Source organism: Pristiophorus japonicus, chromosome 16 (assembly GCF_044704955.1).
Source record: "Pristiophorus japonicus isolate sPriJap1 chromosome 16, sPriJap1.hap1, whole genome shotgun sequence".
Lineage (NCBI taxonomy): Eukaryota > Metazoa > Chordata > Chondrichthyes > Pristiophoridae > Pristiophorus > Pristiophorus japonicus.
In genome coordinates this window covers 43602662-43891019 of record NC_091992.1, presented here as the reverse complement: position 1 = coordinate 43891019, position 288358 = coordinate 43602662, and the positions used below count along the sequence as shown (strand labels likewise).

Sequence of the window (288358 nt, the reverse complement as noted above, 5' to 3'; positions counted from 1 at the left end):
GACCGGGTTTTCGCTGCGATTTGACCCTCTGCGGCAAAAATCCGGTCAGCGGGATCTTCGGTGACCTTTTTGCGGTGGCCCTTCCACGTATTGTCGGGGATGTGCAACACTTGAAATAGTGTTTGTGATTGAATTTTGGCTCTCTCGGGACCCGTATTCTGCGCCCAGAATACCAAGAGGGTAAAACCTGTGATGCAGCCCTACCAGCAGCAGTAAATATGAAGATCTGCAAAAAAGGTAAGTTAAAGTTTTTATTTTTTAATTCTTTTTCAGCGATTTAATAGGTAAGGATCTTGTCACTGTTTTGTGAATGGTTTTTTTTGTTGTTTGCAATTTTTTTTTGTTGTTTTTCCCCCTCCCAAGGCCTCTCCCGCAGCGCTAAAGTTGCCGAAATTCGCAGTTTGTGTCGCGAATCCTTGTGCAATGTCGATTTTTATCGCAGTGCAAATTAAAGGCCGAAAAGCGGGCCTAAAAACGATAGCGAAGCGAAAACAGTAATTTTGGTGCAAAACTACCATTTTTGCTGAAAACCTAAATTCTAGCCCAAATTGTGTAAGATGTATTCTTGATCAAATTAGTGTGCTTCCATGTTTGGGACTGGTTAGGTGATAAATTGTACACTCTAATTTATTGAGAATAGACTAGCTCTACCTGGAGTACCATTTTAATATTCTACAATCTATGTAAGGGGAAGGTTTCTGGACCCTACACAACAAATGCCAGAGTCCAAAACAAGGGGTCATAAAAGTAAAATTTTAAGCTAGGGCATTCAGGGGTGATGTCAGAAGCACTTCTTTACACATAATGGTAGTACGAATCTGGAATTCTATCCCCCAAAAAGCTGTTGGGGCTAGGTCAATTTCAAAACTGAGAGTGATAGATTTTTGTTAGGCCAAGATGTTAAGGGGGTGGGGTGGAGGTGGGGGTGGGAGTTGGGGAGGGGAATTGATGGAGTTAAGATACAGATCAGCCATGTTCTAATTGAATGATGGAATACACTCAAGGGGTAGAATGGCTTGTCGCTGTTCCGATGTTCCTCATAATTGACAACAATAACATGGTACAAGAAAGAATGGAATGAGAGGTCATTTGGCTCTGATACTTCCAGCGTTTACAGCCAGTATTATTATGGACTTTACCCAACTTGCCTAGATCATCAAGTACAAACTTAATGATATCAATCTATTATTATGCATTCCTGCCTGATTCCATTCTACTGATTAAACTTAATGTTACCAACAAGATTGGAGAACATGGGGGAAAATGTCAGGTGTCACCGGCAACTTGAGGTAATGGCTGTTGAAAAATGGCTGCGGCGCTAACGTTGAAAAATTGGCTCTGGAGGTTGGAGATGTGAAGCGCAGTGTTAACTTACCATACAATGCCCTCCTGGTGGTGTTAATGGAGGCCTCCGACCCAGAGTTCCCATCCACAGTTGTGTTGCTGCTTCTTACAGCCTCTGGGAGCGAGGCTGTGAAGTTCACAAGGCATTGTGGGCAATCAAAGGGGCTATGAATTAAAGGGGCAATGCATTCAAAAGAAATAACAATTAAAATCAAGTGAAAATTGCATTTTCAGCCCTTACTGCCTTTCAAATAAACGTAAACGTTAAAAATAATTCCCAATGGCAGCCTTCACTGCTTAAAGCTCAATTGTCTTCCACACCTAAATGAATGGTAAAAGTGCTTCAGCACTAACATAAATGGCTCACCAAGCCAGGGAGGAGGCACCCAGGGTCATGCACGCAGCACTCCAGCTTCGTGCAGGGGTTCAATACTGCAGGAGAGCTCCTCTACCCGCAGGAGCCAGGAGGCTCTCCAGAAAGCCCAGGCAATGGATGATAAAAGAAATGAAGTCAATGAGAATCAAGGGGAAAACTCTCAAAGGAAGATGGTTGTGGTTGTTGGAGGTCAATCATCTCAGCCCCACGACATCACTGCAGGAGTTCCTCAGGGCAGTGTCCTAGGCCCAACCATCTTCAGCTGTTTCATCAATGACCTTCCCTCCATCATAAGGTCAGAACTAGGGATGTTTGCTTATTATTGCACAGTGTTCAGTTCCATTCACAACTCCTCAGATAATGAAGCAGTCTATGCCCACATGCAGAAAGACTGGGACAACATTCAGGTTGGGCTGATCAGTGGCAAGGAACATAAGAACATAAGAAATAAGAGCAGAAATAGGCCATTTGACCCCTCCAGCTTGCTCCGCCATTCAATAAGATCATGGCTGATCTGATCCTGGCCTCAACTCCACTTCCCCGCCCGCACCCCATAACCCTTGGCTCCCTTTCGTTCAAAAATCTGTCTATCTTCCCTTTAAATATATTCAATGACCCAGCCTCCACAGCTGTCTGGGATAAAGAATTCCAAAGATTCATGACCCTCTGAAAGAAGAAATTCCTCCTCATTTCCATTTTAACTGGGCGACCCCTTATTCTAAAACTATGCCCCCTAGTTCTAGATTCTCCCACGAGGGGAAACATTCTCTCGGCATCTATCCTATCAAGCCCCCTCAGAATCTTATACATTTCAATAAGATCACCTCTCAGTCTTCTAAACTCCAGTGAGTATAGCCCCAACCTGCTCAACCTTTCTTCATATGACAACCCCTTCATCTTAGGAATCAATCTCGTGAACCTTCTCTGAACTGCCTCCGATGCAATTATATCTCGCCTTAAATAAGGAGATCAAAGCTGTACGCAGTACTCCAGGTGTGGTCTTACCAATGCCCTGTACAGTTGTAGCAGGACTGCCCTACTTTTATATTCTATCCCCTTGAAATAAAGGCCAACATTCCATTTGCCTTCCTAATTACTTGCTGTATCCGCATGCTAACTTTTTGTGTTTCATGTACAAGGACCCCCAGATCCCTCTGTACCACAGCATTTTTTAATCTCTCCCCATTTAAATAATAATTAGCTTTTTTATTTTTCCTACCAAAGTGGATAACCTCATATTTTCCCACATTATGCTCCCAAATTTTTGCTTATCACTCACTTAGCCTATCTATAATCCCTTTGTAGATTCCTTCTGTCCTCATAACTTGCTTTCCCACCGATCTTTGTATCTTCAGCAAATTTGGCTACATTACACTCAGTCCCTTCATCCAACTCATTAATATAAATTGTAAATAGTTGATGCCCCAGCACTGATCCCTGTGGCACCCCACTAGTTACAGTTTACCTACCTGAAAATGACCCATTTATCATGACCTTTTGTTTTCTGTTAGTTCGCCAATCCTCTATCCACACTAATATATTACTCCAACCTCCATAACCTTTTATGTGGCACCTTATCGAATGCTTTCTGGAAATCTAAATACATGGCATTTACTGGTTCCCCTTTATCCACTCTGCTCATTACATCCTCAAAGAACTCCAGCAAATTTGTCAAACAGGATTTCCCTTTCATAAAACTTTGCTGACTCTGCTTGACTGCATTATGATTTTTTAATTGTCCTGCTACTACATCCTTAATGATGGACTCCAGCATTTTCCCAACGACAGATATTAGGTGAACTGGTCTATAGTTTCCTGCTTTCTGTCTCCCTCCTTTCTTAAATAGGGGCATTACATTTGCAGTTTCCCAGTCCACTGGGACCTATCCAGAATCCAGGGAATTTTGCTGGGTTACAACCAATGCATCCACTATCTCTGCAGCCACCTCTTTTAAGACCCTAGGATGCAGGCCATCAGGTCCAGAGGACTTGTCCACCTTTAGTCCCATTAGTTTGCCTAGTACTTTTCCTCTAATAATAGTGATTGTTTTAAGGCCCCCCCCCCCTCCACTGCCCAATAGCCCCTTGATTATCAATTATTGGGATGCTTTTAGTGTCCTCTATTGTGAAGACCGATGCAAAATATTTGTTCAAAGTCTCCACTATTTCCCTGTTTCCCATTGTTAATTCCCCAGTCTCATCCTCTAAGGGACCAACGTTTAGTTTAGCTACTCTTTCTTTTCATATACCTGTAGAAGCTCTTAATGTCTGTTTTTTATATTTCTTGCTAGTTTACTCTCACAAGTTATCTTCTCTCTTTTTTACATTTTTTTATCATCCTTTGCTGGTTTCTAAAGATTTCCCAATCCTCTGGCCTTCCAGTATTCTTCACATGCCTTTGTTTTCAATTTGATACCATCCTTTACTTCCTTAGTTAGCCATGGATGGTTCATCCTTCTCTTAGAGTCTTTGGGGTTGAAATTTGGTTGTCGACGCTGCCTGTTACCGCACGCAGGAGGTGGCAAAGGGGTGGCACAGGCCTGGTAAGCGGCGTCAACACCTCATCATAAATTCAGTCAGATCTTTGGCAGAGGCAGTAAGAGGCATCGCTGCGCCGGCTAACGCCACTCACGTGGTGACATCATCCAGCGTACAATGCCTCTTTGGCACCTCTGTCGCGACATTTCCTTTGTACGCCAAACAGCCAGGAAAAAGTGGTCGTTAAAGAGTGGATCTTGGGCAGAATCGCCCAAAAAGGGAGGTAAGTTTTTCTCTTTATTTATTTCTGCATGTTTTCATTAATTTTAAGAGTCGGGCTGTGTGTGTGTGGATTGGAAAAGTTTTCGTTCTTTTTTTCTTCCCGTTTTTTTTCTAGCAAGGCAGCAGCCTCCCATCAGGAAATTCAGTAGGCCTCCTGAGCTGCTGCCCATGGATGAGTCTGCAATGCCATTTTTTAGTGCTGCTCGCTCATCTTTGGGTGTACAAACTGAATTTTCTCCTTGAAATATTTCTTTGCTGAGAGCTTTTCTACAGACTTACTCTTTAATATATTTCCCCAGTCCACTTTAACCAACTCTGCCTTCATACCTTTGTAATTACCTTTATTTAAGTTCAGGACACTAGTTTGAGACCTGGCTTTCTTACCCTCAAACTGAATTTGAAATTCACTATGAGATCATTAATTAATCCAGGTTCGTTACACATTACCAGATCTAAAATAGTCTGCTCTCTGGTAGGTTCCAATCACACCACACAAGTGCCAGGCAATGACTATCTCCGACAAATGAGATTCTAACCACCACCCCTTGACAGTCAACGGCATTACCATTGCTGGATCCCTCACCATCAACATCCTCGGGGTGAATATTGACCAGAGCCTTAACCAGCCACGTAAATACTGTGACAACAAGCGTGGGTATTCTGCAACGAGTGTCTCACCTCCTGACTCCGCAAAGCCTTTCCACCATCGACAAGACATAAGTCAGGAGTGTGATGGAATACTCTCCACTTGCCTGGATGAGTGCAGCTCCAACAACACTCAAGAAGCTTGACACTATCCAGGACAAAGCAGCCCGCTTGATTGGCACCCCATCCACCACCTTAAACATTCACTCCCTTCACCACCATTACCCTGTGGCTGCAGTGTGTACCATCTACAAGATGCACTGCAGCAACTCGCCAAAGCTTCTTCGGTAGCATCTCCCAATCCAGTGATCTCTGCCACCTAGAAGGACAAGGGTAGTAGGCGCATGGGAACACCATCACCTCCACGTTCCTTTCCAAATTACACACCATCCTAGTTTGGAAATATATCGTTGATCTTTTATCATCGCTGGGTCAAAATCCTGGATCTCCCTCCCTAAAAATATTGGGAGAGTATCTTCCAATATATGTGGACTTGTATTTGCTCTGTACAGCCACCAGAGGGCTCATTCCCCGGAGTCCCAAGGGATCCCATAATCTCTTGAGAGCACAGGTATTGAAGAAGGTTTCACCGGTTGGAGAGGCACTCTGGAGACCTGCAATAAAAGACTAAGGTCACACTTTACTTTGAGCTCACAGTGTTCAGTCTGACTCTTTCTCCATGCACTACAACTGGTGACGAGATACAGATAGCAAACCCAAAGATGCAGAGAACAGTGGGCATCCTGGAGAGATTTTCGGAGGGAGATGATTGGGAAACTTTTGTGGAGCGACTCGACCAATACTTCATGGCTAACGAGCTAGATGGGGAAGAGAGCGCTGCCAAACGAAGGGCGATCCTCCTCACCGTCTGTGGGGCACCAACGTATGGCCTCATGAAGAATTTGCTCACTCCAGTGAAACCCACGGAGAAATTGTACAATGATTTATGCACACTGGTCCATGAGCATTTGAACCCAAAGGAAAGCATTCTGATGGCGAGATACCGGTTCTACACCTACAAAAGATCTGAAGGCCAGGAAGTGGCGAGTTATGTCACCGAGCTAAGATGCCTTGCAGAACATTACGAATTTGAAGGACATTTGGAGCACATGCTCAGAGACTTTTTCGTACTTGGCATTGGCCACCAAACCATACTTTGCAAACTTTTGACTGTAGAGACACCAACCTTGAGTAAGGCCATAGCGACAGCCCAGGCATTCATTGCCACCAGTGACAATACGAAGCAAATCTCTCAGCACACAAGTGCTGCTACAAGTACTGGGAACAAAGTGATTTTGTTTTCGAATTGTAACGTACAGGGCAGGTCACACATACCTGCAGCTACACGTCTGCAGATGTCTCAGGGTCCATCATCAATGGTGATGAATGCAAGGCCATTAACACCTTGTTGGCGCTGCGGGGGTAATCATCATTTCCATTCATGCCGATACGTTTTCAAGCGCTGTGGAACAATGGGACACCTCCAACGTACAGGTGAGCTGCTAAGCCTGTTAAACCTGCAAACCACCATGTTGCAGAGGAGGATCACAACGAAACAGAGCCTCAGACAGAGGAGGCATAGGTGCATGGGGTATACACATTCAATACGAATTTCCCCCGATAATGCTGAATGTTCAACTAAATGGACTCCCGGTGTCAATGGAGCTGGACACGGGCACAAGCCAGTCCATCATGGGCAAAAAGACTTTCGAAAGGTTGTGGTGCAACAAGGCCTCAAGGTCAGTCTTAACTCCAATTCGCACGAAACTAAGAACTGATTCCTATAATCGGCAGTGCTACTGTAAAGGTCTGCTACGATGGAGCGGTGCACAAGCTGGGTGGTACCGGGCGATGGTCCCACGCTGCTCAGCAGGAGTTGGCTGGGAAAGATATGCTGGAACTGGGACGACATCCGAGCGCTATCGCCCGCTGACGATACTTCGTGTGCCCAGGTCTTAAACAAATTTCCTTTGCTGTTTGAACCAGGCATCGGGAAGTTCCAAGGAGCAAAAGTGCAGATCCACCGAATTCCGGGGGCATGACCCATCCATCACAAGGCGAGAGCAGTACCGTACATGATGAGAGAAAGGGTAGAGATCGAGCTAGACCGGCTACAAAGAGAGGGCATCATCACACCGATCGAATTTAGCAAGTGGGTCAGTCCTATTGTCCCAGTCCTCAAGGGAGACGGCACCGTCAGAATCTGTGGTGATTACAAAGTAACTATCAATCATTTCTCCCTGCAGGACCAATACCCACTACCAAAAGCCGACAACCTCTTTGCAACCCTGGCGGGAGGAAAGGCATTCACGAAGCTGGATCTGACTTCAGCCTAAATGATGCAGGAACTGGAGGAATCATCGAAGGGCCTCACCTGCATCAACATGCACGAAGGTCTTTTTGTTTATAACAGATGCCCGTTTGGAATCCGATCAGCGGAGGCGATATTCCAGAGAAACATGGAAACATAGAAACACAGAAAATAGGTGCAGGAGTAGGCCATTCAGCCCTTCGAGCCTGCACCGCCATTCAATGAGTTCATGGCTGAACATGCAACTTCAGTACCCCCTTCCTGCTTTCTCGCCATACCCCTTGATCCCCCTAGTAGTAAGGACTGCATCTAACTCCTTTTTGAATATATTTAGTGAATTGGCCTCAACAACTTTCTGTGGTAGAGAATTCCACAGGTTCACCACTCTCTGAGTGAAGAAGTTTAGAAACATAGAAACATAGAAAATAGGTGCAGGAGTAGGCCATTTGGCCCTTCTAGCCTGCACCGCCATTCAATGAGTTCATGGCTGAACATGCAACTTCAGTACCCCATTCCTGCTTTCTCGCCATACCCCTTGATCCCCCTAGTAGTAAGGACGACATCTAACTCCCTTTTGAATATATTTAGTGAATTGGCCTCAACAACTTTCTGTGATAGAGAATTCCACAGGTTCACCATTCTCTGGGTAAAGAAGTTTCTCCTCATCTCGGTCCTAAATGGCTTACCCCTTATCCTTAGACTGTGACCCCTGGTTCGGGACTTCCCCAACATTGGGAACATTCTTCCTGCATCTAACCTGTCTGAACCCATCAGAATTTAAACGTTTCTATGAGGTCCCCTCTCATTCTTCTGAACTCCAGTGAATACAAGCCCAGTTGATCCAGTCTTTCTTGATAGGTCAGTCCCGCCATCCCGGGAATCAGTCTGGTGAACCTTCGCTGCACTCCCTCAATAGCAAGAATGTCCTTCCTCAAGTTAGGAGACCAAAACTGTACACAATACTCCAGGTGTGGCCTCACCAAGGCCCTGTACAACTGTAGTAACACCTCCCTGCCCCTGTACTCAAATCCCCTCGCTATGAAGACCAACATGCCATTTGCTTTCTTAACTGCCTGCTGTACCTGCATGCCAACCTTCAACAACTGATGTACCATGACACCCAGGTCTCATTGCACCTCCCCTTTTCCTAATCTGTCACCATTCAGATAATAGTCTGTCTCTCTGTTTTTACCACCAAAGTGGATAACCTCACATTTATCCACATTATACTTCATCTGCCATGCATTTGCCCACTCACCTAACCTATCCAAGTCACTCTGCAGCCTCATAGCATCCTCCTCGCAGCTCACACTGCCACCCAACTTAGTGTCATCCGCAAATTTGGAGATACTACATTTAATCCCCTCGTCTAAATCATTAATGTACAATGTAAACAGCTGGGGCCCCAGCACAGAACCTTGCGGTACCCCACTAGTCACTGCCTGCCATTCCGAAAAGTACCCATTTACTCGCACTCTTTGCTTCCTGTCTGCCAACCAGTTCTCAATCCACGTCAGCACATTACCCCCAATTCCATGTGCTTTAACTTTGCACATTAATCTCTAGTGTGGGACCTTGTCGAAAGCCTTCTGAAAGTCCAAATACACCACATCAACTGGTTCTCCCTTGTCCACTCTTCTGGAAGCATCCTCAAAATATTCCGGAAGATTTGTCAAGCATGATTTACCTTTCACAAATCCATGCTGACTTGGACCTATCATGTCACCTCTTTCCAAATGCGCTGCTATGACATCCTTAACAATTGATTCCAGTTTACTGAAGTTGGTCCCGCACACCGTGGTCTTCCAGGACGATAACTTGGTCACAGGTCAGAACACAGTCGAGCACCTGCAGAACCTGGAGGAGGTTCTTAGTCGACTCAACTACATGGGGCTCAGGTTCAAACATCTCGAAGTGCGTTTTCCTGGCACCTGAAGTGGAGTTCCTGGGAAGGAGGATTGCAGCAGACGGCATCAGGCCCACCAACGTGAAGACGGAGGCAATCGAGAACGCACCGAGACCACAGAACGTGACGGAGCTGCGGTCGTTTCTGGGACTCTTGAACTACTTTGGTAACTTGTCTTACTACGAAAAGCGGGCAAATGGGTTTGGGGAAAAGCCAAGAAAATGCCTTTGTAAAAGTGAGAAAACTGTTATGCTCAAAAAAATTGCTTGTGTTGTATGATCCATGTAAGCATTTGGTACTAGCATGTGATGCGTCGTCATATGGCGTCACGTGTGTATTGCAACAAGCTAATGATTTTGGGAACCTGCAACCGGTTGCTTATGCATCCAGGAGTCTGACTAAGGCTGAGCCAGCCTACAGCATGATTGAAAAAGAAGCGTTAGTGTGTGTCTATGGGGTAAAGAAAATACATCAATACCTGTTTGGGCTAAAATTCGAATTGGAGACTGACCATAAGCTACTTATATCCCGGTTCTCCGAGAGTAAAGGGATAAATACCAACGCATTTGCCCGCATCCAGAGATGGGTGCTCATGTTGTCCGCATACAACTATGCCATCCGCCACAGGCCAGGCACAGAAAACTGCGTGGATACTCTCAGTAGGCTGCCATTGCCCACCACGGGGGTGGAAATGGCGCAGCCTGCAGATCTAGCCATGGTTATGGAAGCATTTGAGAGTGAGCACTGCAGGTCACAACCTGGACAAGCCAGGACCCCTTATAATTTCCAGTCAAAAACTGTGTGCTTCACGGGAGCTGGTCCAGTGTCTCAGTGGAAATGGAGGAAGAGATAAAGCCGTTCCAGCGGTGCAAAGATGAAATGTCTATACAGGCAGACTGCCTTCTGTGGGGCAATCGAGTAGTGGACCCCAAGAAGGGCAGAGACACCTTCATCAATGACGTCCACAGTACCCACCCAGGCACTGTAATGATGAAAACGATAGCCAGATCCCACGTGTGGTGGCCCGGTATCGATGCAGACTTAGAGTCTTGTGTTCACAGATGTAATACATGCTCGCAGTTAAGCAGTGTACCCACTGAGGCACTGCTAAGTTTATGGCCTTGGCCCTCCAAACCGTGGTCTAGGGTACACATCGACTATGCAGGCCTGTTCTTGGGTAAAATGTTCCTTGTGGTTGTCCAAGTGGATTGAATGTAAGATAATGTCGCCTAGCACGTCCACTGTCACTACTGAAAGCCTGCGGGCCATGTTTGCCACTCACGGCTTACCCGATGTCCTGGTGAGCGACAACGGGCCATGTTTTACCAGTGCTGTGTTCAAAGAATTCATGACCCCTAACGGGATCAAACATGTCACATCTGCCCTGTTTAAACCAGCATCCAATGGTCAGGCAGAGAGAGCAGTGCAAACCATCAAGCAAGGCTTGAAGAGCGTAACTGAAGGCTCACTGCAGACTCGCCTATACCGAGTCCTGCTTAGCTACCGCACGAGACCACACTCACTCACTGGGATCCCACCTGCTGAACTGCTCATGAAAAGAGCACTTAAGACAAGGCTCCCATTAGTTCACCCTGATCTACCTGAACAGGTAGAGAGCAGGCGGCTTCAACAAAGTGCATACCATGATAGCGCAAATGTGTCACGCGAAATTGAAATCAATGATCCTGTATTTGTTTTAAATTATGGACAAGGTCCCAAGTGGCTTCCCAGCACTGTTATGGCCAAAGAGGGGAGCAGGGTGTTTTGGGTCAAACTTTCAAATGGAATTCACCGGAAACACTTGGACCAAATCAAACTCAGATTCACGGACTATCCTGAGCAACCCACCTTGGACCCTACCTTTTTTGATCCCCCAACACATACACCAGTGGCAACCGACACCAGGGTTGACCACGAAGTGAACCCATCATCCACAGCAGCCCTGCAGGGCCCAACACACCAGTCAGCCCAGCAAGGCCAGCTGCATAGCAGCCCAGCGAGGGCCCAACAAATGATTCAACAACACCAGCTTTCACACCGAGACGATCAACCAGGGCAAGAAGGGCCCCAGATCGACTCACATTGTAAATAGTTACACTATTAACTTTGTGGGGGAATGTTGTTATATATGTGGACTTGTATTTACTCTGTACAGCCACCAGAGGGCTCATTCCCCGGAGTTCCAAGGGATCCCATAATCCTTTAGAAGCACAGGTATTTCTGAAGGCTTCACAGGTTGGAGAGGCACTCTGGAGACCTACAATAAAAGACTTAGGTCACACTTTACTTTGAGCTCACAGTGATCAGTCTGACTCTTTCTCCATATACTACACTCACACAAGGACTGCAGTGGTTCAAGAAGGCAGTTCACCACCAACTTTTCAAGGGCAATTAGGGATGGGCAATAAATGCTGGCCTTGCCAGCGACGCCCACATCTCAGGAATAAATAAAATAAAATTCACTGAGGCTGTCGCTGCCAGCAGTGTTGCCATCCATCACCTGGCTCTAGTGCCCAAAGAAGATTCATGACCTCACACCAATGGTCAAAGAAAATGAATGCAGCTTCAAATGCGATCCCGTACCAACTGCATCTCTAGCCTCATGCATTGCTCAATGCTCAATCCCGCAAACCCCCCCATTCACTCACCTACCAACAATCTGCACCAATCACGAAGCACACTTCCCATTCCTAGCCTCACCTCACCCCATTGGAGGAGACGACATTCTTATTAGGGGCATGGCCAGCGGCGGGGCTGTTAGCATAGAAGATGCTGGTATCCTCATAAGTTATCCTCCTTCTTGCATGCACCTTTTGCTTTTCCACCCTCCCCTCACCACAACTGCACTCTTGTGCTTTCCTCATTTCACACACCCAAGACATGAAAGCTGCCCAACCAGTGAGTGACCAAGAAGAGGGAGAACAGAGTGAAGAATAACAAGAAGAAGAAGATTGATTTGACACTCCCAGCCACCAGCTCCTCAAGATCAACCAGCAAGACCATTTGCAGTGTTCCTCACTTACAGTCAGCAGCCTTCCACCAGCCATGCTGCAACCACTGGGGAAACAGTGCATGACATCAGTAGGATCGGCAAAGACACACACAAGGCAGTCACTAAGAGAATGCATAAGGGTGATGAGTTGAATTCTAGGATGTCATATTGGATGGATAGATATATAAAATTGTATAGGAACCTTGCTTTATTTCAACATTGTGGCCAAGGAGACACTGTGATGATCAGTAACAGAGGGAAGGAAAGAACATAAGAAAAAGGAGCAGAGTAGGCCATTTGGCGCCTCGAGCCTGTTCCGCCATTCAATAAGATCATGGCTGATCTTCCATCTCAACTCCACTTGCCTGCACTATCCCCCTATCCCTTCATTCTCTTAATATCCAAAAATCTATTGATCTCTGCCTTGAATATACTCAACGACTGAGCCTCCACAGCCCTCTGGGGTAAAGAATTCCAAAGATTCATCACTCTCAGAATGAAGACATTTCTCCTCATCTCAGTACTAAATGGTCAACCCCTTATTCTGAGACTGTGATCCCTGGTTCTCGACTCCCCAGCCAGGGGAAACATGCTCACTGCATCTACCCTGTCAAGCTCTGTCAGAATTTTATGTTTCAATGAGATGACTTCTCATTCTTCTAAACTCTAGGCCTGCTCAATCTCTTCTCATAGGACAATCCTCCCAGGAATCAGTCTGGTGAATCTTCGTTGTACTCCCTCTATGGCAAGTATATCCTTCCTTAGGTAAGGAGACCAAAACTGTACACAACACTCCAGGTGTGGTCTCACCACTGGGCCTTACACTAAACATCCATAAGACAAAGGTCCTCTACCAACCTGCCCCCACCACACAGTACTGCCCCCTGATAACCAAGGTCCATGACGAGAGCTTGGACAGCGTGGACCACTTTCCATTCCTAGGGAACTTTCTGTCAGCGAGGGCAGACATCGAATATGCAATCCAACACCGCCTTCGGCTGCCTGAGGAAAAGAGTGTTTGAAGACCAAGGTCTCACACCCAGCACCAAGCTCATGGTCTACAGAGCAGTAGTGATACCCGCACACTTATATGATTCAGAGACATGGACAACGTACAGTAGGCACTTCAAAGCACTGGAGAAGTACCACCAACACTGCCTTTGTAAAGTCCTGCAAATCCATTGGCAGGATAGACGTAGCAACATCAATGCTTTCTCTCAGGCCAACATCACCAGCATCGAGGCATTGATTACACTCAATCAGCTCCGATGAACGGGCCACATTGTCCGCATGCCTGATACAAGACGCCCGAAAAAAACACTACTCCAAGTTCCATCACGGCAAGTGAGTCCCAGGAGGGCAGAGAAAACACTTCAAGGATGCCCTCAAAGCCTCCTTGAAAAAATGTAACATCCTCACCGACTCTTGGGAATCCCTGGACCAAGTCCTCTCAAAGTGGAGGAGAAGCTTTCGAGAAGGCTCCGTACACTTTGAATTTCTCCGTCAGGAGCACGTGGAAGCCAAGTCCAAACAGTAGAAGGAGCGTACAACAAACCGAGCACTCCACCCACCCGTCCCTTCAACCACCACCTGCTCCACCTGTGACAGAGTGTAGATCCCGCAAAGGACTCATTAGTCACCTTAGAACTCATATTAATGTGGGAGCAAGTCATCCTTGGCTCCGGGGGACTGCCTAAGAAGAAGATATAATTGCTGTGGTGTGGGGCTAATGTTGAAAGGGACATTGGGGTTGTGGTCACTCGGACCGCAGGCAGATGATTCCATCTTGGATATCCTGGCCACAAAGGGGCTGTCTGGGATGCATCCCTCCGTCTGTTTCCTCCTCTTCTGCTTCCTCCTCTTTGGCTTCCTCCTCTTCTGTGTCTCACTCTTCCCTCTGCAAGTCAATGCTGTAAATCTGAAATGCCAGAATAAAATGTTGGAAATACTCAGCAGCTGAGGCAGCATTTCGACCTGAGACGTGAACTCTGTTTCTCTCTCCACAGATGTTGCCTGACCTATTGAGTATTGAGGGCTCTTTACCACTCGAGACCTTGCAAGCATCCAACAGTTCTCCCTACACACTTACATTTTTTAAACATGTGTTGCAGCAAGCCACTAACATTTTTTAAAAGTCTAAAAGCTTAAATCTAATCTTACCTGAATGATGTGTGTGTCCCTTTAAGAGGTGCTGAAATCGCCTCGATCAGCCTGCTTGCACGCCAGATTTACCATTTATTTCTCCAGGGAGGGTGGGACGAAAACAGTGGCTGCCGCGGGACCCACCACCAGCTAGCGAAAGAGTGGCAGCTGGCTTTTAGCTTCATTTCATGGCCCTATCGTGTGGTGCTGAGGAGACGAATTTCTAGCTGAGTGTCCGAAAAAGATTTTCATCCTTATCTTATCTTTTAAACTTTCAGTCTTACTCTTAATCCAATATTATTTCAGCTTTGAATAATAGTTAATCAAACAACCATCAACTGGTTTTAATTGGAGTATATTTCACAAACCTGCCACTCTGTTGAAATTTGAGTAAAGAAAATCCTCCTGATCACATCTCAGCTATCATTTGATAATTCTTTTTTTTGTCATGCAGTGTTGCAAACACATCTTAATTAAATAACCTGCTATTTCCAAATAATTCTGAAGTATAGCATGGGGGCCACATACTACTTGGATAATAATTCTAAATAGGGTAGAGGAGCATAGGGATCTAGGGGTACAGATACACAAAAGTAGCGATGCAGGTTAATCAGACAATAAACAAGCAAACCAAGTACTCGGGTTCACTTCAAGTGCGATAGAATTGCAAAGCAGAGAAGTTATGTTAAACTTGTACAGAACGTTGATTAGACCAACTTTGCGGGGCGAAATTGCATCCCGCTCCAGTTGGGGTGGTAACAGCCGCGAGGCGGGAGTCCCTGCGCCAGGCGCAGAAATCCCGTCCCGCAAGCTAAATTGGGCTTACCGTCCCCGAGAAGAAGTATAGCGCAAAATCTCGTGCTCCACTTCCTCTCAGGGGCGCTAAGCAACGCTATTTTTCCAGCACTACGTGGAGGGATGTGGGAAGACTGCGCCCTCCCCTTGCATTGCACCCCTAGATCCCTATGCTCATCTACCCTATTTAGACTAATTATCCAAGTGGCCTCCTTGTTCTTCTTCCCAAATGCACCACCTCAAAGTGATCTCTATTGAAATTAATTTGCTAATTACATACCCAATCTGTAAGTTTATTAATGTCTTCTTGTATATTGTTGCAGCCTTCCTCCATGTTAATTATAACTCCCAACTTGGTGTTATCTGCAAATGTTGAAATTATTCTTCCAATTCCTGAGTCCAAATTGTTTATGTAAATTTTGAATAACAGTGGTCCCAGCACTGATCCTTGCAGAACATCACTTCCATCTTTTGCCACTTTGAATAGTTACTTCTACTCTCTGTTTTCTGTTTTATAGCCAACATGCTATCCATTCTGCAACTTGTTCCCTCACTCCACAGGTTCAGACCTTACTCATGGGTCTACTATGCAGTACTTTATCGAAGGCCTTTTGAAAATCCAAATATATTACTGCGTTACTCTTATCTACTCTTTCTGTTACATCTTTAAAAGAATTTAATAAGGCTGGTCAAACATAACCATCCCTTTTGAAATCTGTGCTGACTACCCTTTATTTTATTTTTGGTTTCTAGATGTTTTTCTATTACATCTTAAGAACATAAGAGCATAAGAAATAGGAGCAGGAGTAGGCCATACGGCCCCTCGAGCCTACTCCGCCATTCAGTATGATCATGGCTGATCCAATCATGGATTTAGGTCCACTTCCCCGCCCGCTCCCCATAACCCCTTATTCCCTTATTGTTTAAGAAACTGTCTATTTCTGTCTTAAATTTATTCAATGTCCCAGCTTCCACAGCTCTCTAAGGCAGCAAATTCCACAGATTTACAATCCTCTGAGAGAAGAAATTTCTCCTCATCTCAGTTTTAAATGCGCGGCCCCTTATTCTAAGATCATGCCCTCTAGTTCTAGTCTCCACCATCAGTGGAAACATCCTCTCTGCATCCACCTTGTCAAGCTACCTCATAATATTATATGTTTCGATAAGATCACCTCTCATTCTTCTAAATTCCAATGAGTAGAGGCCCAACCTACTCAACTTTTCCTCATAAGACAACCCCCCTCCTCTCCAGAATCAACCTTGTGAACCTTCTCTGAACTGACTCCAAAGCAAGTATATCCTTTCATCAATATGGAAACCAAAACTGCACACAGTATTCCTGGTGTGGCCTCACCAGTACCCTCTATAACTGCAGCAAAACTTCCCTGCTTTTATACTCCATCCCCTTTGCGATAAAGGCCAAGATTCCATTGGCCTTCCTGATCACTTGATGTACCTGCATACTAACCTTTTGTGTTTCTTGCACAAGTACCCCCAGGTCCCGCTGTACTGCAGCACTTTGCAGTCTCTCTCCATTTAAATAATAACCTACTCCTTGATTTTTTTCTGCCAATGTGCATGACCTCACACTTTCCAACATTATACTCCATCTGCCAAATTTTTGCCCACTCACTTAGCCTGTCTATGTCCTTTTGCAGATTTTTTGTGTCCTCCTCACACATTGCTTTTCCTCCCATCTTTGTATCGTCAGCAAACTTGGCTACGTTACACTCGGTCCCTTCTTCCAAGTCGTTAATATAGATTGTAAATAGTTGTGGTCCCAGCACTGATCCCTGCGGCACACTACTAGTTACTGATTGCCAATCTGAGAATGAACCATTTATCCCGACTCTCTGTTTTCTGCTTGTTAGCCAATCCCCTATCCATGCTAATATATTACCCCCAACCCCGTGAACTTTTATCTTGTGCAGTAACCTTTTATGTGGCATCTTGTCAAATGCCTTCTGGAAGTCCAAATACACCACATCCACTGGTTCCCCTTTATCCACCCTACTCGTTACATCCTCAAAGAATTCCAGCAAATTTGTCAAAAATAACTTCCCCTTCATAAATTCATGCTGACTCTGCCTGACCGAATTTTGCTTTTCCAAATGTCCTGCTACTGCTTCTTTAATAATGGACTCCATTTTCCCAACCACAGATGTTAGGCTACTGTTCCCTATAGTTGACTTGACTTGTTCTATCTGTCTTTTTCAATATAGGAATGACATTAGCTTCCACTAGTCCTCTGGCATTATTTCCTTTTCTAATGAATCATTATGTATATGTAGTAGTACCTCTGCTTTCTCTTCCCTAACTTCTTTTAATATGCACAGATGCAATCCACTTGGACCAGGGGTTTTAATCTTTCTTGAGTTTGATTATTTGATCAGTTAGCTCCCCCTTTTTATTTGGAATGCTTTTATATCTTTTTTGATCACTTCTTCTAATGTCTTGCCACCTTCATTTTGTTGTCATCACCTGTGAGTTTATCGTGTTTATCCCTTAGTGGCCCTGTCCCTATCGTGATTTTTCTTTTGTTATTGATGTGTCTGTAGAATACTTTACTATTTCTTTTTATATTCCTTGATAATTTAATTTCTAATGTTCTTCTTTGTTTTCCTAATTGTTTTTTGTCATCATTCCGAATCTCTTCATATTTCCGATTGTCATCCTTGCCTTTATTGTCTATTTAGTTTCAGTTTTATCCTTATCTCTTTATTCATCCATGGTGTTCATTATTATTTAGTTTGCTCTTGTATTTTATATTTGTCCTAAACTGTATTGATCACATTTATAAATATTTTGCACTGCTGTTCTAGCCCTTTTCAGTTTTTTCCAGTTTACTGTCCCTAGTTCCATTCCCATCGCCTCAAATTTAGCTTTTTTCCCCCAATATATTACTTTGGTCTTTGACTTACTTATGTATTTCTCAATCATTATTTTTAAACCTTATTATGATCACTATTACCTAGATGTTCCACTATGCTTACTTCTCTTACCTGCTCTGGTTAATTTCTCATTATTAGATTCAGCAATGATTCCTTTCTGATTGAGCTTCTTACTCCAGCAGATAGATGGATTAGCAATGGAATGGGAGTTCCTGAGAAGGTGCTGGTGGTGAGTATTGTGTTCCGAACACAGATGAGGCTGCACATAGGGAGGTTAAAGTAACAGTGACCTCAGTCTTTAATAAGACACTCCAGAGTGAGTAACAGGCCTTAGGGGCCAGCTTATACACAGTGTTCCCAAGGGATGCTGGGATCCCTTGGGACTTCAGGGGATGAGCTCCCTGGTGGCAGAACATGGGAGTGCATGCTTTACAGATACACAACATCACTCCCCTCGCAAAATCAAAGTGAAAACTATTTACAAGGTGAGACGGTCGGGAGCCTTTCTTTCCCTGGTGGACCGCCTCGGTACAAATGTCTGTTCTGGTGTGTTGACTGTGCCCTCGCTGGGCTGGCATGTTGTTGGCCCTGCAGGGCTGCTAGGTGAGCCTGGCCTTGCTGGGCTGTTGGCGGGATGGATTCGATTTCCTGGTCCGGCGTGGTGTCATTGATCCTTTGGGTGTGTGTTGTGGGCTCGAAGAAGGTGGTGTCTGCTGTGGGTTGTTCAGGGCAGTCTGTGAACCGCAGCATCGTTTGGTCCAGGTGCTTTCTGCAAATTTGTCCATTGTCTAGTTTGACTACAAACACCCTATTCCCTTTAGCTATCACTGTGCCCGCGATCCACTTGGGACCATGTCCATAGTTTAGCACATACACAGGGTCATTCAGATCAATTTCCCGTGACACAGTGGCGCGACTATTGTTTACATTTTGTTGTTGCCGCCTGCTCTCTACCTGAACGTGCAGGTTGGGTGAACCAGCGAGAGTCTGGTTCTAAGTGACCTTTTCATGAGTAGCTCAGCCGGGGGCACCCCTGTGAGCGAGTGGGGTCTCGTGTGGTAGCTGAGCAGTACTCGGGACAGGTGGATTTGGAGTGAGCCTTCTGTGACTCATTTAAGGCTCTGCTTGATGGTTTGTACTGCCCACTCTGCCTGCCCATTGGAGGCTGGTTTAAACGGGGCTGAGGTGACATGTTTGATCCCATTGTGGCTCATGAATTCTTTAAATTCGGCACTGGTGAAACATGACCCGTTGTCACTGACCAGTATGTCAGGCAGGCCGTGGGTGGCAAACATGGCCCTCAGGCTATCAATGGTGGTGGTGGCGGTGCTTCCCGACATTATTTCACATTCAATCCATTTTGAAAAAGCATCCACCACCACCAGGAACATTTTACCGAGAAACGGGCCTGCATAGTCGACATGGAACCTCGACCATGGTCTGGAGGGCCACAATCACAAACTTAGTGGTGCCTCTCTGGGCGCATTGCTCAACTGAGCACATACGCTGCATTGCTGTACACAGGACTCTAAGTCAGAGTCGATACCGGGCCACTACACATGAGATCTGGCTATCGCTTTCAGCATTACTATACCCGGGTGTGTGCTGTGGAGATCCGAGATGAACATCTCCCTGCCCTTTTTTGGTAGCACTACGCGGTTACCCCACAACAGGCAGTCTGCCTGAATGGACAGCTCGTCCTTTCGCCGCTAGAATGACTTGATTGGCTCTTGTATTTCAACGGGGGTGCTGGCCCAGCTCCCATGCAGTACATAGTTTTTTACAAGGGACAGCAGAAGATCTTGGCTGGTCCAAGTCCTAATCTGGCGGGCTGTGACAGGTAATTTATCATTTTCAAACGCTTACATGACCATAACAAGTCTGCGGGTTGCGCCACCATCAACAAGTTTGCAGGCTGCGCCATTTCCACCCCCGTGGTGGGCAATGGTAGCCAACTGAGAGCATCCGCACAGTTCTCAGTGCCGGGCCTGTGGCGGATGGTATAGTTATACGCTGATAGCGCGAGTGCCCACCTTTGTATGCGGGCTGAGGCATTAGTATTTATCCCCTTGTTTTCAGCGAACAGGGATGTGAGGGGCTTGTGATTGGTTTCCAGCTCAAATTTGAGGCCAAACAGGTACTGATGCATTTTCTTTACCCCAAACACACACGCTAATGCCTCTTTCTCAATCATGCTGTAGGCCCTCTCGGCCTTCGACAAGTTCCTAGAAGCATAGGCGACAGGTTGCAACTTCCCCGCAACGTTAGCTTGTTGTAATACACACCCGACTCCGTACGACGACGCGTCACATGCTAGCGCAAGTCTTTTACACGGGTTATACAATACAAGCAGCTTGTTGGGGCATAAAATGTTTCTGGCTTTCTCAAAAGCAATTACTTGTTTTTTTTCCCCATACCCAGTTCTCACCTTTGCGCAATAACAGGGTGCTTAACCCCAGTAGGAAGTTACCAAAATAGTTCAGGAGTCCCAGTAACGACCGCAACTCCGTGATGTTCTGTGGCCTGGGCGCATTCCTGATGGCCTCTGTCTTGGCGTCTGTGGGCCGAATGCCATCCGCCGCGATCTGTCTCCCCAAAAACTCCACTTCTGTTGCCATGAAGACGCATTTCAACCTCTTCAGCCGCAGCCCTACGCAATCCAGTCTCTGGAGGACCTCCTCCAGGTTTTGTAGGTGCTCGGCGGTGTCCCGACCCGTGACCAATATTTCATCCTGAAAGACCACCATTTGTGGTACCGACTTGAGCAGGCGCTCCATGTTTCTCTGGAAGATCGCTGCAGCCGACAGAATTCCAAATGGGCATTTGTTGTCGATGAACAGTCCCTTGTGCGTGTTTATGCAGGTGAGGCCCTTCAAAGTCTCCTCCAGCTCCTGCATCATGTAGGCCGAAGTCAGGGTGATCTTGGTGAACATCTTGCCTCCTGCCAGCGTCGCAAATAGGTCATCTGCCTTAGGTAGCGGGTATTGGTCCTGTAGCGAGAAACGATTAATAGTTACTTTATAATCGCCGCAAATCCTGACCGTGCCATCACTTTTAAGTACTGGAACAATCGGCTGGCCCACTCGTTGAATTCCACTGGGGAGATGATGCCCTCGCGTTGCAGCCTGTCCAGCTCTATTGCCACTCTCTCCCTCATCATGTGAGGTACCGCTCGCGCCTTGTGGTGAATGGGTCGTGCCTCTGGGATCAAGTGGATCCACACCTTCACCCCGGAAAAGTTTCCAATGGCTGGCTCAAAAAGGGAAGGAAATTTGCTAAGAACCTGGGTACATGAGGCCTCATCGACATGTGATAGCGCTCGGATGTCATCCCAGTTCCAGCGGATTTTGCCCAGCCAGCTCCTTCCAAGCAGTGTGGGGCCATCGCTTGGGACAATCCAAAGTGGCAGTTCATGCACCGTGCCCTCGTAGGTGACCTTGACCGTGACGCTGCCCAGGACAGTGATAAGCTCTTTGGTGTATGTTCTCAGTTTCATGTGGATGGGGCTCAGGGCTGGTCTGAATGCCTTGTTGCACCACAGTCTCTGAAACATCTTTTTACTCATGATGGATTGGCTAGCGCCAGTGTCCAGTTCCATGGCTACAGGTAAGCCATTCAATTTTACATTTATCATTATAGGTGGACATTTCATCAAAAATGTGTGCACCCCGTGTACTTCAGCAGCTGCCTCCTCTCTCTGAGGCTCGAAATTGCTTTGATCCACCATGGACCGATCTTTCTCTGCCACAAGGTGGTTAACAGTTTTTGCAGAGCTTGCAGCTCATTTGCAAGCTCGTTGAAGATGCCCCATTGTTCCACAGTTCTTGCAAACATAGCCTTTGAAGCAGCATGAATAGGCTGAATGGAAGCCTCCACAACGCCAACAAGATGTGAATTGCCTTGCATTCATCCTTTGTTGGGGACTCTGAGTCATCTGGGTCACCTGAGGCCTGCTGGTAGTTACAGACTCATGGGTTCTGCCCTGTACCAACACAGTTCCAGTTCATTTATGAACATTGGTAGCACTTGTGTGCTGAGAGATTTGTTTGGTTTTATCACTGGTGGACATAAACGCCTGTGCTATCGCAATGGCCTAATTGAGGGTCAGTGTCTATACAGTCAAAAGTTTTCGTAGGATGGTCTCGTGGCCAATGCCCAGTACAAAAGAATCTCTGAGCATTTGCTCCAGGAAGCCATCAAACTCACATTGTCCTGCAAGTCGCCTTAGCTTGGCGACGTAGCTCGCCACTTCCTGACCTTCAGATCGCTGGCACGTGTAGAACCAATACCTCGCCATCAGCACGCTCTCCCTCAGGTTAAGATGCTCCCGAACCAGTGTACACAGCTCCTCATATGACTTATCTGTGGGTTTCACCAGAGCCAGAAGATTCTTCATGAGGCTGTAGGTCGGTGTCCCGCAGACCGTGAGGAGGACCGCTCTCCTTTTTGCAGCGCTTCCTTCTCCGTCCAGCTCGTTGGCTACAAAGTACTGGTCTAGCCATTCAACATAGGCTTCCCAGTCCTCACCCTCCTAGAACTTCTCCAGGATGCCCACAGTTTGCTGCATCTTTGCCTTGGATTCGTTTTCTCGTCGCCAGTTATTGTGTTCCAAACACAGATGAGGCTGCACACAGGGAGGTTAAAGTAACAGTGACCTCAGTCTTTAATAAGACACTCCAGAGTGAGTAACAGGCCTTAGGGGCCAGCTTATATACAGTGCTCCCAAGGGATGCTGGGATCCCTTGCGACTTCAGGGGATGAGCTCCCTGGTGGCGGAACATGGAATACACAACAGATACACAACAGTGAGCTTTGTCCTTGAACCATGCAGCATGCAGTCCTTGTGCTAATGCTACTCCACAATGGTGTTATGTAGTAGATCACAGAACAGAAGTCAATGGTAATGAAGAAGGCCACACAACAGGTTATTACACAAAATTAGGACTCATGGGATTGGTGGTCATATAGTGGCATGGATTGAGAATTGGTTAATGGACAGAAAACAGAGTAGGAATAAACGGGACTCGTTTGGGTTGGCAGGTTATAACTAGTGGGCTACCGCAACGATCAGTGCCTGGGCCTCAGCAACTTACAATTTATATTAATGATTTCGATGAAGGGACTGATTGTAACATATCCAAGTTTGCTGATGATACAAAGTTAAGTGAGAAAGTAAGCAGTGAGGAAGATGCAAAGAGGCTGCAGAGCGATATAGATAGGTTGACTGAGTGGACAAGTGCATTGCAAATGGAATACAATATGGGGAAGTGTGAAGTTATCCACTTTGGTAGGAAAAACAAAAAAGCAGAATATTTTTTGAATGGCGAGAGACTGAGAATTGTTTGCATTCAGAGGGACTTGGGTGTCCTTGTACATGAATCACAGAAAGTTAATATGCAGGTACAGCAAGCAATCAGGAAAGCAAATAGTGTGTTAGCTTTTGTTACAAAGTGATTAGAGTAAAAGAGTAAAGAAGTCGTACTGCAATTATACAGGATATTGGTGAGGCCACAGCTAGAGAACTGTGTACCTTTCTGGTCTCCTTACCTAAAGAAAGACATACTAGCCTTAGAGGGAGTAATATAAAGGTTCACAAGACTTGTTCTTGCGATGAGGGGATTGCCCTATGAGGAGAGAGTAGATTCGGTCTATATTCCCTCGAGTTTAGAAGAATGAGAGGTCATCTAATTGAAACATATAAAATTCTTCAGGGGCTTGACAGGGTTAGTGCTGAGAAGATGTTTCCCCTACCTAAGGAATCTAGAACACGGGGTCACAGTCTCAAAATAAGGGGTCAGCCATTTAGGACTGAGCTGAGGAGAAATTTCTTCACTCAAAGGGTTGTGATTCTTTGAAATTCTCTACCTCAGAGAGTTGTAGATGCTCAGTTGTTGAGTATATTCAAGACAGAGGTTGATAATTTTTTTGGAACTAAGGGGATTAAGGGAAATGGGGATAGTTTGGGAAGATGGAGTTGAGTTAAAAAATTAGCCATGCTCTTGTTGAATGGCGGAACAGGCGCGAAGGGCCAAATGGCCTGCTCCAGCTCCTATTTCTTGTGTTCTTACATGTCCAAGTCAGCATGGTATGTGACTTGGAGGGGACTTAGGGGTGATGGTGTTCACTTGATATTGCTACTCTGTGGTAGAGGCTACAGGGGAGGAACAATCAAAGTAACCTTGGTGCGCTACTGAAGTTTATCGTAGCCACTGTGCACTGGCGATGGAAAGGGTGGTTATCAAGGATCATCTATGTTCTAAACCACTCTGTCAACTCGCATTGTCTTCCATAATGGCTGCTGCTAATATACAAGAACACTTCATTTAATGGGGCAATGTACCATGACTTCTCATCATCATGGGATACATGTACTTATATGGGACAAAGGGGAAAAAATTTGTGAGGTGCAAGTTAGTGCCAGGAGATGGCGCTGAAATGGCGTTGACAGCTGATACCGGTTCAGGCGCCGTATGCCATATCAGTCTTTCTGGTAGCCCTGCCGGTAACCTCGATCACTGGGGACCTCACCATTGTGGAGAGCATGACGTCAGTGGATGCCCAATCTCTCAACTTCCTTGTAGCCAATAGACTTATTGCCTTGAATTAACAACGGCAGCTTCAGGTGGTGTGCAGCAGCAGGAAGCCAGCTCCAGTGATGCTATTTAAAGGGACCAATCATCAATCACTGATAGGTTTGTGGAGTTTAAGTGGCTGTGTGTTAGTTCTTGCTACTGCAACATATTTCTTTTGTAATTTCAAGGTTCTTTGGTATAAGGAGTGTTGTGCCAAGTACAAAACTGTGTAATTATTTCTGGAAAGATTCAAACTACACTGCTTGCTAAGATTAATAGGGGCTGAACTGGCAGTCAACCTCGCCCTCCAGGATCTACGGTGGAGGAAGCAAGAAAGACAGGAACATGTGCGCAGAGGGAGGAGGAGGGCCATCAGGGCTCTCAAAAGGAGGCTTTACACTCCGAGGGTATTCCAAGAGCAATTCTACCTTCAGTTAAGTGAGGAGCAGTGTATTAGAAGACTTCTCTTCACCATGGAGATGGTCACAAAACTCTGCCACCTCCTGCAACCAGACCTCCAGCTTCAGACCAGGGTGGCCATTGGCAGTCAAGGTCAATGTGACACTCAATTTCTTCACCAGCAGATTCTTCGAGTCTGCAACAGGAGATATAGTTTACATCTCACAGCTCACCATCCATTGCTGCGTCCGGGAGGTCACTGAGGCTCTGTGAAGCAGGAGAAGGGATTATATTGGTTTCCCGATCACCAGAGAGAAGCAGGATGACTAGAATGTGACTTTGCCATGATATGGGCTTCCCCATGGTGCAGGGCCCATCGACTGCACCCACTTGGCTTTAAGGGCACCGCGTAACAATCCTGAGATCTTCCATAACCGCAAAGGCTTTCACTCACTTAATGTGCAGTTGGTGTGCGACCATAAACAGTGAATCCTCAATGTCAATGCCCGCTATAATGGCAGCAGCCACGATGCCTTTATCCTGCACCAGACCGATGTGCCAGCGCTCTTCCAGCTCCATGCCAAGCTTAAGGATGGCTGTTCGGAGTCAAGATCTATCTGCTCTCCACATGACTCCCTCCACAACCCCAACACTCATGCCCAGCACTCATATAATGAGAGCCATGCTGCCACCAGGAACAGCATCGAGCAGATCATCGGTTTATTGAAGCAACGATTGCTCTGCCTTGACCACTCGGAAGGAGTCCTCAAGTACTTGCCAGAGCGGGTGTCCTATTTCTTCGTGGTCTGCTGCATGCTCCACAACTTGGCTATCATGAGTGCGCAGCCCTTGCCAGTAGAGATTGCGGGACTACCTTAGGAGGAGGAGGAGGCAGAAGAGGATGAGGATGAAGAGGAGAATGAGTAGGAAGAGGATGAGGAGGAACAGGAGGGAGGGAGGAGGCAGCGAAATAATCTGTCTTCTAGACACGCTGTCCGTGACTGACTCATCAGACTCTGATTCACATGAATGAAACCCCAGAACCTCGTAGCGTACAACATCCCCATCATACAATATCTGTCACATGGCATATCACAGCATCCTGCTGGACACAAAGGTAAAATGAGAGAGACCACAAATTATTCCAAAACTCATTAACAAATTTATTTTTAAATGTATCACACATATCACATGAATTCTAATAACTAATGACCCGTCTGTCTGCCATAGTTGAATAGCTGTCATTGTGTGCAAGGTTCTGATGTGGGTGTGAGTGTTCCTAGGCACAGATTGTCTGTGGGTGAGTGCTGGGGATCTGGTAGACTGAGCAGTGTGTGAAGCTTATGGTATAGATGATGGTATGTAGCATTTGTTGAAGCTCTCACTCACCCTGACCACCCGTGTGGGCTCATTAAACTTCGTCCTGCACTGGGCAGGGGACCTGGAGACCACAGTGCTGCCCGTGACGTGGCGTGACAAATCCCTCCACATAGTCTGGCAGACATCTGGCGAGGGCCTCCTGCCAGTTGGTACAGGACCGCCTTCCTTCTCTCCACCGCTAAAACCAAAGCTTCCAAAGCTTCCTCAGAAAACCCTCAGGCTCTCTCCCTGGGATGGTGATCTGCCATCAGCATTTGTAAATAAGTGCTCCTTCTTGTGGTTGTTGAGGCAGCTGCACACTCAACAATGTTGAGAATGAGGTGCTATAGCATCAGTGGAGCTCTGCTATAAGCAGTGAAAAAAAGCCTGTGGGAATCATTTTTTGTTTATAGACTGCCCCCGATATTGGTTCATCTTTTCAGTGTAACGCCAATGAGCTTGGGTTTTTAGACCAGGGGACTGAAATTGCCCTGCGCTCGGTTTGGGGGCGGTAACCTTCCGAGGCCATGAGTTTCACCGCCAGGCCCGGAAGTACTGCCCCCGTGGGTGAATTAGGCTTTGCGCCTCTGAAACAAGGCGGGGTCGCAAAAGAGTCAGTGCGGGACTGTGAGGGGTCAGCACGCTCGGCAATGACATCATCGCCTGTTGCACGCCAGCCTGGGCAGAAATCAGGGGCATGGCGCTACCGGGACATCGCCCCAAAAATCAGTGTGGCAATTGCGGTAGAAGCATTACCGCTGCCCGCCCATGGCCGAAAAGGGCTTTGTGCCCCATTAGCTCCAGCCAGAGGTGCTAATGGGATGAAAGAAAAGGCCAATTTTGCCCCCTAAATTTATGGCTACAATTATTTTAATGAGGAGTGAGGAGTGCAGTCTAGACGATTTTCACCCAGTGCTAATTCATCATTTTTAGTCTAAACACTGCCCATTCCTTGGTTATAATGAATTTCTAGCCGAAAGTGTCCATGCCACTCATATGTCTTCAACATTGCCTTCTTCTCCAAAGGAAAAGCTGGCCCATCATCAGTGCCAGAAAAACCGGGAAGCACACCGAAAACCTTCAGTCTACATAGACAGGAGCTGCACAAAATTATAGGTAGTCAAATATGCAAGCTATAGGTGAAGGCAATGTGACAACAGAAAGTTTGTAGAAGCTGAGAAATGTCCATCACAGTTAATGGCAAGTCCTGAAATTCCTTAATATCCAGTCCCTATTTCTTCAAGGGGCAATATCAATGTGGGCGCAGCAAAACAAATTGCTATATTTCAATCGTATAGTAACTTCAGTAGAGCTGGGGGTTGTCAACATACATGTGGATCCTTACTGTCTTCGGATGAAGTCGTCAGGTGGGGTGAAAAATAGGACGGAGTCAAGGGGTAATGGTGCGGGGTGGGAAGAGAAACCATTGTAGGAGATTCTCTGATCAACAGATCAGATCAGGAGGTATGTTAGCCACACGAGATATGTGCTTGAGGCTGTGGTGTATTTGCATTCGATAAGGTGCCACATAAAAGGTTACTGCACAAGATAAAAGTTCACGGGGTTGGAGGTAATATATTAGCATGGATAGAGGATTAGCTAACTAACAGAAAACAGAGAGTCGGGATAAATAAATCATTTTTCGGTTGTTAAACAATGACTAATGGGGCGCCGCAGGGGTAGGTGCTGGGTCCTCAACTATTTACAATCTATATTAATGACTTGGATGAAGGGACTGAGTGTAATGTAGCCAAGTTTGCTGATGATACAAAGATGGATGGGAAAGCAAATTATGAGGAGGACACAAAAAATCTGCAAAGGGATATAGACAGGCTAAGTGAGTGGGCAACATTTTTGGCAGATGGAGTATAATGTGGGAAAATGTGAGGTTATCCACTTTGGCAGAAAAAAAAAATAAAATTATAATTTAAGTGGAGAAAAATTGCAAAGTGCTGCAGTACAGAGAGACCTGGGGGTCCTTGTGCATGAAACTCAAAAAGTGAGTATGCAGGTACAGCAAGTAATCAGGAAGGCAAATGGAATGTTGGTCTTTATTGCAAGGGGGATAGAGTATAAAAGCAGAGAAGTCCTGCTACAACTGTACAGGTTATTGGTGAGGCCATACCTAGAGTACCGCGTACAGTTTTGGTGTCCGTATTTAAAGAAGGATATACTTGCAATGGAGGCTGTTCAGAGAAGGTTCACTAGGTTGATTCTGGAGCTGAGGGGGTTGACTTATGATGATAGGTTGAGTAGGTTGGGCCTCTACTCATTGGAGTTCAGAAGAATCAGAGGTGAGCTTATCGAAACATATAAGATAATAAGGAGATTTGACAAGGTGGATGCAGAGAGGATATTTCCACTCATGGGGGAAACTAAAACTAGGGGGCCTAAATGCCCCTCCCGAAAAGACCTCTGGCAGCCTGAAAGCAGCGGCCACGGGGCAGCGCGGAAGGCTGCCAACACTCTACAGAGGGGCCACCATTTTGCAAATCGCCCTTCATCAGGGGCGGAGTGGTGCAGGGGACTGCTCCACCCATTTTCCCGCCACGGCCTGCATGCTCCAACCCCTTTTGCGTAATTGGCCCGCAGGAGTCGTGCCACCGCTGGCTGGTGTCCCTCACAGCTTTTTGTGTTGGTGCACTCCTTGTTGGTCATTGTTGGTTGGCGGTGCAGCCACCCTTAAAGGGAAGCTAGTGCTGCCGTTGACGGCATTTTATTTTTTATTGTCGACCGACTGCGAGGTCGGCCTGACAATTATGCCCCCGGGTTCGGCTGGGCAGCCAACAGGTAGCTTGGCACCTTCTCTTGGGTGCCCGGCTGCTGGCCCGGCTGAAACCCTCGCTGGTGGTCCAGTGGACCTAACTGAAAAATATGCAGAGCTCGCAGCGGCCCTCCCCTTTAACTGAAGGAGAGAGACGACGTGACGCGTTGGCGCGTCATTAGCGCACACTGATGAGTGATCGGGGCGGCTGAGCTGCTACAAGGGCACTTCCACCCCTCAGCCGCGACTATATCTGCCCCGAGCAAAAAAAAAACATCAATGTGCCGAATATCGACGGCACCTCCACCGCAACCCATGCAGCGGAGAAAAACTACAAAAACTGGAAGGTGCGTCCCGTTTCGGGCGAAGGTAAATTTCTACCTCTAGATCTCTGATAATGAGCTTCTTCAAAACTCTTAAAAACTTCTTAAAAAATCTTAAGGATTTGAAACATTTTAGGTAAAATATCATCATCATCATCATCATAGGAAGTCCCTCGGAATCGAGGAAGACTTGCTTCCATTCCTAAAGTGAGTCCTTTGGTGGCTGAACAGTTCAATGCGAGAGCTACAGACCCTGTCACAGGTGGGACAGACATTCGTCGGGGGAAGGGAGGGGTGGGACTGATTTGCCGCACACTCCTTCCGCTGCCTGCGCCTGACCTTTTCACGCTCGTGGCGTTGAGATTCGAAGAGCGCCCTCCCGGATGCACTTTCTCCACCTAGGGCGGTCTTCGGCCAGGGACTTCCAGGTGTAAGTGGTGATGTCGCACTTTACCAGGGAGGCTTTGAGGGTCTCCTTGTAACGTTTCTGCTGCCCACCTTTGGCTCGTTTGCCGTGAAGAAACTCCGCACAGAGCAATTGCTTAGGGAGCCTCGTTTCAGGCATGCGAACTATGTGGCCTGCCCAGTGAAGCTGATCGCGTGTGGTCAGTGCTTCAATGCTGGGGATGTTAACTTGGGCGAGGACACTGATGTTGGTGCGCCTGTCCTCCCAGGAGATTTGTAGGATCTTGCGAAGACATTGTTGATGATATATCTCCAGCGACTTGATGTGTCTTCTGTATATCGTCCATGCCTCTGATCCATACAGGAGGGCAGGTATTACTACAGCCCTGTAGACCATGAGCTTGGTGGTAGATGTGAGGGCCTGGTCTTCGAACACTCTTTTCCTCAGGCGGCCAAAGGCTGCATTGGCGCACTGGAGGCGATGTTGAATCTCCGCATCAACGTCTGCCTTTGTTGATAAAAGGCTCCCGAGGTATGGGAAATGGTCCACGTTGTCAGGGTCGTGCCATGAATCTTGATGACTGGGGGGCAGTGCTGTGCGGCGAGGACAGGCTGCTGGAGGACCTTTGTCTTATGGATGTTAAGCATAAGACCCATGCTTTCATATGCCTCGGTGAATACATTGACTATATCCTGGAGTTCAGCCTCAGAATGTGTGCCGACGGAGAGGCGCTGTTGGCGTGGATATATGACCTCATCTCTCTCATTTGGAGGGAAGAGAGCATGCCGGGAGATCTCAGAGATGCAGTGATCGTGCCCATCTTTAAAAAGAGGACAAGTCCGACTGCGGCAACTACAGGGAATCGCCCTGCTATCAGCCAGTGGGAAGGTTGTCGCGAGAGTTCTCCTCAACTGTCTTCTCCCTGTGGCAGAGGAGCTCCTCCCGGAATCACAGTGCGGATTTTGTCCCCTACGGGGCACAACGGATATGATCTTTGTCGCGCGACAGCTGCAGGAAAAATGCAGGGAGCAGCACCAGCCCTTATACATGGCCTTTTTATTTTTCGATCTTACAAAGGCCTTTGGCACTGTCAACCGTGAGGGCTTATGGAGCGTCCTCCTCCGTTTTGGATGCCCCCAAAAGTTTGTCAACATCCTTCGCCTGCTCCACGACAACATACAGGCCGTGATTCTTACCAGCAGTTCTATCCACGTCCTGACCGGTTGTCAAACAGGGCTGCGTCATCGCTCCTGCCCTCTTCTCAATCTTCCTCACTGCCATGCTCCACCTCACAGTCAACAAGCTCCACAAGGGAGTAAAAAATAAACTACAGAACCAGTGGGAAGCTGTTTAACCTACGCCGCCTCCAGGCCAGGTCCAAGATCACCCCAACCTCTGTTGTTGAGCTGCAGTACGTGGATGACGCCTGCGTAGGTAAAATAAGAATCTTGCTAACTGGCAACACATCTTAGAGTTGAAGTTAAGATCCACTCAGCTCTCGTATGAGCATTTAATGTAGTTATACTAACTTCTGCTCTGCGCTATTATTGACAACTGTAGAATTGTAAAAGTCCTTCCAAATACTGTCACCCAACAAATGAAGTATTTCTAGGGGGTTGGTGACTCCCATAAAAAATATAAATTTTTAAAATTTTACAAGTGGTGCATTCCAGTTAATTTTTTTTACACTTTTTTACACTTTTGTATTTCACAATTGCTTATTAATTCACAAAGATACTTGGGTTTTTAACCAAACCCAATTTTTCCAAAGCACTGCTCTTAGCTTCTCCTTTGATGGTTCTGCTCCCACCCTCTCTCCCCACTTAAAGCACTATTCTGTGCCTCGTGCCATTACAAATCGCTGTTTCCAGTGTCTCCCTCTCAAAACATGTTTAACTTCATGTCGTTTTGAAGCTGGCTTCCTCACCACAAGCACAAATTAAAGAATGTGTATTGACCTACTAACTAGAATAGCAACAATTTACCTCAATACACTAGCATGTGTCAGAGGAAACATAATAGATATATAAAAGGACAGGACATAGGCCATACATGGTGGCCCAGAAAGCCCGGTCGGCTGCTTCCCGCGGGCGATTGGGTAAAAAACTTTAAAAAGATGCGCAGTTACCAGAAGCTGCCATGCCCACGCGAGTTCCCGGTCCAGAGACCGCCACTGACTGCGCATTGCAGCGTGTGCATGTCAGGACATGCGTAGGGCTGGAGCTGCAGTCACATGGCTTTGGACAGCCAATCAGGTAAAGTATGTTCTCATTTGTTATAATGGGAACTCCGTTAGTTGGAGTTCCCATTATTATGAATGAAAAACAGCCCCCAAACACACAAAGCATTCAATAAAAAATAGAAAAAAGACACTATATATTTAACATTAATTTAAATTAAAGTTATTTATGTATTATTAAAAAATATATTTTTCTGATTTTTAAAAAAGTTTTTTTAATTATGCTTGTTGGGAATAACTTTCCACATGAGTCCAAGTACAGTGAAGAAAATGCACAGTTTATTATACAGAGCGCTCTGGGAGAAGAGACAGAGGTTCCGCAACCCCGTGAGCATCTTCTCCCCCAGCATAGCTTTTAGGTTACAATTATACTCTCGGGGGCGTCCCCGCCTCCATATATTAATATCCAATTATCTCAGGTTATGGCACATCTTTGCCTTATATGGCCGCGATCTTCAAGCTTCATTCTTACACGGGAATACAGCATGAACTTACATTACAAGTATACATGTACGCGGAGTCAGTTCCCCTTTATCAGCAGAAAAACAATGGCCAGTTTCTTGTTATCAGTAAAAGCAGCATATTCCTGTTTGCCGGCTCAATCGTCCATTGTCTTATTTCCCTTATCTTGTTACTCAAAGTCAGCAGACCTTGGAGTCTGAACATGCTTATGCAGCTAATTTCAGTTTGACCATTCTTTCTTTCCCATAATGTATTGAATCCCGTTTCTGACACAAATTCTCTCTGCAACGTGCAATACTACAGGCTAAAAGTTTTTCCCCCAACAATGCTTTAAAATAAATTTAATGTAGTGGACAGGGTTTAAAAAAATTAAATGTGTTTTTTAATTTTATTTTTTATGTTTTAAGTGTGTTTTAAAACTCTTACGCCTGTAAAAGTAGGTTATGCACCTGCTTTTATCAGGTACAAGAGTTTTGAGGACATTTGCTGGGCAAGATATGGGTAAATACCGCAATCTTGCTCTGTCAAATGTCCTGGCTGCCAAGATATGGAAGATCTAGCAAGCTCCAACTTGACAGATCGGAAAAGCCAGTTTTCAGCGCATGCGCATTGTGCGCTGAAAATCGTCTTTTGCAATGCCTTCCCAGGTCCGTAAACACTCAGTATGGACCCGGGAGGCTGGAATTTCTGCCCCAATGTGTTCCTTCACTCAAAACCACTAGTGATTGAACAGAAGTGTCAAAAAGCAGAACTTTGTGCAAAAGAAATGTAATTCTCACTGTCTGGGAATCTACCATTAATATGTGATCTGAAGCTGAAGCCTAGGATGATTGTTTAAATGGATTCAAATAAACTTATTACAGGTGTTGTAAATATTGCCAAATTTTGACAGATGTAGCTTAAACTTGTTTCCTCTGTGGTTCCAATGTTTCTGCTGGGACCAGGTTGCAAGTAAAGTGCTGTTTTCCATTGAGATCACCTGTTCTTGAGTGCAAACTGGCAAACATTTGGTTTGGCACCTGTTTGTTCCAGCCCTCTCTTCCCAATGCCTTATTGCTTTTGGCATCAAATTGCAGCTGTCTGGTCCTGTCCAACCTCAATGGCTCAGAATCACAGTGGCAGAAATGTGTGAAATGTGTTTGCACGTTAGATCCCTCATTCCTGGGCAATGAGGACATGTCTGTTCTATACAGCTTGTGAGCATTGCTACTCGAGCAAGAATTCTGCTGGAGATTTGAAATGACAATGCATAGATGTGACACGCAGTCTCACTGAACTCTTGGGATTCTCACTGGGAAAAGTTGATTTTAGGAACAGAATGGGACCAATAATGCAATGGTCAATGCTCACTGCACTGAAGTATGTCAGGTATTGGTTCCTCATGTTATGGGCAATGGAGGTTTGAGACCTACTATATGCCCTTGTGCTCTGTACCCCTCCATTCAGATTTTTAAGCGCTGCTGGCAGTCAGAGACTGCTCTCAAACTGCGCAAAGGAAAGTCTCGGTCATGAGTTTGTTCAATAGGATTTTGTTAACTGTCATGTATGTAACCACAATGCAACACCACTGTATTACTGTATACACTCAACCTTGATGCACATCTTGACCACAAGGGGTGAACTTGTGGGAGACACTCCTTACCTGGTCCCACAGGTATAAAAAGGGAGGTCCCACGCATGGTCATTGTCTTTGGAGTCCTGTAAATAAAGAGAGCAGGTCACAGAGTGATCTTGTCCCCAGAATGTGCCTCATGTGGTTTCATGTTGTAGAGTAAGGACAAGAAACGGGAATTCACGGCCCACGAGAATGGCCACCGGTAGCACAGAGGAATGGTACTGTGTTGGGGAAGACTGGGACGAATTTGTCGAAAGGCTTCAGCAAAGCTTTGTTACAAAAGAATGGCTAGGGGACGCAGCGGCCGACAAGTGAAGGGCTTATCTTTTGACCAGCTGCGGACCAAAGACTTAAGCGCTCATGAAGGACTTACTAGCACCCGAAAAGCCGGCGGAAAAAACCTTTGAAGAACTTACCAAATTGATCGGGGAGCACCTCAAACCGGCGAGTAGCATACATATGACATCGTGAAGGACAGAGCATACCGGACTTCGTAGTGGACCTCCGGCGTTTGGCCAACCTCTGTAAGTTCACAGACGCCTGCAGGGGGGAGATGCTAAGGGACTTCTTTATCGAGGACACGATCATGCGGGAATTTTCCACAAATTAATTAAGACCAAGGATTTGACCTTGGAAGCGGCGGCGTTGATGGCTCAAACTTTCATGGCGGGAAGGAAGAGACGAAAATAATATATGCGCGCAATTCTGCCTCTAACGCGGCGTTGGATCAGGGAGTCAACATCATTAATGCAACTCAAAGCCCCACAGGCAGGCAGGGGCAGTCCGACATTCCCCAGCCAGCAATAGACCCCAGAGTAGGACTTCAACAGAGACAATGGCAGGCTGAACGGACATTCACGCCATCACAGTGGACAATGCGGCCCGGGATGGGGCCATTGACACCCACTAATAGGGTACTTAAGAGCAATCAAAGGGACAGTCAGTGTGGAATGCCTGGCCATAGTCCCTTTGTTCCCAACAATGGAAACTTTAACTCATGCTGGAGATGTGGGGGAAAACACCCAGCTAGATCTTTCGGATTTCAACAGTTTATCTGCAGGACCTGCAATCTCAGTGGCCATTTAGCTCGAATGTGCAGGAAGCCTGTACGCAAACTAGTATCTGAGGCGGATGGACCAGAAGAGGGTTCTTCAAGGCAGATGAGTTTTGGGGCAAATTGATGGACGCCGAGGTTCAGCGGGTCCATGTGGCTAATATATTCACAGTTCATACACCAGAACGACCACCAATGATGATGAGGGTGTTATTAAATGGTATCCCTGTACGCATGGAGCTGGACACTGGGGCCAGCCAGTCACTCATGGGAGTTCAGCAATTTGAGAAGCTATGGCCACTTAAAGCCAGTAGACCCAAATTAGCACATATCGAGACACAATTACGGATGTACACGAAAGAAATCATTCCGCTGCTATGCAGTACAATATTGGCTGTCACACACAATGGATTAGTGAATCGGCTGCCACTCTGGATTGTCCTGGGCAATGGTCCCGCACTGTTGGGGAGGAGCTGGTTAGCCGAGATGAACTGAAAATGGGGGGATGTTCACGCAATGTCATCTGTGGAACAAAGTTCGTGCTCATAAGTCCTACAACAATTCGATTCACTATTCCAACCTGGCATCAGGACTTTCAAAGGCACTAAGGTAGTGATACACATCACCCCGGACGCCAGGCCAGTGCACCACAAAGCCAGAGCGGTGCCTATTGTGATGCGGGAAAAGATCGAGAGCGAATTGGACTGGCTGTTGAGAGAGGGTACCATCTCGCCTGTTGAATTCAGCGACTGGGCGAGCCCCATCGTTCCCATCCTAAAAGAGGATGGCTCTGTCAGGATCTGTGGCACTACAAAGCCACCATCAATCGGGTGTCCCTACAAGATCAATACCCGCTCCCGAGAGCGGAGGACCTCTTTGCCACGCTGGCAGGCGGCAAGCTGTTCACCAAGTTGTACCTCACTTCAGCCTATATGACCCAGGAACTGGCCGACGAATCTAAACTACTGATCACCATCACCACGCACGAGGGACAGTTCGTTTATAACAGGTGCCCGTTTGGCATTCGATCAGCGGCCGCAATTTTTCAACAGAACATGGAAAGCCTACTTAAATCCATTCCTGAAATGATCATCACGGGTCGAGACACCGAGGAACACCTCCACAACCTGGAGGAGGGGCTACGCCGACTGGACCGGATAGGCCTGCGACTCAAGAAGTCTAAATGTATATTCTTAGCTCCTGAGGTTGAGTTTCTGGGCAGGAGGGTCGCTGCAGATGGGATTCGGCCCACCAAATCCAAAACAAAGGCGATTCGACGAGTGCCCAGGCCCTGCAACACATCGGAGTTGCGTTCATTCCTGGGACTGTTGAACTATTTCAGGATCTTTCTGCTGAACTTGAGCACGTTGTTGGAGCTGTTACACGTGCTCCTGCGTAAGGGTTGTGATTGGCTTTGGGGGGACTGTCAGGAACGGGCTTTTCATCGGGCGCGAAACGTACTTTGTTCAAACAAGTTTTTGACCCTGTTCGACCCCTGTAAAAAGTTGGTTCTGACATGTGATGCATCGTCCTATGGGGTTGGGTGCGTGTTGCAGCAGGGTAATGCTGAGGGTCAACTACAACCTGTTGCTTATGCCTCCAGGTTGCTCTCTCAAGCAGAACAGGGATATGGGATGGTCGAGAAAGAAGTGCTTGCATGTGTCGATGGTGTAAAAAAAATGCATCAGTACCTCTTTGGTAGGACGTTTGAATTAGAAACGGACCACAAGCCACTGACATCCCTGTTGTCAGACAGCAAGGCTATCAATGCCAACGTATCAGCTCGTATACAGCGATGGGCTCTCACGCTGGCTGCTTATGACTACTCCATCCGGTACCGGCCTGGCACTGAAAATTGCGCTGACGCGCTCAGCAGGCTTCCACTGGCCACCACTGAGGGGGCAGCTGAACAAAGCGCCGAGATAGTCATGGCTGTCGATGCCTTTGACAGCGCAGGCTCCCCCATCACAGCCCGCCAGATCAAAATCTGGAGAAACAGAGATCCCCTCCTATCCCTGATTAAGAAATGTGTCCTGACTGGGGATTGGGTGCCCACACACGGAGCATGCCCTGAGGAGGTCAGACCGTTCCACAGACGGATGGATGAGCTCTCCATCCAAGCCGATTGCCTACTATGGGGCAGCCGGGTAGTTATGCCCCAGAAGGACAGGGAGGCATTCATCAGGGAACTCCACAGCGAGCACCCAGGCATTGTGCTGATGAAGGCCATTGCCCGGTTACACGTTTGGTGGTCTGGAATTGATTCAAACCTGGAACACTGTGTTCACAGGTGCACGATGTGTGCCCAGCTGGGTAATGCCCCCAGGGAGGCCCCGCTCAGTCCGTGGCCCTGGCCCACCAGGCCATGGCCACGCATTCATGTTGACTACGCGGGCCCATTCATGGGTAAGATGTTCCTTATTGTGGTAGATGCGTACTTGAAATAGATCGAGTGCATCATTCTGAATTCATGCACGTCATCCACCACCGTGGAAAGCCTATGTGCGATCTTTGCAACCCATGGCTTGCCGGACATCCTGGTTAGTGATAATGGCCCATGTTTCACAAGCTACGAATTCCAAGAGTTTATGTCGGGCAATGGCATCAACCATGTCAGGCCTGCGCTGTTCAAGCCGGCCTCCAATGGCCAGGTGGAACATGCGGTACAAATCATTAAGCAACGGTTGCTCAGGATCCAAGGACCCTCCCTACAATGCCGCCTGTCGCGCCTCCTGCTGGCCTATAGATCCTGACCGCACTCGCTCACAGGGGTCCCGCCCGCAGAACTACTAATGAAACGGACACTCAAAACTCGGTTGTCCCTCATTCACCCAGTCCTGACCGACATAGTTGAGGGCAAGTGCAAGTCACAAAACGAGTACCATGACCGTAAATCGAGAGGGAGATGTATAGAAATAAATGATCCTGTATTCGTCCTCAATCACGCCATGGGGCCCAAATGGCTTGAGGGCACTGTAATTGACAAAGAGGGGAATAGGATCATCATGGTAAAACTCAACAATGGTCAGATATGCCGTAAGCATCTGGACCAGGTAAAAAAAAGATGCAGCACCGACATGGAGGAACCTGAAGAAGACCATGAGATGGAGCTCACAACACCGCCAGTGAACGAGCAACAAGAGCAATCAGAAGATTGCACAGTGCCTCTGTATAAACACCTTCCTCAACTTGCCTTCCATAGCAGTTTCCACCATAACTTTAAGGGGCAGAGCTTCTGTCCACTCCAAGTTTAAACTAAGCAGCCAGTGCTACGTTTTTATGCTCCAGGAATACTTTTTTTAAATTCTGCTTTCCCATTGCCAATGGTTACTTGGATTCCTTGTTTAATATACTCAGGTCAACATTTATGTTGGCCTGGGTAGGAAAGGGGGAAATTTGTTTTGTATAGGTTATTCAAAGTTTCATTATCTCTAGGTACTTCAGTTTAGTCCCTGACCATGCAAAGAGGTATGACTCATAGGTATATGTGGCAATGTCCTGCACAAAGGGCACACCCTCAGTCCTTTGTATCCCAAAAGGAAGATGGAGGGGTCAGATATGGAAAATAGATGTTGATATATTTTTTCTTCATCGCCTCGTCTACTCCATGGATATCTGAGCTTACTCTGATGCTAGTTGTCAGAGGCTCAATGGTCAGAGTAAATAGGAATGGGGTTAACAGGATAAAGAGGATGGGAGGTAAGAAGAATATGGGGTATAAGATATTAATGTGATTCTTGAAACTGTTGCTAAAAGTCATGTGACTGAATACCATGAGGAGAAGTACCCAGTTTACCTGAGTCGAATGCCTTCCCTGAATTCAAGGCTATATTAGAACAGCAGCGTATGTGATGTTACAGTCTTGCTTTTATACACATTAGGCATCTGCAATTGTTTGCCATGTATTTTATTTATTCGTTCCTGGGATGTACGTGTCACTGGCAAGGCCAGCATTTATTGCCCATCCCTAATTGCCCTTGAGAAGGTGGTGGTGAGCCGCCTTCTTGAACAGGTGCCGTCGGTGTGGTGAATGTACTCCCACAGTGCTGTTAGGGAGATAGTTCTAGAATTTTAACCCAGCGACGATGAAGGAACGGTGATATATTTCCAAGTTAGAATGGTGTGTAACTTGGAGGGGAACTTGCAGGTGATCGTATTCCTATGCGCTTGCTGCCCTTATCCTTCTGGACGGTAGAGCTCGCAGGTTTGGGATGTGCTGTCGAAGAAGCCTTGGCAAGCTTCTGCAGTGCATCTTGTAGATGATACACACTGCAGCCACAGTGTGCCATTGGTGGAGGGAATGAATGTTTAAGGTGGTGGATGGGGGGGCCAATCAAGCAGGCTGCTTTATTCTGGATGGTAATGAGCTTCTTGAGTGTTGTTGGAGCTGCACTCATCCAGGCAAGTGGAGAGTATTGCATCACACTCCTGATTTTTGCCTCGTAGATGATGGAAAGGCTTTGGGGAGTCAGGAGGTGAGTCGCAGAATACCCAGGGCTAGACTTTTGGCACATCATCGCCCATTTATCGCCCATTTCGCATCCATATAAGAGTTGAGATGCAGGCTATCGCCCATATTTGCTAAAAAGTAGAAACTCGCGCTCGATTATCGCCGGCCCAACTTTCGGCACACATTAATGTGCCGCATCGCCCGGCCTAAGTTTAAAAAAAAAATTGACATCACCCGCATGAAGGCCGAGAATGGTGCTGAAAATGGAAACTTGCGCCAATTATCGCCCAGATTATCGCCGACCGCAACTTTCGTCATTTTGCCCACACTTCGCCAAAATGATTGCTGGCTGAAAAAGTCGCTGAAGAAAACCTGCACTCACCTGACCTAAAATCGGCACCACTCGGCAGTACTCAGCATTACGGATGCCATTTTGAAACTTGGAGGATCTGTACTGAAAGGCTGCTTCAAGTGTTTGTGAGGAGAATCAATTTGTGAGTGATTGTAAGGGCCTTTTTGACTCTTGCCAATCATCTAATCACATTTGTATCTGTTGAGGACAAATTAAGGGCATTTATAGCGATTTATAAAGATGGGGCCTGTAATTTCTCAACCAGTATTGGTCACTAATCACATGCTGCAGAATAGAGATGGGAGAAGGTATATCGAAGAGCATTATGTGCCCAATCAAAAAGATGGTAGACTGCTGCAGAGGAGGAGAAATTACACCCAACGCATTTACCGGGATAAGCGATCATACCTGAATTTGTCCGATAACACGTGCGTTAGGAAGCTGCTCTACCGCCTCAGCTGGCGACATTTGCGGTATCTCTCAGCACACCACACATTGCTCCATGCGACATGTAACTGAAGCTCTTTACGCATGCAGGATGGACTTTATAAGCTTTCCTATGACCAGGGAGGCACAGACTGAGAGGGCTTTGGATTTCTCACGAATAGCATACTTTCCCAAGGTGCAGGGAGCAATAGACTGTACGCACATCGCCCTGCGAGCACCTTTACAGGATGCAGAAGTGTTTCGGAACGGAAAGGGATTCCACTCCCTGAATATGCAGCTCGTTGTCGACCACAAGCAAATAATCATGGCAGTAAATACAAATTTTCCAGGCAGCATCCATGATGCGCACATCTTGTGTGAGAGCACTGTCTCTGACCTGTTTAAGAGTCAGCCACGAGGTCACGGTTGGATGCTGAGGATAAAAGATATAGCCTTGCCAGCTGGCTCATGACTCCCCTGCATAAGCCCCAGATGGAAGTTGAGAAGCACTACGATGAAAGCCATATAGCTACACACAATGTCATTGAAAAGATAATTGGAATGCTTAAGCAGCGCTTCAGATGCCTGGACCACTCAGGAGGCAACCTACAATGCCACCTTGAGCAGGTCGCTGAGTTCATTGTGGTGTGCTGCATATTGCATAACCTAGCTATCGGGAGAGGACAACAATTGCCAGATGGGACCTCCGGTCCACCTCAGGAGAGAGGGGAGGCGGAAGAGGAAGATGAGAAGGAGGATGACGAGGACCTCAGGGAGGACAATCAGCCTGGCGATGAACCCTTGCCCCCATGCCCCCCCACAACACTGGAAAAGCCCCGTGGTAATTACGCAGCTTCAAAACTCTAATGTTAGGAGCTCGTAAATGAATGCTTGGCATGAACTTACATTGGTGACAATTACAGTTGCGTTATGTTTCATCCTTGCCTGGCCTGGCCTGGCCATGGCCCTTGTTTCCAACCATTGCATTGATGTTTTACCTTACATTATTAGAAGACACTTGAGGACAATTGTAAAGTTAAATAAAAATGTTTAATAATGAAACACAAATTTGAAAATTTTGCCGACGTCACCCCCACCCCCCCCACCCAACACTGAACATTCAACAATATTTTTAACACAACAATAACATAACAACACCCTCCCACCATCCCCAACAGTGAACATTTAACAAAATATTATTTTTAACAAGAACTATATACAGCAAGCCACTGTGGGGGGGGGGTGGGGGTGACGTCGGCAGAATCTCCTCAGTTGCTGGAGGAGAAGAGGTTTCCGAAGAAACGTCTTCCGAGTCAGAAGGAAGTTCTTCCTCCTGACTCGCATCTGTCCTGGTGCTTGGTGGGACGGCACCTTGAGGTGCAGTGCGGTCTTCCGATGCTATCGCAAGCCGCAAGGCATGGACAGCATCGGTCGTTTGGCCCATTGCCACAACTATCTGCTCCTTGCCCTCTGTTATTCGTGCGGACATTGTGACAATGTTTCCAGTTAACCCATCAATTGCCTGGAGGAGCTCCCGACCTATGTCGACACTCGCCCTTGACAGTGAGACCATGTCCTCGTTTGGATCTGCCCATCGCAGCACGTGCCTACCTCGCCGACTCAACCTCCGTGGGGTTGGCATGGGCACTGTACGCCTTGGAGTCGCCTGCTGCAAGTCGCTTGGCCCCACTATTTCATCCGTGGTTAAGACGTGGCCACAGGTACAACAGATGACAAGTGGTCATCTTCCTCCTCCTCAGTAGTCTTCTCTGGACCCATGGTGATGACCACTTGCAGCGGCAAAGGCGTTCTTGCAGGGGCCTCCCTTTGCATCTCGAGAGCCTCGGTAGCTGCAAAACATAATTGAGGTTATTAGAAGAGAAGGGTAGTCATGAGAATGCTTGCGCTGCGGTGGCATATGTACGAGGAGCAACACTACTGCAATAAATGTGAACGAGAGATGTTACATATGATATGGTTGTACATCTATAGAATTCTTTGCCCCAGAGACCTGTGGAGGCTGGGTCGTTGAATATATTTAAGGCGGAGATAGACAGATTTTGAGCGTTAAGGGAGTAAAGGGTTATAGGGAGTGGGCAGGGAAGTGCAGCTGAGTCCATGATCAGATCAGCCATGATCTTATTGAATGGCAGAGCAGGCTCAAGGGGCCAAATGGCCTACTTCTGCTCCTATTTCTTATATTCTTATGTTGTTAACCTGAGAGTAGTACAGAAGCTGCATGCATAACATGATATCATTCATATATCATAATGAAATGCCATTAAATTACTTTAAATTACCACTGGTTTGCCACTGCTTTACACATTACTCATGTGGCACAACGGGATCTGCACCACCACGGCTGGCAGAACGACTGTGACTGCCCACTAGTGCTGCAGCGCAGTCCTCGAAATCAGTCAGCAGCTGTATTTCAGCAGGGCCTCCTCCAGTGCGCCTCTGCTCCGCCCGATTCTTAGATATCTTCCTCTGCAAACGTGACAGGAGCATGGCATAAGCTAATTGATTAGGTACTGTTACGGAAAAACAACAGATTCTAATGTTATATGCTAATACGGTTTGAATGCAAAATGGATGCATGGTTATAACATCTACGTTCAGAGAAAATATTTAATAACATCATGTTTAGGAACTAATGCTTGACACCAAACATCTCGCGTACAATCTCCAGGAAGGGTCCCATCCACGGCCCGTTGCATTTGGCACCTGAGGGGTGGTAGGCGGTTTATTTGACTCAATGGAGGTTCCCTGGGGGGGGGAGTCAGGATCACTGGTGAGCTCGGCAATGACAGGACCGTAATGGGAGGGTGCACCGTGTCCATGGGCTGTGCTTGAAGACCTCCGTGTGGCCGGAGCTAATGTCCCAAAGTGTCCCAAAGCAGACAGTGAACCAGGGCAGCTCTCCCCCAGTCCAGGCTGGGTCATGGTGTAAGTGACAGCAACCGGAGTGACTCACACAGTCTGGGTAAAGGTGACTGCACCCCTCATTGCTCATTCGTGCCCCATCCAACAACATAACCCAAAAGGAGAGGGTGCCCAAATGAGACTTAAAGGGCGCAGGTTCTGACCCAAATCCAAATCTTAGCAGGGGACCTATGCAAAATTACCCAGCTTCATTACAATCCAGCAGATTTACATATTCAGTGGATCATTACAATTTAAAATCTATTTAATACTTACTCTTGCGGAAGCAAGCAGGTTGTTGCACCTCTTGCGGCACTGGTCGGACTCACGCCTCTCATGGGACACCGAGGAAACAATATCGGCGATCTTACCCCATATTCTTTGATAAATCCGCGGTGGAGGTTTCCCATGCCCACCCCAGGTTAATTGGCCCCACCGAGTCTCGATCTCATTGACTAACGCCTCATTCGCGTCGTCCGAGAAGGCATTTGCCCTCGTTCTCCCTGCAACTTCTTGGAGACTCTCTCCTGATTCCTCAAGGTTCTTTTGCACGCAGGGGATTTATGCAGGTGGCCAGTGCATGGTACCATTGGGAGGCTGTGATATAACACATAGAAAATTGGTGGATTGTTCTAAGTCTAAACGGGCTGGTGTTGCTTAAAGAGTTGTGTCAGTTTTAAACTTTACTGTTTATTGTTTTGGAGTCATTGACACATTCAGGATAGTACTGGGGAGTCTTGTAGTACAGGAAGTATTCAGAGGCAGCATTAACACATTTATTCTGTCTCTTGCTGGAAGCAACCTAGATTTCTCTAGTCATTTTTGTGAAAAATGATAATATCTGCCAAGAGTAGTACAAGAAACAGGGTCCCCTGCATTGATGATGACAGCATAGAATACTTGCTGCAGGAAGTGGAACACTGGAGGTGGGTCCTCTTTCCTTATCCTGGCAAGAAGGTCAGCAAGAAAAGCTTGGCAGGAGATGGCCAAAGCCATAAAGGCAGAAAACACTTGGCAGAGGACCTGGCTGTAGTCCCAGAAGCAATTTATACCTCACCATGACTGGGAAACATAAGCCATGCATACCTCACCTCTGGTCTATGCTCTGACACTATAATTATCTGGTATCTGCAGAAAATGCATTTCTTCACTTCCCAACACAACCCCACAAAGCACCAAGGGGGAAAAATTGATTATCGACCATTTTGAGGTGATAATTAGCGCCGGCGACTGCGAACTTCAGTATTAGTACCCCAGGAGGGTTCCACAGTTCTCTGAAGGGCAATACAGTCGAGAAGCGGGGTGCTACCCTCAGAGCACTACCCTCAGAGCGCTAATCAATTTCCGGCACACTAATCTGGAGACCCATCGGACATACTGGCTCCAATCTGGTTCTTAAAGGGGAGGGGTAATGAAGTTGCACAGCCGCAAACTCATCATTACAGCCTTTTCACTAGGCGTGGAAGGAGCACAATGGCAATGTTGAAGCTCGAGAGAGCTGTTCGTTTCAGCGACAACGCCGTGGAGGCTCTGGTGGAGTAAGGGGAGAGGCAACGGGCCTCCATGTTTCTGGACACTGGCAGGAGGCCACTGCTTAAGTTTTCCAAAGACTTTGGAAGGAGTATGTCTCCGCCAGAAGCGTCGTGAACAGGACTGCCACCCGATACAGGAAAAAGTGCAATGACCTCACTCGAGTGGTCAGGGTGAGTACATTCTTCAAAAACCTCTACAGGTCACAATGTCAACCCCATAATTTGCAGACACTGTCGAAACCGCCACATCACAGTACTCACCCACAAAATGTGCCCACCTCACGAAAGTGACATCCACATCTTACAACTTGCATACATTGACAGCTATTCAACTGCGATAGGCCCATGTGGCAAACACATCGCTCCACACTCACTCAGGCATTCTTTACTCTTGCAGGCCAAACTGGTTCACAAATGTTGTGAGCAGGAAAGGACGGGAGGAGGTGAGGAGGAACTGAGGCCCCTCACTGACATCGAGGAGATCATCGGCCCACAACTCGTGGGAGCTGCAGCAGGTGGCGAGGCCGACACGCCTGGGGACAAAAATGGTATGGGTAGAGCTGGTAAAGGGCAGAAAACGCTAGCGGGAGTTGTGTACAGACCATCAAACAGAGGTAGGTGAGGTTGGGGATGGCATCAAACAAGAAATTAGGGATGCGTGCAATAAAGGTACAGCAGTTATCATGGACAACTTTAATCTACATATAGATTGGGCTAACCAAACTGGTAGCAATACGGTGGAGGAAGATTTCCTGAAGTGTATTAGGGATGGTTTCCCAGACCAATATGTTGAGGAACCAACTAGAGAGCCGGCCATCCGAGACTGGGTGTTGTGTAATGAGAGAGGACTAATTAGCAATCTTGTTTTGCGAGGTCCCTTGGGGATGAGTGACCATAATATGGTAGAATTCTTTATTAAGATGGAGAGTGACACAGTTAATTCAGAGGCTAGGGTCCTGAACTTAAGGAAAGGGAATTTCGATGGTATGAGATGTGAATTGGCTAGGATCGACTGGCAAATGATACTTAAAGGGTTGACAGTGGCTAGGCAATGGCAGACATTTATAGATCACATGGATGAACTTCAACAATTGTACATGCCTGTCTGGAGTAAAAATAAAACGGGGAAGGTGGCTCAACCGTGGCTAACAAGGGAAATTAGGGATAGTGTTAAATCCAAGGAAGAGGCATATAAATTGGCCAGAAAAAGCAGCAAACCTGAGGACTGGGAGAAATTTAGAATTCAGCAGAGGAGGATTAAGGGTTTAATTAGGAGGGGGAAAATTGAGTATGAGAGTAAGCTTGCAGGGAACATACAAACTAACTGCAAAAGCTTCTACAGACATGTGAAGAGAAAAAGATTAGTCAAGACAAACATAGGTCCCTTGCAGTCAGAATCAGGTGAATTTATAATGGGGAACAAAAAAATGGCAGAGCAATTGAACAAATACTTTGGTTCTGTCTTCATTAAGGAAGACACAAATAACGTTCCGGAAATACTAGGGGTCCGAGGGTCTAGCGGGAATGAGGAACTGAAGGGAATCCTTATTAGTCAGGAAATTGTATTAGGGAAATTGATGGGATTGAAGGCCGATAAATCCCCAGGGCCTGATAGTCTGCATCCCAGAGTATTTAAGGAAGTGGCCCTAGAACTAGTGGATGCATTAGTGATCATTTTCCAACATTCTATTGACTCTGGATCAGTTCCTGTGGACTGGAGGGTAGCTAATGTAACACAATTTTTTTTAAAAGGAGGGAGAGAGAAAACAGGGAATTATAGACCGGTTAGCCCGACATTGGTGGTGGGGAAAACGTTGGAATCAATTATTAAAGATGAAATAGCAGAGCTTTTGGAAAGCAGTGACATGATCGGTCCAAGTCAGCATGGATTTATGAAAGGGAAATCATGTTTGACAAATCTTCTAGAATGTTTTGAGGACGTAACTAGTAGAGTGGACAAGGAAGAACCAATGGATGTGGTATATTTGGACTTTCAAAAGGCTTCCCACACAAGAGATTAGTGTGCAAAATTAAAGCACATGGTATTGGGGTAATATATTGACAATGATGGAGAACTGGTTGGCAGACAGGAAGCAGAGAGTCAGAATAAATGGGTCCTTTTCAGAATGGCAGGCAGTGAATAGTGGGGTGCCACAGGGTTCAGTGCTGGGACCCCAGCTATTTACAATATACCTTAATGATTTAGATGAAGGAATTGAAGGTAATATCGCCAAGTTTGCAAATTACACCAAGTTGGGTGTGGCAGTGTGAGCTGTGAGGAGGATGCTAAGAGGCTGCAGGGTGACTTGGACAGGTTAGGTGAGTGGGCAAATGCATGGCAGATGCAGTATAATCTGGATAAATGTGAGGTTATCCACTTTGGTGGCAAAAACAGGAAGGCAGAATATTATCTGAATGGTGACAGATTAGGAAAAGGGGAGGAGCAACGAGACCTGGGTGTCATGATACATCAGTCATTGAAAGTTGGCATACAGGTACAGCAGGCGGTGAAGAAGTCAAATGGCATGTTGGCCTTCGTAGCTCGAGGATTTGAGTATAGGAGCAGGGAGGTCTTACTGCAGTTGTACAGGGCCTTGGTGAGGCCACACCTGGAATATTGTGTTCAGTTTTGGTCTCCTAATCTGAGGAAGGACGTTCTTGCTATTGAGGGAGAGCAGTGAAGGTTCACCAGACTGATTCCCGGGATGGCTGGACTGACATATGAGGAGAGACTGGATTGACTGGGCTTGTATTCACTGGAGTTTAGAAGAATGCGAGGGGATCTCATCGAAACATATAAAATTCTGACGGGATTGGACAGGTTAGAGGCAGGAAGAATGTTCCCGATAGTGGGGAAGTCCAGAACCAGGTGTCACAGTCTAAGGATAAGGGGTAAGCCATTTAGGACCGAGATGAGGAGAAACTTCTTCACTGTTAACCTGTGGAATTCTCTACCGCAGAAAGTTGTTGAGGACAGTTCGTTAGATATATTCAAAAGGGAGTTAGATATGGCCCTTACGGCTAAAGGGATCAAGGGGTATGGAGAGAAAGCAGGAAAGGGGTACTGAGGTTGAATGATCAGCCATGATCTTATTGAATGGTGGTCCAGGCACGAAGAACCGAATGACCTACTCCTGCACCTAATTTCTACTTTCCTATGTTTTTATATATGTTCCTCACCTCTTCCTCTTCTCTCATGCCTCTTCCTCCTCAAACCACAAGCCTTTCTCATTTTCCATTTACGTATACTGTCTCCATTCCTTGATCCCTTCCTGCCCCCCTTCCCTGGACTTAACCACACTCTTTTACCTTTATGCTTTCAGATAATCAGCCAGCGACGCGGGAGAGGAGGAGGAAGGAGAGGAGATACTATCACTGCCTCTGTCATCTCAACAAGCTGCCTCTGTGAGTGGGGAGATGACATCGGTGGAGGAGGCAATATTCCTGGGGTTCGATGCGGGTGGTGCTCCGGGACCCAGTGGCATGCAGCAAAGCCACGGGCAAGGGAAGCTCGAGTGCCAGCTCCCCAGAGGGTGAGTTCACGCAAACTCAGTCTGCTCTCGTGCAGACTCAAATTGATGCCACACAAGCACTGACTGCTGCCATCGTTTCTGGTTTCTCCGCAGTCCAATGGGGAAATCACAGTGGCGAAGCAGGCCAGCAATCTGTGCTCGAGCAGATTGCTCTAGATGCTGAGGCGCTGCTCCGGTAGACTGGCAGTGTGTCGCTGGAAATGGAAGATGTTATCCTCTCTCAGGATAACAGCATTCTGACTCCCATCACTGCCACTTCGCAATTGCACTTCGCCATTCCATTTGCTGCTGTCTGCACCCCAGCCATCCGAGACTGCTGCCGCCCATGCTGAGGTGGTGCAGTCTGCAGCCGGGCCTTCCAGGCCCAGAGCTGTTCGAGGGCATCCTGCTAGGTCATCTACAGTCTCTGTGTCACAGAGTGAGCGACCGGCTACCAGCCTTGCTGTAGCCACAGGGGCCACGTTAATGAAGGAGCAGTAGGGCTGGGAGGGGGGAGAAGCGAACGGAAGGGAAATCCTTAAAAAAAGGCCAAAGGTTGTTTGTAAATATATTGATGTTGTCAGTTGTGGGTAGTAAGGTTGGTGTCGTGGGTGAATTAAATGGGTAATTTGACATTTCACTTTTTGTGGTGTTTTTCATTAGGCCTTTGCAGGGTGACAGGGGCTGCGCTCTGCACATAGTGATGTGTTGATGCTGCGCAATCGCCATGTGATCTCCGCTTTAGTGGAACCACTATACAATGAGGTGCTTGCAGAAGTAACATTGACACACTTCCTCCTCTGTTGCTGCTGATCCTCCTCCTCCTCTTCACCCTCCTCCTCGTCATCATCCTCGTCCTCCTCCGCTCTCTCTTTGTCTTCCTGAGGTGGACATGCAATCCCTGGTGGCAATGGCTGGGCCTTCTGAATGGCCAGGTTGTGCAGCATGCAGCACACAATGACAAAAAGGGAGATTCGATCAGGGGAGCACTGCAGAGCTCCTCCAGAGCGGTCAAGGCAGCGGCACCATTGTTTGAGCATCCCAATAGTCTGCTCGATGATGTTCCTGGTAGTGGCATGACTTCCATTATATTGAAACATAGAAACATAGAAAACAGGAGCAGTAGTAGGCCATTCGGCCCTTCGAATCTGCACTGCCATTCCATATGATCATGGCTGATCCTCTATCTCAACACCATATTCCCGCTTTTTCCCCATACCCTTTGCCTTTTGTTTCTTGAAATCTATCTATCTCCCTCTTAAATATATTCAATGACTTGGCCTCCACAGCCTTCTGTGGTCAAGAATTCCACAGGTTCACCATCCTCTGAGTGAAGACATTTCTCCTCATCTCGGTCCTACATTTCCTACCCCGTATCCTGAGACTGTGACCCCTTGTTCTAGACTTTCCAGCCAGGGGAAACATCCTCCCCACATCCAATCTATCCAACCCAGTCAGAATTTTATACGTTTCAATGAGATCCCTTCTCATTCTTCTAAACTCTAGTGAATACAGGCCCAGTCGACCCAATCTCTCCTCATACGACAGTTCTGCCATCCCAGGAATCAGTCTGGTGAACCTTTGCTGCACTCCCTCTTTGTCAAGTATATCCTTTCTTAGGTAAGGAGATCTAAACTGCACACAATACTCCAGCTGTGGTCTCACCAAAGCCCTGTATAACTGTAGTAAGACATCCTTGCTCCTGTACTCAAATCCTCTTGCAATGAAGGCCAACATACCATTTGCCTTCCTAACTGCTTGCTGCACCTGCATGTTTGCTTTCAATGACAGGTGTTCAAGGATACCCAGGTCCCTCTGTATATCGACACTTCCCAAGCCATCACCATATAAATAATACTTTGTCCTTATGTTTTTCCTACCAAAGTGGATAACTTCACATTTATCGACGTTATACTGCACCTGCCATGTGTTTGCCCACTCACTCAACCTATCTAAATCACCTTGCTGAGTCTTTGTATCCTCCTCACAACTCACAATCCCACCTAGTTTTGTGTCATCAGCAAACTTGGAAATATTACATTTGGTTCCCTCATCCAAATCATTTATATATATTGTGAATAGCTGGGGCCCAAGCACTGATCCCTGTGGTACCCCACTAGTCACTGACCGCCACCTTGAAAAAGACCCGTTTATTCCTACTCTCTGTTTCCTGTCAGTTAACCAATTTTCAATCCATGCCAATACGTTACCCCCAATCCTATGTGCTTTAATTTTGCACACTAACCTTGAATGTAGGACTTTATCAAAGGCCTTCTGAAAATCCAAATACACTACATCCACTGGTTCTCTCTTATCTATTTTATCAGTTACATCTTCAAAAAACTCCAGTAGATTTGTCAAACATGATTTTCCTTTCATAAATCCATGTTGACTTTGTTTAATCCCATTGATATTATCTAACTGTGCTGTTATCACATCCTTTATAATAGACTCCAGTATTTTCGCTACTATTGATGTCAGGCTAACCGGTCTGTAGTTCCCCGTTTTCTCTCTCCCTCCTTTGTTAAATAATGGGGTTACATTTGCCACTCTCCAATCTGCAGGAACTGATCCATAATCTATAGAATTTTGGAAGATGACAACCAATGCATCCATGGCTACCTCTTTTAGTACTCTGGGATGCAGATCATCAGGCCCTGGGGATTTATCTGCCTTCAGTCCCATTAGTTTCTCCAACACTATTTTCTTACTAATTATCATTTCCTTTAATTCCTCTTGCTCACTGGACCCTTGGTTCCCTAGCATTTCTAGGACGTTATTTATGTCCTCTTCCATGAAGACAGAACCGAAGTATTTATTTAATTGTTCTGCCATTTCCTTGTTCCCCATTACAAATTCTCCTGTTTCTGTCTGTAAAGGACCTACATTTGCCTTCACTAATCTTTTTCTTTTTATGTACTTATAGAAACTTTTGCAGTCGGTTTTTATGTTCCTTGCAAGTTTGCTCTCATACTCTATTTTTCCCCTCTTAATCAATCTCTTGGTCCTTTTTTGCTGAATTCTAAACTGCTCCTAATCCTCATGCTTGCTACTTTTCCTGGCAACTTTGTATAACTCCTCTTTAGATCTAATACTATCCTTAATTTCTTTTGTTAGCCATGTTTGGGCCACTTTTCCTTTTGTGTTTTTACGCCAGAAAGAAATGTATAACTGTTGCAATTCATGCATTCGTTCCTTAAATTTAGCCATTGCCTAGCCACCATCATGCTTTTTAATAAACCTTCCCAATCGATCATAGCCAATTCATTCCTCATACCTTTGTAGTTTCCTTTGTTTAGACTTAGCACCCTAGTTTCCGATTGGACTACTTCACTTTCCATCTTAATAAGAAATTCAATCATGTTATGGTCACTCTTCCCTAAAGGACCCCGCACAACAAGGCTGTTAATTAACCCCTTCTCATTGCACAATACCCAATCCCAAGTAGGCTCCTCAACAAACTGGTCTAAAAAACCATCTCGTACACACTCCAGGAATTCATCTGCCACAGTATTATTACTAATTTGGTTCGGCCAGTCTATATGTAGATTGACGTCACCTACGATTACTGTAGTACCCTTGCTACATGCATCTCTAATTTCCTGTTTGATGCCGTCTCCTACACGACCACTACTGTTTGGAGGCCTATAGACAACTCCCACCAATGTTTTCTGCCCCTTGGTGCTCCTTAGCTCCACCCAGACTGATTCTACATCTTGATTTTCTGAGCCAATATCCTTTCTCACTATTACTCTGATTTCATCCTTTACAAACAACACCACACCATCCCCTCTTCCTTTTTGCCTGTCCTTCCTAAATATCGAATATCCTTGGATATTCAGTTCCCAACCTTGGTCACCCTGCAACCATGTCTCCGTAATTGCAACTATATTGTATCCGTTTACATCTATTTGCACTGTTAATTCGTCTACCTTATTACAGATGCTTCATGCATTCAGATACAATGCTTTTAAATTTGTCTTTTTAACATTATTAGACATCTTAACATTATTTTGTACTACAGCCCTATTTGTCTTACCTGGACCCTATTTGTTAGTGCACTTTTTTGTTTGTGTGCTCTGTCCCTTCCTAACATAATCTGGTTATCCTTACCACAATCACTTTCCTGCATTGCTTCTTATTATTTTCTCTTTAGCATTCTAGATTGCTCTCTACTGCAACCGTCCTCTGCCCCCACCCCCCGCTTATTTAGTTTAAAGCCCTAGTTACCTCCCTAGTTAATCGGTTCGCTAGAACTCTGGTCCCAGCACACTTCAGGTGTAGTCCATCCCCATGGAACAGCTCTCTCTTTCCCGAGTATTGGTGCCAGTGCCCCACGAATCGAAACCCACTTCTCTCACACCAACCTCTGAACCACGCATTCATCTCCCTGATTCTATTGACCCTATGCCAATTTGCTCGTGGCTCAGGTAATAATGCAGAGATTATTACCTTTGTGGTTCTGCTTTTCAATTTAATCCTTAACTGTTCAAACTCTCTCAGCAGAACCTCTTTCTTTGTCCTACCTATGTCATTGGTACCTATGTGTACCACAACAACTGAATGCTCCCCCTCCCACTCCAAGTTCTTCTCCAGGCCGGAGGAGATGTCCTTTACCCTGGCACCGGGTAGGCAACACAGCCTTCAGGACGCACGCTCTTGGCTGCAGAGAACACTATCTATCCCCCTAACTACCCTGTCCCCTATTACAAATATCTGCCTCTTTACTCCCCCCACTTGAATGGCTTTCTGCACTACGGTGTCTTGGTCATTCTGCTCATCCACCCCGCAGTCTGCACACTTGTCACCAAGCGTTGCAAGAACCTCAAATCTATTGGACAAGTGCAGGGACTGAAACTTCTGCAATACTATCTCCTGAATTCCTGTACCTGCCTCACTCGCAGTCATACCCTCCTGTCCCTGACCACGTGTCAATTCTAAAGTATTTAATCTAGGGGGTGTGGCTGCCTCCTGGAGCAAAAGGTCTAGATAACTTTCTCCCCCTTGATGTCTCGCAATGTCTGCAGCTCAGAGTCCAGCTCCTCAACTCGGAGCCGAAGTGCATCGAGCCACAGACACTTACCACAGATGTAGTTGCCCTGGACCAAAACGTCCAGAAGCTCCCACATATTGCAACAGCAACACATCTCCTATTTTCCCATTATATTATTTAATTAATTAGTTTAGCGTTAATCAAGTATTTACCCAATATTGTTTAGTAAATTAGTTAAACAAATAAAGGTTAGTTTTTAGCATTTAGTTATATGCTATGTCTTAATTTAAAGAAAAACTTAGCCCATAATCACTACCAATCACTTACCTCATAATCACTACCAATCACTTACCTGCCTTACCTGCGATGTCATACAGCAGAGTTCTCCTCACCCAGAGCCATGCAATCTGCTGGGAGAGGCAAATAAACAGATAAAAACCCAGGCCAATTGGAGAAAAAATCTGGGAAAATTCCTCTCCGATCCAACCAGGCAATTGAAACCAGTCCAGGAGATTACACTGGCCGTATGCTGTGGTCTGCTGTGGCTTTTATCCCCACTGTCAGGCCTCGGTCTGCTCCCGCTTAGGTACGCCGCCGCTCAAACTCTTGTTTTCTCACTCTGAGCTCAAGCAGGCTGAGCATGAGTGTTGGGGTTGTGGAGGGGAGTCATCAACCGGTTGGTGAGTGCACAAGATAGTAATCTCAGGATTGCTACCAGTGCCACGTGCTCGTCAGAGTAGGAATAGCAGGATAGCTCAGATGAATACGTGGCTTGAGGAATGGTGCAAGGGGGAGGGATTCAAATTCCTGGGACATTGGAACCGGTTCTGGGGAGGTGGGACCAGTACAAACCGGATGGTCTGCACCTGGGCAGGACCGGAACTGATGTCCTAGGCGGAGTGTTTGCTTGTGCTGTTGGGGAGGGTTTAAACTAAAAAAGCAGGGGGATGGGAACCTATGCAGGGAGGCAAAGGGAAGTAAAAAGGGGGTAGAAGCAAAAGGTAGGAAGGAGAAAAGCAAGAGTGGAGGGCAGAAAAATCAAGGGCAAAAATCAAAAAGGGCCACATTGCAACATAATTCTAAAAGGACAAAGAGTGTTAAAAAAACAAGCTTGAAGGCTCTGAGTTTCAATGCGAGGAGCATTCGTAATAAGGTGGATGAATTAACTGCTCAGATAGCTGTTAACGGATATGATGTAATTGGGATTACGGAGACATGGCTCCAAGGTAACCAAGGCTGGGAACTCAACATCCAGGGCTATTCAATATTCAGGAAGGACAGACAGGAAGGAAAAGGAGGTGGGGTAACGTTACTGGTTAAAGAGGAGATTAACGCAATAGTAAGGAAGGACATTAGCATGGATGATGTGGAATCTATATGGGTAGAGCTGCGAAACACCAAAGAGCAGAAAACGTTAGTGGGATTTATGTACAGACCACCAAACAGTAGTAGGGAGGTTGGGGATGGCATCAAACAGGAAATTAGGGATGCGTGCAATAAGGGTACAGCAGTTATCATGGGTGACTTTAATCTGCATGTTGATTGGGCTAACCAAACTGGTAGCAATACTGAGGAGGAGAATTTCCTGGAGTGTATAAGGGATGGTTTTCTTGACCAATATGTCGAGGAACCAACTAGAGAGCAGGCCATCCTAGACTGGGTCTTGTGCAACGAGAGAGGATTAATTTGCAATCTGGTCGTGCGTGGCTCCTTGGGGAAGAGTGACCATAATGTGGATTAAGATGGAGAGTGACACAGTTAATTCAGAGACTAGGGTTCTGAACTTAAAGAAAGGAAACTTCGACGGTATGAGACATGAATTGGCTAGGATAGACTGGGGAATGATACTTAAAGAGTTGATGGTGGATAGGCAATGGCAGACATTTAAATATCACATGGATGAACTTCAACAATTGTACATCCCTATGTGGCATAAGAATAAAAAAGGGAAGGTAGCTCAACCGTGATTAACAAGGGAAATTAGGGAAAGTGTTAAATCCAAGGAAGAGGCATATAAATTGTCCAGAAAAAGCAGCAAACCTGAGGATTGGGAGAAATTTAGAATTCAGCAGAGGAGGACTAAGGATTTAATTAGGAAGGGGAAAATAGAGTATGATGCAGGGAACATAAAAATTGACTGCAAAAGCTTCTATAGATATGTGATGAGAAAAAGATTAGTGAAGACGAATGTAGGTCCCTTGCAGTCGGAATCAGGGGAATTCATAATGGGGAACAAGGAAATGGCAGACCAATTGAACAAATACTTTGGTTCTGTCTTCACTAAGGAAGACACGAATAACCTCCTGAAAATACTAGGGGATCGAGGGTCAAGTGAGAAGGGGGAACTGAGAGAAATCCTTATTAGTCAGGAAATTGAAGGGACTGAAGGCCGATAAATCCCCAGGGCCTGATAGTCTGCATCCCAGAGTATGTAAGGAAGTGGCCCTAGAAATATTAGATGCATTGGTGGTCATTTTCCAACATTCCATGGACTCTGGTTCAGTTCATATGGACTGGAGGGTAGCTAATGTAACCCCACTTTTAAAAAAAGGAGGGAGAGAGAAAACACGGAATTATAGACTGGTTAGCCTGACATCGGTGGTGGGGAAAATGCTGGAATCAATGATTAAAGATGTAATAGCAGCGCATTTGGAAAGCAGTGACAGGATCAGTCCAAGTCAGCATGGATTTATGAAAGGGAAATCATGCTTGACAAATCTTCTAGAGTTTTTTGAGGATGTAACTAGTAGAGTGGATAAGGGAGAACCAGTGGATGTGGTGTATTTGGACTTTCAAAAGGCTTTTGACAAGGTCCCACACAAGGGATTAGTGTGCAAAATTAAGGCACATGGTATTGGGGGTAATGTATTGACGTGGATAGAGAAGTGGTTGGCAGACTGGAAGCAAAGAATGGGAATAAATGGGTCCTTTTCAGAATGGCAGGCAGTGACTGGTGTGGTGCTGCAGGGTTCAGTGCTGGGACCCCAGCTATTTACAATATACATTAATGATTTAGACGAAGGAATTAAATGTAATATCTCCAAGTTTGCAGATGACACTAAGCTGGGTGGCAGTGCGAGCTGCGAGGAGGAGGCTAGGAGGCTGCAGGGAGACTTGGACAGGTTAGGTGAATGGGCAAATACATGGCAGATGCAGTATAATGTGGATAAGTGTGAGGTTATCCACTTTGGTGACAAAAACAGGAAGGCAGATTATTATCTGAATGGTGACAGATTAGTAAAAGGGGAGGTGCAACGAAACCTAGGTGGTACATCAGTCATTGAAGGTAGGTATGCAGGTACAGCAGGCAGTAAAGAAAGCAAACAGCATGTTGGCCTTCATAGTGAGGGGTTTTGAGTATAGGAGCAGGGAGGTCTTACTGCAGTTGTACAGACCTTGGTGAGACCACACCTTAAGTATTGTGTGCAGTTTTGGTCTCCTAATCTGAGGAAGGACATTCTTGCTATTGAGGGAGTGTAGCGAAGGTTCACCAGACTGATTCCTGGGATGGCAGGACTAACATATGAAGAAAGACTGGATCGACTAGGCTTATATTCACTGGAATTTAGAAGAATGAGAGGGGATTTCATAGAAACATATCAAATTCTGATGGGACTGGGCAGGTTAGATGCAGGAAGAATGTTCCCGATGTTGAGGAAGGCCAGAACCAGGAGTCACAGTCTAAGGATAAGGGGTAAGCCATTTAGGACCATGATGAGGAGAAACTTCTTCACTCAGAGAATTGTGAACCTGTGGAATTCTCTACCACAGAAAGTTGTTGAGGACAGTTCATTAGATATATTCAAAAGGGAATTAGATGTGGTCCTTACGGCTAAAGGGATCAAGGGGTATGGAGAGAAAGCAGGAATGGGGAACTGAAGTTGCATGATCAGCCACGATCATATTGAATGGTGGTGCAGGCTCGAAGGGCCAAATAGCCTACTCCTGCACCTACTTTCTAGGTTTCTATGTTTCTATAAACCCTGTCCCTGAACAGCCAGCCACAAGCTCCATGTGGGGGTTGGAAGAGAGCCGGACAGTCTCAATGCGCTGGAGAAGTACCTGCCTCCGCAAAATCCTGCTAATCCACAGGGAGAATAGATGCACCAACATCAGTGTTCTCGCTCAGGCCATCATCCCCAGCATCAAAGCACTGACCATGCTTGACCAGCTCCGTTGGGCGGGCCACATCATCCATGTGCCCGACATGAGACTCACCAAGCAAGCGCTCTACTCGGAGCTCCGACATGGCAAGCGAGCCCCAGGTGGGCAAAGGAAACATTTCAAGGACCGCTCAAAGTGGAGGAAGAGCAGCTGGGAGGGTGTTGAGCACCTCGAGTCTCGTCACCGAGACCATGCAGAAACCAAGCGCAGGCAGTGGAAGGACTGTGCGGCAAACCAGACTCCTACCCATCCTTTCCTTCAACCACTGTCTGCCCCACCTGTGACAGAGACTGTAATGCCTGCATTGGACTGTACAGCCACCTAAGAACTCACTTTTAGAGTGGAAGCAAGTCTTCCTTGATTTTGAGAGACTGCTTATGATGATGATAATGCTGGGACAGTAGTCTGTCGCAGCATGAATGAATCGTGGGTGCTGCCATGATAGCGAGCATTGACGACGAGGATGAGCTGCCTGTGTCGCACACCAACTGAACGTTTAGAGAGTGGTAGCCTTTGCGATTACGGAACATCATAGGCAGTCCCTCAAAATCGAGGAAGACTTGCTTCCACTCCTAAAGTGAGTTCTTTGGTGGCTGAACAGTCCAACACGAGAGCCATAGACCCTGTCACAAGTGAGACAGATATTCGTCGGGGGTAGGTGGGGCTGGCACTGATTTACCACATGCTCCTTCCGCTGCCTGCGCCTGATCTTTTCACGCTCGCAGCGTTGAGATTCGAAGAGCTCGTCGCCCTCCTGGATGCACTTTCTCCACCTAGGGTGGTCTTTGGCCAGGGTCTCCCAAGCGTCAGTGGTGATGTCGCACTTTACCAGGAAGGCTTTGAATGTGTCCTTGTACCGTTTCCGATGCCCACCTTTGGCTCGTTTGCCATGAAGGAGCTCCGCATTTAGCAGTTGTTTAGGAAGTCTCGTGTCTGGCATGAAAACTAAGTGGCCTGTCCAACGAAGCTGATCTAGCGTGGTCGGTGCTTCAATGTTTGGGATGTTAGCCTGGTCGAGGAGACTGATGTTGGTGCGTCTGTCCTCCCAGGGGATTTCCAGGATCTTGCGGAGACATCGTTGGTGATATAGCTCCAGCGACTTGATGTGTCTTCTGTAAGTCGTCCACGTCTCTGACCCATATAGGAGGGCAGGAATTACTACAGCCCTGTAGACCATGAGCTTGGTGATAGGTTTGAGGACTTGGTCTTCGAACACTCTTTTCCTCAGGCGGCCGAAGGCTGCACTGGCGGCGATGTTGAATCTCCGCATCAATGTCTGCCTTTGTTGACAAGAGGCTCCCGAGGTATGGGAAGTGGTCCACGTTGTCGAGAGCCATGCCATGAATCTTGAGACTGGGGGGCAGTGCTGTGCGGCAAGGACAGGTTGGTGTAGGACCTTTGTCTTACGGATGTTAAGTGTAAGGCCCATGCTTTCATATGCCTCGGTGAATACATTAACTATATCTTGGAGTTCAGTCTCCGAATGTGCACAAACGCAGGCGTCGTCCATTTACTGCAGTTCAATGACAGAGGATTGGGTGGTCTTGGACCTGGCCTGGAGGTGGCGTAGGTTAAACAGCTTCCCACTGGTTCTGTAGTTTAGTTCCACTCTGGCGGGGAGCTTGTTGACAGTGAGGTGGAGCATGGCAGTGAGGAAGATTGAAAAAAGGGTTGGAGCGATGACGCAGCTTTGTTTGACCCCGGTTCGGACGGACGTGGAATGAGTCCGTAACATATCCGCTGTTAAGGATCAAAGCCTGCATGTCATCGTGGAGCAGGCGAAGGATGTTGACAAATTTTGGGGGCACCCAAAACGAAGGGGGACACGCCATAAGCCCTCACAGGCGACAGTTCCAAAAGCCCTTGTAAGGTCGAAAAAGGCCACGTATAAGGGCTGGCGCTGCTCCCTGCATTTTTCCTGCAGCTGTCGTGCTGCAAAGATCATGTCTGTTGTTCCCCGTAGGGGACGAAGTCTGCACTGTGACTCTGGGAGGAGCTCCTCGGCCACAGGGAGAAGATAGTTGAGGAGGACTCTAGCGACAATCTTCCCAGTGGTTGAAAGCAGGGCGATTCCCCTGTAGTTGCCACAGTCGGATTTGTTCCCATTTTTAAAAATGGACATGATCACTGCATCTCTGAGATCCCTGGCATGCTCTCCTCCCTCCAAATGAGAGAGATGAGGTCATGGATCCGCGCCAACAGCGCCTCTCCACCATATTTTAGCGCCTCAGCAGGAATTCCATCTGCACCCGTAGCCTTGTTGTTCTTGAGCTGTTTTATGGCTTTGCCTACTTCTTGCAGCGTTGGAGTTTCACTGAGGTGGTGGCGGGTTGCATGCTGCGGGATGGAGTTGAGAACACTCGAGTCAAAGGCAGAGTCTCAATTGAGGAGATCTTCAAAGTGCTCCTTCCATTGGGCCCTGACAACCTTGGTGTCCTTGATGAGTGTTTTCCCATTCTTTGCCAGGAGTGGGATGGGGCCTTGGGAGTTTGGACCATAGGTGGCCTTGACCGCAGTGAAAAATCCTCATATGTAATGGCTGTCGGCTAGTTATTGTATTACCTGCGCTTTCTCCATCCACCACCTGTTCTTTAGGTCCTGGGTTTTTTGTTGGACCTCAACCTTGAGCCGTGTGTAACGTTGCTTTGTAGCACCCGAGTTTGGCTGTTGCTTGAGGCTCAAAAATGCCCTGCGCTTACGGTCTATTAGTTCTTGGATCTCCTGATCGTTTTCATCAAACCAGTCCTGGTGTTTTCTGGTTGAGTAACAAAGTCTCATTTCACAGGCAATGGTTATGGAGGCCTGGAGGGCAGACCAAGCACTGTGGGCATTGAGCATCTCAGGGCCATCAAGGCATGCCAGATTGGCTGTGAGGCGCTGGCTGTATAGGGTTCCCTTAGCTGGATCTTTAAGTGCCCCGGTATTCATTTTTTTGTGGCACTGCTTCTGCTGTCTCCTCTGCTTTGGGGCTATTTATGGTGGATCGGATTAAGTGATGGTCCGTCCAGCAGTCATCAGCTCCCATCATGGCGCGGGTGATGCGCACTTCCTTGCAATCCTTGGCTCGGACGATGACATAGTCCAGCAGGTGCCAGTGTTTGGAGCGAGGGTGTTGCCATGATGTCTTGTATTTGTCCCTCTGGCGGAACAGGGTGTTGGTGATGAGGAGTTCGTGTTCTAGACATTTTGTCAGGAGTAGGGTGCCGTTGGAGTTGGATTTCCCTACCCCCTCAGGTTACGGAACACCTGTGTGCCAATGCCCTGTGAGTGCAGTCAATGGCGCCCTGAACCATGGGGAAGCCCGCTATCTTTGCAAATCAACATGAGCATTCCTGCTGCTTCTCTCTGGTCATGCTGAATGAGATGTGCTCCCTTCTCCTGCTGTTACTTCACGGATGCAGCAATGGATGGTGAACTTGGAAATGTTTGCTATATCGCCTGCTGTAGCCTGGAAGGTGCTGCCTGCATAGAAATTGAGAGCTACTGTGACCTTAACTGCCACTGAGAGTGAAATCCTCCCCCTGATATGAGACTGCAGGTCTGGCTGCAGTGAGTGGCACAGCTCTGTGATCACCTCCTTGCTGAAGCATGGCCTTCTGAGGCAATGCTCCTCTGACAGATTAATGTAGGAGAAGTGCTTCCAGAAAACCCTGGGAGGGTAAGGCCTCCTGTTGCGAGGTCTGCGAGCCCTCCCCCTGCCTCTGGCCACATTTGGCATTATCTGTCTCTGCAGCCGCTGCCTCCGAAGTAGTTGCCGGATGGCAAGGTGCATTGCCAGCACAGCACCCATAAATGAGCCAAAGCAGTAGGTGTAAATCTTCAGAGAAATGCTACTGAAAAAAATGTAAGAGCAGCAATAAAGCGATGATGTGCACAATGTGAAAGCAGTCAAAACGCTATCTGAAAAGGTTGCAATTAGTTTGACTTCCCAATGATCCTTTATATGTCTCCCCGGGAGCAGCAATCCCAGGTATGCTTTTTTCGGTGTCATTAATGCCAAGCGGTAAGTGAAGTGAAGCAAATCAATATTGCGAATGGGGCTCTCATGGGGCATTGCACACTCATTGACATCACGGTCTCATTGGGGCTGCAGAGCCTGGCGGTAAAACCATAATGATCGATGGATGATATGGATGTAGTGAATTGAGCAGTGGATGAGGATAGTGGTGCAGCTGATGGGATATGCCATTTGTAGATGAAATCAGTGACCTTGTGATCGTTAAACTTCTTCCTGCACTGCATCAATGTTCTTGGAGCAACACTCCTGGCATTGACCTCTGCCACTACATCTTCCCACTGCCTATTGAACATCTGTCTGGAGGGCCCCCAGCCCTCCTGTGGATACAGGACATCTCTCGTTCTTTTCACCTCTTCCACCACCACCCAGGCGCTAACAGGTGGCGCTAATGCATTAAATTTCTAGCCCCAAGTTCCTTCACAAGCCCATTTGACACGAGCCTGGCCGGGACAACCCACTGGTAAAACTTTATAGATCCATCGCTTAAATACTTCCCCTTTCAGTCTTACAATGCTTAAGGACATCATTTTACACACAGGACATTTTGCATTGCATTTTGACAGCTCATCAGTGTCTTTTTCTATTTTGGCAGAGTGAAGGTGTTGCACAATAACGGGCAGTATTCTGCCACTGAGAGGGTACAGCGACAGTTTATGAGGTTACCCCATTTGAGAAACGTGCCCTCTAAATACTGGGTAGATATTTGAAGGAGAAAGTTGGAGATCGGGAAGCAGGAGGCAAGTCCCCAGCATTGCAATCTAGATATTATTCAGTCACACAAGTAGTAATCTGCCAGTAGACATACAGCTGATGTTTAATATCAGCTGCTTATTAAACATTTTACATGTCAGCCTTGGCTCAGTGGTAGCATTGTTGCCTCTGAGTCAAAAGTATTAAATGAAAATCTGATATACATAAGCTCTGTTTGTCCTCTCAGGTAAATATAAAAGATCCCATGGTATTAGTTAAAGAAGTGCAGGGGAATTCTCTTGGTGTTCTAACCAACCGTTATCCCTCGACTAACCATTAAAAAGAGATCTGTGTGGCACACAACTGGTTGTATCTGCTAAACAGAGGGAAAGGGAGAAGGAAGTACCAAATGCTTAAAACCAAGGGGCAACAGTAAATATATAAATAATCAGTAAAGTAATTAGATCTAAAGGGAAAAAAAATGAAATAAACTAATTAGAGGATACTAACATTAAAGGGAACCAAATACTCTGTAGTGTTAAATAAAAATCTGATATATATATAAATAATTAAATAATAGATAGGAGTAAGGTGATATTAAACTAAAATCATATATGTAACATAAGTAGATAGACTTTTAAGCAAAAGATTGGATAGTTGAGTTCCCGTGCCTGCAATTCCTGTGTCATGTGGGAATTCCATGGAAGTGCCTCCAGTTGTTCAGGGTTTCTGAGCTTGAGGAGTGGCTGGATTCACTGCAAGGTATATGGAAAGCTGAGAATTTCCAGGAATGCACATTCCAGCAACTACAGAGAATTCAGGAGAATAGTAAGTGGGTGGCCATCCAGCAGGATAGGAAGAGGCAGTGTAAGTGGTTTTGCCCCTGGTGGTTTCGAATCATCCCTCTTATAATAGTTCTAGACACCAGAATTATAGTCGTGAACAGTCATAGACAGATCTTGTCGGTCTCCACCATCACAATGCTTTTATTCAAGTTAAAACACACCTGCACCCAGTAAAAACACACCCTGGTAGTGTAATACAAACAAACACAATACAACACACAGTCTGGCCTATCTAAACAGGCCTCTAACGTGAAGTATCCACGTCTAAAACACTCCTGCTTGGATTCAAAATTACACTACGGATCTGTCCAACAGAATGTGCGATCACTTATGATTCTTGCAAAAGCCTTCCCACTAAAACCCCTAAGGCTTGGTTGGGACACACAACACCCTTTCACACTATGCGGTGGTCTTAAAGATGCGTGGGCTGGGATAAATGCTCACCAATTATCCCTCTGGCTTACTCGCTGCTTCTCCCAATGAGGCGTATCTTCTAGGTCCATACCAAACTGTGGTATTCAAGTCCAGTCTCAAGATCAGCTTCCCAGTTGAAATAGCAAGGCTCCCTGGTAATTCTTCTCTCTGTCCGAGATGGAGTGCTTGGTCCTTGTGCGTTACAAACAGGTGTAGAAGAGGGGAGCGAGAGAGAGTGCTGGCTGCAATTGCCATTCTCTTATACCTGCAAGACTGTTTCTTTTCACACCAAAAGTCCAACTGTCCCTTCGCCTGAGGCTGTGCAACTGAAAAGCAAACTCAAGTCTGTGCCTGTTCCTTTGTCAACTGGGCTGTACCTCGATGTGTGGCTCCAATGAGTTTGTGGTCAAATAGCTTTCCTTTGTCTTTCGATGGCCTGAAATCCTGGCCACTTGATTTAATGTCTCACTGATGGGTTCCCATTCCATGACAAAAGGCACCCATCAACCATGATGTTCCTGCTTTCAGCCATTCTCATTCCCGCCCAGCTGATGTGTATTCAAGTTAAACATGTTTGGACCTGCCTCACTCTTCTGCTGTACAGTGAATATAGTAGCAATGTCCAAAAAGTCCAAAAAGTGTTTTCGCCGAATTCTTACAGCAGGCAGTGCAGGACTCTTCCCGGAGTGTGGCACGCTTCAATGCTGAATACCGGTGAGGGTGACGACACCTCAGGTGATTGCAGTCTAAAGCACATCCACATCATTATGGGGCAAATGACTGCACGAGGGGCACAGCAAAGTGTAGAAATACAGTATTTAGAAGGAATTTGATAGGGAGATAGCCAGGTGTTTTTGCAACTGCCGACATGAGTTCTGCATGGTATGTTGTCTACCTGGGTGCCAGAGTAAAGGACATCACTGAGAGGGCGTAGAATATTCTAAGGGAGAAAGTGGAATAGCCAGAAGTCATGGTCTATGTGGGAACCAATGACATAGGTCCTGCAGTCAGTTTCAGGAGGAAATTAAAGTGCAGGACCTCAAAGAATATCACGTGCTAGTGAGTATAGGAATAGTAGGATAAGACAGGTTAATGCGTGGCTGGAGAAATGGTGCAAGAGGGAGGACATCAGGGGCATTGGGACCAGTCTGGGGCAGGAGGGTCTGATTCAAGGTAGACGCATTGCCTCACAACAGAGTTGAGACCAATGTCTTCCCAGGAAGGTTAACTAGTGCTGTGGGGGCCGGTGTAACCTAATTTGGCAGGGTGTAGGCACCAGGATGAAACATTAGAGAGGAGAAACAGAGGACTAGGAGAGACAAATTGCACTAGAGTAAAAAATAGTTCAGAAATAGGAGGGATTAATAGGAGGGGGGAAATGAAAGGCAATCTAAGATGAGTTTGGTGTGTATGTACATAACTGCATGGAGCATAATAAATAAGGTTGGTGAGCTGCAGGCAATTATTGCCACATGGGACTATGATATAGTGGCTCAAAGAGGGGTAGGAGTGAGAACTTAATATTCCTGGCTACAAGATATTCAAGAAAGCGCAAGAAGGAAACAAAGGATTGGGAATGGCAACAGTATTGATCAAATAAACTATTATAACACTAGAGCGGGATCAATGAAGAGTCTATTTGGTTAGAATTAAGCAACAATAGAGGAGCTAATATGCTACTGGACATCCACTATAGGCCACCAAAGAGTTGAAAGGAGATAGAGGAGTAAATGTGCAGGCAACTTACAGAAAGATACGAGAATTACAGAGTAGTGATAATGAGGCACTTCAATCAACCTATTATAGATCCTGGGGATAGTAACAGTGTAAAGGGCAAAGAGAGGGAGGAATTCCTGAAATGTGTAAGAAAGAACTTTCTTGATGAGTCCAATGAGGAAGGAAACAGTGTTGGATCTAGTTCTGGCGAATGAATTGGGGCAAGTGGAGCATGTTTCTGTGAGAGAGCATTTGGAGGACAGTGATCATATTATCAACAGGTTTAGAATAGTTATGGAAAAGGACAAGGAACAATCAAGTGTAAAAATACTTAACTGGAGGAGGCCTAACTTCAGTGAGTTGAAAAGGATCTGGCCCAGGTGGATTGTAATCAATGATTGGTAGGCAAAACAGTAATTGAACAATGGGAGGCCTTCAAAGTGGAGATGGTTTGGGTACTGAGTGGACACAATCCCATGAGGGGGAAAGGAAGGATATCCAAAGCTAGAGCTCCCTGGATTACTAAAGAGAGGTTAGAAAAAGCAGGCTTATGAAAAATATAAGATTCATAATACAGTAGGGAATCAAGCTGAAAGTATATAAGAGATCTAAAAAATGGAACAAGAGAGGCAAAGCGTGTATAGATTTGCAGTTGACATAAAAGGAATCCAAAAGTCTTTTATTAACACATAAATAGTAAAAGGATGGTCAAAGGAAAGGTGGGCCGATTAGGAACCACAAATGAGATATTCTTGTAGAGGCAGAAGATATGGCTAAGGTACTAAATGAGTACTTTGCATCTGTCTTCACTAGAGAATAGGATGCTGCCAATGTAGCAGTAAAGGAAGAGGCAGTAGTGATATAGTATAAGGATAAAAATAGATAAAGAGGATATACTTAAAAGGCTTGCAGTCCTCAAAGTAGAAAGGTCGTCGGTCCGGATGGGATGCATCCTAGATAACTGAGGGAAGTAAAAGTGGAAATTGTGGAGGCTTTGGCCACAATCTTACAATCCTCCTTGGATATGGGGGTGGTGCCAGAGGCTGGAGGATTCCAAATGTTACACCGCTATTTAAAAAAAGGGGAGAGGTATAAACCTGGGAACTACAGGCCAGTCAGCCTATCATCAGTGGTGGGGAAACTTTTAGCGACAATAATCTGGGACAAAATTAATTGGCATTTGGAAAATTATGGGCTAATAAATGAAAATCAATATGGATTTGCTAAAGGTAAATCGTGTTTGACTAACTTGATCGAGTTCTTTGATGAAATAACAGAGATGGTTTATGAGGTTAGTGTTGCATATATGGACTTTGAAAAGGTGTTTGACAAAGTACCACATATTGGGCTTTATTTTGCCATTTTTCGGCGACCGCTGTTTTTTTTTGAGCAATCTTGATTTTTCAACTTTCCTCAAAGTTTGTACGTCGGCGGCGACTGTCAGCGCCAGATGTTTTGCTGCACGTCTGGTTGAAAACTGATTTCCATGCCGTTTTTGGCTATTAAACCGATTTTCACCAATACCAATTTTTTTCAGTGCAGTGTCCTTAAGTACCGATCAGAAAAACCCTCCGTTAACTTAAGGAAAATGGCGCTGAGTATATTTCTGAATTTTTGGAGTGAGGAAAGAAGACAATTTAAAACACAAATTGATGCTGATTTTTGCAGAGGGAGCTCGGAAAATAACTCGGAAAGTTAATTTTTCCCACAGAATGTTTTTGGAAACAGGCAAATTGCGACTCCATCCCACCACAGAATCTCTGCTCTAGGAGCTCCAGGCACGGGTCAGAGGAGTGCCGGCTGGCCCATGGCAGAATCGCTCCCTCAGCCGGACACAAGCACAGGAGCTTAGTGCTTGGATTCCACCCACCCCCCCGGGCTCAGCTTGGAAAGAAGCCCGGAGGGCGGGTGGAATCCAAGCGCCAAGCTCCTGTGTTTCTGTCTGGCCAAGGGAGCGATCCTGCCGCATGCACTCCGAATTGTGCATCGGATACAGCACAGCTGCAAACATATGCATTTCGGCAAAAGCTATAATTAAAGTGCCATAAATCACTGTGCGTCGTGTCTCCATAGAGACAGAGCTTAGTGTAGCGCATGCGCAGACCAGGGTGTGGTCCATTCTACTAGGGTGTCACCCAGAAAAGGTGTGAGTGCTTCAGTAAGTACTGTCTCACAATAACAAGAATAACAAAATTAAGAATAATAATCATGGGTGCAACTATTACTATGTCTCATGTAATAAGGTTGATTTGTATGCATGCCATGCGGCGACGACGGCATAATACGACGCCACCATCGCAGAAACCAGATCACTCAGCATTAATGGGGAGGAGGCCATACCCTGATTGAATCTACAGGGACAGGCGCTCATACCTACACTCGAGTGAGGCAGACTACATTCGCAGGCTGCGATTTAGAAAGGAGGTCATCACTGAGATCTGCCAGTTAATCAGAGCAGACATACAGCCAAGAAGTAGCAGGAGGACTGCACTACCTGTGGAAATGATGGCCACTGCAGCACTTGCCTTCTATGCTTCTGGCTAATTTCAAGCAGCAACTGGGGACATCTTGCAGCACGCCACACATTGCTGCATTCGACAGGTGACTGCTGCACTGTATGCCAAAAGGGACCAGTTCATCAATTTCCCTATGACCACGCAGGCAATGCAAGAGAGGGTTGTGGGCTTCTCCAGAATTGTTGGCTTCCCAAAGGTACAGGGTGCGATCAACTGTACCCACATTTCCTTGAGAGCACCTTTGGATGATTCCGTGGTTTATTGCAATAGTAAAGGGTTCCATTCTCTAAATGTCCAGCTTGTCTGCGATGATATGCTTCGGATCATGACAGTGGATGCCAAATACCCAGGCAGCATCCATGATGCTTTCATCCTATGTGAGAGTGTTATATCTGCGATGTTTCAGGAGCTGCCAGAAGGGCACAACTGGTTGAGTGGGGACAAAGGGTACGGGCTCGCCACCTGGCTTATGAGCCCCCCTACGCAATCCCAGCACTGAGCTAGAGCGTCGGTACAACATGTCGCACATAACGATATGGAGCATCATAGAGCGGACAGTTGGCATACTGAAACAGCGTTTCCAATGCCTGGACCACTCTGGAGGCTACCTGCAATTTGCCCCGCAACACATCGGTCAGTTCACTGGTCGTGTGTGTTGTATATGCAGACTATGGATGTACTCTCTGTGTAGTCACTGTGTGGTTGCATAAGATGGAGACTTGTTGACCTGATGTACTGTCAATAAGGTTTACACTGTGTATATAAATGCTGGCACCACTAGAGGGTGCAACTGGTGGAGACAGGGTGTTTCCTGCCCCGGTGGCAGGGCCCAGTATAAAAGGCTGCACACCATGTTTGTGCCTCACTCTGGAGTTTGGAATAAAGGACCAAGGTCACTACAGTTTGAGTACAACACATTGCCTCGTGGAGTCATTCATAATTACATCACTGACATAATAACTGGGGATGAGAATAAGGACTTTCACGTGATCATAGCTACCTTTGGCACACTAAAAGACTTTGCAGAGGGTGATGATTGGGATGCCTTCACAGAAAGGTTCGAGCAATATTTCTTGGCAAACGAGTGGGCAGGGGAGACGGACACATTGGCGGAGAAGCGCAAGGCTATACTGCTGACCTGTTGTGGGCCCGAGGTTTACTGCTTCATCAGGGACTTGCTGGCACCCACGAAGGCCAAGGATAAGACATACGATGAGCTGACTGAACTAATTCGTGACCAACTAAAACCAAAAGAGAGCATCCTCACGGCCAGGTACAGATTCTACACTCACCGCAGACCTGAGGGCCAGAAGATTGCAAAATATGCTGCTGACCTCAGGAGACTTGTGGCACCATGTGATTTTGGCTCACACCTCAATGAAGCATTGCGAGACATCTTTGTTATGGGAATCGGCCACGAGGGCCTTCTTCACAAGCTATTATCTGCCGACACCACAGTCAACCTGCAGAAGGCCATCAGCATCAGTCAGATGTTCGTGACCTCGACCTGCAGCGCCGAGCAAATCATTCATTCTGTGGACTCAAACCCGGCAAGTACTCAAACCTGGCAAGTACACAGAATGGTGCCTTTCACAAGCAAGACTGTAGAACGTGGCTCTGTCCAGGGCAGAGAGCATAGAACTCAGGGTTCCAGAACTCAGAGTCCGCCGAGGGGTGCTAATCGAATAGCACCATGCTAGCGACCATAGAGCTCACTAGTGTCGGTTTGCTGAGTATGTATGCAAAGCCTGTAACACGAAGGGCCACCTCCAGCGTATGTGTAAAAGAAATACGACTCACCATCTAGCAGAGGAGTCGGTAGATGACTTTGAATCCAGCGGGGAGTATGACGATTTGGCCAGAGAGGCAGCTCAACCGCAAGAAGAAATGTATGGAGTGTATACCTGCATCACCGATTGTCCTCCAGTGAAGATGGAAGTCGAGATAAACGGCGTTCCAGTCTTCATGGAAATGGACATGGGAGCGAGCCAGTCAGTGATGAGCCAGGATGCCTTCGAGAGGCTATGGAACGAAAAACGACCTGAGCTGGTTCCAGTACAGGAAAAGTTGCGCACCTACACCAAGGAGTTGATCCCAGTCCTTGGTAGTGCAGATTTAAACGTAATCCGTAATGGCGTGGTGCACAAGTTACCTCTGTGGATTGTTGCAGGTGATGATCCAATGCTACTCAGAAGAAGGTGGATAGGGCAGATTCAGTGGAAATGGGAAGACCTCTTCACTCCAGCAATCGATGTCCCCCCATGCTCAGAGGCAGAGCAAAACCTCACCTTCGCTTGGGCCAGGTGACAGAGAACAGACCAGTGCAGCACCTGAGCGACAGAGCATCCATCATGACTGAGTGGCAATGATCCGACCGGAACGACCTAAAAGTACCTTCCCGGCTCCAGTGGCAGGACTCCTGGGGAGGAAGATCGAATTCACAGGCACTCTTCCAGCTTTTGTGGCAGAATCATGGGAGAGAAAGATTAAGGCAGCCGACCTCGAGGACAGAGGCAAGATGGCGTCCCTCAAGCTGCGAGGGGCAGCGTGGCTGAAAAAAAAGATGGCCGCGGCAATATCACGAGATGCAACGCTGAGGGACCAACAAGCGATGTCTAACAAAGGATTTGACTGGGGTAAAGCAAGTAGGGTTATCTTAAAGGAGAACCAACTGAACTTAAAGAGACATTGTATGCACGGCAAACATTTTTAATATAAAGAACAAAATGTTGTTGCGAGATGTCAGGAATAGAATGTCCCCAAAAGTAGCAAGCGAGCGACCTCAGAAGGGTGAAGGCACTGATCCTGATACCCTGCCCCAGGTCTATCCCACGCTGCAGGCACCTGATGGCACTATTCGCCATGGACCCAGAAACGAAAACAGCACCAATACGTGTAGTTGGCCACCGTTGCCCAACACCCGGGTGGAGACGGCGCAGCCCCCAGACCCAGTCACTACCTCGGCCATGTCCGGGAGCGAAAGGTCAGAACCAACGAGTTCCCCAAACGAGACCTGGAACAGCCAGGTTCCAAACACCGTTAGAGAAAACTCTGCAGCCCTCAAAGGAGGACAGGGAGGCCACACACATCTGTGGCTCTGCCCACCACTAGGCCATGGCAAAGGCCCTGAGTCCTGGCTAGGTGAGCGAACCAAGCCCACCCCGCTAGCAGGGGGCGCAGTGCCGCCATCAGACGAATAGGACCCCGTCCGATTGTTCTGGAACAAGCATCCTCGCATACCTGTACTGCTATCTCAGTACTGACCATGACTATATAAGAACATAAGAATTCGGAACAGGAGTAGGCAATCTAGCCCCTCGAGCCTGCTCCGCCATTCAACAAGATCATGGCTGATCTGGCCGTGGACTCAGCTCCACTTATCCGCCCGCTCCCCATAACCCTTAATTCCCTTATTGGTTAAAAATCTATCTATCTGTGATTTGAATACATTCAATGAGCTAGCCTCAACTGCTTCCTTGGGCAGAGAATTCCACAGATTCACAACCCTCTGGGAGAAGAAATTCCTTCTCAACTCGGTTTTAAATTGGCTCCCCCGTATTTTGAGGCTGTGCCCCCTAGTTCTATCCACTATGCTCGTTATATCCTCAACTGAACCATGAATGCAATTTACCCAATCCTGACACATGACCATAAAATGTAATGAATGTAAGTCACTGAACCAAGGTATCATGATACAAACTGTAAAAAAAAATGTTTCTTCATTTCTTTGTAATTGCACTGTGTCTGATCCTGTATGTTAATCTCGCATGATCACACTGTGGGGGAGGGGGGGGGGAATGGATGTGAGTAGCCATGGACACATACATGGATCACACCCAGAACCAACTAGAACCTCCACTGCATCATCGAACCATCCAATCTGGTAACCACCACCCAACGTTGTGGCAAAAGGACTTAGGGGTTAACAGGGAGAGAACCAAGCCAAAGCACAGCCAAGGTGCAAGGGCTATTGGCATTTAAGTCTGGGGAGAGCTAAGCCAGAGCACATAATGCAAAGGTAACTGGCACAAAGGACTTGGGGGAGAGTGAGGGACTCTCCCACAATCGTGTTTATGGGTGGCAAATGCTGCAAGATTTGCTTGCACATAGGTCCGGTACTCGGCCGGGGTGTTACCAACCAAACCTCCAGGTCGTAACCCCCTTTTGGCTTCATTGTACACAGAGTCCCTTTTCCCTGTTTCTTATCAATAACCATGACTTCTCCCTCTGCCCACGTGCCCACTGTGCCCCATAGACAGTGATTCCTCAAGTCTACTAGGATCTGGCGAGCGATGATGAAATCAGCCCCCAAGATCCCTTTTCCCACCTGCTCCCAGTTCATCAGGACGCACTTCCATTGTGTTTGGAGTGCTCCTAAACGAACTGCGAGCGGGACTGAGAAAAACCCAGCCTTCTCATTTCCTGTGAACCCAACTAGTTGATACAGCACCCCGTTTGATAGAGGTGAGGTTGCGGGTCCTCCGAATGGACTATCGTGCTGGAAGCACCAGTGTCCAAAAGGTAAGTACCCAATACACCCTCAACCTCCATCTTGACCCAGGGTCGTCCCCAGGGGTCGTATTCTAGTGGGCACAGGTATGCAGGCTGGGTCTGGGCTAGTGACGGCCTCTGTACTGGCAGGGTTGCTGGTGCTTCCCTGCCTGTTGCCGTGGCTACCTTCCCAGTCCCCTCCAGCGCTGTCCTCACTGCAGCTACTATCTCGTCAAGGGATGGTGAGGAGCTCCCTCCACTTCCCCCACTCTGGATGGCTCCTGAAGGACTTCTCCCCCCATATCTCTTTACTGGGCTCCTGCAATCCCATTTAAAATGCCCAGCTTTCCCGCACCCGTAGCACACTCCCTCCTTATCAGACGAGCGGCCACCCTCCTGGTGCAATTCCCTTTTGGGAATCGAGTTGGGTTTTACTACATTTACCCGACCTTTGGAGGTTTTCTCCTCCTCCCCTCCTCCATTCCGTTGGACCAGTGCCAGTTGCCTGACCACTGCTTCCTCAGTGAGGTTGGGGTCCCGGGAATCGAACCACAGTTCTGCCCTCTATCTATCTGTGATTTGAATACATTCAATGAGCTAGCCTCAACTGCTTCCTTGGGCAGAGAATTCCACAGATTCACAACCCTCTGGGAGAAGAAATTCCATTGTCGAGTTTGACTACAAACAACCTAATCCCTTCTTTAGCTATCACCGTGCCCGGAACCATGTCCATAGTTTAACACATACACAGGATCATTCAGATCAATTTCCCGTGACACAGTGGTGCGACCATCGTTTACATTTTGTTGCTGCCGCCTGCTCTCTACCTGATCATGCAGGTTAGGGTGAACCAGCGAGGGTCTGGTTTTAAGTGTCCTTTTCATGAGTAGTTCAGCCAGGGGCACCCCTGTGAGCGAGTGGGGTCTCGTGCAGTAGCTGCGCAGTACTCGGGACAGGCGGGTTTGGAGTGAGCCTTCTGTGACTCATTTGAGGCTCTCTTTGATTGTTTGTATTGCCTGCTCTGCCTACCCATTGGAAGCTGGTTTAAATGGGGCCGAGGTGACATGTTTGATCCCATCGCAGGTCATGAATTCTTTAAATTCGGCACTGGTGAAACATGGCCTGTTGTCACTGACCAGTATGTCAGGCAGGCCGTGGGTGGCAAACATGGCCCTCAAGCTTTCAATGGTGGTGGTGGCGGTGCTTCCCGACATTATTTCATATTCAATCCATTTTGAAAAAGCATCCACCACCACCAGGAACATTTTACTGAGAAGCGGGCCCGCATAGTCGACATGGATCCTCGATCATGGTCTGGAGGGCCAGGACCACAAACTTAGCGGTGCCTCTCTGGGCGCGTTGCTCAACTGAGCACACGCTTCATTGCCGTACACAGGACTCTAAGTCAGAGTCGATACCGGGCCACCACACGTGGGATCTGGCTATCGCTTTCATCATTACTATACCCGGGTGTGTGCTGTGGAGATCTGAGATGAACTTCTCCCTGTCCTTTTTGGGTAGCACTATGCAGTCTGCCTGAATGGACAGCTCATCCTTTCGCTGCTGGAACGGCTTGATTAGCTCTTGCATTTCAATGGGGATGCTGGCCCAGCTCCCATGCAGTACACAGTTTTTTACCAGGGACAGCAGAGAATCTTGGCTGGTCCAAGTCCTAATCTGGCGGGCCGTGACAGGTGATTTATCATTTTCAAATGCTTCCATGACCATCAACAAGTCTGCGGGCTGCGCCACCATCAACAAGTTTGCAGGCTGCGCCATTTCCACCCCTGTGGTGGGCAATGGTAGCTGACTGAGAGCTTCAGCACAGTTCTCGGTGCCTGGCCTGTGGCAGATGGTATAGTTATACGCTGATAGCCCGAGTGCCCACCTTTGTATGCAGGCTGAGGCATTAGTATTTATCTCCTGGTTTTCAGCGAACAGGGATATGAGGGGCTTGTGATCGGTTTCCAGCTCAAATTTGAGGCCAGATAGGTACTGATACATTTTCATTACCCCGAACACACACGCTAATGCCTCTTTCTCAATCATGCTGTAGGTCCTCTCGGCCTTGGACAAGCTCCTGGAGGCATAGGCGGCAGGTTGCATCTTCCCTGCAATGTTAGCTTGTTGTAATACACACCCGACTCCATACGACGACGCATCACATGCTAGCACAAGTCTTTTACACGAGTTATACAATACAAGCAGCTTGTTGGAGTATAGAATGTTTCTGGCTTTCTCAAAAGCAATTACTTAGTTTTTTTTCCCCATACCCAGTTCTCACCTTTACACAATAACACATGTAGTGGCTCTAAGAGGGTACTTAACCCCGGTAGGACGTTACCAAAGTAGTTGAGGAGTCCCAGGAACGACCGCAGCTCCATGACGTTTTATGGCCTGGGCGCGTTCCTGATAGCCTCTGTCTTGGCGTCTGTGGGCCGAATGCTATCTGCCGCGATCTTTCTCCCCAAAAACTCCACTTCTGTTGCCATGAAGATTTATTTCGACCTCTTCAGCCACAGCCCTATGCAATCCAGTCACTGGAGGACCTCCTCCAGGTTTTCTAGGTGCTCGACGGTGTCCCGACCCGTGACCAATATGTCGTCCTGAAAAACCACCGTGCGTGGTACCGACTTGAGTAGGCTCTCTGGAAGATCGCTGCAGCCAACCGAATTCCAAACGGGCATCTGTTGTGTCATGTATGTAACCATAATGTAACACCACTGTATGACTGTAAACACTACCTAGATGCACACCTTGACCACAAGGGGTGAGCTTGTGGGAGACACTCCTAACCTGATCACACAGGTATAAAAAGGGAAGTCCACCGCAGGGTCATCATCTTTGGAGTCCTGTAAATAAAGAGAGAAGGGCGCAGAGTGACCTTGTCCCCAGAATGTGCCTCGTGTGGTTTCATGCTGGAGAGTAAGGACTTTACATTGGCGATGAGAAAGGGGAATTCACGGATCACGAGAATGGTCACCGGTAGCACAGAGGAACTGTACTGTGTTGGGGAAGACTGGGACGATTTTGTCGAGAGGCTTCAGCAAAGCTTTGTTACGAAAGAATGGCTGGGGGATGCTGCGGCTGACAAGCGAAGGGCTCATCTTTTGACCAGCTGCGGACCAAAGACTTACGCGCTCATGAAGGGCTTACTAGCACCCGAAAAACTGGCGGACAAAACCTTTGAAGAACTTACCAAATTGATCGGGGACACCTCAAACCGGTGAGTAGCATACATATGGCCCGACACAGATTCCACACACACCGACGTCGTGAAGGACAGAGCATACCGGACTTTGTAGCAGACATCCGGCATTTGTAAGTTCACAGACGCCTGCAGGGGGGAGATGCTGAGGGACTTCTTTATCGAGAGCATCGGTCATGCGGGAATTTTCCGCAAATTAATTGAGACCAGGGATTTGAGTTTGGATGCGGCAGCGTTGATGGCTCAAACTTTCATGGTGGGGGAGGAAGACACGAAAATAATATACGCGCAAAATTCTGCCTCTAACGCGCCGATGGATCAGGGAGTCAACATCATCAATGCGACTCAGAGCCCCGCAGGCAGGCAGGGGCAGTCCGACATTCCCCAGGCAGCAATAGACCCCAGAGTAGAACTTCAACAGAGACAATGGCAGGCTGAACAGACATTCATGCCATCACAGTGGACAATACAGCCTGGGATGGGGTCATTGACACCCACTAATAGGGTACTTAAGAGCAGTCAAAGGGACAATCAGCGCGGAATGCCTGGCCATAGTCCCTTTGTTCCCAACAATGGAAACTTTAGCTCATGCTGGAGGTGTGGGGGAAAACACTCAGCTAAATCTTACAGATTTCAACAGTTTGTCTTCAGGACCTGCAATCTCAGTAGCCACTTAGCTCGAATGTGCAGGAAGTCTGCAACCAGACTAATGTATGAGGCAGATGGACCAGAAGAGGGTTCTTTGAGGCAGGATGACTTTTGGGGTAAATCGATGGATGCCGAGGTTCAGCGTTTCCATGTGGCGAATATTCAGTTCATACACCAGAACGCCACCAATTATGATGAGGGTCTTATTAAACGGTATCCCTGCATGCATGGAGCTGGACACTGGGGCCAGCCAGTCACTGATGGGTGTTCAGCAATTTGAGAAGCTATGGCCATTTAAAGCCAGTAGGCCCAAATTAGCACGTATTGAGACACAATTACAGACTTACACTAAAGAAATCATTCCGGTGCTAGGCAGTGCAATGTTGGCTGTCACACACAATGGGTTAGTGAATCGGCTGCCGCTCTGGATTGTCCCGGGCAATGGTCCCGCACTGTTGGGGAGGAGCTGGTTAGCCGAGATGAACTGGAAATGGGGGGATGTTCACGCAATGTCATCTGTGGAGCGAAGTTCGTGCTCACAAGTCCTACAACAATTCGATTCACTATTCCATTCCAACCTGGCGTCAGAACTTTCAAAGGCACTAAGGTAGTGATACACATCACCCCGGACCCCAGGCCAGTGCACCACAAAGCCAGAGCGGTGCCGTATGTGATGCGGGGAAAGATCGAGAGCGAATTAGACCGGCTGTTGAGAGAGGGCATCATCTCGCCTGTTGAATTCAGCGACTGGGCGAGCCCCATCGTTCCCGTCCTAAAAGCGGATGGCTCTGTCAGGATCTGTGGTGACTACAAGGCCACATTCAACCGGGTGTCCCTACAAGATCAATACCCGCTCCTGAGAGTGAAGGACCTCTTAGCCACGCTGGCAGGCGGCAAGCTGTTCACCAAGTAGGACCTCACTTCAGCCTATATGACCCAGGAACTGGCCGACGAATCTAAACTACTGACCACCATCACCATGCACAAGGGACTGTTCGTCTATAACAGGTGCCCGTTTGGCATTCGATCAACGGCAGCGATTTTTTAACGAAACATGGAAAGCCTGCTTAAATCCATTCCTGGAATGATCGTGTTCCAGGACGACATCTTCATCACGGGTCGAGACACCGAGGAACACATCCACAACCTGGAGGAGGTGCTACGCCGACTGGACTGGGTAGGCCTGCGACTCAAATGTGTGTTCTTAGCTCCTGAGGTTGAGTTTCTGGGCAGGAGGGTTGCTGCAGATCGGATTCAGCCCACCGAATCAAAAACAGAGGCCATTCGACGAGCACCCAGGCTCTGCAACATATCGGAGTTGCGTTCATTCGTGGGACTGTTGAACTATTTTGGGAACATTCTGCCGAACTTGAGCACATTGTTGGAGCTGCTACACGTGCTCCTGCGTAAGGGTTGTGATTGGTTTTGGGGGGACTGTCAGGAACGGGCTTTTGATTGGGCGCGAAACCTACTTTGTTCAAACAAGTTGTTGACCCTGTATGACCCCTGTAAAAAATTGGTTCTGACATGTGATGCATCGTCCTATGGGGCTGGGTGCATGTTGCAGCAGGGCAATGCTGAGGGTCAACTACAACCTGTGGGTTATGCTTCCAGGTCGCTCTCTCAAGCAGAATGGGGATATGGGATGGTCGAGAAAGAAGCGCTTGCATGTGTCTATGGTGTAAAAAAAATGCATCAGTACCTCTTTGGTAGGAAGTTTGAATTAGAGATGGACCACAAGCCATTAACATCCCTGTTGTCGGAGAGCAAGGCTATCAATGCCAACGCATCAGCTCGCATACAGCGATGGGCTCTCACGCTGGCTGCTTATGACTACTCCATCCGGCACCGGCCCGACACTGAAAATTGCACTGACGCGCTCAGCAGGCTTCCACTGGCCAACACTGAGAGGGCAGCGAAGCAAAGCGCCGAGATGGTCATGGCTGTCGGTGCCTTTGACAGTGCAGGCTCCCCAATCACAGCCCGCCAGATCAAAATCTGGACAAACAGAGATCCCCTCCTATCCCTGATTAAGAAATGTGTCCTGACTGGGGATTGGGCGCCCGCACACGGAGCATGCCCTGAGGAGGTCAGACCGTTCCACAGACGGATGGATGAGCTCTCCATCCAAGCTGACTGCCTACAATGGGGCAGCAGGGTAGTTATGCCCCAGAAGGGCAGGGAGGCATTCATCAGGGAACTCCACAGCGAGCACCCAGGCATTGTGCTGATGAAGGCCATTGCCCGGTCACACATTTGGTGGCCTGGAATTGATTCAGACCTGGAACACTGTGTTCGCAGATGCACGACGTGTGCCCAGCTGGGTAATGCCCACAGGGAGGCCCCGCTCAACCCATGGCCCTGGCCCACCAGGCCATGGTCACGCATTCATTTTGACTACATGGGCAAGATGTTCCTTATTGTGGTAGATGCGTGCTCGAAATGGATCACGTGCATCATTCTGAATTCATGCACGTCATCCACCACCGTGGAAAGCCTACGTGTGACCTTTCCAACCCGTGGCTTGCCGGACATCCTGGTTAGTGATAACGGCCCATGTTTCACAAGCTATGAATTCCGAGAGTTTATGTCAGGCAATGGCATCAACCACGCCAGGACTGCGCCGTTTAAGCCGGCCTCCAATGGCCAGGCGGAACGTTCAGTCCAAATCATTAAGCAAGGGATGCTCAGGATTCAAGGACCCTCTCTACAATGCCGCCTGTCGCGTCTCCTGCTGGCCTATAGATCCCGACCGCACTCGCTCACAGGGGTCCAGCCCGCAAAGCTACTAGTTAAACGGACACTCAAAACTCGGTTGTCCCTCATTCACCCAGTCCTGACCGACAAGTCACAAAACGAGTAACCATGACCGTAATTCGAAGGGGAGATGTATAGAAATAAATGATCCTGTATTCGTCCTCAATCATGCCATGGGGCCCAAATGGCTTGAGGGCACTGTAATTGACAAAGAGGGGAATAGGGTCGTCGTGGTAAAACTCAACAATGGTCAGATATGCCGTAAGCATCTGGACCAAGTAAAAAAAAGGTTCAGCACCGACACGGAGGAACCTGAAGAAGACCATGAGATGGAACTCACAACACCGCCAGTGAACGAGCAAAAAGAGCAATCAGAAGAATGCACAGTACCTGCGGTCAGCCCGGACAGGCCGGAATCACCACAAGTGACAGACACTCACGTCAGTGTCCAACAACCAGAGCCCCAGCTGCGGCGCTCCACGAGGGAGCGTAGACCACCTGAAAGACTAAACCTATGGTCCCAATAAGACTTTGGCGGGGGGGAGGTGATGTCATGCATGTAACCACAATGTAACACCACTGTATTACTGTATACACTCTACCTAGATGCACACCTTGACCACAAGAGGTGAACTTGTGGGAGGCACTCCTTACCTGATCACACAGGTAAAAAAAGGAGGTCCCACGCAGGGTCATCATCTTTGGAGTCCTGTAAATAAAGAGAGAAGGTCACAGAGTGACCTTGTCCCCAGAATGTGCCTCGTGTGGTTTCATGCTGTAGAGTAAGGACACCTCCAGCTCCTCATCATGTAGGCTGAAGTCAGGTCGAGCTTGATGAACATCTTGCCTCCTGTCAGCGTCGCAAATAGGTCATCTGCCTTAGGTAGCGGGTATTGGTCCTGAAGCGAGAAATGATTAATAGTTACTTTATAATTGCTGCAAATCCTGACCATGCCATCACTTTTGAGTACTGGAACAATCGGGCTGGCCCACTCGCTGACTTCCACTGGGGAGATGATGCCCTCGCATTGCAGCTTGTCCAGTTCGATTTCCACTCTCTCCCTCATCATGTGAGATACCGCTCGCGCCTTGTGGTGAATGGGTCGTGCCTCTGGGACCAAGTGAATCCGCACTTTCGCACCGGAAATGTTTCCAATGCCTGCCTCAAAAAGGGAAGGAAATATGTTAAGAACCTGGGTACATGAGGCCTCATCGACATGTGATAGCGCTCGGATGTCATCCCAGTTCCAGCTGATTTTGCCCAGCCAGCTGCTTCCAAGCAGTGTGGGGCCATCACCCGGGACAATCCAGAATGGCAGTTCGTGCACCGTGCTCTCGGAGGTGACCTTGACCGTGGCGCTGCCCAGGACAGTGATGAGCTCTTTGGTGTACATTCTCAGTTTCATGTGGATGGGGCTCAGGGCTGGTCTGAGTGCCTTGTTGCACCACAGTCTCTCAAACATCTTTTTACTCATGATGGATTGGCTAGCGCCAGTGTCCAGTTCCACGGCTACGGGTAAGCCATTCAATTTTACATTTTGCATTATAGGTGGACATTGCGTCGAAAATGTGTGCACCCCATGTACTTCAGCAACTGCCTCCTCTCTCTGAGGCTCAAAATTGCTTTGATCCACCATGGACCGATCTTTCTCTGCCACGTGGTGGTGAGCAGGTTTTGCAGAGCGTGCAGCTCGTCTGCTAGCTCGTTGGAGGTGCCCCTTGTTCCGCAGCTCTTGCAAACATATCCTTTGAAGCGGCATGAATAGGCTGAATGGAAGCCTCCACAATGTCAACAAGGTGTGAATTGCCTTGCATTCATCCTTTGTTGCGGACTCTGAGTCATCTGGGTCACCTGAGGCCTGCTGGCAGTTGCAGACTCATGGTTTCTGCCCTGTACCTTTCTGCTCGCAAACACAGTCCAGTTAATTTATGAACATTGCTAGCACTTCTGTGCTGAGAGATTTGTTTGGTGTTATCACTGGTGGACATAAATGCCTGTGCTATTGCAATGGCCTTACTGAGGGTCGGTGTCTCTGCAGTCAAAAGTTTTCATAGGATGGTCTCGTGGCTAATGCCCAGTACAAAAAAGTCTCTGAGCATCTGCTCCAGGTAGCCATCAAACTTACATTGTCCTGCAAGTCGCCTTCGGTCGGCGACGTAGCTCGCCACTTCCTGACCTTCAGATCGCTGGCACGTGTCGAACCGATACCTCACCATCAGCACGCTCTCCCTCAGGTTAAGATGCTCCCGAACCAGTGTACAAAGCTCCTCATATGACTTTTCTGTGGGTTTCGCTGGAGTCAGAAGATTCTTCATGAGGCTGTAGGTCGGTGCCCCACAGACCAAGAGGAGGACCGCTCTCCTTTTTGCAGCGCTTCCTTCTCCGTTCAGCTCATTGGCTACAAAGTACTGGTCTAGCCGTTCGACATAGGCTTCCCAGTCCTCACCCGCCGAGAACTTCTCCAGGATGCCCACAGTTTGCTGCAGCTTTGCGTTGGATTCGTATACTCATCGCCAGTTATTGTGTTCCTAACACAGATGAGACTGCACACAGGGAGGTTAAAGTAACAGTGACCTCAGTCTTTAATAAGACACTCCAGAGTTAGGAACAGGCCTTAGGGGCCAGCTTATATACAATGCTCCCAAGGGATGCTGGGATCCCTTGGGATTTCAGGGGATGTGCTCCCTGGTGGTGGAACATGGGAGTGCATGCTTTATAGATACACAACATGTTCCATCATCAATATCAATATAGCCCCAAAGCGGCAACAGCAGCAGAAACAGTGCCGCAAAAAAATCAATGCCAGGGCACTCAAAGAACCAGCTAAGAGAGCCCTATACAGCCAGCGCCTCACTGTTAACCTGACGACCCTTGATGACCCCGAGATGCAGAATGCCCACAGTGCTTGGTCTGCCCTCCAGGCCTCCATAACCAGTGCCTGGAAAGAGATGCTCGGTCACTCAATCAGGAAACACCAGGACTGGTTTGATGAGAATGACCAGGAGATCCAAGAGCTAATAAATTGCAAACGTAAGGCATTTCAGAACCTAAAACAACAACCCAACTTGGGAGCAGCAAAGCAGCATTATAGATGGCTTAAGGTCGAGGTCCAACAAAAAACCCACGACCTAAAGAATAGATGATGGGTGGAGAAAGCACAGGAGATTCAGCAGCTGGCCGACAGCCATGATATGCGAGGATTCTTCACCGCAGTCAAGGCCACCTACGGCCCAAGCACCCAAGGCTCCACCCCACTGCTGGCCAAGAACGGGAAGACACTCATCAAAGACACCGAGGCAGTCAGGACCCGCTGGAAGGAACACTTCGAAGATCTCCTTAACCGAGACTCTGCCTTTGACTCGAGTGTCTTCGACTCCATCCTGCAGCCTGCTACCCGCCACCATCTCAACAAAACCCTCGCTCTGCACAAGGTAGAAAAGGCCATCCGCCAGCTCAAGAACAACAAGGCAACAGGAGTGGATGGAATCCCCACTGAGGCACTAAAGTATGGCGGAAAGGCACTATTGGCACAAATGCATCACTTCATCTCCCTCATCTGGAAGGAGGAGAGCATGCCAGGAAATCTCAGAGATGTAGTAACCGTGACCATCTTTAAAAAGGGGACAAGTCCAACTGCGGCAATGACAGAGGAATCTCCCTGTTATCAGCCACTGGGAAAGTCGTCGCTAGATTCTTCCTCAACCGTCTTCTCCCAGTGGCTGAGGAGCTTCTCCCGGAGTCACAGTGCGGATTTTGTCCACTATGGGGTACAACTTACATGATCTTCATGGCGCGACAGCTGCAAGAAAAATGCAGGGAACAGCACCAACCCTTGTACATCGCCTTCTTTGACCTTACAAAGGACTTTGACACTGTCAACCACGAGGGACTATGGAGCGCCCTCATCTGCTTCGGCTGTTCGCTAAAGTTTGTCACCATTCTCCGCCTGCTCCACGATGACATGCAAGCCGTGATCCTGAACAACGGATCCCATCACAGACCCAATCCACGTCCGGACCGGGGTCAACCAGGGCTGCATCATCGCGCCAACCCTCTTCTCGATCTTCCTCGCTGCAATGCTCCACCTCACACTCAACAAGCTCCCCGCTGTAGTGGACCTAAACTACAGAACCAGTAGGAACCTGTTCAACCTTCGTCATCTCCAGGCCAGATCCAAGACCATCCCAACTTTTGTCGTCCAACTACAGTACGCGGACGCGCTTGCGTCTGCGCACATACAGAGGCTGAACTCCAAGTCATAGTCAACATTTTCGCTAAGGCGTACGAAAGCATGGGCCTTACACTACACATCCATAAGACACAGGTCCTCTGCCAACCTGACCCCGCCACACAGCACTACCCCCTAGTCATCAAGATCCATGCGCAGCCCTGGACAACGTGGACCACTTTCCAAATCTCGGGAGCCTATTATCAGCAAGGGCAGACATCGATGACGAGGTTCAACACCGCTTTCAGTGCGCCAGCGCAGCCTTCGGCCACTTAAGGAAGAGAGTGTTTGAAGATCAGGCCCTCAAATCTGCCGCCAAGCTCATGGTCTACAAGGCTGTTTGTAATACCCGCCCTCCTGTATGGCTCAGAGACGTGGACCATATACAGTAGACACCTCAACTCTCTGGAGAAATACCACCAAGATCCTGCAAATCCCCTGGGAGGACAGAAGCACTACCGTCGATCAGGCCAACAGCATCGAAGCTTTGACCAGCTCCGTTGGGCAGGCCACATTGTTCATATGCCTGACACAAGACTCCCAAAGCAAGCGCTCTACTCAGAACTCCTACACGGCAAGCGAGCCCCAGGTGGGCAGAGGAAACAGTTCAAGGACACCCTCAAAGCCTCCTTGTTAAAATACAACATCCCCACCGACACCTGGGAGTCCCTGGCCAAAAACCGTGCTGATGGAGGAAGAGCATCCGGGAGGGCGCTGAGCACCTGGAGTCTCTTCACGAGAGCATGCAGAAAACAGGCGCAGGCAGCGGAAGGAGCAAGCGGCAAACCAGTCCCACCCAACCCCCCCCCCCGACCCCTTTCCTTCAATGACTGTCTGTCCCACCTGTGACAGAGACTGTAATTCCCGTATTGGACTGTTCAGTCGCCTAAGAACTCACTTTTAGAGTGGAAGCAAGTCTTCCTCGATTTTGAGGGATTGCCTATGATGATGACCAGAGGTTGGTCTGGGGATTGGAAAGTGAGTGTCAGCAGTTGATGCTGCCAATTGCTGTTGGGCAATGACAGCCTGGGCATCTCCACTTATTGCCGCAGGTATCTCCAACTTTCCTTCTCTAATCCCCGACATCCCCTCCCTCATCTGTCCCAACAGTGCTCCTATTCCTCCAGACAGTGTTGCTACTTCTACTGACAGTCCCGCTAATTCTACCCTCACCACACCCATGGTGTCCAGGAGCGATCTCGTTAGCTCAATGCTCTCCCCACTCATTCCCATGAGTCGTACTATGTACCCTGCATCCTGAATTTCAGGTTGAGCTCTCCTTCCCACCCTCCTCGACCTTCTCCCAGGTGTGGCTTGCTGCAACCCACTGGGACCTGCAGCCTCAGACTGTATACCGTGAAATGTCACGTCGGTTGTATCGCTCAGCAAAGGGCTTGGCACCCTCTGAGGGTTCACCGGCTCCAATCCCAGTGTAACCATCTCTGTATTGGGGTCTCCCTGCTGCCCCTCATTCTCCAGCTGATCCTCGTCCTGATGTTGATGAAGAATATCTTGACTGACGTCTTCCTGATCATGTTCTGCTTCTACTTCTGCTTCAGCTTCTGTCTCTTCCTGATGCGCAACATCTGCAAAACACAACAAAGCAGATGTTTGGTTAGCAGCAGGGGAGGGGGCAGGGTGACTTGAGTATGCGCGTCACACAGCGCAGGCTAATTTCAAAGATCACAATGTCAATGCAGACTGTGCAATTTGCAGGCCTCACCCTTGCTCGGTAACCTGGGCACAGCGTCCACATTGGTGGTTGATCTTCTCTTGCGAGATGTAATCATATCAGCGATCCTCTGTTCCACAGCTGTTAGTTGGCGCACCTCCTCCAATTTTTGACCTTTCTCGATTGATCTGTGACACCTTCCTCTGCAAAGATGAAAATAGAACATTTTAAGAGAGGGTCCTTCTGCTGTAGTGGCCACACACACACATATTAGTCAAATTTACAAATGTAATTGCAGTGCATAAATAAAAATATTACTTACAGTAACTGCTTGACCAAAGTCCTGCCACTTCTTTTTGACCTGCATGCCGCTTCTTGGGGTTGAGCAGTGGTGCAGCAGGGAGGGATTCAAATTCCTGGGGCATTGGGACCGGTTCTGGGGGAGGTGGGACCAGTACAAACCGGATGGTCTGCACCTGGGCAGGACCGGAACCAATGTACTAGGGGGAGTGTTTGCTAGTGCTGTTGGGGAGGATTTAAACTAATATGGTAGGGGGATGGGAACCAATGCAGGGAGACAGAGGGAAACAAAAAGGAGGCAAAAGCAAAAGACAGAAAGGAGATGAGGAAAAGTGGAGGGCAGAGAAACCCAAGGCAAAGAACAAAAAGGGCCACTGTACAGCAAAATTCTAAAAGGACAAAGGATGTTAAAAAAACAAGCCTGAAGGCTTTGTGACTTAATGCAAGGAGTATCCGCAATAAGGTGGATGAACTAATTGTGCAAATAGATGTTAACAAATATGATGTGATTGGGATTACGGAGACGTGGCTCCAGGATGATCAGGGCTGGGAACTCAACATCCAGGGGTATTCAACATTCAGGAAGGATAGAATAAAAGGAAAAGGAGGTGGGGTAGCATTGCTGGTTAAAGAGGAGATTAATGCAATAGTTAGGAAAGACATTAGCTTGGATGATGTGGAATCTATATGGGTAGAGCTGCAGAACACCAAAGGGCAAAAAACGTTAGTAGGAGTTGTGTACAGACCTCCAAACAGTAATAGGGATGTTGGGGAGGGCATCAAACAGGAAATTAGGGGTGCATGCAATAAAGGTGTAGCAGTTATAATGGGTGACTTTAATATGCACATAGATTGGGCTAGCCAAACTGGAAGCAATACGGTGGAGGAGGATTTCCTGGAGTGCATAAGGGATGGTTTTCTAGACCAATATGTTGAGGAACCAACTAGGGGGGAGGCCATCTTAGACTGGGTGTTGTGTAATGAGAGAGGATTAATTAGCAATCTCATTGTGCAAGGCCCCTTGGGGAAGAGTGACCATAATATGGTGGAATTCTGCATTAGGATGGAGAATGAAACAGTAAATTCAGAGACCATGGTCCAGAACTTAAAGAAGGATAACTTTGAAGGTATGAGGCGTGAATTGGCTAGGATAGATTGGCGAATGATACTTAGGGGGTTGACTGTGGGTGGGCAATGGCAGACATTTAGAGACCGCATGGATGAATTACAACAATTGTACATTCCTGTCTGGCGTAAAAATAAAAAAGGGAAGGTGGCTCAACCGTGGCTATCTAGGGAAATCAGGGATAGTATTAAAGCCAAGGAAGTGGCATACAAATTGGCCAGAAATAGCAGCGAACCTGGGGACTGGGAGAAATTTAGAACTCAGCAGAGGAGGACAAAGGGTTTGATTAGGGCAGGGAAAATGGAGTACGAGAAGAAGCTTGCAGGGAACATTAAGGTGGATTGCAAAAGTTTCTATAGGTATGTAAAGAGAAAAAGGTTAGTAAAGACAAACGTAGGTCCCCTGCAGTCAGAATCAGGGGACGTCATAACGGGGAACAAAGAAATGGCAGACCAATTGAACAAGTACTTTGGTTCGGTATTCACTAAGGAGGATACAAACAACATTCCGGATATAAAAGGGGTCAGAGGGTCTAGTAAGGAGGGAGAACTGAGGGAAATCTTTATTAGTCGGGAAATTGTGTTGGGGAAATTGATGGGATTGAAGGCCGATAAGTCCCCAGGGCCTGATGGACTGCATCCCAGAGTACTTAAGGAGGTGGCCTTGGAAATATCGGATGCATTGACAGTCATTTTCCAACATTCCATTGACTCTGGATCAGTTCCTATGGAGTGGAGGGTAGCCAATGTAACCCCACTTTTTAAAAAAGGAGGGAGAGAGAAAACAGGGAATTATAGACCGGTCAGCCTGACCTCAGTAGTGGGTAAAATGATGGAATCAATTATTAAGGATGTCATAGCAGTGCATCTGGAAAATGGTGACATGATAGGTCCAAGTCAGCATGGATTTGTGAAAGGGAAATCATGCTTGACAAATCTTCTGGAATTTTTTGAGGATGTTTCCAGTAAAGTGGACAAAGGAGAACCAGTTGATGTGGTATATTTGGACTTTCAGAAGGCTTTCGACAAGGTCCCACACAAGAGATTAATGTGCAAAGTTAAAACACATGGGATTGGGGGTAGTGTGCTGACGTGGATTGAGAACTGGTTGTCAGACAGGAAGCAAAGAGTAGGAGTAAACGGGTACTTTTCAGAATGGCAGGCAGTGACTAGTGGGGTGCCGCAAGGTTCTGTGCTGGGGCCCCAGCTGTTTACATTGTACATTAATGATTTAGACGAGGGGATTAAATGCAGTATCTCCAAATTTGCGGATGACACTAAGTTGGGTGGCTGTGTGAGCTGCGAGGAGGATACTATTAGGCTGCAGAGTGACTTGGATAGGTTAGGTGAGTGGGCAAATGCATGGCAGATGAAGTATAATGTGGATAAATGTGAGGTTATCCACTTTGGTGGTAAAAACAGAGAGACAGACTATTATCTGAATGGTGACAGATTAGGAAAAGGGAAGGTGCAACGAGACCTGGGTGTCATGGTACATCAGTCATTGAAGGTTAGCATGCAGGTACAGCAGGTGGTTAAGAAAGTAAATGGCATGTTGGCCTTCATAGCGAGGGGATTTGAATACAGGGGCAGGGAGGTGTTGCTACAGTTGTACAGGGCCTTGGTGAGGCCACACCTGGAGTATTGTATACAGTTTTGGTCTCTTAACTTGAGGAAGGACATTCTTGCTATTGAGGGAGTGCAGCGAAGATTCACCAGACTGATTCCCGGGATGGCGGGACTGACCTATCAAGAAAGACTGGATCAACTGGGCTTGTATTCACTGGAGTTCAGAAGAATGAGAGGGGACCTCATAGAAACGTTTAAAATTCTGACGGGTTTAGACAGGTTAGATGCAGGAAGAATGTTCCCAATGTTGGGGAAGTCCAGAACCAGGGGTCACAGTCTGAGGATAAGGGGTAAGCCATTTAGGACCGAGATGAGGAGAAACTTCTTCACCCAGAGAGTGGTGAACCTGTGGAATTCTCTACCACAGAAAGTAGTTGAGGCCAATTCACTAAATATATTCAAAAGGGAGTTAGATGAAGTCCTTACTACTCGGGGGATCAAGGGTTATGGCGAGAAAGCAGGAATGGGGTACTGAAGTTTCATGTTCAGCCATGACCTCATTGAATGGCGGTGCAGGCTAGAAGGGCTGAATGGCCTGCTCATGCACCTATTTTCTATGTTTCTATGTTATGGCCACGGCATTAAAATCTTCTGCAACTTGGTCCCAAAGTTTTTCTCGTAGAGAGGTTTGAGTTTCTTTTGTCCCATTCTCTCTTTGTTCTCAAGCACATCCCATCTCCCCTCAATTATGTCTACCAGGGCCTCAATTTCTTCTGCTAGAAATCTCTTGGCCCTTCCCCCTTCCCCTTCCTCTTCTCCTTGTCCTTCCCTTTCTCCTTCCCTTGGATCCATCTTTTGCAGCGAGAATTATAATGTCCAGCTCCAGCTCCAATCCCAATGTGTTCTTCACCATACCAGGAAGCTCACTGTGGATGTGCGGGCACACCCGTCACGTGGCAAAAGTGATTTTTTTCTTTTGGTGCAGACTTGAAGCTCCACCCCCAGACTTAACTTCGGGTACCGCAGCGGCAAAATGAAATTTTAGTTTGGCGAAAGTTGTATTTTGTTTTCGCCGCAACTGGGCACAAAAAAATCAACCATTCATCCTCCTGGGCGCCAAAAATCGGCAAAGAGGAAAATTGAGCCCATTACACTTGTTAGTAAATTTAAAGCTCATGTGATTAAAAGGACAGTGGCAGTGTGGATACAAAATTGGCTGCGGAAAGAAAGCAGAAAATAGTGGTGAACTCTCAGACTGGAGGGAGGTGTACAGTGGTTTTCCCCAGGGTTCGGTATTAGTCCCACTGCTCCTTTTAATATATATTAATGGCCTGAACTTGGGTATACAGGGCATCATTTCAAAGTTTTCAGATGATACAAAACACAGAAATATAGTAAGCAATGAGAACATAAGCACATAAGAACATAAGAAATAGGAGCAGGAGTAGGCCATTTGGCTCCTTGAGCTTGCTCCACCATGCAATAAGATCATAGCTGATCTGATCGTGGGCTCAGCTCCACTTTCCTGCCAGCTCCTCATAACACTTTACTTCCTTATTGCTCAAAAATCTGTCTATCTCCGCCTTAAATATATTCAATGACCCAGCCTCCACAGCTCTCTGAGGCAGAGAATTCCACAGATTTACAACCCTCTGAGAGAAGAAATTTCTCCTCATCTCAGTTTTAAATGGGTGACCCCTTATTCTAAAACTATGCCCACTACTTCTAGATTCCTTTATGAGTGGAAACATCCTCTCTGCATCTACCTTGTCAAGCCCCCTCATTACCTTATATGTCTCAATAAGATCACCTCTCATTCTTCTGAACTCCAATGAGTACAGGCCAAACCTGCTCAACCTTTCTTCATAATTCAACCCCTTCATCTCAGGAATCAACCGAGTGAACCTTCTCTGAACTGTCTCCAATGCAAGTACATCCCTTCTTAAACTGAGGCTCTGCCTGTCCTCTCAGGTGACCGTGAACGACACCTTGACACTATTTCAAAGAAGAGCAGGGGGAGTTTTTCCCTGGTGTCCTGGCCAATATTTATCCCTCAATCAACATAACAAAAACAGATTATCTGGTCATTATCACATTACTATTTATTGGAGCCTGCTGTACACAATTGGCTGCCACGTTTCCTACATTACAACAGTAAATACACAACAAAAAGAACTTCATTGGCTGTAAGGTGCTTCGGGACATCCTGTGGTCGTGAAAGGTGCTGTATAAATACAAGTCTTTCTTTTCTTTTTATTTAAAGGCGACAGAATAAGTTGAGAAGGGTGTTAAAAAAGCATATGGGATCCTTGGCTTTATGAATAGAGGAATAGAATACAAAAAAAAGAAAGTTATGCCAAATCTATATAAAATACTGGTTAGGCCCCAGCTGGAATATTGTGTTCAATTCTGGGCATCACACTTTAGGAAGAATGTCAAAGCCTCAGAGAGGGTGGAGAAGAGATTTACTAAAATGGTATCAGAGTTGAGGAACTTCAGTGTAGAGAGACTGTTGAGGCTGGGATTGTTCTCCTTACAGCAGAAAATATCAAGGCGATTTGAACAATTTTGATTGAGCAAATAAGGAGAAAATGTTTCTAGTGGTAAAGGATCAGTAACTAGAGGACACAGATTTAAGATGATTGGCAAAAGAACCAAAGGCAACATGAGGAAACATTTTTTTACACAGCAAGTTATTGTAATCTGGAATGCACTGCCTGAAATGGTGCTGGAAGCAGATTAAATAAAAGGTTATTGCACAAGATAAAAGTTCACAGAGTTGGGGGTAATATATTAGCATGGATAGAGGATTGGCTAACTAACAGAAAACAAAGAGTTGGGATAAATGGTTCATTCTCGGGTTGGCAATCAGTAACTAGTGGGGTGCTGCAGGGATCAGTGCTGGGACCCCAACTATTTACAATCTATATTAACGACTTGGAAGAAGGGACGGAGTGTAACGTAGCCAAGTTTGCTGACGATACAAAGATGGGAGGAAAAGCGCTGTGTGAGCAGGACAGAAAAAATCTGCAAAAGGACATAGACAGGCTAAGTGAGTGGGCAAAAGTTTGACAGATGGAGTATAATGTTGAAAAGTGTGAGGTTATGCACTTTGGCAGAAAAAAATCGAAGAGCAAGTTATTATTTAATTGCATAGTGCTGCAGTACAGCGGGACCTGGGGGTCCTGGTGCATAAAACACAAAAGGTTAGTGTGCAGGTACAGCAAATGATCAGGAAGGCCAATAGAATGTTGGCCTTTATTGCAAAGGGGATGGAATATAAAAGCAGGGAAGTCTTGCTACAGCTATACAAGGTATTGGTGAGGCCACACTTGGTATACTGCGTGCAGTTTTGGTTTCCATAGTTAAGAAAGGATATACTTGCTTTGGAAGCAGTTCAGAGAAGGTTCACTCGGTTGATTCCGGAGATGAGGGGGTTGACTTATGAGGAAAGGTTGAGTAGGTTGGGCCTCTACTCATTGGAATTCAGAAGAATGAGAGGTGATCTTATCGAAATGTATAAGATTATGAGGGGGCTTGACAAGGTGGATGCAGAGAGGATGTTTCCACTAATAGGGGAGACTAGAACTAGGGGGCATAACCTTAGAATAATGAGCCACCCATTTAAAACTGTGATGAGAAGGAATTTCTTCTCTCAGAGGGTTGTAAATCTATGGAGTTCGCTGCCTCAGAGAGTTGTGGAAACTGGGACATTGAATAAATTTAAGACAGAGATAGACAGTTTCTTAACTGATAAGGGAATAAGGGGTTATGGGGAGCGGGTAGGGAAGTGGACCTAAGTCCATGATCGGATCAGCCATGATCATATTGAATGGTAGAGCAGGCTCGAGGGGCCGTATGGTCTACTCTTGCTCCTATTTCTTATGTTCTTAAATAGTAACATTCAAAAGAGAATTGGATAAATACTTGAAGGAAACTTTTTTTACAGGGCTTATGGGGAGAGAGCAAATGAGTCGGACTAATTGGATAGCTCTACCAAAGTGCCTGCTCAGACACGATGGTCCTAATGGCCTTCTTCTGTTCTGTATCATTCTATGAGTCAATGAAAAAAAGATTATGTAGTCATTTATCCCACTGATATTTGTGTGACCTTGCTGTGTAAAAATTAGCTGCTTTGTTACCCTACATTGCAAAAGTGACTGTGGTGCAAATTGGGAAGCTCTGACATTGTGTAAGTTGTTTCTTTCTAAATATTGTTCTCTGCTATGATTCTCACTGGAAAGGTGCTTCACTGATTTCCTTTTTATGTTTGTGCCAGTAAAGCAGAAGGTGTTGCAGGATCCTCCTAAGTTTATACACCCAGCATGCACTTTATCACACCATCTTGATTTGGTAAACACTAGTACAGGTCCATCTACCTCGGGGATTTAGCTAATCAATTCAAGGATGGCACAGAGCATAGGTGAGCATGAGCAGGGGGAAGAAGAGAAAAATAAGCATCTTGCTAGAGGATGAAGTCACTTCCATCCACAACGTTGATGACAGGGAACCAATTCTCCAGGACCCAGCTTTTAAAAGAGGAATGCTTTCAGAGTACAAATGATAGCTGCAGTCATCGGAGAACGCGCCCAATAACCTCTGACACATGGCAGCAAGTGTGGAGGAGTCCACAATCTGCATATTTGGAATGCCACTGCAACACATTGACAGCATGCAGTCAGCCTGTGAACGAATGACTGCTCCAAGGCAATCAGCAATGCAGCCCCTAGTGACTGAGCAATGTTGTCAGCCCTGGGCTCCAATATCACTTTCTCAATGGACAGATTTGCAAATCAGCTGGAGCAAATGACGCATGACATGGTTGCCAGCTCAGGAGATCTCAATGTTGTGATGTGGTCTACTCATCTACAGATCAGTGGGTCTAGGAATTTGAAGGCAGGGAGCTGGAGTTGGCTGAATCTGCTCACGGCTGATGTTGCTGTGTCTTCCAATGATAATACAATCACAACAATCTATCAACATTGACTGCCTAGGAACCTGAAATCAAGCAAGGCCAGGCTTCTCCTACTCCGGCAAAAAAGCTCGCATCAGGCTCATCTGAGAACCTTGATCCCAGCAGCCTGTCTCTGACAGTCAACTGCAAGCAACATTCCCAGCTCCCACCACAAAGCAAACACCGAGAAGAAGTACCAGAATAGATAGGAAAGGACAAATTCACCGATTGAAAGGAGAAGTCAGCACCATGGGAGAAGACACTAATGTGGTGTATACTTCTGGACCTAGAAATTCGGAGGTTTAGCGCCACCCGTTACCTGATTCGGAGAATAAAATGGCGGCTGCTGCTCTTCTGCCCACTGCCAGCGGGTTCCGCGGCAGCCGCCATTTTCGGATGGCCGGCAGCGCTGCCAATGTCGGTGCTTGTCAAAATTATGTAGCTGATGCGGATCGTGACGTGAGTGCAAAAGCAAAATTCTGCGGATGCTGGAATCTGGAATAAAAATAGAAAATACTGGAAATCTCAGCAGATCAGGCAGCATCTGTGGAGAGAAAGCAGAGTTAATGTTTTGGATCGATGACCCTTCGTCAGAACTCACTTGATGATCCTGGTAGTATTGCTCGCTTGATGCCTGATCTCCGAGTTTCAACTCCGATTGCTCCACTTACCGGTATGCCTTAAGTGTGACCAGCACAAGTGTTGACAAGCAGGAAGGAGATTCTAGCAGCGGTATTAAAATGAATCATCAACAACAACTTGCACTTGACATGTTTCTGCAGCTTTCTGCAAGTCCAGCAGCTTTGTTAACTTCTTTCAAGGTTCTAAGGTAATAGAGAGTACTGTATCAAGTGGAGAATGCCTTCATTATTATTCAAAGACTTCTGCTCACAACACTTGCTCACTGTCATGAGGTCTGTACTGGCAGTCCCCTTCGCGCTGGAATATCTTAGGGAGAGGGAGCCGATGCAGCAAAGAAGACAAGAAGATATGTGCAGAGGGAGGAGGAGGAGGAGGGCCAGGAAGGTTCTCAACAGGAGGCCTTACCCATCTAGGATCTTCCGAAAGCACTTCTCTTATACCAATTAAGTGAGGAGCAGTGTATTAGGAGGCATCGCTTCACCAAGGAGGCGGTCACAGAACTCTGGCACACCCTGCAACCATACCTGTAGACACGGCTCTCCCAGTCACGGTCACCGTGACCCTTAATTTCTTTACCAGCAGATCCTTCCAATCTACAGCAGGAGACATAACTAACATCTCACAGTTCGCCATTCATCGTTGCATCCGAGAGGTCACTGAGGATCTCTACACCAGAAGAAGGGATTACGTTTTCTCTCTGAGTAGAGAGAAGCAGAATGAAGCCCATGTGACTTTCCCAGGATAGCGGGCTTCCCCGTGGTGCAGTGCGCCATTGACTACACCCATGAGGCTTTGTGGGTGCCGTATAACAATCCTGCGATGTCCTGTAACCGAAAACACTACCACTCACTTAATGTGCAGTTGGTGTACGACCACACCCAACTCTTCCTGATGGTCAATGCCCGCTATCCTGGTAGCAGCCATGATGCCTTCATCCTGCATCAGTCCGTTGTGCCAGCAATCTTCCAGCCACCACATGAAATGCGAGGGTGGCTGCTCAGAGATAAGGGCTATTCGCTGTGCACCTGGTTGAGGTGTTACGCTCCGTAACCCCACCACTCGTAGCCAGCATTATATAATGAGAGCCATGCTGCTACCATGAACACTATCAAGCAGACCATCGGACCATCAGTCAATGGTTCTGCTGCCTTGAGCGCTTGGGAGGAGCCCTCCAATATTCAGCAGAGTGGGTATCCCCTTTTGAGATGGTCTGTTGCTTGCTTGACAACTTGGCCATCATAAGGGCACAGCCTTTGCCACTAGGCTTTGCGGGACCACCTCAGGAGGAGGACGAGGGAGAGGAGGAGGAGAAGGAAGAGAAAGAAGGGCAAGAGGATGGGATCCTCTTGGATGGGAAGGGCCTTGTTCACAAGTGAACAGACGTTCTGGAGGGAGATGTGGAGAGAATCGGCGATGGCTGCCCCACTGCCTGCGTCCACAGGGTCAGCGCTGGGGGGGGGGGAGTTGGACAGGGAGGAGATTGGCAAGATTAGCCCCCAGTGGGCGCACTGGGCGGGAAGGTTGGCGAGAGAGTAGGATGGGACAGTTGGGGTTCCTGCTCATAAGGAGGCAGCGATGATTGCCTCGATGGGCCCTTTGTAGGATGCCAAGAGAGGAACAGAGGGAAGCTGTAGACTTATCTCGGAGAGCGTCAAGCCTGGGATGGCGGCAGGAGAGTAGGAAGGTCGAAGAGTAACGAAGAATTGGGGTAGGGCTTTGGGAGGGCAGGGTATCCGAGAAATGAGAGATGAAAGGAGGCATCACGACAGGAGAGAACGGTTAGGGAGGGATAGAGAGAAAAAGAAAGAGGGGGAAAAGTGGAAAATTATTGAATAGCTTGAGTCCAGAGCAGCAGCCAAAGTGCACACACGAATGGACGGGAAAAGCTCAGGTTACATCGGCCTGTCTAAACTTCTATACAATATTGCTGGGTAAGAAAAGATCAGCCGCTCCATCAAGCCCGCCCCACACCTTATGCTGAGTGGACCATTTCAACTAGACACTTCCTACAATACTGTACAATGCATAATGCATGGCAAGCAATAAGATACAATACACCATGTAACAATGCTATGCAACATGCAATACTGTACAACACACTATGTAGCAATGAACATGTGCCAAGCAATACTTCATATTGCACAATGCAGCATGTATTATGCAACAGTGTAAAATGCACTATGCAATATGGTACAACACCCCATATAACAATACACAAAACACAATGCACTATTTGAACAATGTATCTTTGTTTAAGTGCCTGAGTTACTGAAGTCACCTTGCGGCATCTTATCGTACTCTTGAGTTGCCTGTGAGATGCTGACACATGGGAAACAGATGTTGGGTTTGTACAGTATCACTGCCATTAGATTAATGTAAATACATTAGATTCCATCCTTCAGGCATTCCTGCAGCACAGACTGACTGTGGGAACATTTGCTTGAGGCCCTGTTTAGACTTTTGATTGGGGCTGATTAATGTTGGGAAAGGGCAGCTCAATGTCTCAGCTCATAAATCCAGTTTTAGGTTACTTAACAAGTTTCCAACTCTCCATTTGTTTTTGTGGCAAAGTTTATGTGATCATTATTTTGTTGTTAATCAGGGCTGTATGCTTTTATATTGCAAAGAACAATAAGGTTATCACTGTAGATTTATAGCTGTGTTGAAAGCTAAAAGAACAATGTTTGTGTCTGGGGCTTCTCATTTTGACTTCAAAATTATTTATTTAGTTTCAAAAATGTTGCCTTTAATTCTGAAGTCCTTCTTTCTGTCTTCAGACAGAGGGGATATTTTTCTGAGTTCACGCTATTGGCGGTATGCCTTTGATTTCCCGATATACATTATCCGCAGATGAGGCTTCCTACCGGTACAATAAATTTGGACAATTAACCTTAACATTTCTGATGGACAACACTGAGCGGGTACCTACTTTCAGCTTTACTGTCAAGTATAGAGCTTGCCGTTCTGGTTCACTGATCAGTGGCAACAAGGGATTCCAAGACATTCTAAGTATTCCAACATTTGCTTGAGTAAGTTTTGCAACAGGGTCGGAGCAGACATCTGGCAGCAAGTAGAAATTTTCAGTCTTCACAGTATACCTCTAAAAGTTGGCAAACAGAATAGAGGGCTTAATTACAAAAGGCGCTCTTTCGAGACACTTTTAAGTTCATTTACTTGATGAGCTTTCGTCAATGAATTATAGCTGCTGGGACTGTTAAAGACGAAATGTCTTCATGAAAAAGTATTTAGCAAAGTATTTAGCAAATCTGTTTTTTTATTGAGGAGTCAATGTGAAAGGTCAAGGCCACAGTGCAGACGGCTACCAAGGGTTGAAAAAGCGATAAGGAGTGTCACAGAAAGCAGAATCTAGAGGTGAATGGTTGATTTTCAGACTGGAGTGAAGTATACAGTCCCCCAGAAGTCGGTATTAGGACCAGTGCTCTTTTTGATTTTTTTTAATGACCTGGACTTGTATATACAGGACTTCATTTCAAAGTTTACAGATGACACAAAACTTGGAAATGTAGTAAACAGTGAGGTGGATAGACAGACTTCAGGAGGACATAGACAGATTGGTGAAAAGGTTATCAACGTGACAGGTACAATTTAACACAGAGAAGTGTGAAGTGATACATTTTGATAGGAAGAATGAGGAAAGGCAATATTATCTAAATGGTGCAATTTTAAACGAGATGCAGGTACAGAAAGACCAGGGAATATACACACACAAATCTTTGAAGGTGGCAGGACAAGTAGAGAAGGCTGTTAGAAAAGCAGACTGTGGCCCCTATTTTCACCACGATTCTGCGGCGTGTTTTGACGTCCAAACGTTTTTTGGCGTGAATTACTCACTTTCCAACTTTCGCCAACGTTTGGACACCGGCCGACTATGTGTGCCAGTTTAAAAGTTTTTGGTGCAGACAGAGTCAAAAGGCGATCAGGCGCCGTTTTTGTGGGCTTAATCGATTTTGGCCATCCACGATTTTTTTTCAGCACAGTGCACACTGCCCAAAAGCCCCGCAAAAAAAAACGTACGTTAACTTCATGAATCGGAGCGACGTACAAGAGGACAGGAGCGAGGCAATATGAATATACAATAAAATATCTTTTTTGTCACAGGAAACTCTTTTTGGAGCAAAGGAAGAAGATTTCCAGGCCGAAAGGACTGCCTCCCCCAGCTGGACCTGCTGCAATCCCTGGCCGAATGGCACCCCACTCAGTCCCGCTCCCTTTGTGAGTTGAACTTCGGGAGCGGGAGGGCCATTCGGCCAGGGATTGCAGCGGGTCCAGTGGGGGGTAGCGGTGGCTGCGGGTCCAGCGGGGGGGAGAGGTCCTTCAGGGGCCTGGGATTGCAGTGGGTTCAGTGGGGGGCGAGGTCCTTTGGGGGCCCAGGATTGCAACTGGTCCAGCGGGGGTTGAGGTCCTTCGGGAACCCGGGATTGCACCGGGTCCAGCGGATTTCACGTTTTAAATGCTGGATTGTATGGTATAGAAATGGGCAGGTTATCATTTTGGGGTACAGAATACAGCAGTGATCAACTGCTAATGATGTCTAGATTTTGGTAAAGTTGTCTTATGATCGCTAATCCCTCAATGTGAATGTCATTATGAATCAAAGACAGGAGCGGGCTTCAGCTTGCTTCAGCGTCTCTGGTTGCCCTGGCAACTGCAGCATTTCGCACAGGCCCAGAAAGTTTTTAGCGCAGATTTGAAGTTCCGCACCACCCCAGACTAACTTTGGAGATCGCTGCGCCAAATTCAAATAATGTTTTGGCAAAAGTCCCGATCATTTTTGCCGCAAATGTACACAAAAAAAATCGTATGTTAACATGCGCGGGCGGCAAAAAATCCAGCAAGTGGAAAATAGGGACCGGTATCCTTGGCTTTTAAACAGAAGCTTAGGCTACGATTTTGACGGCGCTCAGCGGACCCAATTGGTGGCTGGTCAGCTGTGACATTTTAAATGATTGACAGCATTGGAAACTGAGGCGGGAGGTCAGTGGCCAATGAATCAGCTGATGAGTTGACAGTTTCAAATGTCAACTCAAAGCTCCCAGCTGATTCAGATATCTTCCCTTAGCCACTAGCTTCTCTAAATTGCATTTCCACTACAGATTCAGGATGCTGCAAGTCTTTACACAAGTCTCCATGCAGTCTGATCTCATTACCTCTCCCACCATTGACAGATCGCTTCTGTCATTTCTACTTCACCTGCCATCTATTCGATCAAAATGGGTGCACTTTATACTCTCTCACCTTGGTCCTCAGAATCTGACCATGATCATCCCCAACACTAGCATCACCAGGCACATCAGCAGCACCAACTACCAACCAACCTTCTCCGCAATCAACTGGTGCTGATCAGCACCCGACCACATTGCTGCCTGGAATGCCAGGAATGGCCTCACCGTGGCTACATTTACTTCACTTGACGCTGCACACCCTGGCTGCAACATGATGTGCCAGGTTGGCACCATCCCATGCCAATGACATAAAGTATTCCTGCAATGCCCAAGCCATTCCTTTCACACTCAATGGTATTGTGGGGGATACCGTTATGTCTCACTATTCACTGAAACTCACTAAGCCACTTTCAAAGGTACAAACAAATCTGTCCAAGAAAGCAAAGTATTGAAAATAAAGGTTTTATTGTTTGACAACACATTAACAGAAACATCACATAAACATTGGCTAAATCACACAAGTCCCTACCCTCACGTGTTGTTAGTTGGTATGATTGGACTAGGATGAGTGCGAGAGGTGGCTAGTGAGATGGGGAAGTGATAATGTAGATAGAGAGGGAAGGGTGGAGGTGCAAGCTAAGTTGGTGTTTGTAAGGATGAGGAGGAGTAGGGTAAGGAAGGCAGACTGACAGAGATGTGATGAGGGCACAACAGGATGAGGTTGAGTGTGGCTTTGCAGTAATGTTTTGTGATCTACTGAGATCAGTGAAAGGTTTGTGTCACTGCAGCCTGGTCCTCCTGACGACATTCCTGCTTGTGCCCTCCTGTGCAATGTGCAACCAGGCAGCTTTGGTTTGCTGGGGAGGTCTTTTCTGGCCATTGGAAGGAAAGAGAACCTCCCTGTATGCTGTGACTCCCTCCATAAGCATATGGAGATTGGAGAACCTGGAGTAGTTTTCCTTGGATTAGAGAAGGTTAAGGGAAGAATTAATGCAGATGTTCAAAAACATGAAGGATTTTGATAGAGTAAAGAAGGATAACTGTGTCCAGTGGCAGAAGGGTCAGTAACTAAAGGATACAGGATTAAGGTAATTGGCAAGAACCAGAGGCAAGCTGAGGGAAAAAAAATGATGCAGCGAGTTATTATGATCTGGAATGCAATACCTGAAAAGGGGTGGAAGCAGATTCAATAATAAGTTTCAACAACAACAACAATTTGTATTCATATGGCGCCTTTAACATAGTAAAACATCCCAAGGCACTTCACAGGCACATTATAAAACAAAATTTGACACCAAGCCATAAGGAGATGTTAGGGCAGAGCTTGGTGAAAGAGGTAGGTGTTAAGGAATGTCTTAAAGGAAGAAAGAGGTGGAGAGGATTAGCTGGGAATTCCAGAGATTAGGATCTTGGCAGCTGAAGGCACAGCCACAAGTGGTTGAGTGATTAATATCAGGGATGGTCAAGAGGCCAGAATTAGAGGAGCGCAGATATCTCGGAGGGTTGTGGGGCTGGAGGAGATTACAGAAATGGGGAAGGGCGATGCTGTAGAGGGATTTGAAAACAAGGATGAGAATTTTAAAATCGAGGCATTGCTTAACCGGGAGCCAATGTAGATCAGCAAGCATAAGAGTGATGGGTGAATGGGATGTGGTGCGAGTTTGGACAAGGGCAGCAGAGTTTTGGATGACCTTAAGTTTACAGAGGGTAGGTTGTGGGAGGCTGGCTAAAAGTGCATTGGAATAGTCAAATCTAGAGGTAATAAAGGCATAGATTAGAATGTCCACAGCAGCTAAGCTGAGGCAGGGGCAGAGTTGATCGCTGTTCCAGAGGTGGACATAGGTGATCTTAGTGATGGTGTCAATATGTAGTCGGAAGCTAATTTCGAGGACAAATATGACACCAAGTTTGTGAACAGTCTGGTTCAGCCTCAGACAGCGAGAGGGATGGAGTCAGTGCTAAGGGAACGGAGTTTGTGGCAGGGACTGAAGACAATGGCTCTAGTTTTCCCAATATTTAATTGCAGGAAATTTCTGCTCATTCGGTACTGAATGTCGGACAAGCAGTCTGACAACCTAGAGACAGTGGAGGTGTTGAGAGAGATGGTACTGAGGTAGAGTTGGGAGTCGTCATCGTGTATGTGGAAACTGACACTATGTTTGTTGATGATGTCACTGAGGGGCAGCATATAGATGAGAAATAGGAGAGGGCCAAGGATAGATCCTTGGGGGATATCAGAGGTAATTATGTGGGAGCAGGAAAAGAAGCCAAATACAGGTGTTTCTCTGACTATGATTACACAGATAAGAATGGAACCAGGCTAGTGCAGTCCTACCCAGAGGATGACAGTGGAGAAGTGTTGGAAGAGGATGGTGTGGTCAAACGTGTCAAAGTCTGCAAACAGGCCTGTTTTATGCTTACTGTCTAGGTTACATATAACATATGGCCACTGAGGTGAAAAGTACCGGAAGATGCCTGTGGGACTGTAGACCAGTGAGAATGTCTTCAAGAGAATGAAAAAAAACACAAAAAATGAAATTGGATAAATACTTGACAGGGAAAAATTTGCAGGGCTACAGGGATAGGCCAGGGGAATGGGACTAATTTGATAGCTATTTCAAAGAGCCGGCACAGGGACGATGGGCCGAAATGCCTCCTACTGTGGTGTATCATTCTATGATTCTATGATTCTATTTTCTTCATCCACAAGGGACTTAATGTTGTGCTTCAACATGGTTGGAGATTTGAGAGACTAGTTCATTGATGAAAAGAACAGGTTGAAATACACCATTATGCCAGAGATAAAGGAAAGCCACCATTCATTCTACAGTCATCATCACCAAAAACTTGGAGTGATCCAAATAGCAGCCAACATATTATACACTGAGGCGCAATGGGAAAACTATTCAAAGAATAATGTTTACCCATTTAGAGGAATAATTATTACCATGCTTCTCTGATGGCCTAATGGATAAATGGCTGGGTGGAGTGGTGTTTAATTATACAGATCAAAAGGGCTCGGTTGAATTCCAAGTTTGTGCTAAGTTAGCTCTGCTGTGACAGCAATAAGGCATTACATTAGACTTCATTACCCCCAGGTTAAGACTAGAAACATCAGCCAGGTCACCATCCAATAACTTCCATTCAAAGATTTTTTTTAGCTTATACATATTGGGTGATAAAAGAGTTAATTTTGCAGGGGATGTCCATCACAGTTGAATAGCCTGTTTTTGCTTACTGTCTTAGTTCACATACAACAAATGGCCACTGAGGTGAAGTGTCGGAACGTGCCTGTGGCAATGTAAACCAGTGAGAACGTTACCAAGAGAAAGGAAAAATAACAAAAAAGAAAATTTCTAAACAGAAACTCACTAGCAGACTGTCCTGGGGCTTGTGTAGCTCTGCAGCCATACAGAGAAAACAGCTACTACCTTATATACTTTTACTTTGCTGGACTGAAGCTAAATGTACCCTAAATTCCAGCTGGGGAGCAGGCAATACAATTGGAAACATTCTGGGGCTTGGATTGTACATCTGGAAATGTGTAATGTTTTCACAAATAATTTACTGCTAATACTGAACTTTTAGGAGTAATAATCATTGTATATCAGATTAAATGGTTCTTTTGAGTTTTAATTCAGTTATTGTTTTTATTTTTATTTTGTTGGCAATAAAATAGAGCATAGCCATTGAGAAACAGCACTGAATTAACACAACACAGCAAGTGTGTCTCTGAGCTGCAGAATTCAGACAAAACAGTGGGGGCAATTTCCAAATAGTGCCCAAAGCAGTGATTGAGACAACATTGCGGCTAAAAGAGGAGCAGCAGACAGGAGTCCACAGACCTGCAGCAGTAGAGAAAAGATGCGGAGGAAGGGAAGCTGGCAGGAGGCATGACTCCCACATCCATAATGCCAACCAGAGGCTTTGCCAGAAGCACCAGGTCAAAATCCAAGTGTGGACTCAGCTAGATAACTTTTGGAAAGTTTAATGTCAGCTCCAATGGCCAACACAGCCAAAATAGCAAAAGCAGCTCACTCGCAGTTAAACTGAACAAACCAGTGTTTTACCTGAGAGCAGCTGATGATCCCAACAATAACTTGTACAACACCTTTAACATTGTAAAAACATCCCTGGGTGCTTCACAGGAGTGTTATAAGACGAAACAAATAAATTTGACACCAAGCCCCATAAAAAGAAAATTACTCCAGATGATCAAAAGCTTGGTCAAAGAGATAGGTTTTAAGGAGCGTCTTAAAGGAGGAAAGAGAGGTAGAGAGGCGGAGAGGTTTAGGGAGGGAGTTCCAGAGCTTATGGCCCGGGCAGCTGAAGGCATGCCTATCGATGGTTAAGCAGTTATAATCAGAGATGCTCAAGAGGACAGAATTTGAGGAGTGCAGACATCTCGGGAAGCGGGGGGGCGGCGGCAGGGCAGTTGTGAGGCTGAAGGAGGGGCGAGGCCATGGAGGGATTTGTAAACAAGGATGATCATTTTGAAATCAAGCTGTTGCTTAACCGGGAGCCAATGTAGGTCAGCGAGCACAGGGGTAATGGGTGTTCGGGACTTGGTGCGAGTTAGGACACGGGCTGTATGGAGAAAGAGTCAGACTGAACACTGTGAGCTCAAAGTAAAGTGTGACCTTAGTCTCTTATTGCAGGTCCCCAGAGTGCCTCTCCAAACTGTGAAGCCTCCTTAAATGCCTGTGCTCCCAAGTGATTATGGGATCCCTTGGGACTCCAGGAGATGAGCCCTCTGGTGGCTATGCAGAGTAAATACAAGTCCACCTATATAACAACACTTCCCCTCCACCCTCCCCCACAAAATCAATAGTGTAACTATTTACAATGTGAGTCGATCTGGGGCCCTTCTTACCCTGGTTGATTGTCTCGGTGTGAAAGTTGGTGTTGTTGAATCAGTTGTTGGGCCCTCGCTGGGCTGCTGTGCAGCTGGCCTTGCTGGGCTGCCTGGTGTGTTGGGCCCTGCAGGGCTGCCGTGGACGATGGGTTCTGCTTCATAGTCAATGACTGGTTGCCACTGGTGTGTATGTTAGGGGATCAAAAAAAGGTAGGGTCCAAGGTGGGTTGCTCAGGATAGTCTGTGAATCTGAGTTTGATTTAGTCCAAGTGTTTCCGGTGAATGAGTCCATTTGAAAGTTTGACCCGAAACACCCTGCTCCCCTCTTTGGCCATGACACTGCCGGGAAGCCACTTGGGACCTTGTCCATAATTTAATACAAATACAGCATCATTGATTTCAATCTCCCATGACACATTTGCGCTATCATGATATGCACTTTGTTGAAGCCGCCTGCTCTCTACCTGTTCATGTAGATCAGGGTGAACTAATGAGAGCCTTGTCTTAAGTGCGCTTTTCGTGAGCAGTTCAGCACGTAGGATCCCAGTGAGTGAGTTGGGTCTCGTGTAGCTAAGCAGGGCTCGGGATAGGCAAGTCTGCAGTGAGCCTTCAGTTACCCTCTTCAAGCCTTGCTTGATGGTTTGCACTGCTCTCTCTGCCTCACCATTGGACGCTGGTTTAAACGGGGCAGATGTGACATGTTTGATCCTGTGACATGTTTGATCCCGTTACGTTACTGAACTCCGCATTGATAAAACATGGCCCGTTGTTGCTCACCAGGACATCGGGTAAGCCGTAAGTGGCAATCATGGCCTGCAGGCTTTCAGTAGTGGCAGCGGACGTGCTAGCCAACATTATCTCACATTCAATCCACTTGGAGTGCGCGTCTACAACCACAAGGAACATTTTACCCAAGAACGGGCCTGCATACCCTAGACCACGGTTTGGAGGGCCAAGACCATAAACTTTGTGCGCCTCCCTGGGTACATTGCTTAACTGCGAGCATGTATTACATCTGTGAACGCAGGACTCTAAGCCCGCATCGATACCAAGCCACCACACGTGGGATCTGTCTGTCGCTTTCATCATTACGATGCCTGGGTGGGTACTGTGGAGGTCATTGATGAAGGTGTCTCTGCCCTTCTTGGGGACCACTACTCGATTGCCCCACAGAAAGCAGTCTGCCTGTATAGACATTTCATCTTTGCACCACTGGAATGGCTTTATCTCTTCCTGCATTTCCACTGGGACACTGGACCAGCTCCTGTGAAGCACACAGCTTTTGACTAGAGATAATAAGGGGTCCTGGCTTGTCCAGGTTTTAATCTGTCGGGCAGTGACGGGTGATTGCTCACTCTCAAATGCTTCCATAACCATGGCTAGATCTGCGGGCTGTGCCATTTCCACCCCCGTGGTGGGCAATGGCAGCCTACTGAGAGCATCGGCGCAGTTTTCTGTGCCTGGCCTGTGGCAGATGGCATAGTTGTATGCAGACATCGTGAGCGCCCATCTCCTCTCACACTAACGGTCCTCTCTCACAATCGATCCTCTCACATATCGTTCATTGTCACTGGTGGCAATGAACGTCTAGGCTAGCGCTATGGCCTTACTCAAGGTTGGGGTCTCTACAGTCAAAAGTTTGCGAAGTATGGTTTCGTGGCTAATGCCAAGTATGAAAAAGTCTCTGAGCATGTGCTCCAAATGTCCTTCAAATTTGCAATGTGTCTTAGCTTGGCAACATAACTCGCCACTTCCTGGCTTTCAGACCTTTTGTAGGTGTAGAACCGGTACCTCGCCATCAGAATGCTTTCCTTCGGGTTCAAATACTCTCGGACCAGTGTGCACAAATCGTCGTATGATTTCTCCATGGGTTTCGCTGGAGGGAACAGATTCTTCATGAGGCCATACGTTGGTGCCCCACAGATGGTGAGTTGTGTCACCCTTTGTTTGGCAGCATTCTCTTCCCCATCTAGTTCGTTGGCCACGAAGTATTGGTCGAATCGCTCCACAAAAGTTTTCCAATCATCTCCCACCGAGAATTTCTCCAGGATGCCCACTGTTCTCTGCATTTTTGGGTTTGCTATCTGTATCTCGTCGTCAGTTGTTATGTATGGAGAAAGAGTCAGACTGAACACTGTGAGCTCAAAGTAAAGTGTGACCGTAGTCTTTTATTGCAGGCCTCCAGAGTGTCCCTCCAACCTGTGAAGCCTCCTTAAATAAATATGTGATCCCATGCGACTCCAGGGGGTGAGCCCTCTGGTGGCTGTACAGAATAAATACAAGTCCACATATATAACAGGCTGCATAGTTTTGAATCACCTCTAGTTTACGTAGGGTAGAATGTGGGAGGCCAGCCAGGAGTGCATTGGAGTAGTGAAGTCTAGAGGTAACAAAGGCATGGATGAGGGTTGCAGCAGCAGAAGAGCTGAAGCAGGGGCAGAGATGGGCAATGTTACGGAGTTGGAAATAGGCGGTTTTAGTTATGCCGTGGATATGTGGCCGGAAACTCATTTCAGTGTCAAATATAACAGCCTGGTTCAACCTCAGACAGATGCTAGGGAGAAGGATAGAGTTGGTGGCGAGGGAACGCAGTTGTGGTGGGGACCAATAACAATGGTTTCGGTCTTCCCAATATTTGCTTGCAGAAAATTTCTGCTCATCCAGTACTGAATGTCGGACAAGCAGTCTGACAATTTAGAGACCATGGGCTAGAATTTCCACTTTTATGCAGATCGGCCAAAAATGGGCATTATTTCCAGCGTGGGCAGTAAATATGGGTTTTGAGATCGTCGGATTATCACCCATTTTCAAAACCCTAACTTTCCATTTTTTTAAATGGCCGATACCGCGAGCGATCTGAAATGGGCGTTAGTGTAAAATTTTTTTGACCTTCTGCCATAAAGTGTCAGCGTCCATAGCAACAGCATGGCAATGCTCGTTTCCTGCATTTCAGGAGGTCAGGGGTCATCATTGCATGTGCATAAGAGGAGACAGCAAGAGAGGGAGCAGAGAGGAACTGAAAGCATGTGTGGGTATGTTGTGTGGGTGTTTGGCTGTTGTGAGAGGCAGGAGGGAGATTCACCAGCTGCAAAAAGCCGATTGAGCACAAAGACATAGTTGATGCTGGCGAAAGCAGTGAGCTGGGAGAGGAACATTTGGAGGACGAAAAAGAGTGAGGATGTTCTCGGACGAGGCACATGCCTCCTCCTGCAGGAGGTCAAGTCACACTGGGGTCAATTGACCCAGAGAGTGTGTGGGAAGCCCAGCCCAAAGGCCTACCAGATGATATGGGCCGACATAGCCGAGGTGGTCTCGTCGGCAACCAACGAGGTGCGTGAGTGCAACCAGTGCCGCAAACGCTGGAATGACCTCGTCGTATCCACAAAAGTAAGTATTACATTTATTTATATGTACTTATATATTTATTTGTAAGTGCAATGATCACTTATACCAAGAATGTTTTACTCAAAGCCTGCGTACACAGTGTATGTCTTTATAGGTAAAGAATAATAAGTTTAATAATAATCATGATTATATCTGTCAGTTATGTGTTGTATCAGTCTCTGTGACAGTAACTAGCAATGATATCACGCAATGATCTCATGCCATGTCATGCTATTGTTACCTTTTACAGAAGAAGCTTTCCAAGAATAGGGATGAGTAGAGGCGAATGGGTGGTGGGCCACCAGTCATCATCGACCTCACCAACATCGAGGAGCGGGTGCTGACACTAGTGGGGAGCCACCCCCGGTTGGCCACGCAAGCAGCTGCAGAACCTGATGTGATGCCGCGTGAGCAAAATATACACTATTGCGTGATGTAAAATCAATAGATGCCACACCCACTCATATCCGACTAATAATATATGATAGATGAATCATAAAAGTGTTCTCGAAATAATGATGGCCTCATGAGAATCATTGCAATGCAGAATTTGGTGATGGTCATGAAATGTGATGTCTGGGATGATTTTGATAGCGGTGGTTCTTTTGTTGAGCATATGCTGTGTGTAGCACTGCAATCAACTTGTGACCCTAGCACCCCCTTCTCCTCTAATAACCTCATTTATATTTTGCAGCTCAGCCAGCAGTGCGGCCCCATGCAAGAACACCGAGCCCAGAAGCTGTGGTCGCGGGGACAGACTCGCCGAACGATCTTCCATCTGGTGCTGATTCTCGCCCGGGGATCTGCTCGGTCCCTTCTCAACAGATGACAGAGCCGACTTTGAGGAGCCTGCATCTCCAAGCTCCATAATCCATTCAACACCGATGACATCGAGTGCTCCTGCAGCCATTCCCACCTCCACTGTGGAGGATTGAAGGCCGATAAATCCCCAGGGCCTGATGGACTGCATCCCAGAGTACTTAAGGAGGTGGCCTTGGAAATAGCAGATGCATTGACAGTCATTTTCAAACATTCCATAGACTCTGGATCAGTTCCTATCGAGTGGAGGGTAGCCAATGTAACCCCACTTTTTAAGAAAGGAGGGAGAGAGAAAACAGGGAATTATAGACCGGTCAGCCTGACATCGGTAGTGGGTAAAATGATGGAATCAATTATTAAGTATGTCATAGCAGCGCATTTGGAAAGAGGTGACATGATAGGTCCAAGTCAGCATGGATTTGTGAAAGGGAAATCATGCTTGACAAATCTTCTGGAATTTTTTGAGGATGTTTCCAGAAGAGTGGACAAGGGAGAACCAGTTGATGTGGTGTATTTGGACTTTCAGAAGGCTTTCGACAAGGTCCCACACAAGAGATTAATGTGCAAAGTTAAAGCACATGGGATTGGGGGTAGTGTGCTGACGTGGATTGAGAACTGGTTGTCAGACAGGAAGCAAAGAGTAGGAGTAAATGGGTACTTTTCAGAATGGCAGGCAGTGACTAGTGGGGTGCCGCAAGGTTCTGTGCTGGGTCCCCAGCTGTTTACATTGTACATTAATGATTTAGACGAGGGGATTAAATGTAGTATCTCCAAATTTGCGGATGACACTAAGTCAGGTGGCAGTGTGAGCTGCGAGGAGGATGCTATGAGGCTGCAGAGTGACTTGGATAGTGGGCAAATGCATGGCAGATGAAGTATAATGTGGATAAATGTGAGGTTATCCACTTTGGTGGTAAAAACAGAGAGACAGACTATTATCTGAATGGTGAAAGATTAGGAAAAGGGGAGGTGCAACGAGATCTGGGTGTCATGGTACATCAGTCATTGAAGGTTGGCATGCAGGTACAGCAGGCGGTTAAGAAAGCAAATGGCATGTTGGCCTTCATAGCGAGGGGATTTGAGTACAGGGGCAGGGAGGTGTTACTACAGTTGTACAGGGCCTTGGTGAGGCCACACCTGGAGTATTGTGTACAGTTTTGGTCTCCTAACTTGAGGAAGGACATTCTTGCTATTGAGGGAGTGCAGCGAAGGTTCACCAGACTGATTCCTGGGATGGCGGGCTGACATATCAAGAAAGACTGGGCTTGTATTCACTGGAGTTCAGAAGAATGAGAGGGGATCTCATAGAAACGTTTAAAATTCTGACGGGTTTAGATAGGTTAGATGCAGGAAGAATGTTCCCAATGTTGGGGAAGTCCAGAACCAGGGGTCACAGTCTAAGGATAAGGAGTAAGCCATTTAGGACCGAGATGAGGAGAAACTTCTTCACCCAGAGAGTGGTGAACCTGTGGAATTCTCCACCTCAGAAAGTTGTTGAGGCTAATTCACTAAATATATTCAAAAAGGAGTTAGATGTTGTCCTTACTACTAGGGGGATCAAAGGGTATGGCGAGAAAGCAGGAATGGGGTACTGAAGTTGCATGTTCAGCCATGAACTCATTGAATGGCGGTGCAGTCTCAAAGGGCTGAATGGCCTACTCCTGCACCTATTTTCTATGTCTATGTATCTATGTACCGGGCCCAAGCGCCTTGCCACAGAGCACTCCAGGTGTCTCCAGGATGGTGCCAACCAAGCGAAGGTTGCTTCGATGCGGCAGGTCTGCTCCATGAGCAGCAGATCTGAGTGCGGACATGGTACACTTGTCCAGGAGGAGTGTTGACATAGGTCAGCAGATCCTTCAGACAATGGGAGGCATATCACACCAGCTGGCCAGCATGTCCACCACCATGACGGTGTATGTGCCGCGGATGGCGGAGGCCCTGGATCTGACAACCAGGAACACTGGTGGCAGAGGCCTCACAGTTATCCAGGAGCACGGCACTACACCCCAAGGTGCCACACTCCCATTGCCAATGACACATGAGAGCCAGGAGAAAGATCTTGCTTCTGGCTTGGAGCACATTCCCACCTCGGCACCATCCTTTCCCGTATCCATCCAAGCAGCGGTTCTGCCGTCATCCCCCCCAATGAAGCAGCGCCTGAGGAGCTCCTCGGCCAGGCGGCTTGGAGTCAGGAGGGGAAGGGAAGGGGTAGAGATGGGGAGAAGAAGCAGGGGTGGGGGGGGCAGAAGGATAGTGAGGCTGTTGGACGTATGTGTTGTCTTGGGAATATTTTTATGTTGTTGATGCTATTTTGTTGGGAAGGTTGGGGGAAGGGGCGAGGGGGGTTACCTTGTTGGTTTGCATTTGTCTTCTGCGTTGCTGGAAATGTTGACCATTTGAATGATGTAAATGTGATCAATTTGTTGTGGGGTGGGGTGGGGGTGGGGTGTTTTTTATCGTTATAATTATGATTTCACACTAATGTTCAAATTAAATGTTTTTATTTAACATAACCTTGTTGCGCATTGTCTCAGATAGCTGCACTGTTACATACTGGTGATTCCTGAACATGAAAGGGTATAATTAAACTTAATTTGAATTAACTTAAAGTTTAACTGTCAACAAGGTGATGCACACCATTCATTTCTGAGCTACAGACCCAGCAGTGTTGCAGCTTTGTAAATAACAACAACATTCTTTCAACCAAAGCTCTCATTTATGAGCTGTTGACATAAGCGTCTTGCAGCTATGTCGCCACCACGGGCTCTTTCCTGCGGTCTAGAAGGGGGCGGGGGCATGGTTTCAGCATCAGCTTGATTGTCTGGCCCGAGGTGAGCGTCCACCTCCTCGTCCTCCTCTTCCTCTCCCGGCTGAGGTGGACTGGCAGTCCCTTCTGGCAATTCTTGTCTCCTCCTGATAAGCCAAGTTGTGCAGCATGCAGCACACCACCACCAATTGAGCTACCTGCTCAGGGTGGTATTGGAGCTCACCTCCTGAGTGGTCCAGGCATCTAAAGTGCTGCTTAAGAACTCCAATGGTTTTCTCCACGATATTGCGTGTTGCTCTGTGACTCTCGTTGTATTGGTTCTCAACTTCGGTGTGGGTGTCATGCAAGGGGGTCATCAGCCAGGTGGCGAGTCCATATCCTTTGTCACCAAGCATCCAGCATTGACCTTGTGGCTGACTGGTAAACATGTCAGAAATAGAACTCTCACGCAGGATGTGAGCACCATGGATGCTGCCCGGAAATTTGGCAGTCACTGTCATAATTATTTGCTGGTGGTCAACAACGAGTTGCACATTCAGGGAGTGGAATCCCTTTCGGTTCCGAAAAACCTCTGCATCCTGAAAAGGTGCCCGCATCACGATGTGCGTACAGTCTATTGCTCCCTGCACCTTGGGGAAGTTAGCTATTCGGTAGAATCCTAAAGCCTTCTCAGTCTGAGCCTCCCTGGCCATAGGGAAGATGATAAAGTCCATGCTGCTTGTGTAAAGGGCTTCAGTGACCTTTCGAATGCAGCAATGTATCGCAGGCTGAAATACAACGCAAATGTTGCCAGCTGAGGCCTGAAAGGAACCTGACACGTGGAACGAAAGTGCCGCGGTGACCTTGACCTCGACAGACAGTGTGGTCTTGATGGTGCTGGCTGGCTGCAGATCTCCCCTGATGAGCTGGCATATCTCCTATATGACCACTTTGTGGCAGCGCAGTCTCCTAAGGCACGTGTTATTGGACAAGTTGAGGTAAGACCACTTCTGCCTGTAAGTGCGGGGGGTATAAGTTCTCGTCCTCCTCATTAATCTGGCACATCTCAGATTGGGCACATAATGCTGTTGAATATATCTTCTGCCATCTGTTGTCTGCAGCATGTACATACTCATCAAGACAGACTGAGAAATGACAGGCCCCATTCCAATAAGTATCAGTGTTGCACCTATTGTTCACAAACAATAAATGTCCGCACTAAGATACCAAAACTAAATTCCAATCGTCCTCAGTATGTATGATAAGATGTTTGTTCAGATGTTCACATCACCTCAAATGAACTCCAGAGTACATCCAAACTCTCCCGAAGTTCAAGCAGCCTTTTAAATGAAGCGACCTGCGATTTAGAAAATGGCATCCATACAGCTGTGATTAGTTCAGGTGAGAGCAACTTTTTCACAGCGGTTTTTTCGACGAGCGATATTGTCGGCGATATGTGTGCGAGGTGCCGAAAGTAACGTCAGCGATTTTCTGGGTGTTAGTTTCGGCAAATGTGATCTTTACAGTAAAAAAAAGTGGGCGGGCGGTATTATTAAATCTCGCTGTTAATTACATGCCGAAAGTAACGCTGGGCGATATTATGACGTTGGCTTCACCCATTCTGATCTATCCGCCCAAAAAAAGTGGGCGTGCGGTATTATTTTTTATCAGCGGAATGTCTAACCCCATGGAGAGGTCGAGAGAAGTGGTGAGGTAGAGTTGGATGTCGTCAGCATACATTTGGAAACTGACACTCCGTGCTTTTGGATGATGTCACCAAGGGGTAGCATATAGATGAGAAATAGGGATTTCCAAGGATAGATCCTTGGGGGACACCAGAGTTAACGATACGGGAGTGGGAAGAGAAGCCATTGCAGGTGATTTTCTGGCTATGATTAGATAAATAAGAATGCAGTCCCACTTTGTGCAATCACATGGATGAACTTCAACAATTGTACATCCCTGTCTGGAATAAAAATAAAACGGGGAAGGTGGCTCAACCATGGCTAACAAGGGAAATTAAGGATAGTGTTAAGTAAGTCCAAGGAAGAGGCATATAAATTGGCCAGAAAAAACAGCAAACCTGAGGACTGGGAGAAATTTAGAATTCAGCAGAGGAGGACAAAGGGTTTAATTTGGAGGGGGAAAATAGAGTATGAGAGGAAGCTTGCTGGGAACATAAAAACTGACTGCAAAAGCTTCTATAGATATGTGAAGAGAAAAAGATTAGTGAAGACAAACATAGATCCCTTGCAGTCAGATTCAGGTGAAATTATAATGGGGAACAAAGAAATGGTGGATCAGTTAAACAAATACTTTAGTTCTGTCTTCACGAAGGAAGACACAAATAACCTTCCGGAAATACTAAGGGACCAAAGGTCTAGTGAAAAGGAGGAACTGAAGGAAATCCTTATTAGGCGGGAAATTGTGTTAGGGAAATTGATGGGATTGAAGGCCGATAAATCCCCTGGGCCTGATAGTCTGCATCCCAGAGTACTTAAGGAAGTAGCCATCGAAATAATGGATGCATTGGTGATCATTTTCCAACAGTCTATCGACCCTGGATCAGTTCCTATGAACTGGAGGGTAGCTAATGTAACACCACTTTTTAAGAAGGGAGGGAGAGAGAAGGTGGGTAATTATCGACCGGATCAGTAGTGGGGAAAATGTTGGAATCAATTATTAAAGAGGAAATAGCAGCACATTTGGAAAGCAGTGACGGGATCGATCCAAGTCAGCATGGATTTATGAAAGGGGAATTCTGCTTGACAAATCTTCTAGAATTTTTTGAGGATGTAACTAGTAGAGTGAACAAGGGAGAACCAGTGGATGTGGTGTATTTGGACTTTCAAAAGGCTTTTGACAAGGTCCCACACAAGAGATTGGTGTGCAAAATTAAAGCACATGGTATGGGGGTAATCTACTGAGGTGGATAGAGAACTGGTTGGCAGACAGGAAGCAGAGGGTCGGGATAAACTGGTCCTTTTCAGAATGGCAGGCAGTGACTATTGGGGTGCCGCAGAGCTCAGTGCTGGGACCCCAGCTCTTTACAATATATATTAATGATTTGGATGAGGGAATTGAATGTAATATCTCCAAGTTTGCATATGACACTAAGCTGGGTAGCGGTGTGAGCTGTGAGGAGGATGCTAAGAGGCTGCAGGGTAACTTGGACAGGTTAGGTGAGTGGGCAAATGAATGGCAGATGCAGTATAATGTGAATAAATGTGAGTTTATCCACTTTGGGAGCAAAATCACGAAGGCAGAATATTATCTGAATAGCGGCAGATTAGGAAAAGGGGAGGTGCAACAAGATCTGGGTGTCATGGTACATCAGTCATTGAAAGTTGGCATGCAGGTACAGCAGGCGGTGAAGAAGGCAAATGGTATGTGGCCTTCATAGCTAGGGGATTTGAGTATAGGAGCAGGGAGGTCTTACTGCAGTTGTACAGGCCCTTAGTGATGTCTCACCTGGAATATTGTGTTCAGTTTTGATCTCCTAATCTGAGGAAGGATGTTCTTGCTATTGAGGAAGAGCAGCGAAGATTCACTAAACTGATTCCTGGGATGGCAGGACTGACATATGAGGAGAGACTGGATCGACTGAGCCTGTATTCACTGGAGTTTAGAAGGATGAGAGGGGATCTCATAGAAACATATAAAATTCTGACGGGACTGGACAGGTTAGATGCAGGAAGAATGTTCCTGATGTTGGAGAAGTGCAGAACCAGGGGACATCGTCTAAGGATAAGGGGTAAGCCATTTAGGACTGAGATGAGGAGAAACATCTTCACTCAGAGTTGTTAACCTGTGGAATACCCTACCGCAGAGAGTTGTTGATGCCAGTTCATTGGATATATTCAAGAGGGAGTTAGATACAGCTAAAGGGATCAAGGGGTATGGAGAGAAAGCAGGAAAGCGGTACTGAGGTGAATGATCAGCCATGATCTTATTGAATGATGGTGCAGGCTCGAAGTGCCGAATGGCCTACTCCTGCACGTATTTTCTATGTTTCTATGTTTCTATGTTTCACATAGCTGGATGATGGTGGAGAGGCATTGGAGAAGGATGGAGTGGTCAACCGTGTCAAAGGTTGCAGACAGGTCAAGAAGAACAAGGAGAGATAGTTTGCCTTTGTCACAGTCACAAAGGATGCCATTTGTGACTTTGATGATAGCCATTTCAGTATTGTGGCAGGGGCGGAAACCAAATTGAAGGGATTCAAACATGGAGTTCTGAGAAAGATGACCACGGATTTGGAAGGCGGCAACACATTCAAGGACCTTAGAGAGGAAAGGGACATGGAAATGGGGCAGTAGCTTGCAAGCACAATGGCGTCAAAAGTTGTTTTTTTGAGGAGAGGGGTGATGACCACAGATTTGAAGGAAAGGGGGACAGTACCTGAAGAGAGAGAACCGTTAACAATGTCAGCTAACATGGGAGCCAGAAAAGGAAGTTGGGTGGTCAGCAGTTTAGTGGGAATAGGGTCTCATGGACAAGATGAATGTGTCCCCTTAGTTTACACAGGAAATAGCGCCCTCCCTATTGTTTCGTTTTGGGATTATTATAGAACTAGTGACTAGGTCACAAAAGATTACTGTAAATGGCATTTGGGTCTTGCAACAGGTGCAGGACCTCATTTGTATCTCTTAAATAGGTGCCCACCGATTTCAGGTGAGCACATTGGATGCCTTACAGGAGGTCTGAACAAAATGACGTTGGATGCACTAATGGCAAGAAAAGAGCCGATGAGATCTAATTTTCAGGGTCCTAATGCCCATAGACTCAACGTTAACTGCCCTTACAGAGCTATGTGACCTCTGCAGCACCAACTACAGCCCAGCACCACGTCACGTTTTTCCTGTGGCTCTGAAAGTGACTGCTGCCCTCAATTTCTGTGCTTTTTGCTGCAGCAGGTGACATTTGCAATATTAGTCATTCTGCTCAGTACTCTTGCATCAAACAGGTGACAGATGCGGTCCTTGTCAGAGCCTACTTCATCTCGTTACCTATGGAGGCTACAAAGCAGGAAGACAGGCAGAGCAAGGCCCACCTATCCTGCCACCTGTTAAAGCTCTTCGACAGCAGATCAAACAGAAGCACATCTACTAAATAATGCCATACCCTTGCACCAACAGCTCTTCGCAACAGCAGTCGTAGCTCTCCCACGATAGTGAGGACTACACACATTTCGAACACCAGCATGGTCATTCTACGAAATTACTTTGTCTGGTACTCCAAACAAACAGTACGCAAAAATACAGTAAAAAAGTAGAAACGTTAACTAACATGATCAAATCCATAATCTAAGGATCACACTAGTGCAAGCCCCTAGTGCCTGAGTGTCTGTGAGAGGCCAGACTGCAGAAGATCTGTGACATTGCTGAAGTCCCTACCTTTCACACAAATTCTGGAACCCTGTGGAGATGGTGGAGCCCAGAGCCTGAATGGCAGCCTGAGCTTCCATGCAAGTTTTCAGAACTGCCACCACAGACTCCTTTACTGAGGGCCTCACTGCAACACTCATGGAGTTGACCACACGCAATGCCGTACACTATGACCCCACATTAGTTGGAAGTGGACTCCTCCACACTGTCCAACATGGTGCAGAGGCTTTCTGGCAGGCTGTCCAATGTATAGAACAATTACTATTGTACACCCATCCGTCTTCTGTTAAAGGCTGGACCCTTGAAGTCCTCATCTCTGCCCACGATTGCAGAGTTAGGAGGCAAGCTTGCCCTCGAGAGAGGTGTGTCCTGTGCCATCTTTTAACTATTAGAATATTCAGGATCGGCACCTGTATAACAGAAGTGCTTACCCTGCAGAGGAAGTGGAAGTCAAAGCAGCATTCCACTGCTCCAACTGGAGGCACCCAAGGCCTGAACGAGTCTGAAAGAAAAAAGATCACTCAGTTTTTTAATGCTCCTCAAGCAGTAGACCAATTTGTAAAGGTAGTGGATCCTGGCTTCGTATTTTTTTTCTTCTTTGAGCCCTCAGTAGGCCCAAATGGAATTTGCTTTCAGCAGGCATAGGTCATGCTCAGCCTATCAGGTGCAAGCTGGGCAAAATTCCTCGAGTAGTCTGGGAGTGCCCTCAAAATTTGATTTCAATGTAACGGTGATGGACATAAGAAGCAACTACCATCACCCCCAAGTGCAATTTCTCGAGAAAATTACAGGGGACGCAAACCAGATAGAGTCCAGTCCAAATTGCGACACACTTACCAGAACTATGTCCCAGTTACGCTCCTTCCAAATTACTGAAGTTATATATATTAGATTTTTATCGAAATTTTATAAGGGGAAATTTACATAAAAAGTAAAAAGGCTTGGATTTCTCTCCTGTTGAAGTATTAGCGGCAGAGCCATGATGGGAGGGAAGGAAATACAGTTCTGATGCAACGTTTAAAAGAGCCGCATCATTTTTCAACAATTTCTAAAGCAGTAGCAGCCTCAGGAGTGTTAGCAGCTGGAAGAGCTCCCAGATTTTCAGATGCATCCCCGGAGGTCTTTTGGGAGGTCATTGCTAGAAGAGCGATTGTTGGGCACTGGGGGCAGGAAGTACCAAAAGCAGTAGTGCAGGTTGTCTGGAGAGAGGGGTAGAGGCACCTTCAAGAACTGGTGCAGCACTGAGGAGGTTCAATGACCTCATAATGATAACTGAGGTAAGTCTAAGCACTCTTGCCAATACATATTCTCTATCACTCTGACAACCTTGTCGGAAGAGGCCAGACACACTAATGAATACCCAAGCACTTCCACTGGGGAATTAGCTTCTGGAACCGCAGCTTCAGCTATGTCCTCATCAACTGAGTCATGGTATCTTACTTGCTCAAGAACCAGCACTGAGACACTCACTCTGGGAAAAGTAGTTAATGAGTCAGAAGCACTGTCAGGTGAAGCACTGAGCACTACATAGTCTTTGGGCCTTTATTTGCCATTATACTTATGCAGCCATCAGGCTACTCAACCACTCCCTCACCTTCACCTTTAATACCCTTGTCTGCAGCAAAACCTCTACTCTCTGCTGTGATATATTCACAGAGCACAGCACTCACAGCTTTCTATAATGGCAGACAGCATCTCAGAAGTTCCGGAAGCTTCTGGTCAGCTGACTCATTTATTCACCTTTAGTTGCAGTAACACAATACATCTACATCCACAGTGTGGAGCTACAAACATTACAAGCTTACAGACATTACACTTCTCCCTCCTTAATGAAGGAGTTATTATAACAAACATCATACATAGCTTGCATGTTTATACATAACAAAGGATATGGACTTATTTTGCCATATTTACAAATTTAGCTTAACCACTTGTTTTCTGTTTCAAAGGGGATACCTTTGCTCTTGAACAGAATCTTCCAAACATGGTGTCGAATTTACACTCATTCGAGGCTCATCCTGAGGAACCTTTTCCTCCAAGGGATTTCCTTGATTTTCATTTGAACTCACTATAGCTTCAGACTGTTTGTTTTCCCGACTCGGACTCAGACTTAAATTCTGATTTTCTCTTGGATTTGTTTCCAGTACATTTGATGTAGGATATGCTACTGGTGTATCAAAACTATCTGATGAGTCAGAAGTAATTGAATCATTCCCACCTTCAACTCCTTCCATGTCTGTAGGTAAAATATGATCAATGTGAACAAACCTAACCTATTCATTATCAAACATCTTTACCAAATATGTGCGAGGATCACATCTTCCTAGTAACCACTTTACCCATTTATGGTGATGGTTCTTCACTCTCACCTTCTGATTTAATTTCACACTTCTCTCTTTTACTCTACCTCTATCATGATTCTCTTTCTATCTTAATTGTGTCTCTTCTACCAACTGTCAAATTTGGTTTTAACAATGAGAATCATACATAATTAGAAAATTAGCCAATTTGTGATCCAATGACAACTGTTGTTTCTTTGGATTTGGATCCAACATTTGTTTTATGCGGGCACATTTTACAATTTGTACAGTGCGCTCTGCTGCACCATTCGAAGCAGGGTGGTACGGTGGAACCTTGGTATGTTTCACATCATTTTTGCTTGTGAACTGTGCAAATTCTTCTGAATGGAATTGTGGTCCATTATCCAAAACCATTTCTTCTGGGAGGCCAAATGAAGAAAATAAACTCCGCAAAATGTTTAATGTTTTACTTGTTGTTATTTTCCACATTGGAAACACCTCGACCCACTTCGAATGGCTATTAATCACAATGAACAATTGTTGTCCTTCTAGCTCAGCAAAATCGATATGTAGCCTTTGCCACACCCTGGGAGGCCATTTCCATGGCTGTAAAGGTACTGATGGTGGTTACTTGCTTACCAATTGACATGTCGTACACTGACTCCCGATGTACTCTATATCTTTATCAAGACCTGGCCACCATAATTAACTACGTGCAAAACTTTTGGTCAAGCACATTCCCAGGTATTGGTCATGGAGGTCTACTAATAATTTGGACCTGAATTTATTTGATATAACCACTATTGCACCCCACAATCTTTATCGACTGATAATTCATTCCTACGAATGAAGAATGGATGAATATCTTTGTCAGTTACCTGGTTTGGCCATCCATTTGCAATATAATCATACACCTTTGACATCACTGGGTCACTTTTGGTTGCTATACCAATCTCTTCAGCTGTGACTGGCAGTTCATCAATGTATGAATAATAGAACACTTCTTCCCTATCAGGTGTAACTTGTGATGGGGAAGGCAATCTAGACATAGCATCAGCATTACTGTGATCAGCTGATCGTCTGTATTCAATATCATATGTATATGCTGACAAAATCAAAGCCCATCTCTGCATTCGGGATGCAGCTAATGTTGGAACTGGGGACTTTGGATGGATGATTGTTGTCAGGGGCTTATGGTCCATAACGATGGTACAAATATTTGTGGAACTTCTTGACCCCAGAAATTAATGCCAAAGCTTCTCGTTCGATTTGCGCACAATCACTCTCACTGGCACTGAGAGTGCGTGAAGCAAAAGCAATTGGTCTTTCCTCCCCACTACATAATACATGAGAGATTACTGCCCCAACTCCATATGGAGAGACATCACATGCTAGCTTAATCTCCTTAGCTATGTCGTAGTGAACTAACATGGTGCTCTCTACCGATTTGCTTTTACACTCCTTGAATGCTGTATCGCATTCTTTTGATCACTTGCAATGGATATAATACTGTAGCCAAATTTGGTCAGAACTTCTCATAATAGTTCAAAAGACCCAAAAATGATCGAAGTTCAGTGACATTTTTAGGAGTGGGTGCATTTCTGATTGCATCCAGCTTTTGTATGGTTGGATGTAAACCAGCTTTGTCAACTCTGTACCCTAAGTACTTCAATGAGTTTTTAAATAACTCACACTTACGAACAGACACTCGTACTCTGTGCTTCTCTAGCTGTTTGAGGACTTCATTCAATATGTTATTATGAATTTGCCTATTTGGTGTTGAAATTAGTATGTCATCTAAACAACATACTACCCCTTCAATACCTTGCAAAATCTGGTTCATCACCCCTTGGAATATGGCAGGGGCGGAAGACACTCCAAATGGTAGCCTATTAAATTGATATAGGCCTATTTATAGTCATGAATATTTATAGTCAAGTATGACTTGGACTCCTCATCTAGTTCAAGCTGTAAGTAGGCATTCGTAAGATCCAGTTTTGAGAAAATTTGACCACCTGTCAGTGTTGTGAACAAATCTTTATATTCGGCAATGTATTGGGGACATTACCCTCTAGAACCTGGTTTACGGTTACCTTATAATCACCACACAATCGTACCTTACCATCGGACTTAGGTTCAACAACAATGGATGTAGCCCAATTACATCGCTCTATCTTTCAAATAATGTTCTCAGTCTCTAGTCTTTTAAGTTCTTGCTCAACACGGAACGTGGCTTGCAGTAAACCGATCTAGTATCCTCTGTACCCTGACACTCGCCTGGAATCCTTGGATCGGACTGCTCATTTTGCAGAACACCACAGGAATTTTTTCTCCCGAGTAGCCTCGCAGCTCCATCTTGGATTTCTCCAATGGGAAATCACGCAATTTGTCAAGGTATAGTGACTCCGGTACTACGTTCATGGATGCACCCGTGTCGATTTCCATTGGTATCTTGAATCCTGCAACATCGATGTGGATTTTGATACTCTTTGAATCACTGTCCGTTAACCTTGTGCTCTTGATGACGTGTAACTCTTAACATCTCCACATCCTGTTGTTGTTCTTCCATGCTATGTAGTCTCTGGGGATTTCTACTCGTAGCTTTAAAAGCTGCTTTACCCTTCAGTCGGCATGCCTTCGCAAGATGCCCAGTCTTTCTGCAGAAGAAACACTCTGCCTTCACATATGGACAACTTTGAGCAATGTGTTGTCCCAGGCACCAATAGCATGACTTCGATGCTCCGTTAGAATTTCCAGTTTTTGAGACTTTGGGCCCCCGCCTTTTACTTTGAACTTGCAGGCGATTCACCTCGGTTGTCTGACGACTGTAATTATTATGAAATTCATGGGAATATTGGTCGGCCATGTCCATCGACCTCGTTGTCTGACAAGCAATATCAAAAGTCACGTCAGGTGTTGTCAATAACTTTTTTCTGATCGCATCATTTTTCATCCCACAAACAAAACTGTCCCGCACTGCTTGATTTTGAAAGTTTCTGAAATTACAGTGAATAGATAGCTTTTTTAATGCTACAATGTACTCACTGATATTTTCATCAGTCTTTTGATTTTGTATACTGAAATGATAGCTTTCAGCAATTTCTAACGGTTTGGGGTTGTAGTGCTGCTCCAGCTTCATTAAAATCTCTTTAAGTGTTGTGTCCTTTCGCTCGTCAGGCATAAGCAGATTTATCAGGGTTTCATGCAACTCAGGACCCACTTCCGATAAGAAGATAGTGCTCTTCCATTCCAACACAGCCCGGTTCTGATCTGCATTCTCTGGAACTTCAATTATATTATTTCCAGTGAAATACATTTCTAGCCAGTCCACATAAACCTTATATTCACCTAAGTGTCCCATTACTGCTATAAGTGCCGCCATTTTGTCTCTGCAATGCAGTGTACTCGTTTTGTTTTACCTCGGATTTTGTAGCTATTTCCAAAGACAGAGAAACTTCCAAAGTCTCTCTGTCAGCTGGCTGAATCCTTCACCAAGAAAATTTCAAATTTATATCATCCAAAAAATCCCATCCCTTCGCCAAATGTGATATATCCACGGAGCACAGCACACACAGCTTTCTATAATGGCAGACAGCATCTCAGAAGTTCCAGAAGCTTCTGGTCAGCTGACTCATTTATTCACCTTTAGTTGCAGTAACACAACACATCCATATCCACAGTGTGGAGCTACAACATTACAAGCTTACAGACATTACATCTGCCATCACGTTCATTTCCCCCAGTATGGCTCCCATGTTTACTCCTTCAAGTCCAAGTGGCACAAACCTGAATGGAGCTGGCATACAACTGGTTTAGCCATGCATTACCAGATATGGTCCACATTAAGCACTATTGGGCCTCACTCTCCTCTGCCAAATCCCCCACCAATCCAGGAAGTGGTCTTGGAAAGTAATTACTTTACTCTGGTAAGTAATTACCTCAGCCTTTTTTTTAACTAAAACTGTCTCCTTAAATACTTCTCCCATGCCCCCTCCATCCTCTCCTCCAAAACAAATGCGAGGAGCTCATGGACATTTGTTACGAAGATTGAGACCATCCCTTTAGCTGCCACTGCTGTTTCCCTCCCCCTTTCTCTTATCCACCAAGCCAATATCCCCCAGGATCCCCCTTGCTCTGGCCCTGAATCTACATCTTTCTCCAGTCTCTCTCTTCCATCATACCCGCTTCAAGCTCATCTTGTCCATAAGACCCACTTCTACTCCTTTGACTCCATTCCAACTTTAACTTCAAGTGACGTCACAACTTTACTTCCTGGCCACATGATATCTGACATTGTAAATGGTACCCTCTCTTCTGGATCTGCCCTCTCCCTTAAAAATCAATGTCATCACCCCACTCCTCAAAAAATCCACCCTCAACCCCTCTGTCTTTGCAAACTAGCCCCATTTCAAACTTTCCTTTCCTCTCCAAAGTTCTTGAACAGGCTATTTCCTCCAAAATTCTATCCATTCTTCCCGCAACTCCATATTTGAATCTTTCCCGCAGCACTGAAATTTCCCTAATAAAAATCTCAAATGACATTCTCTATGACTGTGACTATAGTAAATTATCTCTCTTCATTTCCCCAACTTTCTGCAGATTTTGACAAAGGCAACCACACTATCTTCATCCTCTGTTGTCCATATCAGCCCTTGGCTGGCTCCACTCTTTCCTATCGAGCATAGCTAGAGCATCTCCAGAATCTTCTAACCGTTACTTCTAGAGATCCCAACGATCTATCCTTGGCCCATCTTCTTCCTTATTTATATACTTTCCATTGTAACGTCTGCATAGCTATCGGGTTAGCTTCCACATATATGTTGATGACAACTAGTTTTATCTCTCTCGAATTCTCCATTGTGACCATAGTAGATTTTAAGCCATTCTTGAAGTACCCCAGCGCTAATGACTTGGTGAAGACAGCAGTTGTCACAGGTATCATCTCGTTGGGTGTCTAACTGAATATATATTTGATGATGCCATCCTATCCTGAGACTTGAAACTGTCCCTTGCCCGATAGGGGCGGTAACCTTGCAGGGTCGGGACTTCCTGCGCCCGGCCCGGAAGTCCCACCCCCGACACGGAATAGGGCCATCCACTCCACAAAGGAGTGCTCTGCTTCCTTTGAGAGCTGCTCCTAGGGTGGTAGCGCGACACTGAGTCCAGCGCCATGTGGAGCTGGCTAGTGCTATGCTACAATGCCCCACCCGTTCCATTAAATGGGAGGCCTGCTGTACACTCTGCAGGCACTTTAGTGGCTGCCACTCGGCCACCAGGGACGCGATTGACCGGGTCAGCAGCCAGGCACTCAAAACGAAGTGTCGGGCTGCTTGATGGCGGCCCGATCGATGCGAGGGCTGCCATTGTCGGGCTGACCCAAGAGTCTGCCGACCAATAAAGATGGTGGCCCAGGGCCCCTTTAAAGGACGCCCCGGCAGCGGATGTCTGCCGCGTTGACATCCGCCTGCTTCAGCCTCGCAGCCGTGGGGCAATTTTCCCCTCGGGGCGTTAAGGAGTCAGCGCAGGGCGGCGAGGTGTTGGTGCGCACAGTGATGATGTCATTGCTGGTCGCACACCGGCCCAGGGTACTAATCGCGGGGCGCAGCTCTGCCGGGACAGCACACCCCAAACCTCCGGGGCAATTTCCCAGGAGGCAGTAGCACCCTTCCTCCCCGGGTGAAAATGCCATTGCGTTCCATTAGTGCCTCCCGGGGGTGCTAAGAAGGTTATAAAAAGGGGCAATTCCACCCCTTGTCTTGCAGGCTCGTTAGCCTCAACTGAAGTTCTCAATAATTTTCAGGGCCAAGACTGTTGCATTGCTCTTCGGTGGGTTATCCTCTCTGCTAGATGGAGGGGCTATACTTGGAGGTTGGAACATTTCTGGTTGTGTATAGATGTAATAGTCAACTTCCTTTTTCTAGCTGCTGTCAACTTCTAATTTGGTTTGGTATGAACAGTGCAGAAGTCTCTGCACTATAACTCAGGCAATTCAGTGTTGGTGTATTTTTGCCCTGTAGTTCTGCAGATCTGATGTCAGGTGCATTCGGGATCTTGCTCTTGTTCAATTTTTTTGCATAAAGGATACCTCTGCATTTTGGTGTTGGCTTTGAGAAGCTGTCAGATCTTAGTTTGCAACTGAGTAATTGATATATTTGTCTCCCTGAGCGAGTATTTTAATGAAGTCCCTCCTTAATTTATTTATTAACCAAATCATCTTCGTGATATAAAAATCAAAATACTACAGAAGCTGGAAATCTGAAATAAAAACCGAAAATGTAGGAAATGCTTAGCTGTTCAGGCAGCATCTGTGCAGAGAGGATGGTAGGGTTAACATTTCAGATCAATGATGTTTGTCAGCTGATCATAACAGTTATGCCTTAGTTTGAGGCTTGAGGACACCAGATCTTGACTGTGCGAATGTGTAAAACGGGTGATAGCGAGTTGGCAACCCTTTTCACATCACTCTTGATTTTTATTTCCGTTGAGGTCAAGATCTGCCCATTGTTTTTCTGCAAACAATGAATAATCAATTTTTGTATTATATTATCAAAATTCTAAAAATAAATTGAGTATTGTTTTCTGACTTTCAATCAAGTATGAGTGTTTCAAGTATGTGAGATATCATCCTTATCTAGCACAAGTAATCCTTCATGGGTAAACTGTTCCAACTATCCTACACTTGTTGACTATGGCAAAATCACAATTCTGAGAAGAATATAAGAGGCCCTTCTGATAATTTGTCATTCCCTGAGTGGCTGGTGTATCAACATTTATCAGCCTGAAACATTTTCCAGAGAGGTATGATGATCACCATTTGCTTCAGAAACAACAAACTACAGCTACGTTGCACATTACAACATTTCACTGCTACAGATAAAACTCTCCTCCTAAATTTCCATTAAATCTGTCATGAAGATTCACATTTGTCAGCAGCTTTTTAAATATATTTCTTCATCTTTAAATTCTTAGAAGGCCTATGTGGAATTTTCAAAGTATTTCTTCTTTCTACGGCCTGTTTTTTGTACTCTGGTAATCCTTATTTTGACAATAAGGTTTCTCCGACCATCAGTTCAGAATCAACAGAAAGACCCCCAAAACAACCAAAATTTTAGTTCATTCTGTACAGATTGTCTGTAAAATGAGGAACTTTTCAGAAATATAAGGGCTGTCAATAATTTAAATGCCGATTTACGGCTTGAAATTGTGCTCCCAGCACAATTCTGCTGCGTTGCCTGCACAAACTGCCCCAGTACAAAAATGCACTAACTACTCTGAAATTTGCTCTGCTGTTCATTAACGTAATTGTGCATAGATGCTTGCACAACTTTGCTATTGTACAGGAAGCCAGCCATATGTAGAAAGCAAAATATCTGGCTATCCAATCCATATTAAAAGGATGTATGCATTTAAAGGTGAGTGCCTGCATATAGGGTCAAACATCTTTTTCAGTTTTATCAAGCTTCAAAATCAATTTCACATATTTATGAACCTTGGCCAAGATTTGGGAGATGGAAAGAAGTGTGAAGCATCAATAAAATGTAAGGAAAGCTAGTGTAAAGGGTCATCCTCACCCTTGCCAAGCCGCATACAACCTCACAGTTCATTTTTTGCATTCCACAGATACCCATGCCTCACAATGACATACCTTCAAGAAATAATGTAGACTCAGAAATGTTGCTACAATCACACCTTCCAAGGCTTTAATACCTCAAATAATTTTAGAACAACCTAGCTGCATTATCTGCAGTCACCTATTAATACTCAAATTAACATGCAGTTTGTGCATATGCCTGTCACTTTAACGTGCTCCTTCAATTTCCAAACTCTTGAAATTACATTTCTGCTGGGCAACTAGGTGCCACCTTAAAGGCTCAATCAAGGGTGACCTCCCTCATCAAGTCTCCTGTGACCTACCCAAGAAGGTTCAGTGGAATCTGAACCACCTTACATGCATAATGGTGGGTCTGTAGCATCCATGTCATATACAGGCAGACATTCATCTGGTAAATTTTCAGGAAGTTCTCCTTATTCCCAAGGAACTGTAAAGGAATGCCCTTCCTAACATCAGGGAATATTGCACAGGGCAGTGAAACACCTGTGACTGGTAACAGGGATCAAATACAAATAAAATAGTGACTGTATCTTAAAAAAGCCAAAATGATAATGCTTGAAAATCAATCTAACAGAAGAGAATTAATGTTAAAAAAATGAAAATACAATTAAACCGACCAATATGAGGCCGATATAATTTTAAGAGATGTAGGGAAGCATTGGCTGTGATTGTGTGCCGGCAAGCTTGCCTTCTGCTCCAGCTTCAGAGCACCTGGATGAGCTTTTCTAGCAAAGACAGGACATTACCCAAGTGCATTTTTTAAGTTGTTGTCAGGTTGTGGGCAGCACGGGTCAGCCACAATTGTTGCCCATCTCTAGATGCCCTAAGAAGGTGGTGGTGGTGGGCCTTCTTAAACTGCTGCAGCCCTTTCGTTAATAGGAACAGGAGTAGGCCATTAAGCCCCTCGATCTTGTTCCGCCATTCAATAAGATCATGGCTGATCAGCAACCTAACTCCATAAACCTGCATTTGGTCCATATCCCTTAATATCTTTGGTTAACAAAAAGCTATCGATCTCTGATTTCAAATTAACAATTAATCTAGCATCAATTGTCATTTGCAGAAGAGAATTCCAAACTTGTATCACCCGTTGTGGGTAGAAGTGTTTCCTAATGTCACTCCTGAAAAAGAAAGAAAGGTTGGATTTATATAGTGCCTTTCACGATCACCCGATGTCTCAAAGGGCTTTTCAGCCAATGAAGTATTTTTGGAGTGTAGTCTCTGTTGTAATGTAGGAAATGCGGCAGCCAATTTGCGCACAAGCAAGCTTCTACAAACAGCAATGTAATAATGACCAGATAATCTGTTTTTTTGTGATGTTGATTGAGGGATAAATATTGGCCAGGACACCAAGGATAACTCCCTTGCTCTTCTTCGAAATAGTGCATGGGATCTTTTACGTCTACTTGAGAGAGTAGACGGGGCCTCGGTTTAACGCCTCATCTGAAAGACAGTACCTTCGACAGTGCAGTGCTCCCTCAGCACTGCACTTGAGTGTCAGCCTAGAATTTTTTGTGCTCATGTCCCTGGAGTGGGACTTGGATCCACAACCTTCTGACCCAGAGATGAGAGTGCTACCCACTGAACCACAGCTGACAAAAGTCTGACTCTAATTTTTAGACTATACCCCCTATTCCTAGAATATCTAACCAGCAGAAATAGTTTCTATCTACCCTATCTGTTCCCCTTCATATCTTGTAAACTTCGATCAGATCAACCCTTAACCGTCTAAATTCTAGGGAATGCAATCCTAATTTGTGTAATCTCTCCTCATAACTTAACCCTTAAAGTTCAGATATCATTCTGGTAAACTTACACTGCACTCCCTCCAAGGCCTTCCTAAGGTATGGTGCCCAGAACTGCTCCTAGTACTCCAAGTGTGGTTTAATCAAGGTTTTGTATAGATCCAGCATAACTTCTACCCCCTTGTATTCTAGTCCTCTAGATATAAAGGCCAGCATTCCATTAGCCTTTTTGATTATTTTCTGTACCTGTTCATGATATTTTAATGATCTATGTACCTGAACACCCAAGTCTCTTTGGACCTCCACTGTTTTTAGCTTTTCATCATTTAGAAAGTACCTTGTTCTATCCTTTTTAGGTCCAATGTAGATGACCTCACATTTGCCTACATTGATATCCATTTGCCAGTTTGCTCATTCACTTAATCTGTCAATATTCCTTTATGCTTTCATCTACACTGTCTACAATGTCACCTATCTTTGCATAATCGGCAAATTTGGATATATGACTTTCAATACCATAATCTAAGTTGTTAATATTTACTGTGAATAGTTGAAGCCCCAACACAGATCCCTGCGAGACACCACTAGTCACCTCCTGCCAATTTGAGTACCTACCCATTGTCTCTACTGCCTGTCTCCTGCTGCTCGGTCAATTTCCTAACCAGGTCAATGATTTGCCCTCACTTTTGTAGGCTGCTACCTTAATTAACAATCTCTTATGTGGGACTTTATCATATGTCTTCTGGAAGTCCATATATATAACATCCATAGATAATCCTCTGTCCACTATTTTAGTCACCTCCTCAAAAAATGTAATCAGATTTGTCAGGCATGACCTACCTTTCTCAAATCCATAGTAGCTCTCTCTGATCAACTGAAAATTTTCAAGGTGTCCCGTCACCCTATCCTTAATTATAGACTCTAGCAATTTCCTGACAACAGATGTTAGGCTGACCGGGCTGTAATTCCCTGGTTTCCTTCTCGCGCCATTCTTGAATAGCAGAGTGACATGTACAATTTTCCAATCTATAGGAATGGTTACTGAATTGAGAGAACTTTGGAAGATTATAGTTAGAGCTTCTGCAATGTGCTCACCTACTTCCTTTAAAACCCTGGCTTAGAAACCATCTGGTCCTGGGGATTGGTCATGCTTTATTGCCATTATTTTCTTCTTTACTGTTATTGTTATTTACGTTAAATTTATTGAGTCCCTGTCCCTGATTGTGCTCCCTCAATGGAGTTAAGTAGGGAATTCCAGGATATTGACCCAGTGAGGATGGAAAAAACTACGCTCTAGGTCGAAGTAAGGAACTAAGGACAGATTGTGACTTGGAGGGGAATGTAGAGGTGATAATGTTTCCATAACATTGTAGTTCTTATCCTTCTTCAGGTAGCGGTGCCATTGAAGTAACCTTGGTAATTTACTGCAGTGTATAATGTTTATGAACATACGAAAAATGACGGACAGGTAAAGACTATCTTGTCCATCGAGCCTGTCCCACACAATTGCGATATATTGTGCATCGTAAGATATACACTCCATTCCTCCTGAAACCAAATGATCTCCTGGGAGAGGCAAAAAAATAGATTAAAAAACCCAGGCCAATTTGGGAAAAAAATCTAGGAAATTCCTCTCCGATCCATCTAGACGATCGAAACTAGTCCAGGAGATCACTGTAGTCCTGAATTCCCTGCAGTACCTAACTTATGTAAGAGGTGATCTCTGCCCGAGCCAAAAACAAATCCAGCTCTTGATGGAAGGAATTCAGCAAATCCCCAAGTCCACATGAGACAGCAACTGTTCCAGGGGTCCACTATTCTCTGGGAAAAGAACCACCTCCTGACATCTAACCTAGATCTAGCCTTATACAACTTAAATTTGTGACCCCTGGTCCTGCCTAATCTATTTAATTGAAATAAACTCTCAGTTGGAACAAAATCTATTCCCTTCATTAAATATTAAACCTCAATCAGATCCCCCCTAAGTCTATGCTTCTCTAAGGTAAAGAGTCCCAACTTGTTTAACCTATCTTGATAACTAAGATGCTTTAGACTGGGTATTAGTCTAGTGGCCCTCCTCTGCACCCTCTCCAAAGCCTCAATATCATCCACCATGTGAGGAGACCACAAATGGAACCAGTATTCCAAGTGTGGCCTGACAAAGGTCTTGTACAAGGACAACCAATATGCCTCGGCATACACTGAATTGTCCTATGAATACACCCCAACATTCTATTTGCTCTAGCTATCACCAAACGGCATTGCTCATGTACCTTTAATGATGTATGCACTAGAATGCCCAAATTTCTTTCTATCTCCACCATCTTTAATGCCTTTCCCTGAAGGGTGTATGGATATTGAGCATTTTCCCTGCACATGCATAACTCTGCACCAGTATACATCATTTGCCAGTCTTGAGCCCAATCTCCCGACACATTAAGATCTGCCTGACAGATGAGCATCATCTACAGTTCTAACACTCGCACAGATCTTGGTATCATTTGAAAATTTGCACATCGTGCCCCCAACACCTACATCCAGATCATCAATAAAAATAGTAAAGAGCAACGGTCCCAACGCTGATCCCTGCAGGACACCTCTGGTGATCGATGTCCAAACAGATCCAAATGCATCTATAACTACTTTTTGCCTATGTCCTGCCAACCAGTTCAAAATTCAGCTCAATATATTACCGCTAATACCAGAGGCTTCGACCTTACAGAGAAGTCTCTTATGCAGCATCTTATCAAAAACTTTAAGGAAATCTAAGTAGACAATCTTTACTGGACTTCCCTCATTCACCAACTTTGTAACTTCGTCAAAAAATACAATTGGATTTTCTTTTTATAGAATTATGTTGGGTGTACATAATATGTCCCACTCTATACAAGTATTCATATATTGCATCTCTAACGATTCCTTCAAGTATCTTACTTACTGCTAATGTTAAACTAATGGGCCTGTAGTTACCTGAGTCTGTCTTGTCACCTTTTTTAAAGATGGAGACCACATTAGCCTCCTTCCAGTCTATAGGAACCATTCTAGAGTGCGGTGAGCTATTAAAAATACAGGCTAGGGGTTCGCACAGCACATGTTCCATCTCCCTGAGGACCCTCAGGTGGATATCATCTGGTCTGACTGCTCTATCTATTTTCAAGTTCTTAATTCTTTCTGAAACAATATGTTCATCTATGTTATAATAACTAGTTTTGTTAGTAACATTATTACATTCTAATAGTGAGCATCAGCTTCAAAGGTGAAGACCGATGCAAAGTACTTATTTCATATTTTTGCCACACCAGTGAGTCCTTTGTAACCTGTCCTTGAACATTCTTCAATGTCCCAATACAGTCTTTGATAGTTCTCTGACTCTTCATATAACTGAAAAAGCTTTTTCCATTATTTCTACAATTGTTCAAGATCCTTTTTTCCATTAGCTTAGCCTTTTTGCTGATCTAATAGCAGCCTTTGTTTTCTTTAGTTGTTCCTTGTACTCGACTCTGTTTAGTTGAGTATTTAAATGCCTTTAATTTACAGAAACATTTTTGTTTACATCTTATTTGTCTTTGTACATAACTAGTCAGCCGCCTTGGCTTTTTCTTAACACACTTCCTTCTTTTGACTTTGGATACATATTTGTTTTCCATATTTTTTATCTTGTTCTTAAAAACTTTCCATTTGTATTCCACATCCGTCTCATCACCACCTAGTAGGGTTAGCCAATTTACTTGTCTGAAATCATCTGCCATTTTGGTGAAGTTTGCTCTGCTGAAATCTGGTATGAGTTGTAGATTCTCAGTACCTTTAGTTCTACTGGTCAATTGGAATTGTATAATGTTGTGGTCATTGTTGGCCAGATGTTCCTCCACATGGAGGCTGGATAAGAACCCCTTCTCCCCTTTGACCTACTCTATCCTTTCTAAAACCCTTGCAGCCCTTTAGGTGAACTTCTGTCCCATAACTGTAGATAATGAGTTTTGCCCCATGGAGAACCACAAGCTTCTTTTGTCCCTGGTGCAGAACCAACCTATGGATCAAAATCTTGACGTTCCACTCTGTGTTTGCGTCTGCATATGGGAGCACAATTTCTGGCTCTTAATGGCATCAGTAAATGGCACGTTAGGTGGTAAGCTTAAAGTGGTAAATGGGGTCAACTCCACACTATTTTCAAACAAACATTTAATATACTGCTATCATTTGTAAATCAAATGGCTTCAATTAGCGAATTATTGGAGATAGATCATTTTAACATAAGCTAGCCTTCCATTTTCACAATTTGCAACCTTACTACCCTACATACCATAATCCCAATTCCAATTAGGTTTTATTGTTACCCATAGTTATAAACCTTTTTTTTATGGATTAGTAAACAAATTTCAAAAATTACATTTGCAATATAAAATTAGTGTTTTAACATTAGTCATCAGTGTAATTAACTACAATCCAATGTAAATTATTATATTTTAACATTGCTGTAATGACCAATATAAGCAGTCCCATTAATATTGTTTTCTATACATCTTATATTGCATGTTTCAACGAGCAGAAATAAGCCATTTTCTGAAAAAATATATTAATGAAAGGAGAAACAGATAAACGTGATGGAACATTCTAGAAACTGTTAAAAAAGTTGAAGAGGCACTGTAGCTATTGTTCTATATCTGAAGTGGGACTACGCATTATCCTTGAGGAGGAAAAAGGCACTGGAAATAGATAAAAAATAAACTAGCCAGTCAGATTATCATACAGAATGTCAGAAGAAAATTAATAGGTTTTATATTCCACAATGTTTGAAAGTATAGTGAATTTTGCTGCATTACTGGTTAAGTTGAAACAAACTTAATGGGTGAAATCTCCCAGGTTATGGATGGAGTCAATGTCCAGGTGGATATTCAATTGGTTTTGATGAAATTATCCATCTGTTATTCTCTGTTGTATCATCACGCATGCCAAAACTAAACCTTCCCCTGGAGAGTTCAAACTTTCCATCACTGGAAAAACAAGATTCCTGATCAGTTCAGTAATAACTGGATTCAACAAGCTTAACTCCGAGAAGTGAGTCACTTGACCCTGGTCAATAAGATTTTTCACGATTCACAAGCAAGACGTGGAAAAACCTAAAGTATTTCAATGCGTCAGTGAAAATCCTCATCAATCAGCTTGTTAAATGTGAACCTTCATTTCTGGGCACAAAAACCCAACCATCAACACCTGAAACTTACTGAAGGGGTGGGTGTACTGTTGCAAAGATATTTTGCAAAGTCTTCAAAGTTGGTAGAACCCCATAAGACTGCAGAAAGCACATTAATGACACATGAAGTGGCCAGGCAAAAAAACTGAGCTCAATAACTCATTTTGAAACAGAGACATGAGAAAAGGGCCAAATAAAATCTACCCGGGTTGAATAGGAGGTAGTCCAACTATGCCACCTCACAGAACAAAGAACTACCCTTTGATTCAGGTAAATTACATGTATTCAATTCTGCATCACAAATTACAATTTTAAGCATTCATACTGATATGAATTGTTTGAATGTGTATTGCAGTCCCTTGCATATGGAAATGTTTTATATTTTTTGAGTCTTTCACAGGCTTCTTTGCTGGCACAAACATCAGCAAGTCTTTCACTTGTATTCTGTTTTCATTCTAGTGATGTATCCATTTTCTGTAGTTCCTTGCATCACAAAGTATTTTGTTAGTTTCATGTACTACAATAGCCCAGGCCCCTCGACAGTCTTCCTGGCTGATTTTTCTCTGTTGTGTTGAAAATTGTCCATTTATTTTTAAATATTCTTTTATATATATATAAATATGCACATAAAATTCTTGATATAAGGGATGATTTTGCCATCCGATGCTTCCAGCAGGAAGAAGCACTTGCAGGAAGCACATCTTGAGAAATTGCGGATGAGCACTGCTCCCCACTGGAGTGCTATATTGTGGAATAACCCCTATAATTCAGAGTGAAACATGATTTCCATATGCAATTGCCTGTACTTGACATTTGCTGACTTTATTGCCTTAGTGAATTAGCCATGGTTCTCATCGGTCAAGTGCGTCTGTATATTTAGAACAATATTCCTTTTTGTTGCAACCATAGCATCGAAACAAGCAACTTATCAATATTATTAGTTTACGCCTGTTAATTCAAAGTTGTTTTTTTGCTCAAAATAATTCCATAGTGCCCAATAATTCGAATTAAGCATTTTTAATGAAACAGGACAGCAAAACACTACCAGAACACTTAAAAAAGCCATAAAAATATCACAGGCATTATTAAAATTCATATGATTGAAACATGAGCATTGTACAAGCTGTGCAGTGCAAAGCTTAATCATTTTGCAAAATTCTGTGTGCTTGTGGTTTGCATCCTGTTGACAGCACATTTGTTCAAAAAGTAGTTAGCAGAGGAAAATTCCATTGGGACATCCAGCTTAGTTCATAGCCATTTCCTCAGCAATCGCTCAGAATTAGACACTTTGCCCCGGTGAGGGCTTGTTCCTCTGCTTCTATCTACTCATTGATCCATTCACGTTAGACACTTCCTTTCTCTCATTTACACCAGCAGCAGAATCTTCCTGCACAGCATCAAAAATGTTAATGTCGGTCAGCAATCCAAACATCAATACATTCTTATAGCGGCACAGACTCAAATCTTGGCCGGAGTTTTGCCGGCACTCAGAGAACAGAATCGGTGACGGGTCAGCTGTTAAATTTTAAATGATTGACAGCAGATCGGGACCCCGCTGTCAACCTGCCACCACGCTACATTCCCAGATGTTGGGTCTGTCAACGTTGAACAGACCTGACACGCAGTGGTGGGGGAGGCAATTTAAGTCATTAAGACCTTGTGAAAAGCTTATTAAAAATAATTTTGAGCTAAACTTACCATTTCACCAGGTTGACCACGATGTTTACTCAGGGATCACGTCAAGTAAGGGCATTGGGAGATGTGTGACCATGACTTAATTTCTTTACTAGACAGTTGCAATTGTGCTATAAAAGCTCCCAGAACAACAAAAGAATTAGGAGTAGGATTAGGCCATTCGGCCCCTCGAACCTGCTCCACCATTCAATGAGATTATGGCTGATCTTCTACCTCAACTCCATTTTCCTGCACTATCCCCATATCCCTTGATTCCCTTAATATCCCAAAATCTAGTGATCTCTATTGTGTTCCTAACACAGATGAGACTGCAAACAGAGAGGTTAACGTAACAGTGACCTCAGTCTTTATTAAGACACTCCAGAGTGAGGAACAGGCCTTAGGGGCCGGCTTATATACAGTGCCCCCAATGGATGCTGGGACCCCTTGGGACTTCAGGGGATGCGCTCCCTGGTGGCGGAACATGGGAGTGCATGCTTTACAGATACACAACATCACTCCCCCACAAAGTCAAAGTGAAAACTATTTACAAGGTGAGGCGGTCAAGAGCCTTTCTTTCCCTGATGGACCGCCTCAGTACAAATGTCTGTTCTGGTGTGTTGACTGTGCCCTCACTGGGCTGGCGTGTTGTTGGCCCTGCAGGGCTGCTGGGTGAGCCTGGCCTTGCTGGGCTGTTGGGCATGATGGGTTTGATTTCCTGGTCCGGGGTGGTGTCGTTGATTCTTTGGGTGTGTGTTGTGGGCTTGAAAAAGGTGGTGTCTGCTGTGGGTTGTTCAGGGCAGTCTGTGAACTGCAGCCTCGTTTGGTCCAGGTGCTTTCTGCAAATTTGTCCATTGTCTAGTTTGACTACAAACACCCTAATCCCTTCTTTAGCTATCACCGTGCCCATGATCCACTTGGGACCATGTCCATAGTTTAGCACATACACAGGGTCATTCAAATCAATTTTCCATGACACAGTGGCGCGACCATCGTTTACATTTTGTTGCTGCTACCTGCTCTCAACCTGATCATGCAGGTTGGGGTGAACCAGCGAGAGTCTGGTTTTAAGTGTCCTTTTCATGAGTAGCTCAGCCAAGGGCACCCCTGTGAGCTAGTGGGGTCTCGTGCGGTAGCTGAGCAGTACTCAGGACAGGCGGGTTTGGAGTGAGCCTTCTGTGACTCATTTGAGGCTCTGTTTGATTGTTTGTACTGCCCACTCTGCCTGTCCATTGGAGGCTGGTTTAAACGGGGCCGAGATTACATGTTTGATCCCATTGCGGGTCATGAATTCTTTAAATTCGGCACTGGTGAAACATTGCCCGTTGTCACTGACCAGTATGTCAGGCAGGCCATGGGTGTCAAACATGGCCCTCAGGCTTTCAATGGTGGCGGTGGCGGTGCTTCCCGACATTATTTCACATTCAATCCATTTTGAAAAAGCATCCGCCACCACCAGGAACATTTTACCGAGAAACGAGCCCGCATAGTCGACATGGATCCTCGACCATGGTCTGGAGGGCCAGGACCACAAACTTAATGGTGCCTCTCTGCCTCAACTGAGCACACACGCTGCATTGCCATACACAGCATTCTAAGTCAGAGTCGATACCGGGCCACCACACGTGGGATCTGGCTATCGCTTTCATCACTACTATACCCGGGTGTGTGCTGTGGAGATCCGAGATGAACGTCTCCCTGCCCTTTTTGGGTAGCACTACGCGGTTACCCCACAGCAGGCAGTCTGCCTGAGTGGATAGCTCATCCTTTCACCACTGGAATGGCTTGGTTAGCTCTTGCATTTCAACGGGGATGCTGGTCCAGCTCCCATGCAGTACACAGTTTTTTACTAGGGACAGCAAAGGATCTTGGCTGGTCCAAGTCCTAATCTGGCGGGCCGTGACAGGTGATTTATCATTTTCAAATGTTTCCATGACCATCAACAAGTCTGCGGGTTGTGCCACAATCAACAAATTTGCAGGCTGCGCCATTTCCATCCCCGTGGTGGGCAATGGTAGCCGACTGAGAGCTTCCGCACAGTTCTCGGTGCCTGGCCTATGGCGGATGGTCTAGTTACATGCTGATAGCCTGAGTGCCCACCTTTGTATGCGGGCTGAGGCATTAGTATTTATCCCCTTATTTTCAGCGAACAGGGATATGAGGGGCTTGTCGGTTTCCAGCTCAAATTTGAGACCAAACAGGTACTGATGCATTTTCTTTACCCCGAACACACACACTAATGCCTCTTTCTCAATCATGCTGTAGACCCTCTCGGCCTTAGCCAAGCTCCTGGAGGCATAGGCGACAGGTTGCAACTTCCCCGCAACGTTAGCTTGTTATAACACACACCCGACTCCATATAATGACGCATCACATGCTAGCACAAGTCTTTTACATGGGTTATACAATACAAGCAGCTTGTTGGAGCATAAAATGTTTCTGGCTTTCTCAAAAGCAATTACTTGGTTTCTTCCCCATACCCAGTTCTCATCTTTACGCAATAATACAGGTAGGGGCTCTAAGAGGGTGCTTAACCCCGGTTGGAAGTGACCAAAATTGTTGAGGAGTCCCAGGAACGACCGCAGCTCCATGACGTTCTGTGGCCTGGGCGCATTCCTGATAGCCTCTGTCTTGGTGTCTGTGGGCCGAATGCCGTCTGCCACGATCTTTCTCCCCAAAAACTCCACTTCTGTTGCCATGAAGATGCATTTCGACCTCTTCAGCCGCAGCGCTACGCGATCCAGTCGCTGGAGGACCTCCTCCAGGTTTTGTAAGTGCTCGATGGTGTCCCGACCCATGACCAATATGTCGACCTGAAATACCACTGTGCGTGGTACCGACTTGAGTAGGCTCGTCATGTTTCTCTGGAAGATCGCTGCAGCCGACCGAATTCCAAACGGGCATCTGTTGTAGATGAACAGTCCCTTGTGCATTTTGATGCAGGTGAGGCCCTTCGAAGACTCCTCCAGCTCCTGCATCATGTAGGCCAAAGTCAGGTCGAGCTTGGTGAACGTCTTGTCTCCTGCCAGTGTCGCAAATAGGTCGTCTGCCTTAGGTAGCGGGTATTGGTCCTGTAGCGAGAAACGATTAATAGTTACTTTATAATCACCGCAAAGCCTGACTGTGCCATCACTTTTAAGTACTGGAACAATCGGGCTGGCCCACTCACTGAATTCCACTGGGGAGATGATGCCCTCCCGTTGCTGCCTTTCCAGCTCGATTTCCACTCTCTCCCTCATCATGTGAGGTATCGCTCGCGCCTTGTGGTGAATGGGTTGTGTCTCTGGGACCAAGTGGATCTGCATCTTCGCCTTGGAAAAGTTTACAATGCCTGGCTCAAAAAGGGAAGGAAATTTGTTAAGAACCTCGGTATATGAGGCCTCATCGACATGTGATAGCGCTCGGATGTCATCCCAGTTCCAGCGGATTTTGCCCAGCCAGCTTTTCCAAGCAGTGTAGAGCCATTGCCCGGGACAATCCAGAGTAGCAGTTCATGCACGGTGCCCTCGTAGGTGACCTTGACCATGGTGATGCCCAGGACAGTGATGAGCTCTTTGGTGTACGTTCTCAGTTTCGTGTGGATGGGGCTTGTAATGCCTGTAAGCTTGTAATGTTTGTAGCTCTACACAATGGATGCGGACGTATTGTGTACTGCAATTGCACAGTTAATAATTAAACAGAACCAGGCAGATTTCCGGAAGCTTCCGAGAGAGCTGCCTGCCATATAGGAAGCTGTGTGTGCTTGTGCTCTGTGAATATATCACAGTTGGCGACGAGGATATGATTTTTCTGATGATTTAAAGCTTGAAATTTTCTTGGTGAAGGATTCAGCCAGCCGGCAGAGAGACTTTGGAAGTTTCTGTCTTTGGAAAAAGCTACAAAAATCCGAGGTAAAATACAGCACTAAGTGTGATTAAAATGGCAGATGTAATCGGACATTTGGGGGAATATAGACATGACAGGGAACATTTTAAAGCATATGTGGATTGGCTAGAAATGTATTTCACTGCAAATAACATAATCGAAGTTCCAGACAATGCAGTCCAGAACTGGGATGTGTTGGAACGTAAGAAAGTGATCTTCTTATCGGAAGCGTGCCCGGCATTATACGAAACCCTTGTAAATCTGCTTGTGCCTGACAAGCCAAAGGACACAACGCCTAAAGAGATTTTAATGAAGCTGGAGCAACACTATAACCCCAAACCGTTAGAAATTGCTGAAAGCTATCGTTTCGGGATTCGGAATCAAAAGACTGATGGAGTATCAGTGATTACATCGTAGCATTAAAAAAAGTTATCGATGCACTGTAATTTTGGAAACTTTCAAAACCGAACATTACGGGATTGTTTTGTTTGTGGGGTGAAAAATGATGCGATCAAAGGAAGTTATTGACGACGGATGACTTGACTTTTGAGATTGCTTGTCAGACAGCGAGGTCGATGGGCATGGCCGAACAATATTCCCGAGAATTAAATAATAATTACATATCGTTAGTCAACCGAGGTAAGTCACCTGCAGGTTCAAAGTAAAAGACGGTGGGGGCACAAAATCTCAGAAACTAGAAATTCTAACAGAGCGTTGAAGTCGTGCTACAGGTGCCTGGGACAACACATTGCTCAAAGAAGGCAGAGAGTTTCTTCTGCAGAAAGACTGGGCATCTTACGAAGGCATGCCGACTGAAGGGTAAATCAGTGTTCAAAGCTATGAGTCCAGCATTCAAAGCTATGAGTAGAAATCCCAAGAGACTACATAGCATGGAAGAACAACAACAGGACGAGGAGATGTTAGAGTTACACGTCATCAGGAGCACGAGGTTAACGGACAGCAATTCAGAAAGCATCCAAATCCACATAGATGTTGCAGGATTCAAGATACCAATGGAAATTGACACGGGTGCATCCGTGAGTGTAGTACCGGAGTCGCTGTACCCCGACAAATTGCGTGATTTCCAACTGGAGAAATCCAAGACAGAGCTGCGAGGCTACTCGGGAGAGAAAATTCCTGTGGTAGGGCGTATCACCATACCAGTGAAATATAAAGATCAATTTCAGAACTTGCCTCTAATAGTAGTGAAAGGAGACAAGCCTGCCTTACTAGGAAGAAATTGGTTGAGCTCACTGAAGCTGGATTGGAGTAAGATTTTCTATGTGGAAGCGAGATTTTCATCAACGGATGAGGTTATCAAGAAATATCCGAAGGTGTTCTGCGAAACGGGCAGTCCGATCCAAGGCTTTAAGGCGAGTGTCAGGGTACAGAAAGATGCTAGATCGGTTTACAACAAGCCATGTTCTGTACCATATGCACTCAAGGAGAAAGTTGAGCAAGAACACAAAAGACCAGAGACTGAGAATATTATTTGTAAGATAGATCGATGTAATTGGGCTACACCCATTGTTGTTGTACCTCAGTCCGATGGTAAGATAAGATTGTGTGGTGATTATAAAGTAACCGTAAGCCAGGTTCTAGAGGGTAATGTCCCCAATACATTGCTGAATATAGAAGATTTGTTCACAACACTGACAGGTGGTCAGATCTTCTCAAAACTGGATCTTATGAATGCCTCCTTACAGCTTGAACTAGATGAGGGGTCCAAGTCATGTTTGACTATAAATACTCATCTAGGCCTATATCAATTTAATAGGCTACCGTTTGGAGTGTCTTCCACCCCTGCCAGATTCCAAGGGGAGATGAACCAGATTTTGCAAGGTATTGAAGGGGTAGTATGTTATTTGGATGATATACTAATTTCAGCACCAAATAGTCAAATTCATAATAACATATTGAATGAAGTCCTCAAACGGCTAGAGAAGCACAGAGTACGAGTGTCTGCTCATAAGTGTGAGTTATTTAAAAACTCAGTGGAGTACTTAGGGTACAGAGTAGACAAAGATGGTTTACATCCAAACATGGAAAAATTGGATGCGATCAGAAAGGCACCCACTCCCAGGAATGTCACTGAAGTTCGTTCATTTTTGGGTCTTTTGAACTATTATGGGAAATTCCTACCAAATTTGGCTACAGTATTACATCCACTGAATAAACTTTTGAAAAAACAGGTCCATTGGAAGTGGTCAAAAGAATGCGATACAGCATTCAAGGAGTGTAAAAGCAAATTGGTAGAGAGCACCATGCTAGTTCACTATGACATATCTAAGGAGATTAAGCTAGCATGTGATGCCTTTCCATATGGAGTTGGGGCAGTAATCTCTCATGTATTACATAATGGGGAGGAAAGACCAATTGCTTTTGCTTCATGCACTCTCAGTGCCAGTGAGAGTAATCATGCGCAAATTGAAAGGGAAGCTTTGGCATTAATTTCTGGGGTCAAGAAGTTTCACAAATACTTGTATGGTCGTAAGTTTACCATCGTTACAGACCATAAGCCCCGAACAGCAATCCTCCATCCAAAGTCCCCAGTTCCAACATTAGCTGCAGCCCGAATGCAGAGATGGGCTTTGATTTTGTCAGCATATACATATGATATTGAATACAGATGATCAGCTGATCACAGTAATGCTGATGCAATGTCTAGATTGCTTTCCCCATCACAAGTTACACCCGATAGGGAAGAAGTGTTTTATTTTTCATACATTGATGAACTACCAGTCGCAGCTGAAGAGATTGGTAGAGCAACCAAACGTGACCCAGTGATGTCAAAGGTGTATGAGTATATTGCAAATGGATGGCCAAACCAAATAACAGACAAAGATACACATCCATTCTTCATTCGTAGGAATGAATTATCAGTCGATAAAGATTGTATCATGTGGGGTGCAAGAGTGGTTATACCAAATAAATTCAGGTCCAAATTATTAGGAGACCTCCATGACTAGCACCTGGTTGACCAAGCAGTTATTTATGGTGGCCAGGTCATGATAAAGATATTGAGTTCATCGTGAGTTAGTGTACGACATGTCAATCGATAAGCAAGAAACCACCACTAGTACCATTACAGCCATGAAAATGGCCTTCCAGGGTACGGCAAAGGCTACATATTGATTTTGCTAAGTTAGAAGGACAATAATTGTTCATTGTGATTGATAGCCATTCGAAGTGGGTTGAGGTGTTTCCAATGTGGAAAATAACAACAAGTAAAACATTGGACATTTTGCGAAAATTATTTTCTTCATTTGGCTTCCCTGAAGAAATTGTTTCAGATAATGGGCCACAATTTCATTCAGAAGAATTTGCACAATTCACGAGCAAAAATGGTGTGAAACATACCAAGGTTCCACCATACCATCCTGCTTCGATGGTGCAGCAGAGCGCACTGTATAAATTGTAAAACATGCCCTCATAAAACAAATGTTAGATCCAAATCCAAGGAAACGACAGTTGTCATTGGATCACAAATTGGCTAATTTTTTAATTACATATCGAAATACTCCTCATACAACTACTGGTAGAACACCAGCAGAGTTGTTTCTCAAACAACAGCCACGAACCAGATTCTCGTTGTCAAAGCCAAATTTGGCACAATCCGTAGAAGAGACACAATTAAGACAGATAGAGAATCATGATAGAGGTAGAGTAAAAGAGTGAAGTATGAAATTAAACCAGAAGGCAAGAGTGAAGCACCATCACCATAAATGGTTAAAGTGGTTACCAGGAACAGTGGTTAGGATATGTGGTCCTCGCACATATTTGGTAAAGATGTTTGATAATAGATAGGTTGGGTTTGTTCATATTGATCATATTTTACCTACAGACATGGAAGGAGTTGAAGGTGGGACTGATTCAATTATTTCTGACTCATCAGATAGTTTTGATACACCAGTAGCAAATCCTAAATCCAATGTACTGGAAACAAATCCAGGAGAGAATCAGAATGAAAGTCTGGTCTGAGTCAGGAAAACAAAGAGCCTGAAGTTAGAGTGAGTTTAAATGAAAATCAAGGAAATTCCGTGGAGGAAAACGTTCCTCAGGATCAGCCTCGAATGAGTTTAGATTCAACACCATGTTTGGAAGGTTCTATTCGAGAGCGCAGGTATCCTCTTCGAAACAGAAAACAAGTGGTAAAGTTAAATTTGTAAATATGGAAAAAAAATAAGTTTGTATCCTGTGTTATGTATAAACATGAAAGGTATGAATGATGTTTCTTATAATAACTTCTTCATTGAGGAGGGAGAAGTGTAATGTCTATAAGCTTGTAATGTTTGTAGCTCCACACTATGGATGCGGACGTATTGTGTACTGCAATTGCACCATTAATAATTAAACAGAACCCGGCAGATTTCCGGAGGCTTCCAAGAGAGTTGCCTGCCATGTAGGAAGCTGTGTGTGCTTGTGCTCTGTGAATATATCACAGGGCTCAGGGCTGGTCTGAGTGCCTTGTCTCTCAGACATATTTTTACTCATGATGGATTGGCTAGTGCCAGTGTCCAGTTCCATGGCTACGGGTAAGCCATTCAATTTTACATTTAGCATTATAGATGGACATTTCGTCGAAAATGTGTGCACTCCGTGTACTTCAGCAACTGCCTCCTCTCTCTGAGGCTCTGAATTACTTTGATCCACCATGGACCGATCTTCCTCTGCCACATGGTGGTTAGCAGGTTTTGCAGAGCTTGCAGCTGGTGCCCCATTATTCCACAGCTCTTGCAAACATACCCTTTGAAGCGGCATGAATAGGCTGAATGGAAGCCTCCACAACGCAAACAAGGTATGAATTGCCTTGCATTCATCCTCTGTTGCGGACTCTGAGTCATCTGGGTCACCTAAGGCCAGCTGGCAGTTGCAGACTCATGGTTTCTGCCCTGTACATTTCTGCTCGCAAACACAGTTACAGTTAATTTATGAACATTGCTCGCACTTGTGTGCTGAGAGATTTGTTTGATGTTATCATTGGTGGACATAAACGCCTGTGCTATCGCAATGGCCTTTCTGAGGGTCGGTGTCTCTACAGTCAAAAGTTTTCGTAGGATGGTCTCGTGGCCAATGCCCAGTACAAAAAAGTCTCTGAGCATTTGTTCCAGGTAGCCATCAAAGTCACATTGTCCTGCAAGTCGCCTTAGCTCAGCGACATAACTCGCCACTTCAGATCGCTGGCACATGTAGAACCGGTACCTTGCCATCAGCACACTCTCCCTCAGGTTAAGATGCTCCCGAACCAGTGTACACAGTTCCTCATACGACTTATCTGTGGGTTTCACCGGAGCCAGAAGATTCTTCATGAGTCTGTAGGTCGGTGCCCCACAGTCCGTGAGGAGGACCGCTCTCCTTTTTGCAGGGCTTCCTTCTCCATCCAGCTTGTTGGCTACAAAGTACTGGTCTAGCCGTTCGACACCCTCCGAGAACTTCTCCAGGATGCCCACAGTTTGCTGCATCTTTGCGTTGGATTCGTATACTCGTCGCCAGTTGTTGTGTTCCTAGTACAGATGAGACTGCACACAGGGACGTTAAAGTAACAGTGACCTCAATCTTTATTAAGACACTCCAGAGTGAGGAACAGGCCTTAGGGATCCCTTGGGACTTCAGGGGATGCGCTCCCTGGTGGCGAAACATGGGAGTGCATGCTTTACAGATACACTACAATCTCTGTCTTGAATATACTCAAAGGCTGAGACTCCACAGTGTTCTTGGGTAGAGAATTCCAAAGATTCACCACCCTCTGAGTGAAGAAATTTCTCCTCATCTCAGTCCTAAATGACCGACCCCTCATTCTGAGACTGTGAACCCTGGTTCTAGACTCCTCAGCCAGAGAAAACATCCTCCCTGCATCTACCCTGTCAAGCCTGTAAGAATATTGTACTTTTCAATGAGATCACCTCTCATTATTCTAAACTCTAGAGAATATAGGTCGAGTCTACTCAATCTCTCCTCATAGATAAATACTGCGGATGCTGGAAAATGAAATAAAACACTTATAAGTAAAAAAAACTATTTACCTACCAAAGAGCCCCAGAGGTGTCGCGTTGAAGCACCGCATCGTAAACTTGCGGGGCACTGCCGGTAAAAGTCCTACCTTTACTTCAGTGAATTTCACTGTGGTAGTCCCTTTCCAGTGGCCTACATGCTACAGAGCTCACTGCTGGAAACTTACCTTTACAGCAGCTTCACTGCACCATTTCTGGCAGAAGTGAACACTGCTCAGTTCCTCCCCGAGTTGAATATGGTTCGGGGAGGGAAAAGTACCTGACCGCCCAATCTCCGAAGTAGCCATCCCTTTGGGGATGTTGAATTTTGGGCCCCAAAACTCTACACACTACTCCAGGTGTGGTCTCACTGGGGCCTATATAATTGCAATGAGACGTCTTTACTCTTACACTGAAATCCTCTTACATTTGCTTTCTTAATTCCTCCACATCATATTCCATTTGCCATGTTCTTGCCCACTCACGTCGCCTGTCTATATCCCTTTGAATTCTCTTTGCATCCTCATCACAACTTACATTCCCACCTAGATTTGTATCATCAGGAAACTTGGATATATTACATTTGGTCACCTCATCGAAATCATTGATGTAGATTGTGAATAGCTGGGGCCCAAGCAACGATTCTTGCAGCACCCCACTAGTTACAGCCAGCCAACCCAAAAATGACCCGTTTATTCCTATTCTCTGTTTTCTGTCCGTTAACCAATCCTCAATCCATATTAGTATATTACCCCTAATTTCATGAGCCCTAATTCTGTTCCATAACCTCTTGTGTGCCACCTTATCGAATGCCTTCTGAAAATCCAAATATACCACATCCACTGGTCCCCCCCTTATCTATTCTGCTAGTTACAACCTCGAAAACTCTTAACAGATTTGTCAAACATGATTTCCCTTTCAGAAATCCATGTTGACTCTGCCCAATCCGATTATTATTTTCTAAGTGCCCTGTTATCACGTCCTTAATAATAGATTCTAGCATTTTCCCTACTATTGATGTCAAGCTAACTGGTCTGTTGTTCCCCATTTTCTCTCTCCTTCCTTTCTTAGAGAGCTGTTCACTCTCCAAGATCAAAAGCTGTTGCTTAATGCATTTGGAAGGCAAATTGAGTTTTATGTAGGTTGCAAGTGCTTGGGGCAATCTCTCTCTCCAGTGTGATCTCATTGGATCAACCTCTCTCAACATTGACAGATCGCTTCTGTTATCTCAAGTTCACTTGCCATCTATTACATTAGCATCAGTGCCCTTAAACAATCTCATCTTGGTCCTCGGAATTCCAGCACGATCAGCCCCAACACCAGCAGCATCGGCACACCAGCAGCAGCAACAACAGCACCAACCTTCTCCGCAATCAACTGATGCTGCACAAGTAATAGGGCATCAGCACCCGACAGCATTGCTGCCCTGGACACCAGAGCCAGATTTACTTAATTTGCACACCCTTGCTGCCACATGATGCACCAGGTTGGCACCACCCTACACCAACGCCATAAAGCATCACTACAATGCCCAAACCATTCCTTTCACATTCATCACCATTGTGGGGAGTACTGTTAAGCCTCACCATTCACTGCAACTCAGTAAGCCACTTCCAAAGGTACATACAAATCTCTTCAAGAATGCCAAGTGTTGAAAATAAAGATTTCAATGTTTGACAGCAGATTAAAAGAAACTTTACATGAACATTGGCTAAAAGACAAAAGTGCCTACCCTCGTGTGTTGTTTGTTGGCATGATTGCACTAGGATGAGAGTGAGTATGAGGAGTGGCTAGTGAGATGGGGAAGTGATAATGTAGATAGAGGGAAATGGGTGGCGGTGCAAGTTAAGTTGGTGTGAGTAAGGATGTGTAAGAGTAGGGTAGGGATGTAATCAAACCCACTTCCTGCAATTGGCTGGAAAACGTGCTGGACGGGCTTACCAAGCCCAATCAACGTAAATTATTTTTACACAGCGGGCTGGAGCCAGCAGCGAGGTCAAGACCTGCCACCGACCCGGCCACACTGGACCCACTGAGGTAGGGGAAATTGCGGCCCAGATGTCTGCTGCCGGTTGTAACAAAGAACTTAAGTACGCAAAGTGGTAATTCGTTTGATAGTTGGCTGTCAGTGCCTGTGTGGGATCTTCAACTTTGTCTGATACAGCTGCTTCCTCATGGTTATATTCGCTTCCTATGCACTCACTCAGATGGTGAGGATGGCAGACCTAGCAGCAGCAGTCACCAGCATGCCCACCGGTTCTTGGACGCTGCCATGGATGCACCCCTTGATGCCCTGGAAAGGTGGCGGGAGTTGCTCAGGACAGAGGCTGGGAGGAGACCATAACCACAAACTTTCAGAGGGATATGGGGGTAAATTTCAGGAGAAGTTTCTGCGAGTGACACGGTGGCCAGGAATGACACTCAATGTTGAAAAAAGTGTAACAAGATGGCGTGCCTGATGAGGGTGAGTATTTTAAATGTGTATCTTAAATATTCTCTGAGCTCAATGTGCACTCTCTGCTCAATGTAGTGTTTCAGAATCCATGCTCTATGTGGGTGAGGCCAAATACAAGCTTCCCATTTGAAGTATCACCCACTGCAAGGGCCTGCATATGCTGTGAACCTTGCTACTCGGTTGTGCAGACCCACCTCTCATGTTGTTAACGCCTCACTCTTCATATGTGTCTCGAAGATGGTAGCTTCCCTGTTCCTGTTAAGTCCTAGCCCCTAATTCAAGAATTGCCACAGCAAGTCCACGCAGCAAATGGAAGTTACATCGAACTGTGAAGATGCTCATACAGTAACATCTACTAATCTATGTAAGGCATTTGGGACACACTGATAGAAGGGCTCTAACTCAAACGTTCTTTCTAGTCTTACAGGAGAAGCTCGCCCACAGCCACAGGGAGCAGATGCGGACTGCAGGAGGGGTCTCTGAATTCCAGGATCTCAATCCATTGGAGGAACGCGTCTCAGCCCTGTTGGGCATTCAAGTTGGTGCTATAGTGGTGGGTAAGGCCGACCTCCCCGGGGACAGTGACGGTATGTTGAGTTCCTTTGCAGTATCCAACAGGCCACTTAGGCCTGACACCACAATCCTTCAACTCTTTCCATGAAATTTCCATTCTCGAATGCTTTTGCCACTCGTGGCACCCTCCCCTGCAGTTAACCACTCTTCTCTGCTTTCAGATAATGACTCAGGCAGCCAGGGGCCTGCACGTCAGCCTTCCACTGCAAGTGATGGTGGAGAGGACAAGGAGGCAGAGGACACCTCTCTGTAGGTGACAGAGGATCCAGTGTCCTTACAGCGGCCAGCAGCTCTTTGTCAGAAGGTATGGTCAGGGAGATGGAGATGGGTGATGCTCTGGGACCCAGTGGCCTGCAGCAATGCCATGAGGGAAGGGCAATCGGGGGGCAGCTCCCTGGAAGCTGACCGAGATTGTCGATGCACTTGTTTTGAGTGTGGTGGAGGCTGCCTCACTGATTGCATTTGTATCTCAGCAGCCCATTGAGCCCATCCTTGGTCAATACCAATGGATTTTGGATGCTTCAAGTGACCATGGGATCCCAGATATGGTGGCAGGGGCAGTATCCATTGAGCACCAGGCCAACGCTATGGTAGGTCTGCAGACTGTCATGTCATCAGTGTGTGATGGCATCAATCAGCTCTGTGGTGTGCTGCAATGGCAGTCTGCCCTGATGCAGAGCCAACTTGAATCCACGCAGGCACTGACTGCTGCCACCGTGTCTGGGGTCCCATCAGTTGCACAGGGAACTAACGCTGGCGAAGCACAGCAGCAATCTGTGCTCAACCAGAAACCTCCAGATGCTGAGGCTCTGCCCCAGGGGAGTAGCAGTGTGTTGGGCCTGTTGGAACATGATGTCTTCTCTCAGGATGACATCATTCTGCCCTTGCCCCTGCCACTCTCTGCAACCCATCCAACACAGAGTGCTGCCGCCCATGCTGAGATGATGCAGTCTGTAGCCGGGCTTTCCGGGGCCCGAGCTGGTGTGGAACGTCCTGCTAGGATATCAGCTGTGACAGCGACACCAACACAGTGACCTTCTATCAACCTTGCTGCAGGCACTGAGACCCCATTGAGGAGGAGCAGTCGACCTGGGAGTGCAGAGAAGGGAAGGGGTGGGAAAGTACTGAGAAAGAGCCGCTAAATAGTAGTATAGTGTCGAGGATGACCCGCTTCCACACCAGAAAAAGATGAGTTCACAGGTGATTCAATGAGGGACCTGACATTCTAGGTCCTGAGCTACATCATGAAGGCTGGAAGATGCTTGTGTGTGAATTCTTTTAACGTGGAGTGGCTGTTGCATACCAGCCACCACATGGGCTTGACAGAGCAAGGCCTTGGACCAGTGGCAAGGGTTAACCAAGATGACTGGAGACCAAGCTCTGCTGTGCTATCCCTAGGCCTCGACCCCGCTGTTGTTATACACAGCACCGCTCCTGGCTCACGACCCCTTCACTCCTCAACTTCGGCACCGCCGCTCCTGGGTCACGACCCCGCCGATCCTCGATTTTGACACCGCCACTCCTGGGTCACGACCCCACCGATCCTCGACTTTGACACCGCCACTCCTGGCCCACAACCCCGCCGATCCTCGACCCCATCACTCCTTGACTCTGCTGCTCCTGGGCCCCGGACTCTTGCCTCTCCTGGACTCCGGACTCTTGCCTCTCCTGAACCCCGAACTCTCACCAATCCTGGATCCCGAACTCTTGCCTCTCCTGGGCCCCAAGCTCTCACCTCTCCTGGGCCGCTGAGAAAGAACCACTATATATGTGTGTGCTAGTGGCCAGAAATGGTGTCCTTGCTCGACCATGAACTAATGTAAATAGTTGCACTTGCATGAGCCATTAAAGAACTGTGTGATGCTGGCCAGAGATGCTGTCCTTGTTCCATTATGAAGTCATGTGAATAGTTGCATGTGAATGTGGGTGATCATGTTTCAAGGGGTCTGCTTTCCATTATTGTTTGCTGAGGATGATGGTGTCCTTTAGTGATTCTTTACAGCACAATGCAGGAGGTGGCAGAGCTCCGTCACCACTTCTTTGCTGAACCCCAGCCTTCTTAGGCAGTGGTCCTCGGACATCTCAAGGTAAGAATAATGCTCATGGTAAACCCTCTGACTGTACGGCCTCCTGCTTCACCGTCTGAGGTCTCTCCTCTGGCGAGCATCCATATTTGTCATAAGCCGCCTCTGCAACTGGCACCTTTGAAGTTGTCGGCCGCGGCTTGGAGGGTGGGACACAATGTCTTCAGCAGATGGCCAGTGTTATGTATGCAATAAAGGTACAAACTGAGTGGTGTTTAACTGAACAAGGTACAATCTTGACTCTGCTTTATTTTGGCCCAAAGTGCCTGACTCTCAAAATGGCTGGCCTTTTATACCAGAGCAGCACCATGTGCGTGCTGCTCAGTGGCCTCCAACAATGACACCATCTGGTGGCTGCAAACAGCATGTACATACTTGACAATACCCTCCTCTGAGATCTTATCATAGTTTTTCACAGGTTGAGACGGTCCAGTGCTTTACGCTCCCAAGTTGATCGTCTCAGTTCGATTCCGGCCTTGGGTGAACGTGTGGAGTCTGTTGTGGCTAGTGGCTGGATAGCTGACTTGTTGAGGGTGGCAGTGGCCATGTCAGAAATTGCAAATCCATTTTTATTGAACAAGTCCGTAATGGAAATTCCGGGTTCACTGATGACCCTTGAATCCACTGAAGATTGCTGGTAGGTTGGTTGGTCGTCGACGGTTTCTTTGTCCGACTAGTCTGGCTCATCTGTGTGCCTCAGCTTTGTTTGATCCATGTATTTTCTGAAAGTTTGCCCATTCTTGAGCATTATAACTGATACGTCCTTACTATACAGTGTAAATGCACACGAGGCCCATGCTTGAGAGAAGGTCAGTCTGTGACCTGTCCTTTATTCCATAGCACTCAAGTGATGGAAGTGGGTGGAGCTTGCCCTTTTATATCTGCAGGTCCAGGTTAGGAGTGTCTCCCACAAGTTCACCACCTAATGCTCATTGTTCTCACAGTGTACAACTTAGGTCAGATTATACATGGGTTACAATGCTGGTTGAATACATGACATCACCTCCCCCCCAAAGTCTTACTGGGATCACAGATTGAGTCTCTCTGGTGGTTTATGCTCTCTTGTCGAGCGCCTGAGTTGGGGCTCTGGTTGTTGGGCGCTGGCTTGAGTGTCTGCTGTTTGCGGTGCCTCAGGCCTGTCTGGACTGCCAGCAGTGATTGGGCTCTCCTCCCTTTGGTTCCTGTGTTCAGTCACCTGTGGAGGAGTGAACTCTATATCGTATTCTTCCTCTGCTTCTTCTATGGGGTTGCTGAACCTCCTTTTTGTTTGATCCACATGTTTGCGGCAGATTTGTCCATTGGTAAGTTAACTACCAGAATCTTATTTCCCTCTTTGGCAACCACAGTGCCTGCGAACCATTTGGGCCCTGCAGCGTAGTTGAGGACAAAATCAGGGTTATTTACATCAATACATTGCACCCTCGCATTCCTGTCATGGTAGTCATATTGTGACTGACACCTGCTCTCGACAATTTCTTTCATGGTGGAGTGTATAAGGGATAACCGGGTTTTGAGCGTCCTTTTAATTAGCAGCTCTGCGGGTGGAACCCCTGTGAGTGAGTGTGGTCGGGATCTGTAGGCCAACAGGAGGCGTGATAAGCGGCGTTGTAGGGAACCCCCTTGGATTCTGAGCATCCCCTGTTTGATTATCTGCACTGCTCGTTCTGCCTGGCCGTTTGAGGCCGTATTGAACGGTGCCGTTCTGACATGGTTAATTCCATTGCCTGCCATGAAGTCCTGGAATTCAGTGCTTGTGAAGCACGGGCCATTGTCGCTGACCAAGATGTCCGGTAGACCGTGGGTGGCGAACATTGCCCGTAGACTTTCTACAGTGGCAGAGGATGTGCTTGAATTTAAAATGTCACACTCGATTCATTTGGAGTAGGCGTCTACTACAACCAAAAACATTTTTCCCATGAAAGGACCTGCGTAGTCCACATGGATACATGACCAAGGCTTGGCGGGCCATGGCCAGGGGCTAAGCAGGGCTTCTCTGGGCGCATTGCCCAGCTGGGCACACGTGTTGCACCTGCGAACACAAAGTTCCAGATCTGCGTCTATCCCTGGCCACCAAACGTGTGACCTGGCAATTGCCTTCATCGTGACAATGCCCGGGTGTTCATTATGGAGTTCTCTGATGAACACCTCTCTTCCCATCTGGGGCATGACTACGCAGTTTCCCCACAGTAGGCAATTGGCCTGAATCGAGAATTCGTCCCTGCGCCTGTGAAATGGTTTAAATTCCTCAGGGCATGCCCTGTACGTGGCTGCCCAGTCCCCATTCAGAACACATTTCTTGACTAGAGACAATAGCGGGTCTCTATTTGTCCAGACTTTAATCTGACGGGCTGTCACGGGTAAGCCTTCACTTCTGAAAGCTTCAACAGCCATGACCATCTCAGCAGCATGCTTGGTAGCCCCCTCAGTGGTGGCTAGTGGGAGCCTGCTGAGTGCATCGGCGCAGTTTTCGGTGCCCGGTTTGTGCCGAATTGTGTAGTCATAGGCGGCTAACGCGAGTGCCCACCTCTGTATGCGGGCCGATGCATTTGCATTTATGGCCTTGTTGTCGGCCAAAAGGGACGTTAGGGGGTTGTGATCTATCTCCAGCTCAAATTTCCTGCCAAACAGGTACTGGTGCATTTTCTTTACCGCATATACACATGCGAGCGCCTCCTTTGCTACCATCCCGTAGCCCCTTTTTGCCTGGGACAGACTTCTGGAGGCACAAGCTACCGGCTGTAACTGACCCTTGGCATTAACATGCTGCAACACACACCCGACACCATAGGACGACACATCGCACATTAACACAAGTTTCTTACATGGGTCATATAGCATTAACAGATTGTTGGAACATAACAAATTGCATGCTCTATTAAAAGCCCTTTCCTGGCTGTCCCCCCAGACTCATTAGCGACCTTTGCGTAGGAGCACGTGTAGCGGCTCAAGCAGTGTGCTCAATTTGGGAAGAATGTTAGCAAAATAGTTCAGGAGCCCCAGGAATGAACGCAGCTCCATCGTGTTACGGGGTCTGGGTGCTCTCTGGATCACTTCCGTCTTGGACGCAGTAGGGCTGATCCCATCTGCTGATACCCTCATCCCCAGGAATTCTACCTCTGGAGTTAGGAAGACGCACTTCGCCTTTTTCAGTCGCAGCCCTACCCGGTCCAGTCTGCGTAGCACCTCCTCCAGGTTGTGGAGGTGTTCTTCAGTATCGTAACCCGTGATGAGGATGTCGTCCTGAAAAACCACCGTTCCTGGAATCGACTTGAGGAGGCTTTCCATATTTCGTTGGAAGATCGTGGCGGCCGAGCGAATCCCGAACGGACATCTGTTGTACTCAAACAACCCCTTGTGTGTCGTGATGGTGGTCAGCTTCTTCGACTCACTCGCCAGCTCCTGGGTCATGTAAGCTGAGGTCAGGTCCAATTTTGAAAAAAGTTTGCCACCGGATAGCGTCGCAAAGAGGTCCTCCACTCTCGGTAGCAGGTACTGGTCTTGGAGTGACACCTGATTGATGGTGGCCTTGTAATCGCCACATATCCTGACCGACCCATCCGCCTTGAGCACCAGCACAATCAGGCTCGCCCAGTCACTGAATTCGACTGGCGAGATGATGCCTTCCCTCAGCAGGCGGTCCAATTCGCCTTCTATCTTTTCCCGCATCACGTACGGCACCGCTGTGGCTTTGTGGTGTATAGGCCTGGCATCCGGGTTTATTCAAAGGTTCCGGGTTTATGTGAATCACTACCTTGGCCCCCATGAAAGTGCCAATGCCGGGTTGAAATAATGAGTCAAATTTGTCCAGGATCTGTGAGCATGATACTCGCTCCACAGTGGAAATTGCATTGACATCGCCCCATTTCCAGTTCATGACAGCAAGCCAACTCTTCCCCAGCAGTGTGGGACCATCCCCCGGGACAACCCAGAGTGGCAACCTGTTCTCCGAATCTTTATGGGTCACGACTACCGTGCCTAGCACCGGAATGATCTCCTTTGTGTATGTCTGTAGCTGTGCGTCAATCGGCGATAATTTTGGCCTCCTGGCCTTGGACGCCCACAACTTTTCGAACTGTTTGATACCCATCAGGGACTGGCTGGCCTCCGTGTCTAGCTCCATTGATACTGGGATGCCATTGAGGAGCACTTTCATCATTATCGGTGGCGTCCTGGTGTATGAACTGTATACGTGCTCCACATGAACTCGCTGAACTTCAGCTTCCAGCGATTTCCCCCAGCGTTTATTTCTGCAATTTCTGCAGGCATTTTGCTCATCTCTGCAAACTCTAGCTGAGTGTGTGCCTCCACGCCTCCAACATGAGCTGCTGTTTGAAACAAAAGGTCCCTTGCCAGTCGATCGTCCCTGACTGCCCCTGTTATTGTCCTTGAGTGCACCATTAACAGGTGTTGATGGCCCCATTACTGGCTGCATTGTCCCTTGCAATGGCGTGGATCGCCGTTCAGCTTGCCATTGTCTCTGTTGAACTCCCCCTCTGGGTTCGACTACATGTTGGGACATGCCCGACTGCCTTTGTCTGCCTGGAGAACTGTGTGCTGCTTTAACAATGTTGAATCTCTGCCCCAACCATTCCTTAACACAGTACCTCTCGTCTGTTCTGCTCATAGCCATGCTCGCGTGGTTTAAATCCCAGTTTCTCGTCGCCATTGATACGTCCTTACTATGCAGTATAAATGCACACGAGGCCCATGCTTGAGAGAAGGTCAGTCTGTGACCTGTCCTTTATTCCATAGCACTCAAGTGATGGAAGTGGGTGGAGCTTGCCCTTTTATATCTGAAGGTCCAGGTTAGGAGTGTCTCCCACAAGTTCACCACCTAGTGGTCATTGTTCTCACAGTGTACAACTTAGGTCAGATTATTTATGGGTTACAATGTTGGTTGAATACATGACAATAACAAATACTCTGTTGCCCTCCTTGGCCATGACTGTACCAGCGATCCATTTGGGACTCTGACCATAATTCAACATATATACAGGATCATTAACAGAAATCTCGTGTGACACAGTTGCGCGATCGTGAAATCCGGGTGTACAAGAAATAATTTGGTCTTAAGACTTCTTTTCATCATGAGTTCAGCAGGTGACACCCCTGTGAGTGTATGGGGTCTTGTCCTGTAACTCAGCAGTATGCAAGACAAATGGGTCTGCAGTGACCCTTGGGATACTCTCCTTCTGCTTTGCTTGATAATTTGTACTGCACGTTCTGCTTGCCCGTTGGACGCAGGCTTGAATGGTGCTGACCTTACACGTTTTATGCCGTTAAGTTTTACAAACTCCTGAAACTCCTGACTTGTGAAGCACAACCCATTATCGCTCACCACTATGTCAGGCAGACCATGTGTCGCGAACATGACATTGAGATTCTCCATGGTTGCTGTGGACATACTGGATGACATGATTATGCATTCCATCCACTTCGAATAAGCATCCACCACCACTAAAAACATCTTGCCCAGGAAGGGACCTGCAAAATCTACATGGATCCTGGACTAAGGTTTGGATGACCATGACCACAGACTCAGCGGCAATTCCAGTGGTGCTTTGCTGAGCTGCATGCAGGTGTTGCTTCCAGCTCAGAATCAATTCCTGGCCACCATACATGGGACCTGGCAATGGCCTTCATCATCACTATACCAGGATGTATGCTGTGTAACTCACACACGAACTTCTCTCTCCCTTTCTTAGGCATTACAACTCCTTTGCCCCACAATATGCAACCTGCTTGAATAGACAGTTCGTCCTTGCGGCGAATGTACGGTTTGGCCTCCTCGCACATTTGCTTAGGTATGGCAGACCAATCCCCTTTGAGGATGCAACCCTTTACCACCGATAATATCGGGTCCTGGCTGGTCCAGGTCTTAACTTGTTGAGCCGTGACAGGGGTACCTTCATTCTCAAAAGCATCCATGATTAACATTAAATCTGCCGGTTGTGGCGTTTCCATCTCCGGTGTGGGCAACGGCAACCGGCTCAAAGCATCGGCACAATTCTCTGTGCCAGGTCTGTGGCGAATGACATAATCATAGGTAGATAATGTCAGTGCCAACCTTTGGATGAGGGATGAAGTGTTGGTATTGATATCTTTGCTCTCGGAAAACAACAAAATGAGCGGCTTGTGATCGGTCTCTAATTCCAAACTCAGACCGAACAGGTATTGATACATCTTTTTAACACCATACACAGACGCTAAATCTTTTTTTTCTACCATACTGTAGGCTCTTTCTGTTTTAGACAAACTTTTGGATGCATAAGCGACAGGTTGAAGTTTCCCCGACTCATTGGCTTGTTGTAACACGCAACCAAGTCCATATGATGATGCGTCACAGACCAAAACTAAACATTTACATGGGTCATAATGTACCAGAAGAATGTTCGGCAAAACAGATTGGTGGCTTTGTCGAAAGCTCTGTCTTGCGATGCGCCCCACACCCAGTTGTTGCCTTTTATCAATAGCATGTGCAGTGGTTCAAGTAAGGTGCTCAATTTAGGTTGGAAGTTACCAACGTAGTTGAGTAGACCCAGGAATGAATGCAGCTCCATCACATTCTGCAGCTTGGGTGCATTATTGATGGCTTTGGTTTTCACATCAGTCGGCCAGATGCCATCAGCGACGATTTTCCTCCCGAGGAATTCGACCTCCGGTGCCATGAAGACGCACTTCGAGCGTTTCAGTCTGAGTCCCACTCTGTCCAACCACAGTAGAACCTCTTCCAGCAGGATAGGCCCTGGCATGTGCCGCTCTGCCGAACGGCGAATCAATCACATTTACAGTACTTGCCAAGGTTCGGTTCTTCACCGCTATTTGCTTTACACTCCTGTCCATCGTCATACATGATTGAGCGATCTGGATGGCCCTTTTTAAATTCAACTCCTCCACCGCCAGAAGTTTGCACAGGATCAACTCATGGTTGATACCGATAAGGAAGAAGTCCCGCAGGTGTAACGCCCATATATCGTCCATTTAGCCACAAAATGGAAAGTAACGCCCATTTCTCGGTCACTTATCGCCGAGGGTTACTTTCGGCATGTATGTAACGGCGAAAAAAAGTAATACTGCCCGCCCACTCATTTTGGGTGGAACGATCAGAATGGGTGAAACCAACTCCCATAATATCGCCCAGAATTACTTTCGGCACGTAATTACCGGCGAGATTTAATAATACCGCCCAGCCACTGTTTTTTGTCGTACAGATCACATTTGCCGAAACTAACGTCCAGAAAAATCGGCCAGCGTCACTTTCGGCACCTCACACACATCTCGCCGACAATATCGTTCGCCGAAAAAACCGCTGTGAAAAAAGTTGAACTGACCTGAACTAATCACAGCGGTATGGACATCATTTTCTAAATCACACGTCACATCGTTTAAAAGGCTGCCTTGCTTCAACTTGGGGGGAGTTTGGATGTACTCTGGAGGTCTTTTAAGGCGATATGAACATATGAACAAACATCTTTTCATACTGTGGAAGATTGGAATTTACTTTAGGTGTCTTAGTGGGGACATTTATTGTTTGTGAACAATCGGTGTTATACTGATAGCTATTGGAATGGGGCCTGTCATTTCTCAGTCTGTCTTGATGACCACGCACATGCTGCAGACACGAGATGGCAGAAGGTACAATCGACAGCATTATGTGCCCAATGTAAGACATGCCAGACTGATGAGGAGGACATTAAACCCCCCGCACTTGCAGGAAGAAGCAGTTTTACCTCAACTGTCTGACACCACCTGCCTTAGGAGGCTGCACTTCCACAAGGAGGTTATCAGTGAGATATGGCAGCTCATCAGGGGAGATCTGCAGCCTGCCAGTTCCATCAGGGCCGCACGGTCCGTCGAGGTCAAGGTCACCGCGGCTCTTTCATTCTACGCATTGGGTTCCTTTCAGGTCTCAGCTGGCGACATTTCAGCATGCCACACATTGTTGCATTAGACAGGTCACTGAAGTCCTTTATGCATGCAGGATGGATTTTATCAGATTCTGTATGACCAGGGAGGCTCAGGCTGAGAGGGCTTTAGGATTCTACCAAATTGCTAACTTCCCCAAGGTGCAGGGAGCAATAGACTGTATGCACATCACGATGCGGGCACCTTTTCAGGATGCAGAGCTTTTTAGGAACTGCAAGGGATTCCACTCCCTGAATGTGCAACTCGTTATTATGGCAGTGAATGCTAAATTTCCAGGCAGCATCCATGATGCTTACATCATGCATGTGAGCGCTGTATCTCATGTTGTTACTTACAAAGCTGCAACACTGCTGGGTGTGCAGGTCATACATCAATGGTGTGCATCACCTTAGTGACAGTTAAAGTTTAAGTTGATTCAAGTTAAATGTAATTATTCTCTTTCATGTTAAGGAATCACCAGTGTGTAACGGTGCAGCTATCTGAGACAAGGTGCAACAAGGTTATGTTAAATAAAAAACATTTAATTCGACCATTTCTCTGAAATTATAAGTATAACTGTAAAAAAAACACCCCACCCCACCCCACAACAAAGTTATCACATTTATATCATTACAATGGTTCCCATTTCCAGCAAAACAGAACACAAATGCAAACCAACATGGTAGCCCCCTCGCACCTTGCCCCGACCCTCTCACCAAAATAGCAGCAGCAATCTAAAAATATGCCCCAGACAACACCTGTGGCCATGCACCTCACTTTCCTTCCCTCCCGCCCCCACCCCCCCCGCTTCTCCTCCCCACTCCTACCCCTTCCCCGTCCCCCCTGACTCCAAGCCGCCTGGCCGAGGAACTCCTCAGGCGCTGCTTCATTGGTGGGGATGACGGCAGAACCGCTGCTTGGATGGATACAGAAGAGTACGGTCCCAAGGTGGGAACGTGCTCTGAGCCAGGAGCAAAATCTTCCTCCTGGCTCTCATGTGTCTTTGGCAATGGGGGTGCGACATCTTAGGGTAAGTGCTGCGCTCCAGAATCACCAGGAGCCCTCTGCCACCAGTATACCTGGCTAACAGCTCCAGGGCCTCCTCCATCCCTTCCATGTTATGTATTATTTGTTGGACAAAATCCCAGTGCAAACTACCTTCTTGGTGCTTAGTAGACTTTTTGCTGCAGGTGACTCTCCCTCCTGCCTCCCACAACAGCCAAACAAGCACACACAACACCCATACACGCATTCAGTCCCTCTCTGCTCCCTCTCCCTCTGTCTCGTCTTCTGCGCATGTAATGATGACCCCTGACCTTCTGAAATGCAGGAAACGAGCATTGCCATGCCGTTGCTATGGTCGGCGACACTTTACGGCAGAAGGTCAACATTTTTTAATGCTAATGCCCATTTCAGATTGCTCGCGGTAACGGCAATTTAAAAAAATGTAAAGTTAGGATTTTGGAAATGGGTGATAATCCAGCGATCTCAAAACCCATATTTACTGCCTACACTGGAAATAATGCCTATTTTTGGCCGATTTGCACAAAAGTGGAAAGTCTAGCCCTATTGAATCCAGCAGCCTTCCTTTTCCATGCTTATGTTGCCGTGGTGTGTGCTTGTCTGGCTGTTGTGGGAGGAACGACGGAGATTCACCAGCAGCAAAAAGCCTACTAAGCACCAAGAACATAGTTGGCACCGAGTTTTTGTCCAACAAATAACATATAAAATGAAAGGGATGGAGGAGGCCCTGGAGCTCGTAGCCAAGAACACTGGTGGCAGAGGGCTCCCAGTGGTCCTGGAGCATGGCACTGCACCCCAAGGTGCCGCACCCCCATTGCCAACCATGAGAGCCAGGAGCAACATTTTGCTTCTGGCTCGGAGCATGTTCCCACCTCAGGACCGTCCTCTCCCGTATCCGTCCAAGCAGCGCTTCAGCCATCACCCTTTCCCCGCAATGAAGCATCGCCTGAGGACCTCCTTGGCCAGGCGGCTTGGAGTCAGAAGGGGAAGTGGAAGGGGTGGAGGTGGGGAAAAGCGAGATGGGGGGAAGGGGAAAGGGTTGGTTTGTACAGAAATACTGAGGATTTCAGACTAATGTTCGGTTTAAATGCTTTTTATTTAACAAAACCTTGCAGCACATTGGCTCAGATAGCTGCACCATTGCACGCTGGTGATTCCTTATCATCAAAGGGTATAATGACACTTAACTTCAATCAACTTAAACTTTAATTGTCACCAAGGTGATACCCACATTGATGTATGATCTGCACACCCAGCAATGTGTCAGTCTTATAAATAACACCAAAATTCTTTCTGGCAAAGCGATCGTTGATGAGCTCCTGATGTAAGGGTCTTGCAGCTATCATGCCACCATGGGTTCTTTCATGCGGTCTACAGGGGGGGTGGGGGCATGGCTTCAGCACCAGCCTGATTGTCTGGCCTAATGTCAGCATCCGCCTCCTCATCCTCCTCTTCCTCCCTCTGGTGAGGTGGACTGTCAGACTCATCAGGCTATCAAGCAGACGCAACATGGATTCATGAAGGGAAAATCATGTTTAACTAATTTACTGGAATTCTTTGAGGATATAACGAGCATGGTGGATAGAAGTGTACCGATGGATGTGGTGTATTTAGATTTCCAAAAGGCATTCGATAAGGTGCCACACAAAAAGTTACTGCAGAAGATAAAGGTACGCGGAGTCAGAGGAAATGTATTAGCATGGATCGAGAATTGGCTGGCTAACAGAAAGCAGAGAGTCGGCATAAATGGGTCCTTTTCAGGTTGGAAATCGGTGGTTAGTGGTGTGCCACAGGGATCGGTGCTGAGACCACAAATGTTTACAATATACATAGATGACTTGGAAGATGGGACAGCGTGTAGTGCAACAAAATTTGCAGATGACACAAAGATTAGTGGGAAAGCGGGTTGTGTAGAGGCTGCAAGGAGATTTAGATAGGTTAAGCGAATGGGCTAAGGTTTGGCAGATGGAATACAATGTCGGAAAATGTGAGGTCATCCACCTTGGAAAAAAACACAGTAAAAGGGAATATTCAAAAGGGAATTTGAATGGGGAAAAATTACAACATGCTGTGGTGCAGAGGGACCTGGGGGTCCTTGTGCATGAATCCCAAAAAGTTAGTTTGCAGGTGCAGCAGGTAATCAGGAAGGTGAATGGAATGTTGGCTTTCATTGCGAGAGGGATGGAGTACAAAAGCAGGGAGGTCCTGCTGCAACTGTATAAGGTATTGGTGAGGCCGCACCTGGAGTACTGCATGCAGTTTTGGTCACCTTACTTAAGGAAGGATATACTAGCTTTGGAGGGGGTACAGAGACGATTCCCTAGGCTGATTCCGGAGATGAGGGGGTTACCTTATGATGATAGATTGAGTAGACTGGGTCTTTACTCGTTGGAGTTCAGAAGGATGAGGGGTGATCTTATAGAAACATTTAAAATCATGAAAGGGATAGACAAGATAGAGGCAGAGAGGTTGTTTCCACTGGTCGGGGAGACTAGAACTAGGGGGCACAGCCTCAAAATACGGGGGAGCCAATTTAAAACCGAGTTGAGAAGGAATTTCTTCTCCCAGAGGGTTGTGAATCTGTGGCATTCTCTGCCCAGGGAAGCAGCTGAGGCTAGCTCAAATCACAGTATTCAAATCAATGTATTCAAATCACAGATAGATAGATTTTTAACCAATAAGGGAATTAAGGGTTATGGGGAGCGGACGGGTAAGTGGAGCTGAGTCCACGGCCAGATCAGCCATGATCTTGTTGAGTGGCGGAGCAGGCTTGAGGGGCTAGATGGATTACTCCTGTTCCTAATTCTTATGTTCTTATGTTTTTGTCCCCTCCTGATAGCCAAGTTGTGTGGCATGGAGCAGTCCACCACGAATTGAGTTACCTGCTCAGGGTGGTATTGGAGCTTGCCTCCTGAGTGGTCCAGGCATCTGAAGCACTGCTTCAGCACTCCAATGGTTTTCTACATGATATTGCGAGTTGCTCTGTGGCTCTCATTGTATCACCTCTCGACCTCGGTGTGGGTATCACGCAGGTGGCGAGGCCATATCCTTTGCCCCCAAGCATCCAGCATTGACCTTGTGGCTGATTGTTAAACAAGTCAGATACAGTGCTCTCTCGCAGGATGTGCGCATCATGGATGCTGCCCGGTAATTGAGCATTCACTGACAGTATAATTTGCTGTTGGTCGACAACCAGCTGGACATTCAGGGAGTGGAATCCCTTACGGTTCCTGAAAACCTCTGCAACTTAAACAGGTGCCCGCATGGCGTTGTGCGTACAGTCTATTGCTCCCTGCACCTTGGGGAAGTTTGCAATTCTGGAGAATCCTAGAGCCCTCTCACTCTGTGCCTCCCTGGTCATAGGGAAGCTGGTAAAGTCCCTCCTGCATGCGTACAGGGCTTCAGTGACCTGTCTAATGCAGTGATGTGTGGCATGCTGAGAAAGTCCGCAAATGTCTCCAGCTGTGGCCTGAAAAGAACCCGAGGTGTAGAACGACAGTGCCGCAGTGGCTTTGACCTTGACGGACAGTGCAGTTCTGATGGTGCTGGCAGGCTGCAGATCTGCCCTTATCAGCTGGCATACCTCAGTGATAACCTCTTTGTGGAAGCGCAGTCTTCGAAGGCATGTGGTGTCGGGCAAGTCGAGGTAAGAATGCTTCTCCTTGTACTTGCAGGTGGTGTAATTTGGTCCTCCTCATCTGTCTGCCACTTCGTACATTGGGCACATAATGCAGTGCAGCGTTCCTGCGACGATGTCGAGTCTGCTGCCTGTATTTGGTCACCAAGCGAGGATAAGAAAGGTCAGGTCCCATTGCAGTAGCTCTCTGTTTTCCACCGATTGCTCACAAACAATGAATGTCCTGACAAACACACCTCTTCAATTCCAATCGGTCATAGTGTGGTCAAGATATTTTTAGAGATGTTCACATCAACTCCAACGATCTGCAGAGTACATCCGAACTCCGCCGAGGTTGAAGCACAGCAGCCTTTTAAAGGATGCGACATGTGATCTACAACATGGTGTCCATAACGCTGTGATTCGTTCCGGTTAGTTCCACTTTTTGTGGGCAGTTTTTTGAGCGAGCGATATGTGGGCGAAATGTGTGCGAGGTGGTGAAAGTGACGATGAGCGATCTCCATGGCTGCTAGTTTGGGTAAATATGCTCTTTACGACAAAAAACAGTCGCTGGGCACTAATGTTGAATCTCGGTGTTAATTCCGTGCGGAAAGTAACGCTGGGCGATATTATGGCCGTTGAATTCGCACATTCTGCTGATTCCGCCCCAAAAAAGTGGGCAGGTGGTAATACTTTTTCTCGGCATTAAGCACATAGGGAAAGTAACGCTCACCGATAAGTTTCTGAAAAATGCCCGCCAGTTTGCACTTTGTGCCAAAATGGGCGATATATGGGCGTTATACGTCATTTCAGTGATAAAATGGGCGGTAAGCATGCAAATAAAGTGGAGATTCTAGCCCTGAGACTTGCAACATTCCTGCTTCGTGTTACTGAGACTTAAGAACATAAGAAATAGGAGCAGGAGTAGGCCATACGGCCCCTTGAGCCTGCTCCACCATTAAATACGATCATGGCTGATCCGATCATGGACTCAGCTCCACTTCCCTGCCTGCTCTCCATAACCCCTTATCCCCTTATCATTTAAGAAACTGTCTATTTCTTTCTTAAATTTATTCAATGTCTCAGCTTCCACAGCTCTCTGAGGCAGTGAGTTCCACAGATCCTCAACCCTCTAAGAGAATTTTTTTTTCCTCATCTCTGTTTTAAATGGGTGGCCCCTTATTCTAAGATTTTTGCCCTCTAGTTCTAGTCTCCCCTATCAGTGGAAACATCCTCTCTGCATCCACCTTGTGAAGCCCCTTCATAATCTTATATATTTCGATAAGATCACCTCTCATTCTTCTGAATTCCAATGAGTAGAGGCCCAACCTACTCAACCTTTCCTCATAAGACAACCCCCTCATCTCCGGAATCAACCGAGTGAACCTTCTCTGAACTGCCTCCAAAGCCAGTATATCTTTTCGTAAATATGGAGAGCAAAACTGTACACAGTATCCAGGTTTGGCCTCACCAATACCCTGTTTAACTGTAGCAAGACTTCCCTGCGTTTATACTCCATCCCCTTTGCGATAAAGGCCAAGATTCCATTGGCCTTCCTGATCATTTGCTGTACCTGCATACTATCCTTTTGTGTTTCAAGCACAAGTACCCCCAGGTCCTGCTGTACTGCAGCACTTTGCAATCTCTCTCCATTTAAATAATAACCTGCTCTTTGATTTTTTTCTGCCAAAGTGCATGACCTCACACTTTCCAACATTATACTCCATCTGCCAAATTTTTGCCCACTCACTTAGCCTGTCTATGTCCTTTTGCAGATTTTTTGTGTCCTCCTCACAAATTGCTTTTCCTCCCATCTTTACACTCAGTCCCTTCTTCCAAGTCGTTAATATAAAATGTAAATAGTTGGGGTCCCAGCACTGATTCCTGCGGCATACCACTAGTTACTGATTGCCAACTCAAGAATGACCCATTATCCCGACTCTCTGTTTTCTGTTAGTTAGCCGATCCTCTATCCATGCTAATGTATTACACCCAACCCTGTGAACCTTTATCTTGTGCAGCAACCTTGTATCATTCCAGCTCCATGTTACTGAAATGTTCATCATTCCTGCTCCATGTTACTGTGATCAGCAGCATTCCTGCTCAATGTTACTGGGTCCTCCAGCACACCTTCTCCATTATTGAGACCAGCAACATTCCTGCTCCATGTTACTGAGACCAGCATCATTCCTGCTCCATGTTACTGAGACCAGTATCATTCCTGTTCCATTCTACTGAGACTAACATTATTCCTGCTCCATGTTACTGATACTTTCATCATTCCTGCTCCATGTTACTGGAAGTTCCAACTTTCCTGCTACATGTTACTGAGTCGGTCATCATTCCTACCACATGCTACTGAGAACAACTATTCCACTGCATGTCTTCAAGACCAGCTGCTTTCCCATTTTATGTCAGCGATATCAGTAACATTAGCAATCCCTGTCTCTGAAGCTTCCTGCTAATGAGGCCATCTGTGTTCTCACAATATTTCCATAATGACAGTATAGTCCCCTTTCCACATCAGTTTGACCATGTCCATGAGGCCAGCAGCACTCCCACTCCATATCACCTAGGCTAACAACTTTCCCTTTCAATAACATCCAGGCAACGGCTCTCATCCCCATGTCACTCAAGCCAACATCATTGGCAGTTGATATCAGCCAAGCCAACGCAGTTCCTGTTTGTATGACCCTGGCCAGCAATGCTGCCACACTATATCAATAAGGGCAGTGGGGCATTAAAGTTAGTTTTAATGTAGGCTTTCATGATAGCGTATTGTAATGAGGCTATGAGAATACTGTGCTGAGTTTAGCATAAAAACCTAAATATGGTTCCATTAGGGGATGTTTGGGGTAAAGCCATATTTATCTTAAAAAAATCTTTGAGGCCAAACATGGAGTGTCTGGTGAGTGAGAGCTGTGGAATGCTGCGTGCCATTCTTAATCAGATTCTCTGGTCAAAGAGCAGAATTCTATCTGGGACAGAGCCAGGAAAAAAGCAGCAATAGAAAAGTGTTATGAGGAATACAGAGTTGGCAAACAAACAAATATAATTAGAATGTAACAGAATCAAAAAGTTTGATAAAAGAGGATTGAAAGAGTTTGTGAGGCTGTGAGGATGGATTGGTCAGCATTGCACTGTGCCAGATTAAACTTTGGGGTAGATGGGAATGGAAACCTCAACTAATTCTTTCCGCAGTAATTCTGTTATTTTCAATGAAATAACTGATATTTGTATAGCATCTTATGTCACCAGGACATCCAAAAGTGCCCAACCTTTGCCCAAATCAAGTTCAGAAGAGTAGCAGGTAACCATCCAGCAACGCTATTATTGGATTTCTCTCATTTAAAGAATTATGAGCTGCCTCTGAGATGATATGGGCACATAGCTACAAGATATTTGTAAATGTAAAGTGGAAGTGTGTAACGAGGAATGTGTAATTGGTGTGCAACAACCAAAATTTTATTCTACAAATGTTCCCCTACTTCTCTGGGTCAAGGTGCATTTCCTTGTTTGTTTGAACAATGTGACCAATTCCTTGGATCTTGCTGAGAGATCATGGCTATGCATTCAGTCTTCCTCAAATGCTGCTACAGATAGTTGTACAGAGCACTGTAACAGAGGGGCGTATAGGGCCACAAGTCAGTGCTCTCACAATGCTTCAGTTGCTTGGCTCAATCAGAAGGTGGCATGCAATATGCCCTACGCCAGAGTCTATATAATATTTTGGATGTGCTGCATGGTGCATCATTTAGAGTGGAGCAGCAGCCTTGGTATTTCTGAGGATAGAATAAAAACTGTGACATTGGAGGATAATGAATTCCAGCAGTCTGCCCCTGTAACAGTTATTCTGGCAGTTGCCCAGATAATACATGACAATTTGATTCAAGGACATTTCATAACAGTTATGTCTGAGGAAAACTACTCTGAAATCTGAAGTTGTTTAAAGCCTGATGGAAAAAAATGGTACCGACCTGTGCTGTATGAAAACCAACAGAAACAATCTGACCGCAGACTAATTCTTTAATGGGAATCATTTCTAAAGTTAAGCTACACGTTCATCAAACTAGCACTTTAAAAAAAAAAATTTGTAATCCAGGAAGATAACTTAGGACAATGGCCTTGAAACTTCCCATTTTGTGTGTGCACAAGTGAGGCTAATATGTCATAAATATTATATCCTTAAATATACATGGCAGTTTTGACAGTAGCAGCACATACATGCTTAAACAAGATCCTCTATATCTATGTTAGGAACACAAGAACTGCTTCAGTTGTACCTCGACATTGTAACCAATCGATAAAACCAGTACAGGATATCAACAGTAACATTTCACACTGCTTGCTCTGTCAGTGAAACTGTTTTCATCTGGAACTCTGTTATTATTAATTAGCACTTCCTGGAGCAGCCATCAGTTTATGGGAAATTAGTCTGTTAATACCTAATATCATTTTTCAGTCCTTGCATGCTCCCAGCAAATAAGAGAGACAAACTTGCGAGATGGCCTTGGAAATAGCGGATGCATTGACAGTCATTTTCCAACATTCCATTGACTCTGGATCAGTTCCTATGGAGTGGAGGGTAGCCAATGTAACCCCACTTTTTAAAAAAGGAGGGAGCGAGAAAACAGGGAATTATAGACCGGTCAGCCTGACCTCAGTAGTGGGTAAAATGATGGAATCAATTATTAAGGATGTCATAGCAGTGCATCTGGAAAATGGTGACATGATAGGTCCAAGTCAGCATGGATTTGTGAAAGGGAAATCATGCTTGACAAATCTTCTGGAATTTTTTGAGGATGTTTCCAGTAAAGTGGACAAAGGAGAACCAGTTGATGTGGTATATTTGGACTTTCAGATGGCTTTCGACAAGGTCCCACACAAGAGATTAATGTGCAAAGTTAAAGCACATGGGATTGGGGGTAGTGTGCTGACGTGGATTGAGAACTGGTTGTCAGACAGGAAGCAAAGAGTAGGAGTAAACGGGTACTTTTCAGAATGGCAGGCAGTGACTAGTGGAGTGCCGCAAGGTTCTGTGCTGGGGCCCCAGCTGTTTACATTGTACATTAATGATTTAGACGAGGGGATTAAATGCAGTATCTCCAAATTTGCGGATGATACTAAGTTGGGTGGCAGTGTGAGCTGCGAGGAGGATGCTATTAGGCTGCAGAGTGACTTGGATAGGTTAGGTGAGTGGGCAAATGCATGGCAGATGAAGTATAATGTGGATAAATGTGAGGTTATCCACTTTGGTGGTAAAAACAGAGAGACAGACTATTATCTAAATGGTGACAGATTAGGAAAAGGGAAGGTGCAACGAGACCTGGGTGTCATGGTACATCAGTCATTGAAGGTTAGCATGCAGGTACAGCAGGCGGTTAAGAAAGCAAATGGCATGTTGGCCTTCATAGCGAGGGGATTTGAATACAGGGGCACGGAGGTGTTGCTACAGTTGTACAGGGCCTTGGTGAGGCCACACCTGGAGTATTGTGTACAGTTTTGGTCTCCTAACTTGAGGAAGGACATTCTTGCTATTGAGGGAGTGCAGCGAAGGTTCACCAGACTGATTCCCGGGATGGCGGGACTGACCTATCAAGAAAGATTGGATCAACTGGGCTTGTATTCACTGGAGTTCAGAAGAATGAGAGGGGACCTCATAGAAACGTTTAAAATTCTGACGGGTTTGGACAGGTTAGATGCAGAAAGAATGTTCCCAATGTTGGGGAAGTCCAGAACCAGGGGTCACAGTCTGAGGATAAGGGGTAAGCCATTTAGGACCGAGATGAGGAGAAACTTCTTCACCCAGAGAGTGGTGAACCTGTGGAATTCTCTACCACAGAAAGTAGTTGAGGCCAATTCACTAAATATATTCAAAAGGGAGTTAGATGAAGTCCTTACTACTCGGGGGATCAAGGGTTATGGCGAGAAAGCAGGAAGGGGGTACTGAAGTTTCATGTTCAGCCATGAACTCATTGAATGGCGGTGCAGGCTAGAAGGGCTGAATGGCCTGCTCCTGCACCTATTTTCTATGTTTCTATGTTTCTATGTTATGAGTGCCTTTGATTGCATCCTGTTAAAAAATGTCCATGGGCTAGATTTTCCATTATTTTTGCATGCATACCACCCACTTAACGTCCATTTTAACGCTGAAATGAGGTGCAATGCGCATATATCGCCCAGTTAGCCCATTTCTCGGTCACTTATCACTGGGCTTTACTTTCCGCATGTGCGTAACGGCGAGAAAAAATAATACCACCCGCCCACTTTTTTGGGGGGGAAATCATCAAAATGAGCGATCCCAACACACATAATATCGTCCAGCGTTACTTTCGGCATGTAATTAACACCAATATATAATAATACTGCCCGGCCACTGTTTTTTGTCGTTAAGATCACATTTGCCGAAACTAACACCCAGTATATCGCCAATCCTTACTTTCGGCACCTCGCACACATCTTGCCGACAATATCGCTTGCTGAAAAAAATGCTGGGAAAAAGTTGAACTAACCAGAACTACTCACAGCGATATGGACGCCATGTTCTAAATCGTAGGTCGCATCATTTAAAAGGCTGCTCTGCTTCAACCTCGGGGGAGTTCGGATGTACTCTGGAGGTGTTTGGGAGTGATGTGAACATCTGAACAAACATCTTTATCATACTGTGGATGATTGGAATTTACAAGGTGTCTTAGTGGGGACATCCATTCTTTGTGAACAATCGGTGGAAAACAAATAGCTATTGGAATGGGGTCTGTCATTTCTCACCCTCTCTTGATGACCACTCACATGCTGCAGACTCGAGATGGCAGAAGGTACACTCGACAGCATTATGTGCCCAGTGTAAGATGTGACAGACTGATGAGGAGGACTAGACATTACAACCCCCGCAAGTAGAGGGAGAAGTGGTCTTACCTCAACTTGTGCGACACCACCTGCCTTAGGAGACTGTGCTTCCACAAAGAGGTTATCAGTGAGATATGCCAGCTCATAAGAGGAGATCTGCAGCCTGCCAGCACCATCAGGACTGCACTGTCCATCGAGGTCAAGGTCACTGCGGCACTGTCGTTCTACGCGTTGGGTTCCTTCCAGGCCTCAGCTGGCGACATTTGCAGTATATCTCAAAATGCCACACGTTGCTGCATTAGACAGGTCACTGAAGCCCTGTACGCATGCTGGATGGACTTTATCAGCTTCCCTATGACCAGGGAGGCTCAGACTGAGAGGGCTTTAGGATTCTACCGAATTGCTAACTTCCCCAAGGTGCAGTGAGCAATAGACTGTATGCACATCGTGATGCGGGCATCTTTTCAGGATGCAGAGGTTTTCAGGAACCACAAGGGATTCCACTCTCTGAATGTGCAATTTGTTGTCGACCACCAGCAAATTATTATGGCAGTGAATGCCAAATTACCGGGCAGTATCCATGATGCTCACATCCTGCGTGAGAGCACTGTATCTGACTTGTTTAACAATCAGCCACAAGGTCAATGCTGGATGCTTGGTGACAAAGGTATGGCCTCGCCACCTGGCTGATGACCCCCCTGTGTGACACCCACACTGAAGCCGAGAAGTGATACAATGAGTCGAGAAAAGCATTGGAGTGTTTAAGCAGTGCTTTAGATGCCTAGACTACTCAGGAGGCGAACTCCAATATCACCCTGAGCAGGTGGTGGTGTGCTGCATGCTGCACAACTTGGCTATCAGGAGGGGACAAGAATTGCCAGAAAGGTCTGACTGTCCACCTCAGGAGAGAGAGGAAGAGGAGGACGAGGAGATGGATTCTGACATCGGGCCAGACAATCATGCTGACACTGAAGCCAGGCCCCCGCCCCCCCTGTAGACCACAGGAAAGGGCCCATGATGGCATCATAGCTACAAGACTCTTATGTCAGGAGCTCATCAATGAACGCTTTGCTTGAAAAAACGTTGGTGGTATTTATAAAGCTGACACACTGCTGGGTGTGCAGGTCATACATCAATGGTGTGCATCACCTTGATGGCACTTAAAGTTTAAGTTGATTCAAGTTAATTATACCCTTTCATGTTAAGGAATCACCAGTGTGTAACGGTGCAACTATCTGAGCCAATGCGCAACAAGGTTATGTTAAATAACAAATATTAAATCGAACCATTTGTTTGAAATCATAAGTATATCTGTAAAAAACACCCCCGCCCACAACAAATTTATCACATTTACATCATTACAATGGTCCCCATTTCCCACAATCCAGAACACAAATGCAAACCAACAAGGTAGCCCCCTTGCTCCCTTGCCCCGACCCTCCCACCAAAATAGCAGCAGCAGCCTAAAAATATGCCCCAGGCAACATCTGTGGCCATGCACCTCACTTTCCTTCCTGCCCTCGCTTCTCCTCCCCACTTCTACCCCTTCCCCTTCCCCTCCTGACTCCAAGCCGTCCGGCCGAGGAGTTCCTCAGGTGACGCTTCATTGGGGGGGGGGGGGGGGGGCATAATGGCAGAACCGCTGCTTGGGCGGATACGGGAGAGGATGGTCCCGAGGTGGGAACGTGCTCCGAGCAAGAAGCAAGATGTTGCTCCTGGCTCTCACGTGTCGTTGGCAATGGGGGTGCGGCACCTTGGGATGCAGTGCCGCGCTCCGGGACCACTGTGAGCCCTCTGTGTTCGTGGCTAACAGCTCCAGGGCCTCCTCCATCCCTTCCATGTATTATTATTATGTATTATTTGTTGGACAAAAACTCGGTGCTTAGTAGACTTTTTGCTGCTGGTGAATTTCCCTTGTAACTCCCACAACAGCCAAATAAGCACACACCACACCCACATATGCTTTCAGTCCCTCTCTGCTCCCTCTCTCTCTGTCTCCTCTTCTGCACATGTAATGATGACCCTCTGACCTCCTGAATCATGGGAAATGAGCATTGCCATGCCGTTGCTAAGGACAGCGACACTTTATGGCAGAAGATCAGCGAGATTTAATGCTAATGCCCATTTCAGATCTCTCGCAGTAACGCCCAATTTTTAAAATGGAGACTAGGGGCTTTGAAAATGGACGACAAGCTGGCGATCTGAAAAACCATTTTTACCGCCCATTCTTGGGTGATCTGCACAAAAGTGTAAAATCTAGCCCCCTAGCTTTAAAAATATTTCAAAATACCAAACTGACAACCTAAAGGTTCTTCACACATATATAGAGAATTATTCATGCATGGAGGTTAAGCTACATAATCTCCTCTTCTGCTCCCTTGCTTGCATATTTATTTATTCCATTCTGTGGGGCCAAATGATGAATTCTAGTCTTTCTGGCCTCTTCAAATTTTGCTGTGTCTGGAGGATGCTTATTGTTTTTGTATGTCATGCTTCTTTCTGCTATTTTAGTGGTACCGTTAACCCATTTAATGTCTGTGTTAAAATAGTGGGAAAAGGATGTTATCCTATTGTGTTAAGCATTCATCTGCTAATATAGGAAACAGTAATTTCCAGGTGTAGCTTTTTCCCCTCTCCAGTTTCCAACAACATTGCCTCCTGTTTCCTTTACTGAGTTTCATAGCTGTTCATCCTTCATTACCTTGTCCAAAAAATCCGTTATTTATGTGTAAGCCTTGATAGTCAGTGCTGGTAAAAAAGAAAAGGAAGAACTTGCATTTATAGTGTGCCTTTTACAACTTCAGGATGTCCCAAAGCACTTTATAGCCAATGGGTATTTTATAGCCAGTGGGCACTGTTGTAATGTAGGGAAACACAGCTGCCTATTTCTGCACATCAGGGTTCAACAAACAGCAATGACTAAAATAAACAGAGAATCTGTTTTTGGTAGTGTTGGTTAAGCTATAAATGTTGGCAGAATACCAGGAGAACGACCTGCTTTTCAAATAGTGTCATTCGATCTTTTGCATCCACCCGGGAAGGCAGATGGAGCTTCAGTTTAATATTACATCCGAAAGGGGGCATCTCCAACAATGCAGCACTCTCTCTGTACTGCACTGAATGTCAGTCTAAATTATGCTGTCAATATTCTGGAGTGGGGCTTGAACCCATGACCTTCTGACTCGGTGGGGGGCGGGGGGGGAGGGGGAGAGTGTGACCACTGATGAGCCAAGGCTGATACCTTATTGTGGAAGGCATCACAGCCAAGCATTCGCCTGATCTTATCTAATATCAACATTCAGAAAAAGTTACTGGATAGAAATCAGGAATGGCCCATTGTAGCACTGGCACTCTGGCTGAGTATATTCAACTCAGCACATACCAGAGTTGAAATCACCCGATAGTTCAATAATTTACAGTAGCAGTACCCTCAGGAGGTCAATGGTTCATAATCAACTCCAGGACTTCAGCACATAATATAGCCTAACATAACAACAAACAACAACAATTTATATAGCACTGTTAACATAGAAAAACATCCCAGAGTCCTTCACAAAGAAGTCATCAGACAAAGCCAAAGAAGGAGATATTAAGAGCTTGGTCAAAGAGGTGGGTTTTATGGAGGAACTTAGGGAGAGAATTCCAGGCTAACAGAGCTGTGGAGTGGGGGAGAGGTTATAGGGCTGGAGGATGTTACAGAGATAGGGAGAAGTGAGACCATGAAGTGATTTAAACACAAGAATGGAGGTGTTGGAGGATTGGGAGCCAATGTAGGTGAGCAACAATAGCTTTGATGAATGAGTAGAGATTCATAGAATCATAGAATCTTTGAATGGTTACAGCACGGAAGGCGGCCATTTGGCCCATTGAACCTGTGCCAGCATTGGTGCGTGATATAATAAGGACAGAGTTTTGGATGAGCTGAAGTTTACAGAGAGTGGAGGTTGGGAGACTGGTCCAACAAGCATTGGAATTGTCAAGTCTGAAGGTGATGAAGGCATGAATGAGGAGCTGAGCTGAGGCAGTGTGCTGTAACCATTGAAAGATTCTATATCGATGCCGAAAGCATGCAGAAATTAAGCGCAGGCAGCGGAAGGAGCGTGCGGCAAACCAGGCTCCCTGCCCACCCTTTCCCTCAATGACTATCTGTCCCACCTGTGACAGAAATTGTGGTTCTCGTATTGGACTGTACAGCCGCCTAAGAACTCATGCTAAGAGTGGAAGCAAGTCTTCCTCGATCCCAAGGGACTGCCTATGATGATGATGATGATTCTATGAATCTCTACTCATTCATCACACCTATTGTTGCTCACCTACATTGACTCCCAATCCTCCAACACCTCCATCCTTGTGTTTAAATCACTTCATGGTCTCACATGGAACTGGAACTAGGTTGCGGAGATGGAGAGGATATAGGATATAGGATTGAAAGTTCAACTCAGGGTCAAATATGACACCGAGGTTGCTGACAATCTGGTTCACCCTGAGACAGTGGCTAGAGAGAAGAATGGAATTGGTGGTGAGGGTATGGAGTTTGTGACAGCGGTCACAGAGGATAGCTTCAATATTTCCAATGTTTAATTGGAGGAAATTGTTCCTCCTCCAAAACTGAATGTCGGACAAGCCGTCTGCCAGCACAGATGTAATGGAGGGATCGAGAGAGGTAATAGAGATGTAGAGCTGAGTGTCGCCAGCAGAAAGGAAAAGTAAGAAAGAAAATGTTAAATTTTAAATTTTAAAAATGTCTCGGAACAATTTACTACCTGTAGGAGTGAGACTCTACAGTTACAATTGTCCCCTTTCTAGGCCTCCAAGATTAAGTTTCCTGTCAAGACTATAAATCATGTAATTAACAGGGTCCTTATGGTATGAAATACTAGCCCTAAATGTCTGTGGCGAATTTCATCTGTTTTTACAGCACAAATCCAGCAAATCTTGAAACTCATAGGAAGGTCGACGTTGATCACCCACATTTCTGAGGCTAAGAAAGGTTGAGTAGGTTGGGCCTATACTCGGTGGAGTTTAGAAGAATGAGAGGTGATCTTATTGAAACGTATAAGATACTGAGGGGTCTCAACAAGGTAGATGCAGAGAGGATGTTTCCCCTCATGGGGGAATCTAGAACTAGGGGGCATAGTTTCAGAATCAGGAGTTGCCCATTTAAAACTGAGATGAGGAGGAATTTCTTCTCTCAGAGGGCTGTAAATCTGTGGAATTCTCTGCCCCAGAGAGCTGTGGAGGCAATATATTTAAGGTGGAGATAGACAGATTTTTAAGCGATAAGGGAGTGAAGGGTTATGGGGAGTGGGCAGGGAAGTAGAGCTGAGCCCATGATCAGATCAACCGTGATCTTATTGAATGGCGGAGCAGGCTCGAGCGGCCAAACGGCCTACTCTTGCTCCTATTTCTTATGTTCTTATGTTCTTAATGGCAGAGCTGTGTAAATCATCCACAATTCATGGAGTATCTCTTCCTCAACTCAATTGCTGTTTATTTTTACGTATTCATAATGATGGGCACCGTGAACTCCATTATTTTTCCAGCAATTTCTGGGCCAACATTTACAAAAAATGGAATGAATGCTACGAAGTGGTTCTGTTGTCTGCATTTTCACTTTCTGGTGTATTCTGATACACACATATTTTACCCATTAACTTCTGGGTACTCTTTTTCCTACTGCGAGCATGATTTATGTCAAGTAACTCATAAAAATAGTTGGACAGAATGCAATTTCCATTTACGTAAATTTCCTCGTAATCGAAATAGCAGAATTTAATTATTTTAAGCTGGTTTATAAATGCATAGTTAAATCCTGCTACAAATATGCCACAGCGTGTGCCTGTTAGTACAACAAAATTTGCTATTTGCCTTATTGAATGTACTCAATAAGTAATTTAATTGCTGTTCTGGGAACAATTATCCTATGTGGGAATGATAAAATGTTTTTGCCAGTAATTGTTAGCAAGTTTTTTCTTGAGTGCCATAAATGCAGTATTGTCCAAATTCCTGCACAGTATGTTACTGGCAATAGCAAATTAACACAACAAATCAAAAAGTTATTGCTGTTGTAGTGTTAATGAGCTTCTCAAGTGGAAAATAAGCCCATTGACCCTTATAAGTTAACACCTGGTAATACCAATGTCTACATTTACTGAATATTTGAAGCTTTCAAACAGGATTAAGAAAGTCTAGTTGCACCAATATGGAGGTGAATCCAAGTGTGGTTGTGATCTAAAAAAGAGAGTTGCTGTATTTAGGTCTTTCATTATTTCTCTCAAATTGGAGAGCCTTGGGAAATGATGGGATGAGATAACTGAGATTTAAACATAGTACTATGACTTAAAGGGGAGAAACATGTCTAAAAATGCCTTAGTGACATAAGAAGCCTCCAGCCACTTGAAACAAAGCTGACACCTGTTGAGAATGTTTCCACAGAGTTCTTTGTGGAATGCACCATGTGGAGGCTGTATACGGAACTGTGTCACCAATCGCACTGACAAATGCTTTTTATCAAATTATCTGCTTGTGTCTATTTTTGAAAGCATTCACATTTCATAGCATATACTTCTAATAAAAATATTTTCTACATTTAATAGCTTGTAAGAAATAAGAACATATCAAAATTGCTGAGAGATATTTCAAACTTAACTTCCTTAAATGCGTTCGTGTTTGTTTACTCAAGAATAACAGCAACACCTTACATTTATATAACACCTTTAACATAGAAAAACATCCCAAGATACTTAATCTGGGAGAAATTTTGAGGGATAAGTAGAAAAGGCTGATTATCCACAATCTGTAAAGAAATCAGTTGGGCTATTGCAGATGGCTTTGGGATGTCTAGAAGCTGCAGGGACTATGGGGAAAGAAAATAATTTTTCAAGCTGTTTGGTGGAATTTGCTTGACAATCTACAGTACAATTTAACATATAATTTGAGCATAATCTAATTAGCCACACACACAAAGGAAAACAGACAACAAGCCAAGGAGAGTGAGGGTAGCAGCCCCAACCAGCTCGTTGTCGCTCGGTGCCAAAAAAACTACGGAGCCATCTTCGGCCTGGTGTGTTTGCTCGACAGATCTGTGTGGGCTCTGCGTGGCCCACTTCTGTCCCGGGCCGAAGGGACTCCTGCACCGGCCCGTTTCTATCTTGGACCGGAGGGATACTGCACCTTAAACTTTTAACTAACTTTTAAATCTTTTTTCTTAAACTCTTAATCAATCTTAAACTTTTGAACAATTGGGGAAACTTTTATAACCTATTATTGATCTACATCTTAGACTTTTTAATAACTCTGAGAAACTTTTTAGACAAATTGGGAATTTTTATCAACTTTTAACTCTTAAAGTAACTTTGGAAGTGACCTTCCTAATGCCTGCCCCCCAATCAAGTCTCGGGCCATCTACCATCAATGGCGCTACTCGGCGCTGAGCTTGCGGCCAACTCTTCGCCATAGGCATTTAGGCTTATACAGCTGTGCCTGGTCTCCAGTTGTCTTGGACCCCCTTGCCACTGGACCAAGACCTTGTTCAGCTAAGCCCGTGTGATTGCCGGAGTGCAGCGGCCACCCCACATTAAAAGAACTCATGCACAGGCATCTTCCACTTCGTCAGTATGAAGTTCGAGACCTGGAACATCAAAACCCTCATGGACAATTCCAACAGCAACAGGCCAGAACGCCACACTGCCATAATTGCCCGGGAACTCAGATGTTTTGACATTGACATCGCTGCCTTCAGCGAAACCCGACGGGCAGGGGAAGGCCAGTTGAAGGAACATGGTAGAGGTTATACCTTTTTCTGGAAAGGAAAACCAGAGGAAGAACACTGCCTTCATGGAGTCGGCTTTGCCGTTAAGAATAAGCTGGTTGACTGCCTCAAAGACTCCCCCTGTGGGGTTAACAAATACCTCATGGCTCTTCGTCTCACCCTATCCCGGAACCAATGCGCCACAGTCATCAGTGCGTAAGCCCCTGCACTCGATGCAACGGATGAGGCTAAAGAGGATTTTTATTCCAACCTCGAGACATCCTTGTCCAGCATCCCCACGGGCGACAAATTGATCCTCCTAGGTGATTTTACTGCCAGGGTCGGCAAAAACACAACCTTCTGGGGAGGCGTGATTGGCAGAGAGGAGGTAGGGAAAGACAACTTCAGTGGTACCCTACTCCTGACAAAATGTCTACAACATGAACTCTTCATCCCCAACACCCTGTTCCGCCAGAAGGACCAATACAAGGCATCGTGGCAACAACCTCGCTCCAAACACTGGCACCTGCTTGAGTATGTCATCGTCCGAGCCAGGGATCGCAAGGATGTGCGCATCACCCGCGCCATGGCAGGAGCTGACAACTGCTGGATGGACCGCCACCGAATCAGATTCATCATCAACATTAACATAGCCCCAAAGCGGAGGAGACAGCAGAAGCAGTGCCGCAAAAAAGTTAATTCCTGGGCACTTAGAGATCCAGCTAAGAGAACCCTATACAGCCAGCGCCTCACAGCCAATCTGGTGTGCCTTGATGACCCTGAGATGCTGAATGCCCACAGCGCTTGGTCTGCCCTCCAGGCCTCTATAACCAGTGCCTATGAAGAGACACTTGGTCACTCAACTAGAAAACATCAGGACTGGTTTGATGAAAATGATCAGGAGATCGAAGAACTAATAGATCGCAAGCGCAAAGCATTTCTGAGCCTCAAGCAACAACCCAACTCGAGAGCTGCAAAACAACATTACAGACGGCTCAAGGCGCAGGTCCAACAAAAAACCCGGGACGTAAAGAACAGGTAGTGGATGGAGAAAGCACAGGAGATACAACAACTGGCCGACAGCCACGATATGCGAGGATTCTTCATTACAGTCAAGGCCACCTATGGTCCAAACTCCCAAGGCCCCACCCCGCTCCTGGCCAAGAACGGGGAAATGCTCATCAAGGACACCGAGGCTGTCAGGGCCCGATGGAAGGAGCACTTTGAAGATCTCCTCAATCGAGACTCTGCCTTTGACTCGAGTGTTCTCGACTCCATCCCGCAGCATGTGACCCGCCACCAAGTCAGTGAAACTCCAATGTTGCATGAGGTAGGTAAAGCCATAAAACAGCTCAAGAATAACAAGGCTACGGGTGCAGATGGAATCCCTGCTGAGGCGTTAAAGTATGGCAGAGAGGTGCTGTTGGCGCGGATACATGACCTCATCTCTCTCATCTTGGAGGGAGGAGAGCATGCCAGTAGATCTCAGAAATGTAATGATTGTGAGCATTTTTTTTTTTAAAAAGGGACAAGTCCGACTGTGGCAACTACAGGGGAATCTCCCTGCTATCAGCCACTGGAAAAGTTGTCGCTAGAGTTCTCCTCAACCGTCTTCTCCCTGTGGCGGAGGAGCTCCTCCTGGAATCACAGTGTGGATTTCGTTCCCAATGGGGCACAACGGGCATAATCTTTGCAACGCGACAGCTGCAGCAAAAATGCAGGGAGCAGCGCCATGGCCTTTTTCGATCTTACAAAGGCCTTTGACACTGTCAACCGTGAGGGTCTATGGAGCATCCACCTCCGTTTCAGATGTCCCCAAAAGTTTGTCAACATCCTTTGCCTGCTTCACGACGACATGCAGGCCATGATCCTTACCAATGGATCCATTACAGACCCAATTCACATCCGGACCGGGGTCAAACAGGGCTGCGTCATCGCTCCAACCCTCTTCTCAATCTTCCACGCTGCCGTGCTCCACCTCACAGTCAACAAGCCCCCCGCTGGAGTGGAACTAAACTACAGAACCAGTGGGAAGGTGTTTAACCTACGCCGCATCCAGGCCAGGTCCAAGATCACCCCAACTCTGTCGTTGAGCTGCAGTACATGGACAATGCCTGCGTCTGCGCACATTCTGAGGCTGAACTCCAGGATATAGTTAATGTATTGACTGAGGTGTATGAAAGCATGGGCCTTACGCTTAACATCCATAAACAAAGGTCCTCCATCAGCCTGTCCCCGCTACACAGCACTGCCCTCCAATCATCAAGATTCACGGCGCAGCCCTCGACAAACATAGAAACAAGGTGCAGGAGTAGGCCATTCGGCCCTTCTAGCCTGCACCACCATTCAATGAGTTCATGGCTGAACATGCAACTTCAGTACCCCATTCCTGCTTTCTCACCATACCCCTTGATTCCCCTAGTAGTAAGGAATTCATCTAACATCTTTTTGAATATATTTAGTGAATTGGCCTCAACAACTTTCTGTGGTAGAGAATTCCACAGGTTCACCACTCTCTGGGTGAAGAAATTCCTCCTCATCTCGGTCCTAAATGGCTTACCCCTTATCCTTAGACTGTGTCCCCTGGTTCTGGACTTCCCCAACATTGGGAACATTCTTCCTGCATCTAACCTGTCTAACCCCGTCAGAATTTTAAACGTGGACCATTTCCCATATCTCGGGAGCCTCTTATCAACAAAGGCAGACATTGATGCGGAGATTCAACATCGCCTCCAGTGCGCCAGTGCAGCCTTTGGCCTTCTGAGGAAAAGTGTGTTTGAAGACCAGGCCCTCAAATCTACCACTAAGCTCATGGTCTACAGGGCAGTAGTAATACCCGCCCTCCTATATGGATCTGAGGCATTGACAATGTATAGAAGGCACCTCCAAGTCGCTGGAGATATATCACCAACGATGTCTCTGCAAGATCCTGCAAATCCCCTGGGAGGACAGGTGCACCAACATCAGTGTCCTCGCCCATGCTAACATCCCCAGTATTGAAGTACTGACCACACTTGATCAACTTCGCTGGGCAAGCCACATAGTTCGTATGCCAGATACGAGACTCCCTAAGCAAATGCTTTATGCGGAGCTCCTTCATGGTAAACAAGCCAAAGGTGGGCAGTGGAAATGTTACAAGGACACCCTCAAAACCTTCCTGGTAAAGTGCGACATCACCACTGACACCTGGGAGTCCCTGGCCAAAGACCGCCCGAGGTGGAGAAAGTGCATCCGGGAGGGCGTTGAACTCTTCGAGTCTCAACGCAAAGTGTGTGAAGAGGTCAAGCGCAGGCAGCGGAAGGAGCGCGTGGCAAACCAGTCCCACCCACCCCTTCCCACGACGAATGTCTGTTCCACCAGTAACAGGGTCTGTGGCTCTCATATTGGATTGTTCAGCCACCAAAGAACTCACTTTGGGAGTGGAAGCAAGTCTTCCTCAATTCCGAGGGACTGCCTATGACGATGATGAATTAGCCTCTTTGATTTTTGATTTAAAAATGCAAGTCTCTTGCTAGATGTATCAGTTAGAGAAAAGCGTGTTATCAATGACCAATAATATGTAAATCTTTAAAAAGTAGGTTGGCTGGGATTTTGTTATATGGAACACAGAATTTGTTGATTTTAGTCCATTTCTGTATGCCTTCCCTAGCTTTAAACACAATAGCAATGGAGATTCGGTACCTTCTATTTTGAGAGGTTAATCCAGGTGGAGTGGTAATTATAGCACCTTGAAAACGTGTGCACCTCCCACCTAGAAATTTGCTGCAATCGGACCAAGAGCTGAAGGGGACGCTAAATCAGCCATTACACACCCGACCTGAGGCGGGGTGCTAACGAAAATGTTGGCGCTAAACTTTGCCAACCATCGCGCATGCTCTGAAGTCCGATTCACATCCCGGGAAAAGTCGAGTCTTAAAGGCATGGCAAGGTAAGTATGCGCATGCGCAGCTCTACCTCCTCACTGACTTGAGTGCGGGAAAACGGAGCAGCAGGGAGGAAGGCATAGAGCGCACCGCTGCTCGATCACGGCCCTTGAGTCCTTGCTTGAGGCTGTGGAGAGGCGCAACAATGCACTACATCCTGGAGGGGGACAAAGGCCAGCGCCCAGGGTCTCCAGGAGGCTATGGAGGGAGGTGGCCCAGCACGTCTCTGCCGCGACACGGGGGCCAGAACAGCAAGGCAATGTCGCAAAAAATTCATTGACCTCACTAGGGTCGTCAGGGTGAGTAACCTTTCCATTACCCTCACAATTCATTCATGTGAGCCTCACTGTCTTACAAAATGTAAAGGCTTTACACTGCCCACCCCTTCTCTATGTGTACCAGCCATATTCCTCATTGCTGGAGACACCCTAAAAGCTCTTTATCACCTCATCAGACATGCCCCGCCCATCCAAGCATCTCTCACCTACTAGCTCTCGACTCAGCATGAGAAAATCTACCAACACCTTTTAACTTTTCATATGCGGTCACAGGCCTTCAGCCTCATACTTACTCATAGCTCTTTGTCCTTAAAATCCCATCTTTGACACATCCACTATACACTGCCACGCAGGCTGAGATGCAGAGATGCAGACCTCGGGACAATAGTAGCAAGTCACTTACTGCAGACATATATGGCACACGAGTAGCTACAGACCCACTGAAAACTTCTTGTTTTGATCATTGCAGGCCAAACTCGCCCACAATAGGCGAGAGCAGCAGCGGATGAGAGGAGGGGACCCTGACCTCCAGGACCTCACCAACGTGGAGGAGAGAGTGACCACCCTCATGTGCGCACCAGTTGGCGGCCAGCGAGTCAGAGCCCCGCTCAACAGTGACGGTTTGTGAATGAGATGGGCATTTTCTGTGAAACCCCTTACCCTTGAGCCCAAATAGCCGAACAAAATGTAGCTCTAAATTAATTATGCCCCCTCCTTCTTGCCTTTCTGCCCCCTCCCCAACTGCTACCCACACTTCTGTTGCTTTGGGCTTGCAGATGATGAGCCAGATGAGCTGCAGCCTGCCCGTCAGCTGTCTTCATCACACGAAGGGAAAGATGAGGAGGACCTGGAGACAAGTGTGGCCATAGAGCGGGACCCGTCCTCAGTGTCAGCGAGTGGGGAGACCAGCTCAGTGGATGAGGTCGTGTTTCTGGGGTTCACAAATTCAGAAGCTCCTGGCCCCAGTGTCCTGCAGCAATGCCCCCCAGCGTGAGGGGAAGCTCAGGGGCCAGCTCTCCGGAGGGTAAGTTGGCCCAGGAGTCCTGCAGATGAGGACCTGGATTTGGAGACCATGTCCAGGGAGTCCATGCAGATGCACCATAAGGTTATGGGTGCATTGGGAGGGTGCTGCAGAGCGTGGATGCACCTGCTGTGAGGGTGGCCACCTCAAGCATTGCCCAGGCCTCTCAGCAGTCCACTGAGCCCATCCTTTCCTAGCTAAACTGGGAAGTGGGCTCAAGGAGTGACAGTGGAGTCACAGAGGTGATGACGTGTGCCATGGTTTATGTGGCAGTAGCCATGACATCACAGGTGGAAGCCATGCAAGATCTTTGTGATGTCATGCAGTCACTGGATGCTGGCATGCAGTCTCAGACTACTGCGTTTCAAGTGCAGTCTGCGCTTATGCAGTCTCAGAGTGATGCCATGCAAGCAGTGACTGCTTCCATCCTCTCTGTTATCCTCACAGTCTGATGGCGCTGCAGCAGGGCAGCAATCTGTGGTTGCAAATATTGCTCCTGATGCTCTGCGTCTGCCCCGGAGGAGTGGCAGTGGGCTGCTGGAAATGGAAGGTGCTGTCCTTCCTCACGATGTCAACATTCCGGCTCCTGCCACTGCCAGTCCACCTCTGCACCCGCCATGGCCTGCACCCCAGCCATCCCACACTGCTGCCATCTATCCTGAGGCAGTGCTGTAAGCAGTCGGTCCCTCCAAGCCCACAGCTTGTCCAGCGTGTCCTCGTAGGCTGTCTGTCCTGTCTACCTCAGACACAGAGCAGCCCTCACTGAGGCCACATTGAGGAGGAGCAGTAGGCATGGGAGGAGGGTGAGACAGAGGGGTGGGAAATGCCCATGCAAGATGCACTGTTAAAATGTGTCCCCATGGGGCATTTGTACATATGTTCTGAATGATAATGATGTTTTGTGGTCTTTGGGGCGGTAGCTCCAGTTTTTATAATTTGCGGGTGTGGGGTTTTTGGGGTTGCTTGAGGCATGTAAATAAATAAAATGTTACTTTGACCGTCTCGTTCAGCCTCTGGTGTATGACTGTGGACTTGTGACTGAGATGTAGCATTATAAGAACATAATAATTAGGAACAGAAGTAGGCCATCTAGCCCCTCGAGCCTGCTCCGCCATTCAATAAGATCATGGCTGATCTGGCCGTGGACTCAGCTCCACTTACCCGCCCTCTCCCCATAACACTTAATTCCGTTAGTGGTTAAAAATCTATCTATCTGTGACTTGAATACATTCAATGAGCTAGCCTCAACTGCTTCCTTGGGCAGAGAATTCCACAGATTCACAACCCTCTGGGAGAAGAAATTCCTTCTCAACTCGGTTTTAAATTGGCTCCCCCGTATTTTGAGGCTGTGCCCCCTAGTTCTAGCCTCCCCTACCAGTGGAAACAACCTCTCTGCCTTTATCTTGTCTATCCCTTTCATGATTTTAAATGTTTCTATAAGATCACCCCTCATCCTTCTGAACTCCAATGAGTAAAGACCCAGTCTACTCAATCTATTATCATAAGGTAACCCCCTCATCTCCGGAATCAGCCTAGTGAATCGTCTCTGTACCCCCTCCAAAGCCAGTATATCCTTCCTTAAGTAAGGTGACCAAAACTGCACGCAGTACTCCAGGTGCGGCCTTACCAATACCCTAGACAGTTGCAACAGGACCTCCCTGCTTTTGTACTCCATCCCTCTCGCAATGAAGGCCAACATTCCATTCGCCTTCCTGATTACCTGCTGCACCTGCAAACTAACTTTTTGGGATTCATAGTGGTTTGTGTTACTGGACCAGCAACCGAGAGATCTGCACTAATGATCCGGAGGCATAAGTTCAAATCCCATGATGGCAGCTGGGGAACTTAAATTCAGTTAATTTTTCTAAAAGAGTTTCATGAACAAGGACCCCCAGGTCCCTCTGCATCTCAGCATGTTGTAATTTCTCCCCATTCAAATAATATTCCCTTTTACTGTTTTTTTTCCCCAAGGTGGATGACCTCACACTTTCCGACATTGTATTCCATCTGCCAAACCTTCGCCCATTCGCTTAACCTATCCAAATCTCTTTGCAGCCTCTCTGTGTCCTCTACACAACCCGCTTTCCCACTAATCTTTGTGTCATCTGCAAATTTTGTGACACTACACTCTGTCCCCTCTTCCAGGTCATCTATGTATATTGTAAACAGTTGTGGTCCCAGCACCGATCCCTGTGGCACACCACTAACCACCGATTTCCAACCCGAAAAGGACCCATTTATCCCGACGCTCTGCTTTCTGTTCTCCAGCCAATTCTCTATCCATGCTAATACATTTTCTCTGACTCTGTGTATTTCTATCTTCTGCAGTAACCTTTTGTGTGGCACCTTATCGAATGCCTTTTGGAAATCTAAGTACATCACATCCATCGGTACACCTCTATCCACCATGCTCGTTATATCCTCAAAGAATTCCAGTAAATTAATTAAACATGATTTCCCCTTCATGAATCCATGTTACGTCTGCTTGATTGCACTATTCCTATCTGGATGTCCCTCTATTTCTTCCTTAATGATAGTTTCCAGCATTTTCCCCACTACAGATGTTAAACTAACTGGCCTATAGTTACCTGCCTTTTGTCTTTCCCCTTTTTTTAAACGGAGGCGTTACATTAGCTGCTTTCCAATCCGCTGGTACCTCCCAAGAGTCCAGAGAATTTTGGTAGATTATAATGAATGCATCTGCTATAACTTCCGCCATCTCTTTTAATACCCTGGGATGCATTTCATCAGGACCAGGGGATTTGTCTACCTTGAGTCCCATTAGCCTGTCCAGCACTACCTCCCTAGTGATAGTGATTGTCTCAAGATCCTGCCTTCCCACATTCCCGTGACCCGGAATTTCTGGTTTTTGTGTCTTCCATTGTGAAGACCAAAGCAAAATAATTGTTTAGGGTCTCAGCCATTTCCACATTTCCCATTATTAAATCCCCCTTCTCATCTTCTAAGGGACCAACATTTACTTTAGTCACTCTTTTCCATTTTATATATCGGTAAAAGCTTTTACTATCTGTTTTTATGTTTTGCGCAAGTTTACTTTCGTAATCTATCTTTCCTTTCTTTATTGCTTTCTTAGTCATTCTTTGCTGTCATTTAAAATTATCCCAATCTTCCAGTTTCCCACTAATCTTGGCCACCTGATACGCATTGGTTTTTAATTTGATACTCTCCTTTATTTCCTTGGTTATCCACGGCTGGTTATCCCTTCTTTTCCACTGGAATATATTTTTGTTGAGCACTATGAAAGAGCTCCTTAAAAGTCCTCCACTGTTCCTCAATTGACCTCCCTGCTCCTATACTCAAATCCATGAGCTAAGAAGGCCAACATACCATGTGCCTTCTTCACCACCTGCTGTACCTGCATGCCAACTTTCAATGACTGATGAACCATGACACCCAGGTCTCGTTGCACCTCCCCTTTTCCTAATCTGCCGCCATTCAGATAATATTCTGCCTTCGTGTTTTTGCCCCCAAAGTGGATAACCTCACAATTCCTTCATCTAAATCATTAATGTATATTGTAAAGAGCTGGGGTCCCAGCACTGAGCCCTGAGGCACTCAACTAGTCACTGCCTGCCATTCTGAAAAGGACATGTTTATCCCGACTCTCTGCTTCCTGTCTGCCAACCAGTTCTCTATCCACGTCAGTACGTTACCCCCAATACCATGTGTTTTGATTTTGCACACCAATCTCTTGTGTGGGACCTTGTCAAAAGCCTTTTGAAAGTCCAAATACACCACATCCACTGGTTCTCCCTTGTCCACTCTGCTAGTTACATCCTCAAAAAATTCCAGAAGATTCGTCAAGCATGATTTCCCTTTCATAAATCCATGCTGAGTTGGACCGATCTTGGTCACTGCTTTCCAAATGCGCTGCTATTTCATCCTTAATGATTGATTCCAACATTTTCCCCACTACTGATGTCAGACTAACTGGTCTATAATTACCCGTTTTTTCTCTCCCTCCTTTTTTAAAAAGTGGTGTTACATTAGCTACCCTCCAGTCCATGGGAACTGATCCAGAGTCGATAGACTGTTGGAAAATGATCACCAATGCATCCACTATTTCTAGGGCCACTTCATTAAGTACTCTCGGATGTAGACTATCAGGTTCTGGGGATTTATCGGCCTTCAATCCCATCAATTTCCCTAACATAATTTCCTGCATGATAAGGATTTCCTTCGGTTCCTCCTTCTCACTAGACCCTCGGTCCCCTAGTACATCCGGAAGGTTATTTGTGTCTTCCTTAGTGAAGACAGAACCAAAGTATTTGTTCAATTGGTCTTCCATTTCTTTGTTCCGCATTATAAATTCACCTGAATCTTACTGCCAGGGACCTACATTTGTCTTCCCTAATCTTTTCCTCTTCACATATCTATAGAAGCGTTTGCAGTCAGTTTTTATGTTCCAGGCAAGCTTCCTCTCGTACTCTATTTTCCCCCTCCTAATTAAACCCTTAGTCCTCCTCTGCTGAATTCTCAATTTCTCCCAGTCCTCAGGTTTGCTGCTTTTTCTGGCCAATTTATATGCCTCTTCCTTGGATTCTACACGATCCTTAATTTCCCTTGTTAGCCGCGGTTGAGCCACCTTCCCCGTTTTATTTTTACTCCAGACAGGGATGTACACTTGTTGAAGTTCATCCATGTGATCTTTGAATGTTTGCCATTGCCTATCCACCGTCAACCCTTTAAGTATCATTGCCAGTCTATTCTAGCCAATTCACGCCTCATGCCGTCGAAGTTACCTTTCCTTAAGTTCAGAACCCTAGTTTTTGAATTAACTGTGTCACTCTCTATCTTAGTAAAGAATTCTACCATATTATGGTCGCTCTTCCCCAAGGGGCCTCGCACAACAAGATTGCTAATTAGTCCTTTCTCGTTACACATCACCCAGTCTAAGATAGCCAGCCCTCTAGTTGGTTCCTCAACATATTGGTCTAGAAAACCATCCCGAATACACTCCAGGAAATTGTCCTCCACCACATTGCTACCAGTTTGGTTAGCCCAATCAATATGTAGATTAAAGTTGTCATAACTGCTGTACCTTTATAGCACACGTCCCTTATTTCTTGTTTGATGCTGTCCCCAACCTCACTACTACTGTTTGGTGGTCTGTACACAACTCCCACTAGTGTTTTCTGCCCTTTAATATTCCGCAGCTCCACTTGTACCGATTCCACATCATCCAAGTTAATGTCCCTCCATACTATTGCATTAATTTCCTCTTTAACCAGCAACGCCACCCTGCATCCTTTTCCTTTCTGTCTATCTTTCCTAAATGTTGAATACCCGTGGATGTTGAGTTCCCAGCCTTGGTCACCCTGGAGCCATCTCTCCGTGATGTCAATTACATCATATCCGTTAACTGCTATCTGCGCAGTTAATTCGTCCACCTTATTCCGATTACTCCTCGCATTGAGGCACAGAGCCTTCAGGCTTGCCTTGTTAACACACTTTGCCCCTTTAGAATTTTGCTGTAATGTGGCCCTTTTTGTTTTTTGCCATGGGTTTCTCTGCCCTCCACTTTTACTATTCTCCTTTCTATCTTTTGCTTTTGCCTCCATTTTATTTCCCTCCATAGGTTTCCATCCCCCTACCATATTAGTTTAACTCTTCCCCAACAGCACTGGCAAACATTCCCCTCGGACATTGGTTCTGGATGGAAGTACATGGTAAGTTCGTGTGAGTAAGGATGTGCAGGAGTAAGATAGGGAAGGCAGAGTGATGTGAATGTGATGAGTGGCACAGCAGGATGAGATTGAGTGTGGCTTTGCAGTAACATTTCATAATCTACTGAGATCATTGAAAGGTTTGCACCACTGCAGCCTGGTCCTCCTGATGACATCCCTGCTTGTGCCTTCCTGTACAATGTGCAACCAAGCTGCGTTGGTGTCCTGGGAATGTCTCTTCCGCCTATTGGAAGGGAAGAGAACCTCCCTGTGTGCTGTAGGCATATGGAGGAAGTCATGGGAGAGTCTGGGTGCAGCCGTGCACCTATGTGCAGTGCTTGTCAGTATTTCAAGCACCTCAATGCTGTAGCACACTGCCAGCACAACTGTCAAAATAAAGGTGGCCATGGTTTCTTTAAGGAAACTGGCCTATAGCACATCATCAAATGACGTCACCAGACCCACTTCCTTTTAATTGGTCGGGAACCTCGCTGGTCGGGTTTAACAAGCCCAATCAGGAGGAAGTTGTGGGGGAAGCCGGCACGGAGACAGCAGCGGGGTTGGAACCCGCTCCTGACATCATCCAACCCAGTAGGTGAAATCACGGCCTATATCTGTTTCATGGAACCACTTAACATGCTCCAATACATGGGGCAGCCAGAACAGGTGGAAACCGGTAGGTGCGCTACGTTTCGGGCAGTCGGCAATTTCAGCCCTTTCATCTCCTTATGTCTAGGCTTCTATTATTTCCACCTGAACCCTCTTTCCCTTTACTAGTTTGAAATCTTTTCCACAGTCCTATTTATCTACTTCATTAGGACTTTGGTCTCAGCCTGGTTCAGGAACAGCCTGTACAGGGTGATACAGCTCCCTCCTGCACTCTTCTCCCTATACCTATATCTCTGCGTGTGGTGTAGGTAGCTGTGTTCTGGCATAAACTATAAAGATATTCCTCTCCCTCCCTTATGTGTGGGAGTGCCTCTATCTCACGCTTCAGCTTAATGACTGAGCCAGTGTCACTCAAGACATTTCCCACAGGTATGGTCATCTGAGACGTCACTGTCTACAAATTCCCACATTCTGTAGTCCCAACACACTGCCTCTGCTGCCATTATCTACTTTAGCAGTGGTATTATCAGTCATGGCTCAGTTGGTAGAACTTTTGCCTCTGAGTAATAAGGTTGTGGGTTCAAGTTCCACGCCAGAGAATTGAGCACAAAAATCTAGACTGCCACTCCAGTGCAGTACTGAGGGAGTGCTGCACTGACAGAGCTGCCATCTTTCGGATGAGACATTAAACCAAGACCCTGTCCGCTCTCACAAGTGGACGTAAAAGATCCCATGGCACTATTTCAAAGAAGAGCAGGGTAGATATCCCTGGTGTCTTGGCTAATATTTATCCCTCACTCAATATCACCGAAACAGATAACCTGGTCATTATCATATTGCTGTTGATGGGATCTCACTGTGCACAAATTGGCTGCTGCGTTTCCTACATTGCAACAGTGACTACACTTCAAAAATACCTCATTGTCTGTAAAGCACTTTGGGGCATCCTGAGATCGTGAAAGGTACCATATAAATGTAAGTATTTTCTTTTATATATATTTATTTATGTAATTCTAGTGCTAACTGATTAACCTTAATACTAAATTATGATTGGATGGATTTAATTTGTTTTCTTTTAGTTACTTCAATTGCCTAATTTAACTAGCTGGAGATTATTGCATACAGACTCTCACATAGCCACTGGACTTTCAAGGGTTGTGGCTGAGGATAAGGAATTAGTGGGTGAATAGTGTACACAAGAAAGACCACATTTAGATGACCACCACCATACTCAACAATTCATCCATTAGTGACCTTATTTTAAATATGCAATAGCATTGTAGCTGAGGTCTGGAACTCTCAGGTATCAGCTTTGGCTCAGTGGTCGAACTCTTGCCTCTGAGTCAGCAGGTTGAGGGTTCAAGTCCATTCCAGCGACTTTAGCACATGATTTAGTCTGACATTTCAGAGCAGTGCTAAGAGAGTGTTGCACTGTTGGAGATGCTGTCTTTCAGATAAGATATTGCAACAATATTTCTGTCTGCCCTCTCAGGTGGATGCAAAAGATGCCATGGCACTATCCAAGGAACAGCAATGGAGTTCACCTAGTGTCTTGGTCAACATCCCTGAAAACAGATTATCTGGCCATTTACCTCATTGCTGTTTGTGGTTTCCGCCCCTGCTACAGTACTGAAACGACTCTCATCAAAGTCACAAATGACATCCTTTGTGACTGTGGCAAAGATAAATTATCCCTCCTCGTCTTTCTTGACTTGTCTGAAGTCTTTGACACGATTGACCACTCCATCCTTCTCCAACGCCTCTCCACCGTTGTCCAGCTGGGTGGGACTGGACTCACCTGGTTCCATTATTATCTATCTAATCGTAATCAGAAAATCACCTGCAATGGCTTTTCTTCCCGCTCCTGCATCACTACCTCTGGTGTCCCCCAAAGATCTATCCTTGGCCCCCTCCTATTTTTCATCTACATGCTGCCCCTTGGTGACAACATCTGAAAACACAGCATCAGTTTCCACATGTACCCTGACAACACCCAGCTTTACCTCACCACCACTTCTCTCGACACCTCCATGGTCTCTAACTAGTCAAGTTGCTTGTCCGACATCCAATTCTGAATGAGCAGAAATCTTCTCGAATTAAATATTGGGAAGACCGAAGCCATTGTTTTCGGTCTCCACCACTAACTCCGTTCACTACCCACTGACTCCATCCCTCTCCCTAACATTTGTCTGAGGCTGAACCACGCTGTTCACAACCTTGGTATCATATTGGACCCTGAAATGAGCATCCGACCACATATCCGCAGCATAACTAAGACCGCCTATTTCCATCTCCGTAACATCGCCCATCTCCACCCTTGCCTCAGCTCATCCGCTGCTGAAACCCTCATCCATGCCTTTGTTACCTCTAATCTTGACTATTCCAATGCACTCCTGGCTGACCTCCCAAATTCTACCCTATGCAAACTTGAGGTAATTCAAAACTTGGTTGCCCATGTTCCAACTCTCACTAAGTCCCGTTCACCTATCACCCCTGTGTTCACTGACCTACACTGGCTCTCGGTTAAGCAACGCCTCGATTTCAAAATTGTCATCCTTGTTTTCAAATCCCTCCATGACCTCGCCCATTCTTATCTCTGTAATCTCTTTCAGCCCCACAACCCCCAAGATATCTGAACTCCTCTTATTCTGCCCTGTGGGCTCTGGAACTCCCTGTCTAAACCTCTCTGCCTGTCTACTTCTCTCTCGTCCTTTAAGACACTCCTTAAAACCTACCTCTTTGACCAAGCTTTTGGTCATCTGCCCTAATTTGTCCTTGGCATCAAATTTTTTGTCTTATAATACTCTGTGAAATTCCTTGGGACGTTTTACTATGTTAAAGGCACTATATAAATACAAGTTGTTGTTGGTGTTGTTCTGACCAAGGGTTAAGAATGGTAACCTTTCAACATACACTTGAACAGACTCTCAACATTAGTGACTCTTCAGAAATTCTTCAAAGGTTTTTATGCCATTTCCTGCATAGCAAGGCATCACCATAATCTCAGAATGCTAAAATAATGAGTTATAGTTATTACATGGAGTTATTGCTTTATTCTTGGAAATTCAACATTTTCCATAAATGGACAACTAGTTGGTTTAAATCTCTTAACACACCAGTGTTAAATTTGTGATTGCAACAACATTCTTCAATATGCCAAAGGCCCCACTTGACTGCATTCCTGACCCTTAGTCATTCTGTGTTGGCAATGTTTACTGTACAATGACAGCTGGGTATTTCACATTTATTAATCAAACAATTATCTTCTCCTGTCTGAGCTGTGATTAATACATCTTTGAGTTATTGTGCACAGTCTTGAACCACTGAGAGCTATTGGTATTGCCAGTCACATCACCATGCTGCACTTGCCGTGTCCAGAAATAGTTAAAAACAAAAACAGATATCACCCCAAGGATTACTTGTACACATGTACTTGAAACCCAAGGCGACCTTCTGGAAAGCATCAGACAATCAACAACTTACGTGTTACTGTGGAATCTTGAATCCTTTTCAAACTTTTCATTAACCAAAACTCGCCTATTTTTTATGTTTCAGGTATTTTTGCAATCTCACTGTTAATAATGATCAACAGTCACACAAGAGCACAACTAACATCACAACCAAAAAGAACATTTTTGAAAAAACATGACAGCCACACTGATTTTTCTCGACTTCAACAGAGAGCGATTCCCACAAGAACTCACTGCAGGTATATTTATCGTCAAGCCCCAGGTGCTTTTGAAATGAAGAGCTTCACAACATTCTTTAATTAATTGTCTCAGAGAAGGTTGTATTAATCAGGGTTTCCATTGTTACAGAAAAGATAACACCATTTAATAGCTCTGTGTACAAAGATACATCGAGCCAAAACAGCATCAGACCTGAGTAAGCTTCAGCTTCATATACAAGGGCAGTAGCGAGAAACGTAAGGGGGATCTTTCGTACGTATAGGTTGAGCAAGTGCATATTTCGAAGGAAAGAATTGAAAGTTAAAGGGACCGAAATTCGGTTGCATAGCTCCATCTGGATGTGCCCGAGGGGGAAGCTAACGGGCTTCTAAGCTCCTACGCTGGACTGGCAGCGCCTCCCGGGAACTTCAGTAGAGGTTCACTGACGGCGCTAACAGGTAGCACTATGCACTCTAGCGCCACCCACTTGGTGCACTATGGTCGCAAACTTCATTGGGTTCGCCTGCATTAGCAACTGCTGCTAATCGCAACAGGGACAGGAGTTCCCTGACCTCCCAGGCGATAAGGAGATGGCTGAGCAGCTGGGTGTCCATAAGTTGTGATTTTTGTATTTCCATTTAGTTATTGTGCACTTATTTCACCTTGATTGATACGCAACAGTCTTCAAAGGAGCTCCGGTCCAGTTTTTCCAGTATTTAGCTAGGATGGCAGTTTCCTAGCATCAAAACTTCAGTTGTGATGCTGCGCTACCGCCCCAGGAATTAGGGTTAGAACCTTGTGGAATGTTTCCCTTAGTGCTCCACTCCCCTCTTGGGGCGCTAAAATGGAATGTCTCGGTTGGAGGCGCTAAACATTGTTCGGCGGTAAAGTTAGCAACTAGGCAATGTCACCGCCTCAAACCAGGCTATACTGAATTTTTATCCCAAAGCTTTTCATAAATTTATGTTTAGTAGCTCTAATAGTGGACTTGCAGAAATTACTTGACAGAGATAAATTTGGTCTGCGGTTCTTCAGACTGGTTTTCAAGGCTTTCATGATAGGATTTAAAAAATTTTTACAAGGTATTCTCCTTGGGTTCATCATTGCTGACCACTTTCATAAATGGACCTTGCATCGATTAGAAATTAGAGAATGCCTTTTACTGCCAAATATCTAGGCAAATGTAACAAGATCCAGGGTAAGAGAGAGAACAGTTGTCACTGTATTCTACTTATTGGAATAAATTATGTGTTGCTGCGTGAACTCAGTAGGCAAAAAGCAGACAAATTTATTGAATATAAAACAAGTAAAAGAACATTATTCATTACAAAGAGTATATTTGCAGTAAAGACACAGGGATGGATTTTAATGTGTAGAAGCATATGGGTTTACGAGCGGATGGGGGGGTTAAAACCGACGAAATTGACAGCGCATTGCGAAATCGGCTCCAAACCACCAACTTCTAGGTTTCACTCCAGCGCATTATGCTGCGGCGAGCAACCCCCTCAGAAGAGCCGGGTTAAGAACATAAGAACATCAGAAATAGGAGCAGGAGTAGGCCATTTGACCCCTCAAACCATTCAATAAGATCATGGGTGATCTGATCATGGCCTCAGCTCCACTTCCCTGCCCGCTCCCCATAACCCTTTACTCCCTTATCGCTCAAAAATTTGTCTATCTCCGCTTTAAATATATTCAATGACCCAGCCTCCACAGCTCTCTGGGCAGAGAATTCCATAGATTTACAACCCTCAGAGATGAAATTATGTTAATTGCTTAATTAGAGCGATATTGAGATGGGTTTTTAACTTTAGCTTTGGTTCCATGGGTATCCCGGGCTTCCTGGAACTCACCAGTGAAAGCGAGGCCAGTAAACAGCACCAATTGAGGGGACTGACACCATTTCGGGAGAAATGCCGCTAATACTCGGTACTGACAGCTGCTTTTTTACCTGCTTGTGGGAAAGGGTTTGTTCACAGTACTTGTGCTGACAGGTTACTTTACACACTTTTGAGGTATCATCTATACTTTGAGGTTTGGAGGTCTGCTTTGCACTTTGGAGCATGGGTGCCGCATATGCTGCCTTGGATTGGACGTCTGATGAGGACCAAGATGACCAACAACAGCAGCAACAACAGCAGCAGTGGCAGTGGCAGCAGCAGCCTGCTGGTCACAGACCTGTAGCTTCACAGGAGAAAGGGGATCAGCAGAGAGGTGCTGCTCACAGGAGGCCATACCTGGCACACAGGGTTTACAGGCAGAGGTTAAGCTTCCTTGGCATGTCTCAGGAAGCTCAGGGTGCCACGTGAGGTGGTGGCAGGCATTTGCAGTCTGCTGCCAGCTGGACCTGGTGGCCACACTTTACCAGTGGCTGTCAAAGTAACCAACACCCTCAACCTTTTTGTCTCTGGATCCTTCCAGGGCTCTGCTGGAAACATTTGCAGGATCTCGCAGTCAGCAGCACACAAATGCATAAACCAGGTGACTGATGGCTTGTTTGCCAGGACTGTTAATTATGCCAACTTTGCCTGCGATGAAACCAGTCAGAATAAGTGGGCTGGCTGATTTCCCAAAGCTGCAGGGTGTCATCAACATGTGGCAATTAAGACACTCGTAGATGACCAGGAGTGTTCGTCAATCGCAGGGGCTTCCAGACTATCAATGTGTAGCTGCTGTGCAACCACAAAAAGATCTTTATGTAAGTGTGCACAAGGTCCCCGGGCAGCTGCCTTGATGCTTTTGTCCCACGGCAGCTCCCAGATGTCTTTGCACCTGAAAGCTTAGCTACTGGCTGTCTGCTCGGAGACAAGGGATACCCACTTAAAATGTGCCTGATGACGCCTCTCAGAAACTGAGGAATGAGGCCCAGGAGAACGACAATGAATGCCACATTACCATCAGATGTATCATCGAACAAGTCATCGGCATGCTGAAGGTGCGCTTCAGGTGCCTGAACAGATCTTCAATACGCACCAGCCAGGGTCTCTATAATGGTCGTGGTGTGCTGCGCTCTACACCACATTGTCCAGCAGCAAGATTTGGATCTGCAGGAGGACAAAGCTGCAGAGCACAGAGCCTCTTCAGAGAAGGAGAGGAGGAGGAGGAGGGGGAGGAAGACAAGGAAAGTGATGAAGGTAATGCACCACAAGAGGTGCACATTGATACCCAAGATGCTCTGTTTATTGCAAGGTTTATTAGGTTCCAACATTGCAACCACATGCAAAAGCCACTTTTGCCCCTTCCTCTCAATTCCACTTTCACAAAGCAGTCCTGCAAACAAAACATCCCTTTCACATCCCCTGATTGAAAAGACCTGAATTGACACCGACCAGTCATCGCAAACAACTGCAAAGACTACATACCAAGCAACAATTAAGAGTGGGCAACACCAGAAATTGGTGCAAAATAATAATGTTTATGTGCATCAAATGAAGAAATGAGACTTAACAGTAACACATCCATGTGCATACCCTTGTGCGACTACAAATTGTTACCCTTTCTTTTCCTATTGCGTCTACATGGTGCAACACCTGTGGCTTCCGCAGAGGTTGAGGCAGGCTGCTCACATCCCTGCTCTGACTGTTGAGTTGCTCTTGGCCAACATTCTCTGGATTTTGGAGGTCATGAGGGCCCTGCCAAAGACTGATCCAACTGCACCTATGCATGGCCAGAATCAACATTCAGGACACAAAACAGCATGTCAGGTACTGACTGAGGGGTAGGCAATAGGTGAGAAATGGAAGCGCTTTGAGCAGAGTCCCCACTTCCATGTCCCCTTTCAACATTACACCACATGGCCCAGCCGCACTTCCCCTGCTACCACAGTGCTGGAGAACTTTGCTGCAGATCAGCAGGGCGTTGAAATGCCAAAGCTAGGGTATCATTCATCCTAATTAAGGTGGCATACAGAGTGTGCAAGCCCTTGTTCGATTGCCGCATTTGATGCTCCATGTAGTTGGCCCTCTATCCATGGAAGAAAGCATCATCACACTGGCCTGCAACAGCATTCCTCTCATGCTTGAGGCAGACTCCTCCAATCTCTCTGCAATCATGGACAGTGTGCTTAGAATACCAGTCAGTACATTGCACAATCTCTGCTGCTGGTCAATAATTATATTCTTCATCGCGATACAGCATCTGCACCCAGCTGAGCAGAGCTTGGAGAGTGTTGCTCCTGCCAATGCAGACCCTCCACTACTGTCCCTGACTCCATCATCTGCTCTTGCTCACTTGTGAAGTGTGAGTCACCATGTTAAAACATATGTATCTCTCTAACTTTGACATTGCATCTCCCAGAGGTATTGAGCTCCTCTGAGGAGTCATCGGGGACCTAGATCACCTCCTGCTGAATGCGTTTTGGCTCTGTGGAGATAAAAGACATGAATGAGGACTGTCAAGGTAAGAATTTTTGAAGTTATCAATATGTACATGATCATATTCAACTCACTGTTGGCATCAAGTCAACATGACTGAGTGTTGTATGCCAATTGGTTGTCTAATATTTAGTTCTGTCACCAGGTAACCCCATCTCAAACGGCCAAGCACACCAAGACTCCGCTGATCTGCAACGCCTCCTCCCCAGCTGCTGTTAGTTGCAAATTGGCTGGAGGACCATCTCCAGTTCTCTGCCTCTCGTGTTCTGTGCTCTCTTCTCCTGGAAGGAAGGAATGAAGAGATCTATGAGTCAGATTAATGGCATGTGTTCACCCGATGGATGAGGAGCATTTGTTGAGGGTGACTATGAGGGAGAGGCATGACATTGTATAAGGATGAGGGTGATTGTCAGTGGTGGATGGATAGATGGGGACATGAGGACGTGCATAGACAGAGAGGGATGTGTGCACCTGCAAGGTAAGTTAGTGTGAGGAGTGATGTGCTGGAGTAGGCTTGAGAAGGCAGAGTGAGGGGGTTGGGGTGACATGCACATCAGGATGTAGGTTTATGTGTTATTGCTCTCACCTTTCCTGTCCTGCTTAGGTCATTGAATGCGTAAAGGCCCATGAATGAGTGCTGTCAAGGTAAGAATTGGATCCAGGAGCTCTTGCTGCTGACATCTTGTGCCACCTCCAACTATGCCTTCTTGTTTATCCCAGCTGCTTCTTCCTCCAGTTGCTAGGGAACAGTATTTCCCTCTGGGTCCTCACAGCCCCCAGCATCACATCCAGGAGGCATTAGAGGAAGTGGGGCACAGACATTGACCATCTACTTTCCATGGCAACACTTCTTTCTCTCTCCTTCCCAACTCCAACTGCTTCAACTTCCTGTTTGGAGTGCCCCTTTAAATACTGGAGTTGAGATCGCATCAAGTGGGTCATTGTCACGCCCGCTGATGCTAATTGAATGGGAAACTGGAAATCAGATGTTAGTGAAGAGATAGAGTGGATAGGTAGCACCTTTTCCCTTAGCAGAGGGTTCAACAACCAGGGGACAAAGACAGTCACCTCAGCACAAAGACAGTCACCTCAGCAAGCTGCCTCCGACTTTGGGGAGGCAACATCGGTGGAGGAGCCAATGTTCCCAGTGGCATGAGGCAAGGGCCTGCTCCCCAGAGGGTGAGTTTGCGAGCGAGTTTTGCTCAGCGGGACTCAGAGGAGGACCTCGACGTGGAGGCTATGGTCAGATGGCCAGCAGGAATGCACAGCGAGCTTATGGCAAGAGTGCCCGAGAGCATGGATGCACTTCATAGAATCACAGAAATTTACAGCACGGAAGGAAGCCATTTTGGCCCATTGTGTCTGTGCCAGCCGACAAAGACCTATCCAGCCTAATCCCACTTTCCAACTCTTGGTCTGTAGCTTGTAGGTTACGGCACTTCAAGTGCACATCAAAATACTTTTTAAATGTGGTGAGGGTTTCTGCCTCTATCATCCTTTCAGGCAGTGAGTTCCAGATTCCCAGCACCCTCTGAGTGAAAACATTTCTCCCTCAAATCCCCTCTAAACCTCCTACCAATCTATGCCCCCTGGTTGTTGAACTCTCTGCTAAGGGAAACAGGTGCTACGTATCCACTCTATCTAGGCCCCTCATAATTTTATACACCTCAATAAGGTCTCCCCTCAGCCTCCTTTGTTCCAAAGAAAACAAACCCAGCCTATCCAATCTTTCCTCATAGCTGAAATTCTCCAGTCCAGTTAACATCCTTGTAAATTTCCTCTGCACCCTCTCCAGTGCAATCACATCTTTCCTGTAATGTGGTGACCAGAACTGCATGCAGTACTCCAGCTGTGGCTTAACTAGTGTTTTATACAGTTCAAGCATAATCTCCCTGCTGTTATATTCTATGCCTCGGCTAATAAAGCCAAGTATTCCATTTGCCTTCTTAACCACCTTATCTACCTGGCCTGCTACCTTCAGGGATTGTGGACATGCACTCCAAGGTCCTTTTGTTCCTCTACACTTCTCAGTGTCCTACCATTTAATGTGTATTCCCTTGCCTTGTTAGCCCTCCCCAAATGCATTACCACACACTTCTCCAGATTGAATTCCATTTGCCACTGTTCTACCCACCTGACCAGATCATTGATATCTTCCTGTAGTTTACAGCTTTCTTCTTCATTATCAACCACACAGCCGATTTTTGTATCATCTGCAAACTTCTTAATCATACCCCTTACATTTAAGTCTAAATCATTGATAAATACCACAAAAAGCAAGGGACCTGGTACTGAGCCCTGCGGGACCCCACTCGAAGCAACCTTCCAGTCACAAAACACCCATTACCCATTGCTTCCTGCCTCTGAGCCAATTTTGGATCCAGCTTGCCATTTTGCCTTGGATCCCATGGGACCAGTCTGCCATGTGGGACGTTATCAAAAGCCTTGCTAAAATCCATATACACTACATCAAACGTATTACGCTCTTCGACAGTCTTTGTTATCCTCTCAAAAAATTCAATCAAGTTAGTCAGATACGACCTTCCCTTAACAAATCCATGCTGACTACCCTTGATTAATCCATGTCTTTCTAAATGAAGATTTATCCTGTCCCTCAGAATTTTTTCCAATAATTTTCCCAACACCGAGTTCAGATTGATTGGCCTGTAATTACTTGGTCTATCCCTTTCTCCCTTTTTAAACAAGGGTACAATGTTAGCAGTCCTCCAGTCCTCTGACACCACACCAGTAACCAGAGAGGATTGGAAAATGATGGTCAGAGCCTCTGCTATTTCCTCTTTTGCTTCTCTTAACAGCCTGGGATACATTTCATCCGGGCCTGGGGATTTAGCCACTTTCAAAGCTGCTAACCCCCTTAATACTTTCTTTTTCACTATGTTTATTTCATCTAATATTTCACACTCCTCTTCCCTGATTGAAATGTCTGCATCGCCCCTCTTTTTTGTGAAAACAAACACAAAGTATTCATTAAGAATCACACCCACGTCTTCCACCTCCACACACAGATTACCCTTATGATCTCAATTCTTTAGCTCTTTCTTTAGCTATCCTCTTGCTCTTAGTGTATTTATAAAACATCTTTAGGTTTTCCTTGATTTTACTTGCCAACATTTTTTCATGCTCTCCCTTTGCTTTCCTAATTTCCTTTTTAATTTCACCTCTGCACTTTCTATACTCCTAGGGTTTCTGCAGTATTGAGCCCTCAGTATCTGTCTTAAGCCTCCCTTTTTTCTTTATCCTACCCATGACATCCAAAGGGTTCTAGATTTGTTAATCCCACCCTTATTCTTTAAGGGAACATACTTGCTCTGAACCCTCAAGATCGCCTCCTTTAATGCCTCCCACTGCTCTGACACTGATTTATCTTCAAGTAACTGTTTCCAGACCACTTTGGCTAAATCACATCTCAGCTTAGTAAAATTGGCTTTCCCCCAATTGAGAACTTTTATTCCTGGTCTATCATTGTCCTTTTCCATAACTACCATAAATCTAACTGAATTATGATCACTAACACCAAAATGTTCTCCCACTGATACCCCTTCCACCTACCCCGCTTCAGTCCTTAAAACAAAGTCCAAAACTGCCCCCTCCCTTGTTGGGTTTGCAACGTACTGGCTAAAAAAGTTCTCCTGAATGCATTTTAGGAATTCTACATGCTCTATACCTTTCATACTAATTTTACATTGAGCTTCGTTGGAACAGTGTAAGAGACAGAGGATCGAGAGGTCAGAGTAGGAATGGAGCGGAGAATAAAAGTGACAGGTGACCAGAAGCACGGGGTCATGCTTATGGTCTGAACGGAGGTGCTTTGCAAAGTGGCCACCCAATCTGTGTTTGGTCTCCCTGATGTAGAGGAAACCGCATCATGAGCAAAAGGTACAAGTAAATTGCTGTTTCACCTGGAAGGAGTGTTTGGTGCCCTGGACAGTGGGAAGAAAGGAAGTAAAAGGGTAGTTGTTGCACCTCCTGCACTTGTACAAAGGTGCCATGGGAAGTGAAGGGGGTGTTGAGGATGATTGAGGAGTGGACCAGGGTGTCGCAGAGGGAGCTATCTTCTTGCAGTGGCTGGGACCATACTTGGCCAATATGTATAAACTATTGTTTATTTTAGAATACATACAAATAGGGATTCTTAAGATCATTATCTAAATTCTAACCCAATTCTCTTTACCAATAATCCCATTTTTATGTTTTGAATGGTGTGAGGCCATAATTTGCCATTATGGACACATCATTTACGCATGTAAATTTTAACAGGAGAGGCAGTGCAAAAGCATCTGATTTGACATACTTTATGAATCTTCTTTCATTTTGATATTTGTAGTGAAATCCTAATCCTGTTAGTGCAGTGCTTGAGACAGTGACCTTGACCTCTATCTCCCAGTAAATGAATAGTAGATTTACATGCATGTTTCACAGCTATGTCTGCACAGCAGTGTTATTGGCTAGCAGTGCAGTAGAATTTAGTCGAGAGGAGACATCTCAGAAAGTCACTCGTCTGACTGGATGACACTTTGTGAAGTTAATGAAAGTAATGAGCTTTGATAGTGGATGATGCTGTGTATTCATCTTAAGAATCCCTATGTTATTAGTGTCCCAGTGTAACTATTACACAGATATAATGATGAGCTCATTTCAGACATTTAGCACTGCTGCAGGCTTAATATAAGACATTTGTTTTGGCAATTTTTATGCTAAGAATTCCAGAGAACATCACAGTAATTTTATCCTTACATGAAAATTGGGAGAGCAGTGAAGACAGGATGCAACAATAGATTTCCCAAATGATTAATGTAATTGGAAAAATAAATGGAAAGTTAATTTTAAGTGCAAAATATTGCACATTTGCCAAATATTTCATCATATGTATACAATGAATGGAATGGAATTAATAGACGAACATTTAGGAATAGTCCTGAGAGTGATGATAGGCATGTTACTTTCAATGTCTAGACATTGGAGTGGATTTGCTGGACCAGGGCATCTCACGGCATGTTAGACTTTTTCCTGCATCCTTCAGCTCAAAAAATTTTTGCCCTGTAAATTGCTGGAAGTGCGAACTGATAATAGTGCAGGAAGGGCAACAGGGCATCTGGGACCTTGGTGAATGATGGGACCAACAATGAATCTCCTTAGCTAATGAGATTTAAGGATTGAGAGCAAGAGCTAAAAAGGAGGGAGAAATAGAGTGGGTGAATTCAATCTCAAATCAGGTACAGAAAGAGAAATAAAGAGTGGGAAAGAAAGATTGGATTAAGAGAGATAGAAAAAAGGCCCAGATTTTGTTGAAGTGGGGCATCTATGCACTGTTAGGGTTTTTAAAATGTTTGCCCACAAAGTTGCTGGAAGTGTGAGTTGATTAAGAGAGTGAGGAAAAAGAGACAGAAAGGAAAAGTATAAAGAAAATGTTTTAAAAAAAACTTAATTTGACTTTTTATTCTACAATGAATTTCAACCTTCGATACCATTTCTCAAAATAAATTAATCTACCTCCTTTTTGAAGGTATCAATTGAGGCTGAATCAGTAACATTCTCTGGGAGTTTGCTCTACGTATTGGCTACTCTGAGGGGAGAAAAGTTTTTTTTTCCTAATCTACAACCTTGCTCAGATATTAATATTTTTCTACTTTAGTCCTATGCTTATTGCTCACAATAAATGTCTTGTTTATTTCCATCTCATCTATACCTTTCATTATTTTGAACACTGGTGTCGCATCTCTCCCAAGTCTTTTCTCAAGTGTAAATACATTTAGTTGCTTGTGCCTATTCTTACAATGTATATCCCTAAGGACTGGAATCATCCTGGTCAATCTTTTCAGAATTCTTTCGAATGCATTTCTATTAATTGTGAGGTAGACTGACCAAAACTGCACACCATACTCTAGAATTGGCCATACAATTTAAATTGTTCTGACTTGTAGTCCAGTGCCCTCCAGATGCACGTTAATACAACATTTAGCTCATTAGTAACTGCTTCATACTGCCAAGATGCTTTCAGAAGGTGATCACTTACTTGCAAATCCTTTCTTTTTTAGCCAACAGACATATTTTCATATTAAAATGTTTACTGCTACCTGTTCTAATATACGTTACCCTACATTTATCCACATTTATTAAATTCATCTGCTATATCGAGGGCCATCTACATAATTGGTCCAAGATTTCTAAAGATAGGTAATCTCCTTTCTATTTATTAATAATACTATAGATACTCTGTTGCAAGTCATTTAAAATATTGTAAATAGCGAGGGCCCAGAGCAGATTCCTGTAGAATTCTAATTGTTACTTTTCCCCAAGCAATGCAGTTTCCATTTCTTTTGTTGCCAAGACAGTTCTCAAGCCATCAATTTGTCAATGATTTTATGAGCCTTTATCTTCCGTACAAGCCTTATATGAGGAACTTTCTGAATTGTCTTTTGAAAATCCAAGGAACTTATATCTACTGGATTAAATTATCCAGTAATCTGTTTATCCCTCAAAGAATTTCAATAGATTTGCGAGACATGACCTAATACTTCTAAAACATTGCATACTATTCCCTATAATACCTGTGATATTTAAGGCATCCCTTAAAATGCACTCATACATTTTTCCAACTATTAGGCAAATTGGCCTGTCATTACCAGATTTGTGCCTCACACCTTTTTGAATAGTGGAGCTTTATTTGCCATCTTCAAAACTTCTGATACATCTCCACAATTTATAGAGCTCTGAAAATATCAATCTAAGCATCACTAATTTCCTCTATTCACTCCTTGAAGAGTCAAAGATATTTCCCATGTGTCCCAGGTATTAAGTCCTTCCAGTTTTTGTATAATACCTTCTTTTGTCTGCACAGAGTGATCTTAAACAGAGTGCTTCTAAGCAGCATGTCAAACTTGAGAATTTGGAGAGAGTGGAAGTCTTTAGTAAGTACTGGGTGAGTCTTGGTGAGTATTAGCTGTAAAAAGTGAAATTTAGTTTAACATTCTGAATTTAACTTAGAACTTTAAATTGTAATTTACAGAAACTGCCTGTCAGTGGCAATTAACTGTCAGTCAGCTGTAAGTGTTTAAGTCTCACTGTAGCCATGAGTTTCACATTGTAGTTGGTGTGAGAGGAAGAGGTGTGTTGCTGCTGCTGAGGAGGCAGGAGAGAGGAGAAAAAAGGAATAGACCAGAAGGGAACAATTATGCTTTGCTTTCCCTAAGTGTTTTCGTGTTGGCTCTCCATATTGCGAGAGAGAGAGGGAGAGAGAGGAGGGGTCAACAACAACACAACTGCAACACAACATCATCTACCTGGAAGGAGTGAGAGTCAGATCAACATTCGACAGGGTCAAGAGGTGGGTGTCTTGGTGCATGTTCACATAGAAACATAGAAAATAGGTGCAGGAGTAGGCCATTCAATAAGATCATGGCTGATCATTCACCTCAGTACCCCTTTCCTGCTTTCTCTCCATACCCCTTGATCACTTTAGCCGTCAGAACCACATCTAACTCCCTCTTAAATATATCTAACGAACTGACATCAACAACTCTCAGCGGTAGAGAATTCCATAGGTTAACAACTCTCTGAGTGAAGAAGTTTCTCCTCATCTCGGTCCTAAATGGCTTACCCCTTATCCTTAGACTATGTCCCCTGGTTCTAGACTTCCCCAACATCGGGAACATTCTTCCTGCATCTAACCTGTCCAGTCCCGTCAGAATGTTTATATGTTTCTATGAGATCCCCTCTCACTCTTCTAAACTCCAGTGAATACAGGCCCAGTCGATCCAGTCTCTCCTCATATGTCAGTCCTGCCATCCCGGGATTCAGTCTAGTGAAACTTCGCTGCACTCTCTCAATAGCAAGAACGTCCTTCCTCAGATTAGGAGATCAAAACTGAACACAATATTCCAGGTGAGGCCTCACCAAGGCCCTGTACAACTGCAGTAAGACCTCCCTGCTCCTATACTCAAATCCCCTAGCTATGAAGGCCAACATGCCATTTGCCTTCTTCACTGCCTGCTGTACCTACATGCCAACTTTCAATGACAGATATGCCATGATACCCAGGTCTCGTTGCACCTCCCCTTTTACGAATCTATTGCCAGTCAGATAATATTCTGCCTTCATGTTTTTGCCACCAAAGTGGATAACCTCACATTTATCCACATTATACTGCATCTGCCATGCATTTGCACACTCACCTAACCTGTCCAAATCACCCTGTAGCTTCTTAGCATCCTCCTCAGAGCTCACACCGTCACCCAGCTTAGTGGCATCTGCAAACTTGGAGATATTACACCCTAATTTCTCTTGTTAGCTACGGTTGAGCCACCTTCCCCATTTTATTTTTACTCCAGACAGGGATGTACAATTGTTGAAGTTCATCCATGTGATCTTTAAATGTTTGCCATTGCCGATCCACCGCCAACCCTTTAAGTATCATTCGCCAGTCTATTCTAGCCAATTCACGTCTCATTCCATCGAAGTTACCTTTTCTTAAGTTCAGGATCCTAGTCCCTGAACTAACTGTGTCACTCTCTATCTTAATAAAGAATTCTACCATATTATGGTCACTCTTCCCCAAGGGGCCTCGCACAACAAGATTGCTAATTAGTTCTTTCTCATTACACATCACCCAGTCTAGGATGGCCAGCCCTCTAGTTGGTTCCTCGACATATTGGTCTAGAAAACCATCCCTAATACATTCCACCATATTGCTACCAGTTTGGTTAGCCCAATCAATATGTAGATTAAAGTCGCCCATGATAACGTTTACCAGTAGGTAAGGGACGGAATGAAGAAAAAGGCTGGAAGATCATGGTGTGTGTGGCTCTTGATAATAACTAGGCCACAAACACTACTAATGAACACCACTACCCACATTGCCTGGCCTGGGACAGCTGGAGCTGCCTGGGTGAAGTTTCCTTATAATCCCATTGAGAAGACCTGGTTGAGGACTGTGCCTGGGCAGCACCAGCTGTCCCGGGTGAAGACATCTTTCCCCTCCCCCCCCCCCACACCAGAAGATCAAAATAATAGACTTTTTATTCCATCGGAACGTGCACCCCTGAAAACACCCACCGAGTTGCATCGTGGGTGGCGACCCCGCCCCTGCGGCCTCCCTCTCTCTCTCACTCTCAAAGGTACCTCTCCACATTATGTTGTTATTTATTTTACATCATTTAATATTGAGCAGAGGGGAGAAAGCCCCTCTCGTATCTTTGCAACAAAGAGAGAGATGTGTTTTCCTTTGAAACTCCCTCTGCTCAAAAACAAAAACCAAGAGCCTAATTTTTAACATCAGGCTTAAGACTTGGGATGAATGTAGCCCTTAAAAAACAACCCTTCAATGGCGACTCCATGTTTGCCAGTGGTGCGGCCAGCAAGGATGGACGTGGGTGTGGCAGCTACAGCTACTCCTGCTGCCCTGTCATCTTTCACACTAATAACAAAAGAAATGGGGTGAAGAGCTACACTCACCCCAACCTGACAAATGAAGCATGTGTAAAAGCCATGGCTGAGGTTGTTGGCCCTTCAGCCATCACTGCCATCTCGAACATGTACGGAAGGCTGTTTTCTTCCTGGGGTCTGAGCGGGTGGTGTTCCTGACCCTTAATAAGGGGGTCACGGTGGATGGGATCTTCCTGCCAGTGAATCGCCTTGAGGCCACCACAGCAGCGAATTGTATTATCCAACAATTTGTCCCTGGTGAGCTCCTCCTCCCCCACTTATGTCAACTGGGGGAGGTGAGGTCGGGCATAACGCCAATCCCGCTTGGCTTCAGGGAGGACAGCCTCCGTCATGTCTTCTCCTTCTGGCGGCAGCTTTTTATTCAGCTGGCGTGTGAGGAGGACACAGAGGATGCAGTCTTTGTGCACCATCAAGGGACAGCCTACCATGTCTTCTGGACGTTGGACGGTGTGCAGTGCCATGCCTGAAAGGAGGTGGGGCATGTACGTAAAAACTGCCCTACTTCCCAGGCCGCCAAAAGGGCTAAAGCTGCCGAGCCCCGTGTCACCGCTGCTCCTCCCCCCCACTCCCGTCCACTCGTCAGAACCAGCTGATGCACAGGCTTGGTCAGAAGCCAAAGCCATCACGGTCTGTGGTGGGGGGTGGAGGGTGAACATCTGTGTGGAAGGAAGCCACGGTGAAAAAAGTACATCTTGTGGCAAATCCCTTAGATGAACTTTGCTGCCCCATACCTGAGCTCATCCCTGACCCCGTAATGCTCCGAGTGCTGTCCTACAGGGGTCGAGTGCTGGTCATAAATCAGCTGGTGCTGCTATGCTGTGGTACCGGTTGGTCACTTTGAGCCCTTCCCTGCATTTGTCACCTAGATAAAGAAGAAGCTCATCGACTTCTTCCAGGTCAAAAAGAAGCATTGTGTCTTTGCCGTGATTCTGAGTCTCTCGCTTTGGGAGGGCGGTCAAGCACTGGTGTGCCTTCATACCCAGACTGTGACTTACGTCTTCAGACCCAGCAGAGATACCTGTACGTCAAGGAACATAGAAACATAAGAAACATAGGAAATAGGAACAGGCGTAGGCCATTCAGCCCCTTGAGTCTGTTCCGCCATTCTACAAGATCATGGCTGATCTGATCTTGGGCTCAGCTTCACTTCCCTGCTCGCTCCCCATAACCCTCACTCCCTTATCGCTCAAAAATCTGTCTATCTCCACCTTAAATATATTCAATGACCCAGCCTCCATAACTCTCTGGGACGGAGAATTCCACAGATTTTCTATCCTCTAAGAGAAGAAATTCCTCCTCATCTCAGCTGTAAATGGGCGACTCCTTATTCTTATACTATGCCCCCTAGTTCTAGATTCTCCCATGAGTGGAAATATCCTCTCTGCATCTACCTTGTTGAGCCCCCTCAGTATCTTATATGTTTCAATAAGATCCCCTCTCATTCTTCTAAACTCCAATGAGTATAGACCCAACCTACTAAACCTTTCTTCATAAGTCAATCCCCTCAGTTCTGGAATCAACCGAATGAACTTTTTCTCAACTGCCTCCAATGCAAGTATATCCCTCCTTAAATAAGGAGACCAAAACTGTACCTAGTACTCCAGGTGTGATCTCACCAATGCCCTGTACAGTTGCAGCAGTACTTCCCTGCTTTTATATTCCATCCCCCTTGCAATAAAGGCCAACATTCCATTTGCCTTCCTGATTACTTGCTGTACCTGCATACTAACTTTTTGTGTTTCATGCACAAAGACGCCCTTGTTCCTCTGCACTGCAGCATTTTGTAATTTCTCTCCATTTCAACTGTAATTTGTTTTTTTATTTTTCCTACCAAAGTGGATAACCTCACACTTTCCCACATTATACTCCATCTGCCAAATTTTTGCCCACTCACTGAGCCTGTTTATGTCCCTTTGCAGATTCTTTGCATTCTCCTCGCAACTTGCTTTCCCACCCATCTTTGTATCATCAGAAAACTTACTACATTATACTCGGTCCCTTCATCCAAGCCATTAATATAAATTGTAAATAGTTGAGACCCCTGCACCGATCCCTGAGGCATCCGACTAGATACCGTTTGCCAACCGTTTATCCCGACTCTCTGTTTTCTGTTGGTTAACCAGTCCGTTATCCATTCTAATATATTACCCCCAACCTCGTGAGTTTTTATCTTTTATGTGGCACCTTATCGAATGCCTTCTGGAAATCCAAATATACCACATCCATTGGTTCCCCTTTATCCACCCTGCTTGTTACATCCTCAAAGAACTCCAGCAAATTTGTCAAACATGATTTCCCTTTCATAAAACCATGCTGACTCTGCTTGACTATTATGCGTTTCCAAATGTCCTGCTACTGCTTCCTTAATAATGGACTCTAGCATTTTCCCAACGATAGATGTTAGGCTAACTGGGCTATAGTTTCCTGCTTTTTGTCTGCCTCCTTTTTTAAATAGGAGCGTTATATTTGCAGTTTTCCAATCCGCTGGGACCGCTCCAGAATCCAGGGAATTTTGGTAGATTATAACCAATGCATCCATTATCTCTGCAGCTACTTCTTTTAAGACCCTGTGATGGAAGCCAGCAGGTCCAGGGGACTTGTCCACCTTTAGTCCCATTATTTTACCGAGTACTTTTTTGTTAGTGATAGTGATTGTTTTAAGTTCCCCCCTCCCTATAGCCCCTTGATTATCCATTATTGGGATATTTTAAGTGTCTTCTACCATGAAGACCGATACAAAATATATTTTCAAAGTCTCTGCCATTTCCCTGTTCCCCATTATAAATTCCCCAGTCTCATCCTCTAAGGGATCAATGTTTACTGTAGCTACTCTTTTCCTTTTTATATACCTGTAGAAGCTCTTGTTATCTGTTTTTATATTTCTTGTTAGTTTAATCTCATAATCTATCTTCCCTCTCTATTATTTTTTAGTCATCTTTTGCTGGTTTAAAAAAAATCCCAATCCTCTGTCCTCCCACTAATCTTGGCCAATTTGTATGCCATTCTTTACTTCCTTAGTTAGCCACGGATGGTATTCCCTTCTCTTAAAGATTTTCCTTCTCATTGGAATATATTTTTGTTGAAAGCTATGAAATACCTCCTTAAATGTCTGCCATTGATTATCAACCATTGTACCGGTTCTGCCAGAGTGTCGCGTATGGTGAGCGATAACTCATTCTCCAGCTAGCTTCAACACTACAGCAAGAAATATGGCTAAAGGTCAGAGCTTCAGCATCCAAATCCTTTAATAAATGCAGTGTAAAACTGTTGGTAAATAATGACAGATCTAGAATTCTTGTAATACAACAGTAACAATCGAATAAAAACAGCAATAAAGAGAAGTTACTTATTTCTTACTGTACATCAAAGATAAAATACAATAATTCCAGAATGATTGGCTAAGGAAAAGTTACTTACATAACTGTATTTCTAGGAAGGTTTGCAAATAAAGAAGATCCATTTCTGATTAACAAAAGTTAAAGATAGTTCTAGCTAAAATGGAGGCAGGTCCATGCTTCTCTCTCCCTCACTCCCCGTCTTTCTGCCTGTCTGTGTCTAATAGGAAAATGCCACCTATTGATGCGAAAACAGCATACAGTGGCCACAAGCTGTCAAAAAGCACCACCCATTAAACTCCCCATCTAAAAATACCAAGGATTGAAATTTTTAACGAGTTAAGAGTTCAATTCCTCTTAGTTTGTGGGATGGCTTCGAGACGGGCATCGTCTGTATGAGTATGAGTTCAGTCTTAGGTAGCTGTGATGCGTGCCATCACTGCAGACCGTACCATCCACCTTATGTACCCTTCCGTCATCGGTGGGGTAGGACTCGGAGCCACATGCAAGTGGCCAGTCGTTCCGGGGAAATTCTTTCTGCCGGAGGAGAATGACATCCCAGACAGAGGTGTCTGGCTTTGTCTCGTTTGTCTTGTGTCGAGGCTGCCGGCTCTGCTGGTGTTTCTTCCGCCGTCGAATCCGGAGTTGATCTGCAGGTTGTTGGGCCCATTGCCGTTGTCATCGTCCATACAGATCCGGTTGCGCCAAGTTGCCAGCTGGTGTCTGGAGGGGCTGAGTTTTCAGAGCCACAAGCATGGGGGGAGTGAGTGCCCGAGGCTCATTGAGGAGTGGAGGGAACTCTGAGTTTCCCTCTGAGTTGAGGTGAGCACCTTCTGTCACGATCTTAACTGAGTGTTTGTGTTGGATGGACATGACCTTCAGTGGCTGAAGGATAGTATGGTTGACGGAAGCATTGACTTTCTTATTTGCCTCGCTTGGGCAAACCTGTCTGGAGACTGTCCAGCCTATGTTTGTACATTGTGCCCATGGTGTTCCTCTCGGCTCATTGCGAGACTCCCTGATCTTGAGGGACTTAGGGCAGTTTCTTCCAATGAGGAGGATGATGGGTGCATCCTCTCTTGGCTTGGGTATCTTTTTCACCACTGACCTGAGGTGGGGGAACTTCTTGCAGAAATTGGGACATGGGATCTCACTTCTGTCTCCAGGGATGTGGGCATTCTTGAGGATGGTAGGCAGCTGTTCTGTCTTTCCATCTGCCGCTTCTACGATAAGACCGCTTGCTCGTCTCCACCTGGCCGTGATCCTGTCTCCGCCACAGATAGCAAGCTCATATGGTAAGGCTGGACCCGGGAGATCTAATGCATCGAAGATTTCGGGGTCTCCGATTCAGCCGTTCGATAGATTGTCCAGCATCGCGTAGCCAAAGATACGTTTCGTTGGATGATATAGAACGATCTTACAACAAGATCGTGGGAAGGGCAAGCTGGGTATCTGGTCACTTTGTGTTGGCCTGTATGACCTGTGGTTCATCTGTTGGCCTCTCGTGGCTGGTCTCCCTGCTGTGGGTCTCCCCGCCATTCTGTCTTGGTGTCTCGTGCATGAAGGCGCATGCTCTGTGCCTTGGCATTCCTTGCAATTCACCTTGGTCTGGCAGTCTTGCATTCTGTGGTGATCACCATACCTGAAACACAGGTTTTTGGCTCTGCAGAATTATCCATTTTTGAATGGGCTTTTGGCTGAAAGCGATGCAATCTGACAGATGATGGCTTCGCCTGTCATGGTAGAGGCATATCTCTGAAGCTAGCAGCATGGCGCCAATTTCGTAGGTGTAAATGTTGCCAAAACACAAATGGAAAAGCTGGGGCTTCTGTTTCTTCCTGTCCTCGCTGAGGTTGGCTGATGGACCTGGCTTAATGTGTAAAGGTCGAGATTGCTGTGCTGTCTGGCTTCGTTTTTCAGGAATTTAGCCAGCGCGGCAAAAGGAAGGTAGCTGCCATTATTGGTCTTATGTTCTGATACGTGCTTCCTCCATGCATTGCCTATAAAGGTAGGGAGTTTTTCGAGCATCGAATGAAGATAATAGGGCTAGTTAAGCTGCTCCAAGTCGGGCAAGTCGTCCATCTGTGCTGCGATGTCCTTGCCCAATTTGGTAAGTTTGAGAAGTTTGTGGCATTCAATGGCCCGGCCCTGAACTTCAGAAAGCTGTCAAAGGTCTACCAATACCGTGACCTTCCCCTTTGTGAACTTGGCAAGAAAGGTAAGCTTCTGCATGACTGGGGTGTGGACCTGGTCTACCATGGTTTCGAAAGCATAGCTCCATGGCTGAAACATGATGGGGTCATGTACAGGCTGGCACTGACGAGCGAGAGTGTTGGAAATGTCCTTTGACAGTTTGAGGAATGGATCCCTCTTGTTGGTTGCCAGCTCAAGAGGACGGGGACTGGTGGGACAGCTCTTCATTCCGTTATGGATGGCTGAAAGATCGGGGCCGCTGTCTGAAGCAGGAATACAGGGGCAAACTTAACTGACCTGTCTGCGAAGTGCTGAAATTACGAGGCATGGTCGATTGACGTCTGTTCTGGTGAGGTTCGGGCCCAAGGCTTCCGTGCCTCTTGCTCGGCTCACTGCATCTTCTCTACCCTTGCTTGCTGTACGATGGCAGTTTTCCTGGCTTGAAATATCTGAAGGTCTGCCTCAGCCTTCGCTTCTGCCGCTTTCAACTCGGCTGTTTGTCTCGCTATGAACTCTACAAAGGTTCTTGGCAGCAGCAGCGGCATCGGCTTGAGCATTGTTCAAGGTAGTCTGACTTGAGGACGATGTTCTTGAGCTCCTTGTCGAGAGTCCCAACCGTCTGCTGACTCTCGACCGTAATTCTAAGAACATAAGGAATAGGAGCAGGAGTAGGACATACAGCCCCTCGAGCCTGCTCCGCCATTTAATACGATCATGGCTGATCCGATCATGGACTCATGTCCACTTCCCTGCCCGCTCCCCATAACCCCTTAATCTCTTATTGGTTAAGATAATTCTAGGGCCATGGTGTGGAGCCATTCCATCCTGTGGGCAATGGCGCTGATCGCGAGGTGACACTTCTCTCGGAAGATTGATTCAGTTTGTTGAGCATCTTCCTTGAATGCTCCCATTTTAGCTTGAGTGTAGAGGTCGCTGAGCGCAGACCATAGTTCCTCATACATTGAGTGCCTTAGCCGTGGCTGTTTGAAGAGTGGTCTCACTGTCTGGGGCATCTTGTAGTTCTTCAAGAATTGGTTTGGTTCTCCATCAGTGACAATGTAGTTTCTTTTTTTTACTTCTCCATCATTATTGAGGGCTTTTAGTGAGTACCTCACTCTCTGTGATCGACTCGGAGGGTCTGCTCACGGGGAGATATCTCCTTGAACTTTGAGCGTAGAGTTTCCTTGGGGAGGGATTTTGTGCATTCTGGAATGCCTGACATGATGATCTTCTACCTAGTGACCTGGGCAATTACTTGGGGTAATTCTTAAGTCGTGTTCCACAGTTATTTTTACTGTACCAGTTCTGTCAGAGTGTAGCGTATGGCAAGCGATAACTCTCCAGCTAGCTTCAACACTACATCAAGAAATATGGCTAAAGGTCAGAGCTTCAGAATCCAAATCCTTTAATAAATGCAGTTTAAAACTGTTGGTAAAGAATAACGATAGATCTAGAATTCTTGTAATACAACAGTAACAAATCGAATAAAAACAGCAATAAAGAGAAGTTACTTATCTCTTACTGTACATTAAAGATAAAGTACAATAATCCCAGAATGATTGGATAAGGAGAAGTTACTTACATATCTGTACTTCTAGGAAGGTTCGCAAATAAAGATGATCCGTTTCTGATGAACAAAAGTTAAAGATAGTTCTAGCTAAAATGGAGGCAGATCCATGCTTCTCTCTCCCTCTCACCCTATCTTTCTGCCTGTCTATGTCCAATGGGAAAATGTCACCTAGTAGGGGGAAAATGGTAAGACAGCAAACGGTGGCCACAAGCTGTCAAAAAGCTCCAACAATTACAACCGTCTTACACTTTAATCTATTTTCCCAGTCCACTTCAGCCAACTCTGCCTTCATACCTTTGTAATCACCTTTATTTAAGATCAGGACACTGGGCTGAGATCCAAATTTCTCACCCTCCAACTGAATTTGGAATTCAACCATTCTATGATCACTCTTTCCTCGAGGATCCTTTACTATGAGATAATGTATTAATCCTGTCTCATTACACAGTAGCAGATCCAGGATAGCCTGCTCCCTGGTTGATTCCACAACATACTGTTCAAGGAAACCATCCCAGATACATTGTATGAACTCTTCCTCAAGGCTACCTTGGCCAATTTGATTTGGTACTTTTTAGAATGGCAGGCAGTGACTAGTGGGGTACTGCAAGGTTCTGTGCTTGGGCCCCAGCTGTTTACATTGTACATTAATGATTTAGATGAGGGGATTAAATGTAGTATCTCCAAATTTGCGGATGACACCAAGTTGGGTGGCAGTGTGAGCTGCGAGGAGGATGCTATGAGGCTGCAGAGCGATTTGGATAGGTTAGGTGAGTGGGCAAATGCATGGCAGATGAAGTATAATGTGGATAACTGTGAGGCTATCCACTTTGGTTGTAAAAACAGAGAGACAGACTATTATCTGAACGGTGACAGATTAGGAAAAGGGGAGGTGCAACGAGACCTGGGTGTCATGGTACATCAGTCATTGAAGGTTGGCATGCAGGTACAGCAGGCGGTTAAGAAGGCAAATGGCATGTTGGCCTTCATAGTGAGGGGATTTGAGTACAGGGGCAGGGATGTGTTATTACAATTGTACAGGGCCTTGGTGAGGCCACACCTGGAGTACTGTGTACAGTTTTGGTCTCCTAACTTGAGGAAGGACATTCTTGCTATTGAGAGAGTGCAGCGAAGGTTCACCAGACTGATTCCTGGGATGGCGGGACTGACATATCAAGAAAGACTGGATCAATTGGGCTTGTATTCACTGGAGGTCAGAAGAATGAGAGGGGATCTCATAGAAACGTTTAAAATTCTGACGGGTTTAGACAGGTTAGATGCAGGAAGAATGTTCCCAATGTTGGGGAAGTCCAGAACCAGGGGTCAGAGTCTAAAGATAAGGGGTAAGCCATTTAGGACCGAGATGAGGAGAAACTTCTTCATCCAGAGAGTGGTGAACCTGTGGAATTCTCTACCACAGAAAGTTGTTGAGGCCAATTCACTAAATATATTCAAAAAGGAGTTAGATGTAGTCTTTACTACTAGGGGGATCAAGGGGTATGGCGAGAAAGCAGGACTGGGGTACTGAAGTTGCATGTTCAGCCATGAACTCATTGAATGGCGGTGCAGGCTCGAAGGGTCGAATGGCCCACTCCTGCACCTATTTTCTATGTTTCTATGTTTCGAATATGAAAATTAAAGTCGCCCATGATTATTGCCGTACCTTTCTTATAAGCCTCCATTATCACTTGATTTATATTCTGTCCAACAGTGCAGCTACTATTCGGGGGCTTATAGACTACGCCCATCAATGACTTTTTTTCCTTATTATTTCTTATCTCCACCCAAACTGATTCTACGTCTTGATCTTCTGAGCCAATATCATTTCTCACTACTGCACTGATCTCAACCTTTTCCCTTCTGTATCTTTCTGAATTGTCAGATACCCCTGTATATTCAATTCCCAGCCTTGGTCACCTTGCAACCACGTCTCTAATGGCTATCAAATCATACCCATTTATATCTATTTATGTCATCAACTCATCTATCTTGTTACAAATGCTGCGTGCATTCAGGTAAAGAGCTTTTAATTCAGTCTTCTTTCCATTCTACCCTACTTTGACCCCACTTTCTGATACCCTTTTATTTGTATACATTCTGCCCCTTCCTGTCACATTCTGTTTATCATTTCCCCCATCGCTACCCTGCTCAATTGCCTTCTCCTTTCTCTTTGACTTTTTACATTTTCGCTCATCTGAACCCCTCCCCTAATTATTTAGTTTAAAGACCTCTCTACAGCCTTAGTTATTCGATTTGCCAGGACCCTAGTCCCAGCATGGTTTAAGTGGAGCCTGTCCCAATGGAACAGCTACCTCTTACCCCATTACTGGTGCCAGTGTCCCAGGAATTGAAACCCATTTCTCCCACAGCAGTCTTTGAGCCACACGTTAATTTCTCTGATCTTATGCATCTCTATGCAAATTTTCTCATGGCACAGGTAGTAATTTAGAGATTACTACCTTCGTGGTTCTGCTTTTTAATTTAATCCCTAGTTGCTCATACTCCCTCAGCAGAACCTCTTTCGTTGTTCTATCTATGTCATTGGTACCTCTGTAGACCACGACAACTGGATCTTCCCCCTCCCACTCCAAGTTTCTCTCCAGCCCAGAGGAGATGTCCTTAAACCTGGCACAGGGGCAGGCAACACAGCCTTCGGGACTAAGCTCTCAGCTGCAGAGAACAGTATCTATCCCCCTGACTGACCCCTACCACTACAATGATTCCTTTTACTCCCCCCACTTGAATGGCCCCCTTTACCACAGTGCTGTGGTCAGTTTGCTCATCCTCCCTGCAGTCCCTACTCTCATCCACACAGGGAGTAAGAGCTTCGAATTTGTTGAATAAGAGCAAGGGCTTAATCCTGGGTCCTCATATCTGCTTCACTCGTAGTCACACCCTCCTGTTCCTGACCACACACAAAATTTGAATTAATTAATCTAAGGGGTATTGTCATGTATTCAACCAGCATTGTAACCCATGTATAAACTGACCCAAGATGTACACCGTGAGAACACTGACCACCAGGTGGGAGACACTCCTAACCTGGACCTTCAGGTATAAAAGGGGAAGCTCCACCCACCTTGAACACTTGAGTGCTAAGGAATAAAGGACAGGTCACAGACTGACCTTCTCTCAAGCATGGGCCTCTTGTGCATTTATACTGTGTAGTAAGGACGTATCAATGGCGACAAGAAACTGGGATTTAAACCACGCGAGCATGGCCACTAGCAGAACAGACGAGAGGTACTGTGTTAAGGAATGGTTGGGACAGAGAGTCAACATTGTTAAAGCAGCACACAGTTCTCCAGGCAGACAAGGGCAGTCAGGCATGCCTCAACATGTAGTCGAACCCAGAGGGAGAGTTCGACAGAGACAATGGCAAGCTGCAGCGATTCATGCCATTGCAAGGGACAATGTGGCGAGTAATGGGGCCATCAACACCTGTTAATGGTGCACTCAAGGACAATAACAGGGGCACTCAGGGACAATCGACTGGCAAGGGACCTTTTGTTTCAAACCGCAACTCATGCTGGAGGCGTGGAGGCATACATTCAGCCGGAGTTTGCAGAGATGAGCAAAATACCTGCAGAAATTGCAGAAATGGACACTGGGGGAAATTGCCGGAAGCTGAAGTTCAGCGAGTTCATGTGGAGCACATATACAGTTCATACACCAGGACGCCACCGATAATGATGAAAGTGCTCCTCAATGGCATCCCAGTATCAATGGAGTTAGACACGGGTGCCAGCCAGTCCCTGATGGGTATCAAACAGTTCGAAAAGTTGTGGGCATCCAAGGCCAGGAGGCCAAAATTATCGCCGATTGACGCACAGCTACGGACTTACACAAAGCAGATCATTCCGGTGCTAGGCAGCGCCACGGTAGTCGTGACCCACAAAGATTCGGAGAACAGGTTGCCACTCTGGATTGTCCCAGGGGACGGTCCCGCACTACTGGGGAGGAGTTCGCTTGTTGTCATGAACTGGAAATGGGGCGATGTCAATGCAACTTCCTCTGTGGAGCGAGTATCATGCTCACAGGTCCTGGACAAATTTGACTCATTATTTCAACCCGGCATTGGTACTTTCATGGGGGCCAAGGTAGTGATTCACATCAACCCGGACGCCAGACCAGTACACCACAAGGCCAGAGCGGTGCTGTATGTGATGCGGGAAAAGATAGAAGACGAATTGGACCGCCTGTTGAGGGAAGGCATCATCTCGCCAGTCGAATTCAGTGACTGGGCGAGCCCGATTGTGCCGGTGCTCAAGGTGGATGGGTCGGTCAGGATATGTGGCGATTACAAGGCTAACATCAATCGGGTGTCACTCCAAGACCAGTACCCGCTACCGAGAGCGGAGGACCTCTTTGCGACGCTATCCGGTGGCAAACTTTTAAAAAAATTGGACCTGACCTCAGCTTACATGACCCAGGAGCTGGCGAGTGAGTTGAAGAAGCTGACCACCATCAGGACACAGAATGGGGTTGTTTGAGCACAACAGATGTCCGTTCGGGATTCGCTCGGCCGCCGCGATCTGCCAACAAAATATGGAAAGCCTCCTCAAGTCGATTCCAGGGACGGTGGTTTTACAGGACGACATCCTCATTATGGGTTACGATACTGAAGAACACCTCCACAACCTGGAGGAGGTGCTACGCAGACTGGACCGGGTAGGTCTGCGACTGAAAAAGGCGAAGTGCGTCTTCCTAGCTCCAGAGGTAGAATTCCTGGGGATGAGGGTCGCAGCAGACGGGATCAGCCCTACTGCATCCAAGACGGAAGCGATCCAGAGAGCACCCAGACCCCGTAACACGACGGAGCTGCGTTCGTTCCTGGGGCTCCTGAACTATTTTGGTAACTTTCTTCCCAAATTGAGCACGCTGCTCGAGCCGCTACACGTGCTCCTACGCAAAGGTCGCGAATGGGTCTGGGGGGACAGCCAGGAAAGGGCTTTTAATAGAGCACGCAATTTGTTATGTTACAACAATCTGTTAACGCTATATGACCCATGTGAAACTTGTGTTAACGTGCGATGCGTCGTCCTATGGTGTCGGGTGTGTGTTGCAGCATGTCAATGCCAAGGATCAGTTACAGCCAGTAGCTTATGCCTCCAGGAGTCTGTCCCAGGCAGAAAGGGGCTACGGGATGGAAGAAAAGGAGGCGCTTGCATGTGTATATGCGGTAAAGAAAATGCACCAGTACCTGTTTGGCAGGAAGTTTGAGCTGGAGACAGATCACAAATCCCTAACGTCCCTTTTGGCCGACAACAAGGCCATAAATGCAAACGCATCGGCCCGCATACAGAGGTGGGCACTCACGTTAGCTGCCTATGACTACACAATTCGGCACAGACCGGGCACCGAAAACTGCGCCGATGCACTCAGCAGGCTCCCACTAGCCACTACTGAGGGGGCTACCGAGCATGGTGCTGAGATGGTCATGGCTGTTGAAGCTTTCAGAAGTGAAGGCTCACCCATGACAGCCCGTCAGATTAAAGTCTGGACAACTAGAGACCCGCTATTGTCTCTAGTCAAGAAATGTGTCCTGAATGGGGACTGGGCAGCCACGTACAGGGCATGCCCTGAGAAATTTAAACCATTTCACAGGCGCAAGGATGAACTCTCGATTCAGGCCGATTGCCTACTGTGGGGAAACCGCGTAGTCATGCCCCAGATGGGCACAGAGGTGTTCATCAGAGAACTCCAGAATGGGCACCCGGGCATTGTCACGATGAAGGCAATTGCCAGGTCACACGTTTGGTGGCCAGGGATAGACGCAGATCTGGAACTTTGTGTTCGCAGGTGCAACATGTGTGCCCAGCTGGGCCATGCGCCCAGGGAAGCCCCCCTTAGCCCCTGGCCATGGCCCGCCAAGCCTTGGTCACGCATCCATGTGGACTACGCAGGTCCTTTCATGGGGAAAATGTTTTTGGTTGTAGTATACGCCTACTCCAAATGGATCGAGTGTGACATTTTAAATTCAAGCACATCCTCCTCTGCCACGGTAGAAAGTCTACGGGCAATGTTCGCCGCCCACGGTCTACCGGACATCTTGGTCAGCGACAATGGCCCGTGCTTCACAAGCACTGAATTCCAGGACTTCATGGCAGGCAATGGAATTAACCATGTTAGAACGGCACCGTTCAAGCCGGCCTCAAACGGCCAGGCAGAACGAGCAGTGCAGATAATCAAACAGGCGATGCTCAGACTCAGGGGGTTCCCTACAAAGCCGCTTATCACGCCTCCTGTTGGCCTATAGATCCCGACCACACTCGCGGGTTCCACCCGCAGAGCTACTAATGAAAAGGACGCTCAAAACCCGATTATCCCTTATACACCCCACCATGAAAGAAATTGTCGAGAGCAGGCGCCAGTCACAATATCACTACCATGACAGGAATGCGAGGGCGCGATGTATTGATGTAAATGATCCTGTTTTTCTCCTCAACTGCGCTGCAGTGCCCAAATGGCTCGCAGGCACTGTGGTTGCCAAAGAGGGAAATAGGATTCTGGTAGTTAAACTTACCAATGGACAAATCTGCCGCAAACATGTGGATCAAAGAAAAAGGAGGTTCAGCAACCCCATAGAAGAAGCAGAGGAAGAACACGATATAGAGTTCACTCCACCACAGGTGACCGAACACCGGAACCAAAGGGAGGAGAGCCCAGTCACTGTGGGCAGTCCGGACAGGCCTGAGGCACTGCAAACAGCAGACACTCAGGCCAGCGCCCAACAACCGGAGCCCCAGCTCAGGCGCTCTACAAGGGAGCGTAAACCACCAGAGAGACTCAACCTGTGATCCCAATAAGACTTTAGGGGGGGAGGTGATGTCATGTATTCAATCAGCATTGTAACCCATGTATAAACTGATCTAAGTTGTACACCGTGAGAACACTGACCACTGGGTGGGAGACACTCCAAACCTGGACCTTCAGGTATAAAAGGGGAAGCTCCACCAACCTTCATCACTTGAGTGCTAAGGAATAAAGGACAGGTCACAGACTGACCTTCTCTCAAGCATGGCCCTCGTGTGCATTTATACTGTGTCGTAAGGACGTATCAGGTATGACTGCAAAGTGTCTAGGTAACTCTCCCCTTCCCTGATGTGTCGCAGTGTCCGCAGCTTGGACTCCAGCTCATCAACGCGGAGCCAAAGTTCCTCGAGCTGCAGACACTTATCCTCCTAGATAACGTGCACTGGCAACGTATTTCTTCCGCCAGCTGCATGATCTCAACTACTACACACAGCTCCTGTTCGTAAACCTGGGAGATACCTGTGCCTCCTTGTGGGAGCTGCCTGTCTTCTACAAGGAACTGATCAGGGTCTGGAACAAGGTCGCCTCCAGATGGAGTTCTCCCCCATCAGGAACGGCAGCTATCCTTCGGAAGCTGCTGCTCAGGAATCCGCACCTCCATGGCCACTGGTTTATGTGGCAAGCAGAGGGCAGGACCCTGGCTGGCAAGGTGATCAGAGTCAGGGACTGACTGGATGGCAGAGGAATGGGCTGGATGTCGCCAGAGGAGCTGGCGCAGCGCTTGTCCTGGGCCGACATCAGGCTCGTGGCCAAAGCCATCGAGTCACTAAAAGTGGCACTCGGTCCTGACTCGACTAAGTGTATTGAGGAAGCTCAAGCATGTGCGGCGATCCCGTCCAAACTGACCCACGTTCGGACAGAATTTCTCATCAGCGCCAGGTCCCAAAATCTCCCTCGGGAGCTGGCGCCTCACAACTTGAGCCGTCTCTGGGAAATTCCTTCCGTGCCTTTCTATTCTGTACAGAGGTTTTCTGTGGAGGCTGCTCTTGCACACACTCCACTTTGTCATCCTCATCTGCCGTTGAGGCACGCCTTAGTGCACCTTCTTTCCATCTGGAGGAGGCGGGGGTCCCCAATGGAGGGCTCTCTGTGCAGGATTCCTCCCTTTATCTATTGGGGTCTTGGCCTGGAGGGTGTACATGAGGCAGCCCCCTGCAATAAGTTTTTAAGTCGGCTCACTGACTCCTGGGCCACCTGCATTTTCTACTGCCTGGAGGAGTCCGTGTTCCATGTATACATAGAGTGTGAGAAGTTGCAGCCCCTCTTTCACTATTTGAAGGTGCTGCTCCTTACTTTTTGGTTGCACTTCAGTCCCACATTCCTACTCTTTGGTTGCCCAGTGCGGGTGGGGCGTGAGCAGGAAAGTCAGAAGACCTCCTCGTCGATCTGCTCCTGGGTCTGCTCAAGGTGTATCCATTAACAGGTCCAGGCAGCGAGAACTCTAGACGTGAGTATTCCAACACATTCCTGGATGGCCTCCCACATTCTACCCTACGTAAACTTGTGATCCAAAACTCACCTGCCCACGTCCTAACTCGCACCAAGTCCCGTTCACCCCTGTGCTCGCTGACCGACATTGGCTCCCTGTTAAACAACACCTCGATTTGTTTTCAAGTCCTTCCATAGCTTCGCCCCTCCCTATCTCTGTATTATCCTCCAGCCCCACAATCCCCCCCAAGATATCTGCCCTCTTGAGCAGCTCTGATTATAATCACTCAACCATTGGTGGCCTTGCTTTCTAGTTGCCTCGGCCCTAAATTCTGGTATTCCCTGCCTAAAGCTCTCCGCCTCGCTACCTCTTTCCTCATTTAATACGCTCCTTGAAACCTACCTCTTTGACCAAGCTTTTGGTCACCTGCCCTAATTTCTCCTTAAGTGGCTCGATGTCAAATTTTTTGTCTCATGATACTCTTGTGAAGCACCTTGGGATGATTTATTACATTAAAGGCACTATATAAATACACGTTGTTGTTGTTGGCATAAGTAGTTGGGTAAATGCTGGAATCCATTATTAAGACAGTGGTCCCAGGGAACAGAGATTAGGCACAGTCATCATGGTTTTATGAAAGAGAAATCGTGTTTAACAAATTTATGAGTTTTTTTAGCATGTAACTAGCAGGGTCAATAAAGGCGATCCAGTGGACGCATTCGATAAGCTGCCACATAAAAGGTTGCTACCAATTTAAGGACTCATGGGATTGGTGGTAATGGCCCTGTAATCCCGGTTCTGGGCTTCCCGCGGGCGGTCGCCTGAAAAGAAGAGAAAAGATGCGCACTTACCTTTTGCTCGGGAGCCCACCAGCGATTGTGGTTTTAGGCTTCTTCTGCTTGCGCATCGGAGCGTGTACATGTCTGAACGGATGTAGAGCTGGAGCTGGAGTCACGTGGGCCTGGACACCCAATCAAGGGTAAAGTATTTTCTCATTCATAAAAATGGGAACTCCATAAGTAGGAGTTCTCATTATTATGAATGAGAACACCACCCCCCCAAACACCTAAACACAATTAAAAAATTAAAAAAACACCCTACATAGTTAAAATAAAGTTAATAAATGTTAGAAAAAATTTATATTTGTGTGATTTTTTTTCAAGTTTTGTAATTAGGGCTTAAAATAAACTTACGTCAGTGGGCAGGGTCTTTAACATAAAAATGTGTTTTAACATTTTATTTTTGTGTGTTTTTTATATGCTTTAAAACTCTTATACTGGTAAAAGTAGGCTATGCATTTGCTTTTACCAGGCGCAAGAGTTTTAAGGTCATTCTCTGGGCAAGAGATGGGCAAATAGCACAATCTTGCCCATGCGAATGTCTTTGCTGCCGAGATGCATTGGATCTGTGAAGCCAGAACTTGACAGATTGGAAAAGCCTGGTTTTGGTGCATGCCACATCGCATGCCGAAAACCGGCTTTTGCGGTGCCTCCCCAGGTCCGTAGAGACTCCGTACGGACCCGGTGAGACCAGAATTTCAGGACCAATATATTAGCATGGATAGAGGATTGGTTAAAGGACAAAAAAGAGAATAGGGATAAACGGGTCATTTTCAGATTGGCAGGCTGTAACTAGTTGGGTGCCACAAGGATCAATCTATATTAATGATTTAGGGACTGAGTGCAATGTGTGTCCAAGTTTGCTGATGATACAAAGCTAGGCGGGAAAGTAAGCTGCGCACTCTGCAGGCCTTTTGGTGCCGCCACTGGCCCACGATGGAGACAATCGACTGGGCCAGCAGCCCGCCACTCATAACGGAGTGCTGGGCTGCATGATAGCGGCCCAGTCAATATGAGGGCAACGATTGTCGGGCCAACGGAAGAGTCGGCCGTCAAAAAAACATGGCGGCCATCTGGTTCACTAATGTTGTTTAGCAAAGGAAATCTGTCGCCCTTACCCAGTCTGGCCTATATGTGATTCCAGACGCACAGCAATGTGGTTGATTCTTAACTGCCCTCTGAAAAGGCCTAGCAAGTCACTCAGTTGTAACAAATCGCTGCAACAAAGTCAGTGTTGTGGGAGTACCTTCACGAGGATTGCAACGGTTTAAGAAGGTGGCACAACACCATCTTCTTGAAGGCAATTAGAGATAGACAATAAATGCAGCCCTTGCCTGCGACGCCCACATCCTGTCAACGAATAAATAAATAAAAAGCATAATGGATGTACACCCTACGAAGACAAAATCATAATGATATTATTTTAAAAAGCTGTAGAGGAATGAGGATGTTTAAAAGAATAAATAAGTGTGCATAGCAGTCTATGTAGGGTATACTGCATTGGTATGATTGCACTGGGTATCACTGGTTGTAATCGTGTATGATTTTATTGGGTATGACCATATCAAATATGACTATACATGGATTATATATAACTATACCTGGTGCAAACATATCTTGTGCCACGGTAAGATTTGATGGTTTTTATGTATTGATGCTTGGGGGGGTCACCAGACACCAGAGGGCACCGCGGCCAGAGGTCATCGGGCTGTACGCATGTGGCATGTGTGCTTGGTCACTTGTATATAAGCTGGGTGTCTTTGTCACACTGCCATTCTTGGGCTGGAATAAAGATGGATCAAGTTGCACCTGAGTGAGTTTACAGTAACCAGACTCTTGAGTCATTACAATTGGCGACGAGGTAATTTAAGAACCTTCGCATGCACAATGGGCACTGTTGGAATCCTGGAGAGATTCGTGGAGGGTGAGGATTGGGCGGATTTTGTCGATCGCCTGGATCAGTATTTTGTGGCCAACGGCATGGAGGCAGAGGCCTACGCAGTTAAGCGTAGGACAGTTCTCCTCACCATTTGTAGTCCGAAAATTTACGGCCTCATGAAGAATCTTCTCTCGCCTGCACATCCGGCGGAAAAAAGGTAAGAGAAATTGTGTACGTTGGTGGGTAACCATCTGAAGCCAAAAGAGGGGATCATCATATCGCGCTACCGTTTCTACACACGTTTGTGCTGAGGGCCAGGACGTGTCGGGATTTGTCGCGAATCTGCAACGTCTTGCTGAGCCATGTAAGTTCGGGGACATGCTGGAAGACATGCTGCGTGATGTCTTCATGATAGACATCAGTCATGATGTGATCCTCAGGAAGCTGTTGGCTGCAAAGACGCTGGATTTGAAAAAGGCCATCGCGACTGCCCAGGTATGCATGACGACGAATAATAATTTGAACAGATATCATCGATGAGTTGGAGTTCCTCGACAAGTACTGTAAACAAGATGGCATTGTCTTCGGGCAGAACTGCTTACGCGATCCAGATTTCATCCCGTTGGCGTTGTGGGGGCAATCAGCAGCCTCATCAGTGTCGGTTTAGACAATACTCATGCAATGGATGTTCGAAAGTGGGGCATCTTCACAGGATGTGTCCACAATGGAACAAACATGGTGCAGCTCACCACATGGTTAATGAGGACCAGTTCAGTGATGGCCCGATATGCAACCTGAGGATGAAGTGAATGGACTGTATTCGTTCCTGAGCAAGAGCCAGCTGATAGTCGTTAATGTGAAGCTAAATGGCGTGCCTGTATCAATGGTTGGACACGAGTGCGAGCCAGTCAATAATGAGCCAAAAGACATTCGACAAGCTGTGGGACACTAAAACTGCGAAAGCGAAGCAGAGTCCAGTCAATGCCAGGTTGCGTACTTACACTAAGGAACTCATTCCAGTGCTCGGCAGTGCAGCAATCAAAGTGTCATATGATGATGTGGTTCACGAGCTACCATTATGGATCGTCCCAGATAATTGTCCAATGCTGTTCGGCAGGAAGTGGCTCGAGAAAATCAAGCTGAACTGGAATGATGTCCAGATGTTGTCCTCGGTGAATGATACTTCCTGTGCTCAAGTATTGAAAAAGTTTCCTTCTTTGTTTGAACCGGGCATTGGCAATTTTATGGGAGCCAAGGTACAGATTCACCTGGACTCCAATGCAAGGCCTGTCTATTATAAAGTTCGGTCTGTTCCGTACATGATGAGGGAGAAGGTTGAAATTGAGCTTGACAGATTCCAGCATTAAGGGATCATATCACCGGTCGAGTTTAATGAGTGGGCTAGTCCCATTGTTCCTGTGTTGAAGAGTGATGGCACTGTCAGGATTTGTGGAGACTATAAGGTTACGATGAACTGATTTTTGAAACAGGATCAGTATCCGTTACCGAGGGTTGATGACCTGTTCGCCATGCTAGCTGGTGGAAAGTCGTTCACGAAACTGGATCTGATGTTGGTCTATATGACCCAGGAGCTTGTCGACACTTCGAAGAAACTTACATGCACAAACACTCAAAGGACTGTTCATCTACAATAAGTGTCCTTTGGGAAAGAGGACTATGGAAAGTTTACTGAAGTCCGATCCTAGAACTGTCATGTTTCAAGGTGACATTCTGGTCACAGGTCCCGATACTGCTGAACATCTGAACAATCTTGAAGAAGTCCTTTAGCGTCTGGACAAAGTGAGACTCAGGCTGAAACACTCGAAGTGTGTATTCATGGCACCTGAAGTCGAATTGCTCGGGAGGAAGATTGCTGCTGATGGCATCAGGCCCACTGATTCGAAAACCGAGGCCATCAAAAATGTACCCAGGCCTCAGAATGTGACAGAGCTGCATTCGTTCCTTGGGCTACTCAACTACTTTGGTCATTTCTTACCCAAATTGAGCACTTTACTAGAGCCACTGCATGTGTTACTAAGAAAAGGCAACAACTGGGTCTGGGTGCATCTCAAGATAGAGCCTTTGAGAAAGCCAAGAATCTGCTATGTTCAAACAAGTTGCTTGTTCATTATGATCCGCATAAGCATCTTGTATTGGCCTGTGATGCTTCATCATATAGGGTTGGCTATGTACTCCAACAAGCAAATGAATCGGGCAAGCTACAACCTGTTGTGTATGCTTTTAGAAGTCTGTCTAAAGCGGAAAGTGCTGACAGTATAGTAGAGAAAGAAGCTTTGGCCTGTGTGTATGGGGTAGAAAAAATGCACCAGTACCTGCTTGGTCTTCGTTTTGAATTAGAAACGGATCACAAGCCACTCATTTCATTGTTTGCTGAAAACAAAGGTATTAATACCAATGCATCCTCCCGCATTCAAAAGTGGGCGCTGACATTGTCTGCCTATGATTACGTCATCCATCATAGACCTGGTACTGAGAATTGTGCTGATGCACTGAGTTGTCTGCCCTTTTCTACAACTGAGATGGAGTCACCTCAACCTGCAGATCTGTCAGTAATGGATGCTTTTGAGAGTGAAGAAACCCCTGTCACTGCTCAACAAGTTAGGATCTGAGCAGCCATGACCCTATTTTATCGGTTGTAAAACTCAGTGGTGATTGGTCTGCCATACCTATAGAGATGCGTAAGGAGATCAAACCTTACAACCATCGCAAGGATGAGCTGTCCATTCAGTCAGACTGTTTACTGTGGGGTAATTGTGTAATCATGCCTAAGAAAAGTAGAGAAAAATTTATACGTGAACTTCATGGCACTCATCCTGGTATTGTCATGATGAAGTCATTGCTAGGACACATGTATGGTGGCCTGGAATTGACTCTGATCTGGAATCATGCGTGCATCAGTGCAATACTTGCATGTAGCTAAGTAAAGTACCAGCGGAATCTCCGCTGAGTCTTTGGTCGTGGCCATCCAAACCATTCCTAGGAAATATGGTTTTTGTCATAGTAGATGCATATTCTAAGTGGATAGAGTGTGTTATTATCTCATCTAGCATGTCTACAGCTACCATTGAAAGCCTTCCTATCATGTTTGCTACTCATGGTTTGCCTGACATTGTTGTGTGCGACAACGGATCTTGTTTCACAAGTCTTGTGTTCCAGCAGTTCATGAAACTCAATAGCATCAGATATGTGAGATCAGCTCCATTCAAGCCTGCTTCTAATGGTCAAGCAGAGCGTGCCGTTCAAACAATCAAGCAAAGTATGAAACGTGTAACTCAGGGCTCACTGCAGAGACGTTTGTCATGTATATTGCTCAGTTATAGGTCAAGACCTCATCTGCTTACTGGGGTTTCTCCTGCTGAACTACTGATGAAGAGAAATCTCAAGACCAGGCTTTCTCTTGATCATCCTGATTTGAATGATCGTGTTGAAAACAGATGTCAAAGTCAGCAATGGTGTCATGATCATGTTGCCATGTCACATGACATCTCGGTCAATGATCCGGTTTATGTACTGAATTATGGTCAAGGTCCAAAGTGGATTGCCGGCACTGTTACAGCCAAGGAGGGTAACAGAGTGTTTATTGTCGTGCTCAAGAATGGGCAAACATGCAGGAAACACCTTGACCAGGTTAAACTGTGGCACACAGATGAACTGGAACCGAGTGAGGAAGATGCAGTCAGTGACCAACTAACTATTGTTCATTCATCAGAGGACTCTGTGGACATTACTGACTCTGAACCTTCAGTCTCTGATGTGGTCATGACCACTCCCATCAGATTGGCTACTCAGCCCTCAGTCTCAACGGACTCAGAACGCTCGCCCAGAGCCAAAGTTGAATTGAGACGATCAACTCGTGAGAGGAAAGCCCCAGACGGTCTTAATTTGTAAAAAGACTGTTGTTAAGATTTTAAAGGGGGATGTTGTTTTGTAATAATGCTTGAGGGTCACCAAACACCAGAGGGCACCACGATCGGAGGTCATCGGGCTGTACGCATGTGACATGCGTGCTTGGTCACCTGTATATAAACTGGGTGTCCTTGTCACGCAGGCACTCTTGGGCTGGAATAAAGATGGATCAGGTTGTACCCGAGTGAGTTTACAATAACCAGACTCTTGAGTCATTACAATGGTATTGGTCACGATGGTGCCAAGTTTGATGGTATTTGGTATGAGCATATTAAGAATGACTGCATCGGTTATGGGAAGTAGAGCATGCAATGGCTGTTCTTTTAATTAGATCTGAAATAGTCTGCATTGTAAATTTTGAAAATAGAACAATATCTGACAATGCAACCAGCTGTACAAGAAACAGCATACAGCTAATTGCTCTTAATTTGAAGAATTAACCTTTGTACATTGTCTGCATAGTCAGATCATGGAGCCACACACTGCAGCTGCAAGACAATTTTTCTAAAACATGCATTCCTCAATTCTCCACAGTCGCTTGGAACTATGACAGCTATTCTCTGGCACGATTGCCCATGCTGACTCAAAGCATGAAACGTTGGACATGTGCCTGCTTTTTCAAGTTAATCAGAAAACTATTTCTTTCTCCTAAACTGGTATATATCACACCTAGACAAGATTCTGCAGAGATAAACCCAATGGCTCTCACCAAAAATACCCAGAAATCAGCTGCTAACTGATGGATTCAGTTTGGCTTTTGTGGAAATGAAAATATCATACAGGTGCACTTGTATCTTGTTTTGAGGCTCAGGGAAAGGGGCATTGTTGGAGCAGTGTTGAAAAAGCTTTACTGTGCATACTGCATGTTTTCTAAGGGTGCAGTTTAAGTGTAAGTTGTTGTGATATTTCATGCTTACACTGTAGAAAATTGATTCTCCAGTGCTGCAACCTTTCACTTTTTTGAATAGTGAAGAAATTACAGAGTACAATTACTGATATAATTGTGATTGATATTGTCCTATACAATATCATTACAGTGAGTGAGGAAAAGTACTGGGATTGCTCCACTAACTAATAATGTTTAACATAGTGACAGCAGTATTGCTATATTACTTCTTACACAGTGTCTAATACTGTCCAATGTAGTATTGGACCTGTTATTAATGCTGTCTTAAATTGTGATAGCACAATGTTTAATATTTTCCTGTGCAATAATAGTGCTGTACTCTGCTTTTTAAAAAGAATTACAATGCTCTCTTATAGTGAGAACTGAAAGAAAATAGGCATCCAGGATCTATGTCTTACACAGGCTTTAAACCCTTTGAATATTCAACTAAGTGGCCTAACGTCTGTTTGAGGGCCCCACCTCAAGATTGGTTTGCCCTGTTACAGCCCATACCAGCATGGACTGAACTCAGTGAAACCAGACATTAGTACTGCCTGTGATCTACAGGTAAGTTACTTACCTGAATGTGGAACCTGGAGGAGCAGGAGAAAGCTTGCCGCTGATCCCGGATATCCCCCGACCACCCACTGCATAGCCTCTGATCCTGACCCTTGGCCTCCTATCCAGCCCCCTAATCTCCTATCCTTCCCCCGGGCTCCGATCCTTCCCCATCCCCTGCCCTGCACCGGCCTCCAGTCATTGCTCACCACCCATCCGCCCCCCCCCTCCCCATCCCCCCAAACTATCCTGGCCCTCAACCTCCTATTCTCCCTCCACCCCAGCATCTCCTGAACCCCAATCCTTCCCCTGATCCCTGGCCCCACCGATCCCCAGACACGATCCAGGATCCCAACTGTTAGCCTCAACCTCTGATGCCTACTCATGGCAGTGACTCTGATCTTTGGCCCTGACCCCGATTCCGGACCCAACCCCTATATTGACTAAAGGTCGCTGAGATGCGGCCCAATCTTTCACTCACCTACACTGGCGTGCTCTTCTCGGCTCGCCGGCTCCATAATAATGAGGCGTAATATCGGGGAAGCTTTGGGCCCCATTATTCAGGGGCATGGCATGTACCCTACAACCCCACCGTGCCAAAATGCAGCTGAATTTTTACCACAACAATTTATATTTATAGAACGCCTTTATCATGGTATTACATCCCAAGGCGCTTCACAGGAGTGTTATATAACAACATTTGGCACCTAGCCACATATTAGGGCGATGACCAAAAACTTTTTCAAATAGGTAGGTTTTAAGGGGCGTCTTAAAAGAAGGAAAGAGGTAGCGAGGCAGGGAGGTTTTGGGAGGGAATTCCAATATTAGCTCTTTGACAGCTGAAGGTAGGCCACCAATGTTGGAACGATTGAAATCGGGGATGCTCAAGAGGCCAGAATTAGAGGAGAGCAGATATCTCAGAGGGTTGTGGGACTGAAGGAGATTATAGAGATAGGGAGAAGCAAGGGCATGGAGGGATTTGAAAACAAGGATGAGACTTCTAAAATTGAGGAATTGCTTAACTGTGAGCCAATGTAGGTCAGCGAGCACAGGGGGTGATGGGTGAATGGGACTTGGTGCGAGTTAGGACACGGGCAGCAGAATTTTGGATGACCTCAAGTTTACAGAATGTGGGAGGCCAGCCAGGAGTGTGCTGTAATAGTCAATTTTAAAAGTAACAAAGACGTGGATGAGGTTTTCAGCAGCAGAGATGAGGCAGGGACAGAGTTGGGCAATGTTACGGAGTTGGAAATACGCAGTGTTCGTGATGGTGCGGATATATGGTTGGAAGCTCATTTTGGGGTCAACTATGACACCAAGATTGTGAGCAGACTGGTTCAGCCTCAGACAGTTGCCAGGGAGAGAAATGGAATCCGTGGCTAGGGAATGGAGTTTGTGGCGGGGACTGAGACAATGGCTTTGATCTTCCCAATATTTAGTTGAAGGAAATTTCTGCTCATCCAGTACTGGATGTCAGACAATATGGATATAGTGGATGGGTCGAGTGAAAATGTTGTGAATTTCTGCATTTGAATTGATATGCAATTCAGTGGAATCTTTCATGAATTACTTTATGCTGTGTCACTGTAAAATAACGTAATTGGTAACTGTGCACTACACAATCTAAAACATACATTCACACATCACGAGGCTCACTTGTCAAGTCTGGAATAAGCATTGAAAGTGAAATGGTATGTTAGAATGATCAAACCGCAACATTCATTTTTACCCAATTTAGGTAATACAGCTTGAATATCACTACTCTCAGAAATCTCTGGGTCATGCAATGCTGATTATAGTACTGTACTAAATTAGGGGTGGAATGTGTAGCTGCACCTCTGTCAACTGTTTCAAATCCAAGATTTTATGGAAATTCTAGCAATGTCTTTGTTAATGATGAGGAGAGAGAGAATGGGATGGTGGTTATGGTAGGGCTGAGAGGACCATATTGAGTAGCCATACTAAGTCATGCAGGATGCTGATTTCTGTGTTGGCACTTAGCAGGATGAGTGAGTATAGTGCATTTTCATCAGAATTTTTATAGTTGCTCTGTCTCTCACTAGTGTCTGAATGTTCTGATTTAAGCAAGGAAAACGAGAGCTGGACAAAAGTTAGGATGTAGTTGCGAAGGCGAGCACAAGTAGTTCAGTGACAGCTTAAGGCAACATCCAGAGGTTAGTGAGTGCATGACTGAAAGTTAAGGAGAAAGAGAGGAGGAAGGGAAGATGTCAATCCCAATCCCACCCTGCCAATTACTGACCTACCAACAATCTGCACCAAACACGAGGCACACCTCCCATTCCAAGCTTCACCTCACCCCCTTGTAGGTGCAGGCCATTCTTGGCAGGAGCATAGTTAAGATCTTGGCCAGCAGTGGGGTTGAAAGGATACAAGATGCTGGAATCCTCATATGTTATCCTCCTTCTCCATACATTATACTCCTTCTCTTCCTTACTATATAAATGTAAGTCTTTTTTCTTGCATGCACCTCTTGCTTTGCTACCTTCCCCTCACAACTCCATCCTCATTTCACACACCCAAGAAATGCAGCCTGCCCAACCAGTGGGTGACTAAGAGGAGGGAGAGGAGAGTGAAGAAGAAGAAAAAACACTGTCACTCAAATTCACATTCCCAGTCACAAGTTCCTCAAGGTCGACCAGCAAGACCATCTGCAGTGTCACCCACTGAAAGTCAGCAGCCTTCCACCAGCCATGTTGCAGCCACTGGGGTAGCACTGAGTGACATCAGTATGATAGGCAAAAACACACACAAGGCAGTCACTCAGAGAATGCATAAGCTTGATGAATTGATTTCTTGATGTCGTATTGGATGGATAGATGTATAAAGTTGGATTGGAAAGATGCTTTGAAGTGTCTTTTATTTAAGCATTTTGGCCAAGAGGACGCTGTGATGGTCAATATAACAGAATAATAGACTCAGAATGATTACAGCTCAGTAGAAGGCCATTCGGCCTGTCAAGCCGGTGCCAGCGCCGTGCAAGACCACTTCAGCTAGTCCCAATCCCCTGCCCTTTCCCCGTAGTCCTGCAAATGTTTTTCTTTCCAATATTTATCTCATCATCATAGGCAGTCCCTCATATTGAGGATGACTTGCTTCCACACCAAAAAGGGATGAGTTCATAGGTGTTTCAATGACGGACCGAATATTCCAGGTCCTGAACTACACGTTGAAGGGTGGAAGATGCCTGTGCGTGGATTGTTTTAACGTGTGGTGGCCGGTGCACACATGGGCTTGACAGAGCTAGGTCTTGGTCCAGTGGGAAGGATTAACCAAGACGACTGGAGACCAGCTCAGCTGCACAGACCGTGTGCGTACATATATTACAGTGTGGGCTGGCCCCTGCTGCCCCTGGGCCCTTGCTTCTTCTGGGCCCCAAAGAATATAACATCCCTGCTTGTGCTTTCCTGTACAATGTGCAACCAGGCTGCTTGGTGCCCTGAGGAGGTCTCTTCCACCCATTGGAAGGGAAGAGAACCTCCCAACGTGCTCTGACTCCCTCCATAAGCATATGGAGGGAGTTATGGGAGAGCCTGGGTGCAGTCGTGCATCTTTGTGCAGTGCTTGTCAGTGTTTTCAGCACCTCAATGCTGCAGAACATTGACAGCACAACTATCAAAATGAATGTGAACATGGTCCCTTTAAGGAAACCAGCTGATGACATTTTATCAAATGATGTCATCAGATCCGCTTCCTTTTAATTGGATGGGAACATTGCAGGGTGGGCTTAACAAGCCCAATCAGAGCAAAACCACTTCAACAGATCGCGATGGAACCAGGAGCAAGGTCGCAGTCCGCCACCTACTTCGGCCCTATGTAGCCTGCCTCAGTAGGTGAAATCGCAGCCTGTGTATCTGTAATTCTCTCTCACCCTGTGTGTTTCTGTGATTTTCTCACTCTCTGTGGTCTATTTTCACTTGCTTTGCCTGGTACTAAAAGGACACTTAGAGACTAAAAATGGTGGTGCAGTACCATGGTCGCGCCTCCGTTGACTCTGCCACCATTTTGATTGCTGGAAGGATCCGAGCGGCCCATGCATCTGCCTGTATTAGGTGTCAAAAGTATTTAAATATTAAAAAGCGGTCCTAGCATGCAGACCTGCTCACGAAGTGCATGGTAGAGGAGGTAAACTAGGATATTTAAAGCGACACTCACTGAAGTTTGCTGTACCAATTCAACATCTGCTTACAACGCACTGAACAACACTATATACAAGAGCCATGGGCGTACCCCTGCCATCATTGAGCGGCGCTTCAAATGCTTAGACTAGTCAGGGGGATTGCTGCAATACAGGCCACCAAGTGTGTTGCGTGGGGTGGCGGCAAAATACGCCCTGCATAATTTTGCTGTTGATCCTGAACAGATCCTAGACACGGAGTAGTGGGAAGCTTTGCCAGACTCTGATGAGGAGGAACTGGATAAAGGGGAAACTGCAGACCAGCAACATCTTATAGCGCAAGCTATCAAGTGATCAACTAGCAATTCAATTGAATTGCAGCCTCCTAAAACCCATCTCTTACATCTAGCCCAGTCCTCCGACCCATCCAAGACAAATTAAATCAGTGTATGACACATACAAATGCCACCACACAATGACGCCCCTAAATTAACAGTGATAACATCTGTAGTCGGGATTATGCTAGTGTCTATAACCTAGTGTGCACACATATCGCAGTGTGGGCTGGCCCGTGCTGCCCCAGGCTCTTGCCTCTTCTGGGCCCGAACTCACGCCTCTCCTGGGCCCCGATCATGTCGCTCTATGAACTCTCGCTGCTCCTTCACCCCGACTTTGCAGCTCCTTCGCCCCGACCTCGCTGCTCCTGCTATACCTTCCCTGCATTCCAGTCAGCAACCTGGATTTGAGTGACGTCAAATCCAGTCACCCTCTTCACACTGCGATATGTGTGCGCACTCGGTCTGTGCAGCAGAGCTGGTCTCCAGTCGTCTTGGTTAATTCTTGTCATTGAACTAAGAACTAGCTCTGTCAAGCCCATATGGTGGCTGGTGTGCAACGGCCACCACACGTTAAAAAAATCCACGCACAGGCATCTTCCATCCTTCAAGATGTCGTTCAGGACCTGGAATATTAGGTCCTTCATTGAAAAACCTGTGAACTCAACCCTTTTTGGCGTGGAAGCAAGTCATCCTCATTTCGAGGGACCGCCTATGATGATGATGAGTATCTATAATTAAGGATAGGGTGAATGAAAACCTTGAAAATTTTCAGTTGATCAGAGAGAGCCAGCACGGATTTGTGAAAGGTAGGTCATGTCTGACAAACCTGATGGAATTTTTTGAAGGGGTGACTATAAAGTAGTGGACAGGGGAATGTCTATGGATGTTATTTATATGGACTTCCAGAAGGCATTTGCTAAACTCCCACATAAGAGTCTGTTATCTAAGGTCGACACACCCACGGAATTGAAGGCAAATTATTGACCTGTTTATGAAATTGACTGAACGGCAGGAGAGAGAGAGGAGGGATAATGGATAGGTACTCTAATTGGCAGGATGTGACTAGTGGTGTCCCACAGGGATCGATGCTGGGGCCTCAACTTTTCATAATATTTATTAACGACTTAAATGATGGCATAGAAAATCATATATCCAAATTTGCCAATGACAAAGATAGGCAGAATTGTAGGCAGTGTAGATGAAAGCATAAAATTACAAAGGGATATTGACAGATTAAGTGAATCAGCAAAACAGTGGCAAATGGATTTCACTGTAAGCAAATGTGAGGATATCTACTTTGGACCGAAAAAGGATAGAACAGGGTAACTTCTAAATGGCGAAAAGCTAAAAACAGTGGATGTTCAAAGAAAATTGGGGGTCCAGGTACATAGATGAAGGGTCATCAACCCGTAACATTAACTCTGATTTCTCTCCACAGATGCTGCCTGACTGGCTGAGATTTCTAGTCAGAGTAGAAATAGCAGGATAGTTAAGATGAATACGTGGCTTGAGGAATGGTGCAAGAGGGAGAGATTCAAATTTCTGGGGCATTGGAACCGGTTCTGGGGGAGGTGGGACCAGTACAAACCGGATGGTCTGCACCTGGGCAGGACCAGAACCAATGTCCGAGGGGGAGTGTTTGCCAGTGCTGTTGGGGAGGGTTTAAACTAATATGGCAGGGGGATGGGAATCTATGCAGGGAGACAGAGGGAAGTAAAATAGGGGAAGAAGCAAAAAGTAGAAAGGAGATAAGGAAAAGTGGAGGGCAGAGAAATCAAAGGCAAAAACCAAAAAGGGCCACATTACAACATAATTATAAAAGGACAAAGAGTGTTAACAAAACAAGCCTGAAGGCTCTGTGTCTCAATGCGAAGAGCATTCATAATAAGGTGGATGAACTAACTTCGCAGATAGCTGTTAACGGGTATGATGTAATGGGAATTACGGAGATATGGCTCCAGGGTGACCAAGGCTGGGAACTCAACATCCAGGGGTATTCAATATTCAGGAAGGATAGACAGAGAGGAAAAGGAGGTGGGGTAGCGTTGCTAGTTAAAGAGGAGATTAACACAATTGTAAGGAAGGACATCAGCTTGGTTGATGTGAAATCTATATGGGTAGAGCTGCAGAACACCAAAGGGCAGAAAACGCTAGTGGGAGTTGTGTACAGACCACCAAACAATAGTAGTGAGGTTGGGGATGGCATCAAACAGTAAATTAGGGATGCATGCAATAAGGGTACAGCAGTTATCATGGGTTACTTTAATCTACATATAGATTGGGCTAACCAAACTGGTAGCAATACGGTGGAGGAGGATTCCCTGGAGTGTCTAAGGGATGGTTTTCTGAACCAATATGTTGAGGAACCAACTAGAGAGCTGGCCATCCTAGACTGGGTGTTGTGTAATGAGAGAGCAATCTTGTGGTGCGAGGCCCCTTGGGGAAGAGTGACCATAATATGGTAGAATTCTTCATTAAGATGCAGAGTGACACAGTTAATTCAGAGACTAGGGTCCTGAACTTAAAGAAAGGTAACTTCGATGGTATGAGATGTGAATTGGCTATGATAGACTGGCGTATGATACTTAAAGGGTTGACGGTGGATAGGCAATGGCAGACATTTAAATATCACATGGATGAACTTCAACAATTGTACATCCCTGTCTGAAATAAAAATAAAACAGGGAAGGTAGCTCAACCGTGGCTAACAAGGGAAATTAAGGATAGTGTTAGATCCAAGGAAGAGGCATATAAATTGGCCAGAAAAAGCAGCAAACCTGAGGACTGGGAGAAATTTAGAATTCAGCAGAGGAGGACAAAGGGTTTAATTAGGAGGGGGAAAATAGAGTATGAGAGGAAGCTTGCTGGGAACATAAAAACTGACTGCAATGTTTTCTATAGATATGTGAAGAGAAAAAGATTAGTGAAGACAAATGTAGGTTCCTTGCAGTCAGAATCAGGTGAATTTATAATGGGGAACAAAGAAATGGCAGACCAATTGAACAAATACTTTGGTTCTGTCTTCACTAAGGAAGACACAAATAACCTTCCAGAAATACTAGGGGACCAAGGGTCTAGCGAGAAGGAGGAACTGAAGAAAATCCTTATTAGTCAGGAAATTGTGTTAGGGAAATTGATGGGATTGAAGGCCGATAAATCCTCAGGGCCTGATAGTCTGCATCCCAGAGTACTTAAGGAAGTGGCCCTAGAAATAGTGGATGCATTGGTGGTCATTTTCCAACATTCTATCGACTCTGGATCAGTTTCTATGGATTGGAGGGTAGCTAATGTAACCCCACTTTTTAAAAAAGGAGGGAGATAGAAAACAGGGAATTATAGACCAGTTAGCCTGACATCGGTAGTGGAGAAAATGTTGGAATTAATTATTAAAGATGTAATAGCAGCGCATTTGGAAAGCAGTGACAGGATCGGTACAAGTCAGCATGGATTTATGAAAGGGAAATCATACTTGACAAATCTTCTGGAATTTTTTGAGGATGTAACTAGTAGAGTGGGCAAGGGAGAATCAGTGGATGTGGTGTATTTGGACTTTCAAAAAGGCTTTTGACAAGGGCCCACACAAGAGATTAGTGTGCAAAAGTAAAGCACATGGTCTTGAGGGTAATTTATTGATGTGGATAGAGAACTGGTTGGCAGACAGGAAGCAAAGAGTAGGAATAAATGGTCCTATTCAGAATGGTAGGCAGTGACTAGTGGGGCACCGCAAGGTTCAGTGCTGGGACCCCAGCTATTTACAATATACATTAACGATGTAGACGAAAAATTGAGAGTATTATCTCTACGTTTGCAGATGACACTAAGTTGGGTGGCGGTGTGAGCTGTGAGGAGGATGCTAAGATGCTGCAGGGTGACTTGGACCAGTTAAGTGAGTGGTCAAGTGCATGGCAGATGCAGTATAATGTAGATAAATGTGAGATTATCCACTTTGGTGGCAAAAACAGGAAGGCAGAATATTATCTGAATGGTGACAGATTAGGAAAAGGGGAGATGCAACGAGACCTGGGTGTCATGGTACATCGGTCATTGAAAGTTGGATTGCAGGTACAGCAGGCAGTGAAGAAGGCAAATGGCATGTTGGCCTTCATAGCGAGAGGATTTGAGTACAGAAGCAGGGAAGTCTTACTGCAGTTGTACAGGACCTTGGTGAGGCCACACCTTGACTATTGTGTACAGTTTGGTCTCCTAATCTGAGGAAGAACATTCTTGCTATTGAGGGAGTGCAGCGAAGGTTCACCAGACTGATTCCTGGGATGGCAGGACTGACATATGAAGAAAGACTGGATCGACTAGGCTTATATTCATTGGAATTTAGAAGAATGAGAGGAGATCTCATAGAAACATATAAAATTCTGACGGGATTGGACAGGTTAGATGCAGGAAGAATGTTCCCGATGTTGGGGAAGTCCAGAACCAGGGATCACAATCTAAGGATAAGGGGTAAGCCATTTAGGACCAAGATGAGGAGAAACTTCTTCACTCAGAGAATTGTGAACCTGTGGAATTCTCTGCCACAGAATGTTGTTGAGGTCAGTTTGTTAGATATATTCAAAAGGGAGTTAGATGTGGCTCTTATGGCTAAAGGGATCAAGGGGTATGGAGAGAACACAGAAATGGGGTACTGAAGTTGCATGATTCGCCATGATCATATTGAATGGTGGTACAAACTCAAAGGGCCAAATGGCCTAGTCCTGCACCTACATTTTATGTTTCTATGTTTGTATGTTTGTTTTTATATTCCAGATTCCCGCATCTGCAGTATTTTGCTTTTGACATAGATCATTAAAATGTCATGAACAGATACAGAAAATAATCAAAAAGGCTAGAGGACTAGAATACAAAGGAGTAGAACTTATGCTACAGCTAAACAAAGCCCTAGTTAAAGTACACTTGGAGTACTGTGAGCAGTGTTCGGCACCACACCTTAGGAAGGATATTTTGGCCTTGGAGGGAGTGCAGCGTAGGTTTACCAGAATGAAACCTGGACTTTAAGGGTTAAGTTACGAGGAGAGATTACACAAATTAGGATTGTATTCTCTTGAATTTAGAAGCTTAAGGGTTGATCTGATCGAAGTTTACAAGATATGAAGGGGAATAGATAGGGTAGATAGAGAGAAACTATTTCTGCTGGTTGGGGATTCTAGGAATAGGGGGTATATTCTAAAAATTAGGGCTAGACCTTTGTCAGCTGTAGTTCAGTGGGTAACACTCTCATTTCTGAGTCAGAAGGTTGTGTGTTCAAGTCCCACTCAGGGACTTGAGCACAAAAAATACCATGACACTCAGATCTCGTTGCACCTCCCTTTTCCTAATCTGCTGCAATTCAGATAATATTCTGCCTTCATGTTTTTGCCACCAAAGTGGATAACCTCACATTTATTCACATTATACTGCATCTGCCATGTATTTGCCCACTCACCTAACCTATCCAAGTCACCCTGCAACCTCTTAGCATCCTCCTCACAGCTCACACCACCACCCAGCTTAGTGTCATCTGCAAACTTGGAGATATTACTCTCAATTCCTTCAACTAAATCATTGATGTATATTGTAAATAGCTGGGGTCCCAGCACTGAGCCCTGCGGCACCCCAATAGTCACTGCCTGCCATTCTGAAAAGGACCCGTTTATCCCGACTCTCTGCTTCCTGTCTGCCAACCAGTTCTCTATCAACGTCAATACATTACCCCCAATCCCATGTGCTTTGATTTTGCACACCAATCTCTTGTGTGGGGCCTTGTCAAAAGCCTTTTGAAAGTCCAAATACACCACATCCACTGGTTCTCCCTTGTTCACTCTACTAGTTATATCCTCAAAAAATTCTAGAAGATTTGTCAAGCATGATTTCCCTTTCATAAATCCATGCTGACTTGGACCGATCCTGTCACTGCTTTCCAAATGCGCTGCTATTTCATGTTTAACAATTGATTCCAACATTTTCTCCACTACTGATGTCAAGCTACCTGGTCTATATTTTCCCATTTTCTCTCTCCCTCCTTTCTTAAAAAGTGGGGTTACATTAGCTACCCTCCAATCCATAGGAACTGATCCAGAGTCGATAGACTGTTGAAAAATGATCACCAATGCATCCACTATTTCCATGGTTACTTCCTTAAGTACTCTGGGATGCAGACAATCAGGCCTGGGGATTTATCGGCCTTCAATGCCATCAATTTTCCTAACACAATTTCCTGACTAAGGAAGGATTTCCTTCAGTTCCTCCTTCTCACTAGACCCTCGGTCCCCTAGTATTTCCGGAAGGTTATTTGTGTCTTCTTTAGTGAAGACAGAACCAAAGTATTTGTTCAATTAGTCTGCCATTTCTTTGTTCCCCATTATACATTCACCTGATTCTGACCGCAAGGGACCTACATTTGTCTTCACTAATCTTTTTCTCTTCACATATCTTTAGAAGCTTTTGCAGTCAGTTTTTATGTTCCCAGCAAGCTCTCATACTCTATTTTCCCCCTCCTAATTAAACCCTTTGTCCTCCTCTGCTGAATTCTAAATTTCTCCCAGTCCTCAGGTTTGCTGCTTTTTCTGGCCAATTTATATGCCTCTTCCTTGGATTTAACACTATCCCTAATTTCCCTTGTTAGCCATGGTTAAGCCACCTTCTCCGTGTTATTTTTACTCCAGACAGGGATGTATAATTGTTGAAGTTCATCCATGTGCTCTAAATGTTTGCCATTGCCTCCACCATCAACCCTTTAAGTGTCATTCGCTAGTCTATTCTAGCTAATTCACGTCTCATACCATCGAAGTTACCTTTGCTTAAGTTCAGGACCCTAGTCTCTGAATAAACTGTGTCACTCTCCATCTTCATAATTAATTCTACCATATTATGGTCACTCTTCCCCAAGGGGCCTCGCACAACAAAATTGCTAATTAGTCCTTTCTCGTTACACAACACCCAGTCTAGGATGGCCAGCTCTCTAGTTGGTTCCTCAACATATTGGTTTAGAAAACCATCCCTTAGACACTCCAGGAAATCCTCCTCCACTGTACTGCTACCAGTTTGGTTAGCGCAATCTATATGTAGATTAAAGTTGCCCATGATAACTGCTGTAGCTTTATTGCACGCATCCCTAATTTTTTGTTTGATGCCATCCCCAACCTCACTACTACTGTTTGGTGGTCTGTACACAACTCCCACTAGCGTTTTCTGCCCTTTAGTATTCCGCAGCTCTACCCATATAGATTCCACATCATCCAAACTAATGTCCTTCCTTACTATTGCGTTAATTTCTTCTTTAACCAGCCACACTACCCCACCTCCTTTTCCTTTCTGTCTATCCTTCCTGAATGTTGAATACACCTGGATGTTGAGTTCCCAGCCTTGGTCATCCTGGAGCCATGTGTCCGTAATCCTAATTATATCAGATTCGTTAATAGCTGCGTGCGCAATTAACTCGTCCACCTTATTCTGAATATTCCTCGCATTGAGGCACAGAGCCTTCAGGCTTGTCTTTTTAACACACTTTGTCCCTTGAGACTTTTGCTGTAATGTGGCCCTTTTTGATTTTTGCTTTGGGTTTCTCTGCTCTCCACTTTTACTTTTCTTCTTTCTGTCTTTTGCTTCTGCACTCATTCTACTTCCCTCTGTCTCCCTGCATTGGTTCCCATCCCCCTGCCATATTAGTTTAACCCCTCTCCAACAGCACTAGCAAACACTCTCCTTCGGACATTGGTTCCGGTCCTGCCCAGATGCAGACCGTCCGGTTTTTACTGGTCCCACCTCCCCCAGAACCGGTTTCAATGTTCCAGGAATTTGAATCGCTCCCTCTTGCACCACTCCTCAAGCCATGTATTTATTTTAGCTATCCTGAATCTCTGACTCTGACTAGCACGTGGCACTGTTAGCAATCCTGAGATTACTAACTTTGAGGTCCTGCTTTTCAATTTAACTCCTAGCTCCCTAAATTCAGCTTGTAGGACCTCATCCAATTTTTTACCTATATCGTTGGTACCTATATGCACCACGACAACTGACTGTTCACCTCCCCCCCCCTCCAAAATGTCTTGCAGCCGCTCCGAGACATCCTTGACCCTTGCACCAGGGAGGCAACATACCATCCTGGAGTCTCGATTGCGGCCGCAGAAACGTCTATCTATTCCCCTTACAATAGAATCCCCTACCACTATAGCTCTCCCACTCTTCTTCCTGCCCTCCTGTGTGCATAGCCACCCATGGTGCCATGAACTTAGCTGCTGCTGCCTTCCCCTGATGAGTCATCCCCCACCAACTGTACCCAAAACAGTGTATCTGTTTTGGAGGGGCATGACCGCAGGGAACCCCTGCACTACCTTTCTTCCATTGCTCTTCCTGCTGGTCACCCATTCCCTATCTACCTGAGTAACCTTTAGCTGCGATATGATCAACTCACTAAACGTGCTATTCACGACATCCTCAGCATCTCGGATGCTCCAGAGTGAATCCATGCGCAGCTCCATTCCGTAATGCAGTCTCTCAGGTGCTGCAGCAGGATACACTTCCTGCACATGTAGTCGTGAGGGACACTTGAAGCATCCCTGGCTTCCCACATAGCACAGGAGGAGCATGACATGGGTCTGGATTCTCCTTCCATGACTTAACCCTTAGATTAACTTAATTTGGCAACAGTGTCAAAGGTTACCGACTGATGAGGAAATAAAAAGAAGAAAAAAGGATTAAATACTCACCGATTCACCAGCCAATCACTTACCCGCTTGGCTGTGACGTTACCCTTCGATTTCTTTCTACTTCTTTGTCTACCTTCTGCCCCTGCATCAGCTGGCCTCCTCAACTGCCGCTGCTCGAACTCCCGCTGGCCTCCTCAACTCTCGGGCCTTTTATAGGCCTCCCGACTGCCTCTGTTCGAACTCCCACTGGCTCCTCAACTCTCGGGCCTTTTATAGGCCTCCCGATTACCGCTGCTTGAATCCCGCTGCCTCCTCGACTCTCGGGGGTAGAGACTAGGGGGGGGGTTGTGCATTGAGCAGTGTGAGAGGCTAGTGGTGCAGTTGGTAGGAAATGGCTTTTGAAGAAGCAGTCACTGACCTTGACCACTCAACTGAGGTCATGAAACTTCTTTGGACACTGGCTCCAGGTCATGGGGCCAACACTACTGGCAGTGACCGCCTCAGCAATGCTGGCCCCCTGTGGGAAGAGGACCTCTCGTCCCGTGTTGAGCCCCTGCATAAAGCTTCAGTGCGGCGTGTGGGTTCTTGGGTGCCCCTTTTCCTTGGCCTATTGAGCCATTTATGTTCGCACTGAAGCACTTTCAGCATTTTTTTATGTGCAGAAGGTAGTTTATCTTTCAGAGCTGCAGGCTGCATAGTGTGAAGGTTTTTTAATTTTAATTTTTGCAGCAGTCAGTTTGGCCTCAAGAGCTAGAGACTGCCTTGAAAAGGAGCAGGCTAGATTAAGTAAAGCCATTCTCGCTCCAGCGACATGAACCTGGGCCCCCTACTGATTGCACAGCCTGTCAGTAACACGTTAGTCGCTAGGCTGCGCACTACAATCATGATCATTAGCAGGCAGCACCAAAATTGACGTGCTCTGCTCCATACACTTTCTGAACGGGCGCGGGCATATCTCGCATCGCCGTGCCTGCGCCTGTTTTGGGCCTTATCAAATTTCATCCCCACAGTCTCTTTAGTTGTCAGCAGTTATCTTTTTAATATTGTATTGGAATTTATATCTTAATTTATTTATCTATCTGCAATGGACTCACATGTGTACTTGGTGGCAGATTGAAACACTATTCACTGATTGTGAGCTGATCATTTTAATTACAATTATGAACAAAAAGTATGATGCACATTGTGATATACAGCATAAAACATTCTGTTAGCTTAAAGCCCCAACGCTATTAACTAATGCAGAATGTTGAAACCTTGTGGGATAGCTCGGGTATATAACTGGCTTGCAGATCTCCCGCTCATTATAGAAACTGCCTGATTTTAATTTCCATTGAGAATCAATGATCAGGCAATTCCTGTAATAGACACCCGATCTGGAACTCCAGGTTTTTGCCTGGATGAGAAATTGAAAATCTACCCCTTTATAATATTCTGGAGCATAATTAATTATTGGAGCGATATATTTGGCTCAGTGAGTACAGTATTATTATATTTGAATAAACAATCTAATTGCTGTGGTGATAACTTACTGCATTTATTTCCAGACCCACTGGAACACTCTGTCAAAGAAACAGTACAAGAGAAGTGTAATTGCTACAACGTGGCTGCTCCCATGAGGGTGTTATCTAGTATTCAGCTAACAATATGCAAATATCTTACATATCAAGGCTCAAAAAGCACCTTGGTGCCAACTGCAAGATAATATTCCAATTGAAAAAGATTTTTAAAAATGGGCTTACATTTTTCAATAAATATAAAATAAATTTTTTATGGGGAGAGATACATTTTACTTTTGTTAACATAGAAACATAGAAATATAGTAATTAGGTGCAGGAGCAGGCCATTCGTCCCTTCGAGCCTGCACCGCCATTCAATAAGATCATGACTGATCATTCAACCTCAGTACCCATTTCCTGCTTTCTCTCCATACTTCTTGATCCCTTTGGTCGTAAGGGCCATATCTAACTCCCTTTTGAATATATCGAACGAACTGGCCTCAACAACTTTTTGCGGTAGAGAATTCCACAGGTTAACCACTCTCTGAGTGAAGAAGTTTCTCCTCATCTCGGTCCTAAATGGCTTACCCCTTATTCTTAGACATTAAACAGGTAGACTAGGAGGAGTGTGAGTCACAACACACCGGGATGAAATAATGAAGTTTTAATTTAAATGGAGAGTCTGACTGTCTTTTTCTCCCCATGTATCAATTTACTAGGTAAATCCTACATGTTGTACACATCTTTCATAATTACCAATAAGTAAAATGGGCATTACAAAATATACATTGTTCTTCCACTTTGCTGTCTCCCACCAGTGCTCAGCCTTATCTTGTCCCCCAATATTCATCCCTCTCTCCCTGATATTCAGTCACCTCTCTCTTCCCGATATTCAACCTTATCTCTCTTCCCCAATAGTCAGGCTCCCCTCTCTGTCATCTAAATATTCAGACCACCTCCTGTTCATCAGATCTCCTCTCTCCCTAATATTCAGCCTACACTCTCTTGGAAAATTGCTGGCTCCCTCCACCCAGCATAATCCAGGCAGAAGGGCAGTACAAAGCCAAGCAGTTGAAAGTGGTTTTCCTGCTTCGTGGCTATTTTAATGCTGCTGTTTTCTTGGTCAGTTGAGGCGCCCGCATGACTCAGGTGGGAGCCTAATGAATAAATGTAGTTGGGGTCCAATGATGTCATTAGGACTCTGATGCAACTTGAACTTTTTACTGAGCAAAGTGTCTACTGCACAAGCTCTGCTCAATAAAACCTGGTGGGCATCCAGTACAGAATCTGTCAGATAAATTTAAAACTTAGCTTGGTGGGACCAGGAGGAGCTGAAGTGTTGCAAGTTCAGAAGGAGATAGATTAGAGTGAGTGAGGGGAGTGAGAAACTGGCAAGGCTGATGTCACACCGATAGTTCACAACAAAAAGGTTGAGAGGATAGGAGGCCAGAGAGATAGGTCCACATGGAATGTGAATTCTAAAGGTAGCAGAAAGGATTCATTGTGTGACAGGGAAGCCTCTTGGCCAAAAAAGTGGGGTGTAGAAGAAGAGCTCATCATGACAAGCTTAAAATTCGATGTGAGCATAAGTGAATGAAGCTGAGGACAGATTATTCAGAGTCAGAGAGAGGAAGGTCAGAGAGGAGAGTGAAAATAAGACAAGGGATGAGGTTGGAAGGAGGGATTGGGTCAGAAGAAAGTAAAGGGGAAAAGGGATCAGGAGAGGCATTGGTATCCAAGAGTTGCTGAATCTTGTGATCCCTACCACGTGAATGAAAGAAAAAAAGGTTTTTGTTGAAGTGAATGAGGTGAAGGATGAAAGGAACTGAAGACCAGGACAGCTCTAAAATACAGTGAGTTAATATTGCCAAAAAGAAAGGTCGCGAGCATTCATGAGGTGGCGAAGATGGATCTGATGAAGCAGCAAGAGTAGTGCATGGAGGAATGTTGACTATCACGTCAATATCTGTGATCATGAGTGGATGTGACCCAGGAAAAGTGGAATTTAGGCTGGAATCAATGTGGAATGAATTGGAACCAGAGACAGTTGATGGCAAAAGAGTTGTGAAAGCAAGTTTTAGCAAACACATGATCAAGCGCAAAAAGGGAAAAGGATAACAATGAATGTGCACAGGATTAGCAAACGAGCCAAAGGTGGGCAGAGGAAACGTTTCAAGGACGTCCTCAAAGCCTCCCTGATAAAGTGCAACATCCCCACTGACACCTGGGAGTCCCTGGCCAAAGACCGCCCTAAGTGGAGGAAGTGCATCTGGGAGGTCGCTGAGCACCTCGAGTCTCATCGCCGAGAGCATGCAGAAATCAAAGCGCAGGCAGTGGAAAAATCGTGCGGCAAACCTGTCCCACCTACCTTTCCTTCAACGACTATCTGTCCCACCTGTGACAGGGACTGTGGTTCTCGTATTGGACTGTTCAGCCACCTAAGGACTCATTTTAAGAGTGGAAGCAAGTCTTCCTCGATTCCGAGGGACTGCCTATAATGATGATGACAGGATAAAAGAAAGAAACAAAAATCAGGTCAAAGCAGAGCAGAATTCTTCAAGATGGACATTCCTGGAAGGGAAGTGGCAGTGAATCAAAATATCAAACAAAAAGCAAAATACTGCAGACGCTGGAAATCAAAATATAAACAGAAAGTGCTGGAAACACTCAGCAAGTCTGGCAGCATGTATGGGGAAAGGAAAGAGGTCAGGATAACGTTTCAAGTTTATGACCCTGCAACAGAACCCAATGAAGTCTGTATTCAGTAATCATTAGTATAATAAACTCGACTTTGTTTGATAGAAACCAAAACTCAAATGCATATCAAATGATGTCGGCCTGTTGGACTCAAATCATTCCCTGCACCTTATAGAAATAAGTAACAGAAATCTGTATTAACCTTGTATGTACTGTAGACAACAATAAATTATATGTTCATTTAAAAATAAGTAAGGATTTTAAGAACAATGGAAAAACTGAATATACTCGGAAAGTCCAAAATGAAAAAAAGGAATATTTTTATCCAACCAGATAGTAGAACTTGGAGAACTGTTGAACTATATGCATCCTCTTGATTCTTTTGATGCGGAGATTTTCAGATAAACTTCACAAGGAGCTACTTTTGCTGTTTTTTTTACAGTTGTCTTTAGTTGCTTACCTTACTAGCCAACACATATTTATGAATTGAAAGTTTGGGGTAGATTTTGATAGTGCTGGTGAGCTGAATGCCCTGAACAGGCATTTCATTGCTGCGCGCTGGCTCTGGGCAAGTGCAGTATCGGGCAGCCCAGAGGCTGGGAGAATGGTAGACCTGGAGGAGAACTACTTCTCTTCCTGACCCCTTAAATATGATTTTTGCACTTACCTTCTGCTCAGGTTTTACGTGGGGTCCGTCCAGTAGAGTTAAAAATGCAATAAGGATTATGACACGAGCCTCCCACCTGACTCAGGCAGCGGCTTGGCCATCCAGTAGAGGCTCCGCTGGGAAAACAGTGGCAGGGCAGAAACAGGGCGCTATGTCTACCACCTCCATTTTAACTCCGCTACTGCCCTGTTTCTGCCAGGTAGAGGAAGTCAAAATCTCCCCATTGAGTGTGGGCAGGCTGTTCAGCCATTTGTCATGAAAACGTACCCCGGTGCTATTCTCATTGGATGTTCATAAGCTTGCACTTTCCAACAGGAGTTACTGGAAAGGGATGGGGAATGGGAGCCCTTACTGATTTCTGCCTCCCTAATCTGGGGGTGCTAAGGACAATTTGACATTCCTTTTGTTGCCCGAGGTGAGATAAGCCAAGCAAGATCATTTTTCTATGAAAAACATTCAGTTACTCTTCTGACTGCTAAAAAAAATATGCCTATGGGTATAAGATGGAGATTGGGAAGCAAATGTTTTCCCTGGTAATTTCTGATTGATCAATGCAAGAACTGTGGATTGTTTCTGTTATGTATCTGGACTTGTATATACTCTGTACAGCCACCAGAGGGCTCATTCCCAGAAGTCCTAAGGGATCTCATAATCCCTTGGGAGCACAGCTATTTAAGAGTGCTTCATAGGTTGGAGAGGCACTCTGGAGACCTGCAATAAAAGACTAAGGTCATACTTTACTTTGAGCTCATAGTGTTTAGTCTGACTCTTTCTCCATACACTACAACTGGCGATGAGATACAGATAGCGAACCCAAAGATGCAGAGAACAGTGGGCATCCTGGAGAAATTCTCGGAGGGAGATGTTTGGGAAACTTTTGTGGAGCGACTCGACCAATACTTCGTGGCCAACGAGCTAGATGGGGAAGAGAGCGCTGCCAAACGAAGGGCGATCCTCCTCACCGTCTGTGGGGCACCAACATATGGACTCATGAAGAATCTGCTCACTCCAGCGAAACCCATGGAGAAATCGTACAACCCGTGGAGAAATTGTGCACACTGGTCCGAGAGCATTTGAACCGGAAGGAAAGTGTTCTGATGGCGAGGTACCAGTTCTACACCTACAAAAGATCCGAAGGTCAGGAAGTGGCGAGTTATGTCGCCGAGCTAAGACGCCTTGCATGACATTATGAATTTGAAGGACATTTGGAGCACATGCTCAGAGACTTTTTTGTACTTGGCATTGGCCACGAAACCATACTTCGCAAACATTTGACTGTAGAGACCCCAACCTTGAGTAAGACCATAGCGATAGCCCAGGCGTTCATTGCCATCAGTGACAATACTAATCAATCTCACAGCACACAAGTGCTGCTACAAGTACCGTGAACAAAGTGGTGTTGTTTTCGAATCATAACGGACAGGGCAGGTCACACATACCTGCAGCTACATGTCCACAGATGTCTCAGAGTCCACCATCAAGGGTGATGAATGCAAGGCCATTAACACCTTGTTGGCGCTGCGGGGGTGATCATCGTTTCCAATAATGCCGATTCAAAGGATACATTTGCAAGGGCTGTGGAACAATGGGACACTTCCAGCGAGTGTGCAGGCGAGCTGCTAGGCCTGCTAAACCTGCAAACCACCACGTTGCAGAGGAAGACAGATCCACGGTGGATCACAACGAAACAGAACCTCTGATAGAGGAGGCAGAGGTACATGGGGTGCACACATTCACCATGAATTGTCCCCCGATAATGCTGAAGTTTGAACTAAATGGACTCCTGGTGTCAATGGAGCTGTACACGGGCACGAGCCAGTCCATCATGGGCAAAAAGACTTTCGAAAGGTTGTGGTGTAACAAGGCCTCAAGGCCAGTCTTAACTCCAATTCGCACGAAACTAAGAACTTACACGAAAGAACTGATTCCTGTAATCGGCAGTGCTAACGTAAAAGTCTCCTATGATGGAGCGGTGCACAAGCTACCACTCTGGGTGGTACCGGGTGATGGTCCCACACTGCTCGGCAGGAGCTGGCTGGGAAAGATATGCTGGAACTGGGACGACATCCAAGCGCTATCACCCGCTGATGATACTTCGTGTGCACAGGTCTTAAACAAATTTCCTTCACTGTTTGAATCAGGCATCGGGACATTCCAAGGAGCAAAAATGCAGATCCACCGAATTCGGGCGGCGCGGTCCATCCATCACAAGGAGCAGTACCGTACATGATGAGAGAAAGGGTAGAGATCGAGCTAGACCAACTACAAAGAGAGGGCATGATCTCACTGATCGAGTTCAGGGAGTGAGCCAGTTCTATTGTCCCAGTCCTCAAGGGAGACGGCACCGTCAGAATCTGTGGCGATTACAAAGTAACTATCAATCGTTTCTCGCTGCAGGACCAATACCCACTTCCAAAAGCCTACGACCTCTTTGTAACACTGGCGGGAGGAAAGACGTTCACGAAGCTGGATCTGACTTCAGCCTACATGACACAGGAACTGGAGGAATCATTGAAGGCCCTCACCTGCATCAACAGGTCTTTTTGTTTATAACAGATGCCCGTTGGAATCCGATCAGGGGTGGCAATATTCCAGAGAAACATGGAAAGTTTACTGAAGTCGGTCCCGCACACCGTGGTCTTCCAGGATGACATCTTGGTCACAGGTCAGAACACAGTCGAGCATCTGCAAAACCTGGAGGAGGTTCGTCGGCTCAACCGCGTGGGGCTCAGGTTAAAATGCTCGAAGTGCGTTTTCCTGGTACCTGAAGTGGAGTTCTTGGGAAGAAGGATTGCGGCGGACGACATCAGGCCCACCAATGCGAAGCCGGAGGCAATCGAGAACGCACCGAGGCCACAGAACGTGATGGGGCTGCGGTCACTCCTGGGATCTTGAACTACTTTGGTAACTTCCTACCGGGTCTCAGCACCCTGCGAGAACCACTACATGTCTTACTACGAAAAGGGGACGAATGGGTTTGGGGCAAAAGCCAAGAAAATGCCTTTGTACAAGCGAGAAAATTGTTATGCTCAAACAAATTGCTTGTTTTGTATGATCCATGTAAGCGTTTGGTACTAGCATATGATGCGTCGTCATATGGCTTCGGGTGTGTATTGCAACAAGCTAATGATTTCAGGAAACTGCAACCGGTTGTTTATGCATGCAGGAGTCTGTCTAAGGCCGAGAGAGCCTACAGCATGATTGAAAAAGAAGCGTTAGCGTGTGTCAATGGGGTAAAGAAAATGCATCAATACCTGTTTGGGCTAAAATTCGTATTGGAAACTGACCAAAAGCCACTTATATCCTTGTTTTCTGAGAGCAAAGGGATAAATACCAACTTATCGGCCTGCATCCAGAGATGGGTGCTCATGTTGTCCACATACAACTACGCCATCCGCCACAGGCACAGAAAACTGCGCCGATGCTCTCAGTAGGCTGCCATTGCCCACCATGGGGGTGGAAATGGCGCAGCCCACAGATCTAGCCATGGTTATGGAAGCATTTGAGAGTGAGCAATCACCCATCACTGCCCGGCAGATCAAAACCTGGACAAGCCAGGACCCCTTATAATCTCTAGTCAAAAGCTGTGTGCTTCACGGGAGCTGCTACAGTGTCCCAGTTGAAATGCAGGAAGAGATAAAGCCGTTCCACTGGCGCAAAGATGAAAAGACTGCCTTCTGTGGGGCAATCGAGTAGTGGTCCCCAAGAAGGGCAGAGACACCTTCATCAATGACCGCCACAGTACCCATCCAGGCATCATAATGATAAAAGCGATAGCCAGATCCCATGTTGGTGGCCCGGCATCGATGCAGACTTAGAGTCCTGCGTTCACAGATGTAATACATGCTCGCAGATAAACAATGTACCTAGGGAGACGCCGCTAAGTTTATGGTCTTGGCCCTCCAAACCGTGGTTTAGGGTACACGTCGACTATGCAGGCCCATTCTTGGGTAAAATGTTCCTTGTGGTTGTAGACGCGTACTCCAAGTGGATTGAATGTGAGATAATGTCAGCTAGCACATCCGCTGCCACCACTGAAAGCCTGCGGGCTATGTTTGCCACACATGGCTTACCCGATGTCCTGGTGAGCGACAACGAGCCACGTTTTACCAGTGCTGAGTTCAAAGAATTTATGACCCGTAACGGGATCAAACATGTCACATCTGCCCCGTTTAAACCAGCACCCAATGGTCAGGCAGAGAGAGCAGTGCAAACAATCAAGCAAGGCTTGAAGAGGGTAAGTAAAGGCTCACTGCAGACTCGCCTATGCCGAGTCCTGCTTAGCTACTGCATGAGACCCCACTCACTCACTGAGATCCCACCTGCTGAACTGCTCATGAAAAGAGCACTTAAGACAAGGCTCCCGTTAGTTCACCCTGATTTACATGAACAAGTAGAGAGCAGGCGGCTTCAACAAAGTGCATACCATGATAGCGCAAATGTGTCACACGAGATTGAAGTCAATGATCCTGTATTTGTATAAAATTATGGGCAAGGTCCCAAGTGGCTTCCCGGCACTCTCGTGGCCAAAGAGGGGAGGAGGGTGTTTCGGGTCAAACTTTCAAATGGAATTCACCAGAAACACTCGGACCAAATCAAACTCAGATTCACAGACTATCCTGAGCAACCCACCTTGGACCCTACCTTTTTTGATCCCCTAACATACACACTAGTGGCAACTGGCACCACGGTTGACCACGAAGCAGAACCCATCATCCACAGCAGCCCTGCAGGGCCCAACACACCAGGCAGCCCAGCAAGGCCAACTGCACAGCAGCCCAGCGAGGGCCCAACAAATGACTCAACAGCACCAGCCTTCACACCGAGACGATCAACCAGGGCAAGAAGGGCCCCAGATTGACTCACATTGTAAATAGTAAATGTTGACTTTAGGAGGGAATGTTGTTATGTATCTGGACTTGTATATACTCTGTACAGCCACCAGAGGGCTCATTCCCTGGAGTCCCAAGGGATCTCATAATCCCTTGGGAGCACAGGTATTTAAGAGTGCTTCACAGGTTGGAGAGGCATTCTGGAGACCGGCAATAAAAGACTAAGGTCACACTTTACTTTGAGCTCACAGTGTTCAGTCTGACTCTTTCTCCATATACTACAGTTTCCATCTGACCTCATATTTCTGCATATTAACTAAGAGAAGGCAAAGGAGAAAGTGATTCTGACACTGAGGCCATTAAAAGGATCAAAAGGAAAGAGGAAATCCCCAAGGATTTCTTCAATTCTGTGGCCACTTCTATGATAAAAGTAAAATCCATTTGAGAAGGTGAAGCTTGGTACAAGCTGTGTGTAAAACAAAAACAGATCACTAAAATAAAGATCAATTGGTGAAGGATCTTGGCATAATTCTAGTAGTTATGTGCAGAAATCTAGCTCTTACATAAATTGAACTCCTGCTAGCTTCAGTAATGCTCAGACCTTATTCCATTCACTCAAGGAGATTGCTCTGTGATCACTACAGGAAACCATCTCCTCTTTCAGTTTTTCCTGAGAAAGAATCACTTCCCAGACAACTAAAGGATTCAGTTTCATTCCAATACAAATACACACTTCCCTGGTGTTCAAGTGGCTGCCAAAGAGAAACATGCACTGTTTAACTATTACTGTGTTAGCCATCAAAAGTCACAGAGGGTGAAACTGGATAAAGCTGAAAAATGGGCATGGGCACCATGATGCGCACCCATTGAAAGGAGTGTCGACAAAATGTCAAATTTGTGCTGCCTGCTACTTTACATGCTTATAGTACACTGCCCAGCACTGAACATGCTGCTGACAAGTTGTGTGCTCAACAGGGCGCTGAAGTTCTCGATGTTCGCTTTAAGCTAGCCTGCACCACTTAAAGGCAGTCTGCACCTCTTAAAGGTGAGCTGCCTTCTATGGATGCAAAATGTGAAACGTGCCACAGCACTAATCCAAATGGCTCAACAGACCAGGGAAAGAGTCTCGGATGCAGCACGAGGCTTTTATGCAGTGGGTGAACAACTGAAAGAGAGGTCCTCTACCCACAAGGGGCCAGGAGGTCCTCCCGAAAGTATGTGGGATCAGATTGCCGAGGCCATCACTGCCAGCAATTTCGCCCAAGACATGGCACTTGTTGTAGGAGGTAGGCACCTTTAGAATATACCAGAATACTAGGCATTAGGCACCTGCTAGATATATCTAAACGCATATAAGTTTAAAGTGGCCACACATAAAATGGCTGCCCAGGCATGATGGGAAATCAGGTAGTCAAGCTGTGAACTGTTGAATGTTCAATGACCGAGCAATAACCCTGTGAGGCCCACTATAGGAATGCCTTGGATGCAGGATAAGAATAATGAGGAGAGAACCCATCTCCTGTATTCAAGGCCATAAGCCAATTAATTCCCCAGGAGGAAAGAGATAAGAAGGGAACCCATCTCCTGTAAACAAGGTTATAAACCAATATCAATCAGCCCAAGCTGACAAGAGACGAACACATGGTTCCTGAGACATAAGGGTAATTCTATTGGGTGAAAAGAACCTATATGTAATCTATAATCGTTGTGATTGGCTTGTGTCCAGCCGTGATGGGCTGTGTAACTGTAGTAAACTGTTTGTAACTGTTGTGAAACATATAAAAGTGAATGTAACCCTTTGTTCTGTGGAGAGAAGCCTGGACTCAGTCTTGTGATTTCCTCCCCGCTAAGCGTAATAAAGGCCGCATCAGAATTGGAACCGACTCTGAGTGTTGAGTGATTCTTCTGAGAAAACACTAACGCTAACAGCACTAGTGCCCAAAGAAGTTTCATAACCTCAGATGAGTGGTCAAGGTCAGTGGATGCACCCTCAAAAATCCCCTCCTACCAACTGTATCACTAGCCCCACGCACTGCTCAGTGCACAACCTCCACCACCCCCCAGCCACCATCACTCACCTAACAACAATCTCTACCAAACACAAGACACACCTTACTTCATTTCATCCCCTTGGAGGAGACAGTGCCGGCCATTCTTGGCATTGCTGAGCCCTTGGCCAATGGCATGGCTGAAGGAATACAAGATGCCAGTATCCTCATATATTATCCTCCTCACATCCCATTTCCCCCTCATCCCACAATAGCTTCTAATTTACAAGCTGCACATGGTGTAAGCATGCACATCTTGTTTTACCCCACTCCCCTCACCACAACCCTTGTGCCTTCCTCATTTCAGACACCAAAGAAATCCAGCCTGCCCAGCCAATGGTTGAACAATAAAAGGGAGAGGAGAATGAAGAAGAAGAAGAAGAAACACTGTCACTCGATTTCACACTCCCAGCCATCAGTTCCTTGAGGTCGTCCTGAAAGGCTACATGCAGTCTCCCCCACTGAAAGTCAGCAGCTATCCATCGGTCATGCTGTAAGCACTGGGGTAGCACTGTGTAGGAGCACCAGGATAGACAAAGGTTCATGCAAGAGACTCACTAAGGAAATACACATTGCTGATTAGTTGATTTTTTGATGCATATATGGATAAAATTGGATTGGAAAGTTTTTTTTGTTGTGGATTTTATTTCAGCATTGTGGCTGAGAGGATGCTGTGTTGGTCAGTAACAGAAAGAAAGTATGGTGTGGGACAAATGTTGAAAGGGGAATTTGGTTGAGTTCACTGGTACGGCAGGCAGATGATTCGATCATAGAAACAGAGAAACATAGAAAATAGGTGCAGGAGTAGGCCATTTGGCACTTCGAGCCTGCATCACCATTCAATAAGATCATTGCTGATCATTCACCTCAGTACTCCTTTCCTGCTTTCTCTCCATATCCCTTGATCTCTTTAGCCGTAAGGGCCATAGCTAACTCCCTCTTGAATATATCCAGCAAACTGGCATCAACAACTCTCTGCACTCGGGAATTCCACAGGTTAGCAACTCATGAGTGAAGAAGTTTCTCCTCATCTCGGTCCTAAATGGCTTACCCCTTATCCTTAGACTGTGTCCTCTGGTTCTGGACTTCCCCAACATCGGGAACATTGTTCCTGCATCTAACCTGTCCAGTCCTATCAGAATTTTATATATTTCTATGAGATCCCCTCTCATCCCTCTAAGCTCCAGTGAATACAGGCCTAGTCGATCCAATCTCTCCTCATATGTCACTCCTGCCATCCCGGGAATCAGTCTGGTGAACCTTCGCTGCACTCCTTCAATAGCAAGAACGTCCTTCCTCAGATTAGGAGACGACCAAAACTGAACACAATATTCCAAGTGAGGCCTCACCAAGGCCCTGTACAACTGCAGTAAGACCTCCCTGCTCCTATATTCAAATCCCCTAGCTATGAAGGCCAACAAATCATTTGCCTTCTTCACCGCTTGCTGTACCTGCATGCCAACTTTCAATGACTGATGTACCATGACACCCAGGTCTTGTTGCACCTCCCCTTTTCCTAATCTGCCGCCATTCAGATAATATTCTGCCTTTGTGATTTTGCCTCCAAAGTGGATAAACTCACATTTATTCACATTATATTGCATCTGCCATGCATTTGCCCACTCACCTAACCTGCCCAAGTCACCCTGCAGCCTCTTAGCATCCTTCTCACAGCTCACACCGCCATCCAGCTATATTGGGTTTACCGCCTTTGAGAGGAAGTGGAGTGCAAAATCTCGGGCTCCACTTCCTTTTGGAGCTGGGACCGAGGCGCAAAGGAACACAAATTTTCCAGCGCTATGGGAGTACCAAGCTGCCGACTCTGCAGGAGGGAGAAGGGGCAGTAAATTGCCGGGTTGCACGGAATCCATAATCTGCAATCAAGACGGTCGCGACCGGTAAGTCGGCCATTTTTAAATTTTTCACTGCCGCACCTCCCCTATAATTTTTGCCCCACGAGCGGCCTACAGCCCGCGGCAGCTTCATGGGGCACGACCAAATTTTTACTGCGGGGTGCAAAACGGGTCACTGTGTATGGTGTTGACATCGCCATCGCCGGTGCAGCAGCCCAGGGCTCTACCGGTAGGAGCAGGGTGAGTGGGAGTTTGTAGTGGCACCGCGCCCAGATGAAAAGTCATGTGTGTCCAATGGGAGACACAAACGACCTGAATTTTCCCCCTGAAGTATCTACCATGGCCCCAAAATTACTGAGAGATTCTACTGTAACTTCGGCAGGAGACCAACAGAACTCCTAAGGAAACGGGAGAGACCTGGTTACGAAGATTACGCTGTTTCTACCAGTTTCCATGTTGCCTTGTAAATGGCAGAACCTCCATCCACCCCTTACAAGGCAAGTCATGGACATGGGGTGAGACCAGGGCTGGGAGTTCGCTAAGCTGGGAGTTCCTTCTCCTGAGCCTCAATCAGGACCTGGCGTTTTAGTGGTGATCGGTATAGCAAGAAACATGAGGTGTAATGGCCAAAAACAAGGATGAATGTGGGCCCCCACTGCTGGTGGGAGTGATGGAGGGAAGAGTCCCGTGCAGCCCCCTCCTAACCTGGCTAACTGTTCAAATTTCAGGTGGCATGGGGCAGGAAAATGCCAATGAAGCGCGCCGAGGGGCACTATATATTGTGTTCCAACAAAGTGAGGCTGCACTCAGGGAGGTTAAAGTAACAGTGACCTCAGTCTTTATAAGACACTCCAGAGTGAGGAACAGGCCTTAGGGGCCAGTTTATATACAGTGCTCCCAAGGGATGCTGGGATCCCTTGGGACTTCAGGGGATGAGCTCCCTGGTGGCAGAACATGGGAGTGCATGTTTTACAGATACACATCACTCCCCCCCCCTCAAAGTCAAAGTGAAAACTATTTACAAGGTGAGGCGGTCGGGAGCCTTTCTTTCCCTGATGGACCGCCTCGGTACAAATGTCTGTTCTGGTGTGTTGGCTGTGCCCTCGCTGGGCTGGTGTGTTGGCTGTGCCCTGCAGGGCTGCTAGGTGAGCCTGGCCACGCTGGTCTGTTGGGCGTGATGGGTTCGATTTCCTGGTCCGGCATGGTGTCGTTGATCCTTTGGGTGTGTGTTGTGGGCTCGAAAAAGGTGGTGTCTGCTGTGGGTTGTTCAGGGCAGTCTGTGAACCGCAGCCTCGTTTGGTCCAGGTGCTTTCTGCAAATTTGTCCATTGTCTAGTTTGACTACAAACACCCTATTCCCTTCTTGAGCTATCACCGTGCCCGCGATACACTTGGCATCATGTCCATAGTTTAGCACATACACAGGGTCATTCAGATTAATTTCCCGTGACACAGTGGCGGGACCATCGTTTACACTTTGTTGCTGCCGCGTGCTCTCTATCTGATCATGCAGGTTGGGGTGAACCAGAGAGAGTCTGGTTTTAAGTGTCCTTTTCATGAGTAGCTCAGCCGGGGGCACCCCTATGAGCGAGTGGGGTCTTGTGCGCTAGCTGAGCAGTACTCAAGACAGGCGGGTTTGGAGTGAGCCTTCTATGACTCGTTTATGGCTCTGCTTGATGGTTTGTACTGCCCGCTCTGCCTGCCGATTGGAGGCTGGTTTAAACGGGGCCGAGGTGACATGTTTGATCCCATTGCGGGTCATGAATTCTTTAAATTCGGCATTGGTGAAACATGGCCCGTTGTCACTGACCAGTATGTCAAGCAGGCCGTGGATGGCAAACATGGCCCTCAGGCTTTCAATGGTGGCGGTGGCGGTGCTTCCCGACATTATTTCGCATTCAATCCATTTTGAAAAAGCATCCACCACCACCAGGAACATTTTACCGAGAAACGGGCCCGTATAGTCGACATGGATCCTCGACCATGGTCTGGAGGGCCAGGACCACAAACATAGTGGTGCCTCTCTGGGCGCGTTGCTCAACTGAGCACATACGCTGCATTGCCGGACACAGGACTCTAAGTCAGAGTCGATACCGGGCCACCACACGTGGGATCTGGCTATCGCTTTCATCATTACTATACCCAGGTGTGTGCTGTGGAGATCCGAGATGAAGGTCTCCCTGCCCATTTTTGGTAACACTAAGCAGTTACCCCACAACAGGCAGTCTGCCTGAATGGACAGCTCATCCTTTCGCCACTGGAACGGCTTGATTGGCTCTTGCATTTCAATAGGGATGCTGGCCCAGCTCCCATGCAGTACACAGTTTTTTACTAGGGACAGCAGAGGATCTTGGCTGGTTCAAGTCGTAATCTGGTGGGCCGTGACAGGTGATTTATCATTTTCAAACACTTCCATGACCATCAACAAGTCTGCGGGCTGCGCCACAACCAACAAGTTTGCAGGCTGCGCCATTTCCTCCCTCATGGTGGGCAATGGTAGCCGACTGAGAGCATCCGCACAGTTCTCGGTGTCTGGCCTGTGGCGGATGGTATAGTTATACGCTGATAGCATGAGTGCCCACCTTTGTATGCGGGCTGAGGCATTAGTATTTATCCCCTTGTTTTCAGTGAACAGGGATGTGAGGGGCTTGTGATCAGTTTCCAGCTCAAATTTGAGGCCAAACAGGTACTGATGCATTTTCTTTACCCCGAACACACACGCTAATGCCTCTTTCTCAATCACATTGTAGGCCCTCTCGGCCTTACACGAGCCCCTGGAAGCATAGGCGACAGGTTGCAACTTCCCCGCAACATTAGCTTGTTGTAATACACACCCGACTCCTTACGACGGCGCGTCACATGCTAGCACAAGTCTTTTACACGGGTTATACAATACAAGCAGCTTGTTGGAGCATAAAATGTTTCTGGCTTTCTCAAAAGCAATTACTTGCTTTTTTCCCCATACCAAGTTCTCACCTTTGTGCAATAACACATGTAGGGGCTCTAAAAGGGTGCTTAACCCCGGTAGAAAGTTACCAAAATAGTTGAGGAGTCCCAGGAACAACCGCAGCTGTGTGACTTTCTGTGGCCTGGGAGCGTTCCTGATGGCCTCTGTCTTGGTGTCTGTGGGCCGAATGCTGTCCGCCGCGATCTTTATCCACTTCTGTTACCATGAGACTCCAGGATGGTATGTTGCCTCCCTGGTGCAAGGGTCAAGGATGTCTCGGAGCAGGTGCAGGACATTCTGAAAAGGGAGGGTGAACAGCCAGTTGCCGTGGTGTATATAAGTACCAACGATGTAGGTAAAAAACGGGATGAGGTCCTACGAGACGAATTTAGGGAGCTAGGAGTTAAATTAAAAAGTAGGACCTCAAAAGTAGTAATCTCAGGATTGCTAGCAGTGCCACGTGCTAGTCAGAGTAGGAATCGCAGAATAGCTCAGATGAATATGTGCTTTGAGCAGTGGTGCAGAAAGGAGGGATTCAAATTCCTGGGACATTGGAACCGATTCTGGGGGAGGTGGGACCAGTACAAACCGGACGGTCTGCACCTGGGCAGGCCGGAACCAATGTCCGAGGGGGAGTGTTTGCTGTGCTGTTTGGGAGGAGTTAAACTAATATGGCAGGGGAATGGGAATCTATGCAGGGAGACAGAGGGAAATAAAATGGGAGCAGAAGCAAAAGATAGAAAGGAGAATAGTAAAAGTGGAGGGCAGCGAAACCCAAGGCAAAAAAGAAAAGGGCCACTTTACAGCAGAATTCTAAAGGGTCAAAGTGTGTTAAAAAGACAAGCCTGAAGGCTCTGTGCCTCAATGCAAGGAGTATTCGGAAAAAGGTGGACGAACTAACTGCGCAGATAGCAGTTAACGGCTATGTGATTGGCATCACGGAGACATGGCTCCAAGGTTACCAAGGCTTGGAACTCATCATCCAGGGGTATTCAGCATTTAGGAAGGATAGACAGAAAGGAAAAGGAGGCGGGGTGGCGTTGCTGGTTAAAGAGGAAATTAATGCAATTGTAAGGAAGGACATTAGCTTGGATGATGTGGAATCGGTATGGGTAGAGCTACGGAATACCAAAGGGCAGAAACGCTACTGGGAGTTGTGTACAGGCCACCACATAGTAGTAGTGAGGTTGGGGACAGCATCAAACAAGAAACAAGGGAGGTGTGCAATAAAGGTACGGCAGTAATCATGGGCGACTTTAATCGACATATTGATTGGGCTAACCTAACTGGTAACAATGCGGTGGAGGAGGATTTCCTGGAGTGTATTAGGGATGGTTTTCTCGACCAATATGTCATGGAACCAACCAGAGAGCTGGCCATCCTAGACTGGCTGATGTGTAATGAGAAGGGATTAATTAGCAATCTTGTTGTGCGAGGCCCCTTAGGGAAGAGTGACCATAATATGGTAAAATTCTTTATTAAGATGGATAGTGACAAAGTTAATTCAGAAACTAGGGTCCTGAACTTAAGGAAAGGTAACTTTGATGGTATGAAGTGCGAATTGGCTAGATTAGACTGGCAAATGATACTTAAAGGGTTGACGGTGGATGGGCAATGGCAAACCTTTAAAGATCATATGGACGAACTTCAACAATTGTACATCCCTGTCTGGAGTAAAAATAAAATGGGGAAGGTGGCTCAACTGTGGCTAACAAGGGAAATTAAGGATAGTGTTAAATCCAAGGAAGAGGCATACAAATTAGCCAGAAAAAGTAGCAAGCCGGAGGACTGGGAGAAATTTAGAATACAGCACAGGAGGACAAAGGGTTTCATTAAGAAGGGGAAAACAGAGTACGAGAGGAAGCTTGCTGGAAACATAAAAAAATGACTGCAAAAGCATCTGTAGATAGGTGAAGAGAAAAAGATTAGCGAAGACAAACGTTGGTCCCTTACAGTCGGATTCGGGTGAACTTATAATGGTTTACAATGAAATGGCAGACCAATTCAACAAGTACTTTGGTTCTGTCTTCACAAAGGAAGACACAAATAACCTTCCCGATGTACTAGGGGTCCAAAGGTCAAGTGAAAAGGAGGAATTGAAGGATATCCTTATTAGGCGGGCAATTGTGTTAGGGAAATTGACGGGATTGAAGGCCGATAAATCCTCAGGGCCTGATAGTCTACATCCCAGAGTACTTAAGGAAATGGCCCTAGAAATAGTGGATGCATTGGTGATAATCTTCCAACAGTCTATCGACTCTGGATCAGTTCCTATGGACTGGAGGGTTGCTAATGTAACACCACTTTTTTAAAAAGGAGAGAGAGAAAACGAGTAATTATAGACCAGTTAGCCTGCCATCAGTAGTGGGGAAAATGTTGGAATCAATCAGTCAAGATGAAATAGCAGCACATTTGGAAAGTAGTGTTAGGATTGGTCCAAGTCAGCATGGATTTATGAAGAGGAAAACATGCTTGACAAATCTTCTGGAATTTTTTGAGGATGTAACTAGTAGAGTGGACAGGGGAGAACCAGTGGATGTGGTGTATTTGGACTTTCAAAAGGCTTTTGACAAGGCCCCACACAAGAGATTGGTGTGCAAAATCAAAGCACATGGTATTGGGGGTAATATACTGACATGGATAAAGAACTGGTTGGCAGACAGGAAGCAGAGAGTCGGGATTAACGGGTCCTTTTCAGAATAGCAGGCAGTGACTAGTGGAGTGCTGCAGGGCTCAGTGCTGGGACCCCAGCTCTTTACAATATAGATTAATGATTTAGATGATGGAATTGAGTGTAATATCTCCAAGTTTGCAGTTGACACTAAAGTGGGTGACGATGTGAGCTGTGAGGAGGACGCCAAGAGGCTGCAGGGTGATTTGGACAGATTAGGCGATTGGGCAAATACATGGCAAATGCAGTATAATGTGGATAAATGTGAGTTTATCCACTTTGGGGGCAAAAACACGAAGGCAGAATATTATCTGAATGGCGGCAGATTAGGAAAAGGGGAGGTGCAGCGAGAGCTGGGTGTCATGATTCATCAGACATTGAAGATTGGCTTGCAGGTACAGCAGGCGATGAAGAAGGCAAGTGGTATGTTGGCCTTCATAGCAAGGGGATTTGAGTATAGGAGCAAGGAAGTCTTACTGCAGTTGTACAGGGCCTTGGTGAGGTCCCACCTGGAATATTGTGTTCAGTTTTGGTCTCCTAATCTGAGGAAGGACGTTCTTGCTATTGAGGGAGTGCAGCGGAGGTTCACCAGACTGATTCCTGGGATGGCAGGACTGACATATGAGGAGAGACTGGATCGACTGGGCCTGTATTCACTGGAGTTTAGAAGGATGAGAGGGGATCTCATAGAAACATATAAAATTCTGACGGGACTGGACAGGTTAGATGCAGAAAGAATGTTCCCGATGTTGGGGAAGTCCAGAACCAGGGGACATAGTCTTAGGATAAGGGGTAAGCCATTTAGAACTGAGATGAGGAGGAACTTCTTCACTCAGAGTTGTTAACTTATGGAATTCCCTGCCGCAGAGAGTTGTTGATGCCAGTTCATTGGATATATTCAAGAGGGAGTTAGATATGGCCCTTGTGGCTAAAGGGATCAAGGGGTATGGAGAGAAAGTAGGAATGGGGTACTGAAGGAATGATCAGCCATGATCTTATTGAATGGTGGTGCAGGCTCAAAGGGCCGGATGGCCCACTCCTGCACCTATTTTCTATGTTTCTATTTTGACCTCTTCAGCTGCGGCCCTACGCGATCCAGTCGCTGGAGGACCTCCTCCAGGTTTTGTAGATGCTCTTTGGTGTCCCGACCCGTGACAAATATGTCGACCTGAAAGACCACCATGTGTGGTACCGTCTTGAGTAGGTTCTCCATGTTTCTCTGGAAGATCGCTGCAGCCGACCGAATTCCAAACAGGCATCTGTTTTAGATGAACAGTCCCTTCTGCGTGTTGATGCAGGTGAGGCCCTTCGAAGACTCCTCCAGCTCCTGCATCATGTAGGCCGAAGTTAGGTCGAGCTTGGTGAACATCTTGCCTCCTGCCAGCGTCGCAAATAGGTCGTCTGCCTTAGGTAGCGGGTATTGGTCCTGTAGCGAGAAATTATTAATAGTTACTTTATAATCGCCGCAAATCCCGACCATGCCATCACTTTTGAGTACTGGAACAATTGAGCTGGCCCACTCGCTGAATTCCACTGGGGAGATGATGCCCTCGCGTTGCAGCCTGTCCAGCTCAATTTCCACTCTCTCCCTCATCATGTGAGGTACCGCTCGCGCCTTGTGGTGAATGGGTCCGTGCCTCTGGGACCAAGTGGATCTGCACCTTCGCCCCGGAAAAGTTTCCAATGCCTGGCTCAAAAAGGGAAGGAAATTTGTTAAGAACCTGGGTACATGAGGCCTCATCGACATGTGATGGCGCTCGGATGTCATCCCAGTTCCAGCGGATTTTGCCCAGCCAGCTACATTCAAGCAGTGTGGGGCCATCGCCCAGGACAATCCAGAGTGGCAGTTCGTGCACCGTGCCCTCATAGGTGACCTTGACCATGGCGCTGCCCAGCACAGTGATAAGCTCTTTGGTGTACGTTCTTAGTTTCGTGTAGATGGGGCTCAGGGCTGATCTGAATGCCTTGTTGCACCACATTCTCTCAAACATCTTTTTAAAATGGATTGGTTAGCGCCAGTGTCCAGTTCCATGGCTATGGGTAAGCCATTCACTTTTACATTTAGCATTATAGGTGGACATTTCGTCGAAAATGTGTGCACCCCGTGTACTTCAGCATCTGCCTCCTCTCTGAGGCTCGAAATTGCTTTGATCCACCATGGACCGATCTTCCTCTGCCACGAGGTGGTTAGCAGGTTTTGCAGAGCTTGCAGCTCGTTTGCAAGCTTGTTGGAGGTGCCCCTTGTTCCACAGCTCTTGCAAACATACCCTTTGAAGCGGCATGAATGGGCTGAATGGAAGCTTCCACAACACCAACAAGGTGTGAATTGCCTTGCATTCATCCTTTGTTGGGGGCTGAGTCATCTGGGTCACCTGAGGCCTGCTGGCAGTTGCAGACTCGTGGGTTCTGCTCTGTACATTTCTGCTCGCAAACACAGTTCCAGTTAATTTCTGAACATTGCTAGCACTTGTGTGCTGAGAGATTTGCTTGGCGTTATCACTGGTGGACATAAATGCCTGTGCTATCGCAATAGCTTTACTGAGGGTCAGAGTCTCTACAGTCAAAAGTTTTCGTAGGATGGTCTCGTGGCCAATGCCCAGTACAAAAAAGTCTCTGAGCATTTGCTCCAGGTTGCCATCAAACTCACATTGTCCTGCAAGTCGCCTTAGCTCGGTGATGTAGCTCGCCACTTTCTGACCTTCAGATCGCTGGCACGTGTAGAACCGATACCTCGCCATCAGCACGCTCTCCCTCGGGTTAAGATGCTCCCGAACCAGTGTACACAACTGCTCATACAACTTATCTGTGGGTTTCACCGGCACGAGAAGATTCTTCATGAGGCTGTAGGTCGGTGCCCCGCAGATTGTGAGGAGGACCGCTCTCCTTTTTGCAGCGCTTCCTTCTCCCTCCAGCTCGTTGGCTACAAAGTACTGATCTAGCCGTTTGACATAGTCTTCCCAGTCCTCACCCTCCGAGAACTTCTCCAGGATGCCCACAGTTTGCTGCATCTTTGCATTGGATTCGTTTTCTCGTCGCCAGTTATTGTGTTCCTCACACAATGAGGCTGCACACAGGGAGGTTAAAGTAAGTGACCTCAGTCTTTAATAAGACACTCCAGAGTGAGGAACAGGCCTTCGGGGCCGGCTTATATACAGTGCTCCCAAGGGATGCTGGGATCCCTTGGGACTTCAGGAGATGAGCTCCCTGGTGGCGGAACAAGGGAGTGCATGCTTTACCGATACACAACACTAGACAAGGCCTATTCAAGTGAAGTGCCATTCCACAGTTTCTGCAAACGACAAAGTGATTAGAATTGAAGGCCACCAGTAGCTGCTTCCAGCAGGGTTAATGCGGAATTTCGGGGCCCATGTATCTATTGCAGGCGAGGGATATGTTACATGTCTGATCCAGGTGCAGATATATATTCATGTCTGTTACCTAAGTTGTATACATCACATATTTGTTGCAGTTAAAGGGTATGTTTCATATTTGATCATGATGTATGTGTATCACGTCAGAATACAGGAGGATTGTTTTGGCCAAAGGGTGAAAACAGGCACTAAATGGGTGTATTGATAATGTGACACACCTTTTTGAAAGTCCGGATTTAACGCACAATTTTGGTTCTAATTGGTGATTACCATCATTTGAACTTGCCTGGAGGAAGTAAAACAGATACCTGCTGGTTTCACACTCAAGTGCTGATGAGACGCAATTTTCGTGGAGCAATATATGTGGGTTCCTCGTACCCACTTCCACTGGCAGTGTGGAGTGCTCAGTGGCACCCAGTAGCACATTGCAAGATGGTTCAGGGACCCAGGGAGAGGATACACAGATTCTCGGATGCGGCACTGCAGGTCCTGGTGGAGGAGGTTCAGAGGAGGAGGGAAGTCCTGTACACACGGCGGGGAGGACGGCGCCTCGCCCTCCTGTCCCTCTCTCCCGCAGCAGCTGGTGCTGCTCTGCCTCATGTCCTCCTCCCATTCCTTGTCCAGACCTAGGGGGACCCGAAGCAAGATGTCCAAGACCCAGCACTCCCTTTCTCCTGGTGGCTCCTATAAGGTGGAGTAGCACAGCACTCACTCTTTTTAGGAGAAGTCCTCAGAGAATTTCTGGAATAAATGTTCGAGTGTTGGTGAGGTCTGGACAAAGTGTCCCAGAAAGTCTCTCAATGTGTTTCAGAGCTCCAGCAGCAATGAACATGAAATAGTGAGTATCCCTTTAAACTTGAAATCAACATCAGCACCGTGTTTACTCCCTGACAGCTGGTCGTTGTTAGGAGAGGGCGTTGGGTGAAGCACTATCCACCAAAATACTGTGCAGCTGTTCCGAGTGCAAGCTTTGCCAAAATGGCATTTCAGGTTATGACCACATTTTGACCATCTCGGAGACTCTTTAGCACCGAAAGTATTCAGGGAAAATTGCCCCTTTCATGTTCATTCCAAATGCAAGATAAATCAGCTTACTTGTTTTAGCTGTGGGATATATCACATGCCTGTCCAAATGGAAAATATATCACCTATGTCCCAGATGCAGACTATGTCATGTGTTTTTGCAGATACAGGGTATAACATGGTCATTGTATGGACACAAATGCACCCACATTCACACATATCCACGAAGAGGAATTGGATTGTGATCATAAGAACATAACATAAGAAATAGGAACAGGAGTGGGCCATATGACCCCTCGAGCCTGCTCCGCCATTCAATAAGATCATAGCTGATCTGACATGGACTCAGCTCCACTTCCCCGCCTGCTCCCCATAACCCCTTATCGTTTAAGAAACTGTCTATTTCTGTCTTAAATTTATTCAATGTCCCAGCTTCCACAGCTCCCTGAGGCAGCGAATTCTACAGATTTACAACCCTCTGAGAGAAGACATTTCTTCTCATCTCTGTTTTAAATGGGTGGCCCCATATTCTAAGATCATGGCCTCTAGTTCTAGTCTCCCCAATCAGTGGAAACATCCTCTCTGCATCCACCTTGTCAAGCATCCTCATAATCTTACACATTTCGATAAGATCATCTCTCATTCTTCTGAACTCCAATGAGTAGAGGCCTAACCTACTCAACCTTTCCTCATAAGTCAACCCCCTCATCCCTGGAATCAACCTAATGAACCTTTCTCCGAACTGCCTCCAAAACAAGTATATCTTTTCATAAATATGGAAACCAAAACTGCACGCAATATTCGAGGTGTGGCCTCACCAAAATCCTGTATAGCTGTAGCAAGACTTCCCTGCTTTTGGCCAAGGTACCATTGGCATTCCTGATCACTTGCTGTACCTGCATACTATCCTTTTGTGTTTCATGCACAAGTACCCCCAGGTCCCGCTGTACTGCAGCACTTTGCAATCTTTCTCCACTTAAATAATTATTTGCTCTTTGATTTTTTTCTGCCGAAGTGCATGGCCTCACACTTTCCAACATTATACTCCATCTGCCAAACTTTTGCCCACTCACTTAGCCTGGCTATGTCCTTGTGCAGATTTTTTGTGTCCTGCTCACACGTTGCTTTTCCTCCCATCTTTGTATCGTCAGCAAACTTGGCAACATTACACTCAGTCCCCTCTTCCAAGTCGTTAATATAGATTGTAAATAGTTGGGGTCCCAGCACTGATCCCTGTGGCACCTCACTATTTACTGATTGCCAACCAGAGAATTAACCATTTATCCCGACTCTCCGTTTTCTGTTAGTTAGTCAATCCTCTATCCATGCTAATATATTACCCCCAACCCCGTGAACTTTTATCTTGTGCAATAACCTTTTATGTGGCACCTTGTCAAATGGCTTCTGGAAGTCCAAATACACCACATCCACTGGTTCCCCTTTATCCACCCTGTTCATTACATTCTCAAAGAACTCCAGCAAATTTGTCAAACATGACTTCCCCTTCATAAATCCATGCTGACTCTGCCTGACCAAATTTTGCTTAGCCAAATGTCCTGCTACTGCTTCTTTAATAATGGACTCCAACATTTTCCCAACCACAGATATTAGGCTAACTGGTCTATCGTTTCCTGCTTTTTGTCTGCCTCCTTTTTTAAATAGGGGCATTACATTTGCAATTTTCCAATCTGCTGGGACCTCCCCAGAATCCAGGGAATTTTGGTAAATTACAACCAATGCATCAGGACTCTGAATGCTGAGCAGTTTTCCTTCCCTAATCTCGGGTCACTGAAGCAAATTGTACTGTTCCTACTATCACTCGGCTAAAATCAACACAGGGTTATCTTGCTGAGCCATTAGATGAACCTTGATACAAAAGCAAAATACTGCGGATGCTGGATCTGGAATAAAAACAGAAAATTCTGGAAATCTCAGCAGGTCAGGCAGCATCTGTGGAGATGAAGCAGAGTTCATCTTCCAGGTTGATAAACCTTGATCTGGGTCTTTACAATACTAGGAGGCACAGATAATTGATTTAAGGTTATTTAAGTTAAACTATGGTGACAAACCTCGAGGACATAACTGGAAAAATTACAAGTCAGAAGTGAAACCAGAGGTAAATAAAATTGTTTCACTGCAGAGTACTAAATAAACTCCTCTAACAAAAATGATTGATATTGTCTTGATTGGCTCTTTCGAAAAGGAACTGGATGAATATTTGGTTCAGAATATGATTAAAGGTAATTGCTGAGAATTTTCTCAGCGGTTCTTCCCACAGCCGAGAAATTGGCCTCCTTAGCACCTCCCATTATTGCCTCCGAAGGGGGGCGCTAACCAGGTACCGACCGGGCGAGTCCATAACATCGACTCCCGCCATATTTGGCGGGCCGTTTGCGTCGGCAGTATGCTGCTGCAGCCCGATCTCCTTCGCCCGGAGACCGTGACATCATCGTCGGCAGTGTCCCGCACCCTAACTTGGGTTCCGTCCCCTGCAGCATCGCCGGACGAAAACACTGACAGCTGCAGGAACCGGCCATCGGGAGGCCGCATTCTTCGGGGGCGATGATTAAAGGTGAGGTGGCTGAGGTAAGTTTAAAAAAAATGTAACTGCTCTCTTTCAGGTTTGTTGCCGTTATTCTCTGCCCGTGATCGATCAGCCCGGCACTCTGCTTTAGTGTATCGGGCTGATTGGGCCGGATCACGGTTGCTATTGAGGAGAAGCTAAGTTTTTATTTTGCAGAGCCTGCAGCGATGGTCCTCACCTTTAAAGGAGGGAAGGAGCTTGTCAATGTGGCAGCGGTACACGGCCCAGTGTGCAGCGCTGCTCAACTCACCATCCCGCCCGCTGCCTCTTGAGCTCCAGGAAGGAAGTGGCGCACCTGATTTAGCGCTTCCACTTCCTTCCTGGAGCGCGACCCCCAAATATTTTTTCAAACAGAGAAAGATTAGCGCCTGGTACTCATTTTTTCTACTTTAAAATTTAAATCCCGAATTTCTCCTCCCATAACTTCGCTGGAATATCACTGAAGAAACCCCAAATAAATTTGTAAACGGGGTTACCACCTATTTTCTGCGAAAGCTGATCGAAAGAACCCACGAGGAAGTTCCCAGCATATGTGTTGAAATGCAGACAGTCAGATATTCTATGGGAAACTATGCTTCAGTTCAGAATAATGAGGATCACAGAACTGAATAACTCTGCTGCTTGTATCCTGACTCGCACCAAGTCTCGTTCACCCATCTGTGCTCACTGACCGACTCTAGCTACTGGTCTGGCAACACCTCATTTTAAAAGTCTCATCATTGTTTTCAAATCCCTCCATGGCCTCACCCCTCCCTATCTCTATAACCTCCTCCAGCCCTACAACCCTCCGAGATCTCTGTGTTCCTCCAAATTTGGCCTCTTGCACATCCATGATTTTCATTGCTTCACCATTGGTGGCATGCCTTCAGCTGCCTAGGCCCTAAGCTCTGGAGTTCCCTCCCTAAACCTCCCTGCCTCTCTACCTCTTTATCCTTCCTGAAAACCTACCTTTTTGACCAAGCTTTTGGTCGCCTGCCCTAATATTTCTTTCTGTGGCTCAGTGTCAAATTTTATTTCTGTGAAGCACCTTGGAAAATTTTACTGCATTAAAGGCACTACACAATTGCAAATTACATAGAATTTACAACACCAAAACAGGTCATTCGGCCCAACTGGCCTATGCCAGTGTTTTTAAGCTCCAGACGAGTTTCCTCTCAGCCCACTTCATCTATCAGCTTATCCTTCTATTCCTTTCTCCCTCATGTACTTATATAGTTTCCCCTTAAATGCATCAATGCTATTCACCTCAACTATTCCCTGTGGTAAGGAGTTCCACTTTCAAAACACTCTCTGGGTAAAGAGGTTTCTCCTGATTTTAATACTATTGGTGACAATTTTATATTTATGACTCCTAGTTTAAGACTCCCCCAGAATTGGAACCATCGATGTGGCTTACAGCAAGGCCTGGCATGCTCTGTGACTAATCAGTCTTCCTATTAATCATCTCATAATTCCTGGGTTTTGTAGTAAGACATGCAAGCTTGGATTTCTGTCCTTTTGAATCCTTTTAGCTGCCAGTGATAGATTTGAGCAGACCCATGAACATAAGGTTAAAGTTTCTCAGAGAGCACAGTCCTCTAATAGAACATATCATTAGACACCTTTTAAACACTCTATAGGTAAATGTACTCATTTTGTTCTAAGTGTTGTAGTTTTGGGGCTAGTGTTTGGCCCTGGGTGTCCTCAACATTGACTCCATTCCGCTTGAAGTCTCATGGCTTCAAGTTGTTGTTGTTGAATCACGCACATTGTGCCGTTAGATTGATATTGTAGAGTTTTCATCCATTTGTCTTTGGGATGCAGAGGAAAGTTTTAACTTTCTCCTCAGGAAATTAATACGTGGGGTAGAGTCAATAGCAATGAAAATTCTGCATAGTTGTTGGAAGCAGTGCGCTTGATGCAATGATGAAACTTTTCTTTTTCCAGTCTTCATTGTGCTCTTATATTTGCACCAGTACTTAACATTTGAGAGAGCCCTAAGGAATAGATCATTAGATGTGAAAGAAGTATACATCATGAATCTGGCAGGGGAGGAAGTTGGATTGTGTAACAGTGTGCAGGTTAAGAGGACACACTATATTTGAACCCCCAGTACACATTTATTTCAATTTTCCCACTTCTTATTTCAAGAAAGTTTTTACTAAAATGGTTTAGAGCAGTTTTGAAATTCATATGCAACATGTAATCATCAGTATTATGTTAATACATGAACTGGAATGTTTCAATCATTCTTTAGATTTTGAGCCATGTGTGTAGTACTAAACATTGCACAGTGATAAATCTCTGGGTTTTTATACTTGTTCAGACAATGAGAACTATTCACTCTTTGAATTATAATCTACATCTCGAGCACACTTGTAGAAATAGCTGTTCATTTTCCATGCTGCACATACCCTTCTCGATGGTATATGTTAAAGTGCATTGTGCTGCAAGTACAAGAACACAACTCCAAAGACATAACTTAATTGAGGATTTGATAATTTTGAAAAATTAATTTGATGTCATCTCCCAATTAATTCAGTGTAGCAAAAAGCTCCAGCCAGTTCAACTGTTGTTTTAGTGGGCTCAGTAATAGGGAGGAACAAAGATGGCTTGGAACAAACACCTTAGTGTTTAAGTAATTACAATATTCCTAAATTACCTCCTGAATTAAAGCATTTCCAAACTACATGTGAGAAAAACACATTTTATAAAGTATTATAAATTGCACTATGGATGCTGGAAATTTTCACAGATAAATCAGAGCAAATTTGAAATGCCATCCCTATGGAGGAATGCTGTATGATATTACAAACCAATTTAAAGCAAGACTAACATTCTCAAAAACGTTTAAGAGGAAAAATTGAATATAAAAAGTCTTAAATGACTCCAGCAAAGGAGGAGCTGAAGAGCAGGTGCATGTCTGCTTGGTCTGAGTTTAGAGTTTGCGAAGTATGAGGAGGTAAACTGAAGTAATAAAGTTCAGACTGTTACAGCTAACAGACTCTTCAACACTGCTTGGAGTCACGGATTAAAAACAGCAAGACGTTAGACAATCCCACAAATATGTAGCTTGCAGGAGGCAGACTGTCGAGCTGGAACCTCAGAGTGTTTGTATACTCTTATTACCACTGAGGTGCATCATGAAGTGCCATCCAACTTTATCAACTCAATCATAATATTAATGTAAGCGGAATACTTGACAATCATAATTTATGATGCACAGCCTAGCAAATGTCATTCAAATGCAGCCTTCCCTTAAAAGGATTGGGAGATTTCAACCAAGATGTGTTTTACAGGATTATCAGATACAGCGAGACATAATTATAATGTAACCCAATGTAATAAACAAAGAGGCAGACAAAGAGAAAACAGCATAATGTAACCCAGTGTAATAGAGGGTGAGGCAATGCCACAATGCCATCTGGCGTAACAGAAGGCATAACAGAGATGGAAAGAGATCAGTGTAACAGAGACATTACCACAATGTAACCCAATGTAGCAGAGAGGGATAGACAACAGGGCAATATATAACACAGCTGACCAGAGAAAGAGGGTAAAATACCATGAGCTGGGGGTGCAAAACAAGTGGTCGATCAACCACCCATTATACACCCCGCCTGACATCATTGGAAGGGAAAAGCAAGCGGGGTGTATAACAGGCTGCCAATCTACTACCGCATAACATAAACACCAAGTCACAGCAATGTAACCCAGCATAACAGAGATGGAAAGACACATACAGACATACACCACAATGTAATCTAAAATAACACAATGATTTCCTCTCAGCAGTGAAGAAACAGCTTTCGCCATTCACTTCGCGTACATTTGTATTAATCTGCCATCTGTTTCAATGTAGCACCCTCTACAAGGGATCTGTGCCATCTGTGAGCATTTCAAACAACAGCAAGCCTCTTCAACCAATCAGATTGAAGAATCCTCACTGAGCCACGCAGAGTTTAAACTAGAAAGGAAAAAACAAGAAAAATAAATTACATTTAAATGATATTTATATGTAATATAAAGATTCGGAAATATAGATGGGATTAAGGGAGAGAGATAAAAGAGACAGACAGAAAAACAAAAAAAATCATTTTTATTTTATCCCCAATATTAATTTTCTTCTGAGGGAATGAGACACCACACTTGGAGAATTAATTTTTCAGGGCCAGAGAGGTTGTTCAGCAGTAATTATCACTTATTACACCATTAAAAACTCACTTACTCCTGAATGCACCAGCCCTAACCTTTTCAGCTGTTTTTAATGTGAGACTATTGGGTAATTACCCCAAGTTCACGCAATTACAGTGAATTCAATGCCAAGACTATGGGTGAGGACTGCAACAGCACACCCTTTGAAGGATCGCTGACAGCAACTTCTGGATTTCCACATTTGACTACGCATGTGTGGACACCAGAAATTGCTATCAAATTTACCCTGTGATAACGGAGTGCTCTGATGGCATCACTGTTATTATTACAGCAAAATCCAGGCCATTCTAACGCAATATAAGAGTGATTTCACCAGTGAAATAGAGAGAGTCATCACAGCAATGTAACCCAGTGTAACAGAGTTAAACACTGTAAGACAGTGAAACATCACTAAGAAAGATCACAGCTATGTAAATCAATGTAAAACAAATAGAGAGAGAGAGATTATTTAAATCTAACCCAATGCAATAGTGAGAGAGGGGCATCACTCGGGTGCGTTTGCCAGCAAGGCTGCGACATGAATGGCAGAGGCGAGCAATCTAATTTAGAGGTTATTGTCAGACCCTTAATCATCCTTTTAACCCTACTTTTGGAATTTCACTGCATGACCATGGGAATCACGCAGCTCAGGAACTACGTCTGTGAAACTGAGGCGAAAGTTCAGTGGCTATTGGTGGAACTCATTACTGCACAGCATGGAAAGCACAATAAATACTCCCACCTGGTAACTTTCCTAAAGCAGAAGCTGTTGCTGAGTGCAATGTCAGCACAGATTTCTATTTCTCGAGGTTGGATCTGTTCTCAGCAAATTCGGGAACCACTGTCACCTCATTGCTACAACCTATCACACCATTAACAGATTGCTTCTCTCATCTCTACTTGACCTGCTATCTATTACATCAGCATGGGTGCCATTTATACTGTCTCACCTTGGTCCTCAGAATCGGACTACGATGAGCCCCAACACCAGCAGCAGACATATGAGCAGCAGCAACAACACCACCAACTTTCTCCCCAACCACCTGATCCCCAAGGACAGAGGGCATCAATGCAGGGCTGCACCATGCCGGAGGCGATACCCCCAACACAGGGTATATAGCTTCCTCAGTATGACTGAACAGTGCCAAAGGTGGCTCCGGCTATCACGCTAGGTCATCACAGACATTTCAGCTTGCTGGAACAAGACCTGCAGCCCAAAGGACTGGGTGGACACTGTAATATATAGCTCCATCTAGTGGACTATTGTTCCACCGAGTGGACTACTGTGGTAATGCAGCCATTGCTGTAAATACAATAAAAGCATCAGGATAAGTTCCTGTGTTAAGAGCCATCTTGTAAGAGTGTGTTTGTGATGTCGTAGAGAATATACCACAGACACGCCTTAACCAGTGGCTGTCAAAGTCACCAGGGCCATCAACTGTATCACTTCAGGCTCATTCCAGGGATCTGCAGCAGACATTTGCGGCATCTCGCAGTCGGCTGCCCACAAATGTATCACACAGGCCACCGATGCCCTGTTTGAGAAGCCACCATTACTCAGCAGTTTCTCAGGCTTGTTTCCCACGGAGGCAGGGCGTCATTGACTGCAAACATGTAGCCATCAGGGCACTCCATCATCATCCAGGTGTGTCTGTCAACCGCAAGGACATACACTCCCTCAATGTACAGCTCATCTACAGCCATATTCCTATAAGATAATCATGCATGTGTGTGCCATATTCCCTGGCAGCTGCCATGATTCTTTCGACCTGCACCAGTCCTCAGTTCTTCGTCCCTCCAAATAGAGTTTCCAGCTGGCTGCTTGGAGACAAGGACTATCCACTGAAGACGTAGCTCATGATACCCTTGAGGAGGACAAGTACTGAGGCCGAGGAGATACAATGAAAGCCATATGTCGCCAGATGTGACATAGAGCAGACAATAGGCATGCTGAAAAAGCGCTTCAGACACCTTCTCAGATTTGGAGGAGCCCTTCAGTATGCACCAGTCAGGGGACTTAGAATCGCCGGCGTTTGCTGCGCGCTGCACAACATAGTATAGCAGCGAGGACTAGCGCTGCACGAGGAACAAGGCTCTGAGCACACAGCCTCTTCACAGGAGGAGGTGGAGCAGGAGGAACCTGCAGTCCAGATGCCACCAGCGCATTGCTGCCCAGGAGGCCAGGGATGGGCTTATCATGGCCAGATTTACTTAACTTCAGGTATTACACCCATATAACTGGCATACCACCCCATAGCAACACCATTAAGCATCCCTATAATGACCAAGCCATTGCTTTCACACTGACCACCATTGCTGGAGGTAACGTAATGTCCTACCTTTCACTCCAACTCACTAAGCCACTTCCAAATTGCAGACAAAATTGGCCATGACCAGAAAGTGGTGAAAATAAATAGTTTTATCTGTGACATAAGAGTAACAGAAGCTTAACAGAAACAATTATTAAAATAACCAAGTGCTTGCTCTTGTGCTTCTACGAGATGCAGCCCCTGTGGTTTCAGCAGAGGTCGAGGCAGACTACTCACTTCCCTGCTGCGATTACATAGACACTTTTGGTGGACGTCCTCTGAGACTTAGGGCTAGATTTTCCACTTTTTTTGCATGCTTAATGCCCACTTAACGCCCATTTTACTGCTGAAATGACGTATAAAGTCCATGTATCATCCATTTAGGCACAAAATGGAAACTGACGGGCATTTTTTGGAAACTTATCGGCAAGTGTTACTTTCCCCATGTGCTTAACGCCGGGAAAAAATAATACCGCCCGCCCACTTCTTTTGGGTGAAATCATCAGAATGGGCGAAATCAACGCCCATAATATCACCCAGCGTTAATTTCCGCACTGACTTAATGCCGAGATTCAATAATACCATCTGCCCACTTTTTTTTGTCGCAAAGAGCATATTTACCGAAACTAGCGGCCATGAGATCTCCCAGCGTCAATTTTACCACCTCGCACACATAATAAGAACATAAGAACATAAGAATTAGGAACAGGAGTAGGCCATCTAGCCCCTCGAGCCTGCTCCGCCATTCAATAAGATCATGGCTGATCTGGTCGTGGACTCAGCTCCACTTACCCGCCCTCTCCCCGTAACCCTTAATTCCCTTATTGGTTAAAAATCTATCTATCTTTGACTTGAAAACATTCAATGAGCCAGCCTCAACTGCTTCCTTGGGCAGAGAATTCCACAGATTCACAACCCTCTGGGAGAAGAAATTCTTTCTCAACTCGGTTTTAAATTGGCTCCTCCGTATTTTGAGGCTGTGCCCCCTAGTTCTCGTCTCCCCCACCAATGGAAACAACCTCTCTGCCTCTATCTTGTCTATCCCTTTCATCCTTCTAAACTCCAAGGAGTAAAGACCCAGTCTACTCAATCTATCATCATAAGGTAACCCCCTCATTTCTCGAATCAGCCTAGTGAATCGTTTCTGTACCCCCTCCAAAGCTAGTATATCCTTCCTTAAGTAAGGTGACCAAAACTGCACGCAGTACTCCAGGTGCGGCCTTACCAATACCTTATACAGTTGCAGCAACACCTCCCTGCTTTTGTACTCCATCCCTTTCGCAATGAAGGCCAACATTCCATTTGCCTTCCTGATTACCTGCTGCACCTGCAAACTAACCTTTTGGGATTCATGCACAAGGACCCCCAGGTCCCTTTGCACCACAGCATGTTGTAATTTCTCCCCATTCAAATAATATTCCCTTTTACTGTTTTTTTTCCCCAAGGTGGATGACCTCACACTTTCCGACATTGTATTCCATCTGCCAAGCCTTAGCCCATTCGCTTAACCTATCCAAACCTCCTTGCAGCCTCTCTGAGTCCTCTACACAACCCGCTTTCCCACTAATCTTAGTGTCATCTGCAAATTTTGTTGCACTACACTCTGTCCCCTCTTCCAGGTCATCTATGTATATTGTAAACAGTTGTGGTCCCAGTACCGATCCCTGTGGCACACCACTAACCACTGATTTCCAACCGGAAAAGGACCCATTTATCCCGACTCTCTGCTTTCTGTTCGCCAGCCAATTCTCTATCCATGCGAATACATTTCCTCTGACTCCGCGTACCTTTATCCTCTGCAGTAACCTTTTGTGTGGCACCTTATCTAATGCCTTTTGGAAATCTAAATACACCACATCCATCGGTACACCTCTATCCACCATGCTCGTTATATCCTCAAAGAATTCCAGTAAGTTAGTTAAACATGATTTCCCTTTCATGAATCCATGCTGCGTCTGCTTGATTGCACTATTCCTATCCAGATGTCCCGCTATTTCTTCCTTAATGATAGTTTCAAGCATTTTCCCCACTACAGATGTTAAACTAACCGGCCTATAGTTACCTGCCTTTTGCCTGCCCCCTTTTTTAAACAGAGGCGTTACATTAGCTGCTCTCCAATCCGCTGGTACCTCCCCAGAGTCCAGAGAATTTTGGTAGATTATAAAAAATGCATCTGCTATAACTTCCGCCATCTCTTTTAATCCCCTGGGATGCATTTCATCAGGACCAGGGGACTTGTCTACTTTGTCTACACATATCGCCCACAATATCATTCGCCTAAAAAACCGCCCAGAAAAAGTGGAACTAACTGGAACTAATCACAGCGTTATGGATGCCATGTTCTACATCACATGTCGCATCCTTTAAAAGGCTGCTGTGCTTCAACCTTGGGGGAGTTTGGATGTACTCTGGAGGTCGCTGGAGTTGACGTGAACATCTGTACAAACATCTTGACCATACTGTGACCGATTGGAATTGAATAGGTGTCTTCGTCAGGACATTCATTGTTTGTGACCAATCGGTGGAAAACAGAGAGCTATTGCAATGAGGCCTGTCTTTTCTCACCCTCTGTTGATCACCAATTACATGCAGCAGACTCGAGATCGCCGAAGGTACGCTCCACAGCATTATGTGCCCAATGTAAGATGTGCCAGAGTGATGAAGAGGATCAGACGTTACACCACCCGCAAGTACAGGGAGAAGCAGTACTTCAACTTGCCCGACATCACCTGCCTTCGGAGACTGCTTCCACAAAGGGGTTATCACTGAGGTATGCCAGCTCATAAGGGGAGATCTGCAGCCTGCCATCACCATGAATACGGCACTGTCCATTGAGGTCAAAGTCAGTGGCACTGTCGTTCTACATGTTAGGCTCCTTTCAGGCCACAGCTGGCGACATTTGTGGACTGTTTCAGCATGTCACACATTGCTGCATTAGACAGGTCATGGAAGCCCTGTACACACGCAGGATGGACTTGATCAGCTTCCCTATGACCAGGGAAGCACAGAGTGAGAGGGCTCTAGGATTCTCCAGAATTGCAAACTTCCCCAAGGTGCCGGGAGCAATAGACCGTACGCACATCATGATGCGGGCACCTTTTCAGGATGCAGAGGTTTTCAGGAACCGCAAGGGATTCCACTCCTTGAATGTCCAACTCGTTGTCGACCACCAGCAAATTATAATGGCAGTGAATGCTAAATTTCCGGTCAGCATCCATGATGCTCACATCCTGCGTGAGAGCACTGTATCTGACTTGTTTAACAATCAGCCACAAGGTCAATGCTGGATGCTTGGTGACAAAGGTTATGGCCTCGCCACCTGGCTGATGACCCCGCTGCGTGACATCCACACCAAAGCCAAGAGGCGATGCAATGAGAGCCACAGAGCCACTCGCAATATTGTGGAGAAAACCATTGGAGTGCTTAAGCTGCGCTTTAGATGCCTGTACCACTCAGGAGGCGAGCTCCAATACCACCCTGAGCAGGCAGCTCAATTCGTGGGATGTCCTCCATACTGCACAACTAGGTTTCAGGAGGGGACAAGAATTGCCTGATGAGTCTGACAGTCCACCTCACCAGAGAGAGGAAGAGGAGGGCGAGGAGGCGGCGCTGACGTCGGCCCAGACAATCAGGCTGACGCTGAAGCCATGCCCCCGCCTCCCTGTAGACTGCATGAAAGGGTCCTTGGTGGCATGATAGCTGCAAGAGCCTTATGTCAGGAGCTCATCAATGATCGCTTTGCCTGAAAGAACGGTGTTATTTACAAGGCTGACACACTGCTAGGTGTGCAGGTCATACATCAATGGTGGGCATCAACTTGGTGACAGTTAAAGTTTAAGTTGATTGAAGTTAAGTGTCATTATACCCTTTGATGATAAGGAATCACCAGTGTGCAACGGTGCAGCTATCTGAGCCAATGTGCAACAAGGTTTTATTAAATAAAAAACATTTAAACCAAATATTTGTCTGAAATCATCAGTAGTTCTGTAAAAATCAACCCTCCCCGCCGCCCCCCTCCCCTTCTCCTCCCCATCTTTACCCTTCCCCTTCCCTTCCTGACTCCAAGGCGCCTGGCCGAGGAGCTCCTCAGGCGATGCTTCATTGAGAGGGGATGACGGCCGAACCGCTGCTTGGACAGAGATGGGAGAGGACGGCCCCGAGGTGGGAACTTGCTCTGAGCCAGAAGCAAGATGTTGCTCCTGACTCTCATGTGTGGTTGCCAATGGGGGTGCGGCACCTTGGGGTGCAGTGCAGTGCTCCGGGACCACTGGGACCCCTCTGCCACCAGTGTTCCTGGCTACCAGCTCCAGGGCCTCCTCCATTCCTTCCATGTTATATCTTATTTGTTGGACAAAAACTCAGTGCCAACTATGTTCTTGGTGCTTAGTAGGCTTTTTGCTGCTGGTGAAACTCCCTTGTGCCCACAACAGCCAAACAAGCACACACCACACCCACACACGCCTTCAGTCCCCTCTCTCTCTGTCTCTTCTTCTGCGCATGTCATGATGACCCTTGAGCACCTGAGTCGCGGGTATCGAGCATTGCCATGCCGTTGCCAAGGACGGCGACACTTTATGGCAGAAGGGCAGAGAGATTTAACGCTACCGCCCATTTCATATCGCTCGCGGTAGCGCCCAATTTCAAAAATGGAGACTAGGCGCTTTGAGAATGGGAGAGAAGCTGGTGATCTGAAAACCCATTTTTAGCGCCCACGCCGGAAATAATGTCCATTTTTGGGCGATATGCCCAAAAGTGGAAAATCTAGCCTAAGGTGCCTGTGATGGCCATGCCAAAGTCTGCTCCTCCTGCAACTGTGCATGGGCAGACTTGAACATTGTGATCTCAGGAGACATGTGGGGCTCTAACTGAGGGGAAGGCAATGGGGGAGAAGAGTGGGAACTTGGAGAGGGGCCCTCACTTCCAAGTCCCCTCTCACTCTCATCCATTTCATAGGCTACCCACACTATCCTGCTAGCAAGCAGCTGGAGAGCCCTTTGCGCACAGCAGTGGGGCCATGAGGATCCAAGTCTACATTGACATCGCTTCTAGAGAGGAGATCTATGAGCCTCTGCCATCTATTCTTCATAGATAGCATATGCTCGTGTGAGTGGCACATTAGCTGCTCCATGCAGGTGGCTATCCTTTCCATGGAAGAGCCTACAGTTGCGACAGTCATGCTCATGTTGGAGATGGACTCCTCCATTCTCTGCACATTTGTTGACATCGTAGTCGCGAAACCTGTCAAAGTTTCCTGCACTTCTTCCTGCACATCAGGATTGCCCTCTTTCTGGATGGTCCCCGAGGCTGGGCATTTGCATGCAGCTGAGCAATGGAGCGTTCTGCGCCCTCCTGCGAGGAGTCTCCACTGCTGTCCCCCTCTCCACAATCTCCTCTTGTGACGTGACACACCAGGTGACAACACTACTCTATCTTGCGTGGGACTCACCAATGTATCTGCGCTGGTGCTGGGTGCGCTTAGGTCTGGTGACGGTGCACCCTCTGAGGCTGGAATCTCCTCCGAGGAGTCGTCTTCCACTTCCTCCTTTACAGTAAAGAGATGAGTTAGATATGTACATAAGAACATAAGAATTAGGAACAGGAGTAGGCCATCTAGCCCCTCAAGCCTGCTCCGCCATTCAATAAGATCATGGCTGATCTGGTCGTGGACTCAGCTCCACTTACCCGCCCTCTCCCCGTAACCGTTAATTCCCTTATTGGTTAAAAATCTATCTATCTTTGACTTGAAAACATTCAATGAGCTAGCCTCAACTGCTTCCTTGGGCAGAGAATTCCACAGATTCACAACCCTCTGGGAGAAGAATGGGTATCGATATCATAATGCACATGATAAACATTCACTGGCTACTGACATCAGTCCCCATATAAGTGACGGCTGTATGCCATGTGGCTGTACGAGATGTAATTCTGCCACCATGTTGCTGAGATGTCTTCCTCTCTCCGGCTCCCACTGCCAGCTGCTCTGCAACTCCAGATATGTCCAGGGTGACCTTCTTTGCTGCAGTTTATGTGGCCAATGATAAAGGGCCACCTCCGGTTCTCTCCCTCTCCCTCTTATTGTGGGCTATCTTCAGCAAAGAGGGAAAGATGAAAATTTTGAGAGAGAGTGAAGGAATGAGTGTAAGGAATGGATGGGTTACATCTGTTGAGCGTGACTATGAGGGAATGGGGTGCCAATGCGAAATGGCCTCTCTAGGTTATGGAGAAAGAGTCAGACTGAACACTGTGAGCTCAAAGTAAAGTGTGACCTTAGTCTTTTATTGCCGGTCTCCAGAGTGCCTCTCCAACCTGTGAAGCCTCCTTAAATACCTGTGCTCCCAAAGGATTATAGGACCCCTTGGGACTCCAGAGGATGAGCCCTCTAGTGGCTGTACAGAGTAAATACAAGTTTACATATATAACACCACCACCACCCCCACCAAAGTCAATCGTGTAACTATTTACAATGTGAGTCGATCTGGGGCCCTTCCTGCCCTGGTTGATCGTGTCGGTGTGAAAGTTGGTGTTGTTGAATCATTTGTTGGGCCCTCGCTGGGCTGCTGTGCAGCTGGCCTTGCTGGGCTGCCTGATGTGTTGAGCACTGCTGGGCTGCTGTGAATGATGGGTTCTGCTTCCTGGCCAACCATGGTGTCGGTTGCCACTGGTGTGTATGTTGGGGGATCAAAAAAGGTAGTGTCCAAGGTGGGTTGTTCAGGATAGTCCGCGAATCTGAGTTTGATTTTTTCCAAGTGTTTCTGGTGAATGAGTCCATTTGAAAGTTTGACCCGAAACACCCTGCTCCCTTCTTTGGCCATGACAGTGCCGAGAAGCCACTTGGGACCTTGTCCATAATTTAAAACAAATACAGGATCATTGATTTCAATCTCGCATGACACATTTGCGCTATCATGGTATGCACTTTGTTGAAGCTGCCTGCTCTCTACCTGTTCAGGTAGATCAGGGTGAACTAACGAGAGCCTTGTCTTAAGTGCTCTTTTCATGAGCACTTCAGCAGGTGGGATCCCAGTGAGTGAGTGAGGTCTCATGCAGTAGCTAAGCAGGACTCGGCATAGGCGAGTCTGCAGTGAGCCTTTACTTACCCTCTTCAAGCCTTGCTTGATTGTTTGCACTGCTCTCTCTGCCTGACCATTGGGTGCTGGTTTAAACGGGGCAGATGTGACATGTTTGATCCCGTTACGGGTCATGAATTCTTTGAACTCCGCACTGGTAAAACATGGCCCATTGTTGCTCACCAGGACATTGGGTAAGCCATGTGTGGCAAACATGGCCCGCAGACTTTCAGTAGTGGCAGCGGACGTGCTCGCCGACATTATCTCACATTCAATCCACTTGGAGTACGCATCTACAACCACAAAGAACATTTTACCCAAGAACGAGCCTGCATAGTCGACGTGTACCCTAGGCCACGGTTTGGAGAGCCAGGACCATAAACTTAGTGGCGCCTCCCTGGGTGCATTGCTTAACTGCGAGCATGTATTACATCTGTTAACACAGGACTCTAAGTCCGCATCGATACCGGGCCACCACACATGGGATCTGGCTATTGCTTTCATCATTATGATGCCTGGATGGGTACTGTGGAGGTCATTGATGAAGGTGTCTTTGCCCTTCTTGGGGACCACTACTCGATTGCCCCACAGAAGGCAGTCTACCTGTATAGACATTTTATCTTTGCGCCGCTGGAACGGCTTTATCTCTTCCTGCATTTCCACTGGGATACTGGACCAGCTCCCGTGAAGCACACAGCTTTTGACTAGAGACAATAAAGGGTCCTGGCTTGTCCAGGTTTTGATCTGCCGGGCAGTGGCGGTTGATTGCTCACTCTAAAATGCTTCCATAACCATGGCTAGATCTGCAGGCGGCGCTATTTGCGCCCCGATGGTGGGCAATGGCAGCCTACTGAGAGCATTGGCGTAATTTTCTGTGCCTGGCCTATGGCGGATGGCGTAGTTGTATGCGGACAACGTGAGCGCCCATCTCTGGATGCAGGACGATGCATTGGTATTTATCCCTTTACTCTCAGAGAGCAGGGATATAAGTGGCTTATGGTCAGTTTCAAATTCGAATTTTAGCCCAAACAGGTATTGATGAATTTTCTTTATCCCATAGACACACGCTAATGCTTCTTTCTCAATCATGCAGTAGGCTCTCTCAGCCTTAGAAAGACTCCTGGATGCATAAGGAACTGGTTGCAGTTTCCCAAAATCATTAGCTTGTTGCAAGACACACCCGACGCCATACGACAACACATCACATGCTAGTACCAAACACTTACATGGATCATACAACACAAGCAATTTGTTTGAGCATAACAATTTTCTCGCTTTTACAAAGGCGTTTTCTTGGCTTTTGCCCCAAACCCATTCGTCCCCTTTTCGTAGTAAGACATGCAGTGTTTCTAACAGTGTGCTGAGACCCGGTAAGAAGTTACCAAAGTAGTTCAGGAGTCCCAGAAACGGCTGCAGCTCTGTCACATTCTGTGGTCTTGCTGCATTCTCGATTGCCTCAGTCTTCGCGTTGGTGGGTCTGATGCTGTCCGCCGCAATCCTCCTTCCAAGGAACTCCATTTCAGGTGCCAGGAAAATGCACTTCAAGCATTTTAACCTGAGCCCCATGTGGTTGAGTCGACTAAGAACCTCCTCTAGGTTCTGCAGATGCTTGACGGTGTTCCGACCTGTGACAAAGATGTCGTCCTGGAAGACCAGAGTGTGCGGGACCGACTTCAGTAAGCTTTCCATGTTTCTCTGGAATATCGCCGCCGCCGATCGGATTCCAACGGGCATCTGTTATAAACAAAAAGACCTTTGTGCGTGTTGATGCAGGTGAGGGCCTTTGATGATTCCTACAGTTCCTGCGTCATATAAGCTGAAGTCAGATCCAGCTTCGTGAAAATCTTTCCTCCCGCCAGCGTTGTAAAGAGGTCGTCGGCCTTTGGTAGTGGATATTGGTCTTGCAGGGAGAAACGATTGATAGTTACTTTGTAATCACCACAAATTCTGACGGTGCCGTCTCCCTTGAAGACTGGGACGATAGGACTGGCCCACTCGTTGAACTCGATCGGGGAAATTATGCCCTCTCTTTGCAGCTGGTCTAGCTCGATCTTTACCCTTTCTCTCATCATGTACGGTACTGCTCTCACCTTGTAGATGGGTCCGCCGTCGGAATTAGGTGGATCTGCACTTTTGCTCCTTGGAATTTCCCGATGCCTGGTTTGAACAGCGAAGGAAATTTGTTTAAGACCTGGGTACACGAAGTGTCGTCAGCGGGCGATAGTGCTCGGACATCGTCCCAGTTCCAGCGTATTTTTCCCAGCCAGCTCCTGCCGAGCAGCGTGGGACCATTGCCCGGTACTATCCAGAGTGGTAACTTGTGCACCGCTCCATCGTAGGAGACCTTTACAGTAGCACTGCCGATTACAGGAATCAGTTCTTTTGTGCGAACTGGAGTTAAGACTGGCCTTGAGGCCTTGTTGCACCACAACCTTTCGAAAGTCTTTTTGCCAATGATGGACTGGCTCACACCCGTGTTCAGCTCCATTGACACCAGAAGTCCATTTAGTTCAACATTCAGCATTATCGGGGGAAAATTCATGGTGAATGTGTGCACCCCATATACCTCTGCCTCCTCAATCTGAGGCTCTGGTTTGTCGTGATCCTTAATGGATCTGTCCTCCTCTGCAACATGGTGGTTGCATGTTTAACAGGCTTTGCTGCTCACCTGCACACTTGTTGGAGGTATCCCATTGTTCCACAGCCCTTGCAAACGTAGTCTTTGAATCGGCATGAACGTAAACGATGATCACCCCTGCAGTGCCAACAAGGTGTTAATGGCCTTGATGGTGGACTCGGACATCTGCGGATGTGTAGCTGCAGGTATGTGTGACCTGCCCTGTACCTTACGATTCGAAAACAACATCACTTTGTTTACAGTACTTGTAGCAGCACTTGTGTGCTGAGAGATTTGCTTCGTATTGTCACTGGTGACAATGAACGCCTGGGCTATCGCTATGGCCTTACTCAAGGTTGGGGTCTCTACAGTCAAAAGTTTGCAAAGTATTGTTTCGTGGCCAATGCCAAGTACGAAAAAGTCTCTGAGCATGTGCTCCAAATGTCCTTCAAATTCACAATGTCCTGCAAGGCGCCTTAGCTCGGTGACATAACTCGCCACTTCCTGGCCTTCAGACCTTTTGTAGGTGTAGAACCGGTACCTTGTCATCAGAACACTTTCCTTCCAGTTCAAATGCTCTCGGACCAGTGTGCACAAATCATCGCATGATTTCTCCGTGGGTTTCGCTGAAGTGAGCAGATTCTTCATGAGGTCATACGTTGGTGCCCCACAGACGGTGAGGAGGATCACCCTTCGTTTGGCAGCGCTCTCTTCCCCATCTAGCTCATTGGCCACGAAGTATTGGTCGAGTCACTCCACAAAAGTTTCCCAATCATCTCCCTCCAAGAATTTCTCCAGGATGCCCACTATTCTCTGCATCTTTGGGTTCGCTATCTGTATCTCATCACCAGTTGTAGTGTATGGAGAAAGAATCAGACTGAACACTGTGAGCCCAAAGTAAAGTGTGACCTTAATCTTTTATTGCAGGTCTCCAGAATGCCTCTCCAACCTGTGAACCCTCCTTATTTACCTGTGCTCCCAAGGGGTTATGGGATCCCTTGGGACTCCAGGGGATGAGTCCTCTGGTGGCTGTACAGAGTAAATACAAGTTTACTATATAACAGCCTCCTTGTATGTTCGTTGGTTTGATTGCAATAGGATGAGGGTGAATATGAGAGGTGGTTAGTCAGATGGGAATATAACATAGATTGAGAGAGAGGGATAGATGGACATGCAAGGTATGTTGGTGTGAGTAATGATGTGCAGGAGTAAGCTTGGGAAGGCAGAGTGATGGGGATGTGATGTGAGGCACAGCAGGATGAAGTTGTGTGGGGCTTTGCACTCAGCTTTCCTAATCAATGAGATCATTGAAGTGCTTCCGGCACTGCACCCAGGTCGTCCTGACAATATCCCTGCTGTTCACCTCCTCTGCTATCTGGAGCCAGGCTCTCTTGAGAGGTCTCTTGTATCCATCAGACGGGAAGAGGATCTCCCTGCGTGGTCTCATTCCCTCCACAACCATATGGAGGGTGCAGCCCTCTGCCTCTGTGCAGTCATGTTTTCAAGGTTTATCAATACCCAAATACTCCAATAACATGCCTGCACACTCCTAAAGAAAGCTTCAAATGCAATGTGGCCAAGGCTCCTTTAACTATCCCAGCTGGAAATGCGTCATCGATTATGTCATCAGACCCGCACCATTTAATAGGGCCGGGTAATGCGCAGGCCTGCCTTCATCGGCTTCAGTAAGGGAAAGTCGTTCTGAGGAACAGCATGAAATGAGGAATAGATTTGAGAGGAATGATATTTTCAATCTTTTGATCGTAATTATTTCCTAAATCACAGCCAGCAGTAATTAAAAAGTCACAGAAATATATTACAGCAAGTTTCACAGCCATAGTTGTGTGTCCAATTCCTAGTTTATATTCTCTCTGTTTCCTGGCAATGTGATAACGGAGATGACATAATTATTTTTGAATGTGTGAATGGACAAGAAGAATGGAACATAGGAACAGGAGTAGGCCATTTAGTTCCTCAAGCCTGTTGTGCCAATCAGTTGGATTATGGCTGATCTGTACCACAACTGCATTTACTCGCCATTACTTCATATCCCTTGATACCATTAACTAACAAAATTCCATCAATCTCAGTCCGAAAATTTCAATTGTCCCAACATCCACAGCCTTTTGTGGAAGGGAGTTCCAGATTTCCACTATCCTTTGTGTGTAAAAGTGCTTCCTGATTTTCACTTCTGAATGGCTCAGCTCTAATTTTAAGATTATGGGGAGAAATGCAGCATGTTAGCACCCCCAGTTAGCACCTGCCGGAGGTGGGAATTGGGGGGGGGGGGGGGGAGGCGCTACCGGGGTTCTCAGGCAGTAGCACTGCGGTGCGGCAAATCCTGCACTGCACGGCAAAGTCACCCGCCCCGTACTGCCGGTGATAGCAGTTAGTGCCTCGGCACTTTTTGCCACGCATATCATGACGTCAGTGAGTGTGCAACACTCGCTGGGTGCCCAATCGGCAAACTTCAGTAGCGCCCCCGCCTTACCACCTTGCGCCGACAGCGCCAGGGATGGAGGCGTGAACAAGCTGGCTGGCGGGGAACTACTTAAAGGAATGTGCCCCAGCCATCAAGGAACTTCTGTTCCAAAGGTCAGTTATAAGTGGCAGAGAGCATAGGATGCATCTTCAGCCAGTGTTGCGGGCCGTCAAAGGACTTTGCGTTTCATCCCACAGCATATCGTCATTCTGCACACCTGGGCTGGTGTGCAGACTCCAGTGACCCTCCCCTTTAATAGCTGGAAGGCACCTTCACCAATGCTCACTCCCGATTACACAACACCTCATATTCGTTATCGCTTGGAGCCTAACGCCACTCACCTACACCATTACTGCCTGAGTTCCCGTTCCTCTGCAGTCTTTGAGTGCAGAGACTGAATTTAGGGGGCAGCGAGATTGATTAGTGCTTGGCCCTAGACTTCCAACTTCTCAAAAGTTAACTTGCCAACTGGGGCAATACTGAATTTCTAGCCCTATGTCCTTCATCTGAGTTCCCCAAAAAGAGGAAATAGATTCTCTCTATCTACCCTCTTGAAACACTTTAGCATTTTAAACACCTTAATTAGATCAACCTTCCAAACACAAGTGAAGACAAACCAAGTTTTATGATATATTGAATAGGAAAGACTGCTCTGCAGCCTGTCCTGCGATCCAATTCAACCTCCCTACTCCAGTCCCGATTTGCAGCCTGCCCTGCCATCACGGGTCCCCGGCTGTGGCCTCCTGCCTCTGGTATTCCCGCCTGACAGCTGGCCAACCTATCAACTTGGCCAGCTGCCGGGCAGGAAACAGAAAAAAAAATTATAATGAGGCCCTGCTGTTATATTCGGCACAACCGTTGTATCTCCAGTCTTGCAGGGTTTCCCGTGCACTACCACATTCCCTCAGCCTCCCCGTAAATATTGGGGCCATAGAGTGATAGACAAGCTGATTATAGAACACATTGGGGTGGACTTTCCTCTTCCATTCCACCCAGATTTGGGACTGAAGAGGAAAATCTGGTGGCAAGCAATTCTGCTGACTCCTTGGTGTCTGCCATCCACCCCACATTATAATGAGACATAGATGATAGAAAATAGTCTTATGACATATTTCCTGTCGCCTTTGCCATAGCAATGTTGGATGCTGGAAATGTCATGTTACCTGGTGTCCAGGGTCAATATGGGGCCACAGGGCATTTACATTTTAAAGAGCCACCTGCGTAGTGTAATTGATTATTCAGGTGAGTGATCAATTACACTCCACGACAGGCAACCGGAAACACTGAGGGCTAGAAATTCAATTGATTAGCGCGCCTAGTAACGTCCAGGCAGGTCGCTGACAGTGAGCTAATGCCTTATCAACTGGGCGCAGCGATTTTAGCACCAGCTGCGAACTTCAAATTGTTTTTAGCGGTGGTACTAACACTTAGCGTCTGACCCTATAGCACCACT

At 46.1% G+C, this 288358-nt stretch overlaps 1 protein-coding gene and 1 long non-coding RNA gene across 3 annotated transcripts; one reads left to right on the top strand and one right to left on the bottom strand.

Moving 5' to 3' along the window:
• Positions 1-133741: 133741 nt before the first annotated feature.
• On the bottom strand, positions 133742-268526 carry LOC139227030 (uncharacterized). 2 transcript variants are annotated; one of them, XR_011587356.1, is made up of 4 exons: positions 268436-268526; positions 245934-246057; positions 212636-212680; positions 133742-134111 (listed from the first exon to the last, which is right to left on the bottom strand). It is a non-coding gene; the product is annotated as an uncharacterized lncRNA (long non-coding RNA). The 2 variants fall into 2 exon arrangements; XR_011587355.1 differs by lacking the exon at positions 212636-212680.
• Positions 180502-182401, top strand: LOC139226885 (uncharacterized). The gene is made up of 4 exons (XM_070857982.1): positions 180502-180726; positions 181175-181325; positions 181482-181627; positions 182174-182401. The coding sequence occupies exons 1-4, from the start codon at positions 180628-180630 to the stop codon at positions 182399-182401; spliced, it is 624 nt and encodes a 207-aa protein (XP_070714083.1). The 5' UTR covers positions 180502-180627.
• Positions 268527-288358: the final 19832 nt, after the last annotated feature.

What these genes read in the sequence shown, in the direction of transcription:
- LOC139226885 (XM_070857982.1), top strand. Translation starts at nt 180,628, where the DNA reads ATGGAGGGAGGTGGCCCAGCACGTCTCTGCCGCGACACGGGGGCCAGA. An exon ending in AGCCCCGCTCAACAGTGACG is followed by an intron (nt 181,326 to 181,481) that starts GTTTGTGAATGA and finishes TTGGGCTTGCAG; the next exon opens with ATGATGAGCCAGATGAGCTG. An exon ending in AGACCAGCTCAGTGGATGAG is followed by an intron (nt 181,628 to 182,173) that starts GTCGTGTTTCTG and finishes TTATCCTCACAG; the next exon opens with TCTGATGGCGCTGCAGCAGG.